Here is a 243,083-nt window from a genome sequence, read left to right as displayed (position 1 = left end):
TAAACCCTAAAATAATAAACTGACATAACAATAATATAAAGTCTTTGTAAATGTGCGTTAGTTAGGCAAACATTTCTTGAATAAGACTAAATATAAAATGAAATTTTGTTGAGTTACAGCAGTGGTTCGCAGCCTTTCTAATGCTGTGACCCTTTTATTCCTCATGTTGTAGGGACAACCAACTGAAATTATTTTCATTGCTACTTCATAACTGTAATTTTGCTACACTTATGAGTCATAATATATTTGTTATGCAGGATGGTTGATCACAACCCACAGGTTGAGAACTGCTGAATTAAGAGCATGGCTTGCTATTCTGTGAACCTGGTATTTGGATTACATTACTAGTTGTGTAGATTCTGGGAGAACTTGACATTTATAATTGGCCTATATACTGGTGTAACCACACTCAGCAAGTCATTTTAGAATGAAACTTCAAGCCCTGTCCAGACATCCATCTTAACTGAATAAATGAGAGGTATTGGGCCCATAACAAGGCACTCATAATGGCCTAATTCATATTCATGGGGTTCCCAGAATGTCATATTTTCAGTGAACTTGCTTCATTTAGCATTTCAGGCCCCTTTAACCTGTTCTATATACTTTCTAATTCTATACACTCAACATCCTTCACTATAATAAATGATTGGCTTATGACATCAGCTCTTTCATCTTAGAGGTCATCACTTTATTCACTGACAAATCCATGGCATAAGAGAAGTTCTTGAACATAGTAGTGGTTTGGTAAGTAGTTACTAGAATTTACAGTTGTGTAAGAATCATCACCTCTCTGGTGTAACTGGATGCCTGCATATAGAAGAATGAAAATAGATCCATACCTATCACCCTGCACAAAGCTCATGTCCAGATGGATCAAAGACCTCAACATAAAACTAGAACATGAAATTTTATAGAAGAGAAAGTGAGGAATAACCTTGAATGCATTGGCACAGGAGACAATTTGTGTTTTCCAAACAAAAAACAACCATTCAGACACTTAAGATAAACCATAAATGAGGCCCTATTTATGAAACTGAACGGCTTCTACAAGGCAAAGGACACTGTCAATAGGACAAAATGACAGCCTACAGAATGGGAAAAGATCTTCGCCAACCTTATATCTCACAGAGGGTTGAGATCCAAAATATATAAAGAACTTAAGAAATTAGAAATCAATGAACTAAATAACCCAATTAAAAATGGGGTGCAGAGCTAAACAGAATTCCCAACAGAGGACTCTAATGGCTGGGAAGCACTTAAATGTTCAACATCCTTAGTCAGAGAAATCCAAATCAAAATTTTGACTCTGAGATTTCATCTTAAATCCATCAGAATGGCTAAGATCAAAAACTCAGATGATAGCTCATGCTGGCAAGAATGTGGAGCAATTGTACAACCCCTTTGGAACTCAAATTGGTGTTTTCTCAAAAAATTAGGAATAGTCCTACATCAAGACCCAGCTATATCACTCCTTAGAATATATACAAAAGATGCTCCATCATACCACAAAGACATTTGCTCAACTATGTTAATAGAAGCTTCATTTGTAGTAGGCAGAAACTGAATACAACCCAGATGTCCCTCAGCTGAAGAATGGATAAAGAAAATGTGGTTACATTTACATGATGAAATATTACTCAGCTATTAAAAACAGTGATATCATGAAATTTGCAGGCAAATGGATGGAACTAGAGAAGATCATCCTGAGTGACGTAACCCAGACCCAGAAAGACAAACATGGCGTGTACTCATTTATAAATGGATATTAGCCATAAAGTACATGGTAATCATGCTACAATCCTCAAACCCAAAGAAACTAAGTAACAAGGAGGGCTCAAGGGAGGATGCGTGAATGTCTCTGAGAAAGGGAAATAAAATAGACATCAGGAGTGGATGGAGGGAGAGAACTGAGTAGGAGAGGGTGTAGAGATGGGGAACAGAAAGGATCAAATGTGGCGAGGACAGAGAGAGAACTGCAATTGCTATGTGTTGGGGGTAATCTCTGTGATGAGCTAGAAACCTAGGACAGTAGAAACTTCCGTGAATCTATGAGGGTAATCCTAGCTAAGACTGCTAGCAACAGGGGATATGGAACCTGAAATGACCACCTCCTATAACCAGGCAAGACTTCCAATGGTGGAATGGGGACATCATCCAAGTCACAAGACCTTCAGCCCACAATTTTTCCTGCCTACAAGATGTGTAGGGATACAGATGGAGCAGAAATTGAAGGAATGGCCAACCAATGACTGTCCCACGCCATGAGAGAGAGCCCACCCCTGACACTATTAATAATATTTCACTATGCTTGCAGACCAGAGCCCAGTATAACTGTCATTTGAGAGGCTTTTCACCAGCAGCTGATGGAAACAGATGCAGAGACCCAGAGCCAGTAGGTGGAGCTCTATGGAAGAGGGTTATCTAATACCAAATGAAAGCCTTTTAAGAATATTTGATTTGCTTTGTCTTTGTATTTGTGTGTGTGTGCACTTCTACAATCATAAGAATATATAGCACACATGGGCTATAGCAAAATTGTAGAGGTCAGAAAAAGACCTTCAGGAGTCAGTTCTATCCTCCTACTATGGGTTCTAGTAATTACCCTCAGATCCACAGGCTTGTTGTGACAAGCACTTTCACATGCTGAACCCCCCTCATGGTTCTTGAATGCTTGTAGTGTGACTGAATGATCCTCTCCATGTGACAAGCAAATAAGAATAGTGGGAAGTTAGGATTACCAATGATAAGGAATTAAATTTATCTCCCATCACAGATAAAACTGCTGGGTCATTTATTCTGGCTCATAAGCAGAACACCCAGCACAGGCTTCCCAGGACTGTTTAAGTTCTGCCTGGAGAAGTGAGGCTTCTAGTACTTTACTCAAGGGAATGGTGGTGTGACACAGTTTTCCATGATCTTGTGCTTTGGACCAGAAATTCCAACACAGACCTTCTGAGGCCTCAGCTGGAAAAAATAGGGGAACAGAATTATGAGAGATGGATGATTCTCCGCTCATTTGACTTCTTCATCTGTAGCATGGGGTAGGATGCTTGGAAGGCCCTCAGTTCTACTGAAGAGTCAAAAGGATTCCTCCATTTGGCCTTTTCCTGCAGTGTAGATTCCTTCTTTGACAACTTGGTTAAGAAAGAGTCTCAAAAGCATTCCCTTGGAAAGCCAGAGAGCATTTCTGGGGTTTTTCTAGCAAGTTACCAAATGGCTGCTGGTGCTTCTGCCATGTTTGGTTTCTCCAAGCAGTCACAAACTTATCCCAATAAGTCCTACTTTTTGACAGTGGTGATGTCAAAGAATCTTAGACTGCATTTTAAAGTCTAAACTTGCCACTGCATTGACCTGTACACAATAGAGTGAGAGAGATGAGATCTGGACGTATGAGTAGGAACAAGGTGACACTATAGCTTATGCATGGGCAAGGAAGGGTGGTGGCAAGGTGTGCACAGGGGAGACTTTCTGCAACTACAGGAACTGGGACGAGATGTTTGGATTTATGGGCAGGAAACTCTGGACATGTATGATACATCTCTAGCTCTCATCCTACCTTCTGTTTTGAGTCAGGGCCTTTTTATGTTGCCCAGACTTACCTTTCCAGCCTCCAGAGAAGCTCAGCTTAAAGGCGTATGGTTGCTATGTAAGACTGTGTTAGGTGTAAAGTGCAGGAGTTAGCCAAATTAAGAGATACGAAGGGTTTCTGATCAAAGAATTTCTAGGTCCGCTACAGTGAAAAATTACAGGCTTATTTTCTAAGGCTCTCCTGCCCCAGTGTCTTATGATCAGGTTATTAATATTTTTACAAAAACTATTCTGAATTTTTTCAGGAAAGAGAAACAGTTGTTACAATGTTAATTTGTGGATGATGAATTTGTGCTTCAAATATTCCTGCCATGTTTACTGACTACACCCCAAACTATGTGTTTCCTTTCCTCTCAAGCTTCTCATTTACCCTGCATTCCAGCCAAGTGTGGCTGCACTTCCCTCCCCGTCACTTAGGCAGGAGTGTCGATGCATCTTTATTCCTTGGAAAGCCATGAAATATTTCTGGGGTCTCATGGACCACCAATATCCTGTCATTTGAACTTCTGAGACACCTTGTCTCCTGTCTACTCTTGTTACACGCCAGATGAATATTCCTCCAAGAAAGGTGTTGGGTATGGACAAATCAGGGCACATAACAGGTTCATAGCAGTATTCCTTGAATTACCTTGCCAGTGGAATACATTTTTTTCTAACTAAGCTCCCTGTATGCTTGCCTTAAATGGACTTTAAAAGCAAAAGTGAAATAGAACAAGTTATCTATGGCTTTAATTGTTTCATTTCAGCCCTAAAATGTCGAAACTTGAAACTTTGTTTATAACACAAGCTATCCTTCATGCTCCATTGTTCCTGTAAATCAGCCATCTCCTGCTCACACGTACCAGACATGCAAATGTCCATCCTCAGGTTCCTGGACCCACTGTGGTTTCCTTATTCTGTCCATGCCTGTAGTGTTCTTGTTCTGCTCATTTTCTTAGGTCCCTCTTACCTTTACATAAGAAGAAGTTCCTGAGGTTCACAGGTTGTCACCTCTTGGGCTGACCTCTTGGCTTATGAACCTTTTTTGCCACCTGTGTCTTATATTTTGGCCAATAATAATATCTTAGCAAAAGTCTCTTAAAGGAAGGAACTGTTACTTAGTGATTTTAATCTCTATGGCTCATTCAGTGCACTACACAAAGCGAATATCCACACATGGTGGAAGGCTGGATTGTTTCTGATTGTAAGAATGAATGTATTGCAATTAATATGGCTGTGATGACAAAAGCCAGCATCAATGAAGTCAAGAGAAAGGAGAGTACAGGGCTTCTGGGAAGAAATGTGGTGTGGACATTGTGTGAGCATCATCAGAGTCACAGTGAAGTCACTATGATCCCCACTACACAAGTGCTTCCTAAATTCTTTGTCTGTGATGTTGGTTACTCCACATCTGACCACCAGGTGACACCCGTGCTCTACAAGTGCTGGCCAGATTGACTTGTCAAGCTGCTGCTTAGCAGGCTGCAAGGTAACCTGCCCTGCCTGATAAAGAGTCAATGAAACATCACTGTAGTGTCCTGAGTTGGGTTCCAGGGGCCCCAACCCCTAAATCACAGGTCTCTATCAACCTTCAAAGGGCCTCCATGCAGGACAATCTGCCAGCCTTCACACATTATCATCACAATTTCTCTTCGCTGCTTCCTGAGGCCAGTATGGTGAGAAGGAAGGCTGAGGAGTTCTGAATGTCAGCCCCCACAAGGCAAAACTGAGCCATCCACTCTCTCAGGCCAGGAGTTAGCCCTTCCACACTTTATAAGAGTTAAAGATTTGGAAAATGTGTTCCCAGGTACTCAACCCCATGCTCAGAAATAACAGACATTTACCTGTTACTGGTGAACCAGCTACTGTCCACATAGCAGGTAACTTGTCAGAAATGGGTCTGGAGCAATGAGGAGAATTCAGGATAATGTGCCCCGAGGAAGGTTGCAGTGTTTTCTGGCAGGTGCGCTCTGGGAACCTTTGGGCCTAGGCGGGCCATTGGAGCCATCAAACCTCTGGCATTTTCTTGAGTTGATTGCCCAAGCAGAGGCTTTTCTCCTCTGGGATACTGATCACCAGACCCTGCTCTCAAGTGTTGGCATTCTGTTTGTATGGCCTGCTCCGGAGGTGAAGGCTCGTAAGGGATTCACTTCACAAGTAGATTTATTCCTCTGGTTGGTTATGAGTTTGTAGAAATGGAAGGTTTAGTTTATCTGTTTCAATTACAAGATCAAAGGGACAATGGTTAGAGCCCTCACATCACTCTGTATTTATGTATTGTAGAATTCGCTACTGTGTATGTTTCTGGAAGACACAATGCCGTTGGGGTATTGATATAATCCTTCTTTGTGTAACACCTGAGAACTTGTTATAGGGGAGGAGCCAATCTAGGCAGCTTCTGCCTATTGTCATAGAGACAAAAGATAGGGGAAATGGGGTGAGGAAGAGGTCAAAAGCCATTACAGTCCAGGTCATAGCCCAGAGTTGACTCTTCTCCTCTGGCCCCACCTTCTCTATTAAAGGACACAGACAAGACATAAATCAAGAGAGGAACACAGAAAAAAAAAGCAAAGACAGAACTGTGTGCTCCAATGATTCTGGCTCACGAACACTGTAGGGCACAGGCTATCTCGGAGTTCTAAAGATGAGTGTTGGGTTTTGAGATGAATGCCAAGACAATGCATCACTAGAGGCAAGGCCAAGTGCAAAGTGGAGGAAAGCGGGACAGTCAGCATGGAAAGGCAGATGGGCAGAACTCAGGGTCTGCAGAAGAGGCACGGCTTCAGGATTTTCTTATAGGTAGAACTATTTGTGGATCTTGAAGTCCTTGCTGGAGAGCTGAAAGCTCATCTAAGAACCTACTGTTTACTTGTGAGCTGAATGGACTCTACTCTAGAATGTTTTCTGAAACAGAAGAGTCAACTGATAGTGTTTCCTTCCAAACCACAGTCAGAACAAAAAGCCATAAAATCTTAAGACAAATCATTTGTCTCATATGCCTGTCCCCCAAATAATGCTGACTTTGGGGGTTATAGTTTCCATAGCCCAACAAGCTGTCTAGTGGTCTTTTGAGGTAGCATGCCACCTCTTTGGAATACTGGGGCCCAAGTTGCCTAGAAAGGGGAATGCTATTTTGCACTTGTGACCCGGGCAGCTCCTAAGGTGATGTATGGTTACATGAAATGATATGTGAGAAATCACATTGCAAAGGCTCAGTCACCAGTGCTGCCAAAATTAAACTGACATCGTCAATCATGTCACCACGGACATCCCCATAATCTAGTCTTCTTCTGTACAAGTCCAAGGCTGTCCTGAGAGGAGTTCATGCTGTCAGGAAGACTTCTGCTTCAGGACAAAGATTTCTGCCTCCAGATCTTGATTCAGACAATGAAACTCAGCCTCCTTTTCAAAGACTTAAAGCAGTATCACACTCCCACAAAATATGCACAGGCATGAAGCAGTTTGCCAGAGCTCTGGGGATATGAGTTTAGAGCACAGAGATGAAGGCAACTTTATGCACTTTTGAGTATAATATCAGGTACAGTGTTCTCACAATTTGTTGCTTAAGAGTTATCTCTGGGGTCAGAGGCTGGACTTGCTTTAACTCTGGGGACAGCTGGTTACCTGGACATTTTTATTGCCCAGACCACCCTTGATGTTAAGTCTCTCCTCCTCCTCCTATTTTCAGTTTCCATCTATATGGTTTAGGCCTCTTTTCCTCCAGAGCAAAACGATTTGTTCTTTTTAAAGGTCCAGATCAGCCAGTGGCTTTGTGTTCTTGTCAAACACTCTCACCTCTGCCCTAAGGTGCTTGTCAAAGTAGTTCCCAGAACAAAAGAACAAAGGTAGGCTTTTGGTTGTTTTTTTTTTTTTTTTTTTTTTTTTTTTTTTGCCAGGAGAAAACATTTTCACCTCCTAACATTTATCATCATAACAGATTCCAGAAATGCTTTCAATACCTTTGATGTAGGGGACAATTTTGAATTGGAGGGAAAAAAACCCAATGTAGTCACAAATAGTTACAAAGATTCAGAATGACCTATAAAGAAAAGATAAAATTCTCTAAGAATCTAAGCAGCTCTTTGGAATAGTTAGGTCTAAATGAGCAACAAGTCTGCACTCTGTTTAATGCCCACGCTTCCTAAACATCCAAGGCCTTTTGCAGCTGAACATCAACAAGCAGAAGTTCCTGTATAGAGTGAAGTTAGGGCTTACCCTGATGTGCAGGGACCCTGAGGACTCTGTCCTCTGAACCCTGCCATCTCACGATTATAGTAGATTGGACTACCTGCAGTCACAGGGCCCTCACTGGAGTGGGCCTGATGCTATTCTCTCACAGATGAGGAATAAGCACACGTCATTTGGCCCTCACTTGAGACTGTTATTAGCCACCTATTCCCATCTGTCTCCTCCACCAGCTGCATACAATCTTTCCAGCTGTGTATAGTCTTGGAGAGTACTAGATTATAAAGAAAGTGGAAGGTGACCAAAGGGGGCTCCATCATAGAGCTTTCATGAGGTTTCATGCTAGGACGGGTGATGCACCTTCTTTTCTGTCAGCTTCCATGGTAATTATTTACCAATGCTTCTGTAAGTAGTTCCCATGGGCCCATTGGTTCACCAAACTAGTCTTAGATAAAAGCATTTCTTTGGTAACTTAGTTGGGGTGAGTAGATGTTTGTTCACCTCTTTCCAGGTGAAGCTACAGCAAGTATGATGGAGCAGCTAGAGTCTGAAGACACATAATAGATGCAATCATTGCAGACATGAGGAAGAAAGGAAGCCATGATTGAGTCTCCACTGACTGGACCTCAAGCTCTGGAAAGCCTGAACCCTCTCTAAAACTTCATTTTCTTCATGGAATGGGAATAAATATCTATCTTAAAGGGAAGTCTAAAGACTTAGAGAAAAGACTGGAAGGCCAATGGAAAGTCAACAGGATAAGAATCCAGAATCAGGCCAGAGGTTTATAGGTCTGTACCAACCTGTGTACAGTACTGGACATCCTACCCAATGTGGTCTTTATGATTTCTCCCAAATGCCAGAAAGGACAGCTTCATGTTCCTGCTAAGTTTACTTAGCATAAATGGGGAAGCACAGAGTGAGTCTCTTCTGCCCAGTCTTCTCCCCACAGAGTTGAGGTTATTATAGAAAGAGGCATGGTAACTCCATTCTAGTACCCCATCCTGCTCCCTCCCAGCTGACAGAGGGGGTGGGGGGCAGGGAGTTGGGAGGAGAGAGTCTGGCAGTGGAGGCAGAGCCTAAGAAGAGCAGGTGCAGTTGATGAGAGACAACAGAGCTATGCTTGCTAGTTTTAGAATCTTGACTTTACAGACTACAGTTTTGAATTCAACCACAAAGAACCTGAACATAAAGAAAAGGAAGCTTAGAGCAGTCACAACTGAATTCTTTACTACCCTCTCGTACTTATTCTCCCTTTCCTCTCTCGATTCTGACTGGTTCCATGTTGACCTCATGTAGGCAGAAAGTTGGTTTAGCTTTGCAGGCTGTTCACTTAGAAAACAGGAGCAAGGTCTATTTCCATGCTAGAGTCCTTACCTCACACATACAAACCCTGGCTTTCTTACAAATTATGAGGCCCCAAAGAATACATAGACACATATGTACCTTGTGAAAGCAAAGGACTTGCTACTAGGAACTTCACTGTGGGAAGAGAGAAAAGCATCCTCCTCCTTTACATCTGAACTCCTCCCCAGTCTCTGACACTCCCCACTCTGAGACACTCAGCATAGCCTCCTCTCTATCTTCTCCCCACTGTCTGACACATTCTTTAACAGAGCCCCTTTTCTGTCTTCCAAATCCAATGCTCTTCTCCCCTCACACTTGCCTTCTTTCACATTCTTCTTCACCCTGACACCTTCCTCCTCTCATATCCAGTCTCTCTCCCTCCCCTATTCTCTTCTCCAAAAACCCTTCATCATACTCCATGTCCCAAAGTTATACTTCTCCACACTCTCCTGTCCTTACCACATTCATCCTCCTGCACGCACCCTCCTCTAACAATTGCCCTACTATATTCTACACCTTCCCTTTCCCCGTCACCACACTCCACCCATGCTCACCCTTATTTCATACTACTATCTCCCTGCACACATGCACACACCCCCTCCATGCATATCCTCCATAAATACCTCCACTTCACACAAACCACCATACTCAGTACTTCAGTTTCCAACACACCTACTTCCTAGATGAAGAACAGACTCTGGGGAATGAAGTAAACAAAGTGATGATAAAACTGATTTTGAACATGTTGAGTTTATGACAGATAGTATAACCAGCTAGGGGGTACCTGTAGAGGTAATGGGGAGACATCTCAACTATCAATACAACTTTGAAAAGTTTCTGCATGACTGTAGTTTATTGTTAGGACTTATATTTAATTACCAGGATTAAAAACTAGAAGAAACACTGGCTTAAACAGGATGAAAATGTATTGTGCTTAACATTAAAGGATATTGCATTGAATCCATGTACTGTTTTAGAAACCAAGAAACAAGTCTCTCTGGACCAGCATTTTGTTATGTAATTTCCTACCTAATGGTCTTATATTCAAACACAGCTTCCAAAGCCTCAATAATCTAAACATTCAACCACTGGTCCCCAACATCTGTGGAGACTTCTTTCAGTCAATGAGTTCTCCATCAGATGCTTAAGTAAAATTCCTGTCCTCTCCTACTAGAGTCAGAGTGAGGTATACCTGTGATGTTTGGTCTTAGTAGTCTACTTGCTTGGGTTAAGACATCTCTAGGACTGGTGAAGTGTTGGCATCTCTACTGGTCTGAAATTATCACCAGTCTTAATGGACAAAATATGTGAAGACTTCCTACCTTGGTAGAGGAGTAAATTTCTTATTTCTTCCAGTCTCCCTGTTCTACTCACTGGTTGGACATTCCCCATTCATTGTTTCTCAGGTTAACAGGGCTACTGCTATTGTTCTATGGTTCACTTTCATGTAAATTAGTTGAATGTGGTCCTCTAGTGTTTGTAGCCTGTCTGGTATGTGGCTTTGGCAAGGAGCCAGTGCTATCCCATTAATTAGGTAATGACCGATTCATGCAGCTCAATAGAGGCTTAATTTCAGTGCCCATTTATTCCTCAGTTGGGTTTCTGAACTCATACAGTGACATCTATAGGTGGCCTTGTAACTAATTATTCCCTTTCTGGGGAGTTCATAACCATTGGACTGAACAGCTTCAGCAGCTCTCATCCAGTAGATGCAATTTCATGGGACTCAAGGATATAGGAGGGATCATGCCACCAGAAAGCCAGTATACGACTAGGTCGACCCAAGAATACTATATAGGAAGAGGTGAGCCTAGGAATCCAAAGAAACCTAAATTTACGGAGTTAACGAGTGTGTTAAGCTTGTCATTGTTGTAACAAAACACCTGACAAACAGGAAGAAAAATGTAATTTTCACTTTTGGTTTCTACTTTATGACTACTTGGTTCTGTGTTTCTGAGGCAGTACATGGTACCCAGCAATAGGAGAATGTGGTAGAGGCCAATCAACTCATGGGAGGCCTCACTGGAGGGAAGGCGGAAAGAAGGGAAGAAAGGAGAGAGGGAAGGAGGGAGGCTGGGAGAAAGGTGTGGGGAGAAGAAGGAGAAGGAAGAGGAAGAAGAGAAGGAGACGACAAAACATACTCCAGGGATCTCAGGGACCTCTTTCCTCCATTCCAGATCCATCTTCCAGAGTTCTATAACCTCACAGAAGGATACTCAAAGTGTAAATCCAGCACTGGATGGATCCATTCATAATGATGGAGACCTCAGGAGCTCATCATTATCCATGAAGTCTGTCAGCTGGTGACTGAATCCCAGTATGTGAGCCTGTGGTGGTATATTCCATATTCAAACTGTGGTAACTGAAATCTCTAAATTACTAGAAGTCACTAAAGGAAACTGCTTTAAATTTTAAAGTAGTTTTTTTTTTTTTTTTTTTAAAAAAAACTACTAACATAGAGAAGGTAGAAGTGAGATCTCAGAGGACAAAGAGGTCACAATAAAAACCAAGATAGGAGATTGTCAAAAGAGACTCATCAGTATGAGGAGAGAAGGTTAAGGTCGGGAAGTGTGGAAAGACACATGGCTATTCACTCTGATTGAGCCTTAATCCCTGGATGGCAATTACCTCACATTACTTCAGAGCCCTGGGATGAGGAAATGAGTAAGGGTGGTACTGTTGTTGCCTTTTGTCCTGATGAGAGTTGCTAACCCTGCCCTCAAGCTGAACAGATTCCTGCCTTTTGCTTGAAGGACCTTTATATTGCTTTATGTGCTAATTGAATATGATCTTTCTTAGGGCATATATACCTGATTATTTTCCTAGCCCCTTCTTAGAATTTTTTACTTCCTGTTCTGTTGAATGAGGCCCTCTTTGTGGTGATTGAATGTGATCGTGGAATTTTCTCTGTCCTGAAATTTACTGTGCTTTTGTAATCACTGATTTTACTTTTTAAGCACCTTTCTTCTGTTTCATACGATCTTTCACAGCCAGTCTCCTCTCTTCAATTGTGTGTTCACCGCACCTAGTTTAGACAAAATGGATGCTGACTTGTCTTGACTCTGTGGTTGGATTTCAACCAAATATTGAAACACATAGTAAATAGGCACACTGCACTTGTAAATAAATAGTTGTATGTTTAGTCTCACCTGACACAAAAATTCCTTCTTCAGAGCCCATGCCACATGTCTCTTGAGAATACATACTAGAGTTGCAGTGTTCTGAGTTCAGATATTGGACTTACTTATCAACATCTTTTTCAACCCTAGACAACTTTCTTAATTATAGGAGCCTTGGGTCCTTATTTGTAAAATGGGAGTAACATTTACTTCATAAATTTGTTGTGAGAATTAACATGAGAGAAAGCCCATGAAAACAGCTGGCAGAATATTACACAGAAGCTCAACAAATGTCATGCCCCCTTTATTTGCACTTTAGGTAAGCTATGGTTCTCCTCGGGGCAGTACTGGTTATGGTTGTTGTGGTTTCCGATTGCAATTATTCTCACAGCACTCTTTTATCCAAATTGGCATCCTGATTGGAATGATAAATTACACTGTTATTCTATTAATGAGCCCTGATGTGCCATCTAGATTGCTGCCAATGGTGTAGACCTGACTTCTGGTAAAATGACAGCTGGGGACTCTATTTTTAAATTGGACAACTCAAGCAGATGAACAAAGCCTTCTTGGGACCCTGAAAACCGTCATCCAACAACAACCACTATAACTAGTTTTTGCACTTATGTGCAAGTCCACACTATCACTGGCCATCACTGGCAGGCAAAGGTTTTCCTTGGCAAATGGGAGAGAGATGGTATTCTGTGTTTGTTTTCTTGCTTGCTTGTTTACAGATTGATTTATACAGGATTTCATGTAGTCCAGATTGGATGAACTTGAATCCCTGACCCTTCTGCCTCCATTCTCCAAATGCTTTGCACCACAGTGCTCAGTAGAACTCCTTGGATTTAGAAGACTGACTCCATTTCCTCTCATCTAAGCTTGCCCTCCTTCTGGAATCTCAGCAGTCTGTTTACATATTCCTGCCTGGGAATTAAATTACTTCCACTCAGTAGTTGCTCAACCTTATATCTCTTGGGTTTTATTTTTATTTGTGTAACAGCACTTGAGTTAAAACATTGCCTGTTTGGCTATAATAAAAGAAGCATCCTTCTAGGTTTACAGTTTTAATATTTGCTGCTACCCATTACTATCTTCAGTGTCTTATGAAGGGACCACATCTTGCTGTGAATGAGTTGATCCAAACTGCTATTGCACTGAGTGGCTCAAAGGCCACTCAGCCCTCTATAGCTTCTATGAACATGGGGCTATATCCATCTGGAAGTCATTTTTTTTTGAGAAGTGGGTGGCCTTGGCAGGAGATTTCTCAAAAATTTTTTGAAGATTTCTTTAAGCTCATGTCAGCAGAATTGGCCATTACTGTCAGAAAACTGAACCATTAATTTTCTAAATGAGATTTTTCTGACGGAGGCCAATATTGATTTACAATGTTTAAGAGGAAAACAAAATCACATCTGTTCTGATGATAAAGAAGAAAGAAAAACTTGGATGAATGAGGGGAGAACTGAAGAGCTATTTGAGTGAAATAAGAGGTATCTGTTTATGTACAAGTAGATTGTATGCCTGGCTGGCACATTTGACTTGGGTATGGTACCATGAGTCTAACTTGGACAAATCCTAGGGACACCTCTGTCTTGCATTTTATTGTATGCAGCCCATGTTAGTTAGGGTTTTCTTAAGATAGAAGCCACTCTATGTGTTTCTAATATAAGAGACTAGCGAGTTAACAGCCTGGGAAGATGAGTCCTTCTTTTAGAGGATAATAACAAAGTGCTTAGGATTTGGAGTGTTTCTCTTGTCTCAGCAGCTCCAGCTCCAAGGTAAGAGGTTCCCATGATGAATCCTAAACTGTGATTACAATTAAAAGTTTTATAACGCCCTAACGGGTTATTCTTAGGATGATATTCCTAATGTTTGCCTTCTGCCTCACATGCCTATACACGATGTTAAAACAAAAATTTCTTTCAAAACTCACTCAAGAGTCTTTCTTCAACAGAACTAATGCAGACCCATACTAGAAAAGAGTCCAGGGAAAGAGGTTCTGGAATATTCCTCTTTCTGGACAAGATGAAGATCCTGAGGAATTCATCATAGAAAATTTTGTACATAGGTCTAGTTCATCCATCCATCCATCCATCCATCCATCCATCCATCCATCCATCCATCCACCCATCCACTCATCCATTCATCAACAATTACTGACATGCAGCTGTGTACCTGAGTCTTCAGTTGTCCCAGTCTTTTTCTTCTTCTACAACGTTTGACATAGGTCTTTTAACTATTTTCTGTCTTTTACCACTTGTGGTACAATTCTCAACACACAGGTAGCTGTACCTTGAGTACCTGTTACCATAGTTCACCAGCTTTCCTGCTGTTTTCAGTAAAAAAAAAATGAAGAAAAATATAACATATATCTACTGTCTGTGCTGATAGATATTTATGTTTATGCTATATATTCTTTAGTATTAGAATTATTTATTTTACCATTATTTTGATAAACCAACTTAAAAATATTTTTGGTTTAATTTTACTGTTACTTTTTATTTTATATTTTATACACAATTATCTTTATATTACTTTTTTTGATATTATTTTATGGATATTTGAACGCAATTAAATTTATAAATTTGCAATAGTTGAGGAATACATGAATGGGTTCGTTATTATTTAATCACTGTTTTAGCAGTGGATGTTTATATGTTTCTGGTATTTGTTACTGTTTAATTGTTCTTTTTCCTTTGGAAGTTGGCTGTTAGCCTGGCTTTTGAGGATGTTTGGGGTTTTTCCCTCTTCCTAACCTTGATATGGGCACTAGGTCTGGTGGGTATTGTTAGTATACAAAACCACTCTCAGTTTTTGTGTCAGGCTGCAAATGTTTTCTCCAGCCCAGCATGGTTTTGCTTTAGCGCAGAGAAGAGAATCCAAGCCTGGGTGACAAGAGGAAGCTGGGTTTTCAGGCTGTGCTCTGCCATTTACCTCTGTGAGACAAGGAGAATGTGACCTCAGCTCCTTGAGCTCTGTATTCTCTCATTCTTTGGCTGTCTCCAGCTCTGCTTCTTTACACATCTCTCCCTCCTAACAGGCTCTCTTCTGAGGGCCTATCATGTCATTCTGCCTTGCCAGGCTGAATCTTCCTGAAAGTGGTTAGTGTCTCAGCCCAGTGTGGTCCTCTCTCTGCATCTCCCTGCTTAGACCTATGTCATGGCTACTTTCTCTTCTTACAATGCTGTTCTTTACAACGCTGAGATGACATTTGTGTTGTCAAATGTTTGTGTTGATGATATCCCCTCGTGCTGCTATTTTGCTTCCTACCTATCGTAACATGAAACTATGGCTCACACCTCCTAGTCTAAAGTGCTTCTCATATGAAAGGGCTGCGGTAGATAGGTAGGCCAAGTCCAAGAAAACGTCTTTACCGTGCTGTTTTATGCTGTTTGCTTTTCTGAATTTATTTTTTTGGCACATATGTGTGCTACCCATCTATAGCACATAGTAGATGCTTCATGTTGCTAGAATAAGCACATAAGAGTGCCCTGCCAAGGGCATGCTTGCTTTTCACTGATAAGTCTGGAGTTGGCAGAGTAAGCACAAATTCACCTCCTTCCTTGATTGAAAAACAGGAAAGTGACTTGCAGACATTTCCTTTCTCTTCCTGGCAGCACAGGATGCACATGTTGAGTGCAGGGTTCCAGGGTTTTGCTTTATCAGTGATACCTATTGCTAGCATCTCTTGAACTGTTAATAAGAGCTTTTCCTTTGGGATATCTGACAGAAGAATCCAGCTCCACTCTGAATGATCTCTCTGTTGGCCATGTAATGAGTATAACCTGAATTTCTCTGAAATCCTCCGAGGATGTTCCTCATTCACAGTCCTTACACACCAACTCTCTCTGCCCTTGTATTTTACTTTAAACAAAGACATTTCCTGGCACACTTCCCTGTGTGGAAGAGGATGTAGAGACAAGAAGATCCTCTGTAGTTGTCTTTGCAGGTAAATTTTATCCACATTTGAACAGAAAGAATGAAAACAGCCCTGAGAAACTTTCCAAGCTGCCGAAGAACAAATGAATAAATGTTATAAAGAATAAAAAAAAGTGAAGTTCAAACATGAGTCTGTCCAGATTCCTTGTTAGTTCACAACGCTGGTTTCTCAGGCTAGCTTATTTGACAAATACTGTCTTATGTATTATTCTTGTTTCTGTTGTTATGACAAACACCCTGACATAAGGCAATTTAGATGAGAAAGGGGATTTATTTTGGCTTATACTTCAGGTTCTGAGTTCCAGGTTCCAGTCTGTCATTGAAGGGACGTCAGATTGAGAATATAAGCAACTTGTTACTTTGCATCCGTTATCAAGAGCAGAGTAGAACAAATAGACCCCTCCCCGCCCACTTGCTTCCTACATATACTCAGCTAACTTTCTTTAGATCAGGGTACCTGCCAGGAAATACTACTTTCTACATCAATTAACTGTCAAGACAATCTCTCAGACATGCCCACAGACCATCCTGCCTTAGACAGTTCTCCAATTTGGGTTTTCTTCTCAGGTGATTCTGGCTTGGGTCAAGTTGATGGTTAAAACTTACCAGCATAAATATATTAGCACATATTTAAATTGACCCTTACAAAACCCTATGATGTAGAATTTTAATCCTAAAAGTATTAGTTCTAAGATGAAGAAACAGGGACACAAGACGGTGTAGCTCTCATGAGGTCAAAGGACTACCATAGGACCTAATTATGTTCATGCTTCTTACTCCACAGGTTGGTGTTTCTTCACTCACCCAAAGTTCCAGTTGTGTACAAGTTATTATGATGTACTGATACCCCAATATAAATAATTTGAGACAGCTTTCACTTGTTACCCAAGCCCTAGAAAGAAGATTCTGTGAACACTGCCTCACACTTCTGAAATCTTTGTCAGGTAGCATTTGGCTCTGGTATGATGGATATTTTCAGGTTCTTTCCAGCAGCTTTTGAAGCTATTGTTGAGAAGAATTCACACCTAATATACAAGTAGAATATTTTATTTCTAGGTTTTCAAAGGATGCTGATATTTAGGTAGGCTTCAGGGGAAAGGAAGCCCTGCAAACTGTTCAAGAAAAATGTTAGTTAGTGCAGTCAATATGAAAAACAGATTGAAGGTTCCTAAAAATAAACTGAAAAATATAACTATTGGTGATATAGTTGTCTCACTCTTACATACAAACTCAAGGGAATCAAAGTCAGCACACAAGACAGATATCTATATTCCACATATATTCTGGTGCTTTCACAATAGCCAAGTTATGAAATTAATTCATGTGCACATTAATTAATGAATAAGGAAAACATGTCAGATTTGTACAATGGAGTATTATTTATCTGCAAAAAGAACAGAAAAACATTGTTTGCAGGAAATAGATATAACTGAAGACTATCACGTTAAGTGAAGTAAGCTATAATCAGAAACATACTGTATGTTTTTCTCTTCTATGTGAGACCTAGATAAAAGTAAAATGTGATAGAAAAAAGGGATCTATTAGAGCAGAGAAGGGGTATTAGAAGGAGGGTAGTGGGGCATACATTTCATGTGCATATGAAATGTCACAATGACACTATTTTATCCAGCTAATAAATGTAAATAAAAAATGAAAAACAACCAAGTATGGTAGCATATATTCATAAATAAAAGGTAAAAGGAAGAGGATCATGAAGTTAAGCCTTGGGTACACACCAAGTTTGGGATTAGCCTGGTCTACCTAAGACCCTGCCTCAAAACAACAGCAATTAAAAATATTTGAATTGAGATTTCCTTTCTCTGTGTGATGCTGCCTGTGTGCAAATTATCTGGGGTCTTTGTGGAAAGTGAGATGTCAGCTCCAGGAATATGTGGAAACTCACAAAGGCATTTAACCAGCTTTTAAGCTGATGGTTCAGGATTTCCGAGTTACTCTCTAAAGTGAACTATTCACAATGTAGATGTACACAAACACACACAAACACTGTGTGTATGTGATGAAAGAAAAAAAAAAGTCTATGGTAGACAAGAGGCACAGAGCTAACATTTTTCAGTGGTCTCTTTTTGTATGTTCCAGAGTTTAAGACTTGCATTTTTAAAAGTTAGCTGGAAAAAATAGACAAATTAGAAAAAAAAAAAGACTATATATAGCTAGCAATATTTATCATTTTTTTTTCCTTTCCCTGGGTAACTTTGGCATGCTCTGCTCTAGGGTCAAGTGAATCTCAGAAAGTGTTGAACAAGGCCAAGTACATGGGAAATGCTAGTCCATGGTCCAGATGCTGGGTGGATGCAGTTGTGACAGGCAATTAAGCAGAGCTGTTATGTGCATCATAGCTAATCAGAAACCTACAAACTACTCTGAACATTTTTCATCTGCATGAAGACTTGGCACATTTAACATGCCAGCATGCTCTGATAATCTCTAAGAGGGCATAGTGTATTTCTCAATCTTGTTAGAACAGAATTCTCATCTTCTTTATTTTTATACAGCATTCTTGGGAATTGGTGTGCGATGGAATATGCTCTGAGGCATTTCTCTATAGACATTATTTTCAGCCCAGATATGACAATCTGGTTCACTTGAAATTTTTGCTTTATTTTAATAGATTTTTTTATTCTAGCCGGCAAAGCGATTCCTCTTCCTACACACTATGTATTTGGTATACTTCTTCAGCCTTTCCATTCCCGTCTCCTACAGGCAACCCGCCATCTTTTCCATCAATCACTGTCTTTCCCTCCACAGCTCTTAGAGCCCTTCGTGTCTTTTCAGGAAAATTTTCACTTTCTGAAACTCCTAAGAAAGGAAGTGTTCCAGAAAACATTATTTCTTGTGGGGTGAAAAGTTTTAAGATGGAAATGTTATTTAGCTTAATTTTCTAAGACAAAACCCCTTAGAAATATACTGAATAATTCAATGAATAATTAAAAAGAGAGTATTAAGTGCAATTTAACCTGATTTTTGTAACACGCCACTGGGGGAAAATCATTCCATAGAAAGATGAGAAAAAATTTTTTTTCAACTTCAGCTCTACCGGTAATGAAGTAGGAACCCTGAGAAGTTTGAACTTCTATTCTGCTTTCTAAGAAGACAGGATATTTTGTCAGATGTTCTCCAAGGTCCCTCGAAGCTCTAAGACTGTGTCTGGGATGTTCTGAATGCAGAAGCCTAGGAAAAGATCCAGTAAAGGGAGACAAGGTGCTCAATTCTATATTAGATTTATATCTGATTAGTTCTTGTTTGAGTACATATACCAGTTACTGCTTCATAGTGATTACAATAAAGATTTTTCAAAAACATGATAGTTGATGCTAAATTCTATTTGGTTGACAAAATTCCTGTTTTCTCACAGCAGCAGATTAAGAATCAAAGGTTTCTCTAATCCTGTTAAGTGCATTTTCTTCTTCATGAGTGAGTCTGGCAAGCCTTTGATCATGGACTTGGGCAGAGTATTAGTATTTTCATGCCCTCAAGAAAGCCTCAGCTGTCTTAGGCATTCTCCCCCCCGCCCCCCAGAGGTCTCTCAAATCTGATTTGATCACTTTTAATTTACTTCCCGGACAAAGCTATTGACTCGGAGAGTGGGAAGGGTTCCTTTTAACTTCACAGGGAGGGTCATGAGCTTCAATTTTGTGGACTTTTATTTACTAATTGATGCCGCTGGCATGCAAACTGCATGCCACTCTTCACTACAGTGAGAAGATAATTTCTTACTTGGCCTCTAAATCCTCCCATCAACTTTAACTTATTTCTCAGCATGAGTTGTTCTAGAAAGTTCCATGTTCTCCTCAGACTTCAGCCCTTTCATCCTTCTCAATACACAAAGGACTCGTTTTTTCTTTCCCACATCTAAGTTCCTAAACCACCAAAATATTCTTGCTGTTGTGTTAATACTATGAATATTACTAGGATGCTCATCTGTAAGATATTGTGACCCAGGGATAGTCCACACACTTTGAGGCACTCCTTCTTTAGTGGAGAGTTAGAAGGATGGGCAGACCCATGAGTATCTACTTGACAAGTCTGCAAGCATAAGAGAAGCATTTACAACACTTGAAGATGATAAGTAAACTTCCTCGTAAAGAAGAAAATGCTAACTAGAGTCCATTAGAACAAGTGGAGAATCCATATTGCATTTAGAAAGAACAATATGTAGAAACCTGTGAAGTCATAACAAGGGGTGGCATCATCAGAGATAGTAAGAGACTGAAAGGTAGATGTGAAGTAATGGTGGAGAAAGAGAATCTGCACATCTGGGAACTCCACTGCCTTCTTTCCTGCAGAGCCTACAGTCTCTGCACTCTAATGCTCCTTTGAAGCCATTCTTCTCTCCATAGACAATTCTCTTTTATTCTAAGAAATATTCATATCGCATTTACAACATCTCTCTCTTTTTCTCTCTTACACACACACACACACACACACACACACACACACACACACACACCTGTCAGTCACTCTGCTTTATCTCTGCTTTATCGTGTACTTTCTTATTCTCTGTCCCTCATTTTCAAAGCTCTTAGAAAAGCAGTTTTCCTCACTTTCTATTTTCTCCATCCCAATGTAATATGGCTTAAACAAAAGAAAAGCGTCTGTGTATCTGGGTGTATTTGGGTGCATCCTCTACTGGGTACCCCCAATGCATAGGCAGAAACTTATTTGCTATTGTAAGAGTATTTGGAGGCAGGGTCTCGGGGAGGCAGTTGGGTTGGCCTTAAGGGCAGAGCCATTGTGAATGTCATTTATGTATTTAAAAAATAGCTTCTGGGAACCCCCCTTACCTCTTCTATTTTGTGAGACTACAGTGAAAAGGTAACCGTTTCGAGCCAGGAAATAACCTCATCAGACACCTCATCAGTACTGTGGTCTTGGGTTTTAAATCTAAGAAATAAATCACTCTGCAGTGTTGTGCTGCGGCAGCAGCTGTATGGCCTGAGATAGCATCTGACTTTAAACATCCTGATACAAATCCTATGAGTCCGTTTTCTTTGATTTTTTTCACAACTGTGAATTTTTAATAGTGCCATTTTTCTTTCTCTGTTATTTATATTTTTTGCAGCTCATGAAGGTTTATTTTTTTTCTCTGAATATGGCTATGTTGGTCTGTAGTTTGGTTTACCTAGGATGTATTCAGCTCTCTAAAGATCAGGTCTTCCTGCGCCCTGTCTGCATCATCTGCCTTGATTATCTTATTTATATGTGTTAAAACCAATCAAAACAGGAAAACAAATGTGTTGCTTATAGTTACCCAAATAAATACTGTTCTCCACACTCAAATATTTTTAAATGGGAGAGTGATGAAATCTAGTTTATGTTCAAATCCCCTGAGCCTGAAATGTGTGGTTTGCTGTCTGGTAGCTTGTACAGCACAGTGCAGATCAACTAGTGGTCGACTTGAAGCAGTCTCTAGCATACTCGTCCATGGCTCCCCATCACCTCTCCAGCATAATGGCTCAGAACTGGGGATGGCTTCCACTATGCCCAATATCTTCTTGTCTCTCATAAATCATTACCATTACAGAGCTGATTATACTGTCAAAGATTTCGCCTACTTCTGTAGAAGTCACCACTTCACCGACTGTCAGACTCTCTTGTATATTAAAATCATTTATACTTTTATAGTATAAAAGTAAATAAACAACTCCATAAATCTCATAATGGTGAGAGGACTGAGGCCTAGAATGGGGAGTGTGCTGTATGTAATAAAAGATTTAATGTTAATCTCTCTTTTATTTTCATATCAAATAACTTTCTTTTTTGGCACTAGGTCATTTCAAATCCTTTGACACAATTGGAATAGATATTGGTGGAAACTTTTAAGAGAATATGGAATCCTGACTTCTTGGAAATTACGTAAGTGTTAAGATTGCCAACTCTTAGGCCTACTTTGGGGAATAACCATTTGAATTGTACAAATTTATTCTATTTAGAGAAAAAATACTTTAAGCAAAATACTTCCCAAATTGTCTAATAAGTTGATTTCTGGTAACAGTTAAATAACTGGATCAGCAATAGCATCATGTCAATCTTTAAGGGACTGCATGAGACTGTTATACTTGTCCTGAACCCCTTACTAATTAGAATAGGGGCAACATATATAGTAAGATTAAAACAAAGTGTCAGCAAAGAGGGCTTGAGAGATGCTGAAAGTCAAGTTAGACTGAATAGTAAGATGCCAGTAGTGGGGAGGCCAGACATCTGGGAGGCGTGTTGGAGGTGGATCAAACTGTGTGGTGGGAAGTGAGGATGGACATAGAGTTGGAGCTGCCTGTGTCTTTAGAGTTGAAAACTCTGTTCTGAGGAGACATACCTAGTTAGGGAAATTTTCCCTGAGAGGAGACAAAGTTATCACTGGGAAGTGTAACGGAGGGAATTAGTATTGAGAAAATCATCGTGTAGGTGTTTGATGTCTAGAAAAAGAAGCAATAAAGTCTGTAATTTCAAAGGCTTCTTGGACTTTTTCAGTGCTGGAATATGGGGTATACACTGGCTAAAATAGAGTTTAAGAACCAATTTTGGGATAGATACCAGGCAGAAAAACAAATATTTCAAGGGACCAAAGATGTAGTACAATACTGACAAGAAGTGTAAGAATTCCTTTATGTGTATTATTTACAAAGAATAAACCTAGAACTTCATTAAATTGTAACAAAATGACTTGGGACTGGCTAAACCCTGAAACATAGCCTAAACACAATTTTTTGGGCCCTTTTTGTTTGTTTTTTAATAACTGGACACTCTATTCTTCAAAGCTTGCTTAGTATAATTTTGAAAATAATTCTATTTTGACTTAATTCTTTTAAAATACGAGAATGAAGAATATATTCAGTTTCCTTTTAAATTGGAATTTAAATTGGAATTTTAGTCTGAAGTATGTCAAGCTTATCTTAAATTTAAAAATATTAGAACAATAAAGCCCTGGTACCTATGACAACTTGATAATCCTAAAGTAATTCACAGCTGCCCTTGTCACTCTTCTTACTGTACAGTTGTGGTGAATCTCAGGAAACTTAAACTATCCGATTGGCTTTCAAGCTTCTCCATTATTTTCTTTCTCTTAAAAGGCATGCACACATGTGCATGTGAACACACTTATGGTTTGATTAAGTAAGCATATACTGAAGGTTCATGAATTGCAGAGAGTTGATGTATCTTTTGAGTGTCATTCAATCTATGAGTTCCCTTTCTTTCTTTAAAATTTATTTATTGGGACTATCAACATGGCACAGCTTGTAAAAGCACTTGGTGCTCAAACCTGACACCCTGGTTTGGTTGTCCTGATCCCAGGGTAGAAAGAAAGGAGAGAATAGAGTTCCACACATGTGTACCTGTACTCTTCCACAGAAATACACATGCAATAATAATGAATAAAAATAATAAAAAGAAAAATTGTTTATTGAAAAGATCAAGTCATTTGTCTTGTGGAAACAAATGAATTTTGAGGGTTGCAGTGCCAGAGTGTCATGAGACCTGGTACCTGTCTCCTCCCCTGCATTTGTTCAGTAGGTAGAACTAAATCTTGATAAGCTGTTCAGATTCAAAGTTATTAAAATAAAGTTACTTTATAGGCAGTATGTATTTTCATTGGGAAGTAGTAGCACCTGGTCTCCTTCTTAGTGATAATAGGGTTTGGGTTTGTAAAAGCTGTCTGGATATCTGGATAGAACCACATCAAGTTCTTTTCTTTCTTTCTTTCTTTCTTTCTTTCTTTCTTTCTTTCTTTCTTTCTTTCTTTCTTTCTTTCTTTTTTAAATTACTTTTTTTTTGCAGTCCAGTTATTGTCCCCCTCCTGGTCTAGCTCCCACAGTTCCTTATCCCATTCCTCCTCCCCTCTGTTCCAAGTGGATGTTCCCCTCCCTGCCAGGCCTCTCCACTCTCCCTGGGGCCTCAAGTCTTTGGACGGTTAGGTGCGTCTTTTCCCACTGAGGCCAGACAAGGCAGTCTTCTGCTGTATATGTGTCAGAAGCCTCAGAACAGCTCCTGTATCTTGTTGCCTGGTTGGTGGCTCAATGAGAGATCTCAGGGGTCCAGGTAAGTTGAAACTGCTGGTCTTAGTTCTTAAATAAGAGAAAACCAGTTGGCTATTAGATAACAGTGTGATATTCGCTAACAAGGTGCTCACAGTTATTTTATAATACTAAGATATTACAAGTAACAAGAAGCACAAGTTCCTGACAGGTATATGTGTGCCTGGGTGTGTGATCAGTGCTCCCTCCTCATTTAAGCAGTAGTGCGCTGTGCACAGTCTTCTTCGTTTTAGCTTTTTGATTTCAATGAATATTACAACTTAGAAATCATTTTACAGGCAGCTTATAGAGTATCCTTTGTCCTTTAACCACCTGTACACAGTTATGTGGGTGTAACAGTTATTCAGTTGATCCCCCTATTAGTACACATTTAAGTTTCAGTTATAGTCTATTTAACTTCAAATCACACACACACACACACACACACACACACACACACACACACACATTTATATCCTGTGCATACAGGTATATTTTTAAATATCTTGTCAGTGTGTACTTGAGTTTTTCTGTAAGTAGTATTACTAGTTCAAAATATAAATATTACTTTGTTGTATGTTGCCAAGATCTTATACCCAAGGCTTGTTCTATTTTCTTCTCCCATTTCCCACAAATGAAAAAAACTGCATATCAAACATTTGAGTGTCTGACAGTATGATAGGTGAATGATAAAATCTCAGTTTAGTATTGAACTTTTCTTTTATGAAAGAAGATAAGTGTATTTTATGTGTTTCAAGACCACTTTGCAGAAGTCTATTTGTAGTTCTAGCTCCGGAAATAATTTGAAATCTTCTGAGCTCATGACTGTGACATATAAAATCTTTTATACACCAACAAGATTTTTTTTTCCCAAGAAATACTCATACGGCTGCTCATCCCTTATTTCTAGATGTTCTATGAAAGTACTAAGTGATGTAGGCACTAGAATCCTCAGACTGGGTAAGGAAGTTCCACCTTTGCCCACGTGTGTGGGCAGTGTGTACAGGTGTGCCCACATAGGACTGATTTTGAGCTGGCCATACTTTACAGGACAGGTATAAAATCACACACTGTAGTGAGGAAATGTCCATCAAAAAAAGCACTTTTTCCTTTGTAGGGTTCTATATGAATCCACCATAATTTATTGACCAATGTTTAATTTAGTACTAAATTCTTATCAAGTTTCCTTGACCAATTCTTCTTTCATCCTCCTTTTTGTTGTAGTTATTGATGTCAAATTTTAAAATACTGTATTTTAGGGGTACATTTTAAAATATTTCATCTGTTTGTTGGTTTTCCTAAGTGTTTCTTAACCATTGACAGTTTTGTTCTGACTGGTTATTTCTTTTTAAATCTCTTAATTTTTCTGGTGCTAGGGACCAAGCCTGACCTAGTCATGTAGTGGATAGCTACCCCCGAGTGCTTCTAAGCAGACTTTTTCTCACATCTGATTTTCTTGGCAGTTTTATGGTTTGCTAACACTGTAATTCTTTAGTTAGTTCTTACCTACACCACACTTTGACCTTTAGAGTTTTCTCTATTGTCAACTTCAGTGTTGTATTTCTTGCTCACTATTTTCTGTCACTGTTTTCATTATAAACTGGAGAAACAGCAATCATTTGTACTGTTATAGTTTTTCTGGATAGCAGAGAAGATACATAAAGTATAAAGTCACAAGATTTTAGTGTGTGTGTGGGAAAACATTCCACATGTCTGGGGAGCGTTCTATGGTGGTATCTTGTGTCCCTAACATGGATGGAACCCATGATGGTTTTTTTTTCTTTCTCCTTCAAATAATTTGTGTCCAGCAGACCTTTGCTTTACAAGTAAATAGAATCTCATCCTGAATGCATGGCTAAGAATCAGAAAAAAATTTACTCAAATGAAGGCAGCCTCTCCTGCTTGACTTTGTCAGGGGGACAAGCCCTTGATTTGCTGACCTTGGCTTCCACAGGCTATCTTGTTTTGGGACTTGAGCAGAGGCTGCAAGGGAACAACCTTTCATCATTTTCTGGATCTATCCTAGTTCCCTTGGCTTGGAGCAGCTCCCAGGCATTGCTCCATTTTCCCTACAGAGCAAAACCTCCCAGTAGACTTTTCTTGTCTAGAATCCAAGGGCTGTGTGTCAAATAAGGCTCTTGGAAGTCACCATCCCTTGTTCCCCAAATGTCTCTAGCTTCAACTTTGCAAATAGTTGCATTAGGTTCAAGTTAGTTCAGGAGTGTTACTAAGGCCATGGTGTCCACTGGGATTTGCATCATCAACAACACCATAGGAACATGTCTAAGCATTGGAAAAACAAGTAAAAATGACCATACAGTTGCTGTCAAATTTTATAGAGGATTGAGCATCAAAGGTTGATTTTATCTGTGGGACTCTCTGCAGAGGTGGTTCACAATATTGTCCTGACATGACCTTCCCTGTGTCTACCTTTAATGAGTTATAGTGAGTACAGGACTGAGTTACAGCCTTCTTGATGATGCTTCCCATGATTGAGCCTGAAAGAAAGCATCTTCCCTTTTCTCATTTTCCATGGAAACATGAGTTTCAAATTTCTGATTTCCCCCTAAACTCGTAAGCATTGGCTGGCTGCTGACTCTTTGAAAGCAAAGTTGTTGACTTCAGTCTTCACTTCCTAATTTGTTCCTAATCCCATCTCAGGGTGTCCCCATTTGCATTTGAACTTGAACCTTCATATGGCTTTGGAGACACTGATTATTGAATTACTTTTGGCTACAGCTCACGTGACCCTGCTGGCATAGGATGGCTCCTGGTAAAGATTCCCATACTGTCTCCTGCAACACGCTGAAGGCCCTATCCACTACTGAGTTTACCTCAACCTTCATTTGGGAATTTGGTCGATAACAAATGGTTTGCCAACCCCTTTGTATCTAGCATGTATGTTATTGATACTGCATTTTTTTTTCATGCCCACTGGAGTAGGTAAACAATAGATTGGAAACTGTGTAAGCCAGAAAGACATACACATGAACCAGTTTACCACATACTAGCTTGGTGCATATATCTTTGTGTGCTTAACTAAAATAAAGGTTAAAAATAAACTATGGTGCAGGACTTATGAAGACTGAGTACCATGATGTTGGGTATTTTTCTTCTCTGGTTGTAGCCAGTTCATGTCTATTACTTCATAGCTCTTGATACTTTTATTCTTTTTCCTGTTTTAGTTCAAGGAAGTAAAAACATTTAGCATAAATGACTAAAGAACTTGCTATATTGACTGAGTTTCTGAGAAGATGACCTAGAACTTATTTTTAATGTTGTAGACATTTGCATGTGACTCATGTCTCATTTAATGACTTTTGAAAGACAGGCCTGCTTTTAGGCAGGAGGCCACCATTGAATATCAGCTGTATATTATCCAAGTAAAAGTATGCAGGATCTAAAGAGGCTGGGTTTAACTTCTTGGAGGGAGCAGGACTTCAATCTATGACCATTGTGGCCTCCCATCAGAGTCACTGATATTTGACAAAGACTTGTGCCTTCAGGCCTGGCTTCCATTAAAACTCTTGAGAGGTTCAGCAAACTCACTGGATACCAGCCTAGGCATTAACGTTGGTCTTAGTTTGGATTCTAGATTTATTGTTTTTTCTGACTAATAACTTCCACAATGAAGAATTTTTCAAATCTCTCTAATGCTCCTATTTTGAAATGTAGCTGGCATAACACCACGAACCACAGAGGTTAAAGGGTAGGAGCAAAAAGCCTGTGAAATTTGGTTCTAATCTCTGGGACACTCTCTATAGACTTGTAATTCCTTGTCACAATTTTTGTATTATTTGAAATTGAATTAATCAAATCTACTCTTGGGTTTATAAGGACAGCCAATGTGAATGTACTGAAAACCAAATAATTTGAATGTAACAGTAAGCTGTTGAGATGACAAGCATGTTCCACTGTGCCTTTCTGAGTAAGCATGCTTACCATAGGCCTTTGAAGTTATATAATTTTCTTGCAAACTAGGAGAGGGTCCCCCACAAAATTTGTTTGTAAAATCAAAGCTATTGACGTTCTATACACTAACAATGCTATTCTTTTTGAAGCAAAATCTTGCTGTGTAGTGCAGACTGGTCTCAAACTCAGGATTCTCCTGCCTCAGTCTCTTAGAAAATTCCTTTGAGACAGAGCCTGGCTATGTAGCTCAGGTCAGCATCAAATTCATGGAGATCTTCTTGCCTGTCAGCCTTCTGAGTTTTAGGATTATAACCAAGTGCCACTATCCTGGCTCACACACTAAAAGCATTTAATAGAAAATTCATTACAAACAGATGTAAGCAGATATACCTTAGCCAGGGCAGAGCAGAGGGTGTGGCTTGAAGCTACTCAGATCTCCAGTGCCCAAAGACCAGGGTTTACAATGTTTGAGGGTAAGAAATAGGGGAATAATAAAGTTTCCCACTTGGCACCAAAGGAGAAGGTGAAGTCAGGGCCTTCTTTTCAGCCTGTCCAATGTGGCTAAAGGGAACTAGAGGAAGATGCTTGAAAAAAATCTACAATCAAACATAAAATGGGGTTGTGTTGGGTATGGTGACCCATTCCTATAATTATAGCACTGAGAAATCCAAGGCAGAGGATAAAAATGAATTTAGGCCAATGTAAGCTGCATAGTGCATTCTAGGATAGCTTAGGAGACCTAGTGAGACCTTGTTTCAAAGAGCAAACAATGACAACAGCAACAATAGCACAAAATGAGACCAGAGTTTGTGGTAATTGGTTATGAAAGACATAAAAAATAAGTACCAATCAGGACTGTGCTACAGAACTGGATCACTGCTCTCTTGCTGTCACAAATGTGTCAGTGTATTGACAAAGACACAAATGTCCCATTCCCTAGCAATTGGGATGGAGGGTGGACAATAGACAACACACTCATCCCTTTGCTTTATTAACTCATAAACAATTATTGAAATGTAAATGACTTTCCATTTTTATTTGAGATACCCAAGATGAAAACTGTGGCAATCTAAGAACCCTGGGGCACACACCGAATAAGGGCTTGTTCCTGTAGAATCATGAAGCAAATGCTTATGACAGTATTGTGTATTGGAAAATATGCTTAATGTTTTGCTTGGCGGAGTAGAGTTTTGTGAAATCCCATAGCCAGGGTGACAGCAGAGGAAGTAAAGATAAAGCATGAGTGGAGATAACAGAAAGCATTCAGGATATTCGAGCAAAGATAAACTTGGGGATGGAGATCAAGGGTGGGTTTGAATTAGAAAGATGAGTATGAGTTACAAGTGGTGGAATTTGGTAGTAGAGTAGACATGAGAGAGAAGAATGACAAGAGTAAAGAGATGACACTTATTTCTGGCAGGAACAATCTGGGTGGAAAGAGAAGGCATTTTTTTTTTTTTTTTTTTTTTTTTTTTTGTAGTAGAAAATACTTAAATAGAGGTAGGCTGGTATGGAATGTGTGGCTTTTTTGGATATGTTGAGGTTGAGATGCCTGTAGGACATTCCATTTTGAGATAATACAATGTGCTTCTGAGAGTCATATGAGCTGGGAATGGAGCTTCTGTGGGGATTTGCTCATCTGGAGATGGTATACTGAGAGTACGAATGTCCTGGATAGCATCATTAGGAGTCTTTCTAGCGTGCCCCTTCCTAGCTCTGCACTTCTCTTGTGTTAGAAAGGATTATGGAGGAGGATTTTGTATGTGTTTTCCACAGCCACTCTCCACTCTATTTTGTTGAGACAGGGTTCTCAGTGAACTTGGAGCCCACTGATTAGGCTATCGTAGTCAGGAAGCAATCTCCTGGGATCTACCTCTCTCTATTTTACCAGTACTGGGATTACAGACATATACCCTTGTCCTTCCCTTTTTACATGGGTGCTGGCAAAAAGATCTCAGGTCTTTATGTGGCAAACTTCTTCAAGATTGAACAAATCTTGTCAGCCTAATTGGCTCTGTCCTCTTCCATGCTGGTAAGAGCAATTTAGCAGAAATCTTATGTCAGTGGATAGAATTAGGCTGATAGCCATCAATGATTCTTTTTAATAGAGACTCCTTGTCATAATAGTTTTTAACAGTCTTAGTAATGGGAGACAGCAAACTTGAACTGCCATCTTCTGTAACAAGACTAGGCTTCAAGTGGAGGGATTGGGATACCAACCCAGCCACAAAACCTTTAACTTACAGTTTGTCCTGCCTGCATAGTGTTCTGAGACCAGAGCCTTAGCATAATCATTATCAGAGAGACCATAGAGCCTTCATCCAGCAACTGATAGGAGCAGATGCAGATTCCCACAGCCAAACATTAGGCAGAGCTTGGGGATTCCTGAAGAGGAGAGAGAAAAAGGATTGGAGGAATATGGGAAGTCAGGAACACCACGAGAGCATAGCCCAGAGAATCACCTTGGGTAGGACTCATGGATCAGTTGAGATCAGAGAGCCTGTATGGATCTGACCTAAGTCCTCTGCATGTATGTTATGGCTGAGTAGCATATTCTCTTGTAGGATTTCTAACAGTGGGAGCAGGTGCTGTGTTGTCTGACTCTTTGTGCCTGTTTTAGAGATACTGTTCCTACTACGAGGTTTCTTCATCCCGTCTGGATGTGATATGTGTCTGGTTTTATTGTAGCTTGTTAGGCCATGTTTGCTTGTTGTCCCGAGGAAGCCTGCTCTTTTCTGAGGTTAGGTAGAACATGTGTGTGTGTTTGTGTGTGTGTTTGTGTGTGTGTGTGTGTGTGTGTGTGTGTGTGTGTGTCTTTCTCTTCTTTGGGTTTTGCCTGTGTTATTGAGGGTGTAGTTAACCTCCTTGGACTGAAGTTTTTCTTCTAGTACTTTCAGCTGGGATGGTTTTGTGGATAAGTATTGTTTAAATTTGACTTTGTCACAATATATCTTGTTTTCTCTATTTCTCTGAATGGGTCTAGATAACAGGAAATTTAGGCTTCTGAAAAGTCATTTTATTCTGTACATCTTCAGTCATAAATAAGTAAGTAAATATCAGTCAATATTTGTACCAGTTGATGAAACAGTAGAAGACCCCAACTACAATTAGTGATGGATATCCATCTATAATGTGTATGTTTTCTCCACAACAGGAGTGCTGAGCAGGAAAGGTGAGTATTGATTTTTTGATAAACTGCAATTCTGAGAAGTTATGTAGAGTGATATTTGTTCTCCCAAAGTGTCTCAGAGCTGCCAATCATTGACTATATATTGGAGCTTCAGACAGTGGAATGTCTCTTAGCTTTTGGCTCTATCTCCACTCTTACCTTGCAGAACATTCCCCACCATCATTGGGCTCTTGGATGCTGTCATGTGACTTCCCTAAGTATCTTTCACTGCAGTGACTCTTCAACTTGCCATAGAGTTAAGCAGTGAGTTATTTTTAAAACATCAACCTCATCACATTGTGTGTAACCACATGTCCTCCTAGTTCTGCAACTGGATGCCAATCTCTCTTTTCTTTTTTTTTCCACACAAGAATGGTTGCACACAATATTTCTCCATTTTTTGTTTCTCTGTACTAATATCTAGGTTTTGACAGACTTCAGTTTGAACATATTTTCTTCAGATGGTTATTTTTTACTTTTTGCTCCTGAATGTCCTTCTTTCTACTCATTTCTCTCAGGATATCCTTTATTTTTTCTTCAGGGCATGTGTTAACATCTGTAATTATAGTTGTTTGTTGATTGAATATTTATTCTTCTCCCACATTCTAAGATCTGTAAAAACAGGGACACTGTCAATCAACTGTATATTTTGGTGGCACCTTGACAACTGTATACTAAATACTGACCAAATATTTGTTCAGTGAAAGAACTTACAACCATTTATCTTCAATATAATAAAGTAAATAAGCAGAAGTGAGGGCTTAGGGAGTTAGGAGAAAGCCAGTGTCAGCTTCTTTTTTAATCTGCTGAGTTACATAAGGGCCAAGGATTGGTCTTTAGATTTGAGTTCTATGTGCGTTGGCATTTAGACATAATGAAGCATGCTTGTTTGTTTCACAAGAATAGATTCAACAGACGCCAAGTCAGAAAAGAGAAAAACAAAAATGAAAACAAAAAAAACAAAACTAAGATACCTAATAAGGAAGTCATCTTGGAGTTTCAGAATACCAGTGCTAGTGACATTTTCATTTAGACAATGCAGGAGCTTTCTTATACATTGAACTCTAGCTGCTAGCAATTATACTCCAGCACCACACTTCTTCCAGTTGAGACAATTAAAACATCTCCAGATATGGCTTAATGTGCAGGGTTGTGCTCCAGATGACCACAGTAGAGAATGACTGCCCCAAGAGAAGTGGCAGGGAACTTCTAAAGCAGGCTTAGATGCTAGAATTAGTGCTGGATGCAAAGAGACAACAGTCGGGGGCTTTCCTTGGAAGGCAGGCCTTAGGTCACTACTGACATATGCTTTGGACTTATGCATTTGTTCTGTAAGAACCCTCCCTCATCACTAAGCCTAACAGGGAAAGGACCACTTCTGCCTGGACTCTAGAAGCAATGGTTTTATTCCATACAGGCTGAGGCATCGTGAAGACTGGCTCAATGTTATAGATTCTCTGTGGAGTACTCACGGCCTGGGATCACACTGGCTGCCTCAGAGAATCTGATGAATACAAAGCAAGCATTCCTATGGATTATATTCTCCTCCCCTCCCAAATATTTAGAAAGAAGACTGTAGAGAATGCTCGGGAGAATGTAAAAAATTTGTAACGGAGTTAATGAGACTGACTGAACTCACAGGTTTGTGAAACGGAGATAATGCCATTAGCCCCGTGCTTTGCAATGTGCAGTTTTCATGTTCACCTGGATTCACCAACTCTTCACATAAAGTCCTACAGAGAAAATAATAGCCTCCCCATCTCTGATAGGATCTTACTATGTAGCTCTCCCTGTCTTGGAACTCACCATATAGATCAGGCTGGTCTTGAACTCACACAGGCCTGCCTTCCTCGGTCTCCAAAGTACAGAGGTTAAATGTGTGTGGGAGAGATTCTTATCAGTATATATTTGACATATGAACCAGTTGCTGAAGCCACCACTTAGTTTAGAGTCAGGTCCCTGGCTCCAATGCAAACCATGAGGTTTCCTTTCAATAAAATCTCCTACCATCTTTTCAGTTAGGACAGTTTTATTCAGTTATCTAAAGTTGTAGGATGGCAGGAGAAAGGGAGTTCACTCAGCTTAGTGCCTCTGGGTTATTTTTCCCTCTACTCTCCTTCTTTCTCCTCTGCTTCTCGTTTCTTCCTGTTCTTGAATTTGAGATCCTCCTGCCTCAGCCTTGTAAGTGCTGAAATACAGGTGAACCCCTGGAGGATAGGTATGTACCACCATACTCATATTTAACTTCTTTAAAATATTTTAATAAAATATTAATTAATGTAATATTTCTTTGAAAATTAAACATATTCATATGTAAATTCCCCCCACTCCTTCCATGTTTAACCCATCACCACTTTCTTACCCCTCCCAAAGGATTTTTTTAATACCCCACTGAATTCTATTTGTTCTGGCCACATAATCCCAGGGAAGAGGCTACCCACTGGAGCAGAATGTGAGCATCCTATCAGGGTTCCCACCCTTAAAGAAAACTGACACTCCTTGCTTCAGAAGCCATCAACTGACAGTAGCTCATTAGCTGGGAGTAGGGGTGCATACGCTCCTCTTGTGTTCATGCTAGAATGTTTCCTGTCTTGATCTTGTGCAGCTCTGACACGAACAACCACAGCTGATGCTGAGAGATCATGGGTGCCACAGTTCTAACTTCTTAACACTTCTGATTTTCCTCTTCTCTAAGCCTTCCTAATGCCTACTCACTTCATCCTAGATTATAGTTTTATCTCCCTACATCCCTCAAGATTAGATAGGACTCTGATGTTCTACTTTTCCCTTGACACATACTCCATCCCTCTACATTTTGCTGGTCTTCAGGATAGGTGGTAAATACTTGAAAAACTTAGCCATTATGCCTTTTTTAACAATGCATTTAGCTGTCTGTTGGAAAGATGGGGGAGATTATATATATATATATATATATTTGTTAACCTTCTTTCCAAAAGGCAAAGACAGGAATTGTTTAGTTTACTGTTATATTGCTGGTGGTAATGTAATGACTCACACACAGTTGACACTAAAGGGTTTTTTGAATTATTTTCTCTTGATAACTCCTCTTTTGCAAAAAATAATATTGTGTTGGTAAACTTGATAAGGGGTTGTTATTACGTGCAATGAGTGTTTCAGTGTTTGTCAGTAGTTAGGTGTTACTCATCATTGCTCATCCTGCTTGTGTCTCACTCTAGAAGAATGGGCCACACTCTCACTAGAAGAGCCCACTGATATTCATCTCCTAGGGGCTGTCACCATAAGTATGCCTTGCCACCCACTCAAAAATAAAGAATAAATGTAGGTGAGTAGTCCTTTTAACTAACTAATCAAAATGAGCAAAATATATAGTTATAGTAAGACTTGTACATTAATCCAACCAAGAAGTTTTATGCTATTATCTTTCTATGGATTTATTCAACAGGTATATGTTGAAGTGGTTTTCCATGTCATGACAGTCAATGGATTAGTCACATAAAGATGGCTAATATTTGGCTTCTGGGCTTGAGAATGTTGTTTAAGTATCTAGTTAAGTATCTAGTATGTATTCAGCTTTCTTCTGGAGGCAGTGCTCCAACAGATGAGCTTTTCAGAGACAATCGCAGAGTACAGAGGTACATAAGGCATTACTCACTAAAGCAAATAATAAGGGCTTTGATGACTGTGCTATAAATGGTGTTGAATAATGGTTTTCTGGCCAAGATATGGGAATGGTCATGGAAGACTTCAAGGGTTTTCTAAAGATTAAACAGGCCCAAACATTAAACACATAGCATAGTCTCTGAGATCATATTATGATGTTCCATCTACCATTAGAGATGTGAGTGTATGGCAAGGCATGCTTATGGTGACAGCCCCTAGGAATTAAATATAAGTGGGCTCTTCTGGAAAGAGTGTGGCCCATTCTTCTAGGGTGAGACATAAGCAGAGTGAGCAATAAGAAACAAACCTGGAAAGGTAGGCCAGAGTTCCACTGTACTGGTTATTAATGCAGGGCTTAATTGCTGGCCCATTGTTCTGGGATACCACGTGCCAACAGTTTGCCCATAGACACTTGATACAAGGTTCAAATTCTGTCTCTTTTTGTAAAGCTTTCTTGTCTAGTCAAGGCAGGCCACAGGACTGCTTCTGTCCATTCATCAGATAGGTTCTCTCAATTAAACATCTTCTCACTTGATTATAGTGATGTGACTTTTGTGGGGGCTTGAGAACTTGGAAAGCACTTTCTCCCATGAGTTTCTCCCATGAGTTTCTTGGTCCAAGGAAGCTGTATATTATTATTGTAATTGTTGTTGTTGTTGTTATTGGAAGTAGCTACAGACATTACTGGGGACAAGGGGACACTTCATTTTTGACATCACTAGTAATTTCCAGGGACCTGAAAAGAAAGAAGCAATATGAGGGAGAATACATCTTTAAATGTAGTATTGTATCTTTGGACAGTGGATAGACACATGCAAACTAGATGAAGGACAAAGAATCCATCTCTTTTAATCTAATGATGTACTTGATGGTATTTAGAGTAGGACAGTGACACCTAGTGGTAGAAAATCCAGTTCCACCCTACCTACCCCAAGATGGATGTCTAGATCATCTTGATCCTTTTATGACTGTGTTTCATGACTGTGATGACATCTGCAGACATCTGTAGCAGGATGTGTGCTGCTGTTGGCTGCCATAGAACCTCTGTGGTCTGCTGGTCTTCAGGATGGATGCTGCGTTCTTGGAAAACATAACTACTATGCTTTTTGCTAACAATACACTTAGCTATTTGTTGAAAGGGTGGAGATATTTCTTGTTATGCTCTTCATACAATTATATTACTTATTGAACAAGAAGTAGGAGAAGGATGAGGATGAGAAGGTAGATGAGGAGACAAAGAAAGAGGAGGAGGAAGAAATCCCTGCAGAAGTAACTGAAGGGAGGAAATTATTATTATTATTATAATTATTATTATTTTTTGCTCCATTAGTTTTGGGTCTTGTGTTGAGAAAGAGCATCACATTGGCATGACAAATAGCAGAAGCTACTCACTTTCAAGTCAATATTAAATACACACACACACACAAACACACACACACACACACACACACACACACACACACACACACACACACACTGTATTCCTGAACTCCAGTTAAGGATATTCTATCCAAACCATCCCCAGCCTAAGGGATGGTGACTTCAGCATTCTCCCACTTTATCAATTCTCTTCAAGACAACTCTCCACAGAAACATACAGCCATGTGCTTTACTAATCTCCTAACTCGTTCTTACCCACTCAGCTTGACAATAAATATTAACTACAATAGGAAGGAATTGGGACCTGGTGAGACACCTGGAAGAGATGCTGGTGGGAGATTCTCCAAAGCATCTATCAAGAGATTAGATGTCTGTGTTAGTCCCATTCTGTGGTGGTATGCCATCTAGAAATGTTCAAGAAGAACAGTCTCATGCACCTCTGACCTACATGGTATAGAGATTGGGGACCTCCTGAAAAGTCTAAGTAGCTTTTCTCTTTGATTCTAGCTTTCCAAATGTATTCTTCTTCTCAGTGTAGATAATTTGCTTACTGGCTTTTCTGTTGATTTATTCTGAAGCAAATTCCCCAGCTTCTGCTTCCCAGCAGACAGTCTCAAGCTCTCCTGTGGCTGGAACAGGTAGGAAGCAGCTGTCTTCTGCCTCCAGAGAATGGAGACAGATTATTGTCATCCAAAGTGGTTCTGGGAAAAAGATGCTCCAGAGATATGATCTTGTTCTCTGTCTAGAGTCCCCTTCTGCAATTTGTTTTTGAGTATTTATTTTATGATTGTAAAATTGTTAATTTTATTTAGTGCTTTTTAGAAATGTTCTGCAAAAGGTAATCATTTCAAATACAAACTAAGGCATGAAGAATGTGATAAAATGCAAAATCATTTGTTATTCACTGCAATTAATGAACACATGCATATTTATGTTATTTATTTATATTTATATTCATATTTATATATTTTAACAAAAATTGCAAATACTTAGGGAGGGAATATTTTCTGAGCCTTTTGAGTCTTGAACTTTTCTAAGGATTTTATTATTTAATACAACAATAAACAATACTCCAAGGTAGATGTGTGTGAGTGTGTGTGTGTGTGTGTGTGTGTGTGTGTGCCTGCCTCTGTTTGAGACCTCGGTTATCTACTAAAGTGCCACACTAAACTGACATACATGGACAGGAGATGAGTCACAGTCTTTTTTATTAGCCTATAAAAATATAAATTCAAAATTGATATTAAATCTCTAAAAGCATCAAAATATTTTAGTTATTTTATGTGTTTTAAATCTAAAAAGTTTTTAAATTTAATTTCGCTTAAATGTGAATTTGTAAATAGAAATTTTAAAAAATATTGATCAACTGTTATTTATAGTCTTGATTATCCCTAAAAGTGGATGATTTCTAGAGTTTTATGCTAAAGGTTCTTCCAAAGCCAAGGAAAATGTGCCCATCTGCTTCTTAGGAACCACATCATGAGATATTGTGAAGGCTGCCTCAGTCACCTGACTTCAGCAGGCTACAGGATGACTCAGACACTCTTGCCACAGGGCTCACTCTCTAATTGCAAACTCAGGTCACACAGAGATTATTTTCCCAAACAATAATGCAATTTTCTCCTTGGTAATTTCTGGCCTTTGCATGTGAATATGGAAATAAGGAGCAACATTTAAAATATAGCTCAACAGGTAGATCTTTATCACAAACATGTGGAACTGGGTCAGAAAGAGTTTAAGACACAAAGTACAGGTTTGAATACATTCTAAACCAGGTCTGCTTTCTCCAAGAACTCATGGTCTTTATCTGACCACAGTGAGTCACTCCCAAGGCTCTGCAAGAGCCACTATAAGTTTGTCATAGAGAATTGATGGAGCTGGGTGAGGGGAGAAGTAGAGACAGTTACACACCCTTGGTGTGTGCAGAAGTGAGTATGAACTAACAGAGGTAAGTATTGTTGTTAGACACCATTTCAAGTTGAAGTGTATGCTCCTATGGTGACTTATATATTAAAGTCTTAACTCATAACATCTCAGAAGATATTTCTGTAGCCAAAGAGAGACACTAGTACCTTTCAATCCATCACTACCTTCAGAAGAACCAATCTGCTTACACTTGAGTCTTGGAGTTTCAGCCTACACAATTATGACACAATATTAAGTCTGTTGTTCAAGCCACCCAACTGCAGATATAGCAAACAAATACAGATGTTCTGGAATACAAGCACTCTGACAGAGCCATGGATATGAAAGTAGTAGTAAAGATGCCCTTTGGGGAGTGAAAGAATCTTCTGCTGCCTAGATTGAGACTCCACCATTGATATATACTTACCAACTAGTCAGGGCTGAAAGAGTAAAGCTTTCATTATAAGTTGCTTACATTTCTAGACCATGTATGTCCTTACTGTTTTGCTTTCTGATTGCCTGGTTGTAGTTCATTATTTCTGGTCTAATCTTCCTAGCCCTGTTATAAAGAGATTTTTGTCAGATACATCTACACTAAAGTTATATACATACTTTGCTTTGTATTGGAGCATACTTTTGAATACATAAATAAGATTACCTTAGCTCAGGACGCTATCTAATTTCTTTAGGGGCAAATGGGCAGTATAATATTCTACTATAGAATTCCCTGAGTTTTAGTGGAAGTGAAGGCTATTGTCAATCAGCGGGATTGTGAAAGCAACCGTCTGTGGTGAGTGGAGGAAAAGGCCATGCATGGGTAGCTATTAGAGGCCACAGAATAGGAAAACGGGGAAGATTCAAATGCCCTGGATAGGAAAGAAATATTTCATAGATGCTGACTAACTTAGACTGGCTGGGGTTATGCATGTAGGGATTTATAAGCTTTTCTGGATGTGTCTTGGGAACTGCCCTAAGTCACCTTATAATAAAACACTTTACATTTGGGGTAGAAGCATAGCTCTGAAGGAATGAGTATCTTTTTACAACCATGAAGATAGATATTGCCAGATAGTCTCCAAAGGTATTATCAGTTGTCCACTGCTGGTCTTACTATGTTCCCTTTGGTCAGTGAACTCATAATCACTTTGTGGTTTAATCAGGAAACATGCCTGGGATCTAACCACTGATATAATTATTCAGTATGTGTTTGGGTATGTACCTAGGAACTTATATTTAAAAATATCCTTATGTAATTATAACACAGACCCAGATGTCTACATTGCTAAACATAACAAATATATAATATATAAAATGTTACATTTACATTATATTGCATAACACATACACACCATTGACTAATATTTATTAAATATTTTCCCTGTTCTTGAAAACAGGCAAACATAAAGCACACAAATATCAAAGGCGTGCCTTTTGTTCTCAGAAGTCTGTTTTTATGGAAAAACTGAACTGATAGCAGATGCTTACTGTGAAGTGTCATAATTGTTCCTACAGAATTAGACCTAGGAGGTCTGACAACACTGAATTTGCTTTAAACCGGGTTGGGATTGGGTTTCAACGGGAATGATTCTGACGCCAATATATTTAGTAACACCTATAGATATTTTTATTTGCCCTATCTTTGGAGGAGTCTTTGTACAGTGTAGTGGGCAGAAGCCAGAGAGGTGTCCTGCTAAACATCCTTTAGTATAGAGCAATCACCCTACCATTTGACCCAAATAAACATAAAGACCACAGTCTGAAATCCTGTGTTAGAAAAAACTTCCTAGGGGTTGATACCGACCAGGCAAAGTAGGGAGTTGGTGATGGGAAGTTTAACCCAGAGCAGAGAAATCAGCAAATCTAAAAGACTAGAGACAATGGCAGCTGTATCTGGTGAGCTGTGCATGAAACCTCACACACGTGGAACGGAAAGAGGCCAGGGAAGTTGAATAAGCTGTGGATGGCTGGTACCAGATCCTGGACTTCTTCCACAAGTCTAGGATGAGGCACTGGAAGCTTAGTGGTTTTTTGCTTAGCCAATCTGTGCTTTAGAAATATGACTCTAAGAATGAGGGATCATCGGGATTCAGAGGCAGGACCTGGGATGATTTAAGCTTCTTAGAACAAAATATTTGAAGTCCCGGTATGTTCAAGAGCTGAGTGAAAATGTCAGGTGGAAATGTAGCTGCAGAGAACCATAGGGAAGCCAGAAAGGCTAAGCAAGCTGCTCAAGGATGTATGGTACCTCTAGGAATATCTGGGATCCAAGGCAGATGATTGTGAAGACAATGGTGTCTAGTAGCAACTGCTTTATGTCTTAGGGTTGCAGAACCAGCTGCTGAGATTTCCAAACACTACCTATGATAGAGTTTTTCTTACGGATGGCAGGAACTCTACAGTTCCTATTACTGAGATAAATATGATTTTGCATCTTGTAATGAGCCCAACCGCTGAGGTAATCCTGTTTTAGTTAGGGTTTCTAATGCAATGATGATGACCAATAAAACTTGGGAAGAGAAGTGCTGATACTTCCACAGCACTGTTCACCACTGAAGGAAGTTAGGAACTCTAACAGGGCAGAAGGCTGGAGTCAGGAGCAGGCCATGGAGGGGTGCTATTTTCTGTCTTGTTCCAAATAGCTTGCTTAGCCTGCTTTCTTATAGAATCCAGGATAATCATCAAAGGGAAAGTACCATCTACAATAGACTGGGCCCTTCCCCCCCACCAATCACTAATTAAGAAAAAGCCTTTACAGTCAGATCTTATGGAGGAATTTTCTTAATTGAGGCTCACTCTTCACAGATGACTTTAGCTTGTGTCAAGTTGACATAAGACTATTTATCACCAATTCTTAATATTTATCTTTGAAAACTGGGGTGTAATAAGATCAAACATCTAGGTAGTACAATAGAATTGCTGCAACAACCCATCCCTCCACTAAGTGACTTATTACTGCTCATATGTTGTCAGGCAGCTGAATAGCTTTACTAGTCTTATCTGCGTTCTTACGCTTGTTTGGAGAATTGGCAGAGATAATCCAGCTTTGTCCTATGTCTTAGTGTAACTAGAACATAGTCTTATAGCAACATTAGAGGGATCAAAAATATCAGGTTGTCTGATTGGCCATACTAAGCCACATTGTTAATACCAGAGACAAAGTGGAAGATGACCAGAGGCTCTAAGGGATAGTATTTAAAGCCACTATAACATTTTGCCTCTTCTACCAGTAGTGATTAAAAAGTTTTGAGCTGAAATTTTTAGATACAAAGTGTGCTTCTCTTCTATCAGATTATTTTTTGATTTTTTTATTTTGTTTTGTTTGTTTTGGTTTTTTGGTTTTTTTCAAGACAGGGTTTCTCTGTGTAGCCCTGACTGTCCTGGAACTCACTCTGTAGACCAGGCTGGCCTCAAACTCAGAAATCCGCCTGCCTCTGCCTCCCAAGTGCTGGGATTAAAGGCGTGCGCCACCACTGCCTGGCTCTCTTCTACCAGATTATTTTATCTTTGTAATATTAAAACAACATAGAGATGTATAAATTAGGATTTTGTTTCAATAAAAATATTTTCATATATACCAATTGATCAAGAATTAAAGGAATCCTGTGTATATGACATGAATACCATTTCTAAACAAGGACACATTCATAAATGTAAGACGCTAATTTCCTTAGTACATAGTGTTTAGGTGTTACTAAGGAAATTACAACTCCGTGGAAAAGTGGGCAAAGGCCATAATTAGAAAATGTACTGGAAGAGAAAAGTGAATTGTATACATTAAATGCAAATCTGCATTTGAAGGGAAAGAAATGCAAAGAGCAAAAGTGAGATATTTCATCAGATTCATCACGACTTTTAGGTGTCTTGATGCCCAGTGTTTCTTGGGGACATGAAGAAGGGCTCGAAATAGAAAGCCCTCTATGTTGCTAGTGGGATAATTAAGTAGTAAAATGTATTTAGGGAGTTATTTTGGCAATGATGATAAAAATATACATGTGCAATCTGACTTGGCAATTTTATTTTTGGAAGTTTTTCCTAAATACAGAACACAAGTTTACAAAGATGTACACAGGGATGTTCACTGCAGTATTGCTTCTGTAAGTGAAGAAATGAAAGTGACATAAGGCATTTTAAAGCATGGATCAAGGACATTGTCTTTCATAATGCTACCCATTGTTACGTATGGCTAGTATACATCAATCAACAAGAAATGATGTCAGATTATGTCCAATGTAGAGTGCAGGTGTCAAGGACAGTTGTAGAAATTATTAATGATCCTGGCTCAGGGCTTCTACCTCACCTTTGGTTATTGAGCTCCTGGAAGGAAAATACACGTATAGCCTTTATATTTACAATATGTCTTAAGCAGCATAAATAGCTGGGCAGTTGTCTACCTCTCTATTGTTAGAATCTACTTTTATACCAACAACACTGACTTACTACTTACTATTTTCTACAGTGAGCTGGTTAAAGGAGAGACCAGGAGAAGGAGGAGAAACCTGCCATGAGGGGAGAGGAACCATGAGCACATAGTCAGGAGAAACAGCAAGTATCTCATGTACACAGTTGGGGAGGTATCCAGGTAGAAGAGTAGATTAGGGGTGATCTCCAGTAATTGTCAAAGCCAATTAATGTCAGTCTAAGTCTCATTTATTTGTAAATTAGTCAGGGATAAGCTTAAATTGTTTGTACTACAAACAGTGAACTCCATTTCATTGCCTTGACATTGAATAATATGTAAGAGATCATGAAGAACATGTAGTAACTCTGGGAATGGAGTATGTAATTTGTATTTATGTAAAATAAAGTTACAGTCACTCTCGTGTCAATCTAAAAGGCTTTTCATAGTTACTCACGGGTCATTGTGGGGGGAAAAATGCCAAAAGCCCAGGAGAGGAAAGGGGCAGATCTACTTCTCATTTGATTTTTCTTCTTGACTATTTGAATTCTATTCTATTGGTATTGATGAGGCCAAAGTTAAAAAGCAATTTCCCTCATCCACAAATGAACACATTGTCCAGTGCATAGACCATTTACCGTTTCCTCCCATACTCTATGTACCCAGTGTGGGACCGCTGCTCTTACCTACTTTAGGTAAAGTGTCTGAAGGGTGGTGATGGATTCCTGCTCTGTCTACCTGCCTTGTGGGGTTTCTTTTAAAGCCTGGATAAACTCAAATAAAGACAGAACATTCATCATCTAGGTTTCATTTTTCAGTGATCTGTGCTCAAAGCAGATGTTTCTAGCCTCTTTCTCACTAAATATTGACAAGCTACTGACCTTGTTTATCATTGCACCTCGGGCAACCTCGTGCTTTGGCAGAGTCTCTTAGCATAAAACCTGACACCCTGTCTGGAATGGAAAGATATGAATACATATATCTTGAGAGGCATGTGCACATACATCTGCCAGCGCTCTGTAACTCAGAATGATCTGGGAAGAAAAATACCATTTCTGTGGTATTTATGAAACAACAGCAATAGAAAAGGAAGTACATGCCAAAAATATTCACAAAGAAATATTAGGCAAATGTGAATTGAGGGAGCCAGTGAAATAATTTAAACAATGTAGAGGTCCTGAATGAAACCAAAGGCTGAAGCACCGAATGGAATAAAGAGATTGATGGTCGCAACATGTCAGAGCTCTGTAATGTCTTCTTTCATGGTAAGGACTCCAGAGGACCACAGTCTCCTTGCTATCAGCATTAGAATATTTGGAAGATTCATTCTTAGTATGTTCTATGAGATTGATTACTGGCCCTAGGATCACCACTGGGCTGGAAAGAGAAAGGGGAAACCTCAGGAAAGACTGACTGTGTGTGTGTACATTTTGGTGTCTCTAAGCAGACATGTAGTCCTGTGAAAAAGTTGGCTTGGGGAGAATTTTTCAGGAGCCCTAAGGTTGAGCAAGAAGAAGATGGATATAGTTTTGTTTACAGAGTCTCGTGTGCCTGCTCCTTGAGACATGCTAAGCAGCTTTTCACCCAATGTGTCAGCTAGTGACTATGGAGTGCCTTTTAAAGTCAGATGTTTCCTTGGGGATAAAGCTACAGACTGTGTGACAGAACTAGCAAGGAAACTGAAGTGTAAAAGGGATGATAGCACATGGTCAGAAAGGCAGAGAGAGGTGTGTCAATGAAGGCATAGAGGCAATGAGCAGGCACATGAAGAGATCCCATCCTGATTGGGTGAGTCTTATAGAAGACTTTCTGAATGGAGAAACAATGCCTATACTTAAAACAAGATGTTATATTTTCATCAAGTAGGAAGTAGTGGGAACCTTCTAGCAGGTAATCAATGTGGTCAGAGTTGATAGTTGGCATCCCTCAGGCTTACCATCTGAGATATTTTTTTTAAGATTACTGTTTTTTTTTTTGGGGGGGGGGGGAGACCTGTGATGGTTTTAATGAAAGTGGCCCACATAGGCAGTCACATTATATGAAAAGATTGAAACATCTGGTGTTGTCAGGGTAGGTTTAGCCTTGTTGGAGGAAGTGTGTCATGGATGGCATTTGAGAGTTCAAATGCTCAAATTAGGCCCAATCTATATCTCCCTCTCCCTCCTCCCTCCTCCCTCCTCCCTCCTCCCTCCTCCCTCCTCCCTCCTCCCTCCTCCCTCCTCCCTCCTCCCTCCTCCCTCCTCCCTCCTCCCTCCTCCCTCCTCCCTCCTCCCTCCTCCCTCCTCCCTCCTCCCTCCTCCCCCTCCCCCCTCCCCCTCCCCCCTCCCCCCTCCCCCCTCCTCCCTCTCCCTCTCCCTCTCCCTCTCCCTTTTTATCTTTATCTTCCTTCTCTCTCTCTCTCTCTCTCTCTCTCTCTCTCTCTCTCTCTCTCTCTCTCTCCCTGCTGCTTGTAGATCTGGATGTAGAACTTTTGATACCTTTCTCAACACCATGTTTGCCTGAGCACTGACAATAATGGACTAAATCTCTAAAACTGTAAGCCAGCCCCAGTTAAATGGTTTCCTATATAAGAGTTGCTGTGGCCATGGTGTCTCTTCACAGAAATAGAATATTAATTATGACACTGACCTTAAATCCCATCCTGACAAGTTGGCTCCTGGAGAGGACACAGACTATAGTTTCAGGGCCCTGGGTGATGCTAGCATGATCTTCTGGCTGTCAGATTTCCAGATTTCTGTGATGAAAATATTGTGGATGGACCATGAAATATCTATGTCCTCAAGATAGGAGGGTTCCTCTTACTGAATGTGGCATCTTGGAGATCCTATTTTATTAACTGGCTCAGAGTGAAGGAAGCCCCCAGATGCTGGCATGTCAACACTAAGAAGCCAGAGTTGTCAGGATAGACAATATTAACCTAATCTTATTTGGGTAGGGTTTTCTTGAGGCAGACTACCACAGAATTGCTCCATGTTTGAAAGAGCTGTTAGGCTCCCTTGCCAGATGGCAAGTAGTGAGTCTCAGATGCAGGAGGAGAGATGGAGAGTGAAAAAGGCACTTTGGACCCATTTGGTAAGCTGCAGGGCTTAGTTAGTTAGCATAGAGTGCATTTTGGCAGATCAAGAAACAAAGAACAGAAATTTATCATATGACTGAACAAAGCCATCCTCCACAGGCCAACATTGTGACAACAGGACAAAAGAACAGTAGGACTTGAATCTGGTAAGCCTGGTTTTAGAGACCAGCCAATTTTGTTCATTAGTCTCTCTAATCCTACTGATCTATTAAATTGGGCATAAAATCTAATGTTCCCTAGAGGAATATCATAAAGTTGTGATGGTTAAAATGGATTAGCAATAGGACAGGATCTAGAATCACCTAAGTTAGAAGCCTGTGGTCATTCTTTGTGGGATTATTTAGGTTAATTGAGGTGTGAAGACACACCCTGAATGTGGGTGGCACCATTGCATGGGCTGGAGTCCATGGGCTGGAGTTTCTTTTTAATAAAAAGAAAATGTCTATCTTAGCATGAATTTGCATTGCTTTGTGTTTCCTGGCTGAGGCCACAATGTGACCAGCTGCCTGAGTATAGAGATGGCTTAGTGATTCCCAGTGTGCACTGCTCTTTGAAAGGAGAGTTCAGCTCCCAGCACCTATGTCCAGTACATACAATCACCTGTAACCCTGGCTCCTTACAGCAGATACAGATGACCTAATTGTATTTATATAGACTAACCAGTTTTTAGTTTTTCTTGTCTTTGAATCTCTTGAGGCCACACTCAGCCCTTCATTATCCCCATATTCTTTAAAAAAAATTGTCATTTCTACATAAATGGAAATTAAGTCATGTTGTACTCTTGTGCATACAACATTAGTTATTGCTAGCTAAAATCTATTATCTATCATGTTAGCGTCTAGCTTTGTTTGTTTGTCACTGGAGAATAGCCTACTGGTGTGGTATCCTGAAGCATGTTAGCACGGCACTTATAAAATTATTTGTCAGTCTGTTTTTACAGAGCATAGCATCACTAATTGAAGGTGAAGGCGGATACCTGTGGTGGTTTGAATAGGCTTGGCTCAAGGGAAGTGGTACTATTAGGAGGTGCGGCCTCTTTGGAATAGATGTGACCTTGTTGGAAAAAGTGTGTCACTGTGTAGGTGGGCTTTGAGGTCTCCTAGTGCTCAGGCTTTGTCCAGTGTGGAAGAGCCCTTCCTCTTGGCTGCCTGTGACTTGATCAAGAGCATCACTATGCAATGGGTTAAGGCTTGAATGCAGCAGAAGTTGAAGAGAGAGCCAGCCAGAATGTACAAGCTCCTTTCTTTCTGAGAAAATAAATATTCCTTTGCTGCTGTTCACTGTGGACATAGGACTCCTGATTCTTAGGCTTTTCAGTGTAGACTTATACCTGTGATTCTCCAAGGAGATTCTAGGACTTCACCCTCAGACTTGATCTGAATTATTGCTTACCCTTGCTTTGTGTCTTTCAGCTCTTTGATTGAGCAACTATTATGTTCTCTGACTTTATGATATGCAACCTGCTGTTATTGAACCATCAAGCCTCCAATAGTTTAAGCCAATCTAATACATTCTCCTGTGTGTGTGTGTGTGTGTTTGTGTGTGTGTGTGTGTTTGTGTGTGTGTCCTAGTTAGTTTTTTGTCAATTTGTCACAATCACAAGTTAGAGTTACCTGGCAAAAGAAACCTACAAGCACATTTGTAGGTTTTTTTTTTTTTTTTTTTTTTTTTTTTTTTTTTTTTTTATTAATGATTGATGTGGGAAGTGCCATTCCTGAATGGGTGGTCCTGGACTGTATAATAAATCAGGGTGAGTAAGCCACAAGGAGCAAGCCAGTAAGAAGTGTTCCTCCATGGCCCCTTCTTCAGTTTCTACACCCCCCCCCCCCCCCCAGTTTTGGCCTCAGTTCCTACTTCAGGGTTCTATGTAGATTTCCTCCTGCCTTGGCTTCCTTCAAAGGACTGGGACTTGGAATATGTTAGACAAATAAATCCTTTTCTTCTCAAATAATTCTGGCCAGTATTTTTTTTTAAATCATATGAATGGAAAGTAAACTAGAGCTGCATATTCCATCTACTGGTCTTGTTTATCTAGAGAACTCCATTTAACATACCTACTTTTTTGAAAGTACACAATCTCTGTTACATTGAGAGGTTTACATCTTTTTTTCTTCCAATGATATTTGAGTATCCTGATGGCAAGGCCAGGGCCATCATCAAGTTGTCTTTCTAATACCAAAGTCAGTGTCTGACACAGAGCAGATTTTGATAGAGGTTTGTAAAGATGATACATAATCCCCAAATGGCTTTATATGTGATCTAGTCTCATAATGATGAAGCAGACATAATCATTGTTCCATAAGGAAGCTGGCCTGAACTATTCATTTGAAAACGTCAAGTGAGCAGAATTACATTGCTTAAAATATCTTTCTTTCTATAAACTTATATACTTAACTTTACCAAATCTTGAGTTTCACAGTCACAGGGATAAGAAGAAATTTTATTTTTTTGCCCTCTCCCCATTAAGAAAAACCTGGGGGATATGGTCCTGCTGTAGTTCATGCAGAGGAAACCATCGAAGCACTGCAAACAATGACCTGAAGAACGCAGTAGAGGGATGCAGATAGGAGGGGTAGAGAAGAGGGCAAAGAGCCAACAGGACTCAGGAAACATTGAGTGGAGGTTGCAAGACGTGCCGTAAGATGTGACAGGCAGGTTGGGGGCTGTTTAAAAGACGTGAGAGGCATGGAAGCAACTTGACATACCCTTTTACATTTTCAAAATAACAGGAAACTTTTGAAAGGACTTCATCTGGGAACCAGTTTGATCACATCTTCTTCGAAGGAGGCACAGGGAGAAATAGGGATAAAAAGGAAAGGAAGAAACCATTACATGAGTTTCTATTCTCAACTCATCCCCCCTCCAGCTAAAAAGAAATTAGAAATGAAAACTGAGGCCATAGCCCAGGAAATAAGTAATGTGATTGGCTGACAAAGTTCACAGTTAACTGATGATCAGTAGGAGAAGAGGGCGTGGGAGGTGGAATTGAGGAGGCCCAGTGCTGACAATTAGATGTTACGTAATTTACCTTGTCTGAAGAGTTGAGTCGCCTAGACTCTGATAGACTCAACAGTTATTAAATGGTATCATAGGAAAGTGGTAGGAGAACCTCAGAATGCTATGGAAAGAACCTCTTTCCAGTATGTATTCCCCCATGACATCATGTTTAAACTCTGTCTAATCCCTGATTACATTATCTTTCAGGGAGGAATATTACTGACTGTTTGACTCATCTTTTCTGAAAGTCTCATCAGAAATTAGTGTTTGGGGGTAAGCTGAGGGGTGGCCGTCCACATTTTTCTGCCACCTTATTGTGCTAATCCTTTCCATTCACACACACTCTGGATCAGAGTCACTGACAGATCTTGTCTTTGATGAGAAATTTCATCTATTGCTTGTATGTTTAAATTTTACTTCCCAAACTCAGAGATTAAATATCCCCATGTAAAGAGTTTCAATTAATCACCACAGAGATGGAGTCACCAAAGGCAATGACAACATCTTCTGGACACTCCTGGGTCTTCAGCTGCTATCAACATCCTTTGCTTCCCTCGCCAAATGCAAACATTTATCTTGTGTGACCAGACTGGAATGATTCTCTAGTCTTTAAAGATTTATCACTGGCCAGCTCAGTGACAGTGTATTATTCACGAGAAATTTATTTCCACCCCTAGTATTTTTGCCCTCAGTCTAAATTAAGAGAACAACATTTTTCTCTACTCAAAAGAATACTTTTGAAAAGTGGTGAGAAAGTAATGAGAGTTTGTTTTTTTTTCTTTCTTATTTTTTTTTCTAGTTTTTTAAGACTTGACTTTGAGCTTATGCACTTGGACAAGACAAAGAGTCTGGGTTTGGTAATTATTCTAATTAATTAGGCTTGCCAATTTAAATCAGTATGATGATGATAATAAACAATATTTCTGTTGTGTGTTTGTAGGGACTTCAGTAACAACTGAGAAATCAGTTTGTAAATTGTAAGACACTAGTAAATGTCACATACCCATGAATTTGAAGGAGAGTGAAAGGAGTAGATGGGAGAGTTTGAAGGGACCCAAGAAAAGGAAGTAAACTTGTAATTATAATCTAAAAAAAAAAAAACCTAAAATAAATGTCACATATCAGAATTATTCAATGACATGGCATGCATTTTAGTCTCTGGGGAATATGTCTTTTTTCTATTCTTTCCGATCTGTATGCATATTTATTTTTTCTTTGACTTAAAATATGTATTGAATGCCTGTTTTAGAACAGCATTGTACCAGAGTCATGGTTGACAGTGAATGTGACAGGAAATTGCTGACAGTTTCACAATAAAAATGATTCTGAAGTAAGTAAAAAAAATAGTATTAATATCTCTTCAGAAAATGAGCAGAACTTTGTTTCAGTTGTTCTGAGGAATGACGCAGGGTAATGATTCCTTATCTTAGTTGGACAGTAGAGTCTCCTAGGGAGCCTGCATAAATGCAGTTCCCATTCAATCTATCATGTGTGGAAATAGGCTGGAAGATCTCTGTCTGGCTTTGCTTTCTGTTCTTTAGAAAAAACTCCCTTGGAGAATTTTCTGCTAGCTGGCTGTCAGTTTCTTGCTAGAGACATGGCTACAGAAACTGTAGACGCAGAGGCACAGTGAAGGTGGTGCTGAGTGAAATGTGGCTATGGCCATGAATGTGGATTCCTAGAGGAGGAGGGCCTCGAGGTAGGGAGAGGAAGAGGGTTTATATCCAAGGTTATTTCCATTGCCTTGACCCAGCTGGCCTCCATTTGCCTCTTCTGGTGAGAGCTTTCTAATATCACAAGGTGGGAGTGCTTCTGAAATTCCCTTCCTGATCTGAGCACAGAGTAGCCCCATCCCTCAGGCCTGAAAAACCCCACATATAACCATTTGTTATTCCTCTCATTTGAAAATTTCCTTTTGTCTTTAAAGATGGCATTTATTATTTCTCTCCTATTATAAAATATGTGCTTAATATAACACATTTGAACAACTTTTTTAAAAAAATCACAAGAATGCCATGACAAGTACTTAGTTAGATGTTACATAACTACGAGATGGCTCCTTTTTTTTTCCTGTATACATACGAGCATGCTAATGCCTATATATTTTCTAAACCAGCAGTTTATTGGTTTATTATTTCTGACATACCATTTTTGTTCTATTTGATATTGTGTTAAACATTTTCTCTCAAAACTTAAGTTTATTTTTTTATTTATACTTATGTTTGCTTCTCTGTGTATGTGACTTCCACCTGTTTGCAAATATCTATAGAGACCAGAAGAGGGCATTGGATCTGGTGGCACTGGAGTCACGAGTGGCTGCAAATCCACCAATATAGATGCTGGGATCTGAACTCAGGTTGTCTGGAAGAGCAGGAAACACTTTTAGTCACAGAGCCATTTCTCCAAGTCACTGTGTTAAACATTTTCTTGTCATGAAACACATTTGTAAGCTTCACTAAAAAATATATACATGGATTAGTCCTATTCAGGGTTGAACACTCAATCCTGAGATTGACAAACATGTAGTTTTAAATATCTGGCCCTGGTTAAAGTCATTGACTTACAAAACAAAGCAAAAAAAAAAATATGGATATGAGAAAGGACTTGTAAAGGGGGAAGGGGAGAAAGAGGAATGAAAGGAAGATGAGAGGGCGGGGTGCCAGTAATCAGGAATGACATACATGCACACATATAAAGTGTAACGAATTGCCGAAGTGCTTTTAACTAAAGATAAAAATGCACATTTGTCAAATTCTTTTGCTGTTTTGTTTTATTTTGCCTTTTAAGACGGATTTTCCCCTGGTAACTTTGGTTCTTCTGGAACTTGATCTGTAGACCAGGCAGGTCTTGAACTCACAGAAATTTGCCTGTTTTTGCTGAGAGTAAAGGAATACACCACCACTGCCTGGATCTTGTCAATTTTTTTTTTAAAACTATAATGTTTGGGTTTGGCAAGGACGTATAAAGAGCTTGAAGGTCCTTTTCTTTTTGCCCCTCACAGAAAAGAGAAACTCCAAACAAACACAAAACACCAGTGTTTCTTAGGCCCATCTGAGAATTGAAGTTTCAAACATGGAGAGATTGGGAATATAGAGTCTTCTTTGCTCTCAGTTTACCAGAGCCAGAGTTGCTAGGGAAAATATCTGGTAAGAAAATTTAAAGAATAGTGTTAACAAATTCCTGGAGGTTTAGTGTGGACTGACTGGAAAGTTCAAAAGTTCTAAACACTCAGTAGCTTTGGGATCCTAAACTTTAATAAGTTTTTAACTTTAGGAACACCACTGGTTTCTTTCTGTGAAGATCAGTGGGGCAATGGGGAGAGGAATGGAGATGGGGGCATGGAATGGGGGATGGCTATCTCAAATTACAAGGAAAAAGAGAGAGTTAGGAAATACTCAGAGACACGCCTGCATTCCCAGGGAAATCTATTTTTACCAGCATTTGCTTTGGGGGGACAAATATATCCTTTCTGCCTAGAAACAAATACGTCTACAAGTCCAATAAACACTTCAAGTGGTGAACCAGTGACAAGGCCCACTAAAACCCTGACACTTAGTTGCACTGTTATAGGAGACTTCCAGAATCTAATATTTTAGCACCATATTAACAGAGTCCAAGAAAATAAATGAAGGAGAGCTGACTTTCAAGAATCAGATTCTAGCTTAAGAAGGAAGTTGCAGGGAAACCCAAAGACAACATGCCTCAGACTGCAGGGAACTGACATAGAAATCAGTAGCAAAAAGGCACGTGCAGAATCCCCAAACAGTTTAATGGGATATTAAAAAACCACAAAACATGCAAATCAAAGATGTCTCCAGAAAAATATTTTAAAATACCTTGAAAATGCAATTTATCAAAATGTCAAGGTGCTGTAAAAACCAGTGTGCAGAGAGAAATGTGTGGCAGTGGGTCTGAACATGGAGAAGAGACCCAAAGCAGTACTGTTAGGCACATACAGTTCAAAACAGGGACAAGAGCAATCAATGCTGGTCTGGATGAGAGGAATAGGGTTTCTTAGTCTTGCTGATGGGAACGTAACATAGGACAGCAGTTTTGGAAAACAATTTGATAGTGTAGTTAAGTGAAGATACTCTTGCCATCTGATCCTTGCTAGTTATGAAAATGATTTGAATTACCAAACCTTACGTGCATAGAAACCCACAGGTTTTACAGCAGCTCTCAAGACATCCTCTAGTAGGTAAGTGGACAGAATAGACGGCACCCAAGTGATACCAACCTGCTTGGTGCTGCAAACATGAATTAGCTCTGTGTATCTCTAAGATTCACAGAAACACCTTAGTAATATAGTTATGTGAAGGAAGCAATTTGGGAAACATTATATATTGCATAGATTTCTACTGCATGGTATCCTGGTAAAGGTAAACTATAGAGATGGTAAAAAGGTCTATGGTTTTTCTGGGGCTTTGAGGGAAAGAAAAATGAATTGATAAAGCACGGAGACATGGAGAGGCAACAAAACTATCCAGCCTGATACTGTAATGCTGGATACATGTCTTTACTCAATAGCACAAAACACAAACTGTAGTCTAGGTAGTTTGAGTGATACTAACATGGTAATGTAGATTCATCCATTGTGCCAAATGTTACATCTGAAATAAATGTGAGTATGGACAAAATAAATACATGAGATAATTTCTGTGAACCTAAATAAGTTCTAAAATGAAAGCTTACTGCTAAGGCATTTTGTTCTTTTATTAATGCCTTTTTATACACCAAAGAATCAATAATATAAAAATTAAACATTCTTTTTTTAAAATGTAATATTCTTTTTGTACTTCAAGATGAAACATTTTAATCTGACAATATCACTTAACATTGTTCAGGGAGCACCCATAACTCCCAGAATTTCCAGCCAGGTGAAAGGAAGTTCTAGAAATGACTGGATTTACTGCAGTCTGGTCGGTTGCCTATGAGAACTCAGAGTAGTAGCTAGAAAAAGCATAGTGGTCTGCTCTGTTGCTCTGATCCAGCACTCTGCGCAGCTCTTGTAATTCACCGATTCCTCAGGTTTAAACCACAAGAGCAGCTCCTTTGCAGTCTCCACAGAATCGCCGTTGAGAAAGATGTTCCTGCCAACATGGATGATAAGGCCTCTGAGGATGGTCCCAAGCTTAGAGTCGGAGGGGTTGGTCTTCCCTCATCACCCAGCCTATCTTCACAGTATTATCCCCTCTCAAACCATAGCAACCCACGGCCCTAACTGCCTGCATGCAGGCAGGTAAAAAAAACAAAAACAAAAACAAAACAAACAACAAACAAACAAGCAAACAAACACCCCAAAAACAGATGGCCCCCAGGCCGAAAAATTTCAACCCAAAAGGTGGAATCCCTTCTGTTCTAAATGCTTGATAAATTCTCCTACAAGATCCCTGCTGGATCTCATCGGGCTTGTTATCAGTGAAGGTGAGCTCATTGCTGGCGGTAGTAAGCTTCAGAAGCTTGGGGTTAAGTCTAGCTGCAACTGCCTATATTGGAGACACACCCTGGCCCCACGTGGTTCCCAGCATCTGCTCACACAGAATGATTTTGTAACAGGTGCAACTCAGGAGAGCCCTTTTGGGAAAACCCCACAAGTCTATTCTTCCCCATGTTAGTAGGATGTCATTCTAGCTGTGATAAGCGTTGTTAAAAGTTAAGACAGTATCCAACGACTGTTTGCCCTCAGCTTAAGGCTCCTATCCTGTGCTTCTTATTGCAATTAGTATCACTGAAATAGATGATTACTTATATCTCTCTAAACTATCATTCCCTGTCAAGAAGAACCGATCTGTCTAATCTTTGTAATCCTACAGCTTGTTAGAGTGTGAGGAACCTAGTAGATACTTAACACTTATTTTCTGATTAAAGGAATGCATTTTCTATAGAGTTAGCTCATTAGGTTTTCTAGTTGTCATTATACCAGATAGATTGAAAAGTAACAAAATAGAGTAAGACTTATTTTACACACACACACACACACACACACACACACACACACACACACACACCTTTGAGAAGATGGGCAGAATTTAATTTATGTACAAAGTATATTATATCAAATAGTCAAAAAACCAAGGCATACAATGTGGTCTGCCATCTTGAGATATGTCTCTCTCTTTTACTATCTTTTCAAAAGAGTAGTTGTATTCTCAGTGTGTCAAGAATATGTGAGTCAGAGGGAGGTTATAAATGTCAGAGTCCAGGCTGGCCTTTTCTAAGTTGCAGAAGACTAGAAGAAGAGTGGGAAAAACTGCTAGGGGTTCATTTCTCGGGGCAGCTTCCTTCCCGTATGTGTTCTCTGTGTGGCACTGTGTGCTTCTCCCACTTGTGCAGTTCTGCTTGTTTTCAAATTCCTTCTGATCAAGCTCTACTCTATGGATGCCGAATGCATCCTGAATGTTGTAATATAGATAAATAATATATTCCCCTTTCCTTGAAGAGCTTTACAGCTTTCTGATATCTTCATACAGACAAATTCAGTTTGATCTCTAGTTTAAGAAAGGGCAAGCTTATTTTCTGGGTCCAAGTGAGATGTCTGGAGGTTCAGGGAATCTTCCCAGTGCCTGCTTTCTTCCTTACAGCTTTTCTTACTTTGAGCCTTGATGGGAAACAGAACAGAGCTCTCCCAGCCATTGCAGTTCTCCAGATAGTCAAAGAAACAGGCCATATCCCTATTCCCTAAGCTGCCTCTCTTCTATCCCTTTACTTCTCTGCATCCTGCAAAGTTTCTGTACCTACGCCTCAACATCTAATCTGCACTGGTATTGATCTCATGAGTTGAAGCATGGAAGTTTGAGTACTTTTTATTTCTTCTCATAATACAGCCTATTAATATTCTAGATCTAGAAAAGCAGCTTTTTATGAGTATAAACTGTCAGTATCTTTGGTATTCTTGGCAACCAATGTATAATTTTGATGCTTTTTGCATATATAAACCACAGCTCTTTGCTTTTGTGGATTGTTATTGATTTCTGAACTCCAAGCATAGGAAATTCACATTTATTCTTGTAGGATCTACTCTGTTAGACACATTCAACTCCTAATCCCAATCTATTTTAACATTTTCTTCCACAAATCAACCATCCTCTACATTGATTATGCCTCTTATTGTCCTATATTAGTAGATTTTGTTAGTCTATGATTCAGGAAAGGATCAGATATATTGGAGAAGAAACAATGTCTTTATTAAAGAGGCTTATAAAATCAAAAGGATTTTTTTTGTGTGTGTGCTTGTGCTCCATGTTCATTATCTATCAGCTGGGTCTCTGTTTCTTGCTTCCTTGGGAGTCAGGATGGGTAAAACCTTCACTTCCACTGATGTCAATTAACATGGAAGAAGGAAACATTATTTGGGGAGGCTATAAAATCAATAATTAAAAGTAAAACATGTTAGCTTAAGGGTGTCGGGTGGAATGTTGTATTTTAAATGATAAATGTCCTCCATAAACTCCTGTACTTAACACCTGGTCCCCAGTTGGTGGTGCTGTTAAGAAGCTTTTAGGACATGGAGCCACTGCTGAAGCAAGTGCACCCTGGGGTAGGCATTGAGAGGTGATAGCCTTATCCCACTTCTAGTTTACTCTCTGCTTCTTATGTAAAATGTGATTGATCAGGCAAGATTCCTGTTCATTTTACCATATTGACCCCTCTACTATGGACTCCAGCTTTCTGGGACCAAAGTGCACATTCTTCTTTAACTTCCTTTTGGTCATGATAGTTTATTCAGGAACTGAAAAGTAGTTAATATACTTTCTTCCTTAGCTAGAATAATTTTATATCCTTGCCAACCACATTAAAGTTAGAAAATGTAGTTCTATCATGTAGTCATGAACTGTGCCAAAGAAATTCACAGTGTAATCTCTATGCATAACAGTTAATAAAAAACATTTGCTACATAAAACAAAGACCTAGGGAGTATTCCTATAACGCATTCCAGGAGAATTTTAAGATGTGTATAGATGCATTAATCAACACTCAGCGGGATAGGTTCTTTTAGTGAGGTATGATGTGCTTGAGTCTCCTGCCACATTTTATCATCTTATTTACAACACATTCTGAGAGATGAAGGTAAAGCTTGCTCTCTGTCATGCAAATATCTTAACTTTTTTTTAAATATGAAATTTTGTGTTTGCTTTACCATTCTGTAACATTATGAGGACTGAATACATATACCCTTCTGGATTCAAGGTTATTCTTTTTCAGTTTAGAAATAACATCTAGGTAATTTAAAAAAACTTCTATAATTGAAAAATTCTAAAAATAATCTTGTCCTGTTTATCTAATCCAATAATATGCCATTCTGTCATTTATTAGTGTTTCTACAATCCTTGTAGCTTACAATGATGATCAATTCTGTCTGTAGATCACTCTTGGATTCCATGAGACAAAGACAGAGAGAAAGATATAGTTTACAGTGCTGAACACATACACACAAGAAACTGAAAATCAAAACAAATGTTTTAGTTGTTTTTCCCTTGCTGTGATGAATATGCTGTGATGAATATCATGATCAAAGGGGACTTATGAAAGAGTAGATTTATTTTGGCTCATAGTTTCAGGCTAATAGCCAGCAAGATATGGTAGGTGACTGGAGCAGGAAGCTGAAGAATCATATATCTAACCACAAGCAGAAGTAGAGAGCAAAGCCTGTCCTCAGAGATGTGCTTCTTCCAGCAAGGCTATACCTTTTAAAGATCCCATGTCTTCTCCAAACAGCACCATCAATTGGGGAATGTATGTCCAAACAACTAGAGCCTATGGAACACATTTCTCACACAAATCAGCACACCAAACAAAACAAATTATCTTTGAACAGCATGGTGAACTTCTTGCAGTGAATGCTAGGACAATGATGTATGTTTAGGAGATTGTGTCACTGTTTCCAGTTACTCTTAGCTTTTTTTAAATTTAATTTTATTTTTTTACTTATCCATTTTACATCCTGCTCACTGCCACCCCCACCTCTTCCCTTTTCCTCTAAGTGGGTTCCCCTCCCCACCCCCCACCCCCACTTTGGCATTTAAAGTACCTGGGAGGCTAGGTGCTTCCTCTCTGTCTGTCCCACAGACAAGGCACCTCAGGTAGAAAAAAAAATGCCACGTTCGGGCAACAGTTTTAGAGGTAGCCTTAGCTTCAGTTGTTTGGTACCCACATGAAGACCAAGCTGCACATCTGCTCCATATTGGGTTAAGTCCAGCCCCTTTTTCTTCTTCTTTTTTCCTCAGTTAGTGGTACAGACTCTGAGAACTCCAAAGGTCCAGGTTAGTTGAGTCTGTTGGTTTTCCTGTGGAGCTCCGATCCCCTTCAAGGCCCACAATCATTCCTCCTATTCTTCCATAAGAATCCCCAAGCTCCACCCACTGTCAGGCTGTGGTTGTCTGTATCTGTCTGAGTCAGCTGCTGGGTAGAGACTCCTAGAGGACGGCCATTCTAGACTCTAATCTGCAAGCATAACATAGTATCATTAATAGTTTCAGAAATTGGTGTTTTCCCATGAGATGGGTCTCAAGTTAGGCCAGTTAGTGGTTGGCCATTCCCTCAGTCTCTGCTCCATCTCCCACATCTATATTTCTTGTAGACAGAATAAATTGGGGGTTGAAAGTTTTGTGGGTGGGTTGGTGTCTCTGTTGCATCACTGGGGTTCCTGCCAGGCTACAGGAGGTGGCCTCTTCAGGTTACATATCCCCAATGTTGTGAGTCACAGCTAAGGTCACCCCCCACTGATTCTTGGGACCCTCCCTTATCCCAGGTCTCTGTCTCATCCTGGAGATGCCTACCTCTTCACTCTCATCAGTTTCAGATTTCCATTCATTTTTATGGCCATCTAGCCATCTCTCTGTTCTTCCACAACCTGATTCTGAACCCCCATTTCTCTCCCCATCCTTCCTCCTTCCCAGATCCCTCCCTCCATCTGTGTCTTATAACTATTTTATTCCCCTTCTAAGTGAGGTTCAAGCATCCTCACTTGTGCCGTCCTTCTTGTTTAGCTTCTTTGGGTCTGTGGAGTCTAGCATGGTACCTGTATTTTATGGCTAATCTCTACTTATGAGTACATACTGTGCATGTTCTTTTGTGACAGGTTTACCTCACTCAGGATGATATTCTCAAGTTTCATCCATTTGCCTACAAAATTCAGGATGTCTTTGCTTTTAATAGCTGAATAGTATTCTATTTCCCTTAGCCTTTAAAAAAAATGAGCAGGCTTTTATACTATGCCCCACTGGGCATAAGTAATTATGTATTACTCTGGCCAATAAAAAGTGATAGAAGGCATGCATGTCAAGAGAAAGTGTTAAGAGATGTTACTATTAGATGTTGTTGCTATTTTCCAAACTGTACTGGAATAGTATATACCAGATGTCTCCTTTTCAGTATGGATTAAAAAAAAAATCATAAAGAGTGATTGCAACGAACCTATGCCAATATTCACTGCATTTTGGGAAAAAGAAACAAAAACCTTTTGTTATAAGCTGCCAAGATGATAAGTTACTTGTAATCACATTAATTAGTAAAAAAAAAATGACTGGCACAGGAAGATGGCTACTAAGTATATAGAACTAGCCTTGAGACACAAGGTAATAAACTATCAAATGCTCTAAACATGGGGTTCCAAGTTTACTAGGATTATTGAATCCAGTCAAAAAAGACATGAACCATCAGGCCATCTGTTTGGAGACCAAGTAATGCATGTAGAAAGCTTCTGTAAAAAGGAAAGAATCTGCTAATGGCAAGGCATTATCCTAAAACATTATTGATTTCGAGCAGTGAATTCAATGTTGGCAAAAGAAACGATAATGTTTGTGAACTAGAAAAACTGGCTTCAAATTAAGGGGACAAAGAAGAAAGCAGGGATGAAAAAATGAAGTTAACCCAAAGGAGGGACTTTGATGAAGATCTGGTTTCTTAGATAAATAGCTTTGTTGATGTAGGTCTCTGTGTTGAGCTTTGAGAAGGTAGGATATCATAATCCCAAAATGGGCCCAGGGTAGACTCTGGATGCTTTGTTATAGAAAAGGTACTAAAGTCACACTCTTAATAAATAGCCCTGTCATGCACAGACTCTTTTTTATTTGAACAGAGAGGAAACCAGACAGAGAGTTCCCATCCAGGGCCAAACACCAACCCCTTGATTGATTGTAACTGGCTCAATAGAACTGGACGAAAGGGCCTAGAGAGTGGAGACCAGGCTTCCTCTCTTTGTAAATAATACAAGATGATAAAGGATGTTCTGCCAAGTTCCTTGGAAGTTGTCTTTTCAGAAAAATTCCCTCACAGCTCTCCTCATCACGCTTTCCCATGTAATTGGAGCTGTGGGCTTGAGCTGCATTAATCTCCACTCTTCAGTAAGTTACAAGAGGCAGAAGTAACAAAACTGATGCTGGAAGAAATGTTGCCTTTAATAAATGTCTGGGAAGAAACAAAATGATCCAGGACAGCAGGAGGAATTCAATACTCATCTGAAAACAAATCACATTCATTATTCTTTCCCAATGACTCTGAAATCTTTGTGGGAGTCTCTCTGATTGACCCGAACTTTCCCAGACACAGCATTCTTGCCCATGCCTTATGCATACTTTGTTCTTCAGGATAAAATCTTGTCTGTCTTTCAAGGTGTACACTAGGAGCTCTGTCTCATTTCTTTTTTCTGACAGTGTGATTTCTACTCTATCACCCTATCTCTGTCTATCTCTCTGTATTTCTCCTCCACTAGCTTTCAACTTCACTGGGAAGATAACCTTGTAGCATTATGATTTAGTATCCTTGGTGCCTGATACTCTGTCTCGCTCAAGGAGGATACTGAATCAATAATTAATGAGTGACTACATTTTCTCTACAATCTCCTTTTCCTGTATTTTTGTTTTAAGGGAGACTCTACACAGATACAGTTTTCCTTTCATTTACTTAGTTCTGCAACCAGTTCTGGAATTCTAGAATGACTTCAAGACAGGAATTTTCGAATATCAGAAATCAGGTGGTCTGTTTTCTGAGTTGCTGTTTGCCTCAAAGGAAAAAAAAAATCAAGATAGGTCCTCATTATGAAGCCTGGGCTGATCTTAAACTTATGATCCTTTTGCCTTGGCATATCAGTTTGCTTTCATGAGAGATAAGCCAATGTGGAACATGTTCTCTGTATAATTCAGAGTCGCCTGTAACCCCATGGAAGTGTATAAAATTCCATGGTGAGTGCAGAGGGACACCAGGAGAGCATTAATAGCGCAGCATACCACTGCTTAGGCATTTGACCAAACACAGTCTGGGTATCACAGTGGTTTGTGGCTTTGATCATATCCTAGCTAAGGTGATTCTTTCAAGCAGAGGCGAGTTTTTGTATTTGATTCCAATGAACCTGACTGAACTAACGTCTTTGCTAGCTGATGGTCATTTGGGGTATGCCCTGTCTCTCACTATATGCTTCCTAATTGTATCTCCACAGAGAAGAAGATTCTATAGGAAAGGTGGTCAGCTGACTCTGGAAGCAAATGGTTTTTGTTGAGAGATGTCACTTTTTCTGCATATTTACAACATTGCATAGATTAGGCATCTTTGATAATTTTTAGACCGAGAAAGCATCCTATTTTTTTCAAGAGTCATTACAAAGAGAAAAAAAAAAAAAGAGCAGAAGAGGGAAAAATCAAAGTGTATTGTCAAAAAGATAGCCAGTTCCAGGTGCTGTTCTCTCTAAAGCAGGCCATCATGTTAAGATGTTGTGTTTGGCTTTCAAATGTCTGAGAATGCCTACTCATAATACTACAATTTTAGAGATATCATTGACAATATTCAACAACAATACCAACTCTCATATATTCATGGCTATGTTCTTTTCAATCTCCCATATCTTTCTTTACAATAGAGACTTTTCTATTATTCTAAATGAGGAAATGGAAGTATGAAATATCATGCATTCCACTGGCTTTGAGGACAGAGCTTAGAGTCAGGCAGCCCTCTGCTCACATCTAAGTTTAATGCATACTAGCAAATTTTCTAAAACTTGTAAGCATCAGTTTTTTCTCTGCAAATTGGATATAATAATCATTACCTCACAGTACTGCAGATGAAGAAAAGCAAGACCACAAGACTATCATAGTCTGATCTTCTCTTCCATGGGCTTTTTTTTTTTTTTTTTTTTTTTTTTTTTTTTTTTTTTTGTCCTTTTGCTACTGGTTGCTACGGCTTCTTGTAGACTGGTTGTAGTTGCCTGAGAATTATACCGAAGAATTCGTATGTTTTAATACTTGGTCCCCAGTAGATAGAACCCGTTGGGAACTATTGGAAAGTGTGGCCTTGCTGGAGGAGGTGTGTCACAGAGGCAGGTTTTGAGGTTTTTAAAAAAATACCCACCATTTCCAGTGTGCTCTCTGCCTCCTACTTGTAGTTTAAGATGTAAACTCCCAGTTGTTACTTCCACCGTGCCTTAGAGTCAGCATTACAGACTCTAGCCTGCTGAAACCACAAACCCAATTAAACATTTTATTTTATAAGTTTCCTTTTTATGGTATTTTATCCCAGAAATAAAAATGTTACTAATATACTAATACACTGGTAACCTTATTCATCACTTTTGAGCTAGGGCAATTGCTTTCAACTCTGAACACTATACAGGACATGTTCTCTCTACAAGACAAAAAGACAATCTTTCTTGGTTAATTCTGACAGACCTACTTTGCCAGCTGCTTGAAATTTGGCGTGTGCACCCTTTTTTTTCACTAGCTGTTCCCCTAATTGTGTCCTAATTCATGTCTCCTTGGAGTTTGTATTCATAAAATTCTTCATTTCTGGCCATCTGATTAGCTAGTGTGTGTGTGTGTGTGTGTGTGTGTGTGTGTGTGTGTGTGTGTGTGCTTCTGCATTCAATATTTGTAGGTTCTCAATACTGTTCCTTACTGACATCAATTGATAAACTGCTAACGTGTGCCGAATCTGACTTGGGAGGATCTAATTTGTCAGCATTCAGAATCTGCGTTTGAAAATCCTTTTCACTCTGGTTTGTATAAATAGCCTTGCTGTGGACCACTGAGTCACACTTGGCCCAAAGATCAAGTGTGTCTATAAGCTATCCTTTTTAGTGTGACTGTGTGGTGGCTTACTAGTTCTAAGCATCACCAAACAGTGATTTGGGCAGAGACTAGGCTTTCTCTATTCTACAAATACAGAAGCTAAAACCCAGAACAATGATGGCATTTTCATGCTATTCAGTAAGTCTAATGGTCTCTCACTGGTTTCCCTGTGTCTAAGACCAAGGCCTCTCACTTTCAGTAAAATAAATTAGGATGTCCATTCATTTTGCTAAGGTCAGGAGGTAGACAGAGTTAACATGACTATCATGTCTTGGGGTATGACTATGAACATAATTTGGTAAATTCAGATGAGTATTTCCTGATTGTGGGTAGGCTTGATGGAAGCCAGGACTTCTGATATGAACTCTGAACCCTCTACATGAAAGATGAGGAGATGAGGGGATGAAACAAATATGATATAAGTTTCTACCTCTTGGCCACTGCCCTGGAGAAGAGTGATGTGCATTGTGGGGACTTTTATGAAGCTATCAGGAAACTGTCTTCACTTGGGGCAGGAAGCTCTGAAAAGTTTTTCATGTAAACTGCTTTATGTTGATTTGCAAGCTCATGGAAGTGTCATCTCCTTCAGCAACTTGACTATTAGAGCACAAAATGCTTAATTAAATAGAAATATTGAATTAAATTCACCTTTGTTGATATGCAAAGAGGGTTTATTCCCTTGAATTTATTAAAGCGCTAGTTGAATGGGAATGCAATTATAATCTAATATTGAACTCTTGGAGAGGATCAGCTCAATCATAAAAAAATTTAACCTGCAAGTTGAGTGTCTTTATATTATAGTCTTCCATGCTAAGGGAAAACTGTACACATTGTCCTGTTCTGTAGGCATTAGGAATATTTTCAAACAAGGTCATAGAATCTAATTTCCAAGATTTACAAACTGCCAGGTCTTGACATAATACCTCTCTTGTTCATTTAGGGAATGTTTGTGGCTTCCTGCTGAGTGTTCCCAGTCACCATGCTTATTATGGCCACAAGACAGGAGTGGCTCTTCCTTGCCCTCACTGAGTAGTGGGAGGCACAAAGTCAAAGTGTATTAAGAAGCAGCATGTTTATTCGGTCCTCTTGAGTAGTATTTTTAGGCTAAATATGCACAGGGAAGAGGGTTAGAGGCCTGTGCAGGGCAGAGCAAGCTTAGTGCACTCAGAAGAGCATGGTAAAGACATTGTAGCAGTAAGAACACCCAGAGAGACATTACCAATGACAGCCACATATACTTCAATGTGTATGCTGCATTGAGTTTTGTTATATAGTAAGGAAGCATGGTGAAATAAGACAGGTGGCAGGAGGAAGGAACAATGTCAAGGTCTAACACTTTCAGGCTCACAAAATTACATCTCCTTCCCATGATAATGAGGAGTCAGTCAAGAAATAGGAATGTATATAAGCATTGCTTGTCTATCAATCTTTCTATATCTATTTGTATTTTTTTCTTTCTTTAAATCTAATTTACTGGCTTCTATGGTTGATAAAAACGAAAGGGTAACATTAAGGAATCACATCAGGGATGAGAACCAAAGATTGCCAGGACTTTCCATCACTCATCTCTATTTTCCTTTTCGTGGAATGCTGGCACTAGCGCCTCTCACTTCAAACATTGTTATCCATGCAGTCAAAGATCTGATAAGTTAATGTGCCATTCTGTGTTTACCAGGTAGAGGAGAGGAGTCCAGATGGCCTTGCTTGGACCAATACATCTTGGCAGTGATCTGAGATAATCTGAGATAGATAAATATTGAAATGTTCCCCTAAGGGTCAGAGAGATGGCTCAATGGCTAAAAGTGCATATTACTTTTTCAGAGGACCAGAGGTAAGTTCCCAGCACCCACATGGTGGCTCTCAACTGCCTTAAAGTTCAATCAGGAGGATACATTACCCTCCTGGGTTCTGTAAGCTTGCACACACATCATGCAAACACACACACACACAGAGAGAGAGAGAGAGAGAGAGAGAGAGAGAGAGAGAGAGAGAGAGAGAGAGAGAGAGAGAAATCTAAAAAAAAAATGACAAATTCCCTCAGAGGCTGAATAAAATAGTGATGAGTCCTGAACTGGGACAGTGACTAAGGGGAAGGTGAGGATGGCTGAACTTACAGAAAGGAACATGTGCATTTTGGTTGCATTTGAAGAGTGGAACAAGGGAAAGGTACAGAGGTGCGAGGCATGGGAGAGATAGCCTTAATTTCCTACTGGCTCAACTGGGTAATGGTGAGCTCATTCCTTTACATAGGAAAAAAAGCAGTTCACCATGAAAAACAGAAGGCTGAAATTTTCTTTCTAGTTTACTGGTTTATTACTTAAATAATTCTTTTCTGAAAAATTTCAAAGTCATTAATTGTTCCATTTGACAAAAAACCCTCATGTTTAACATAAAATCTCATTTTTATGATCTGAAGTAGGTGCTATTTTACTAATATATGTGTAAGAATAGCTGGTTAGCTGACGTAGCAACTTTCTAATAATAGTCTAGGAAAGACAGTTAGTAGAAACTGAAGAAAGAAAAGCTAGGTAGCAGTGCCTTGAAAGATTGCCCATCTCATAATGTCTATCTGGTCAAAATTAGCTTCCTTCAAAATTAAATAGGTAGGTGACTCAACAAGTCTTTTTCTTACTTTTAAGAAACACTATAAATGTTTACTTACTTTTTATAAACACTATAAATGCAACACAACAGCATCATCTTTGTTTATAAACAAACACAGCTCAGATATCTCACTAGTTCAAGTTCTATTCTTTAGTAGGATGAGATTCACTGGACATTAACTTGAGACATAGAATAATAGACTTTTACAACCTTGTATGTAATTTTTATTCTCCTTCAAATGGCCTATGCCGTATTCCCTGGTGGGTAATTCTAACTTACTTTTACAACTGAATGAAATGCCCTCTCTCCATTGTGAAAATTACCCCAAGACAAAATTAATTATTTTTTCTTCTTGTGGTTTATTTAGTGGCATCCCACAGAATTTTTTTCACTGGTATTCAAGTCTATTTTGTGAGCTTTTATTCAGTTTCTTTAGTCCCTCTGTGATTTGTTTACGATGCAATGTGCTTAGTAGCAGGTGGACTAAATAATACAGTGCACTCAAAGCACATGAAGTGTTTAACACAGTGTCTGCAAGATAGACAGAGCTCAAAATATTAGAAATAAGTGAACTCATGAACAATAAGTATAAATGTAAAAGGATAGTCCAAGATAGCCAGACAGAAGATATCTACTTGGGTCTTTTGGTGAGTGACAGTGAAAATATTGACATTCAACTAATATCTTCATTGTTTGAATAGTTAGAACATTGTATGTAACAATGTTTTAATAAAACATAGAAAACAGAGTGAGGAGGGACTTACACTCCTTATCACTATCTGGATAGCCTTTAGCAGCTGATGGTTGCTTATGGAGACAGAATCATTTCTCATCTGGGCTTGACTACTGGCAGGCTGTGTGTTCCCCAGGGATTATCCCACAATCATTCCTTATGGGTAGTACTGGTAGATTATTTTAAGAAAATAAAGAAGACATAAAGTTCGAAAGAGATATGTTGGTATTATTCCAGGGATAATTGGAGTAAAGGAATAGAGATAGATATAATAAAGATGCATTATATACATGTATAAAGTTTTCAAAGACTACATTTTTAACAAGAGAAATACTGTGTTATTAGACTGCTTAGTTAGTGACAACTCTACTTTTCAAATGAAAAACTGACCACTTAAATGACCAATAACCAATGAATGGATAATGAAAATATGGCACATATACATAATGGAATGTTTTTCATATCTAAAAATTGAAGTCATGAAAATTGCACGTAAATGCATGGACATATAAAATAGTATACTGAGTGATATAGCCCAGACCCTGAAAGACAATTACCACATGTGTCTCTTTGTTGATCCAGACTCTGAATCTTTAGATATTACTCTATGATCTAAAGTGACCACAGAAAATAGTAAAAAGGGATCATGGGATGTTAGAAGAATAACTCAGTGGAGGAGAATAGCAGGATGCAAGTGTTATAAAGAAGGAAATGAGAAAAATCGGGGGGGGGCAATATAAAGGGAAAAAGAAAAAGGAGGGAAACACTCACTTGCATGTACACACACACACACACACACACACACAGAGCTTGAATGAAGTTATACCACTTAGGATAATAATGAGATAATACTCTCTCTAAGAGCCATAGACGAACAAATCCTCCAGTCCCAGGCATGTGAAACTTCACTTCAAGGGTGGGTCAGAGGAGTTCCAGAGACTTCTAAAATAGGCTATTGTTGTCCTTGGTTGCCTCTAAGAACTTGAAAGGAAAACCCTATCTCTGAAGACAGCACTTTGGACATAGCTTGGAAGAACTGAGCTGGGACTGGCTTGGAAGTCTCCTCCTTGAGGACTATCTTTCATGGTAATTGAAAGTGCTCCACAAGTTACTCAGAAGAGAAAGCAATCAATAGTCCTGTCTAGATGTAAAGCCTATGGACCACAACAATGGCCAGCATGCTAAGATATTCTCAACCGTACAGTGGTGACACTTATATATTGGAGCCCACCAATAGCTATTTAATTGGACTTAAGGCTTACTCAATAAGAAGAAATCACACCTGATACTATATGCCAGAGCAACTGTCTATGGTTGGTGAGGCCATGGACCCTAGAACAGAATCAACTAATACCACTTTCCTAAATCAGTACAATTTCTAACTGCACTCTAAATGCTTATCCTTATTCCCTGTACTCACAGATAAAAGTGTAGCTCACGTCCTTAATACAGAAGCACCTTTTTGAAGCAAAAAGGAAGAATCACAGAAAGTCACAGCTGGCTATACATGCTGAGAACTGGCTCTGGGATGTCCTACCACATTGATATATCTGTGATACCACATCTGTGCCTAAGGCTCAGGGAACATTGTGGAGAGAGGGTCGATAGATTTTAAGAGCCAGAACATCAGAATGTCTGTTGTGAGACTGTGTCTTCTGTATATAACAGGGAAGTTACACCCAGGAATTTCAACAAAACTGTCACCGAAACAATCTAGTTGATATGGATGAGAAACTCACATTTGATCCAACTCTTAGATGAAGAACTACTGGTAATAATGGCTGTTGAGAGAGAGGGAATTGGTCTTCTCCAGAGATGATTCCCCAGATACATTATCCAATATTAAGTGTTCATCCCTAAGCACATAAACATACAAGCAACACTAAGAAGACAGTTTTGTTTTGTTTATATATACAAATATGCTTATATATGTAATAATAACTAAAGAAGACATCACAAATTTGAGGGAGTAGGGGAACCATGAAAGAAGTTGCAATTGGAAGAGGGAAGGGTGTAAATAAAGTATTTATATATGAAATAAAAAACCTAAAAATGTTAGAGGACTCATGTATTTTGCTGGATGGAGTGCAAGAAACATATTCCTCATCTCATGAGTGTGTCTGAAGCTTTGATGAGATCATTCAAGTATCCGTAACTCTTGACCACAGTGGCTGTTGTTAGAGTGAACCTAATACCTCAATGGACTAAGCAGAGTTCTATTTTGGAGCCATACGTGTATAGGCTTGGTTACAGAGGCTCTTCATCTGGGTTGAGAGATGAATTTTTGGCTCCAGCCATTCTCCCTTTCTTTTTGTGCCCCTGCAGTGGGCCAACACAGCACCAAATAGTCTTGCCACATCTGAGTTTCTGATGCTTCTCTTGAACTACTTCTTTAGGGTATTTATACATTTTAAAAATTAAATATTGCTGGGCGGTGGTGGCGCACACCTTTAATCCCAGCACTTGGGAGGCAGAGGCAGGTGGATTTCTGAGTTCGAGGCCAGCCTGGTCTACAGAGTGAGCTCCAGGACAGCCAGGGCTACACAGAGAAACCCTGTCTCGAAAAAAATTAATGGAATTGAATGCATGTCTTACCATATTTAGTCACTTTATTTTTGTAAGTTTTTTATACAATATATTTTGATCATTGTTTTTCTCCTCCAGTTCCTCCCAGATCTTTCCTATTTCCCACAACTTCATGTTCTTTTTCTTCTCTGCCTTTCCAAACAGACAATCAAACAAATAAAACCAAGAGGCAAAAAAAAAAACCCATAAAAACAAAACCAAGAAGCAAAAAGCATCATAAAATACAAAAAACAAAAATCAAAACAAACATGCAGAAGATCAATAAGATAAAAAACAGAAAGATAAAAAGAAAAGGAGAGAAATGATTAAACAAAGCAGAGAGAGAGAGAGAGAGAGAGAGAGAGAGAGAGAGAGAAAGTCCAAAAAAAGTTTCCATTTCATCATTTCATATTGTCAACTACTCCTCGGCATGGGGTCTGCCCTGACATAGAGTTGATATATTCAGTGAAATTTCATTATAGAAAACCATTTTTTCTCTCATTGACAGGTAACAATTACAAATAACTCTTTGGATATAGGACCCTGTGTCTACTTTCTCCTCTGAGTGCTGGGACCTCATCTGGCTTGAATCTCACAATCACACACAGTCCCGTGTGTGCTGCCTCAGTTTCTGTGAGTGATATATGCATCAGTCCTTTTGTGTGTGGAAGACACACTTTCCTTAAAGTCATCCATTACTTCAGGCTCTCACACTGTTCCCACTTTCTCTCCCACACAGATCTCTCAGATTTGAAGGGAAAGGTTTGATGAATCTAAAAGGACTAAGTGCTCCAGAGTCTCTCCCTGTCTTCACATTGTCAAGTTGTGTGTCTCTGTGCTAGTTCTGCAGGAGATTTTCTGATGTTCAATGAGTCGCTGATCTGCTGGTAAAGTGGTATATCCTTAGAAGTCATTTCATTGCCTGTTCTTCGAGTGGACTAATAGTAGTAGGTTTTCCTGCAGATACTTGACTCTTCTCATGTTCTTGGCCACTTTAGCAGTGTCAGGAATAGGTTTCACCTTATGGAGTGGGCTTTAATCTGATCAAAATGTCGATTGTTTGCCTCTGTAACATTTGTTCCTTGATTGCTCCAATATATCTTTCAGGTATGTGTCTGTTGTAGGTCACAACAGCTGATGATATTCCAGATTACTTTTTCTGCCAGTATAGTAGAAAGTACCTTCCAGGATCACGAACCCTAGTCAGTAGAAGTGAAACTTCTAATTAGGCACCACCTCAAATTCTCTGTGTTCAATGCCATAAGGAGGTACTATCTTCATCAAAAGAGCCCTACCATCAGAGTGTGGAGTAACCAATATTCTCTGTTGTGAGTTTTTCTGTGGTTTTTTTTTGAGGTAGGGTGTTTAAGGAATCTCTTTGGCCAGTGACTCAACAAGACGCAGCTCATTCCTGGCCCTGGATGTCTTACTTTGTGGGATAAGATGTCTGGTTGGGGCATTACCTGTCCCATTATATGGTGACTCCATCTTGAGTCTTCTCCCATCTATCTATCTATCTATCTATCTATCTATCTATCTATCTATCTATCATATAATCTTTCTACAGTAGTAGATTTCCATATGATTTTAAGTAGCTTTTATTGTTATTTGTCCCTCTCCATATTTCTTTGTTTACCTTTCTCTCCCACTCTTTGCCTTATTTAATCCTCCTATTATAATTTCCCTCTTTTGTCTACATAACAATGTATTTTATCTTTCCTTCCTTCAGACATCCTCTTCTCTTACCTCCTTCCTTACTAGGTACCTAACCTCTGTGGTTATCCAGATTGTAGCACACATATTAAAGGCTTAAAAGCTAACATCCACAAGTAAAAGTAAACATACAATATTTGTTATTAGGATGCCTTTTTTCCTAGCTCCATCAGTTTACCTGCAACTTTTGCAACAGATGAATAGTATTTTATTATATAAATATGCTACATTTTTCATAGCTATTCATCAGTTGATGAACATCTACAATATTTCTAATTTCTAGCTTTTATAAATAGAGCAGCAATGGTTGAGCAAGTATCTCTGTAGTAAGGTGTAGACCTCTTTGGCTATATGCCCAAGAGTGGTATAGCCAGAATTTGAAGTAAATCAATTCCCAGCTTCCTGAGAAATTGCCACACTGATTACCACAGTGGCTGTAGAAGCTTGCACTCCCACTAGGTTTTCCTTTCCTCACATCCTCACCAGCATGAACTGTCATTTGTTTTATTGATCTTGCCTATTCTGACTGGTGCAAGATGAAATCTCAAAGTAGTTCTAATTTGCATTTCCCTGGTAGCTAAGCATGTTGAACATTTCTTTAAGTACTTTTCAGCCATTTGTGTTTCATCTTTTGAGTCCTCTCTGCCTTTTGTGTACTCCATTTTAAAATTAGGAACAGGAAGAATAGTGAAAATTGTTTACCTGTATCCCCATCCCAGTGTAGCCACGGGGAGTCCCTGGTAGAAAGTGTTTCTTTGGATTTGCAGCTCACAAAAAGGAGTGGAGATTGGTAAAAGAAATCACTGAAAGGGTTAGTGGAAGAGAACTAAGCTGAATCTGCATAAAGAGGTGTAGGGCTTTATGATCTGTAACACTGCCCTATGAAGTATTGTTCCCCCCCCCTTTTTTTTTCAGATGAAATATCCAGGCTCAGAGATGCTAAGTGGCATGTGTCGGGATGCATGGCCAAATGGAAAATCTGGGCTTCAAATTAGTTTTAGTAATGTCTGATTCTAAACTTCTGCTGCCTGATTATTTCTACTGATGTGTGGCTTGGGATCTGCTTGTGGCCTTGACATTCCTAAATGACAGTCTTTTTCTTGTCATCCTACCCTTATAGAATTAAGTATGGGAGCACCTATGGGTATCCAGCTTCCATTTTCTCTAATTAGAATTTACTCATTATTTTAATATTAAGTTCTTTACACCCTTTCTAAGTAACTCAGGAACCATGAAGATCCTTGCTAGCCTGCTTCACTAGACTGCTTCTGACTCATCTTGTGATGGGTCCATTAATTTCCCAGGTTCTGAGGGAGGATATGACTGCCACAGACTACAATTCTTAAGAGACAGTAAAAGAAAATGAGAAGGACATGACTGGAATTCAATTTCAGTGTGTTGTTCAGGACAGGAGGAAAAGCAATCTGGCATCTTTATAGTTTCTTCATTCAATGTATATAGTAAATATTCAGTGATATAATTTGATAATTCATAATAGGGGTGCTCATTGTCAAAGACAGGAGAACCTCTAGGGAAAGGAGGAAAGGAGACAAAGTATAGTGAGTCTATTGTTTGCATGTATACTTTTTATTCTTATGAATGGTTAAAGTTACACCCAACTGTGTTTACAATTGTACCATGCTTAGTAAACTGATATTTTAATTATAAACACTAAAGATTAAAAACAAAAAGTCTTATCACCATATTTTATCTGTTACTTTTACTTGTAAAGTTTTTTTTTTATAAGAACAAGCTGTAATTTGATCTCCAGCCTGCAGTTTATAGAGTTCTAAATCAAATTATACATCATGATTTTAAAGGTAATAAAGATATTTTATGCAGGCCTTTCTGTTTTGATGATTATGGTTTGAGGCTCCTCATTTTCTTTTCTGAGCTAGCTCCAACTTCATCTATGTCCTTCAGGGAGTTTATGTTTGTGCATCAACATTTTCACTGTCTGAAAGTCAGTACACTTATAGTTCTTTTGTTAGATGTTTGTCTGTCTAGACTGTAAAAACACTATTTTCAAAAGAGAGTCTTGTACATTTGAGCTTAGCAAATATTCAACCAAAGCAATAAACTATGGTCTTGTTTTATTCAACAGTCACAGATGTCCTTTATTGCTAAGTGGAAAATGGGTCATGGTGGCCTTGCCTTTCCTCTATCTTTTAGGCAACATCTAAATCATGCCTCTCTTATAGTGAGATTGTCCCCTGATGACAATTCATATTATTCTTTAATACATAAAGAAGGCTGCACACCACAGTGTGGCCTGCATTTATCTTGTGATTTTACGGTTAGAATTTTCTTATCTATATCCTCCATTGTGCTAACCACTAAGGGTTAAGGCCAATTCACTTATTAAGGTTAATTAGTAAGGTTAATGTCTTATTTACTGCCTAGCACATTTTCTAACACCCACTTAAAATTACTAATATTTATTTGAGTGCTGACAATGTGGTACATATACTAAATATTTTTCATACAACTTGGTATTCTGACAGCAATAAATAGGATGGGGTACCATTAGTATATCCATGTAAAAGACTGAGGGTAACAAGAATTTTATGTACTCACTAAAGTCCACACACACAAGACTGTTGTGTAGCTATTTCCTCTAAGTTAAAACATCCCCCCACTTAAGGGAGGAAGGATGCTCGTAAGAGCCAGGAAGCTTTGACAATTACAAAACTAACAAGGCTCCATCTTGGGGCTATATAAAACAGACATTTGCTACAGAGGGGACAGGTACTCTGTTGGAGTTGCCTGGGAATCTGCCATCGAGCTCCAGGGATGCAGCCTTTGTAAGCTGTCACCCACACTGGGGTAGACTTTAGTGGTAGCTTTAACTCACCTCTACTTCTGTAAGTGACCCCTCTCTTACATTTTGTAAGTAATTCTAGTAAACTTACTTGCTCACTTATCTGGAGTTGGGTGGAAGTATTTCTTTGCTGTCATTGATGGCCTGCCTGGGGTGAATACCCGTTTGTTCATGTCTCACCAGGAAAAGTCACACAACAGAACCCATAGGTGATAAGGCAGAAGATAGAGCCAAAGAACTGTGCTTTTATCCAAGGCTAGTCTAACTGAATGTTTTAGTGTTAATTCAGTTTGAGGTTAACAAGACTTACAGGATGCTTCAGTAGAAAGAGACACAAGTCATTTTAGATAAGGAGTGAGACAGGTACAGATTCGATAGGATAAGTACTTAGGAATCCTGTCTCGTAACATGGGTGTCTGGAAGGAGAATAGGAGACACCAAGTTCTTTGTTGACCTAGGAGTTCAGACTTAAAGGGGGCTTCCTTTTTGAGGAAGCAGTGAACACCTAGTAAGTGTTCGTGGCGGTGACAGTCCTAGATTACATGAAGTCAGTTTATGAGTGCACTTGAGAAACACTGTAAAGAAAATGCCTTGCATATCTATCCCGAGCAAACTGTGTATTTACATAGATCAGGATCCCGAAGCCTACATATTCTCTTGGACTGAAGACTTATAGTGTCAGGAACCCTGGAAAAGAATCTAGTTCTGCCTTTCCAGGCTGGGAGGAAGGGAAGTTAGTTCTCCTCAGGCACATTGGAAGAATATCCTATCCCCAGAGAAGGAGATGTGCTGCCTGGCTTGGCACTGAGGCCTTCCCCCTCCGCCCAGGGCTACTTCTGTGCAGAAGTCATGTCTGTTTCCATTTCTTTCATCCATTAACCCACACAAGGTGCTCCATGGCTAATTGAATTCACTAGGAGGCTGCCTTCTCTGATTAGGTGTCCTGCAGCCTGAGTGGGGAGGAGGAGGAGAGCAGGCAGCGTGGCAAACATCTTGGTGAATGCGATCCAATCTGCTGCTAAATTTAATCTGTACATTTCTGGTTTCTATTCTCATTCACCACCTGCAGGGCTATGTTTAAAATGCTCCTGACATATCAACGAGGCAGGCAGCCTGGCAATACCAAGGCTGCCCATTTCCTCTTCATTTTAAATAGATTCATGTGTCAGGCCACACCTTTACCCGTTTCTCCTATATTGGCCTTTCTCTATTATGTAAAAAGACAAGGCTGTGGCATCTGGCCTCAGTTGCAGCCTCTGAAAAGGATTTAGCAATATCAGGTCTCCCCCAAATTTTCTTGGTCTGGAAGAAAATCTGTGGCCCCTGGAAGTGTCAGTATTGGAATTGTAATTTTATACAAAACACACGAATGTGCCTAAATTTTGAATGAAAAAATTTATCTCAAAATTTGCATTGTAAATTATAGGTAAGTCACAGATTTGTAGATATATAATTAAGTATCTACAGTTTTGGTTGTAAGAAGTCATTTGGTATTGAGTGACCAATGTGTTTTGTCAGTTCTTGTATCTCTTTTTAAAAAGATTTATTTTAATAATCTTTATGTGTAAATGTTTGCATCTATACATATGTGGACATGTATACAGATGCCCACGTAGACTAGGAAATGGCTGAGGATCTCCTGTAGCTGGAGTTGTATGTGGTTATGAGCTGGTTGTTAGAGAAATCAAACTCCAGTTCTCTGCGAGAGCAGCAAGTGCTCTTTCTTAACTGCTGAACCAATTAGTGGTTCTCAACCTTCCTAATGCCTTGGTCCTTTAACACAGTTCTTCCTGTTGTGGTGATCCCCAACCACAAAATTATTTCTTTGCTACTCACAATTGTAATTTTGCTATTGCTCTGAATCGTGATGTAAATGTCTGATATGCCAGATACTGATATGCGACCTTAGTGAGGTTGAGAACCACAGGTTGAAAACTACTCCTCTTGTTTCTTCATACCCCTTCTTGTAGGTCTCAGTAAAGCTGAAGATCTTAAGTGCCATGTCCATAATAGCTGACAGGTGACAGTGGTCGTAGGTGGCCTCAACTGGGGATGAAAAGAGCAGTGGTTTACTGTTTACCAGCCATTTTGGAATTTCCTGAAGTGGAATCAAACTTGTTCCTACATGACAACCTGACAACCCAGAGCACAGGCTATGGCATGAATGGTGCCTGTCTAAGTACAGCCTTAATTTGATGATAATAGTACATACTTATAACTACTATTTGAATACCTGAAGGGGTTCTGTGTTTCAGCTGGACTAGGCTAAACTACATACATTTTCCAGGATTCTTCATACAGTGTTTGTACCACAGCTGCAAGGCCAGGTGAGATTTAGAAGCTGTAAGTAAATCCAGTACTTTGTAGTTCGCATATGGTTACTATCAGTTAGTTCACCTCGTTGGTGGTGCCATCCCTGCAACTGATCTACCCTCCCTTGGAACTTTCCTTAGCTTTCTTGACCGCCATGATTTCTGGGCCGCCAGATGTATTTCTTTAACTCAAAGAGAAAGAATCTTTATTTTAAGGAACCTCATACCATCAAGATCAGGATTAAAAAAAAGTGACATGAGTTCTGGTCCATTTTTGTGGGTTGTAACTTTCTCTTGCTCTCCCCACTTCACATCCATCTTCCCTTCCTGACAACCCCATCAAGGACTGGATCCAACATCAGATATAATAACAACCAATTCTCACCCTCGTATCAGATCCAGTTTCTTCAACAAGCTCCTATATGCCTCTGTGGTGTTCTGTTATTCTTACTGAGTCTTAACTGAAACATTATCTACTTGTTACTGCTGTTGAAATGAAATGAGGCATGTAAAGTGCACAGGACAAAGACCAGCAATATTAACTGCTTGATTGACATCTTCATTAGACACCCAAAACATGGACATAATTTGACTAAAAGAAATTTAAGTGCAACACTTGACACAAAGCCTGGCACAAAGCATATACACACTTGACAACCTTGACTGTTTTTCATTACAGGAAAGAAAAACAAGACTATATGTGGTGACACATGGGAGTTGAGGGGGAGGTGGTGGAATTTGTTGAGTAACAGGACATCTATATTTAATAATACCACTTACAGAAATGCAATTTATGCCTCCAAGTATCTAATGTAGTCACCTAGGGCAACACTGTACACTCCAAATTGAAGTAATGGATGAGTATGTTCCTTTGCACAGTCAGATACCCAATAAGTGTGTTCAAACAAAAATAGATGTTTCTATGGTACCGAGACTAAATCTATTCTCTTACTGTATTTGAACATTCTAATAGGTTTCTCTCCAAAGCATCTTTTCCCACACAGTTCTCTCAGCACCAGTGAACTGCACCTTCATCTTCAACTACCACATGATTTGCAGTTGACAAGTGTGTTGTACATTCTTAGCTACCCTGATATATGTAGCCCAAAGGTCACAAGTTAGATATGTCTACTTATAGCATCAGAAACTTGAACTGAGATTGTTCCAGTAAAAAGCCAAGAATGGTAGAAGGCTATTTAGGTCTTTCTACTGGTCTCCTCAGCATGGATGGCTCCAGAATAGCTATTCTTCTCATATGGCAGATAAAGGTTTGAACAGGAAAGGGTTTCTAATGATCCCATGGAAGCTACAGAAGTTGTTTCTCATTGACCAGCTTCTGTGGCCTCATATTAGCACTGACACCATATGCTATTGGTTAAGCTAATCAATACACCTAGTTCAGATTAAAATAGAAGGAAAACGGACAAAATGGTAAAGAATTTTTGACCACTTCACTATGCTGTTTTAGAGTCACTAGAGGAAACAAGTAGTAGGCACCAGTAATTAAGACCTCAGCCCTGGTTCTTTACACCTTTGTGGCACCTACCTTCTTTACTACTTCTTATTTAATTCTTACCTCCTTTCAGTTTCTCACAGACCTCTTATCATATCTCTGGCTACCACTTACTTGAAATTGGCAAGTTTCCTTGCTGGCTGAAGATGGAAGTGGAACTCACTGATGTCCAGATGACTGTGTGAGAAAAAATGTTTTGGAGAGAAATCTTTTCCTCTGCCTTTTTCTTCCCTCAAAAATTCCTGTCTCTCAGGCTTCCACCTGTGTCCCAATCATCTAACCCCAATGGAATGTCCTTGGGTGGCCCTCATGCATACTCTATGCAGATCATTCTCCAGTGTCTTCTTCTGGCTCAGCTCTCTTCTCTGACCTTCAGCTCCATTCAGGAAACTACTGGCTAGAGACATAACTTGCCTAATAAGCTGATCGAAAGTCTGAAGAAAAGCTAGAAAAGGAAGGTCACTTGGTCACGAGACATCTTTAGGAAGGGAGAGAGAACCAGTGGTAATACTGGGGTCATGTGTGATTTAGGAAAATGAAAAGACAATGATTTGGGGTGACTCTAAGCCTAAACAGAGCTCATGCATGATGAATGGCATGTTATGTCATGTCAAGGAACAGGATTAACAGGAGTTCCACAGAATTTCCAAGTGAAACTTGCACAAATCCATTCTCACCTGTTTTCTTTTGCAAGCTTACTGTTCTTATCTTTGTGTTAGAGGGGTGGAACCATGAACAATTTGAAACTTAAATGAAATTATGGCCTCTTCTGCTTGTTTTTGCTCCAACATCCAATAATCTTTAAATCCTGTGGATTACCTTTTGATTTCATTCAGGCCTTTCCCATCATTTCTACTGCGCTAAGACAGGCTGTGACCATAGATTGTCTGGGATCTTTTGAAAGCCTCTTAATTAATTTTCCAGCTACTGCCCAGCTGTCCCAGAATGGTCCATGTTAAATGCAAATGTGATCATATTACTCCTTTCCACCTTTGAAAGTCTTTCAACTACTTCTAAGGCCCACTGGATGAAATCCAAATGTTTAATAAGGCTTGCAAGGCTCTTCATTATCTATCGCCTGACTCCTTTCCAGCTTTGCGTTTTCCATTCCTGCCCATGCACATAAAACCTGAACTGTACATAACACCATGAAGTCTGTTAGCATTCCTGTTTCACCTGCTCCTGCTTTTCAAAGGCTCCTTTGGCTTCACAGCCCAACTAACTACTCCCATCCTTGCTCCACATCACCTCTTCCCAGCTAACTCCTCCCATCCCTGCTCCACATCACCTCCTCCCAGGCTCTTTCTGATTTGACAGTCTGGATTAGATGTTCCTTTCCTGGATACACAAACGTCCTTGATGTTTGGGTTATATTTATTTTTGTAGACACATGATTGAGCACCTAGCTTTCTACTTTACAAGGAAATGACCAAAGGTGTATTTATGAGTGGATTCACGGTGGTGTACCTTTTTTTCTTCTTTAAAGTTCTGTTCAGGAATCATTCTCTAGACAAGGTATTCTTTATTCTCACATTAATATCATTATTACTGAATACTTTGTTTAGCCCCATAGTAATAATAATAGAACATAGCATTGTCCATTAGTAATTATGCAATATATTAATATGATGTTCATAATAGCAATAGAAATATCAGCTGAATATTTGCCTATGTGCTTGTTCATATGGTAATTGACTTAATGGTTACTGGAGACATATCATCTCTAGTTTTACACCATACCTGTCACTATGGAAAGGTATAATTTGTCCTTGCCTAAACACATGTTGAGGTTTATTATCTCTATGCAAGGATATTGAGAGATAATAGATCTCTAACATATGGAGCCTGATGGCACATGATCACATCATGGGATACCATTCTTGAAAGGAATTAATTAATTCTCACAGAATTAACATTGTTTCCATGTGATTGAATTGTTATGAAGTGTGATTACTCCATATACTTGGTCTCTTTCTTCACATGGTTCCCAGTTCTTCAGTTCTCTGTGACATAGCCATGAGGACCTCACTAAGACATAGGACCAATGCCATTTGAATTTTCTAGCCAACATGATCATGAACCAATTGTATCCAAACAAAGTAGACTAAGGCACCTATAAAGTAACTGCTGTTGTTATGTTAATATTTTAGAAACAAAAATTTAACTTCAAGGTATGATGCTGTGTTTAGATGGAATATGGCATGAATAAGAGTGGCAATGTTTTCTTCAAGTTAATAGTAGAGGGATAGACATTATATTAGCACTTCCAGAAATAATAACAAAACAAATACCTCCCAAGCTTGTTTTTTATTAGGCATTATTTTAAGCTCCACCAATTTATCATTTTTTTATTTAATCCCTGTAAAAACCTTAGAGTATGTGCTCTGCACTTTATAGGAAGACATATCATAGGTTTGTGATATTTTGAAATTTTCCTAAGATTTCAGTCAGTGAGAGAATGCTGGGATCTGAACTCTTCAATCACCTGACTCCTGTCTAGTGCTATATGTGCTTATGAAGAATTATAGAACATGTTTTCAGAGTATCACAGGGGAAAGATTCCTGGGGTGAGGGTGGAGAGTTGGCTTCCTAGAAAAAGTGGCATGAGAGCTGGAACTTGGAGGAAGTGCTGAAGCAGGAGCATTTCAGACAGAAAGTATAAGACACTCAGGTGTTCCTGTGTGCACTCTTGGCACATTTGTCTTTTTACTACCCTTAGTGTGCCTGTCAAATACTTTAACTATGGTTTTGTTTTCTCTCTTTGTCTCTCTGTTTCTGTTTCTCTCTCTGTTGGTAGCTATCTCTATTTCTCTCTGTCTCTCTGTATCCCACTGTTTAATTAAAATAATTTGCATATGGTAATTTATGATGATTTAGATGGTAATTGGGTAAATGGCATGGGTAGCTTATCCTTGGCTATAACACTGAAGAAAATGATGTCCCTTTTCTCAGCCACCATTAACTATGGGGGAGATAGAGCTGCATGAGTCCTTTCCTCTTTTATGGTCGAATGGTCGAATGTTGACTCACCCACTATTGTGCAGGCTATGTGTAGGTAACCATAGTTGCAGTGAATTCATGAGTGCAGTGCAATGGCCATGCCATGGTCAGTAGATGTTGTTGCACAACACACCTACGGATCCTTTGACTCTTTCATTCTTTCCACCATCTCTTCCATTGTATTCCCTGAGCCTTGGAAAAGATAAAGTAGATGACCCGCTTGGGACCAACCACTCCATTATTTCTTATTCTTAGCACTTCAACTAGTTATAAGTCTCCTCATTAAGCTCCACCTGCTACAGTAAAAAGCTTCTCCTACTAAGGCTGAGAGTAGCTCCAATGTATGGATATAAACATGACTATTTGAAAGACAATTTTATCTGCTCTTAGTATGCTCTTAGTTAATGATATTGATGGCCTATAACTTATGGTCTTTCCAGGCATTTGTTCTTGATCATATTTATAACATCAGACATGAGTACCTTCCTATAAAATGAGCCCTGAATCCAAACAGAAAGTGGTTGGTTATTCTTATAATATTCATACATTGTTGTACATCTTGCCAGGATGATCATTACTGTAACTCACAGATTTTACAGCTAGGTAAGACTGTTGATGAAGTCTCCTTCCAGCAATGGGTCTTGCTATCAAGTTCTGGTGGGCAAGTTAAAATAATGGCACTAACCTATATTGTTTTGGGAACCTTAGGTGTCTCTCTGACCAACTATACACAGATAAATATCCCTTATCACTGGGATTTTAATAATAGTAATCTCCCCAATAAGCCATTATTATCATAGTCATCACCGTCGTTGTCACTGTCCTCGTCGTCATCATCATCATCATCATCATCATCATCATCATCAGCAGCAGCAGCAGCATCTATGGCTTCTGGGAAGAGCATTTTCCTTTATATAGCTTATCTTCAAACACACTTTTAATTATAATTTTAATAAGCTTATAAAATAGCAAGTTTGCATATCACTTTTTCTTGTATGTTCTTGGTGTCGGTTATTTTTCTTCTTATTCATTCCTGAGCCCTACTCATCTCTTTTCTCACTCAAACCTCCCCACTTTAGGTATTTACATTTCTGCTTTCATGTCACTTGTGTTCTATTATCTTTCCTCCCCTAAAGTTTTCTTAGCTCCTCCTCCTACTCATAACGGTCCATTTCTATCTTCCTGGCTTCTATATGCACTCCAAGTAAACTATACTACTCTAGCACATCAAACTGAAAGGTAGGGTAAAGACAATATAACCAACAATAATGATGGCACTGAAACAGAAGATGCAATCTGTTGGATGCTCTTTGGCCACAAAGAGGCAGATGGTGATCTAAAGGCAGACATTTTTGTGCCCAGTCTTCTTTCTGTGGTACCTTCCTACCATGGTGACTTATTCTCTGTATACTCCCATCGTTTTTCATGATCTAGAAACAAGTTTAGCCATGGAACCTGAATCTGGATAAGGTCACCAAACTTTGAAGTTGCCCAGTGTCTCACTAAGAAATAACAATATCTATCTAGAAGCTGTTTATACTGCAATTTCCCCAGGTCAGTTTCTCCTAAGTGAAGTTTAGGTTTTCCCCATTACAAGCCAGCAGGTGTCACACTTCACCCAGAAGAACACAATGCATCTGTAGGATAGCTGCTGACCAAGAAATTCTCAAGGGCAAGTGTATACGTTTTTTATGCTAATTACTTACCTGGTTAAGCTCCAGATAATATCCCTGCCCACCCTATACTTTAGTATATAGCAGATAATGATAAAGACTTCCACATCTTTGTTCTGAGACAGGTTAATCTCTCATTGACTAGGCTCTTCTCATTGGGCTCACCAGATGGTGAGCACTGTAGTGTCTTTGTTACCCGGAGCCACCTTTCATTCTTCCTAGGACATCTTTGGCTGACCTTTGCTCTAGCTTTTTTCTGTTCTTATGACTACCAGAGCCAGGTCAGGTTCCTCTATCTGCTCTGTGCCCTCCTTATAGAGCTTTCATTTTTATTTTCAACTGTAAAGGGAAAAAAAAAAACAAAACAAAACACCTTTATCTCTCCTTTCTAAGAGTTCATGCTTTTTTGTCTGCCCATCACCATTGCCAAAGAGGGACAGCTGTCTTTCCTTTTTCTGCTATTGTTGAGCCCATCACAAAGTATCTCAGGTTGATAGCACAGCTGTGATTGTTACTGGAGAGGATAGAATCTCTTTTGTGGGTCTTAGTCTTATATGTAAAAGATTTTAAATCTTGCTCAGAAAAAAAGGGACACTTTTCTTAGATCTTGAGGGAACAACAAGGCAGTCAAGCTGGAGTTCTTGGCAACTGGTGGAAGGAGGGGAATAAAGAAAGAGAGAAAATTGTGCTTCTGAGCTAGAGGTCAGACAAGTAGGCAAGCTCTGGGAGGGGAGTCTGGGAAGATCCAGGTGTGTGATGGTTTTGGGAAAGATGTTGGGGGAGAGAAAATTCCCAGTGTCAGTGCAAATGAGCATATGGTTTGTGTTTGAAAAGGAAAACAGAAAGAGAGAAAAGAATAGGTGACACTTTCTGAGTTTGAATCAAAAAGTAGGCAGGTTTCACAGCAAGGCTCTATAAATAACTGCATGAGGAAGGTTCTGTGGGATGCAAGTGTGTCTTTCATTAAGGGGATGATCTACCATCTTTTAAACAGGCCTTCCTTCGGGTGCCCCATGCTTCTTCAGTTCTTGAGTTACAGCTTTTTGAGTGGGATGCTTTCTCTGTTCTGGTGACTGATGGGCTTATTGGAATAGGTTTTTTTTTTTTTTTTTTTTCAAATGGGTGGAAACAAAATGCTTCTTTATATTTTTTCATTGTTCTTTAACAAAAATGTAGAATACAAGCTTTAAAAATCTCCAAACAATGAAATCTATAGACGTTGTGTTGAATTTTTAAAAAAGAAATTATATAGTGGAAAAGGTACTAGATTTTGGAACAACTTTTTTAAAGTAACAAAAAATACTGAAAATGTTTTAATTTTGTTACCTCTTTCCCCAATGAACCAATGTAGAAAAAGAAGAATGCTAGCTAAAATATGACATTAGTGGCATTGTATTTTATTAAATTCTTTTAATTTCAATTTATATTATATTAGTATATATCTTATATAATTAGTGGATTTTGTGTGTGTGGTACTTGTGTGTAGGTATATGTAGCACAGTATATATGTTGAGGTCTAAGAACAACCCTCTGGGGTGAGTTCAATTCTTCTACCTTTACATGGGTTCTGGGGAATGAACTGCTGGTCTTTTCTATACTTTTATACTCTATTTCTTTTCTTTGTTTTATAATGTTGTAGAATGTCATGTCTTCTCCTAAGGTTAGAGCTAGACCTCAGATCCCATTCTGTAATTTAGCCTAAAATTACATAACAGAATATATCAAAGAGAATTTTTTTAAAGCTTAAAATATAAATCTATAAGATAGTCATGCTTTACCTGGAAGAGATTGATTTGCTAATGGGTCTCAGCAAATTCTTGCCACCTTGAATTTTCCCACTTTTAGATGGAATTTTAAGGAAGTACACTAGTGAATTTTTTCTCCTTTAAAATGAACACATTACCAGGGACCCCCCAAGGTGTTGTCCGAAGCTGATTATAAGTAGGGAACGGTGTCTATCCTCATAGATCTCCAAATCTGCTAACGTCTAGCTACCCAGGATGGCCAGCAGTTCAAAGACAGAGGCTACTCAGGAAAGCTGAAAAAATGTGAGGGAATCCAGGGAGTAGAGAGTACAGTAGTTGGGGCTAAAATATTCATGATTCATAAAATGTTTACTCTCATTTACTGGAAATCTGATGTGAGAGTGTGCAAGTGGGTAAAAGCCACTTATCTGTACAAAGCCTAAGAATCCACACCTAGGTTTCAAACACTCAGATAATTTGGTAGTATGCCACTCACATTAGTTTAAGATTTAAGGTTGGGAAGATATTTCAGTCAGAAAAGGTAAAATGCTCACCATGCAAGTAGGAAGATCTTAGTCGTATCCTAAGACCCCATGTGAAGAGCCAGGTGTGGTAGTGTATGTTTGTAAGCCCAGCACTGTGGGGGTAGGATGAGGAGGGAGAACAGGCAGATCCAATACCAACCAACCAACCAACCAACCAACCAACCAACCAACCAACCAACCAAATAAACAGCTAACCAAACAAACAATAAGCAAACAAAACCATGGTGGCTGGCACTAGAGGAACAACACTGCAGATTACTCTCCAACAAGATTGACCTAATATATTTTTAAGAGTTACATAGGAATGAGAAGAAGAGAGTGGAATTGATTATCAAATGCTAGTGGCTCGTGTAGACGTCTGGCAAGCATCATGGCCACACACTCAGAGAGGAATTCATTTTGCTGTCAGGAAAAAGAAAACTCATTTAGCAGTGATGTTAATGGTGAGATGTTATTATCTCCACATTGCAAGGAATTAAGTGGCTTCCACAGTCTTTCAGGGTCTTGATATTAAATCCTACTTATTTAGATTTCAACGTTCTGTCCTTCACAGGAGGGCTGGAGTCCAGCCCATCCTAGGACATGCTCATCTCTATGCTATTGTGATTTGCTAGTCTCAGTAGTCCTAAATTCCAGCTCTGGAAAAACCTTCTAAGTATGAGAGAAAAATCCAGAAATGCAGGAAACTGTGTGCTTCTTTTTAGGAAGCTGATGTTTCCTGTGGTGCTGCTGGGGTGGAGGAGGTGGATAAGGAAGGTACAGGGAGGAAAAAGCAGGAAATTAAAGCTTTACTTTCTTCTAAATAGTTCCTAAACAGGGCTGGCATGCTGCTCTCGGAGGGGGCATCTTCTAATAGAGAGAACAAAACGACCTGGAAATTTGATCTGTGGCGCAGGAGCAATTGCACTATGCAGAGTGCAGGGTGAGGGGCTCTCTGCTGGTTCTTAGGCTGCAAGCTGACAGGCTGCAATTGATGAAGAGCAAATGTAGGAAATAAAAGGCTTAGTTAAGTTTGACTGGATGATGTTTCCCACAGAGCCGGAAACGACAAGCAGTGATTTCCTCTCAATCACACCTCAGGTGACTGTTTTAAAAGCAAATTGTGCCTGTTGCTATTAAAAGGGAAAAAGGAAGAAAAAGGAAGGAAGAAAGGAAGTACAGAAACAGCTAGGCAGACTTTTCTGGGTATTTAAAAATATCCTTCTCCTGTGATGTATTCACTTGTGGGACAATGGAAATGTAAGTGCCACCGCATGTATATAGAAGTCAGTGGTTGGCACCTTGGCTTGTAGTTCCTCACCTTCCACCTTGTCTAGGACAGTCTCTTGTTCACCTGTGGGCATGTCAGACTAGCTGGTTCCTGAATTTGTAGACTCTCCTGTCTCTGCGTCCCATCTCATTGTCAGAGGGCTGGGATTACAGATGCTGATAATGGTTCATCTTTATGAGGATTCTGGGGACCCAAACTCTAGTCTTCATGCACTATACTCTCTGTGCTATCCTCAGGCATCTAACCTGACTCTCTACATGCTTTTTGGGAAATCTTAGTTTTGAAATCTAAGTCCTGGAACAGAAGCTGACAGGGAAAGGCAGGCATGATGTGCATTCAGCTGAGATTCCTGGCTCTAGGAGGAAAGACTTCCATATGTGTGCTGTGATATATACATTGTCTTGCACAGGAATACATCACAGAGAGAGAGAAAGAGAGAGAGAGAAAGAGAGAGAGAGAGAGAGAGAGAGAGAGAGAGAGAGAGAGAGAGAGAGAGAGAGAGAGAGAGACATGTTTCAGAGAATTTGGTATAGGGGGTATATTCTCTCCTTTTCTTTTATTTTTCCTTCTTCTTTTCCTTTTCCTCTCTCCATCCCTTCTTCTCTTTATCCCCTCCTTCTCTTTCTTTTTCCTTTCTTCTTTTTGGGGCAGGATTTCACATTGTAGCTCTGGCTAGTCTCAGAGTAGTGGCGACCCTTTCTTCAGCCCTTACTAGGGTTCCGGATGTGAGCCACCATGCCTGGCTAGAGAAGTTGTTTTAATGGACTCTTTGAACATTTTGTGGTTTCGGGTTTGCATACAGGGCCCTTCCCAGTGTGGCTCTAGGCTCAAAGCTTTTCACATTTTGTAAGAGGATTCTAAGATTTAACCAGTTGTCTGTCTTCTGCGCCTCAGAGCTTGTCAAGATTTCATGCTTCTGGGCTTTGCTTTACTCTCTGCCTCGAATCCTAGAGTAGCATTCTTTTCTTGGTATATACATTTGACACTCAACTCAACTGTCACACTGTCACTCCTTAGGGAAACCTCTGTCACTCTTCAAGTCATTCTCTTTGGCTCCTGCAGGGCTTTGCTTTTGATCCTTCTCAAACATTTTACTCAAAGAAAATTAAAAAAGAAAGAAAGAAAGAAAAAAGATTACCTTGGGTGTTGTTTTAAAATAGCTTTCTGTGGCTCTCACCTCTCAGCTCCCGTTGTGGTTTGAATTTCAAATGGGTTTCCAAAACTCACAGGTTGAAACATGGTCCCCGGCTGATGGTATTGTTTAGGAGGGGTTGGGGAGAAGTTGAAGGAAGTGGATCATTGGGAGTGTTTTCTTGAAAGGTACATTGAGATCCTGGTCACTGATTCTCTTCTCTCTCCCCTCTTTTTCTGTTCTCAAGTGACTATCAAGTAAGCAGCTATGTTTTTCCACCTGTGCCTTACCTTACCACAGATCCCTAAGACAAAGCATCAAGCTGCCTCTGGGCATAACCTCTGAAACCACAAATCATAACAAATCCTTTTCTTCTTTCAAGTGTTTATGCCTGTATATAAAGATGTAAAGCTGACAAACAGCTTCCTGGTAAGCTTGTTTAAGGTGAGACTAGAAACAGCCATTTTAAGCAGAACTCCAAAAGATTTCATCTACCTTCTTACTAAAATCCCATGGCCCATCTTAGGTTATGGAGAGAAGGGAGCAGATGCTCATCCTTTGAGAACTTTTTTGTGGTAAGATGATTGTCTGTTGAAACTACTCTCTTTTCCATATGATTGTACTAGCTTCTGTAGCCCAGCACACAGCAGTCATTGATGATTGTAGAGAATAGGGGGAAAGATTATCATGTACTGATTTTATTGTTGTTCCTTTCATGGAGAAAGGACTGGAGGCCTTTGGAACATTCAGCCGACACTCAAACAGGATTGAGTCTGGCAGATATGGAACAAAGGGTTTCTTTAAAAGGTGAAAAAGAACAAAGACACTTTCTGGGTTTCTATTTATTTGTTTGTTTATTTATTGACTTTTATCTTTTCTGTTCTATATATGCTTCCAAAGATCTTGGCTGTTTCTGTCCTCATCCTTAGAGGTGGCAGACATTTCAGGAGTTTGCTATAGGCCTGTTCCTTTTGTTGTAAGCATCTTCTTAAGTCCCATTGCTGTCCTCTATTCCAAATAATTGAATAAGTGTATGCATGCTTGTTAATTCTCAGTCCTAATTGATACTGAATCAATTGTACTCAACTCTCCTCAACACCTGACCCTAGAGAACCAGATGCTCTTAGATGGTGATGGGCAGAGGAGGTGTGAACACAGTGATCACCATGGCAACACAGAGCTGTGTACACATAGATGATAGGAGATTTGTGGAAGAAAGAGAAACTATGAGTGAGGGTGGTATAGGGAGAGAAGTGGAGACAGGAGGAGGGGGGAAAAGGAATGAGAATACTGCTTTAAAATTTCTATCAACACAAACCACTCTTGTTCTTCTGTAGCGTCAGCTATATTTTCTGTTGATGTGTTATCGTCAGCACATCCATTTCCTGTAATTAATCCAGTTTATTCCAAATACTTGGAATCTGAGCCTTGAGACCTTAGACAATGAATGACCCATGCCTGTGTCTTGATATAAGTAAGGACACCTGGTGTCCTCTTTTTCTTGCCACGTCAAGGTTTTACAACAAACTTCCATTTAGCACCTTACCTCCATACATCCAGATTAATTTTTTTCTTCATTCTTGAGCTCTGGTTGTTCCTTCTGCCATTGATGGTTCATATATTACTATCCAATCTTGGTCTGCAGTCAGAGCATCCTGATGAGAAAGACTCAAACACATTTGTATCTCAAAGATGACAATAGGCTTCCTCTTTTCCCTTATAATTCCTGTCTTAAGCCAAGCTTAACAAATGAGACCTTCTTAATAATGCTTTGAGTGGCAGGTACCAGTGAAATATGAGCTCAAGTCAAGTTATTCTGCTTTACACACTGGCTGGAGAGCAAAAGTCACATCTATTATAGGGCAAATTGAAGCAATAAAAGTCAGCCATGGGTTGACTTGGCCAAAAGACACATTGATCCCTGCCAACATTATCAAACAATCTGTCAATAAGTCAGCCAATCTATCAAACCTGTTCAAGTTCACTGACTGACACAGCATATCTATAAAACACTATGTCTTAAAACGAGATGCTAAGGGGAAACTACAGATTTACAGTCAGATGCATTCACCTTGAAGCTTGCTCCATCACTTCTGCCTGTGAGAGTTTAAGGCAGTTTACTTAACTCTCTTGAAGGTGGCAGATTCCTCACCTTTAAGATTAGCTAAATAGTCATTTTCATGTCTGAAGCATATTTCTTTGACTAAGATTCCTGCCTGAAATTACTTCTTTGTTCTAGCCTAAGATTTAGATTCCTGCCTTAAGCCTATTTCCTTGTCCTTGGCCAATGTCAGAACTTTGGGCTAGGACACGGAAAAGTAGGCTCACATTTTGGTCATCCTGATAAGCCCTTAGAAACAATGATCATGGGAGTGATCATGGGACTTTGTTTATTGCCTTGCTTGTTCTTTGACTATTTGTGTTTATTGCCTTGCTTGTTCCTTGACTATTTGCATCTATTGTATTGCTAGTTCTTCAACCTAGAACTGATTTTAGTACTTACATGTAATTAAAATGGTATAAAAGCAGATTGGGAAAAATAATAATAAAAAATATTAGCTAACTAGCAGTGACCATAGAATCTTAAGAGTGTTGTAACATATAATGAAGAACACTCTCCACAGTAAATGCTTCCCCTCCCCCTCACTCCACCATAATTAGTAACTAAAGCTGCATTAAAATAAAAGAGGAGGAAGTTGCTCATAATATCTCGTTCAAATCTATTTTTCTATAGTACTGTCAGTCAACAGCCCAGTTAGGCAGCTATGGCATGGTCATTCCAAAAGTTGTTCACTCACATTCAATAAGTTAATGCCTATAGCTTGAAGTTAGAAGATCTGTGTTAGGCTGTTCTTGGACTTCACTTTCCCAGCTGTGACAGAATAGACTAATCTCTGATCACTGCTTGCTGTGAACTCTATTGCTTGCTGTGAAAAAAACTATTGATAAATAAAAACTAGGTAATTGCAGGACCCTTACAGAGGATGGCTACAGAAGAAAATGACTGTATTCAGCCTGAAGCCATGTGAGCCATCCTCCCAGGAAGGCAGAGATCTGGAAAGCATTGGTCATGTTCTGCTAATCGGAGAAACCAAAGATGAATTATTCATTGAGTAATTAGCACAAGCCTTTTTACAGAGTCCTTTAGGGCTGGCTGCTTAACATACGGTTGGTGGATCAGCCATATAGACATCATCTGGGTACTTAAATGAAGGATCTCAAGCTTTTTCCAGGACTCACCGAATTTTAAGAAAAAAAAAAATGTACATCTTAACAGATTCACACATATGCTGAAGTTTGGCTTGTAATACAATCTAGTAAGAACATTCAGAAAAGCAACTTTTAGTCTGGCTTTTAATTAGAATCATACTTTCTATTCCAGTCTACACCAAAGTCCTATTTGTCAGTTGACCAAGATGAGGAGATCCTCAAGGCTTTGGCTTCTGTGTTAGTCTGCTTTTGGGCAAGGCATTCCCTTCAGCCTCTATTTATATGAATGAATTCAGTTTCAGATGAATGATAATAGATTTGTTTCATTAGCACCATTTGACAGTAATTTGTTCAGTGGAACTGAGGATAAGGAAGAATGGCAGGGGAGAAAGAGAACACTTAGGGGAAGGGTATCTTTCCATATGGCTCCTCATAAATGTGCCATTACAAATCTCATTGCTATTCAGGATGCTAAGCATGTGGAGAGAGGTTAAATGGTTAGCTATCTCTGTGCAAGGGGTAGAGCTGAAATTTAAGTGTATGCCTGTTCGACTTTAAGAAGCACTTTTCACTATTTTCTCTAGTCATGACTGCTGCTTGAAAATGTGTGCAAAGGCTAGGAACTCAAAACAAGTATGATGCCTTTGGGTCGAAATTCCAGACACAGTGAGTATCTTTTGGATATGTGACCAGGAGTGGTATAGCTTGGTCTTCAGGTAGAAATTTTTCCAATTTTCTGAGAAACTATTAGATTGATTTCCAGAGTGCTTGTACCAGCTTGCAATCCCACCAGTGATGGAGGAGTGTTGCCCTTTCTCCACATCCTCACCAGCATGTGCTGTCACTTGTTTTTGATCTTAGCCATTTTGATTGTTGTAAGGTAGACACAGTGAGAAAGTCCTGCCTTAGCTCCCACTTGTGAGGGGTGACTCTATGGCTGAGGAAGGTACCTTCACCTGTATGTCTGTTGTCACCTTGGACTTTACCTAGTTCTTTTCATTAGAATACATACATGTGGACTCTCCATGAGACATGGACTTTTTGACATCATGCTGACCTTAGGGGGAAGTAGGCTTCTTACCTGGTATCTTAGTTAGGGTTTCTATTGCTATGATCAAACACCATGGCGAAAAGTAAATTAGGGAGGAAATCAAACTTCATCATCAAAGGAAGTTAGGACAAGAACTCAAAAAGGGTCACCTGGTGTCAGAAGCTCTTGCAGAGGCCATGGAGAGGTGCTGCTTACTAGCTTGTCCCTCTTGGGTTGCTCAGACCGCTTTCTTATAACACACAGAACCACCAGCTCAGACTGCTTTTTTAATAAAACACAAAACCACCAGCCCAGTGATGATACCACTCACAATGGGCTAGGTCTTTCTCCATCAATCATCAGTTAAGCCCTACAGGCTTGCCTACAGCCTGATCTAATGGAGGCGTTTTCTCAGTTGAGGTTCTTAAATGACTTGAGTTTGTGTCAAGTTAACATGAAACTATCCAGTATACCTGGTATCTCGGAGATTCCAAAGTAAATGTTGCCGTGGAAAGGACAAGAGCTGTGTTTCCTTGTAAAGTGAGCCTTGGGAACCGAATAGCTTCTGTACTGCCACACATTCTATTTGGATTAGAGGTAGATCCCAAACATGCCTAGATTAAAAATGAGAGGACAGAGTGTGATAGGACATGCAAAGGTTCCTCCATCTCACACTTTTGCTGAGGCTATTTCATGTTTAACCAGAATTTAATCTCTATGATGAACTATCCCACGGAATATTACCAAACCCTATTATAGGGCCCCAAGGTCAGCATGTCCTGCTGATGTATCTTAGCCTGTTTGTGCTAACCCCCCTACAGCCAGCCACTTTTTCTTGTTTTTGTTTTGTTTTTGTTACTGTTAAACTGTTTGCTCCTGCAAAGCTCCTGCCACCTAACCTGAAGCTGTGGCGCAAGAGGCCAAGATGTGGTTTCTACCTTCAAAAAATGCTGTATTCTGAACACTCTGCTTAAGGCTACACTTAGGTCCTGAGTGGAATAAAGACTTTCAATTGGCTATAAACCGTGTCTAAGTATTCATCTCTGGTGGACTATTCATGACAAAAGATTCTGTCTCTAATGGGAAGATTATTAAAGACCATCTTCTCTATTTCTTTATAGTTTGGCTGGATACTTGTGGAATGTAGGTTGATGGGTGATGGTGCTTCATGTGGATTTATAACTATTGTTGCTATTTGTGACTTTTGGCTAGGTGTAATTGTATACAGTAATAAAGTAACCAGTAAGACCACGAATCAGCTTCAGCTCCATCTCCATCTCCAGACCACTACTAGCTTGTTGGTGTGGTGTTCCAGTTATCTTTGTAGGCTTTACCAGAATGAATAGAATTCCAAATCTATGGTCTCTAGTCCCAGGAGATAGAGATTGCAGTTAGAGATGCCAATGGAGAGTGAAAGAAGTGAGGCAGAGTCCCCATGACATCTGGATAAGCTAGTGTGTCTGGAAGAGACACTGGGTTGATGATATCTGGCAGAGATGTTGAAAAGCTCATACTTTCTCATTGCCTTCAGTAGTATTTGGGCTTTTGTACTTTCTTAAGATGATTTTTGTTGAGAATAATTCAATTTTTTTCTAGATAGAGCTACTTCTTCACTATTACATTCAAATGTCTGAGAAGAAATACAACATTCTTGGTATATGTTTGAAGATATATATATATGAGAAAAACCCCTGGAAAGGAAATTTTCAGAGTTCTATAAACATGGAACTAAGAAGTTTAAATGACATTTATTCAGCTTAATTCTAATGGGTCCAAGTAGTTTTCTACATAGCTTATCTGTGGCTATCTGGACCTGCAAACCAGCCTTTAAATCAGTGTCTCTCAACCTTCCCAACAGTGTGATCCTTTAATGCAGTTCCCCATGTTGTGGTGACCCCCAACCATAAAATTACTTATGTTGCTACTTCATAACTATAAGATTGCTACTATTATGAATTGTAATGTAAATGTCTGATATGCAGGATATGTGACCCCTGTGAAAGTTATTCAACCCCCAAAAGGATTGAGATCTACAGGTTGAGAACTGCTGCTTTAAATACTTCCTAAGTTTGTAAGGAAATATCTCAACGCACACACATTCAGTTCCATAAAGGTCACTGTTATCAGCTTCATATGAGAACAAGTCATCCAAGAAGACCATAGGAGACAAGATTACAAGCCATGGTTGTATAATAGAAGTGAATGTAACCATCCTGAAAGGTCCATGCAGCTGTTACTAGATACTCTATGTTATATCTGTTGCCCACCATATCCCAGAAAATCACCAATCTAAAGCAAAATATGAGTAGTTCCAGCAACATCTGAAGACCTTATCCTGCCATCTGAAGAAGAGGAGTGGGAAGAGTATAACATGAATTTCCCTTCCATGTGTTAAGGTAGAGCTTTAACAAGGAGGCACATTAGAAGAAACTGGGCCAGAACTGGCTTTTTGGTAAGAGCTTGCTGGCTCCAAAGCAAGGTAAGAGATCAAACTGGGAAGCTAACTGAGCCACGGTGTACTTGTAAATAGGTATGTGGGTGTATTGAAAAGAGAGTGACTGTCAAAGCTTGCATTTGCCAATGTTTCCTTAAGGGAGGAAGTATGTTCTGAATCACAAAGTATCTAAAACATTTTGACAAAGAGGCCAGGAGGAAGATCTGTAGCAGAGGCAAAATAGTTTCCAGTTGACTCAAATATTGTGCTCTGGCAGGCTGCCACCATCCTCTGTATTGATGTAGACGTGTTTCTTGCCTAAAGTCACTACTCTTATTCAGAAGAAGAAGAAGAAGGAGGAGGAGGAGGAGGAGGAGGAGGAGGAGGAGGAGGAGGAGGAGGAGGAGGAGGAGGAGGAGGAGGAGGAGGAGGAGGAGAAGCTGCAAAGTCTGGAGAGGATGTGGTAGAAATGCTCACACAGGTCATACTGAGTCATAGGAGATGGTCAAGAGGAACCATGACTAAGTTCTGTTTTTATCTTGGACCCTTTTATTTCACACATCCTCTTTAGGACTGCATAGAATTCTCATCGGTCTGCTTTCTTCAATTAAGAAATACCACACTCACATATAGAACAGTTGTTGTCAGAAGGTAGTCAGGAGCTTGTGTGTGTATTGGTTGTGCACTGCAGAGGCAGCAATGGTGGAGTGGTCTGAGGTAATAGATTGAAGGCCTGAACCCTTTCTGAGTTGTGTGTGTGTGTGTGTGTGTGAGAGAGAGAGAGAGAGAGACAATATTAGGCCTAAAATTCTTGCTTTCTGGTCATATCTTGAGCATTCCAGAGGCCCTGGAAGTTAAGTATGACTAATAAATGCTGAAGGTTATTATATAAGTTAGAGTCCCAATGGTGTGTGACATTGTCACAGGTGGCTGTCAACTGCCTGAAACTTTTTGCCATAAGAGAAAGAATGGTAAATAGGTAACTATTCATTTCTGTTCTCTCACAGTGGATGGGATTGGCCTTCATTCTTTGATTCTACCCAATTCAAGGTCATCAATTCTTTTCCCATGATATTCTGTTCTCATCCAGTTCAGCAATCCATTTTCACTCCTTCTGTGTCATTCTCCTCTACAAATTGTATTTATTTGTAGAGATATAAACTTTTTCTACTAAAGACGAGTTCTCCCTCTGGACTAACCGATTTGGCAGCCTTTCTATCTCATAGTGGGTGCAGACAGCTCCTCACAAATGCTTTTTTATTTGGAGATTTATCAGCTGCCATGCTTTTATCTTTGGAAACTCCCTCTTGTTGTGATTCCTGCTCTTCCCTTGGAACCCTCACTGGACTTCACCTTTTCGAACATGCATGGACAAGAGAGTCCCTGGAAGAAGGCTAAAATCCTGGGCTCTGTTCTTATTTTTATTTGAACCAAAAAAGGGAACATGTTTATCACTATATTATCTGTGTTAACTAATGTCTATGTTAGCTCAGTAAATAAGAAGCTCTGTTACCTTGAACTAGACATTCCTCTCCTTGGGTCTCATTTTTTTTTTTAATCTCCAAAACAGTAGCTAATTTGACTAAGTCAGTGATTCCTGGGTACTAGGTTGTAATCCAGGAGTCCATCCAGTAGAAGGAGACTCTGAGAAGTAGAATAGAGCACTCCTTGATATTCCAGATGAAGATCTTTTATTCTCGGCTGTGTGATCCTGAGAAAGTTACTTTACCTTCTGAGTCTGTTTCACGAATGAATGGCCTATAATACTTATCATACATGGCTTTTGTGGGAGTTAAATGACTTACTATAGTGTCCTCTTCAGTTCAAAGAATAGATAGTGAGCACCACTGAGAGTGTCATTACATGAGTGTTCTAGCTCTTCATCTGCAATGAAGAATAACAAAAATGGTATATTTTCCCTGTCATGGAGACATGTATAACCAGTGAAAACTAGGTCACGAACTATGTGGAATATGAATATATACGTAAGAAAAAGATCAAGCATAGCACTATATCACAGGACGCATCTTTGTTTAGAAGAACTATGGATTGTATAGATTTCAAAATATTTAGGAAATATTAGAAAGAGGGCATTTATGTTCTAGAATGAACTCCTAGCAGATATTTGTTTTAAGATGTTAATAAATATTATTGAAATGCCACCAACAGCAATAGAATTTGAAACTGAATGTGATGATTGCCTCAGAAACACTGTGGTGTACTTGTGAACTAATGTTTCACAGTCAGGATAAATCAAGAAAATGACGTTTAACATTCTAGAGCCTGTGTGTAGTCTCCAGTGCTGCTTTACATGTTCCCCCATGTGTACTCTGGCACAGTTTCTGTTCTACCCACTTTCCAAAGCATGCTCCACCTCAAAGTTCTGCCTAACTGGTCAATAAACAAAGTGGATATTGAATGCTTTTTTAAATAATTGTTTATAGTGGAAGCTAGGGAGAAGAACAAAATGGGGTAAATTTCTGACCATAAGTTTGAGATTTTGTCAAAGGGTATAGTTTGTGAGGTTTTTTTTTTTTTTTTTTTTTTTTTTTTTTTTTTTTTTTTTTTTTTTTTTTTTGACAAATATAAAGTAGAGGCCATAGGAAAGACTTGATTTTTAGAATGTTCTCAAATAAAGTGTGATGGTAAATAGACCAAGAGACCCTGCAATTATATGTAGTTCTTATAACATGATAGGCACTAGGTACCTTGCATGTATTAACTCATGGAATACAACTTGGAAATGAAGTATTCTCATCCCTTCTATTTTAGAGATATGGAAATAGAGCCATTGGGAGGTCCAACACTTATTCAACTTCAAGAGCAAATACAGGAGTGGAAGCCTTTCTGAGACTTGAACCCAACCTTTCTGGCTGCAGAAGTCTTAAATAAGGGATGTCCAACATTTTTGATATTGCAATATGGGGATCAAACCAGGTCCTTGTACATACAAAGTGAGTAACTCATCACTGAGCTACACCTCCATAAAATTCTCCTCTTGAATGAATTTGACACAACAATAGATAGAAACTACCCAAAATGCATCTGGGAAAGAAGTGGAAGAATGTCATGATTTATGAGACATGCACCTTGTCCAGTGTTTGCTGTGTTAATTTGAGCATGAAATGCTCTTCCTAGGTTCACAGATTTGAACACTTAGTCCCCCACCAGTGATGCTGTTTCAGAAGGCTGTGGAATATTTAGGAAGGGGAGCTGCATTGGAAGAAGTGGGTCACTGGGGGTCTGGGGTATATCTTGAGGCTTTATAGAGCAGTCCCACTTACAGTTTACTCTCTGCTTCCTGAGTGTAGATGACCATGCAATCTCGTGCTCTTGCAGTCATTGTTCCCTGACTGTTGTTCTTCATCGTGACAATCATATCCCTCTGGAATGGTTAGTCAAAGTAAACTCTCTCTCTCTCTCTCTTAATTTTTCCTTGTTAGAGTATTTTATCACAGAAATGAGAAAGTAAGACATTTGTACTATTGTAATAACCAAACAGAACAAGCATGGGGTGTAGGTAGAAACAATTTAAAGAGATAATAGCCAAACCATCTTCACATTTTATGAAAGCTGTAAGCTTAAAGAACTCCAAGCTTAGGAACAAAGAGACCTCTGCAAAGATACTCTGATCAAACTGCTCGAAACAAGTGATGAGGAGAAAACCAGCCAGCAGTTACCAGATGGATTACACGCAGAGGGACGGAGACAAGAAATACTACATACAAGAAATGCTACAGAACTGTCATCAGAAAGAATGCAGGTGAGAAGGTGCAGAAGCCACGGTGTCAAAGCAATGTCAAAATAACAACAACAACAATAACAACAACAACAACAACAAATCAACAACAATGAAATTCAACATGGAATTCCAGACTCAAAGAAAATACATTTAAAACTGAAAATGTTATCATGATTTCTTCAAACTCTGAACTGAATTCATCACCAGCAGACTTGCACTACAGTAAACATAGGACATCCTGCAAGGGGCAGCAGGCAGTGGCAGCAGGTACAAGTGTGGATATATACAAAGAAATGAACCAACTGCATAAATGTTTATAAGACTGTAAGACAGTTTTCTTTTTATTGGCTAATCTAAAGGTGATACGGTGTTTATATTACACGACTGAGCAACACATGTGATAACAGCAGGAACAAGGCTTGGAATAGAAAAACAATTAATGATATATGACTTTCCTTAGAAAAGAATTGTATGTGCACCTACTTAAAAGATGTTGTTTGGGTGCTGGGGAGATGGCTCTGCAGTTAAAAGTACTTGCTGTTCTTTGAGAGGACTGGAGTTCAGTTCTTAGCACTCTGATCCTGAGGGTCCCAAACTCCAGCTCTAGAGAATCTAATACTCAGTTTTGGACTCCATAGCTACACACACACACACACACACACACACACACACACACACACACACACACAAACGCATGCTCAGATGCATGCACATACATGCACACCCACATGCCCGCACGCCCACATGCTCACACATCCCCTTGAAAAAAGTTATGCCTTGCAAAACACAAATTTAACTGTACCTGAAAATATTTCCCTTATTTACTTATCAACACAAACCATATTAAGTTGTACAGACTTATCCCAGGACTGAAAAATGGAAACTAGAAAACTCTAGCTCTGAGAGGAACAAGCCTTGGATCTACCTGGTGTTGTCAGTGTATACAGTTGGAAGCATGCAGTTGAGGTTGAAAAAAAAATTGAGTTGAGTCATGAAACTAAAATACCTGTCACTGCAAGCTGTGTGGAGCCCAATTTTCAAAGAATTGAATTGTAAATTGCTGAGTATGCTAATTATTGTAGCAGATGTACTGTAATTAGTTTGGGACACTAAGATTTTTGTTTTGGGAATTTTTTAAATCCATTCCAAAAGAGGAGCTGTGTGTGCACAGAATTTTGCTTGAACTCCAGTGTTTTCAGTGTTAAATTTCCTTTAATGAGCCAAGGTTTTGCTCTTCAGTGGGCAATGCTGGGTAAAAAGATTTGGTTCTAGAATCCTAAAGAGGTACATGGAACATATGAATCATACTGTGTTTGTGTTTCTGTTGTAATAGCTAACTCATATATTGTCATAGCAGCTAAGCAAAACTTCAAAACACTCTAAACCCCTGGCTATTAGCTTTATGTTTGTATTAATTGAGAAAACACAATTGGTGTGTTTGCTGTCATCTAACATGATATAGAATTAGTCTAAGGACACATTATGTCTTTATTTTTCTTCTATATGCTACTTTTCCCTAAAGAACATTCATATAATATACAATAATATGTTATAAATTATATATGCATACATAACATGTATTTTATTTTATATTTTACATAAACATATGCATAAACACATATACATGTATTCTTTTTGTGAGATAGAGTCTTACATACTATGTAGTCTTAGCTGGGCCGAACCCTAATTCTATGGCCCAGGTTGGCCTTGAACTTGTGGCCATTCTTCTGCTTCATCCTTCTGAATAAATGTTCGGGTTATAAGTGTGAATTATGATCTTAGCCTATTTACCACATTTTGGTCCATATCAAGGACATTATAATATATGTTACATTAGAAATATAAGGACTAATTATTTTTTGTTTAACTAGTCCTTCTGTTATGGACATATGGACTAGTTTTATTTTCTTTTAAAGAGATTGCAGCAAATATTTATGTGTGCATTTCTTTGCTTCTGTGTATGAATACATTTATTTATAAATACACTATCAGAAATTTATTTGTTAGACCACATGATATGTACAGTATAGTATCATCTCATGAGAGGTTTACCTTATATTTTCTGGATTTTTTTTTTTTTTTTGGTCATAACAAATATTCTTTTTCCATAATAAATTTTTTTATGTAAAGATAGTTTGTGCTTAAGTAATCATAAGAATCCGTAAGAGGAACAACTTTAGCGTTTGCTCTGTAACTTACAAGTTCTCAAGGTGTCTTGGTGTGTGTTCATATAGGGAGAACATACATCTGTTCTAGGTTTTCCAATGAACTGTTATGGTGTTCATTGGATATGACTCCAGAAAGAGGTTCAACTCTGCACAAGATGAAGGAGCCATTAAAAGGAGACCACATGATGATAACATGAGTTTGCTCTTCTTGTCACCGGAATACAGTGTCTCTTATCTGGCATTATTCTTCCCTCAACTGAAGCAGATGCAGGAAGAATGTATGGTTCAACAATTGGAAAATAGTTGAGATTTGTTATGGCATAGTTATAATAAATTTATTCTGTTCTCTAAAAGAAACCATATTTGAAAAAGTTTCAGTTTAACTTGAGTCTTAAAAGCAAATAAGAGCCTCAACACTTTAATTGTTAAGAGAGAGACTAAAATAGTTTATATAGGGTTTATTTTCACTAATATAAATTTATATATTAAAACATTAGTGCTTTCAATTTTAAAAGTTCAAGGAGAAAATTTTGATCTGTCAAATAAAACTATAAGTAGCTTACTACTATTCTCTGGACCATGTAATTAGGATATTTTTGGTAACTGCAGCATGTATACCTTTTGTGTACATACATAGTGGTAATGGTAATAAAAATTGTGATGTGTATAAATTGAATGAATCTAAACATATAGACTCTTTTAGTGTATTTTGGGGATATAGTTATAAATGAAATGTGATATTATTTAGATTATTTTCCCAGTGACTATTCCTTTAGTGGTCTTAGGTACCTCAGTCTCCTCCTCCATCCTGTCATGCTTTTTTGCTTTCTTTCCTCTTTCTCCTTCCTCTCCTTTTCTCTTTATTAATATAAACTATGATATTGGAATAGTGATTGAAAAATCATTAACAGCAAAGTTTGGGGAAGAGGAATCAAGGTTTTTTTTTAAATTATTTTCATTTTTATTCTGTAATTTTTTTACAGTCCAGACTTCATACTCTTCCTGGTCTTCCCACCCCCTGCTCCTCTTCCCATACCCTGCCCCCATAAGTAAGAGGATGTCTCCACTCCCAACCCCCACCCCAACAGGCCTCCCAAGTTCCTGGGGCCTCAAGTCTCTTGAGGGTTAGGTGAATCTTCTCTCACTGAAGCCAGACCAGGCAGTCCTCCGCTATATTTGTGTTGGGTGCCTCATATCAGCTGGTGTAGCTGCCTGGTTGGTGGCTCGGTGTCTGAGAGACCTCAGGGATCCAGCTTAGTTGAGACTGCTGGTCTTCCCATGGGGCCCACTCCTCCTCAGCTTCTTCCAGCTCCCCCCTCCATGATTCGACCACAGTGGTCCCCAGCTTCTGTCCATTGGCTGTGTGCTAGTATCTGCATCTGACTCTTTCAGTTGCTTATTGGGTCTCTCAGAGTGCAGCCATGCTAGGCTCCTGTCTACAAGCACACCAGAGCATCAGTAACAGTATCAGGGCCCCAGTCCTCCCCTTCAGCTGGATGTCTATTTGGGCATGTCACTGGACTTCCTTTTTCTCGTGCTCTTCTTCATTTTTGTCCCTACAGCTCCTTCATACAGGAATAATTCTGGGTTAAAGTTTTTGACTGTGACATGGCAACTTTATTCCTACACTTGATGTCTTGTCCATCTACTGGAGGTAGATTCTACAAATTTTTCCTCCTCAAGGTTCCTCCTTTTGAGTCCGGAGAGTCTCTTACCTCCTAGGTCTCTGGTACATTCTAGAAGGTCCCCCTCCTACCTCCCAAGGTTGCCTGTTTTCTGTTCTTTTTACTGACTTCCAGGGCTTCAGTCCTGTTCCTCCACTCCCTGCAATGCATGATCATGTTCCCCCTTCCCCTTCCTGTCCCCTCTCCCACCCAGGTCCCTCTCTCTGCTCCCCCACCCTGGTGACTGCTTTCTTCTATCTCCCAAGTGGGATTGAGGCATCCTCACTTGTGTTCTTCAGCTTGTTAACTTTGGATCTTGTGGGTTATGTCCTAGGTATTCTGTAATTTTTTGGCTAATACCCACTTATTAGTGAATACATACCATGCATGTCCTTTTTTGTCTGTGTTACTTCACTCAGGATGATATTTTCTATTTCTATCTATTTGCCTGCAAAACTCATGATATCCTCATTCTTAATAGCTGAATAGTAATCCATTGTGTAAATGAACCACATTTTCTGTATCCTTTCTTCCATTGTGAGACATCTGGGTTGTTTCCAGCTCCAGACTATCACAAATAATGTTGCTATGAGCATAGTGGAACACATGCCCCTGTGGCATGATGAGATATCTTCTGGGTATATGCACAAGAGTAATATAGCTGGGTTGTCAGGTAGATCTATTTCCAATTGTCTGAGGAAACTCCAGGTTGATTTCTGGAGTTGTAGTACCAGTTTGCAATCCCACCTGCAATGGAGGAGTGTTCCTCTTTCTCTACATTTTTGCCAGCATGTGCTGTCACTTGATCTTAGATGTTCTGATTGGTGTAAGGTGGAATCTTAGGGTCGTTTTGATTTGCATTCCCCTGATCACTAAGGACTTTGAACATTTTTTGGAATCAAAGCTTTTTACTGACATTTTAAATTAGAAGTGAGTAGAAAGTGTTCATGTTCTGGTCATTTTCTGAACAAATTAAACCTAGGGATGCTTATGGCCACATAAGAGTCATGCAGAAAAAGTCTCATGTGTAATAGAGAAGAATAAATGAAAATCATAGGAAAGAAACAGATGTGCTCAATACACAGGCTCACACATGTATGTGTGTGCATGTTTGAATGTGTGTGTGCCCACACACATGCATGGGAACATGCACACCCACATGTGCATGAGTGGGAGACATTTAACCGTGACTTTCTATTTCTTTATTGCTTCTTCCTCTTTTCATAAGCTGATTTGGATTGGATTTTTACTGCTTGAAATCAGAGTGCTATTTCAATAACTGTATTGAGCTAGAAGCCATTCAGATACAGAGGTGGGTATATGCAGTTAACCTTGAAATAACTGACTTCTTTTAAATTTACTTTCAAAGTAGTATGGATATTTAAGGATCGAATCACTAGGCACTTTGAATAAAAACCAGCTAGGCTTTAGTTTCTTTGAAACTTTTTAGCTTTGGGGAAGAAGTGGAGATGCTTCAGACAGGGAGTTTGACTTATAAATAAGAAATGAGCAGGGAGCAGTGATACCCTTCTACAGTGCAGAAGCTGCCTCATGTAAAGGAATAAAAGGAATTAATTTAGAATCCCAGGCATTCCACTTTTCATCTGCTCCCAGAAATGGAAATATGATTGAATACATTAGACAGCGATAATACAGATTATAAGTAAGATGAGTCTGAGGATAGAGTTTTTGCCTATCAACTGAAAAATCGCTTCCTTATTCCAGGGCGGTGATAGGTACCAAGAGACACCATGTTTACCTGCAGTACAAACATCAGCCACAGTTTTCTTTTTTCTTTCTTTCTTTCTTTTTTTTAATCTTTCAAACCACATGCAAATGAGGGTATCCATATAGAATCTCACCCCCTTAGAATCACTTAAGCAGACCTCTACATTACATAAAACATGTTAACCACATGGAGATTACTATGTGTTAACACACATCAAAAATCTAGAGTCAATATGCTTTAAAGACCAACAATTTCTGTGTAACTAAGGTACAGAGGTAGACCCATAGTAGTTCTAAATTTTTGGAATGATCAACTTTTTTGGTTTCAGAGTTTGATCTAGTCTTTGAATAATGAGGAGTATGTTACTTACTAATTTAAAATTGTTGTGTACCTGTGTGTGAATGTGTGCATATGTGCATGCATTTCCTTACAGGACCAAAAATGATTCATTGACAGGTTCACTAAAAAGAGACTCAGTACAGGCAATAGCTCATAAAACTGAAAACCTGGAGGACATTGTACAGCCTGTAGATAGCTCAACAGGTTGGAGAATGTCCTGTTCATGTGCCTGATTTGGTTTTACCCTCTTCTAGACAGCTCATCTGGTTTCTGTTTCAGACAACTGATCTGGTCTCTTTAGAGTGTTATTTTCAGCTTTGCTTGTTGGAAAGAGACACTTACCCTTTATTAATTATTCTGGAAAGGATGGACCCAGTGAACTGGTCAGTTTCAGGGACATCCAAAATGAATTTTGAGTTACTTAGGTTCCCATTTAAGGAGCTTCCCTGAAGGATGGAATCTTTCAACCTTGAGAAAACCATTATTCACCAGATGAGTGCTTGGTAAGTTTCAAGCCTAACTGGGGGAAAAAAAGCAATTCTAATACTAATTCAGAGTTTTTCTACACTTAGGTATCCTTTCAATTAAATGTGGAAAAATATAGTTTCTATGTCTTATACTCTTTTAGAATGCCTTATACTTAATATGTCTTCTGGAAACTTAATATATTTATATTCAAAATATTTTTTTCTTCTGGAAAAAAAAGAAAAGAAAACTTCAGGTATCGTTCTCATACATAGAACCCAGCTCTTTAGAGCTGGGGTCTCTCATCAGCCTGAAGCCCACTAATTAGACTATAACAGTGGGCTAGCTAGCCCCAGGGATCGTCCTGCTTCAGGGATCCTCTCATATCTGGCATTTTAGTTTTGTTTTGGAGATCAAACTCATAACTGTCAGGAAGCACTTTATTGACTGAACTATAGTCCCAGGCTCAGTAAGGTATGTTTTAACAAATGACTCCCCTCCTTCAAGTGTATTAATGACATACTTTTATGTTTAACTGGTATAGAATATAGATTAGGCAGGTATTTGTTAACAATGACTCCTCCCCCAGCCATTACATGAAGAGAACCAGAAATATATGATTCAGAGCGAAGGCATATATGATTTTACCATAATTTTATAACCTTATATGAACTTCCACTTCATGTTGGGAAGTGACCCGATAACATTTTAACATGGTGATTATATGGACTTCTCCTCTTCCCATGTTACCTAAATGGTACATGAAGCAAAATCTTTTCATGGCAGAACTGTAACAATCAGGGCTTAGAAATGTCTACTAATATTTGTCAATATTTCCTAGCACCAGAGAGAGTTACCCTGAAAATATTATAAAGCGTGGGGCTTATTTTCTCCTGCTACAGGCTGAGCTGAGAGTCAGCAGGTGAATATGACTTTAAAGAAAAGCAAAATTGCATTTAGAATGAATATACTGCAAGTGAGGGGTCCTGAGAGGGCCAAGAGCAGGGCTGAGTCTCTATGTCTGTGCAGAGATACATTGTGGGCCCTTTGATCTTGCTTTTGTTGAACCATTGTAGACCACCAATCTTGTCTTTTGGCTTTTAGTTTTAATAGCTTTATTATGCTATAGTTGATGTATAATAACTAACACAAGAAATGGAGAATTGATTAACTTCTGATTTAAGCAAATCAATATAGATCCATGACCACAATTCTAATAATGAGCAAAAACATAACCCTTGGACGTTTCCTCAGACACCTGTGTAATCTTTATCACTGGCTCCTGTATTCTCCCCTTACTAATTATGGAACTTTTTCTCCTTGCATTTCTATCAATGTTTGCTTTATATTTTTAGAATTTTTAGAGTTTTTACACATCTACATGTCCAGGGTTGTTATACCCTTTACACGGATCAACCATCTTCATATAAGCTGAATATATTTTTCTGCATGCTTTTATGATTTATATTTTATCCTCGGGTTGAGTGATTTAGTTATAATATGCACTAGTATATTTTTCTTCATGCAGAAAATTCATCGCGTTTTTTTTTGACTCTAGGAATTTATACTTTTTGTTGTTAGGAATTTATAGTTTTCATCACTTTTAGATGATTATTCATAAATCAAAAATTGTTCATAAATCTTCAAATAGCATTTTCCTTTCACAGATTTTCCTACATGTGTTGATCCATGATCCTGTGTGCTCCTTCCCCCTTCTCCTTCCCCTCCCCATTCCTTTTTCCAGTTTATCTTCCTGCTTTTTTTCCTCCTTCTCTTCCTTGTCCTCTCAGTTTTCCCCCATGCATTTTATTTCTGTAATCTATTTTGATTGTTTCCATTGCTACATTGTCCAGTTTGCTGCTCTTCTCTTCTTTGGTTTTTAAATGCTTTATTTTATCCAACTAGAGTGTTTTTTATATGGTCTAGTTGAAGTTTTAATTCTAGGAGAACAATTTGGGTCTTTAAAAATACCTTCTGCTTTTATGCTTGGTGTTTAGCATATGGGGAATAGTTATAGCAGCTGCTCTCATTGCCTTTCCTGCAGACTTTAACATTTATTTTAGTTCTCTGTGGTTGTGATTAATTGATTTTTCTTCTCATTATGGGTTTATTTTCCTTCTTTGCACGTGTGTTTAGATGCCAGATGTGAATTTTTTTTTTCTTTTTTACCATGTTGGGGACTGGATGCTTCTGTCTTTCTGTAAATGCCCTTGAAGTTAGTTCTAAAATGCAGGTTGTTTTGCTTGAACGTGGTTGAATCCTGATGAGTCCTGCTTTTAAGACCTATTTGGTGCTCAGGCTAAAGATGACAATGTCTCCTAGTGATGATAGACTTTTTTATTGTTATAGCTAATTCCCTGTGACTTTGCAGCTGTGCAGTGTGCTCCTGGAAGTGATGTGTTGCTCCTACTCCCTTTGGGAGCTGCTTCCTTCAGTCTTGGGCATTTGCTCACAGGCACTAAATGTCTTCAGGAAAACTTTTCAGTAATCTGCAGATGTTTTTTTTTTTTTTTCCTTTTCTTTTGTTCCTCTGCTCTCCAGCTGCCTTGGTCCCCAAGACTTTCAGCTTAATTTCCTAAATTAAATTCATTTGCCAGGCATCTTTTCTTCTTGTTTGGCCATCCCAGAGTGGCAACAATAATAGTTCTGGCCTTGATTATCTTCTAACTCTGTCCTGTTTTACCTGTTTTCCCATGTCTTAAGAACTATGTTCCTATATTTTGCCTATTTAAAAAAAAGTATTTATTTATTTTATTTTCATGTGTGTTTTGACTGTGTGTATATATGTGAACACATAAATTTGGGAGCCTGTTGAGGTCCAAAAGGTGTCATATGCCCTGGAACTGGCATTACTGATGATTGTAAGCTTCCATATAGGTTCTGAGAATTAAACCCTGATCCTCTGTAAAAGCAAACACTAGTCTTAATCTCTAAGATATCTTTCCAGGCCACATTGTTTATTTTTGATTGTTTTAAATCAAATTGAATTTTGATTGTTTTGTTTGTTTGAATTTTCTTGTTAGTTGGAAAGAATCTTTATCTTGGGGAGAAGGCATTCTTTAGGGCAGTGTTAGAACTGAGTGTTTTAAGAGCATCTGGTGAGTGGCATCTTTTCTCATTTTAGGATGAATTAGGAAGCAGTTGTAGATTCAGTGTGATGGAGTTACAAGGCCAGCATCTTTCTAATAAAACAGAGAAAGCAGCTGTCAATCAGCATTCTGTCCAAATCCAGTCTGAGATGCTGAATCTACAAAGAGAAAATGTTTATATGCATAGTTGTAAGGGTTACAGTTTATAATTGGGCAAATACATCACTTTCAGGCCAGTAATAAGACAACATTTAATTCATGGGATGCATGCTGGAGCAAAGACACTGCATGGCCACTGGCCACTGTTGAAGGGGTCAACATAAGAAAGAAGGCAGGATTGGGGCTTCTTTGTTCTCCTTAGCCCATGTTTGTAATGACTACAGACCTCCCAGAAGACACTGTCCTTAAGATTTTCACAAACATTTCATACATGAGCTTGTGAGGGCATTAAAGAGTCACATTCTAGCATCAACTCAACTTTGTAGCGGGTTTGCTGTATTTCATCTTTACTTAGCGTATTTATCCACTTACTCAGAGGCCAAACTTATGGACCAACCTGTATAAATCTTCAGCTTTACAGGGCAATTAAAAGTTACTCAAGGTGTGTAAAAAATGACAAAAGATATTGAAGAAGGGTTTGGTGAAACTCCTTCTCACAAACTTTCCAAAGAATAGGAATCTTCTTCCTACTCTAATTTCAGTGTAATTTGGTTTCTTTTCTATTTTCATCTTTCCTCCTCTGTCTGTCTGTCTGTCTGTATAGTGTAAATATGAGTATATGCATGTTTTTGCATATGAGTGAACTGGTGTGTAGGTGAGTGTGCATGTATATGGAAGACTAAAGTTGATGTCATTTATCAATCAACCTCAATAGCTCTTCCAATTTATTCACTGAAGCAGGCTCTCTCAAACCGTAGGGAGAGGCTCTGATGCTAAGTTTCTGTTCCCCAGCTGGTTCTTGATCTGTCAGTAAAGAAAGCCTTGGGCCAATTGCTGGGCAGAAAGAACAGGTAGGACTTTTGTGTCCAGAAGGCAGGGTGAGAGACTCAAGGGAGAAGAATGAATTTCACCATGTTTTGGAGAGAGGAGAACCAAGCAACCACGTGAGATCTCAAAATAAAGTGGCTGCCCCTACAGGTGGTTGATTAGGGGAGTTAAGCAACTGAAGTTTAAGGCAAGTGGAAGAGGCTGAGATAAGAAATTGGTAAGGGCACACTTTTCAGGTCAAGTAATAGTAGTGCCCAGCAATTGTGCCAAGAAGTCATTTTCAATTTTGAAATTGAACGACTCTGTGTCTATGTTTTCATCTGAGGATTCAAGGGAAGCCTGGAGGGGTTTGGCAGTACAGTCACCTCCAGGGTGAAGGCAAGTAGAATATAAAACTACACAGTCAAACCACAAAGTAGCTCTGGCTACTTTTTCTAGCCAGCATCTTCTGAGGGTCATCTCTCTTTGCCTTTCAAGGAGAAATTCTGAGTGCGTCTCCACCCAGCCAGCATTTTTGTCATTTCTGGGCATCTGAATTCTAGTCCTCTTGCTTGTATCACAAACCCTTTAGCCACAGACTCATCTCTGAAGCCTAATTATAGTTTCTGAAAAAGGTATTTCTTCTAGGAAATGTCCAATATATAAACTAGAGAAGCAAAATAAATATATAGATAAAAAATAAAGATATATGAAAAATATATAAAAATATATGAATATATGAAAAAATAAAGATAAAGGGACCAGGAGTAGGTTCTTTGCATTTTCAAGAAACTTTGGACAAACTCTCAGTCTTATTTACAATTAAAAAAAATGCAGGGCCTTGCACATGCCAGGCAAGCGCTCTTCTATTTAACACTGTTTTTATGCCCATACTTTCTTTCTTGAAGCTTCTCTACAATCTTCAGTGGATTTAGTTTTTATTTACAACATCTTCTATTTATCTTTTAATTTGTTTTGGGACAAGATCTAGTTATTTAAGTCAAGATGACTGCAAATTTATTACTGTCCCACCTTAACCTCTGAAACGCTGGCATTACAGGTGTATGCCACTGTGCGTAGTGTTTGCCTTTCCCTCTCTCTCTTCTTCTGTTATGGACGTGCTTGCTTATGAGACACATGAGACTCTTAGAGCCTCATTTTTTTCACCTCCACAGAATCATAACCAGATTCCTGGCTGTGTGAGTGAGGATTTTGATGCTCATAATTTCCCCTTGGTTACCTCGTCTATGGAGCAGTCTCATTGTATCTGCATGTTGAAGTTCTCAGACACAGTTGCTCATTATCTATGCAAGAAAATTACTAATACAGTGTATGGACCCAGAACCTTCTAGTAATGCCATTTTCTAGAAGGTTCTTCTTGTATTGCTGCTGTATTTAATAAGGGATCTGGAAAACACCCTATAGTCTGGCTCCTGCCTTAATCTCAGTGATGACTTTCTTGTTCTCTGTCATCTGTCCTATTGTCATTCTAAGATCTCAGAAGGATGAAACACATTCTTCTTGCCAAATACTTGGTACTATAATGTAAGCAGAGAGCTTTGAAAAGCTCAGTAACAATAACCCTTGATTATTTTCATCTCAGTTAATTAGGAATCAGCCAGAGGCTGACAATGCTTAGGCTTAAATTCACCTTTGCTTTGGAAAGGCTTCCTTCTTACATGGTGAAAATTAATTGGGTAAACAGAGTATCAGGCAAATAATCGGAGAAAAAGCTGGAGGGAAAAAGAAGCATTTAATTGCTCTCATGATAAAAGCAATCATTAACAAACAAACATGAAAAAGTTAAGAGTAGTGAAGAATGGAAAAAACTGTGTTCAAGTGCTTGTCCTGACACTTTCCTAACAACTATGCAATAGAAACACAACAGTTTCCCTCCCTGGGCCTTGGTTCAAAATCAGAAGTCTTTCTCCATGGCACTTTGTAATTTAATACAGTTATAACAATTTGAATGTTCAAGTTAAAATAAACCCTAGGTTTTTATTAAGCCAGGCAGTCTACCCAAATGCTTTGATATAAAGCCTTATTTTTTAATAGAGTGCCTGGGTATAGCTGCTGTAACTTGTCTAGTTCCCTTCTGTTTCCTTGCTTTGCCATAATCTTACCCAGAACTGATTTTGTTTTCCATCCAGGCAGGTCTCAGACTCACAGATAAAGTCCTAACTTCTAGGCAAGCCATGAGCAATCTTTCAGTGTCCCCTGCCTCTGTCTTGCTTAGCTCTGCACAGGTGCTGGTGGCTGGCTGTTCTGTGCTGTGTGCACTTCCAGATTGTTCCCCATTCCCTCAAATGAAGTGTATAAGCGTGCTGTCACCTTGCATTGCCTTGAGACTGAACCAGTGTTCCCATTCTCAGTAAAAGTGGTGGTTTTTCTGCAAAACTTAAGCTCATCAGACAGAGCTTGTGACCCTCAGCCCTCTGAAGCTGCCTTTATCTGGTGCTTTCTTAGTTGTGGTCACAAGGTATTCATTTGTGTCCTGCAATAGTCTATGGGCAGACGGGTTGTCTTATTTACCTTTCTATTTTTTAAGTTCAGCATGGGTAATGAAGAGGTTCATGGCATGGATCAATGAAAACAACACTGAAGGAAATAAAGAGGCAATTTTGAAATTTTCTGATGGGAAGAAGAATATTCTCAAATTGGGAATCTTGCCAAGTTTATATACTGAGAAGATGGTATAGCAGGAATTTGATATTGGGGAGTGGTCCAGGACTGTCTGGGTGCCATAGTCTTCTTCATCACACATCTACTGCTTTTCACTGAAAATAATTTAAATTTCCTTTTTACTAGAGCTCATTCTCTAGGTCTCCTTTGCAGCCTGTGGATCCATGGGTTCCAGAAGCATCTACAGAAAGACCTGGAGCCAAGGTTACAGAGCTCATAGTTTTTGTCTCCACATGTCCCATTTCAGGCCCTCCCATGAATTCCAGTCTGTACCTAACAAAACCATAGAAGGAGAAATGTAACCATCATGTTATTTATATATAAGATGATTAATTATTGACTAGAAGATGAGACTACAATGACTACAATGGCAAGAAAAATCAGCAGCTTCTCTGATCCTGTGGAATCCAAATCTGCACTGGTCCTTGGGATTATTGGTACACACAGAACAAGTTGTCCAGATTTAAAGATGCCTCAAGACATTCGCTGTCATCAAGTCTCCTGTGGCTCAGCTGCTAAGCTGGTCCTCAGTATACTTGTGACAAATGCACAGGCAAGCTGAAGACTGAGATTAGCCATGAAAAGTAGGGAATTCTAAATAGTGATTCTGGCTTCTCAAGTCAGAGCACATTTACTAATGCATCCCCTTACTCAGCATGAAGATTCTTTAGATACTTGTCAACAGAGAGGTCAGCATGTTCTGTGAGATGGTCCCTGAAGAACATGCTTTTCTATAGAAAATACAAGTGGGCAGTGAGAGGTTTTTTGGTCGTAGAGTACTAGGAAGAGATTCATCTTTCAACTTATTGACAGAATTATCAGCATTTGTTTTCTCCTTCCTCCTTACCCTCTCTTCTCACTTTTCTATTTTACAATATTCTATATTTTTGTTAATATTTTATTCTTAGTTAATTTATGTGCAAAGCAACATGCTGGCCTATGTGTAATTCGTATTACTCTGAGCTCTGACTTATACACGTATTTTAAAACATTCACCTGAGCGAAGTGAGGTGGATGGTGAGAGTGAGGGAGAGAGGCAGGGTTGTTGATTTGGATAATGCACTGGCTAAAAGTAATGGAATGCTTATGTGCTGTTCTGTAAGCACATGGTAAATGAGACTGGAAGTCATAATGAAAGCTAAGGAAGGGTGGAAGCTTTCAGGGTGACTAGATAAAACATGGTGCGCTCAAGATGAGTGGAAAGACTAAGAATACTAATGTTTAGAAAATGGCTGACATCACCAGCGAGGCCAGGAGTTAGCATCCAGTAGCTAAGAGGTCTTTTAAGGCGCTTTTCCTCCCATTATTGCTTACGTTTGATAACAAAGGAGGAAAGATTAAAGTCCTTAAAAAGCGCTTCCTTTTTTATTATTTGGAATTTTAATGCGTGTATATATTATGTATTGATTAAATATAACCCTCCTCTTGAATTTCTTTCCTATATTCACCACTTTACCCTTCCAACTTCATGTCATCTTTTTAAAAACACAAAAAGTTCCCGATCCTCCCTTTCCTCTTAGCCCTCCCTCCTCCCACCCAGATCCCATACAGGAGAGACACTCAGAAGGCCAGGAGAATGAATGGAAATATGCAGCTGCAGAGGGGATATGAGGGTGAAGTGGGGGAAGGGAGAAAGTCCCAGAGACCTGGAATGTGAAAGGCTCCCAGGACTCAATGGGGAAGACCTTATCTGAAATACCTAACTGGGTAGATGGAACCCTAAGAGACTGCTTCCAGTAGATAGACAGGGCCTCCAGGGGAGGGATGGGGTCATCAACCTAGCTTTAAAAGTTTTGATCCAGAATTGTTTCTGTCTAAAAGAAATGCAGGGACAAAAAAATGGAGCAGGAAAGGCCATCCAATGTCAGGCCCAACTTGGGATCCATCCCATGGGAGGGCACCAAACCCTGACACTAGTATTGATGCCATGTTCTGCTTGCAGACAGGAGCTGTCCTCTGAAAGGCTTTGATTGGCTAGGCCATAGGCCCCAAGAGAGAACCTAACATTATTCTCTCTGATATATAATAGTCAGAAGGGCGCTGGTTATTTGGCCAGGGGTCCCTGTTAATATTGGTGTCCTTCCAATGTGATGACCTTTTGCTGGACAGCTGTGTCAAATGCAGTCTTTAGGTCATTCTTGATATTCATGGTAGAATCTTCTGGTATCAAATGCCTCATCTGCCATGCCCTGTTGTTGCATCCCACATCCTCCAGGCTTATATTCAAGTATCTGATTTTTGCTTCTTCCCTTCTTGTTTGTTGATAGACAGCACTGTCCATCAGAGAGCCTGCTATTTTACTCCTTCATGTGTCTGTTCTTAGACCATTAGTCCTCCCTGACTTAGATGTGGCTTTGACTGATCTCTAGGAGGGTTTTACAACCCTTAATTCCAAATACATATTCCTGAAGTTGAATTTTAGTGGTTATTAGGTTCTTACCCAGAAAAACAGGACATCGAAATATGCAACATCTCAGTTTAATGTAATAGGAACATTTTTCCACACAGAGTAAGTAGATTAGGACTTAATATAAGCCCTGAGGGAACAGATGGAATCCTAGGGAGAAGTCCAGATTTGCCCTTGGTGCTAAAGTGTAGCTGGCACACCAGGAGGGAAGTATTAAAATTTTAAACCGTTTGCTTCAACACAATTATGGCTACAGATTTTTAAATGAGATTTTTGGGGGTCTTCAACATGATTCTGAAGGGTAACTGAAAACACTTCTCTACTTTTCCAAACAGCTGGTTGAATTTAGACTCAGAGTTAAAGCTTTTAAAACGTGATTCCTGAAAGTTGTTGCATAAAGTCTTTAGTTTCCAGCTCTTTGTCTTTTTTTTTTTTTAATTCTAGGCTGATTTGCCTGCAACTGGACATGATAGTGGTTGTGTGTGTGTGTGTGTGTGTGTGTGTGTGTGTATGTGTGTGTGTGTTATGAAAGGTCAGGAGAAGGGATGGTTTGGAAAGAAGGCAATAACAGGCAAATTCATTGATAAGAGACTGCTCTAGTTTTATTTCTAGTGTTGATAAAATTCTGTGACCAAAAGCTACTTATGGAAGGAAAGGATTTATTTGGATTATACTTCCAGGCTACAATCCATCAATGGGGAAAATCTGAACAGGAACTCAAGCACAGGCTTAAAGCAGAAACCGTTTGTTATGCTTGTTGTTTCACTCAGAGACTCAGGCTTAGCCAGTGTTCTTATACAGCCCAGGACCACCTGCCCAGGGACGAGCATTGCCTACAGTGCAATGCGGCCTTTTTATTAACTATCAACTAAGATAATCCACCAGAGGCATGCCCACATGCCAATCTGATTTTGGTAATTTCTCAGACTTCTAAGGTGACTTCAGGCTGTGTCCAGTTGACTGTTAAAGCTAACAGTAACACAGTCACAAAGGGTGATACTTGTGTCAGCCACTTACTAGATGTTTGGCTTCCACAGATGTACTATCTTGTTCAGTCATCACAGCAGGCATTGGGGACAGCATTACCTGTTCTGTAGATGAGCTTCAGCTAAGATATGTAGTCATTTTTCCACAAGAGATAAGATACAAGGTAGCATTCATTGATTTAGTATATAATGGGCAATTTTAAAACATGGGCCAAATCCAGTGTGGAAAAGTTTTATAGGGTAAAGAGTCATTTTCTCTATTTTCTTTGTAAAGTTCTATAAGTAGATTCATATTGTATTTTGTGAGGAGGTAGATCTAAATCTGTTATTCAAAGAAATAATTCCTGGTTAACAAAGGTGAACTTGGAGACCCTGAATCATCTCTGCTGCTGGTGGTTCATATTTATACTAAGCTGAACACATCTGCTCATAATTCCTGGAATGTTTGTCTCCCTGACATCATATTGCATCTTATTACCATCTTCAAGACCTGCCTTACTCTAGCATCTGAGCTCCTGATTAAATTAAACTAAAACTAGTGAAATTGTTTTTGATTGCTGCCTATTTCAAAAAGTAGCTTTTCTGACCAAAGTTAAGAGCACCCCAAGCCTATGGGTATATGGTGAAGGCAATTTGACAGCATGACCATTTAGTAAAACAACAGTAGGTTCTATTCCAGGGCCTATGACCTCTGAGTCATAGACTTTTAAGCAGGGTACGAGTACCAGTTATGCTTGACTCTCCTGTTGAGCCTGAAATCCAATCAGAAAGCAGTTAGTTAGCTCACAACAGTTGTGCTACTGTGGTACCAGTGGTCACAATTCTTCTGATATGTTGTTATTGTAATATGCCGGGAATGATGCTGGGTAAAACCATTTATGTCTTTTCTTTCCCAGCTACCTGCATAGCTCTTCTGAGCACTGTAAAAATCGAACTAGCAGAGAGGAAGTTTCCAGGTCAGTTTGAGATTGAGCTTTTTATGTCCTGTAGCCAAAGGGTGTGGTGTCTTTAGCAAAGTGGTCTTACTTTATTGAATGAAAACATATCTGTTAGGCAAACTCAACGAAAGAAATGAAAAGTGATTAAAACTAAGGATAAAATAGGTTTGTTGATTCAAGTGTAGAAAAATTAGAAACCTTTAAAAACACCTTACTTATACTATTAAGTTTTATACTTATGAGTTTTATTTGTACAGAAATTGTTTTCAAGACTAAATGAAGCAACAATAATTAGAGATAATGTAGAGTGTCTTGGTGTCTATGCTACCGTTTGCACCTTATCATTCACTGTTTAATCTTACCCATTTTCTTTTCTATGCTGTATAGCTATTTCTCCCCAAACAGTGATTATAACAGAGTTTCTTTTCTTTTTTTTTACATTGTTTTATTTATTTATTTCATGTATGTGAGTACACTGTCACTGTCTTCAGATGCACCCAAAGAGAGCATCGCATGCCCATTACAGATGGTTGTGAGCCACCATGTGGTTGCTGGGAATTGAACTCAGGACCTCTGGAAGAGTAGTCAGTGTTCTTAACCGCTGAGCCATCTCTCCAGCCACAGAGTTTCTAAGCTTTACTCATTCTGTAATAGCAACTGTACACATACTCAGTGTCTCATGTGTGTTAGATACGGAGCTAATGCTGTGCAGACTCCAGTGACTCACACAAAATTGATCTTGTCCACAGACTCAGTATCAAGTAAGTCTCGTGATGGAAGAGACCGTGCTTCTATTAAGCCTTGCATATTTAGACAAGGTAGAGAAAAGTTAATCAAGAAGAAATAAATGTAAGTATTTTTAGTTTTTAATGACTCAGTGAGATATTAATAACAAGCAGGCAAACTATGAAATATTTCCCTGTTCTTTGATAGATCAATGTTGTACATAGAATTGTTGGTATAGAACGGATAGTGGATGGGGCTTTGAAATTTGCTTCAAGGTCAAAAAGGATCAATCATAGATTAATTTCTTCTAAAGTAGAAGGTTTTGTGGTGTTCTCTCCATGTAGGCAGATTACACTGTTGCTTTTGCCATGGCGTCATCACTGGAACATGACAAATAAGAAGTGATTAAAAAATTGGTAAAACAAAAAGGACTAAAATAAAGAGTTGATGAGAAGAGGTAGAGGAGGAGGAGCTGAGGATCTGGGACTGTCCAGGATACTTGGTTTTAATGTAGTAGATCGTCACTTTGAGGGACAGCAACAAGAGAGTGGTCAGAAGACAGACTGAACAGACTGAGGACTAAAGGCCTGACTCCCTTGTTAATCAGCCATGTAACTTTGGAGAAGATGTTTATCTTTGTTTCCTTGTTACCTGATACAAGGGTCACATAAAGTGATTTCTGTGGGTGTATCTTACAGACTTCCCAGGTTTTCTATAATGTCAACAATCTCTATTTTTGAGTATGTAAACACTAATCTAGGGCAGGATGAGATGAGGTTGTTTTCATTGATAATCATATGTCTTCTTTTTAAAATATGACATTGTGTTTACTGGAAGGTACATACTGTATCCTCTTTCATTTATTTATTTATTTATTTATTTATTTATTTATTTATTTATTCATTTATAGTCTAGATTTTATCACCCACCTGTCTACCCTGTGACTGTTCAACACCTCATACCTCTAACCCACCCCCTGTCTCCACAAGGTTGTCCTCCCCCCACCCCCTGTCTCCACAAGGTTGTCCTCCCCCACCCCACTCCCGACCTCTAAACTCCCTGGGGCTGCCAGTCTCTTGAGGTTTAGGTGCATCATCTCTGATTGAACACAGATCTGGCAGTCCTTTGCTGTATATGTGTTGGGGGCTTCATATCAGCTGGTGTATGTTGCCTTTTTGGTGGTTCATTGTTTGAGAAATCTGAGGGAATCCAGATTAATTGAGAATGGGCCCCTCCTACAGGGTTGCCCTCCTCCTCAGCTTCTTTCAGCCTTTCCCTAATTCAACCACAGGGGTCAGCAGCTTCTGTCCATTGGTTGGGTACAAATATCTACATCTTACACTTTCAGCGCTTGTTGGGTCTTCCAGAGGACAGTCATGATAGGTCCATTTTTGTGAGCGCTCCATAGCCTCGGTAATAGTGTCAGACCTTGGGACCTCCCCTTGAGCTGGATTCTACTTTGGGCGTGTTGCTGAACCTTCTTTTCCTCAGGCTCCTCTCCATTTCCATCCTTGTAGTTCTTTCAAACAGGAACAATTATGGGTCAGAGTTTTGACAACCCCTTCCTTTCCTGAAGACTTGTCCTGTCTTACCAGAATTCTTAATAAAAAGTCTAGATCTTCCTATTTTTGTGTAGTATAAATTTGTTTTCTATAATCTGACATCTTTGTTGGTTTTACTCAAGTTGCTCAGATATTAAAAATAGATCTAGTCAGATATGTACAAAGTTCTGGGTTTGATCTCTCCCCCAGTAACACACACACACACACACACACACACACACACACACACACACACGACATGCCTGTTATTGTTCTCCAATTTATAGCAAAGGAATATCATAGAACAAATATTAGACACTGAATTATCAAGACAATGAGTCTTCTCTATGATTTTGAATGTTTTAATGGATTAATTAAAAGTCTACCATGGTGTCAACAAGAAAAGAAAATGTGGAAAAGCCAAATATTCTAATTAGGTATCTATTGGATATGAGATGAAGCAGGATAGTCCACTTTCTTTTAGACGTTTGTTTAACAAGGCAGTTTATCTGGAAGGCTTGAAAATGTTTCTCTGAAGAGAATGTTGTAGTAGGATACAGGATAGAAATGCCTGGCTCAGTAAATGAGGAATTTCTGTTGCCATGCTGCTTTGGGTCACTGTGTATAAAAACTTCAAGAAACCATAAAGAGGACTGAATGTGCTTCTTACATTGTGAGAAATAACTTATTGATGAAACATGACTTGTAACTTCAGTGGATTCTATAAGCCAGATCTAAAATTTTAAAAACCAGACAAGACTGAATACACTAATTACTAAGCCACATTGGTCCCTAAAGTGTTGTTGTGTTTGACACTGTGTACAATTGTTGATTTTGGTGATCATTAAAGTAGTGGAAAGTTCTAGCAAACCCAGCTTTGTAGTTGTATCAATGAAACCAAACTGTCTAGAAAGATTTGTTCTTCTAATTTGTCTCTTCTGCTTGTTTCCCGTTAGGCAGAGGGAAAGATGTGTGGATATGAATGCAAACCCCCTTTGGCAGCTCCCATAAAAAGGGAATAGTTTGCAGCAAATTGTGGTGTGCTTAACAGGAATCTACTGTGCTTTCATTGAACATATTAATACTATATAGGACACCATTTTGTAATGTTATTTGTTGTGGCAGTCAAAGCCCCATGTTCATGCAGCATGGGGTTACACTTAATGGATTTTAAGCATCTAGACAATCTACAGATGAAAAGGCAAAATAGAATATCTCTTAATTCTCTGGTTCCTTGTCTTTATAGATCCAGGTATGGTAGATCCTGAAGTAGAGCAGAATGATGTTTTCACGTTTGACTGAAGTATGAGTTCTCAGTGCTCACACATTAATTTTTTTCTTGTGACAATAGCCTTGTCAGCACAGCAATCAAGGTACCATGACTCTGTCAGTCAGCAACAGTGGTGCTAATATTCGTCCTAACAAAATTCTAGCTCTCACCTATGCATGACTGGCAGTTTCCTGTTGTATTCCTTTTTTAATGAGGCTGAAAAAAAATAGACCTTTTCCCTCCCAGAACCTTTGCTTCTGTCATTTCTACTGCTGAACCCAGGAGTGCCTTTTTGTACCTCTGAAGTGGATTTTTTTTTTTTTTTGATATATAGAAATCTCAAATCCTTTTACTATTCTTGAGCTATTCTCCATGTGAATTCTAAATTGAACCCCAAATCCTCAAACAGTTCCTCAGTCATTCGGTAGGACCCTGCCCATCATGGTCAAATGTGCTGCATTTATATTACTATTTTAATATCTAACCAAATGTTAGCATTTCAAAATACCAACCCCCATCAACCAAAAGGAAAGCAGGTTATTACTTGGATGACATGGTACAATTTCACCTCAGTGTCCTCTCTTAATTAATTTCAAGGTACAACCCAAAGGGACCATGAAAAGGTGAAATGGAAATAAAACACTTCAAGTCTGTTGTATTTTTTCCCCCTGAACTCAATAACTCCTAAAATTGGAAGTCAGAATCCAGGTGTTGGTATAGTACTCGCCTCAGGAGATGTGAGAGTAGAGGTCATACTGTAGAATGCCACCAAAGCATGAATATTGCATGAGGGATTAATTGCTCAGAGCGTGTGAGAATTATGACAGTAATATGCAGAGTCTGAGCAATCATCATTGTGGGAAAATGGTTGCATGTCTCCAAACACAGGAGTGCTCTAAAATAGTGATGAAAAAGATAATAGCTTCTTTCCTCATGAATAGTAGAAGACATTACAGGGGGAAATCATCAGCAGTGGGCTGCATTATGACACTTCACGAAAGTTCTTTACAGTTTAAATTCTGAAAAGTATAGCAATTGAGCCCCTGTTTAAAGAGTAGCCAAGGGATACCACAAGGCATGTCTAGATTTAGTGGCTTACTGTCCAGTCAAGTTTACTTATTTTGTGGATTTATAATGATAATGTTGTACATTGAAGATCTACTTTATCATTCAAAGCTTGCGGCACAATTAAACCCAAAAGTACTAAATGGTAATTCAATTATGTTCTTTCCATCCTATTTGCTAAGACAGCAAATTGAAATCATTTGTCTTGGAACAGTGTTTTCCACTTGTGGGTGGGGAGGGGGGCATAGAAAAATGCTACCCCCTCCCAAAACTCCATATCACATCCTTCCAGGTGTATGTGAAAATATTTAATGTAAACTTTAAAATTAACCACTAGGAAGGGTGTTATTTTTGTGATGTAAATCATGCCAAAAAGCTGAAAGGAACTTCTAGGCTAATGAAACTATAAGGAAGGTCAACTCTGTCCTGTCTCCTAGGGTTTCCATTATGGAGAAGTGAGTAGTTTTAGGATATAAAATGTTGAAGCAGAAGCTCTGGACATGGAAGGAAAACATCACATTTAAGAGCTGAGTTAGGTTAAAACAAGAAGGTAGAATCAGAGTCCTATGACAGGGGTCCTGAGTGGCAGGACTCATGCATATCATGATTGTCCTTCAGTTAACTGGGAAATTCAAGTTAACAAAGCTTACTTAACAGAAAAGCTACTTCCTCAGTTTGATTTCTCCCTTTCTTTTGCACAGACTATTTTTGGTAGTATATAGAACTGACCTTTATATAACGGTCTGTTTGAGGCTAGAGGAATTCTTCATTGTACTGCAGAATTCTACTCAGTTTTCTGGGGCATGAGAGAGGAGTTACCAGAAATGTATAGCTCTTTTGATTTTGAGCAATCTGGGATAAGACAGTGTTCACCAATGCTTGGAATCTATTGCATCTATTTTCTTTCATACTAAATGTTTTCTCTTTCATCTTTGAATTTCTCACTAAGCTTGTTAGAAGATATAGCATTCAGAAGTTCCATGCAAGTGTTAAACATATCCTTGGTTTCGAATCTGGCATGTTTTAGGTTGACAAAATGATCTAGAAATTCTGAGAAAAGGATGCAGGGTGTGCAAGTCATGTAATCATCTCATAGTTTGAGGAGTATTGGTTTTATTTTTCCATTTCAATCCCAATATTTCATGCCAACAGTGATATATAATCTTCAATATAAGTTCAATAATTCAGGAACTTGTATCAGCTGAGTTTACAGGCCAAATATTGCATTAACCTTGAGAATATATACTTTTAGGAAATAGAGAGACAGTTTAGAGGCTGAGTATTTGCTGCTTTTGAAGGGGAACCAAAGTTTAGTTCCCAGCACCTACTTCTATGATCACAGTTGTTTGTAACTCTAGTTCCAAGTGAGCTGATACCCACTTCTGCCTTCTGTGGGTAGTAAGTACTAGGTAGTCATGTGGTAGACATATATACACATTTAAAATAATATATTTTTCTTTCTCTTTTACATTTTAAGTTAATGAGAGTTCTAACAGTAAATAGTTTCTAAAAATGTCAATTTTGTTTTTCTAATTGTTAGAAATGCCTCCTTGGATATGGCTATAAATCACCATAAAAAGTGAATCCTCTTGTATGATTCAGTAATGCCAGGTGTGGAAAGACTCTCTACTCATAAATGGATTCCTCAACCTAGGAAGAATTTGGAGAAAATAGATAAGAAGCCTGAAAGATCAGTAGACAAAAGATCAAAATTCCAACATGAATGCCCCAAAACAGATATTGTTTATGTACTGAGGAGAAACCAAGAAATTTGACATGCCAGGTTGGGGATCTAGGCCAGTATTTACCACCAGTGTTCTAAAGGATGATACTAGGTCTTTCAGGAGAAGAGGATGTTTGTGTGACAAGGTATGTAACTCTCTACCATCTTGATTGAGTCATGACTTCTAAGTACTTATGGAGACAGACACCACAATACAGAAATGTAGAGTTAAATTCCACTTTCCAGTGCAAATATGCCTGCATATGTCAAATCTTAACAGAATAAACTGGAAGCTAGCCTGTGGTTTGGGGAAAGTTCTAATGATCCAGACACACAACAGTGTAATAAGAAATGTAGTTCTCATTATGCTCATTTGTAAAATACTATTTGACTACTCAGTAGATAGGCTATCTTTTATTTCCCACATAAGATACTACAGAATTTTATGGAAAGGAAGCAAAGAATAAGGAGCAAAAGTACAGGAAGGAAATATAGAACTAGAATGAGATATTACTTAAGATACACACACTTATTTAAATATCACTTATGCAATATTTGCAATACTTGTAAATAATTGAATTTTCTAATCTCAATTTTATTAGTATTTTATTTTGGTGAGTAAATCCACTATGAACCTTTAACTGATGTGGGTGCTAGAAATTGAACTCAGGTCCTATGCAAGAGCAGCAAGAATTTTTAATCACTGTGCCATTTCTTCAGCTTTCAGTTCTTGGAATTTTGAAAATTATTTTTACTGTGACAACCTTGAAGACGGGTGGTTTGTTTGGGAAATGATTCTAGTGATAGAAGTGAATTAGGAAGGGGAACAAATGAATAGAAAAGGGAAGACCATGAAGTCAAGCAAATGGCCACTGTTGAGGGACACCATGTGCTTTTATTGTCAAAACAAACATACTTAATTGCCATCTACCCAGGGAAGATAGACTTACCCATCAGCTGACAGCAAGAGGATCAGGATTGATTCCACTAGATATCGGTTGTCCAGTAGTTCCAGGTTCTCTCTCTCTCTCTCTCTCTCTCTCTCTCTCTCTCTCTCTCTCTCTCTCTGTGTGTGTGTGTATGTGTTTAAGGGAAGGGGATCTGAGTATGACTAGCCTAGAGAAGCGGTCTTGCTGTGACAGTGTCTGGGAGGAGAGATAAACCTGAAACCTGAGAAGTCTTCCAGTGACATCAATGGAGTGCTAGATACATGGGAATAGTTAAAAATCAACAATTCATGGACACAGTAGAAAATATTAAAAACATTATGCAAAAGGAAGTAATGTACATTATCTGGAAGAAAGAAAGATTGCTTTAATGGTTAATACTGATTTTCTACTTGACAAGATCTAGAATCACCTAGGAGACAAGGTTCCTGGTGTGTCCAGAAAGGGTTATCTTAATTAGTTTGAATTAGAATACTGACTTCATCTGATGGTGAGGTGATTCAATGGGAGTAGCTGGTAGAGTACTCAAGTTCCTAGTCCTCTGCTTCCTGACTATGAATAAAGTGTGACCAAGTGTCTCAGCTCCAGCTGCCAGAACTTCCTCACCATGATGTACTGTGCCAACAAACTGTGAGCAAAAGTATTCTCCTTTTCCTTATGTTATTTTTGTTGGGTGTATTTTATCACAGCAATGGAAAAATAACTAAGACAAGAAGCACTTCATATACAGCTCTTTTGAATATCCACTTTTAAAAACCTCAAATATAATTCCATCCCTAGCCCATTCCCTGTCCTCTCTCTAAAATCTCCCATGTTTTCATTTTTCCCTCTCACATTGATGGACTCTTTTTATTATAATTGTTGTATATGTGTATGTACATATGCATATTTACTAAATACAACTTGCTGAATCTGTTTGATGTAGTTAGTGTGTTTTTGATTTCAGGGCTGACCACTTTGTATTGGATAATCAATTAGGGGACTCATTTCTGGGAGAGGCTATTTTTCCCTCCCTTAGCAGTTATTAGTTGCTTGTCTATGAGTGTGAACCATGTGATTTTCCCCCTTCCATGTTAGCATGTTTGTTGATCTTTATCATTGCTCATGTCTTGTTTAGGCAAAGCCATATTATTGAGATGTAGATGAATTTTTCCTGTCATTTTTAGGATACACAATTTCACAACAGACTTCCTACTATTCTGCATTCTTCATCCTTCTTCTGAATTGTTCCCTGAGCCTTAGGTACAGTAATTATATTGTGGATAAGACCATTTTGATTGGGATCCACACAATCTGATGGTCTATGCATTACAATTTATTGTAGTTTCCTGTAATGGTCTCAGTTTGATTTAAAGAACAGTTTGTTTTAAAGAACAGCTTCTTTGATGAGGAGTGAGAGCTACATTTATTTATAAGTATAGTAAGTTTTAGAATGCAGCTAGGAAATATACTAGTCTAATAAACTGACAGCAGCAGGTTCTCTTATAAGATTCACTTTCTCACCAGCCCCAGGTAATTGATAGGTTTCCAGTATCAGACCTGATTTCTCTCATATCGAGTAGGCCTTTAGTCCAAGTAGTCAAATGTTCGTTACTGACAACATATGAGTGCCAGAATTGCATCTTTAAAAATATCTTTCATGCTAGTCACAGTTATAGTTCATTGACATCAAAGCTGGACAAAATTATTGATTGATTCCCTCCTTTGGTTGCTTATATAGTAATTTTTGATGATATGAAATATAGGCAACAGTGAAGCAAGCATCCTTATATAGTCTACTTTCTTCTTAGAGATAAAAATGTATTCAGTTCCTAGGACTTCCTGTTAAGAATAAACAAAAATACTGATATATCTATAACCATCTTTTCATATAATATCTAAATCAATTTCCTTTGGTTTTGAGCCTATTTAGTATATAGGATTTGAAATTGACTTGGAATGAAATCTTGCTATTATCCTTAGTATACATATAGAATTTGGAAGCATTTCCTATCTAATAGTTGCTCCTCTGTCTGAATCATCAGGGAAGAGTCTGATCATGTTGATGAACAATAGGGTCTGTCTGTGATTTCATTCTCACTACTTAAATATTTTCTTTCCCAATTTCAATGTGAATCATATCACAATGCCAACATCTATTTCTCTAGAATTCTGAATTTTGTGATTTTCATACACTGCTTTCCAACTGCTACATAAACTGGGATAGTGTTTTATCTTCACTTGTTTTTCTTCAATTTCTCAAGTTCCTGTGGTTTAGAAAGAGAGGAAACGTTTCTCTGCACGAATGGAATAATAAGAAAAAAATTACTTTTATCTTCCACTCTTCTACTCTCTGGAAGAAAGCTTGGCAAGTCTCCCAAAGTCTCTAGGACCTGCTGAGCCCGATCAAGTGTGTAACTGTGGTGGGTAATGACTATTTTCTCGGTGTGGTTATGAGTGTGATTAGTTCATATCTCTGCAGAGGAGTTAGAAAGGAAGGATTGAAGCTTCCTGACCTTTTCTTTCTTTTAAAAAACCTTTAAAAAATTTTAAGCCACAATAAGTAGATGCTACCTTCCTACCAAAAGAAATAAGCAGCCAATAAGTGAAGTTTATTACTATGGAAACAACAATACAGGGTGACTATGATCTTAAAAAAAAGCCGTTAGCTTTCTAATGTCTTTTGTGTCATATGTTGTGGATTTGTTCTTTTTAACTTTTCTTGAAGTTAGTCATATTTGTAAAATTACTTACCAGTGAAAACTATTTTTTGTGATTATGTTTCTCACTCCTATTTTGACTCAAGGTTCACGTGAGAGAAAGACATTTTCCTTTACCTACAATGAAAGTATATTATTAGCATCCAGTTTCTCAGCTGTGAGTATGTGTAATCAAGTGGTGATATAACATATTTCATTAAAATTTTCATAATTTTAGGTCTTTTTTCTTACTTGGTATTAGGAGCTCTCTGTCAAAGAAACTATGTAGTTTATGATGAATGCCTAAATGCCAACATTGGAAAAATTCCCCAATTCTTAGAAACTACCTCTGGATCACTTTTATAAACCTAAACTGTGCTAGAAAGTCCTGTCATTCATTTCTTCATGTTATAAACTGAGCTCACCAGAGTCAGCACAGGGAAATACACATCTTGCAATTCTAGGAGCAGGGGCAGAGGAAGATAGATTGCCCTGGTAGGTTCCCAACTAAAAGAAAAGTGGTGGAAAATAACACAGTAAGGTTTACATTGAAGAGACTGTGTGCAGTTAGAAGTGAACATCTAAAGCATACATTAAGAGAAGAGAGAAAAGAACTATTAAGTCTAAAAATCTATGCCTTTATGATTAAGTTTTGTCTCCCATGATGGCCTATAGTCTTCCATAAGGTCAATACATTTATAGTATGATGGCAATGTCCTCAGTGTGGACCAAGGTTAGCAGAAAAGAAAACTAAAGCATAGGCAGGGATTATACCAGAACAGACAGAACATTTGCAGAAGGAGGCAAAAAAAACCCGTTCCCTCGGGTTTCCATAATCTTAGAGTAATCTGTTAGACTCAACAGAAACGTTTTCAGTATAGTAAGAACTAATTCGTATCTTCAGATAGATTATTTCTCTAGGACTGAGCCAGGTGCTGAGGAGTGAAGGCTGACAGAGGATGGTTCAGAGAGTAGAACTCTAAAGTCAGAAGAAAGGTGTAGAAACTATTCCCCAGTGTGAAGAGTCACTATTTATCATTGTTTCAGAAAAGAAAGAATTGAATTTGTAGTTTATGTGAGCTTTTTTCCTTATGCCTGGAATCACCTTGTAAACATAAGGTTGAAGTTGACATGCTCCCAGCTCTGCAATATGTGATTTTTGAGGCAAAATTGTCTGAGAAGAGAGTTTTGAGTCTTGACTAAAGTTGTCAAGATGAAGAGCAAGATGATCTGTGGCAGCAGCTTGGAAGATAAGTGGTAAACTTTTAGTGTGTTCCCGATGGATTATGTGCTGGAAGTTGTTGAGATGGTAGAGAATCTTCTCTTTAAATATTATTTATTTTATTTTAGAAATTATAATATCATTCTTCCTTCTCTTTTTCCCTTCCAAATCCTCCCATGTAGCTTCCTTGCTCACTTTCAAATTCATGACGTCTGGTTTAACTAATAGTTTGGGTACTATGTATGTACCCATATATTTATATATAGTCCTACTTATAACCTGCTCAGTCTGTACAATGTTACATGCTACATTATATGACACATATGGCAATGCTCAATGTTTTCAAGGCTGACCATTTGGTATACATGTACAACTGATGGAGGAAAGATTACAGGGCTTGAACCCTACATATAGAACTGTAGGCAACTAAAGAATGTTGAATGCAAGAGAAATAGTCTTACCTGGGGAAGGGATAACAGAACTTTTAAGCAGTACAGCGTAACTTCTTATTTCCTGCAACTCTGTTGCACACTTTTTTTCCTTCGAAGGAGAATCACACTCTAAACAACAGTAAGAAGGGTGTAGGTTATCCTCCTCTGCCTGCCCCAGAGGCTCCTTTCCTAATGAGATGGCTGAGAAGGAAGGAAGAAGTTTAGGCTCCCACTGCAGAACATCTCCATTTTGAGTTTAGGATTCCTTGCCTTACAGAAGCTTTCCAGTTTCCAGTCCCACTTATCAACTTGTGCTCTTAGAGCCTGAGCCATTGGAGTTCTGTTTAGGAAATTTCCCCCTGTGCCAATGAGTTCAAAGCTCTTTCCCACGTTCTCTTCTATTAGATTCAGTGTGTCTGATTTTATGTTGAGGTCCTTGATCTACTCGACTTCAGCTTTGTGCAAGCTGACAAATATGGGTCTATTTTCATTTCTCTACATACAGACAGCCAGTTAGACCAGTATTGTTTATTGAAGATTCGTTCGTTTTTACATTGTATATGTTTGGCTTCTTTGTCAAACATCAAATGTCTTTAAGTGTGTGGTTTTATTTTGGGGTCTTCAATTCTATTTCATTGATCAATAATTGGTTTAAATTAGAACTTTCCATTGTTTTAAATTTGGAAATAATTGTACTTTTAAAATATAAAAATATTAAAATGAACCTCTATTACTTATAGCTGATGTTCCAACTTGTCTTTCATTTGTTTGTTTGTTTGTTTTTTGCAGGAAGCCATGGCAAGGCCTTACTCTTGGCAAACACTCACCCTTGGTTTTCCTATCTACTATTCTTCTTTCTGCTTACCTTCCATGATTCACTTGTCAGTTCTTAGAACTTCAAACAAGGCCTCATAGCAACCCACCTTAGTAACCCTTCCTCCTGATCTTTAGATTTAGCCAACATCCTGCTAGATAGATGTTTTTAAAACTCCTGGCAAGGGAAAGGCTTTGTGAGAATAACTTAGTTAGACCCCACAGCTGCAGCTAGCTTTTTCCACCTGCAAAGCCCTCTTTCCTTTCCTACCCCTCCCTATATCCTGTTTTTAGAGTATATAACCTGTGTGAACAATAAAATCTTTGCCAGCTTGATCAGACTTCTTGGCTTGCTGTGCCTCCTTATTTTCTCTCGCATCGCAGTCCTCTCCACAGGGTCTAAGGGTCCCACTTGATTGTCTAGCTGGCCTGGACAGTTTTTGAGACAGGGTCCCTCTGTGTAGCTTAGGCTGTTCTGGAGCTCTTTATGTAGATCAGGCTGTCCTCAGACTCACAGAGATCCACCAGCCTTGGCTTGGTTGCTGGGATTAAATGCATGAGCTGGGTCATATTTTCATATATTTTAAATTAATTTTTATTTTTACAGTGAACATTCAAGAAAATGTGTTTTACTTCAGCATTTAAAACACATGTGTCATTATACTTTTTATTTGTCCTCTCCTCCACTGGCTTCTCTGCCTGTCTCCTTCCCCTTAACAGATTCTCCCAATTCTAATTTTCTTCGTATGTATACTCTGCTGTCTTCTCTTTACTCCTCCTTTAAGGTCTCTTCCACTCCTCTTGTAATTCTTTCATCACACACACATAAATACACACACACACACACAGAGAGAGAGAGAGAGAGAGAGAGAGAGAGAGAGAGAGAGAGAGAGAGAGTGTGTTTTAAATATACAAGCTCATAATCCCCAATATAATTCTCAGTATATGGATTTTATCAGCAAGAAGTCCATAAAAGAAGAGGCATAGGTGCTCTGCATATGTAGGGAATAGTCTGATGCTATTTGTACCCTAAACCTTTCCATCCATATTTTTCACATTGTTTTTTCTTTTAAGAGAAGTGTTAGCCATGTAAACATTACTTCTTTGCCACCTACATGTGCTTCCATCTGTCAGCATGTGCTGTTGCCTGGTTTGGAATGATCAGCCTGTTCTCCACACTGCCATAATGCACTCATTCTTCATGACCCAGCTCAAATTCTACTCCCACTGTCAGCCTGCAAAGGCCACAGCTGAATGTCATCCTTCGGTTCAGATCATATTCATTTTTCCCTTCTTGTTTTTTCCTAGTACTTTCTTTATGGTATTTTCACCTTAGCAGTTCATGTTCAAGGCAATCCTGTGACCTCTGAAGCCACTATCTAATTTTGAGTTTTTAAATACCTATCCAGTTGTCAAAGCCACTGTCATATTGTTTAATTTAAATAAACAAATATAATTATAGATTAGAGCTGAAAATGTTGGATTGCCGACATCAATTGTAAACCTTCATACAGACACACTTTGACCTTCTGGGAACTTTTACAGCAATTAATTTAATTCCCTATGGTTGTGGAGCAACCGTCCATGCTGAGCCAGACCATTATTTAGAGGCAATAAAGTCCCTCTCCTATCAACCGCCTTTATAGCATAGTCAGTAAAAAACATCCTTCTTCACTAGTGTTGCAATGGTTTCAGGGAAGATGTGGGCATTATTAATAAGCCTTTCAAAGGGTCACAACAGCTTTCTTATGTAAGCAATGATTTGCACTGCCTTACAAAATCAGTTTCAATTTTTTTTTCAGCAAGATTTATATCAGATTCTCTGTACTAAATTATCTGTGCCAGGCATTGACTTTTTTCTCACTCTGTAAGGGTCTAGAAAATTTGTAACATAACTCTTATTTTCCACTTCAAGAAAGAAATCGATGGTCATGTTGGTGTTTTTGTCTGTTTCTATAAGATGGAGACTGTCATCTTAAAGACTGACTGACAAATGAAAAGAAACACAAGGTTTATGAATGACAGTAATAGAATCAAGGTCTTATCAGCGGAGCACTGATGCAACCATCAACCAAAAATAACAATAAAAATCTAAGTCATTAGGGATGGGGAAAATGAACTCAGATTACTAGGCAAATGGCTCTGTTGCTTGTGCATCAAATAACTGAGGAAAGACAATTAAGAGTAACAATTCTAATGACTGCGTTAGTAATACAGAGGAGTGGTTTAAGTGAGAAGAATTATTATTTATGTTGGGTTCTGCATCTGTTTTGCCTTAAAATCAGTCATCAGATGTTGGCTTATATATACTCCATTTGAGGCATTAGAGCCTAGCTGGTAGACTTTCACATGAGCAGCATACCAGAGGACTGTATATCTTAAAGTCAGATTGTATGTAAATTAATTCAACAAACACTTCCTGCGACTCTCATGTATTAAACATACATAAAAAGAGTAAATGAGTTTACTCATCAGACACAAAAATGAATATCTATTACAGATTTTTGTTTAAGTAGTAAGAGACTAGGAAGAGATATATTGAACAGAATCAGAAGCATGTTGTAAAAATGTGTCAGTGTGTGCACGTGTACATGTGTGTGTATCATATATATATATATAACTTAAACAGATTATAAATTGTAAAAAAAACCCCTTATTTCATAAAAGTGAAAGACAACTGAACCTCTACTGTAAAGGACAGTGTCTTATATGGAGATACAAGAACAATCTGTGTCCTTACAGACCACATGAAGCTCATGAGGAAGGAAGACCAAGTGTGGATGCCTCGGTCCTACTTAGAAGGAGTAACAAAATACTCAAGGGAGCAAATATGGAGACAAAGTGTGGGACAGAAACTGAATGAGGGGCCATCTGGAGACTGCTCCACCTGGGTATCCATCCCATGTGCAGTCACCAAAGGTAGACGCTGATGTGGATGTCAGGAAGTGCATGCTGACAAGAGCCTGATGTAGCTGTCCCCTTAGAGAACTGCCAGATTCTGACAAATTCAGATGTAGATGCTCACAACTAACAATTGATCTGATCAAGGGGTTCCCAATGGAGGAATTAGAGAGAAGACTGAAGGAGCTGAAAGGGTTTGTGGCCCCATGAGAAGAACAACAATACCAACCAACAGAGCTCCCCAGGGTCTAAACCACCAGCCTGGGAGCACATAGGAAGGGACCCATGAGTCCATCTGTATATCTAGGGGAGGATGTCCTTGTTGGGCATAGGTGGGAGAAGAGATCCTTGGTCCCATGAAGGCTGAACACCGAGTGGGGGCGGGGAAATTTGAAGGTGAGAAGGTGGGAGTTCCTGGGTGGTGGGGGGAATGGGGTAAGGGGATAAAATCTGAAATGTAAATATAATATCCAATAAAAAAAGAACAATCTGTGTCTGTGTCTGTGTGTCGGTGTGTATATATGTAACATGTTGTGTGTGTAATGTAGAGTCCAGAACTTAATGTTAGGTGTCTTCTTGTCCCTTACTACATGTGGATATCATCAATTCAGTAAGACTATCTGGTCAGGAATTTCTAAGAATCTCCCCATTTCTGCATCCTAGCACTGGGATTACAGGTGTGTAGTGTCATTTTCATTTTTTTCCCTGTGTATCCCAGGAGATTGAACTCCAGTGTACTTGTGGGGCAAACTATTACCAGCTCTTCTATCTAGGCAGCTCAAGAATTATCTTGCATTGCTGTCATTCTCTGTTTTGGTAGTTTCAAGGTATCTCAAAGACAAGGAAAGGGTAGATCAGATAATTTGAATTGCCACTCTCTGACAAAGACAACATATAGTTTTCTATAAAATATGATTTTCCTTTCTTTTTCTATGAAATAAAGCAAATGGGATGTAGCTAGCTTAGTTTTACAATGAACATTGTTCACAGAACTCCTGGTAAGCTAAAGAGAAAGCAAAACCTCTGAAACTCAGATTTTTGATTTCTGATTACAAACTTATTGCAAATAGCCAATGTTGTATCCATAATAAATTATGAATGAGTTCATTATATTTATTAATATTTGAGACTTTGGCTGGGATTTTAGTGGAGAAATGTCATATATCTTAATTTTTATGAACATATATACAAAGTGTAACTTCCCAGAGTTTTTTTAAGGCAAGATCTTACTATATAGCTCTGGCTGCATTGGAAACTTACTATGTAGATCAGGCTGACCTTGACTTCACAAAGATCTAACTGCCTTTGCCTCCCAAGTGCTGGAATTAAAGGCATGTACCCCTGTACCTGTCTGGCTATTTTTGTTTAATATATTTCAAAACTCATTAGAAAATATTTGAATGTTAGTGCTACCACATTGCAAAACACAAACGGCAACAAGTACCTCCCAACACTGAGAAATAAACACATTTTTTTCTAGTTCTAAGAACTAGAAAATGTTTAAGATACTCTATGCAGTCTTTTTCATCCTTAATATTGGGACTATTCATTTCATTTTCATAACCATCATTATTACCAATAACATTTATTCTCAGTATTGTGTTAACTTTTTAAATAAATGTCTTTTCTTATTTATTCATAATAGATTTTAGGGAGACACCTTTTATACCCATCTTAGAGATGGCAAAACATGCATGGAGCTAATTAACTCTCAGAAAGAAAAAGGAAAAGTTAGTACAGAACCTAGAATTGCTGGCCCCTTCACTGCCATCTGCAATGCAAAATGTATTTATTAAGCTGTATCTAGTGATTCATTTTTATGGTTCAGTTGATTAACATGGAGAGGAGTCACAAACATCTCTGAAATGCTGCCACAGTGGGAGACATCTATTAAACTCAAATATCTGTAACAGAATGCTAGGAGACTGGTGAACTGATGTTTAAATTACATGGGCACCTGAAAGTAACCAAAAGCAGAGTTTGAACCACATTTTATACTCACAGTAGCTTTGATGGTGCAACATGATTAATTTCCTTAGACATCATAAACCTGTGGTTAAGCAAAGATGTTTATCCCAAGATTCCATAATGAAGTTCAGAATTTTCAAATGTGTTCTTCCTTCATCACCCCGAGTATGTTCACTATAGCACTATTTCTGTTGTTTGGATACTCAATATTTCCTTTAGTTTCTCTTGGAAGGACATTTCCTACTTGGCTTTTGTGCCTTGCCTTGCTGGCCAGGTTGCATGCTCCAGGCTTAGAATTCCTTTCATACTCTGGCTTCATTTCTATCCACTACAATTATTCCTCACAACACCAATAGCATTTCCTGCTTAAAGTTTTTATAAAATGATGAGGACGAAGTAACTAATCTTCACCTATTTGTTGTTTGGCTGAGCAAGCCTTATTTCTTTTAACCCAATATTATTACATATCTTTCTCAGTTTCCTTTTATAGACATAAGAAAGTCAAGAAAACAAACCTCTGGTGATTGTTTCAAGCAGTTAGCCACAATTAAGAAGAAAATCAACAAAATGTCTAAATAAATATATATTTAGATTCTGGCTAGTGAAATAAACTTTTTTCTGCTTTGCTTTATATATCAGAACACAGAAGGACTTATTGAAAATTTTATATTTGTCAAGAGTGGAGTGATGGGTTAGCAGATAAAAGTGTTGTCTGTTCATACAGAGGACCTGGGTTGTTTCCTAGCAAGTGGTTCCCATGTAGTGACTCACAGCTGTCCATAACTCCAGTTCCAGGGCCTGTAACATGCTTCTTTGTATTCTAGTTGCTGAAGGCAGCATATGGTGTACATCCACACATTCAGGAAGATTCTCATATACATAATTTTTAAAGTTTAATTTGTGTTTCTGAGTCTTATTGATTTTTCTCAGCACAATAAACTCCAGTTCTGTGCATTTTTCTAGAAATGAGTTAGTTTCATTCTTCTTTGCAGCTGCATTAGGCTGCCCTGCTTGTTTATGCCCTGTTTCTCTTACTCATCATCTGCCACTGATGATTGCTGATGCTGATTCTCCAAAGTGGCTGTGGTTAATGGTGCCACAGTGAACATGCATATGCTGCTAATGTCTTCTCTGACTTGATTTCTTTAGGTATGTATCCAGAAGTGAGGTAGCAGAATCATATTAGTTCTATTTTAAATGTTTAATATTTAATGAGCACCTCCATACTAATTTTCATAGTGCCTGGATTAATTTACAAATATTAAATGCTTCCTTTTATGTACATAACCTAGTGTTTTAAACAGTGTATGATGCTATATGCACATATGAAAACTAATAATTAAATATATTATTTTGTACAGCTAATGCATGCTAATAAAATAAAAATTCAATACATTTTGATATTTCATGTATTTCTACTTTTAGACTTCTCATATCAATCAATACTCAGTAGAATTCAATCCTTATGCCTGTTAAGTTCTTGACTTTTTACCAGAGGGTTGTTTTTTTTTTTTTTTTTTTTTTTTTTTTTACTTATCTACTATGGCTGGCTCAGTTTTCCAATCTAATAGTTAACAATAGATTTTTTGGATTATTGTGGGAAAATCTTTATTGTGGGAAAAATCTGTTTTCTTTGGCTTAGCCACAGTGGTTCCTGAGAAGATTTGTCTTCACTCAAGACATTGATAATGACTTATCTACCTTTAGATAAGACTTTCTGTTCTTTAATTGTGATGCACATGAAACTCTGCTACTTTATTGATCTGAAAACAGATTCTAGACATAGGCATGGTACATGCTGCTCTTTATAGGAATCTCCTAGTTTAGAGCATAGATATGGCATCAATCACAACTGAGTTGTATAATGTACCTGAGATCACTATCAACAGCACATGTTTACTTTGGGGTGTGTATGGTGCAGAATAAAAACTTTATTAATGCAATTAAGAATAATCATATAATTGCTCTTCAGGACACTAGGAATTTGAACTGAGAGATACATATTTAAGCATCAGCATCAGTATTTATGTCTTGTGTTATGAAAATAACATTTTAGTTGCTGGAAACATTTGGGTTTTGTTTTTTTTTGTTTGTGCTAGCAAAATAATTATAATACCTACGTCTTATATTTAATGGGAGCATCACTCAGACAAAAATACTTTCTATTGTATTGTCACACAATTGCTATGAAGTTTATTTCTAACAGAGAAATCAATTAACCTAGTCAATAACAATGGCACATGAATAATTCCTTAGCATCTGGAACTGCTGTGGGTCCTAGGGATTTATGAAAACAAAACAAAACAAAACAAAACAAAACAAAACAAAACAAAACAACATTTCTAAAGCAAAAGTCTGGCAATGCTGTACTCATGTGCCCTGTGAGGAAAAACGGGCTCAGTTATGAACTTGGCTCTTGTTAACTCAGGACTCTAGCTGTTTCTCCCTCAGACACTTCCCATTGCTGTGTTTTAAACAGAGTTTTGTCTTCAACACAAGGATTCTCCTATTGCTGTCTCTCTTGTGAAGTTGTACAATAAAACAACTGGATTTAAAATTTTACATCATTAATAAGTATGTAAACTATAGTAGAGTTGTTTACTTTTTTACATTGCTAATGAAGAGCTTACCAGTTGAAATTTGTTTGAGGGAAAATTGGTTTTTTTTCTCCATAAACATTATCTACAATGTGCAAACATTTGAAATATAACACCATGGAATTATTTATTATTTAGCTGTTGTAATTCATTCAATGTTTATTTCCATGGAGGTCTTGTTGTCCTTATATGTGATAGATATTTCCTTCAATACAATCAATCTTTTAAAAGCATATTCCTCCTTTAATTTATTTTCTTAGAGTTATGACTCTATCCCAGCTGTATTTCTGTGTCTGATTTTAATTGTTTGTGTTCTATCTATTTTGCTTCAGTCACAGATGGAAGAACTTCTGGAAAGCCAATCAGTTTCTCTGCCTTTGGGCAAGAAAGTACTAAACAGAACTGTTTTATGAGATCTCAACAGAGAAATCTGAAAAAAAAAAAATGAGAGAGAGAGAGAGAGAGAATTCTATGCTCTCTGGCATTGATTGCTTTAAGATAAAAACTTTCAAGTATACTTTGATTTTTCCATCGGTTGAGGGGGAAAGTACATGTATGTTTCTGGCAAAATTAAAAATCCTCATTTGATTGCATCAATTGCCATAGCTAAGGACTGGCTATCACCAACTGTTATGCATACAGTAGAATTTTTTGTGTCCTTTGAGTTCTATATTTTTGCCTATATTGTTCAGTGGCCTGAAAACCATCAGTTCATTTCTTAAAAGTAACAGATAAAGATAATGAAAAACAGGTATGTTTAGTTTTGCCTGTTTGAAATTGAGAACTACATAATGGTTTGTGACTTTGCTGGTGAACAATGTGCATGTTTCCCCATATTAATTTTCCTTATAACTCCCAAATATTTTCCAGTTGGCATTGTTAACTTTATCTGTAGTTATGAACCAAAGTAATTATCAGATTCTCAGGTTGTCTGCTGACAGTCCCGTGGATCCATCATACCCCCCACCCTAACCTCCGGCGGCCAGTCTTCCTCTATCTTCCTAATAATTTACTCTTACAATCAGTAGTTGTCTTCATACCAAGAATAATGGAATTTTCTTAGGCTGTAGCTTGAATTTAATATTATTCCTTCCTGAAGACAGTAAAATCTAGATGACTCTGCAGATTTTCTCTCCTCTTAATTTAGAAGTTTGCCCTTTCCTGAGGTGATACTTTTCTCAGTGCTCTCCTTGTGTTTGTGACCTTCCTGAACTGTTCTGTCTACAGACTGCCAGAGTTCTTCCTGAAACTCTCTCTGTTCTGTGATGCCAGTTCTCTGTACCTTGGTCTTCTGACTGCTGAACCCCTTGATAGCTTCTCAACTCAGGAAGGCGGTAGAGCTGCTTAGTTTATAGGCTTCTGTGATACATGCTGCAGGCTCTCTCTCAATAGTAAATGATATTGCCACAAGGTTTATCTACCTGGTTTCTAGATCTCAGGCAAAAAGGTCCTGATAAGCTTTTTATTCAATGTCTGATGCTTTATACAATATACTTATTCATTTATCTTTCTAATGATGGGGGAGTAAATTTATTTCTTATTATTTCATTACATTCAGAAGCAAGCATATCTAGGTTATGACTGTTAACAACAGTAACTGTACTATATAGCAAGTTCTGGGACTAAGTGTTTCAAAAACAGTAAGGATGTTTATTGTTTTCTTCTCTCCTGGGAGGATGCATCTCCAGGTTTCTTCCCCTGTGCAATACTGTGATTTTCATTACTGGCGGTGTCCTTCTTATTCTACTGGATCTTAGTTCTTAGTAGCAAAATATTCACATTCATTTGATGTCTTAAAAGAAAATCCAAGTAAACAAGCAAGCGAATAAACAAACAAACAAACAACCCCCACTACATTACACTTGAAATTGATTTTGCTTATTTAATAACCTCAAGGATAATGTAGTGATAGGTTTTTTTGTCAGTGTGGTGCAAACTGAGTTTTCAGAGGAGAATGTCAATTGATGAAATGCTTCCAACTGATTTTTCTGTAAGTCATTCTCTGGGAGCAATTACTTGATCAATGATTAATGTAAGAGGGCCTTGTCCACTCTGGGCAGTATCACCATGGGCATACTATCTGGGCTGTATGGGAGAGGAGAGCAGGATGAACAAGAGAGAGAGAGAGAGAGAGAGAGAGAGAGAGAGAGAGAGAGAGAGAGAGAGAGAAGAGAGGAGTAGTGTTTCTTCATGCCCTATACTTCGGTCTAGGTCCAGGTTCCTACCTTGCTTGATGTCCTTCTTTGGCTTCCCTCAGTGTTAGACTATGATAGGGATGTATAAGCCAAATAAACTCCTTTCTCCCCAAGATGCTTTTGAGCATGCTATTTATCACAGCAATAGAGAAAAAAACTAAGAAATACACAAAAACTCATCTTTATCTGCAAACGTTCCCTCTTGGCAATGAATTAATAACCAGTTCAGTTATTCAATCAACAGATAGTCATTGAACTTCTACTATATTTATGAATTGAATACTCCTTAGTCTGTCTCTGAAAGCAGAAAAGAATATGCAATAAACAATAAACAAAGCAGACAAAATACCCTGACTTAGTTTATCTTTTTATGGGAAAAAGATAGATCATGATAAACAAGTAATATAAAATGTTGTGGCAACATATAATGTGGAGAAAATGGAGCAAGCAAAGGCAAAGGGTCTGATGTATGTGGGTGGTAGGAGGATAGTCCTGGTCGGTATAATGAGGGTGGTCTCAGTGAAAAGTGGGCATCAGGGAAAAGATTGGAAGGGGTAAGGGGGAAAGTACAGGATACACAGAAGGAATGACTTAGGTGCACAGGAGATTCAGAAGAAAAAGCTCTCAGGTGAGCTGTGCAATGTGTATCTCCATAAAGGAAGACCAAGAGACAGTTTGAGGGGAGATTACAGACAGGGATGTGTTAAAGATTGCATTGATTAGGGGCTTGTGAGTATTGCACTCTCTTTGATTTGGCATTTGGTTGTGGATCTTCTGAACCAAGGAAGAAATGATCTGATTTATGTGTTATTTTATTTTATTTCTACAGGATATTGGCTTGGATCTCTAGATCTACTTGCTTCATCAGCACAAAGAAGTGTGCCACTTCACTCAATCCCTGGCTTACATTTTGAGAAGGTCACTGACTGCTGTGTGGCAATTATCCATAAGTGGAAAGAAGCAGCTAGCATAGGAAGTACTGACAAAGTTCAGGTGAGAGATAACAGTAAATTAGATTATAATGTGTGGAATATGTAAAAAGTTTTATTCTGGACTAGTTCGAAATTAAAACTGGTGGCATTTTCTAATGAGATGGATATGGATGATGAATATAAAAACTGGAAAGTCAAGGATTTCTCATATTTATGTTATAGCAAGTCAAAAAAAATTGCATTGTAATGAACTGATACAGGGAAAACCATGGCTGGAGTAGGTACAGAGTCAGAGATCAGAGGCCACTAGACTAGAGATATGACTAGCTATACAAGTAAATATTTGTGTAAAAGTATGTGGGTTAGTTCTGTAGAGGAAAAATACAATGCCGCAATACTGCAAGTAAAACGAGCTACAGAGGAGATTAAATACTTGGACTAAGTTTGGCAAACTGAGTGATAGATAGACAGAAAGAAGAGAACACACATTCAAGACTACTAAAAACCAGGTAAGGAGTAAAAGAAAGTAAGAGAGTGGTGTATGAATTCTTGGAATTGAATAAAAGAGAAGCTTCATATAGGGAAGTGGTTATGATAGGTGGATTGGGGACTGACTATAATCTTCTATTGGAAACTACCAAGTTGCTTTTGTATTTGTCTTCTTTTAACCCTTAATTACAGTGTCATACCTTTAAAATTTTATAACTCATTAAGAAGTATATGCAAAAATTTCAACCAGGTTTTGTGTTGACTCACTTACATGAGTGGTTTCTTTCTTTTAAAAAAGTTATTGCTTACTTATATGTGTATATAATTATATGGGTTTTTAATATTACAAATATTCTGTTATATTAAACCATTTATATTATCATATGTTAAAGCCTCTATAATGTCAATATTTATGTTCTGATTTTCATTTTTTTTATATTTTCCACATCCTAAATATACTGAGCATGAAAATGTAAACGTTAAAATTTGAAGAAATATAAATTTCTAATAATTACTGTGTGATAAACTCTATTTCAAGAAAAGCCGAGTCTCAAAGACACACAGCTTCATCCACCTAGTTTCTTAGAATATGACAAAATTGGTGAAATAGCTCAGCATGAGCAAACTGAGTCTCCAGAAAAATCCTTGATGTAGTAAAGATATAGGCTGCATGTGAAAAAAAATGGAAGTCAGTCAGACACATATCATTGCAGTGGCATATTTTTTCTCACAAGTTGGGAGGAGCTAAGGTGGGAGGAGTAAGGAGAGGAAGAGGAGGAGTAAGAAGAGAAAGAGGAGAAGGAAGAGGAGGAGCTAGGGGAGAGAAGGGAGAAAGAGAGGGGAACTTGGAAGTGGATGTATGCCTGTCTCTAGCAGTCAAAGGTAGTCGGTATATCTAGGTTGGGTATTGGGTTACAATACCCAAGATGCCCTCTGATTGTGTGGGCATCTTGTTATTGAACATTACCAAATATATAAAGCTTTTGATTAATCTTTAAGCATTAGAGTCTCATTCATACTAGCCCATGTGGATGGTGGAATGGTCTGGGCTCAGCCCAGCCTTGTGGAAATAGCATAGAATATTGGCAGATCCATCTCCCATGCTGGCGTCTTGTGGGTGGCAAGGCCGGTGTTTCTGGCTGGTGTTCCTAGCTGTGGTACGCATGTAGCCTCTGGCCGCTTCCAGCTGTGGAGTGCTTGGCTTCGGGCCAAGGCGAATGGTGGCCTGAGCTAAGCAGAGCTGCTGCCACATAATAGGTCCATCCAAAGGCATTCATTAAATATCTAAATCAACATCTTATTATATTTATTCTTATGTAACACACTCTCTTGTGTCATTCCTCTCACCCTTACTTGTCTTTTTCTGTGCTTCAAAAGCCCTTCCTTATATTTCATAACTAGGACATGACATTGTTCTCTGTTTTTGCCCCTCCTTTGACCTTGTCCTTCCTCCTCATAGTCACATTTCTACTTCTATGCCATATAATATCTATCTATCTATCCAATCTTCACACACACACACACACGAATTTAAATATATTCTGCCTTCAAGAGAATGTTATACATAATGTTCAGGTTCTTTTTTTTTTTTTTTTTTTTTTTTAGTCTGGCTTTTTTCAATTTCCATTCACATTCTTGCAAGTGTTACTGTTTTTCTTTTAAAGCTGAATAAAATTTCATTGTGCCTATTTGTCACATTTAATCCATTCTTCTGTTGATGGATGATCTCTAGGTTGTTTAGATATCTTGACTAATATAAATAATGAAGCAATAACATAGATGTGCTACAATCTCTGTAATATGCTAAATTAGATTCCTTTGGGTAAATACTCAGGTAGGCATATTTGGATCTTATGGTGATTCTACTTTTAGAATTTTGAGGATGCTACACTGAGTTACAGAGGGGTTGCTCCAGTTTACATTCCAAACAACAGTGTCCAAGGATGCGTCTGTCTCTACATCCTCCCAGCATTTCTTGTTCTTTGTTTTTGTGATGCTAGCCACTCTGAATAAAGTGACAGGGACGCTCAGAACAATTTAAATTTGTGTATCCTTGATGGCTAAAGATGTTGGACACTTTTTCAAATGCCTATTAAATTTATTAGTTTATTTATTGGTTAGCTGATTCAGCTTTTATTTTGGTGTTTAGTTTTTAGACTTCTTCATGGATTTTATAAGCTAATACCTTGTTGGATGCATAGCCAGGATATTTCCCCCCAGTCTGTAGGATGGTTCTTCACTCTATTAACTGTCTCTTCTGTTATATAGAAACCTTTAATTTCATGCAATCCCATTTGTCAGTTTCCTGGAATATTAGAATCATTTATGAAAAGTTCTTTCCTTTAACTTGATATGTCTTTTTGCTCTGTGTTCTTCTGGAAGTTTTAGAGTTCTGGGTCTTACAGAAATATCTTTGTTAAAATAATGTACACACAGGAAAGAATGTAGATATAAAAATAGTACTTATATTGATGGGAATGATCAGATGGTGCATGGCTGGAGTAAAGACAGGAAGATGCTTGCTGTCAAAATTTAAATTACTTCAGCTAAGATTTTATTAGGATCTGATATTTAAGGCAAAAATTCAATGAGAAGTATGACCTTGAAGGTGGCTCTTTTAGCTTAAAGCCTTCCTGACAATAAAGGAGAATTGGTTGAAGGCTCCCTGATGAGGTCATAGCAAAAACTTCTGGAATTACTGCTTATTATTTGTCTTAATCCTTTCTGCCTTGGGGCTGCCAGCTTTTGTCATTTGTGTCTTTATGGTACCTATAAAACAGGAAAAAATGAAAAGCAGGAGATACTAGGCTTGTTTCAAACACATCAAACTGATGTGATTTAGGTGAGATTCCTTTAAAACATTTACTGATGTACAACATGAATTTAGTAAAATCCCCAAAATACTCAAGGGGCAGTGGGCCCTTGCTAGACCCAGAGTAGGGCACAGTTGCATAGACTAAGAAAATGCCATCCTCACCACATATGGCAATCTCATGGGGAGGTGAAGACCATAAACAGTACAGTGCAGAGGGCACTGGTTGAACTATGAGCAGGCACATGTGTGGCACAGTGTCTGTCTTGCTTTTCCTACATCCATTATAATCTTTGCTATTTGAAGCTGGCTCTCCTACACTGCCCTTTCATTATTGGCTTTAGTTTCATGGGAAAATTTTAAAACAAAATTGAAATAGCAAAAGTCATCCTACATTTTCACGCTTTTCAGTGTTCTGATGCTTTAAGCAACTTTTATATTCTCAGTTTAGCCTTGAGACATGTGCTTTGGCCTTACGTTTTAAATCCACATATTTGAAAAATGTACAGTAACAAAACATCGTTACAAAGAATTCATCTTTTAGAATTGTACTGTCATTGTGACTGAAGAGAGTATTCAACTTTCCTACATTTGTACTTTATGAACAAAGTAACATTTTGTTTGTTTGCTAGTTTGTTTATGGTGAAGTACAAAAAAAGGCAACTCAAGGCTTAGACTGGCTTTGGGATCTTATTTGAGAGGCCATTAATTTATTCCACAAATGCCTTTTGACCTTTTTGTCTGGTGGTAAAGACACAATATTAAGTGTGGGCATAGTGCCAAGTTGTCTTAAGCTATTTAAAGTAATTTGATACTGCTTCTCTTGCAATGTGCTTCAAATATATTAAGCATTCTTTGCTTTAGGTATTATAAAAGAACATGTGCCTACAACCACAAATGCCATAAGATATGTAAACTTCCCCCACCCAGACCATCCCCCTTGTTCCAGGGACGGAAATGTCATAATCTGCATCTTTGCTGTGGTTCACTGTGGCTTTTGGCAGACATGAATGCTCCATTTGTTTCCTGTCTAGGATGAAAATTTCTTTGATGAAGTGGAGCCTAAGGCATCTATGAAAAATGGAGTTGGATGTCCCTTATTTGTCAACCAATAACCTTGTTTTCTACTGAACTCGGTTTCCTGGCAACCCCAGGTTGTGAATTAATGAATAAAATGAAATACCATCTTTTAAATTAGAACTGCTTGAACAGGTTGACATTTTTATTTTTTTTTTGTTGCTGTCTAAAGTTACTGTTGGAAAGAAAATTTTTCATATAGAATCACTTTTGCCCAAAATTCTATGGGTTTGAGATATAGTCCAAATATAGTTACTTTCTAGTGTATAGCTCTAACCCACACTCATTTCAAAGTCCAGATGAACTGAGTGCTTTGGGTTTTGATACAATGTTATTCTAGGGACACCGTGTTTATAAGCTATTCTCGTTTAGAGTTAATGATGCTCAAAAAGCAGGAAGAACGCATTGTGTGAGCACGGCCAGTGAGAATGAAGTAGTTCAAGTAATCATCTCACCCCACAGCTGCTCTAAATACCCAGATTATCCCCAACCATACAACAGTTCTGACCACATAGATGGCAGATGGCTGTACATGCATTCCCTGTGTTCTCATGAAATCACTTACAAATGACCATCCCACATCTCTGTTTTGTTCAGTAATTTTTCTTATTCTGCCCTCTGTTCACCATTATCAGCTCTCTTCCCAATAATGAGTTCCACAGGGCTGTAGAACTGATCAACGAAATAGACCCAGTCCACTTGTGCTACCTTTTGCTCATATAGTTTATTTTGCAGCTACTGTGTTGTTAGTGGCTACCCATGGCATCAGAAACAAAGGTCATTTTTCATGTAAAATGCTATCTTGCCATGTTGTAATCAGTATAGAAAATAAGAGCACTTAAACCATCACTTGTATGTCAGGAATGTGTGCAAAACATATAAGCAGCTGTGGCTGTGGTTGTTGTGACATAACTGGATTATGTGCCTTACTACTCGGCAGCTGTTTGTGTCTTCAGTCCACAAGTTGAGAGCTGTGGCATCGCCCCTACATTGCTTGCTATTTTTTTTTCTTTTTCTTTCACTTTAGAGCTTTTAAATAGCTAACATGGACCATAATGTTTTAGTTGCAGATCTATGCTAAGTAAAGCATGCCTAACTGTTAGAGGCAATAAAAAAGCCAGTGAAGGAAAAGATGTAACCAGGCTGCTTTGATTCAAGCTACACAATCACTATTTAAGGACCACTGAGTTTAACTGTAGAGATGACTTCTGTTTTGGAAGCAATAAATGTGATTACACTGTGGGTTGGTGTTTCTGTGACCAGCTGTAGAAAGCTATTTGCCACCTGCTTGGCTGACTGGACACTTGCTCCGCTCTTGTTGTCTGCAGCACTGCTAACCAGCTGAGAAGTGAACACTTTCAATTGACTTCCCAAAGATCCTCCAGGTTACTTCTCCATAGTAGCTTCTTCTGGGAAGAGAGGCATATGATGTTTACTTAAAGTGAGAAGGCTAGGCCAATTCCATGACAAGCTTCAAATTGGCTGTTAAGGAGACTAGGCCTAAATCTCTGTTTCTAAGAACTGGGCAATTCCAGTCAAGTCCAGGCCTCAGAAGCTGCCCCACCACCTAGCCAGAGGCAAGGACAATGGGTCAGCAGCAGTTTCCAGACCTCCCCAGCAATTTTCTAGTCCCCCCCACCCCTCACACACACAGTCCAGTAACGAAATATCCTTAGAAAATGGACCAGAAAGATTACCATAGAGGTCACTTAACCTGGAATTCCCTAATGTGCTTTAAATTAGGTCTGCAAGCTCACTTGGGTATCTATTTTGCTAAGGGGAGACCCTAGCATGATGGACCTACTACAGAAAGAAACACTGTTTGTGTTTACATACTATTTGAGTCCAGGGTATTATTTTTCAGTGAATCATGGACCCTTACAAAGCATTGTGTACTTAATTTCACTGCTTTGGGACTTGATGTCTGGCTTAATTTAGTTTTGAGTAATAAGACTCTAAAGCTTGGCTTAGATATGGGTTGGCTCAAGAAGCTGAGATAGTTAAATGTCAGTCCCTACCCCCATGCTGAAAATCCCAGAGCAAGGATTTTCTTCTAGTGTAAGAAGTAAGTTTTTTGTCAGACCATGAATACTCTCATGCTGGGTAGTGTATTCAGAGTAGCCAGTCACCTCTACTTTCATCAGGAGGAATTCTGGGTTCTTTTCTGACAGCTGAGCAGAGCATCATTTAGGAAGGAGCCTGAGTAAAAGTGATAGTGACTCATGGAGAGAGATGATAACACAGGGGTGCAGGATCCACGGGGGTCAGAAAAGCAGTGACAGCAGGTCTATAGTTACCACCTCACTGCTGCCACGATCACTTGGGCTTGTAGCTCTGGGTAGCAGGAATCATTCTCCATTTTTAGAGGAACAACAACAACAACAAAATGACTATGTCACATTTAAACACTGCCCCCGTCCCATTATATCCAGTTGAGGCCCACCTACATTAAATGATGATACAATTTCATGAAGGCATGATGTGTAGAAACTGCTGTGATTGTCTGAGAATGATGGTTAATACTTTCTAAATATACAAAGATAGGATTTGATGCTCTTATCTTACGTGACCCTGGTCAACAGAAGCCTTTTTTAGCAGGATAACAGAAGAAGCATATGTTAATGAAGGCAATTGATTTTAAAATAGTAAATGTGGGTTGCTTTGTAGACACCCTACTCTGAATATTTTTTTTTTAATAAGTTTTGAGCTTTTCTGGGCAGGAAGATGGGAATTAAGGAGCTAGAGGTTTGTTTGTTCCTTTGTTTTTAGTGGGTTGCATGGGCACAGGCCTGTGCTTATCTCCATTTTATAGAAACTGAGGTCCAGAGAGAGAAGTAACTGACCCATAGTCTCATGTCTAGTAACTCACAGTGAATGTATGTCACAGACATGTACTGTGATGCACTGTGATGTCCTTTCCTTCCACTCTCAAACCAAGATGATGCTTGTTAGAACATAACAACAGGGCTCCTCTTTTTTTTAATTTGATATTTTATTTATTTACATTTCAGATGTCATCCCATTTCCTCTTTTCCCCTCCCTAGAAACCCCCTATCCCATACCCCCTCCTCCTTTTTGCTTTTATATCATTTTAATTACATGCAAGTATTAAGGTCAGTTCTCGGTTAAGGAACTAGCAATAAAATAGATGCAAATAGTCAAGGAACAAGCAAGGCAATAAACAAAGTTCCATGAACACTCCTGTGATCACTGTTTCTAAGGGTTTATCAGGATGACCAAACTATCTGAACCTACTTCCCTGTCCTAGCCCAAAGTCATTTTTATGTTTGAAGCCTACTTTCTTGTTCTAGCCTAAGATTCGTGGGTGGGGAGGTGGGAGTGGGTGAATAAATAGGTCAGGGCACACCCTTATAGAAGTAGGAGGAAGGGGGATAGAATAAGGGGTTTCTGGCGGCAAGGAATGGGGAAAGGAGATAACATCTGAAATGTAGCTAAATAAATTATCCAATAAAAAAACCCAGATAATAGAACTGGCTATTGCAGTTGAGAACTTGAGACTTTTTTCAGCAATTTAATATTACCCATATTATTGGGATTCTTTATAATTTTCAAGGACAAGGGACTGTGGAAAGGGCTTTAAAGAGCCCTTTAAAGCAGGGCTCCTCTCTTGTGTACCCCAAAGGGCATGCAGATCAAGCCTGGTCCTTATAATTTTCCTGTGGTTCAGGGTTTCTAGAGCCCCATAGCTCTGTTGATACCAATGCTAGTGATTTTCTACTGTGTAATAAGACATTTCATCTCTAACCTAGCAGTCTTGCATCTTCGATTAGCATCTGAGCTACTGTCAGAGACTAGCTTGCTGGCTTCTGAAGTTCTCTTGCATCTAGGTGTGTTGAGCAGTACCACAGCACTTAAATAGGGTGAAACTGTATTAGGTGACTCTCAGAGGGGAGCACTCGTTACTGCCTAAATTTGGTAGAATAGTGAGAAACTTTGAAGTACAGAATATAATTGTTCTCTTACATTGCTTTTTTTCAGTCCCTTTCACAGAAAAGCAACGATTTTATGGCATCTTAAGTCCCAGTCAGTGATATGTCACTGAAACAGTACTGTTTTCCACCAGGTATTCACAAAAAGCAATGTCTTTGATAAAAAAGAGCTAAGCAATTGGGAAACAAAAAGTGTGTTCCCAAGTAGACTCACATCACAACAAAAGGCAAGTCAGTTCTGCAAATTTTTGTCAAGTTTAGATACTTCATAGGTGGGGAAAGACATTGACATTGTATGTAACTTCAACTAGAAGCTGTGTGTGCAAGCTCCTTGATTGTGGCCTTTTCTAGGTTCTGGGCTGTGCATCATCCATTCTCTGTGCTTGCATAGAGGAAAGAAAGCAGAACAGTAGTACATGGACCATGGACCGCCACTTTGGGTTATGCGTAGGATTAACTGAAGAGACAGATAAAGTTCGTGCCCTGGATTCCACCAGAGTTAACCAAATTTTCACTTTAGCAATGCACAGGTGATTTGCATTGGAACATATGTTAATGAGTATTCCAGAAAGGCAGAACCAGAAGTTGCTGTTAGTATTAAATCACACTTAGAAAGTGAATCCAATAAGTGGTATACATTCTCTTCATATTATTAAAAAAAATTAAAGTGAAATACATTTTTTCTAAATACAGTCCATGAGACCAACATTACTCCATTATCAAAATGAACATGGAAACATCAATATAATCTACACTAATATCCTCGAGGAACCTAACTAAAAATCCCCAACACAGTATTAGATAACCAAATCCAATGGTACATTGATGGCATGACACAATTTCATTAAATAGAGTTCATCCTGGCATGCAAGGATGATTCAGTAGATGACAGTCAATAGCTGCACACTGCATCAACAGAAGACAAAACAAAACATTTAATATCATAATAGGTGCAAAATGAATATTTAACCAATTCCAAATTTCTCACAATTAAAGCAATAAACTTACCTACATACAGAAGGAGTATATCTGTACATAATGAAGTCTCCTTATGACAGGACAATAGCTCACGTTATACTGACTTGTATATTGCCTTTGTAATAAGCATGAAACATTTTGGTTTTGAGTTGAAGAAATCATATCACAGGATAGGTGCATTAAGTCTACTGATCATTTTTCAGAATTGCCAATTCCACATAAACCTGAGAAGTGTTTCAATGGTCTTTTTCATAGAATAAGCTCCATAGCAAGGCACGTAAGGAGTCCAAGATGCTTACAGCAGATTGACTCCATCACTAAGAGGCTACAAGACACTTTTCTGTGATCAGACTGAAATGAAATGAAAGTGAAATGAAGTGATGAATCTAAGCTTATACTTATGGTCTGTTGTGCTTCCACAACAGATATGAATTTTCCCAGGTGATAAGTAATACTCTTTAGTCATAAACTTAGACTGAGTTCCTATATTATTCATTTTCATATATTTCATATATATTGATCCCACAACTTAAAATCACTCAATTGTATTTCCTGTAGTTGATTTTGTTCTATATTCCCACAAAGCAGTGTCATGATGTCATGATGTGGGACATAGGAAACATTTATTGAATGCTGGCATAACAAAAAGACTCTACAGAAGTATGTTAATCCTCAAGCATATCCAGGAACTAGTGAATACTCTGTCCCATTGCCAGGGAGCCACCATTTTTGGAGAAGATGAGACAGTGTGTAAGAGCACAGGCTCTGGACTTCAGGAAGTTTGGGTTCATTGCTCATTGGACTCATGGTCCCTGTTAAATTATCTAAATTATGTGATCCTCAAAATTAAAATTAACTTATATGCTTCATCTTTAAAACCATTTAATTAGGTATCATAACTATTATCATACAAATTAGATGAAAATGAGTTAACACACCTGAAGTACTTTGCACATTGACATATGTTGTGGTTTGACAAAGAACTAACCCCAGAGGCTCATGAATTTATACACCTGAGCCTCAGTGGGTAGTGCCCTGTAAGAAGGTTCTGACTCTTAAAGAGGTAGAGCACTGATTGGAGAAATTTGTTGGCTGGGATGGGGGCATCTGTGAAGTTTTATAGCTCAGTCCCTGTTCCTGTTCTCTGTCTCCTTCCTGAGTACAGATGAAATTTAACAGTCTGCTCTCTGACTGATATACTAACCCCGTGTTCTTGTTTCCATACCTTCATGACCATACCTCCTATGGAAGTGTAAGCTCAATTTCTTTCCTATCTTTTTTCAGGGTATTTTATCACAACAGCAGAAAGAAAGTCAGCAGTATAACACTAAACTTAGAATAAAGGCTCTGAAAAGTCCTGCACATCTAAATACCCATTTAAATTTAGTGCTTCACAAGTTGATGTTGACTATGCACAGGAAGTTTATTTTTATTTTGAATTATTCCTCCATGAACCCATACATGCATTGCTCTGAAAGATACATTTAATAAAAATGTACTGGACAAGCAAAAGGTCTCAGTGTCATTTACAGGTTATAAGAGAATTAAACTCTACAGGAAGGAGCCAAATTTCCTTCTTTAATATCTTTGAATAAATATGCAAAACAAGAAGAGCTTGGCTTTTGTGTTCTTCTTAAACTCGGGTCATGTTTCTACAGCTTCTGAGATACCTTAAAGCTCCACTACTTACTGATTTAACTATGATCCACCTAAGAGGTTGATTTTATTTTGTGACTGCAGGGAAAATGTTTCTGTCAGCAGGCCCTCTGAGTCTTTATTCAGAAGGTGTGTGGGTGAAGAGCTGCACAGACATTCTACTTCCTAATGTGGAGTGCTTTTCAGAGACACAGATAAATGTAGGTGGGATGCAGTGGTGAAGTGCACTGGATGTCATTGACAAGGTAGAACACCTTATCTGCAATTTGATGCATCCTGCTGGCTTTCGATTTGGGGGAGAATCTTTCTATTTAGCAAATTTATAGTTGAGGACAGACCACACATGGAAGCTTTTGTCAATACCTATAAAAAGAGACCCATTGAGGCTAATTAGTACTGACTTGCAGTAGCTAATTACACACTCAACTCCCTAAACTCACATTCAATTGGACCTTGTTTAGAAGTTGAAGTCAGTCTTGGTGGAAGTTTTCAGGCCACAGAAATCTTCAGTGCTCATAATTAGAGTAAATTCTACACTTCTGCCAGTTGTTTATCACACATCTCACACAAGACCCTCAACTATGTATAGTTCCTTTGTTGTTTGATCCAACTGGAATCAACAACATTGTCTGTGTTGTCTACCAGATATAGAGCAAAATCATAGTTCAATTTTATCTAGCTTGTTGGTGGCATTGATTGCAGGAGTTTGTTTCATAGATGAATTAATGATATTGTGAATCACTTATGTATGATGCTTTTCTTCTATGAGAAATGGAAGAAATCATGCAGGCACATGCTTTATGTTATCATTGTGGTTAGCTCAGTTGAAATATATATATATATGGATTGCTTTACAGTATCTAGAGCAACTCCAAACATAATTAGTATGCTATGTATTTTATCCCTCGGGCAGACTTTAACTGATTTCTCTACCATTTCTCTAGTAGCTGCTGGGTGGAGGAAATCAGAGCTAAATCTAATTACTTTCCAAGATTACTAATTCTTCCCCTTCCCTCAGGGTGTGGAGTGAAATGCTTCCCTTCATTAAGATACTTAAGTTTCACCTTTTAACAGATCCCCGATTACTCATTTAGATAGAATATTTCTTGTCATGAAGTACTTTGGAATCAGGACAAAAGAGGAAGATGTTAATATTCACCATGACTGGGAACTGGCATGTTGATGTTTATTATTGAGTATGCACATGTGAATAACATGTATGTGTAAGAATGCATGCCATAGCATACATGTGACATCCAGAAGAAAACCTTGTAGAGGCTGTATTCTCCATTTCACTCTGTGGGTTCAGGGAATTGAACTCTGATATTAGAATTTTACAACATCACATACATATTCATCTTTACTTCTAAAGAATGCCACAGTCATCTAAGAACAGGTCTTCCCTCCAATTCTCTGGTTTTCACTCATTTAAAATTATATTTTTCTCTCCAAAATCAGCCGATATTTTTGGTAATCCCCTTTCTACATAAGCTCCATTTTTCTCTCCTGGTAGCCACTTGCTTGTTCTTCAGTGTGTCTCTCCTTCTTTCCCCCGAATAACTTTTGATAGAATTTTTCTCATAACAAAATTCATGTTCTTACAGAAATTATAATAAGATGACATTACAAAGTATAGTCAAGGGCAAATTAGTAAGAACTTCAGATTGTAATTTCAAGTCTTGTAAATTGTTAGTAATGTTTTATTTCCTTTTTAATAAATTGATAGTAAATATCTACATAATAAGGATACATTTGTGAATGAAAACTAACGGGTAAATAGTGATTTATGAATTAGGCATCTTTTTAACTCACAAATTTATCTGCTGATAATATATGAGAAGAAAATGTTTTAAAGCATTTTACATAATGGCAGGACAGTATAAAATGCTGAGGGACCAGGCATGAGTTTCTTTTTTCTTTTTTCTTTTTCTTTGATAGATGCCAAAGAGATAGAAGTTACTCTTTGGTCTTGATTCTTTCCCAGAGGGAAAGTATCTCCATAGTTTGTTCAATAATTTGGTGTTTTCTTTTAACCACTATTTCATTCACTTTACTGTGTTGTCTTAACCTTTTGAATGAGTCTTGGATCTGTTATTAGTAGTCTTTTCTATGAAATAAATTCTGGAAAACCTCTCAGGTGCCTTCAGTTTAGACATGTCCAGGCTCAATAATCTCAGTATAAATATAATAGAACTTTATACTTCAACCTTCTGACAAGTTATTCAGCTCATGCACCCAACATTTAATTGACAAGCAACTACCATGGTCCACATATTAGGGATATGTCACAAAGCAAAAGCAACATTGTCTCACATCAATGTGGTTTACAGGGTTCAGAATACACTTTTCTTGAGTACCACACTTTGGCATGTTGCATATTTTAAGCTAAAGGAGTTGAAGCAAATTGAAGCAGAAAAGTCATCTTGACCTTACCTAAACTTCTCTTGAGCAGGCTGTAAAACCCTCAGGTGAAGATTCTCTCCCTAAACCAGTAGAAAATCAGCAGACTTATTTGTGAGGAGATAGCATGTATAGACGACCTTACTAAACAGGCCTTGCTAGGTTTTCCAAGTTTGATAATGTTAGGTCCAATGTTCTGTTCTATCATTGTCCTTCACTATTATCTACTCTTCAGGAAGCTTGCTATAAAAATACTGAGTCAACCAAGTCATTTGCTTTCATTTCTCAATGAAGGATTCCATGATATTTAAAACATATTAAGTAAACTTGCATGATTTTCAACTGTCACTCTCGGTTGTCACAGAAGTGTGAGCTGTGAATGCAAATTAGGTAGAAGGAAAGATCTTGTCCTCATCTGAATAGATCATAGGATGGAGGAAGTAAAACACTGATTAAATATCTTCAAGATAATACACAATCACAACTTGGAATAAGAGCTTACCAGAAGTACGTGTTAATGGATGAATATCATCTGAAGCCAAAAGAGTAGCAGAGGGTTCTAACCTTAAACTTGAACTCTGAATGGAGCCTTGTCCTGGAGTCTAAGGTAGATGTGGCAGGTACTTCATCTGCTGCTTTGTGCCTTACTGCTCATAGAGCTGTGCATATGAGGAGGAACAGTACCTGAATGGGAAATTTACGTTTCATTGCATATTATTGTCTTGCAAAGTTCCTAACAACTTAAGGAGGGGTTTATTTTGGTTGACTGTTCAAAGGCGTAGTCTATCACAGCAGGGGTAACATGAGGCAACAAGATCATGAGGAAGATGGTTACAGTGATGCAACAGGGTATGAGAGGTTATATTCCACTTACTTTCTTCTTCATTTTCTTCCTGAGACATGAGACCATAGGATGATGTCTTCCGTATTCAGAGCATGTCTTCCTGTCTCAATTGTACCACCTGAGACTTCAGAGATGCATCCAGAGATATGTCTCCTTGAAGATTCCAAATACAGTCAAGTTGATAAAAAAGATTAATCATTACAAGTGCCAGTTCTGTTAGTTTCTAGACACACATCCAGTACATTCCAGTACGAGCTTTCTCTGACATAATGCATCAGAGCAAATGCTTATGAACAGTATTTCCTTCTCCTCCTGATACATGTGTACCAGACTTTCTTTGCTTTTCAAATTGGGTACATGTGTGAGCAGAGAGCTCTTAATTGCATGATTAAGGCAGAAGTGTCTGGAAAACAGCTATGCTCATAAGTGGTGATGTCATGTGACTTGATGACACACACAGAAGTAGGAGAGGATCTTCTATACTTGGTACAATAGGCAAATGAAAAATTTGCTTTAGTCAAATGTAGGAAGTGAACTAGATTACAGTGTGCTTATGTCATTGGTGTCCTACTCTCCCAAAGATACATAATGTTGTGCAATTCGGTTCTGATCAATGTGATGAGCCAGTTTCTGGGAGCAGACTACAAAAGAAATGAGTGAAAGTAGATATGTGGACATCCTAAGGATATATACCTTCCTCATTATTTAGTTCTTCAGAAATCAAAACTAATAAACTGTGAAATGGGGAAGCAAAGAAAACAGGGGTGCTGAGCAGAAGAAAGGACACGTGTAAAAAGTTCAACATGCTTGATGTATCGACATCCAGGGACTGGCCAGGGAAAAAAAGTGAATGTAGAAGAAAGAGGGTGACCATGACTGTGACTGGGGGCCAGAAGGCTGAAGAATAGATAGGGTTAATTTGCAGGACCTTGCAGGCTGTTCTAAGGAGTCTGGGAGTACATCATCAATAGATACTTGTGGGTTAAAAATACCTCAATTTACTTATTCAGGCAGAGAATAATTTTTGTGAGTAACTTTTTAATTTAAACATCACACAGAGATATATGACAAAGGCTGATGGTCACCTTTGAGGCGAAGCAGTGCTCAGCTCCTCTTAGGAGCCCACTAAAGCCACATATACAGTTGTCAAACTTTCCCTCATTGGGATATATTTATATTTTCACTATGTGGCATTACCTAAGAAGAAGAAATGCAATCATTAAATCTGCCATACTAGTTTACATAGAAAAGGGTCTGATTTAACTGGCCACCAACTCATTCCTCTTATTTACTTAAAGTTTTTTTTTTTTCTTGTCTTTTTCTGACAGAACTATGGAAGCTGTGGGGATTCTGCTCAAGCACAATAGTCAGAGCATCACAGATTTTGAGCATGATTTTAGCTGACCTTTCCTTCCCTTACTGAAGAACTGTAACCTTTCCTTATGTCCTCATATATCAGTCTCGGGTTTGTAACCCAATTCCTGACCAGGTAGAATGTATAGAGACAGTTGTTTATAAAGTAAGTATAAGACTGAATAGTTGCTTTTTGCATTCTGTACTTGAAAGGTTATGTGCATGAGAGTGGTAAAAGGTTATATCTTATAGATTCAACTTGAGGAGTACATGTGTCTTTCTCAGGGACTCCTTAATTTGTTTTTCACCAAATAAACATATTATTGCTCTCAGAGCTAAACCAACCTTGGGTGAAGTCTTCCTTCTACTATTTCCTTAATGCACATACTTTGAAAAAAAAAAAACCTTTACTTCTCAAGCCTATTTTCTTCATTTGGACACCCACAAATGGAGCAGGGATGCCTTGTACCGGAGAAATGTCATTTAAAGCCACTTTACAGTCATCTTTTCATTAGAAAATTTCCATATCCCACTTGTGTTGGGTAGTTTGTTAGCAGAGACGAGGAGTAAAGTTCTCAGCCTCCATTTCTATGCCTAGAAGGCTGATGGCAACAGGTTTACACTTTTAGCTGAAATTTGTACCTCTTATCTAACATCTTAAGCTTTATATAGCTGCTCTGAGTCTCAGTTACATGAAACAGCCATACAAATACATTACTCTTTAGAGTAATGGCTCTCTAAAGATACCTAGACGCTTATTACCAGAACCTGTCAAGATACCACTCTACATGACAAAAGGGTCTTCGCAGATGTGATTAAGTCTAGGATCTCAAGATGGGAATCGTAACCAATGTGATTCTGTTTAGCCTGACATAATCGCAAGAGTCTTTATGAAAAGAGGATAACCAGGTCAGTGGCAGAAAAGATGGCGTACTGGGATTGGAGACTGCAATAATGCAAGATAGAGATCATGAGGTGAGGCATATAGGAGGAACCTCTAGAATCTGGAAAAAAAAATAAACATGTTTTCTTCTGCTGTCCCCAGGAGAGACACAGTTTTGTTGATAGTTTGACTTTAGGTCTTCTGGCCTCCAGACATGATAACAAACCTGGAAATAAATGATTTTTCTCAGTTTCTAATTACTTTACAGTTTTGTACATGAATATAATGATTTTACTGACTTTTTTTCCCCATTTCTTTCTATGTCACTCTCTCTTCTTATTCCCAAATGGTTCCATGTGTTTGTGTTGATACATATGTGTGCAATGTATGGGACACATTTTACATAAATCACCATGCCTTATGCATTTACTCTTTATATTTGTATACATCTTATGTTTTATATTTATGAACTACAGCATCCTAAAAACTGAAACATTTTGCAGATAGAGAAACTGAGTTAGACTCAGTTAGGCAGAGTTAGATTCAGTAACAATCTTAAAGCCAGATGGCTGTCTAGCTAGGGATGGCAAACCTGGCTTTGTCTATCTGTTTGCTTTCTCAGCTGAAGAACGGAGAGGAAGGCCAAGTACAGGATCTGTCTTCTATTTCTACCAGACTTCTCTGGTCTTGGGATCTTTTCTGTGCATGGTACCACCTGGCAGGTCTACTTCTCACACTGCAAAGTATCCCATTGGGGATCCACCAGGAGAGGAGCCTCCTGTAAGGGTGCATCACAAACCTCCCTGCCTAGCTTCTGAGTTCCCTGCTTTCCTGGCATTATGGACAATGACCTTGAATGCTTAGTCATGGTGGGACAGCTGGGCAGTAAGGTAACATGACAGGAGCTGTTGTGCCACCTGTGCTCTGTCTGTCAGCTGCTACCTGCTGGGCCAGCCTCAGGCAAATCTGAAATGAATTCAAATAATCTGAGGATGGCAGAACATGACAGGCAGGTGAGCAGGGCAGTATATGAGGGGCATCTTAGAGCCCATTTTTTTTATAGTTGCTAATGAAAAAACATTATTTGAACCAAGGGGAATTTATAAAGCATCTCTAGAGTCTGGTCCATACAGCCTTCTGCAGTGCATGCCATAGTTCCTATTTCGATTGCTCTGTATGACATTGTCACTTACCCTGTCCCTCTGTGACATGCAGTGACTGCTCTGCTAAAACTTACCTCTCACAATGACAGAGACTTCAGAACGATGTGCCTTCCTGCCCCTAGGATTAGAGGAAGCTCCTTTAGCCTCTTGTCTGTGAGTTTCCACCCGAAGAACTGATGTGCTAGCTCTCGTGTTTGTCCAAACACTTTTTCCCCTTTGTAAGACACAAATTACCCACAGCAGAGCCTCCATGACAGAATGACGGAGTTGGGCTGGTGTCTGTCCTCAGCTGGGCTGACTCAATAAAAGTGATAATGAACACTAAGGAGAATTTGAAGAATGAGTAGAAAAATTGCTGCTGTTGATATTTCCTGCAGCCATTTGCTATAAAAGCATCTGAAAGGGCTTCTCACTCAGGGCAGATCCCTTAGAGACAAACTGCAACAGCAAAGAGCTCATACTTGTGTCATGTCAAACAGTGCCTCAATATACTACCCAATTTTGTTTCCAAAACAACCAAAAGAAAACAAACAAACAGAAAAAAAACCAATAAAACAAAACAAACTTATACTGTGTCTCATTTCATAAATGAAATAAAGAAAATTCAGATGGGTTAATTTCATTGACCTTGATCTCCTGATCTTATAGTAGCTTTAGAAAGTGAATAAGTTTTGAATTATTTATGTGTGTATGTGTGTATGCAAGTATGTTTGTATGTGTATACATGTGTATATGTGTGTATGTGCTTATGCATGTATGTGTGTGTATATGTATGCGTTTGTGTATGTATGTATGTATGTATGTGTGTATATGTATGTGTTTGTGTGTGTATGTATGTATGTATGTGTGCACATGTGTGTGTATGTGTGTGTTTGTTTGAACCTAGGACTTCTGTATGCTACGCAAGTGCTCTATCACTGAGCCACATTTGCAGCCTACAACAAGTGTTTGATGGGATTTGTCAGTGTGTTTGACTTAGGAATATGTGTCTGTCACCAGTATGTGGCTTTGGGTCCATTTCTGACAATTTCAGGTGAAAGCACAGTGGAACTGAGTTCATTGGAAATTGATCCCAACAACAGAAGTAGACATCAGAATCCAACTTACCTGTAACTTGTTCTTCACAATTAACTTACTTTGCCAGAGCTATTTCAGTCCTCTGCTCTATACTGCAGTTATTCTCAGGTCTTCGTAGTTCTGCCATACATGTTTCTCATTGTTTCCTAGTCCACCAACTTCATCCAGACCATACATATGACAGACTAGTTTTGTTACTTTATTTGTTTTGTGTGTATGTATATGTCTGTTTGTGGGTGTGCTTATGCCATGGCTAGTATGGAGTCAGAGAACAACTTGCAGGAGATGATTCTTTTCTTTTATTCTCTAGGTCCTAGGGATTGAACTCAGATCCTCAGACATGCAGTAGAGCCCTTACCAGCTGATCCATCCCCATGGCTCTAAGAAATTTTTGACTGACCAAATAGTTTAAAGGAAAAAGATCCAGGAGAAATGATTTTTTTTCCCGTTTATCATCCTGTTTAACATTTTTATGGTGAGATGTTTTCAATTCATATTTTCAGTCTTGATTCGTAAGTTTTATTTCACAGTTATGTAAGAAACCTGCATTATTTATCAGCCTTGTAACAGAGCCATAGTGTTCATTATTTTAAAATCATAGCCAGGAAGTTCTGGCTTTCAGGTAATAACACAGGGATTTGGAAAGAGGGAATTTAGGGTCATGCAATGAATTATTTGTGGAACCAGGACTTGAAGAGGTAACATCCACTTCCTATCCAAAAAGCAGCATTACAGTTGATAGGCACACACACCATTTTCTTTAGTTCTCAACAGACCTAAATGGGTTAGGATGACTGAGTAACTTGCCTATAATAAATCCTTTTTAAAGAGAAAAAGAAAAAAACAAAACAAAACACCAAAAAAAAAAAAAAAAAAAAACCATTTTGGTTAGGCCTTCTAGGCCCATAGCACTGATTTTCGAGAATAACCTCTTTTGAGTTTTCTTCATAAGTTATTTTATTATTGCATGTATCATTTGTGGAAAGTAATTGGCTTTCTATGGCATTCACATATGGCATTTCTATGCATTTACTCAGAAGATTAGTATCTTCTGAGTGTCTCTTTATACATCCTGTCTTTACATTACCATTTTCACAGTTTTTAACAAATAACTATAACTTTTAATAAAAGGACAAAATTTATAATAAAAAGACAAAACTTATAATCAAAGTGTGGGAAGCCGACAGAAGGCAGCTATCATCCTTGCGGCCATCTTGAGCCATATACCCTGATAAGAGATTTGATTACAATAGCCTACAACAGCTGAGCACACTCTGATAACATCTTGCTCTAGATACCCAGGATTTTCCCTTGGGTGTGTGAAACTTAAAGCTGTGATTTAGAGCCCAGACTTAAGGGCATGACTTAGAGATCAGATTTAGAGATAAGACCTAAGGGTGTGACTTAAGGGCGTGACTTAAGGGCGTGGCTTAGAAGTGAGACATATAAAAGGTGAGAGGCAGACAGAAGAGTGGAGTACAACTTGGAAGTTGGAATTAGGCAGAGGTATTAGGCACTCAGCACTTGGAAGAAGAAACTTGGAACTTGGAGGCACTAGGGACTAGGGGACTAGGGACTAGGAACTGGGGACTAGGAACTCAAGACTAGGGACTTGGAGAGAAGAAGAGAGACTGAAGAATAAATGGGATTGAATCACACTCTGTCTGGTCTCCATTCTTCGAATCCGTCCTCACTCTCTCTCTTGCTGAACCCTGACCTGCAGACCTGAGCAGCTTGGGGCAGTGTGGGCTCTAACAACTCAGCCCCCAAGGCTCGTGTCAGTGCGGGTTCCAACATTGATAGAGCGGTCTGCAATATTCTGGCCCCCAAGCGTGGGGCAGCTCGGGCACAACAAAAAGGACAGGCATTTTTGTACTTTAGATATTTAGCAACTTCGGATGAATTGCTGACATTTTGTGTAGAATACCAAATGGAGTGCATTTTATAATCTCTGTTATCAGAGTCTCTCTGCATTCGTTATCAGTTGCTCTTTCACTGTTTTGGCACTGTGTGTTATATGAAACATGTTCACATATATTATTCTGTTGGATGCTTTGGACAACCCTCAGTTGTTTTTGTTGTCCATATAATAGCACTGAAGTTTAAGGAGCTTCCCTGTCTAAGGTCATAGCCCAAGGTCAGGACACTAGGAAACTTAGGGACCCAGATCAGCAAGACCGTATCTATCAGCTCCATCCTTGCCTATTCAGCCAGGGTTCCTACACTGGCTCCTGAAGCAGCGTGTGCAGGAAGAGATGGAACATCCACAGGATGAACTGGAGGAGGCACGTGTGCATGCCAACAGCAAGCGTCTTGGTACATGGATTCAGCTGGTTCTAGTGCAAGATGTGCAGTTCCTCTGCTCAATACTTTTAGAAAACACTAGCCTTGGACCCTTGACAAAGCACCGGCCAGGTGGATGTATTGATCAGCTTAGGTACAATGCCAAAGACTGGGTACTTCAAACATCGTAACTTAATTTTCTCACAGTTCCAGGCTAAAAGTCCAAGATTAAAGTGTTTAAACCTTAGTTTTGTGCAAAGGTCTCTCCCCTTGCTTTACAGATAGCTACCCTCTCTAAACCGGTTCTGGCCTTTTCTCTGTGGCTGTGCACCCTTCATTCCTTGTTTGTTTCTCTACCTAGGACTACAACTATGTTGGATTAGGGGCCTGCTCTTAATGATGCTCAGCTCCAAATAAATTCATAGTGGAGGTTAAAGGTCAACATAAAATGCATGTGGAGGAGGCAGACATAGCTTCTTGGCATGTGAAACTTAAGTGAAAAGTTTGAGTGAGGGACAAACTCAGTCCTTAGCAGTGGGCAACACACAGTTGAGACACATATCCTGCTCACAGCCAACATGTCCTTTCTTGATGCTTGTTTAAACATCTTCTACAGCTGCCAAATTTCTGAGCGTGGATGAGTTGTTTTGAAGCTTGTAAGTTGCATTTCCTTTCTTCCCTAAATATTGTGCTTACAAGTACCCAATTTACAAATCGAAATGAGAAAGCAAGAAGGAAGAAAGGCTGCCATAAACCTTCGAGCAAAAGGAAAAATGTCTTCGGTGAAATGAAAATGAGGAAGCTGGGAGTTCTCTCTCAGCTGGAAAAATCAATTGTTACCTCGGCAGCCCTGACAGTGAGCTAGTTGTAATCAATTCTGTTAAAGTTAATTATACCTGCATGAATTCCACTCCAGTTCACTGTCAATTCTATTATCGCTATGCTGAGTTATGGTGCCAGCTTCTGAAATGAATAGCAATGATTGCTGGAATTAAGACCATTACAAGGGGATTTTTAAAAATAGTTCTGGAGCTCTATAAACTGCCCAGGAAGCTAGTTAGCTTGTTGTGTCAAATCACTCCCAAGAGACAGCTTATTAGAGTCCACATGGATGTGCTGCCTGCCCTGGAGGTTGAACAAAGCACAGAAGAAGCAAGCAGGCTTGGTGCTGTCTGACTTTGATTAATGACGCTAGCATTGTTTCCCTGTCATCTTACTGTTTTATTCTTGTATTCTATCACAAACTTACTTCAAGTGGGAGAACTCCTATTGAACATATTTTGGTGGATGTTTGAGTTTTGCTCTTTGACTCCAAAGTTTCAGGCTCTAGATTAGTCCAGTATGCAAGGCTGGAAAAAAAAAGCTCTTTTTCTATGGTGATTAAAACCAGACCAAACCAACCAACGAAACAGCAGTTAGCCCAAAACCAGAATGCTTAGGACTTACCTGGAGTGCTAGGTTGAATACTGCTTGGTTAGTCCTCTGATGGTCTGATGATCAAGTTCCTTTAGGTATATTTGTCCTACTACCAGGTAGTATTCTATGTAGCCAAGTCTGGCCTCCAAATCACAATAAACTTCTACCCTGACCTGTTGAGCACTGCAATTACAGGCCTCTATGCAACTGCGTCCAACTGAGTATTGACTTTTTAACTAATATTTGAGAGTATTCCAATGTATTCCAAACTCAAGTAGTACCTTTTTCTATAATTTCTTTCTAAACCATTTTCTTGTCTTAGAAAATAGTTGAACTATATTTCATAACTTATTTTTAATTGTCATATGAGTCTGAGTTTGAGTTTTAATCATCAGAAGGTAGATCAAACGTTCCTATAGAAATATAAGCTATCTGGTCAAATTTAATAAACACACACATTTAGCAAAATATACATGTTCCACATACTGCATGTGACATACTAAAAATAGTTATTCATATATACTTCAAATTAAAATGAATTAAAATTTAACCAAATTTAAATTTAAATAAATAGAAGATTCTTACTCTGTATTTTTATTTGTTAACTAGGAGGGAGGATGGCATCCTCCTTACACAGGCAGAGCTCAGAAGAGCTATCCATATGGTATCCTCGTGACCCTTCCCATTTGAGCTGGTTGAATGGAAAGAATATATAAAATGACTTTGGAGTCATCATTTGACAATGTCAGAGCCATGATTCGTTTGGGTCATTTCAGGAATTAATTCCTTAGTTCTCGTTCACTGAGGTCTGCATGGTCATCTACATACTTGTTCAGCTTCCCTGGATGCCTAAGTGAGCAAGAAAAACTATCTGCTGCACCTGAAAAACTATAGGTCTTGGGTCTATTTTCTTCAACCTTTCACCTGCCCAGGAAGCACACTTACCAGATGCTAGGACTACACTTATGAAGTAACAGTTAACCCTAGACACAGCATTTATAAGCCTGTATCTCTCCCCCACCCCCATCTTCCTCATGGGGCCGATAGGCTCAGAACTTCCAAGCACCTCCCCAAACTCTTTTCCATTGATGTATTAAAATTTTCTAAACGTAATATTTGTAAGACTCATTACTTTTTGGAGAATTTTCATGTTTATTTGTGAGTCTCAATTTTTGGATGAGATATAGATAAATACCTAGGAAACATAATTTATCAAGACTGACATATGAAAATGAAACCATGAACACACCAATACCATGAAAGTACGTCAGATCAACATTTATAAAAAATATCCCCTAATAGTCTGAGTATATAGCACTCAGAAGTAGGAACACTGTGTATGCTGTGTTCACCTCCTAGAATGGTAGGGAGAAAGTTCAGTTTGGAAGTACATCAAACCAAAAGTATCCAATATGAAACAATTATTTGGGTTGATGAGATGGCTTGGATGGTTGTGGGGACTGGCTGCCACCAAGCCTGATGATCTGAGTTTGATTTCTTGGTAGCTGCACATGTGCATCATGGCACCCTGCCTCCAAAAATCCATAAACTAAGAGAATGTGTTAAAGAACTCCTAACAAAGAAAGCTCAACATTTGATAGCTTCAGGAAAATCATATGAATCATTGAAAAGAATTATTAATGTCAATCCTTTTTTAAACTCTTCAAACAAATTGAAAAAAAAAAGCACTTTTAAAAAAAATTGTTACAGTATATACAGCAGCAAAATAGAAAACAGGACTTCTCTGACAGAACATACAGTGCCCATGAATAGTGCTTTCCAAATGATGAATAACAGGAAGTTGTTTTAAGTGTATGAAGCAGAAAGGATCACAAAGACACAAATGAACCCTGTGTAACAAGAACAAGTAACAAAATATTAAAGGTCAGAGAGGCTTTTCTGGATTTTGGTTTGGCTTAGCAGAGGAGGGTAGATGAAGGCAAGACTACTCACAAAGACTCAGAAGCAGGGAGGAGCATTTTTATCCTACAGGGACTGAGAGAGGACAGCTATGTCTACAGCTGAATGTAGCCACAGAAGGCTTGAGATGCATGAAAGGAAGCCTCAGCTCAGGTGAGATCCATATGGAAAAAAAAAAAACAGGAGGTGACCAGGGGAAAATGATTTCTAAGAAGTATCCACCATTGTCTTGATGATATGATTGTGTAGAGTCCTAAAATCTACCACTTTCTTTATGAGTTGGTATAGCAATAGCTATCATCTATCATGTGGCTATGTTGTTTCAGACATCTTTAAATATGCTTGTTATGTTCAAATTAATTTAATTATTATTGTTGAGTAACCAGAGGGACAGAGAATTTGTGAAGATTTTAAGAGGACGTTCAAGCAGTTAGTGGCAGAGTTGTCTTTTGTGGGGCTGTAGCTCATGCGTGGGCATGGGTCCTGTTGGGTTGAGTTGTGGATCTAGTGTGTCTGTGGTCCCAGGCCACTGGAATCACGGCTTGGGGAGCAGAAGCCCAGGAATTTGATTGAATTCACTCTACTCGATGCTGGGCAGATACTGGGCTATAAGAAGCTGGGGGGCTTTGCCTGGTCATGGGGAGATCTTGGTCTGAAGTTCTGCGGGGTCAGAGCTCCTGGGTTGAGGGTCTCCGGCCGAAGGGGCTAAATGGGGATATCAGTGGTCTCAGCCCTTGGGCACCCAGATGCTGCTGGGGACTACAGAAGGACCAAGACAGAGTGGGCATATGGGCTGGACTGGTCCACAGCCAAGAGGGAGAAGAGGTAGAGAAGCTCCAGCATCGTCCATAGGGGTAGAGACTCTTGGTATAAGCAACTCACATGGTTGTGTCAAGGCTGGCTTGGCCAGCTTGCTTGAGTTGGCAGGGCTCCATGACTGGAACGTAGAGAAGTCCTCCACGGGAGATTAGACTGCAGTGGCTTGGTAGTCAAAGGCTTCCTCCATGGTTCTTCATGGTGGGCCCCAAAGATGAGAGGAAGTTCATGATTTTAAAAGGTTTATTGTCATGGCAGAAAGTAGATGTAGCTGTACCCTGTACCCAGTGTCCTCAGGGTGGGCCTGAGGTTAAATACCATTTGTAAGGAGGAGGCTCTGGGAAAGAATGCTTAATTGGTTTCGCCCTATGGCCTTTAGGTATCTCATTAATATAAAGATTTCTTGAGGTAATCTGGCCTGTAGTCATGCCCTTTACCTGTGCTACCTGTGCTGCATGACCTAAAGCTACAAACCTTTCCTTAGGAGGGGCTGAGGATAAGTGAAAGGAACCAGGGCCCAGGAACAAGGCTGAACACCTACCATCCCATTAGGGTATTATCCAGGGTTCGAGTCCTGTGCTGATCAGGCACCCAGCTGCCTCTCACAGCCCACTGCCCCACAGCCTTTCCCAGAATTTAACACTAATCCTGTGCTCCAGTGCTCATGGTTTTTTATGGTGGCAGGCTAACGGTGCAGAAGATAAATGACAATCAGATGGTTCATTATCTACATGTAGTTATTCTACAAGTATCTGTTGAATTCTAGATTCTATGTTAGGTATGGTTATTGCAAAGTCAGCTCTTAACTGAGCTGGAATGAGAGATAGTTTATTCTTGGAAGGAGAGAGATGGTGAAGTCAGTAAAGTTCTTGCTATACAACCATGAGAATCTGACTTTAAATCCCTATCAACCATCTTTTAGCTGGTCATGGTGGCATAAGCCTATAATCTTTGAGCAGGGAAGGCAGAGACCGCTCCAGATACTTAGAGTTCACATGCCACCCAGGCCACACAAATTGGAGAGCTTCAGTGAGAAATCCTTCTCAAATAATGAGACAAAAAGAGATTGAAAAAGACCTGTATTAACTACTGACCTCCATAGGAGGAACACCTAGGAGAACAGCGCCAAGCAATCATAGAAAGAGCAAATTGCTTGGATTACCTCCCCAGAATACAAAAGAGATCCACATGTAGCATTCATGGAGGTTCTATTTCATGTGAACCTTCTCTCCTTTGATGAGAAAGGGCTGAGCCCTGCTTTCAAACATTGGGCATTTTTACCCGAGGGACATGCCCTTCCCATTGGTTAGATGGAGGGACCCAATTACCTCTTATTAGCAACTGCCCGATCTGCTGCTGACAAGGGGGTGAGGTTATGTTTGTGTTTTCTCCCAAGATGTAACTGTGCCAATATGGGTGCCCTCAAGAGATGTTTGCCCAGCCACAGACCAGGAGGTGATTCATCAAGCCAGGACAGGACCAGGACAGGACCAGGACCAGGACCAGGACCAGGACCAGGACCAGGACCAGGACCAGGACCAGGACCAGGACCAGGACCAGGACCAGGACCAGGACCAGGACCAGGACCAGGACCAGGACCAGGACCAGGACCAGGACCAGGACCAGGACCAGGACCAGGACCAGGACCAGGACCAGGACCAGGACCAGGACCAGGACCAGGACCAGGACCAGGACCAGGACCAGGACCAGGACCAGGACCAGGACCAGGACCAGGACCAGGACCAGGACCAGGACCAGGACCAGGACCAGGACCAGGACCAGGACCAGGACCAGGACCAGGACCAGGACCAGGACCAGGACCAGGACCAGGACCAGGACCAGGACCAGGACCAGGACCAGGACCAGGACCAGGACCAGGACCAGACGACGAGATGTAATGTGGGTGTTTATTAATTTCTTTTCAACCTGGGAGGGCCAATGAGATCTGGACTTTGTTGTCCCTAGCCTCATTCTTTTGCCTATGGCAGTTAACTCCCCAGCCTACCCTGTTCTTTTCTCTTCCAATGTGAGTTTGGGCTTGCCCTTCATGGACTCAGTCACTACTGCATGACAATTAGAAGGCACTTGGCTCACAGAGGAAATTATTTGCTTTACCACCAATGTCTCTTCCAACAGCCATTGTATCTGACTACACAATCTGATCATGGAGGACTTTCATGCTAATCTAACCTATGGTACCATGTTAGGCATGGAGCTTCATGTTCCCCTTACTGATTACAAATCCTCAAAGAATCCCCCAAGCATATCACATCTACTCCTGCCTCAATGCCTAAGGGTTCCTCAAATGCCCACTTTTGTGGGACTTCCCATCTCTTGGGAGCACTGCCAGCCTGCACTAGGTGTAAGATTTGCTGGGACCTACCCGATATTGTCATCCAACCCCTCACTTGACATGTGGAGGTTATCTCACTTGATGCTTCCAATATTACTCCCTATGTTAATAGAGATCTATTTAATTCCAATATGAGCTCATTATGAGTAATTGGGATTTATGTGGCCCATTAATAAATAATAAATTGTCTTTATTTATGCTCCTTTACTCTATTAAAAGTTAGTCTTCTCTTTAATGGGATGCATTTCCATATAAACTGGTTGGTGAAAATGTAGACTGGGGTGACCCCTATGAATGTGACCATTGGCAGCCAAGTTGGCTGGAAAACCACCATAGTCTGTGTTTGACCTCCATTTTCCTTAATGGAAAATCTCCATTATCAGAGATAGCCTTAATTGCTTTAATGGAAAATGTCTCCTGACCACCTGCTGGATGGGATATTCAACAACAACTATCCTGATAAGGGAAACAGCTGCCATTTGGATGCTTATGGTAAATACCATTCACTTTCATGGTGTCACTCTGATGACCCAGACTCACCTACAACCTTTTTACTGGAGAAACAGAGATTTTTACAGGGATTATTGCTGCCATTATTTCAGGCATTGCCGGGGAGACAACAGTTGCTGTTGCCTTGACCCAGATAGCTACTATGGCAGAGACTGTCATTATGGCAGTCAGCTGAGATGCTACAGGTACAGGAGGTACTAAATCAACATCTTTCTCAAGCCATCCACATTTTACAACAGACTGACTTACTGGCAGAAGAGTTGTCCCTTGTTAGTGACATGTCTCTATTGGCCTGAGACCCCAGGTTTCACTCAATCTGCCTTATGAGTCAGATGCTAGTGCCTGCAAAGCCATACTTTAGAATCACCAGACTGTTGCCAAACATAAGACTAAAAGAGATGGTGTTGTGAGCTGGATTTATGGACTGAGTCACACTGGTCCTGGAGAAAGGGTAGATTTTAGCCATGTGATAAGGAATAGAAGAGTTATCCTATGGTATCTGAACATAACTTTATTAGTGTGTTGTCCTGTTCTTCCATGGCCTTTTGATAGAATGTGGTCTGAGATCAATAGAACATACATGGATGTCCTAGAAAGGCATCTTGGTGTTCTTCCTTAATTTTAAACATCTCCAGGTAACTTTCCTGGATTTATAGTAATGTTTAAGAACAGTTGACCCCTCCCACATGGCCAATGAACTCTAACATTATTGAGGGCATTGGGTAGGATTTATTAGGTTTATTGAAATAATTTAAATAGCTACTTTTATTGTTGTTCTTGTAAGGCAGAATTTCATTCTTAGTCCAAGCTGGTCTTAAATTCTTTTAATTAGTTATATTTGTGTGTATGAGTGTTTTGCTTATATGTATGTTTATGTACTATAAGCATATATTGCTCACAGAGGGCAGAAGAGGACATTGGATCCTCTTGGAAATCACTTCAGCAACTTTATATTATGCCCATTTTATGAATGGAACCCAGGGCTTAGTGAGCTTAAATGCTTTTTTGTACTTCAGATTTAGTGATCTGTTTTTAAGACTGCAGTTTACTTTACTGTCCACTATCTTTTCGAATACCCAACAGCATGATAAACGTAAGAATGGGTTCAGAAAATTTTTACAAGGCAAAGATTCTTGTAATAAACTAGAAATATCTTGATGTCAGAGTATGTTTCAAGATAAATACACTCTGAACTAGAGAGGGCACAGTGCTAGCTTGTGAGTGATAGGGTAATAGTGGTGTCCCCCACTCTTGGCTCTTCACCCCAGGGCCACAGTTTCACCCTTTATTATTGCTAATGCCTTATGTTGCCTGTTACAAAGATAGTTTCTTAGAGCTGTCTGATTTCCAATCCCATTCTTAAATAGAGCCAAATAAGCACTTAGGATAGAAAACAGCTTTAAAACGTACCTGGGTAGAAAATTACCTTCAATAGATTATATTTAGAGTCACCATATGGTTTCTAGTTACTTCACAAGTGCAAGAGAGCAGGGGATTTTTATTTTGAGTCCCTGATCATCCTACCTGTTTTTTTTTTTTTTTTTTTTTTTTCAGGTCAGCCAAGTAGGTAACTGCTAGTCTTTTCAGGACTTCATAAAATATCTTCCAACTTTCAACTTATGGTGAGTTTGTGGCCATTTATAGTGTGTAGAAAATTATAGACTTAAAAAAAATTGTACAAGCAATGATGTGGGGAGCCGAAAGAAAGTGGCTATCATCCTTGCAGCCATCTTGAGCCATGTACTCTGACAAGATACTTGTTTACATCAGCCTACAACAGCTGAGCACACTCTGATAACATCTTGTTTTAGATACCCAGGATCTTCCCTTGGGTGTGTGAGACTTAAAGGTGTGATTTAAAGGTGTAATTTAGAGATAAGACTTAAAGGTGTGTCTTAAAGGCGTGGCTCAAAGGCATGGCTTAGAAGTGAGACATATAAAAGTCGAGAGGCAGACAGAAGAAATTATTAGACACTTGTACTTGGAAGAGTACTTGGGACTTGAGACTTGAGGCAGGTAACTTGGAACTGGGAAAGAGAATAGCAATTTAGAACTAGGATTAGGACTTGAGACTTGGTGCTGAAGCCCAGGACCTGAGACTTGGTACTAGGAACTAGGGACTTGGAGAGAAGAAGAGAGACTGAAGAATAAACGGAATTGAATCACACTCTGTCTGGTCTCCATTCTTCGTCCTCACTCACTCTTGCTGAACCCTGACCCGCAGACCTGAGCAGCTTGGGGCAGTGTGGGCTCTAACAATTTAGCCCCCAAGGTTTTTGCCAGTGTGGGTTCCAATACTGATAGAGCGGTCCCAACATATTGGCCCCCAAGCATGGGATAGAGCAGTCCACAACACAATGACATTATTTTTGTCTGACCAGTCATTAATATTACATTTTTATCAAATGGGGTAAATTTCTTGATATAGCTACAGAAAGTTAATAAGTGGTAGATTTTATATATATAATGTATGATTTTGTTCTCAAATTCTGAACATGATTTTCAGTTTGTAAAGAATTGTTCTTTTCAAACTTTGTTCTTCCCTTTTGTTTTCTTGTATTTTTTTTTATGAAAACAATCAAGTTGAAAGGCCTAAAACAAGGTCTTGACATGAGACCAAGAGCCTCATGTTCTCGCCTTTTCCCTGTTTTTTTTTTTTTTTTTTTGAAATTCCCCAAATAAACATGGCATATGCTTTGATTTTGCTCCAACACCAGCAAAATTCTGGTTCCTTTAACCTAAGTTGAAAATAGTATTAGTCTAAGTGAATTTAAGCAATGGAAGATTTTGCTAGTAAGCAGGAAACCAGATCATTGTCATGGTGTTTGGGCTTGTAGTTTGTTGACTGTGCCACAAACTTTAAAACAATTTAACATTTTTTTGTGTGTATTTTCTTTAGAGACAGGTCCTAATGCACACCAGACTTACTTCAAACTCTAATTAACTAGGCTGACTTTAAATTTCTGATCCATCTGCTTCTAACACCCAAGTGCTGAGATTTTAACTGTGTACTATTTTTATGTGTACAGTTATGCGATATTGGGCATCAAACCCAGGGCCTCAAGACTGTTAGGAAAATAGCAATCGATATGCATCCCTAGTCCCTAAAACAACCCCTTGATGTCTGTCTTCAGTCTTTGTAGAGTAAAATCCTATTTATGCAAAGAAATTGACCCTAATTTTCCTTGGATCTAGGTAGATGTTTATGTCACCGAAAGTCTAAGAAATTGAAAACAAACAAAGCTGTCAGGTCTTAAAGATATATATTTGTGAGTTTGTTACTCAAAGGAGAAAGAGAAAAGTTGATATGTTGGCCAGTCCATAAAGAGCAGAAAGGTTTTACCAAGTGAAAAACATGACTGAAAAAAAAAAAAAAAAAGGAATGGAAAGAATCAATACAGTAAGCAGAGGTGGAGTCGAATCAGATGTGAGGTTGGGGGAGGCTTAGTGTTCAGGAAGCATAGGAAGTGACTTTTCTCTTGCTTAGAGGAATCTTCTGGGGCTCACTTGGAACATGCCAATCAGACTTCACACTAAGTACAATAAGCTTTGTTATCTAGGCTATTTAGTTTCCTAGTCTGCAGGAAGCTCAAAGTAACAATACAGAAAACACCAAAGAGGCTATTAGAGAGGGGGACATTGACAGCAGCCAGGAAGGATACCAACACCTCAAAGGCAAACAGTAGAAATCTGTGACATGCAGGCTGAGGAGTTTGAAAAGCAGGGAAAGTGAGAGACAGCAGCAGGAGGAAGGTCAATAGCCAAAATAGTAACTAGGATTCTTAATATTAACCTGGAGTCTTCAGTGTTTCTATCTTATTTCAAGAAGACAGAACATTATGATATGTTAAAAAAATGTCTCAAAATGAAGTGTTTTGATGCTCAGTGGGAACTTTTTATTCATCTGGAGAAGTCACTGTCATTTTTTCTCCTGGAAGATTGCTTCCATATTTGATAAATGGTTGGGCTCATTGTTCATGTTAGGTATTGAGATATAAACTGAAATTATACCAATTAGCTGAACATGATGTACTGCCTATTTTCATGTTTCTAAAAGTTTAATGTTTTAAAAATTTTATGTGCTGTGATTAGTTTAATGACATTTTGATATCTTAGTTTATTCCATTAGAGTTTAACCAGAGCTAAAATTGTACCATGAAAGGGACTTCATGTTTTATGAGCACAGGAAGCATCAAACATGGTTCAAGATGTCCTCACACATTGAGGCTCAGCACTTGTAGAACAAGTAAAAGAAAGAGGGACAGAGGAGAGGGGCAAGAGTTTTATAAATAAAGGAAACTGAATTTGTACTATGGTCCCATATTGGGAGAGGCCATGAATATTTAGTTGAGTCTAAAGGTAGCTGAGTTATCAGAGAAAGAGAGAAAGTACCATCTGGGAACATGGGCTAGGTTGTCTTGGGTCAGGATCAGAAATATGGCAAACAACTATTCCATAAAGCCTTGATGACTCATGCCTTAATTTGAAGCTCATGAAGAAGGAAGACCAAGTGTGGGTGCTTTGTTCCTTCTTAGAAGGAGTAACAAAATACTCAAGGGAGCAAATATGGAGACAATGTGTGGGACAGAAACTGAAGGCCATCTGGAGACCATTCTACCTGGATATCCATCCCATGTGCAGTCAGTCACCAAAGGTAGCCGCTGCTGTGGATATCAGGAAGTGCATTCTGACAAGAGCCTGATATAGGAGTCTCCTTAGAGGACTGCCAGAGTCTGATGTATTTAGAGGCGATGCTTGCAGCTAACTATTGATCTGATCAAAGGGTTCCCAATGGAGGAATTAGAAGACTGAAGGAGCTGAAAGGGTTTGTGGTCCCATGAGGAGAGCAACAATACCAACCAACCAGAGCTCCCGAGGGGCTAAAGTAGCAGCCTGGGAGCACATAGGGAGGGACTCCTGACTCCAGCTGTATATGTAGGGGAGGATGTCCTTGTTGGGCATAGGTGGAAGAGGAGATCCTTGGTCCCATGAAGGCTGGACACCGAGTATGGGGGAATTTGAGGGTGAGGAGGTGGAAGTTGAGAGATAGGTGGGGGCACATCCTCATAGAAGCAGGAGGAAGAGGGATGGGATAGGGGGTTCCTGGGCTGGGGGAATGGGGTAAGGGGATAACATCTGAAATGTAAATATAATATCCAATTTTTTTAAAAAAGTAATTTTTATCAAAGAACTGACATTTTCTCAGGAGATGATCCCAGGTGATTTTCTCCTCTACAGCTTTTTGTAGGATGTTTGACACATGTAATTGTTGTCTTAGAGGCTTACTGCTGAATAAACTCACCCTTTCTAGTTGTTTCTGAACTCTGGCTGGCTAGTTCAACTCAGCTGTTCTGCCTCAAAACTCCTATTAACACTGACTAATTCAAACTGGCTTCTCTTGGTTCCTCACTGAATTGTTCTGCTTGGAAAAACTGCTTCTGAAATCTATGAACTGAAATGTGTTAACTGCACAGACTACATAAACTGAATGGAACTAGTGGAACTGTAAGAACTCAACTGAACTCAACTGCATTCTACTGAACTATACCAAACTACACTGAATTGAACTCATCTGAACTCTACTGCATTATCTAAACTCAACTAAATTACACTCATTGAAATGCCCTCCATCCCTAATTTACTCTGTGCTGGTCTTAAGTAGACTCTCTTTCCTGTCCTTGTGAGAGTTGGGAGTATCCTCCGATCTCTGACCCATTCTGTAAAATCTTTGTCTGATCTATCACTTTTAAACATGGCTGTTTTCTCCCACCAACTAATTTTACTTTCATCTTTTGGCATTAAAAGTGTGTGCTAAGGGCATGCCTGTATTCTAGTGAGAAAGATCAAAAGTATGTCATTCCAGCTGGTTCTCTGGGTCTATGTCTGAAATGCTTGAAGTTCACAGAAGGTAACATTTGATTTTGACATTGGGGCTAGAATTTAAGATTTCCAATGTACAAATGGGAAACAGGGTTTACTCACCTTATATAAATGCTGAGAGCGAAGGTGAAGAAGGTCTCATGGAGCTCAGCAAAACTCCTTCAATATTCCATAACAGTTAATTTTTCAATATTTATTATTGCACACTAGACTCATTTTTTTATTTACTTGCTAGCTACGGACCTCAGACTTTTATTTTGGCATATGGGGACTTTATTTAGCTACTTTATAGAGCTGATGGAAGGGCTCAGTCACAGAAAATATATATGAAATTTTCTTCTATGTTTTAAAGCACAGTGTGTAATAAAGTAGAGGGAGAACAGAAGATAGTAGTTACTAAATGACTGTGGAAATTAATTATTTTGGCCTCAGTTTAATTAACATCAAAATTAGATGATAAAACATATATTATGAAGTTTTCTTTGAGATGAAATGAACTAATATAGAAGACTCTAATACCTAAGAAACACCTAAGAAACAATGATAATTTTATCCATTTCTTTTTCTTTCAGTTACTTAGTTTCTACAGGGTATTATGATTTACACATCTTTGTATTTTCTATAGTATGTGTAGTCAAATTATTTATTTCATTACCACCTTATGTGCAATACTTAAAATTTGGCAAGGTGGGTATTTGGATTGTACTTTTAACTCCCCTAATTATTGTAGAAATCTAGTGTATTGTGAAATATAGTATATTACAATACATTGTAGAAAAGTTTTAGAGCTTTATTCTGTTCGAGTAACTAATGAAAGATGATTAATGTTTGTGACAGTTCTATTAATATGGCTATGTCTGTAATCTAGAACCATGTAGTGAAAAGCCTTTTATGGATCAAATAGAAAAAGGTTGCGGATGGAGGCTTGTGTTTCTTACTAAAAATAAAAATACCAAGTAATAAAAAAAAGAAGAAGAAAAAACAAAGTCTGGTTTAGGGTGAGATGAATATAAAATTTAACATGCCCAACCTCTTTAGTATTTAATATTAATAATACTGTAATACAATATTTAAAATGGAAATAAACAGTTAATGAAAAAAGAGGACATAAATTTGAAAGGCAGGAAGGACTACCTTATAGGGAAGTCTAAGGGAAGAAAGGAAAGAGAAATTATGTAATTATATTATAATCTCAAAACATAAAATACATAATTAAAACTAAAAAATACAACATAAATGAATAAACTAAAAAGCCATGTGAACAAGAACAACAATAACATACTGGAAATTACTACACTGTAATTTCCAGGGGTTTTTCCTTGGTTTGTGATAAAAGTCTACTAAACCAGGGTCCTAGTTAGAAGAGGAAACAAGACAAGGTTGTAAACAAGGGATACCTTCTCTTTTTCTTGACACTGTTTAGCAATGCCTGAGAGTACCACTCCATGTGATGCTTGGAACTGTCAGCACCACACTGTTTATAGATGGGTCCATCACTTATAAAGCAAAGACATAATTGGCAGCAAAACAATTTGCATCTACTTATGGGCAATTTGCCCAGGATCTTCCAGAATCCAGGATGAAGGGTGTTAGAAAGGTCTCAGTGATAGAGAGATTACACGTGGGCTTAATGCAATGAGCACTAGCCATCTGGTCAGGGGCAGGTGATTGTTGTCATCAGCAGTCTACTGTATCATTAATTTCAGAAAACAGAATTTACTTTGTCATATTAAATCTGAGCCTTGTGGCTAAGGACAGCAAAAATATTTGCTGTTCTTCAGTATTGCTGTCCTGTTCCTGCCTGAATCTGACAGTGGCAGTCAAGGATTGCTTACTATGAATTTTTTTGTCACACAACCAACTGTACAAGCACTACGAAGTGTATCAGCCCACAGTGCATCTGCTGCTATTCAGGCCACTTTATAAATTGCATATGGTGTCTGTGTACAGTGGTGTATGCATTTCATGTTCCCGTATTGGACACCCGGGTTTATAGCAGTGACACTTTTGCTAATGAAATATGAGCATTTTGTTGCATGTGTATGTGATTTGTGTGAGCTGTGAATGGGTGCGCAGTTTTACTTCTATCTTTTAAAACTTCACACATAAAAATCTTTGTGATCTCAACTCAATTGTTGACTTTCATGTCCCTGAATCATAGCTTGAACATTTGTATTACTTCTTAATGTTACTGTTGTGTTTTGTAGTGTATAGAAATAACCACTCCATAAAAAAAACAAAAACAAATAATGATTAGATTTAAAAAAAAAAAAAAAGAAAATGGAATGAAGAGATGGGAGTAAGATGGATGTTTCAGGTGGATGTGGAAGACAAAAGGAAGTGATGGCAGGGACTCCAAGTTAATGGGCAAGAGTGTGGGGAAGGTTCTCTTAGTGTCCTAAGAACGCTTAAAATTCTGAGGTTATGAAGTTCAGGGAGTCTTATGGAAGAGTTGGGAGAAAGATTGAGAGATGGGAAGAGGATAGGGACTCCATAAGATGTTCAACAGCGTTAACTAACCTGGTCCCTTGGCTCCTAAGTAGTCTCTTCCAGAGACTGAATCATCAGCCAAAGAGGGAGCATGGGCTGGACATAAGTCCTCTTCACATATGTAGCAGATGAGCTTGGTCTTCATGTGGGTCCTGAAACAACTGGAGCAGGAGCTTTCCCTGAACCTGTTGCCTACCTGCTTGCCTGTGGATCCCGCACTCCTAAATGGACAGTCTTGTTTGGCCTCAGTGGGAGAGGATGTGCCTAGTCAGGCAGCAACTAGATGTGCAGAGTGGGAGGTTGGAGGACTGGGGTATGGGAATTTAGGAGATTGGGGAGGTGGGGGTGGAATGAGGAGGTGTGTGGAGTTGACACTCTGAGGCAGACTTCCCTTTTTAAGGGGAATTGGGGAGGACTTACGTGCTGCAGTATTGGGAGAAGAGGAAAGGCTGATATTGGGTTATAAAGTGAATAAATAAGTATTTACTACAAAATTATGAGGTTATAAAAACCCAGTTTCATGTAACACTGTGTATATGCTGAGGGAGATAGCTTATACATCTTATACTTCTGTTACTACTGCTCAGTTATAGGGTTCTAGAGATTGTATATCTTAGGAAGCTGCTATATAATTTTAAGGCCTTTTTTTCTTTTTCAGGAAAACATAACATGGATTTATTGATATACTAGTCTTAATTTTGGGCATCTGGATATATTTAGAGTACCAGGGGCATGAGTTGTTTTCTAGCCATTTCTTTTTGATAGGCGATCATGGGTTTAAAATAAGTGTTAGAGAATATGAAAAATTTCTAAAACCAATTTTCAGCTTTCCTTGATCCAGTTGATTGGGGCAGTTGACATTTACTGAGTGCCCACCACTCTGTCAAATGCTTTTTGTCACACAACTGTTCCATTTAAATGACACAACAGCCTGATAAGGTAGACAGGATGAAGTAAGTGATGTTCAATAAAGTTGAGTGGCAATTTGCAGAGTTGAAAAGTTTCTTTCTTCAATACATGTTGTCTCTTGTGTTACTTAGATTCAGAATCACATTGAGATGTCCCATGTCTCCTAGTTGACCTAAATGTTTATGGGCTTGGGTAAATTTGAATGAATTTACATGAACATGCTTTTGTTATCCTTGCATTAAGCTACTAAAATCTTTAGTGATGTAATAGGCTGTGTATGCTAAGCATGAAAAACATTTTATTCTATTTTATCCTTGGGAGATAAAGGTTGCTGTTACCTACATAACTCAGGGAAAGAAGATCACAACTTAGTGCTCAGAGTTGACTTTTAAAAAATTAGTTATTTACTTTACATCCTGGTCTCATTTCCCCCTCCCTCTTCTTCTAATCCTTCCATCCAACTTCCCCTCCCCATCTACTTTTCCTCCCTTTCTCTTCAGAAACTGGGGTCACTCTGGTAGATAGCAACCAGCCTTGGCATATCCACTTGCAGTGAGACTAGGCAACATGTTCTATTGAGGATAGAAGAGGCAGCCCAGTAGGGAGAAAGGGTCCCAAAGGCAGTCATCAGAGTCAGAGATGGCCCTGTTTCTGCTGTTAGGAGTCTCACGTGAAGAACAGCTATACAACTGTTCCACATATGAAGAGGGCCTAGGTCAGTTTCATATATGATCCCTGGTTGGTGGTTCAGTCTTTGTGGGCCCCTATGGGTCCAGGTAGTTGATTCTGTAGGTTTTCTTGTGGTGTTCTTGACCCCTCTGGCTCCTACAATCCTTCCTCCCTCTTGCATAATGTTTGGCTATGGGTTCTCTACATTTGTTTCAATCAGTTGCTGGGTGAAACTTCTCAGATGACAGATATGTTAAGTTCCTGTTTGCAATTACAGAAGAATATCATTAACAGTGTCGGGGGTGGGTTTCCTTTCATGGGTTTTTTTTTCCTGTTAGAAGTAAGCAGCAAGTTCCAAACAAATCACACCAAGCAGCAGCCCTCATGTGGGAAGTTTATTGGGAGGGAGAAACAGAGGAAAGAAGAGGTGAGGGGCAGGGAGATCAAGACTTTTATCAAGCTGTGACACATGCGAGAAGGGACATGCATCAGTGGCCATGGCTCATGCATAAAGGAACAGACACAGAGGCTATGCTCTCACCTCTTGGACCATTAGAGATGATGTGTCTTGTCGCCCATTCCTGAGATATGGCTGCAAAGATGCCTGATTGTCACTTCTAGCTGTCCATGGATGTGACTGATTGCCAACAAAACCAGCACTGGTTGGTTACTCCCTCAGTTTCTGCTCCGTTTTTATCCCTGCATATCTTGTAGAGAGGGCAAATTGTAAGTCAAAGGTTTTGTGCCTGGGTTGGTGTCCCAATCCTTTCATTGGAAGTCTTATCTTGTTAGAGATGGTTGGTTCAGGCTCCATCCATATCCTCCATTGCTAGGAGTTATAACTAGGGTCACCATCATAGATTCCTGGGAGTTTCTATGGCATAGGATTCTTGATTTTTAATTATATCTAGTAAATAACAGAATCTCCGGGAAGAAAAATTTCTCATGTGTTTTGGGATCTTTTTGATATTGTGAGAAGAATCACTGGTTGTGTTTATAGCTGGCTGTCATTTCCAAGAAGGCTGTTCTGGAAACAGTTTAGAAGACAGGAGCGTAATTTGGGCATGCTTAATCTTTACAAAATAAGTACAGGGAGATAGATGCTCCTTGGACCATGGGATAGGTATGCTTACTATCTATGATAAACATTCTTTGCCCTTAAGCTCAGAGATTTCTTTTATACCACACCCTATCATGAGTGCCAGTGTCCCTGTTATCAGCTCATGAAATTAGATTTCATAGAGCTGATAAAACTGCTGATACCCTGCCTACTACTGCTGCTGTGATTACCAAACAGTAATCCAGTATTTGTGTGAACTATGGCAGAGGAATGTCTTCCAAGAATGTCTCACTTAGCTTTCAGAGGGATGCAGAGCTTGACTTTTCATGGCCCTTGACCTAGATTCAAATTTAAATCAATATGAATTCACAGGCATATACTTTACTTTTGTAGTTTGGGGTTAGAACTTGTTTTTCATCTTGTAACCAAAATATAATCATGTTGCCTCCTCTTTCCTTCCTTCTAGGGGTATATTTTAACTAAAAAATCTATGGTGAGAAAATGGCAGTTTGTATTTTTATTTTGAACCTCTATTTCTGGTTTCTTTTTTTTTCCTGCCATTTCAGAAGATAGTGGGGACCTTAACTGTGATACCCCCCTGCTCCCTTATTAATTCAATAGAGCTGTAGGAGGAGTCTATGATCTGTTGATCCTGTGCGTTGGGGACAGATCAGGTAAAAAAGTGGCTGTCTGGTTCTTGCCTTTATTTCTTGTCATAACAAAGAATATATATATATATATATATATATATATATATATATATATATATATATATATGACAAATCACCTGATCACCTGGGAATATGTTTCTAGGAGAGTTATCTTGATTAGCTTGGTGTGTGCGCATGTCTGTGAGAGTTTATTGAGTTAATTCAAGTGGGAAGATCCATTCTTCATGGGGGGCAGCAACATTATGTGAACAGGATATTCTGGACTGTAAGAGTAGAGAGAACAGAGTACTACCATGCCTTCATTAATCCATTGCTCTCTGGGCTTCACTATGGATGCTATAGGACTAGCCTTTTCAAGTTCCTGCCACTTTGACTCCCCTCCAGGAGAGGCTGTAAGCTGGGGTTCTGAGCTGAATAAAACTTTTTTCCTTCTGTTGCTTTTAACAGGACTTTTTTTTAAAAATCACAGCAATAGGAAATGAAAGCTGGCATGTCTCAACTTCTTACGACTAATTATCTAGTTTTATACAGCTGTTATGTAAAAATTTGTCCTGTTATGTCAAGATGTCAGTTATATCTTTCGTATGTGCATTTCTTTACAACCTTTAAACAAAAAAGTGGTTATCTATTTATTATAGCAATAATTCTGAGAGAGAAGCAAGGCTTTAAGATCAGCAGAGTCCTTATGTTCTACAGTTCCAGAATTAAAATGCTTATCAAGATCTACTGTCTTTCTTCTTTCTGTCCACTGATTGTGGGTCTGTATGTCTATAATAACAATCTTTCTTGTTGGATTCCTGGAATATTGCTTATACTCTTTATCAGGAAATTCATGTGTAAAGTAGCAATCAGTATGCAGGCAACTAAAACAAGTAACAGTTTCGATGGTCCATAGGAAAGCAACACAATTCATGCTTCTCCAATGATTCAAGCTTGGTTCACTCTGTTTGTACTGATAGGCTCTCTTTACTTCTAAAATCTCTGTGACCTTCTCTTCTCTCACTGATCTCTACCCAATGAACAGGAGAGTTAAGTATTTTATAGAGAAAACCAGTAAAAAAAAAGAAAAAAAACAGGGGAAGTTTTTTTTAAATTATTTAAACTAAGTTAAAGTTTAATGACATAGTGAATCACCATTTCTTTTTTTTTTATTGGATATTTTATTTAAATTTCAGATGCCATCCCCTTTCCCCCATTTCCTCTCCCTAGAAAACCCCTATCTCATGCCTCCTTTCCCCTTTTGCTTTTATACAATTTTTTTAAATGTTAATCTAAGGCTTTATAAGTTTGTAATGCTCACCATTTCTAAGCTAAGCTCAGTTAGTGATTTGTAACTTCAGAAATGAAGATGAAAATGGTTCATTCAGGAAGATCTAAGCACTGCCCAAAGTAGTCCCCAGCCCTGCACGTTTCTCCTCCTGTCATCTCCTTGGGCTTTCATGAGAAGAACAATTAGAGCACAGTACTAGACATCTCCCAGATCCCAGACTTTGTCTGTTTTATTATGAGTTTCCAAATATTGTGCATCTACTTTTCCCGTTTTTATTTTTGAAGAAAAATTACCTTGTTTTCCTAAGTTTATTTGGTTGCCTTTTTGTTAGTTGTCATAGGAACTAGATTAGCTTGGAGGGCAAGTCCAGTATGGTAGTTGATATACTTAGTCTTCTTAGTCCTCTAGAATACAAGCTGTAACTGGAAAGATCATGTGATCACTTCAACAATATTTTATGAAACAAGTATAAAAACACCCTGAGAGTCAGAGAGTAGCAGTCACTTTTTATTGAGAACATGAACTCTTGACCATTTGAGGCATGGGTTTTCCTCTGCCTATGTTCTTTATAAAGCAGTGGTATGTAGAAGAGAATGAACTATAATCCATGAAATCCTCACTGTGCTCAAATACTAGGTAGTTTACATTTGTTTCTCACTGAGCACCACAAAAGGTAAGAATCCATAAATAAGAAGTAGTTTCTCTATTTGACATGTGAAGACAAAGTTTCAAGAGAGGATAATTAAACTCTACAAGCTTCTCTGCTAATAAGTAATATAGCCAAATTTCAAGTGTAAGGCTATCTATTGAAAATTTTTGCTCTTTTCATTTAGTAAAAAGTAACTTTTATTTTACTAAGTTATTTTTTCTCACATTAAAAGACACAACTCTTACTCAGAAAGTTTAATACCATATATCTCTCTTAGCTGTAGTTCATAACTTCAAATCTTATGGTGTATGAATATAATCTGGAGTAATTGCAGAAACCAAAAAAAGTGTAAATGTATTATGATGATCACAAGAGAGGAGCTTTAGAGAGGGTAATAGTAAGTTATAAATGCTATGATATAAGGAATAGGAAACATGGGAAGGGGGCTTTAATTACAGAGGAAGAAGGGAAGGAGAGGGATAGAGACTAAATCAAGAAACTGCCCAGTATCAGGCATGAAAAAATCTACCTTTGAGTTGTTGGTCATGGGAGTCCAAGAGACCCATAATATGATGTAGGTTTTTGCTGTTGCCCTTGAATGCTTCCTCATATTTCAAGGTGAGTCATTAATGCTGAAGATATTATGTACTTCAAACTGAGCTGTATCTGACCTAAAAAACTTTTCCTTGAGGACTAGCTGTTATTGTACAAAAACACATCATGAAATTTGCTAAGAGAGAAAAGAAATAAGTAGTCCTACTTAGGTATGATACCTATGAACAATAACAATGACGAAGAAGTCAAGATGTTCCCAAAGGTGTAGTAGTGGCATTATATCCTAGTAGTCACCAAAAGCTATCTAATACAGAAAGCCACAAGTAGTCAAAAGTCAGAGAACTACTGACTATGCATTATCCAGTCTTAATAGATATATCTGTAACACAACTCTTATACATAGGGCTTCAGGAACATTGAGGAAGAAGGGGGAAGGATTTTAAGTACCAGACAGAGGAGATAGAAGTAGGTGAGTGGGTGAGGGGGCATCCTCATAGAAGCAGGGGGAGGTAGGATGGAAGAGGGCATTTCCAGAAGGGAAAACAGGAAAAGGAATAACATTTTAAATATAAATAAATAAAATATTCAATAATTTTTAAAAAGTACCAGATGATTAGGACACTTGTTATAAGATTGTGCCTTTTATATATGAAAGGCAGGCTGCATGTATCAACTCTCAACAATATGGTTGCCTAAAAAAGACCCAAATAACAGCAACAGCAGTTGACATGCCAGTGTGAATAAGAGTTATCTCACAAAGCTACACTCCTATATGAAGGCAATTAATGACTGCTGAGAGAGGAAGACTCAGTCTTCCCCAAGGATACACCTTCTAATTGATTATCTATTACCAAATAGTCAGAATTGACCATATTTTAGAAAAAGATGCTAAAGACTGAGAGGTAGTTGGGAGTCAGGGAAGTGTTTTGAGGGAGGAATAAATGATGTAAACATAGTGTGCACATAGTAAATCTGTATCCTTTTTATAAGTTGGTACAATGAGTTTAATGTGTTTTATTCTTGGTACTTCTCAGTGTGTTTTACTGTTATCACACCAGAGGCAACATGAAGAGATGGTTCCAATGCTAAAGTCTTGTTCTCCAGTTGGTTCTTGATCTGTCAGTAAAGAAGCATGGGCCAATTGCTGGGCAGAAGTAATAGGCAGGACTACCAGGTCCCTGGAGGCAAACAGACAGACACAAGAAGAGGAGAGGAAGAGTTCGCCATGCTTTTGAGGGAGAATAGGTGACCAGCCATTTGAGATCACAGACAGAGTGGCGGAACAGGCCGCTCATCCAGGAGGGCAGCTGGGAGTGTTTAGCTGGGACTAGATGTAACTGAGCAACTGAAGTTGAGGGCACATGGAGAGGTGCAGAGCTAAGAGTATTGATAAGGTCACACTTCTCTAGGTGGGAGATCGATAGCACCCAGCAATTGTGCCAAAAAAGCAAGTTGAAATTAAACAACTGTGTGTGTCTGCCTTTTTTATCTGTGGATTTAAGGGAAGCTGTGTGGGGACTGGTAGTGCACCTCATTCCCAGAGGTTAGGTGGGGGTAGCCAAAGCTACATGCAACAGCAACACATTTGGGTAAGGCAATTACGGAGTTAAATAAGGACTTGATGCTTGATGGGAGGGCTTTTGGGCTAAACTATCAAATTGAGTCAAAACATCAAATATGAAAGAACAATATTCATGTGGATTGTTACACAGCTTTTCTAGAACGCCATGAAGAAATTCTCTGTGCCAAATAGGCAAAGATCTCTGTGTGTTTGGCTTATAATTATCTTTTCATATAGGGGGAAAGCTGGTCTTTGTCCTGTCAGCAGAACACGGTGAGGCCTGGTGGAGAAACAGTCCTGAAGATGGAGGCAGGCAGGTGTTAGGAGCTAAACAATGAATTCTTTGTGTTTCATGGTGCTGGTGAAATTGTTACCAGATCTTCCAGCTGAATTTCTACAGAAGCCATGCTTTAAGAGCAGAACTGTTCTTCACCGTTTCTAAGAAAGTCTAAAACAAGCTTTACCAGAATGGAACTCAACCATCATAGAAATATGTACTTTCTAATATAAGACTCATCATGCTAAAGGAAGACAACCAAATGTGGACTCGGCAGGCCACAGAAAAAGTGTACTTTGTATTAGGAGAATAAGGAAATGGGCCTGAAAATTAAGAGGAAAATTCAGAAGACTGATTTAATCCTGATGTTAAAAAGAGGAAACAAAGACTTCAAGGCAGCTATGCATAGACTCAAGGACTTAAAAACAGAAGATTTGAGTGAAGTATGGAATACTTTTCAGAAGAGAATAAGCCAGACTTATAAAACAAAATTCTTCCATTGTACAATATGCATTATTTCAATTTTAAAAGAAAGATCATTGAATGCATGAATAGCAGACTAAACATTGCCAAAAGGAAAAACCATAGTTGAATGCAAATGGAAAAGTAAGCAGAACATGTGTGCAGAAAAGAAATGCTAAAGATATAAGTGGAGACTAATGGAGATGAAAAGGAACAAAACAAGCAGAAAATAGTAACATGTACACTCATCAGCTGATTAAATGGATCAATTGTCTGGCCATCATAATACATGATTTTAATCTTAGCAATCAGGCAGAGGCAAAGGCATTGGCAGAGTCAGAGGGGCAAAGGGGCAGAGGCAGAGAGGCAGAGAGGCAGAGAGGCAGATGAACCTTAATGAGTTCAAAGCCAACTAAGTCTATGCAAAAAGTTTCACGAGAGGCAATCAGGGTTACATCATAAGATCTCTCTCTCTCTCTCTCTCTCTCTCTCTCTCTCTCTCTCTCTCTCTCTCTGTGTGTATGCATATGTGTTCATGTGTCTTTCCCTCTCTCTCTCTCTCTCTCTCTCTCTCTCTCACACACACACACACACACACACACACCACCCCAATAAAACTGATTAATCAAGAAAAACCTAGAGCATATCACCACATAGAAAATGGAAACATAGGAATCACATATAACAGTTCTGTATAATGAGCAGACAATCAGGAGCCAGTAGGTTGGAATTATTTGATGAAACTGGCAAAGTATATATGACAAATTGTAAAATAACTGGCAGAATAAGAGTTCCAAAAATTGTTCTATATTCAAGTAAGATAGTTTATAGTTTCTACACTTGATAATGTAGAAAACCTGAGTGTAGAATGTGTTCTTTGGTGAATTATATTTAAGGTATCAAATAGAAACACATTAGGAAGAAACTATAATTATCTTGTTAATTCAGTTTTTGTTTAACTTTTAAAATAAGTTGTTCTAATTCAGTATTTAGACAGAATTTAAGACCAAAAATTATGAGCGTTTTTATGTAGGTGAAAAATGTACTAAACTAATTAGTACTTCATTATGTTCACAACTCAACAAAAAGGGAAAGGAAGGGAGGGAGCCTCCTTGTCCAGAAGAAGGCCATGCACGTGAAACCTACAGCTAATGCAACAATTAATGATAAAATATCTAAAATTAGAAGTTGTAAATATAATCCAATGCTATCATGGTAAGTCAATATGTTGCTGATAGCTCCAGAGAAACAATTCAGCTAAGAAAATAAACTTGTAAGAAAAAAGTAAGCACATTTTTAGGCAACGTGCTTGCATATATTAAAATATTTGATAAAATATTTGGTAAAATAATCCCCCAAAATAATAAACACATTTAGCAAAGATGTAATCTCTAAGATCAGTAAAGTCATTTTTATAAAATAGTAAAAGTAAGAAGATGGAATTTAGATAAAGCAATCCAACTTGTATGGCATCAAATACATGAAGTGTCTTGTTGAAGCTATACAAACACTCCACAATAAAATGCACAAACACTTAAACTATTCAGAAAGTCTCTAGGAAATGGCGCAATGTGCTTTATACAAGAATCAGAGGTCTTAGAACTGTGAAGATGACAAGTCCTCCTTATCAGACCCTCAGACAGGCAACAGCTTCACCAGAAACTCCATATATGTTTCTGAATGATAATTGCTAACCAGATATTATAAATTTTGTAAAGAAACAAATGATCTAGGATAAGCAGACCAACTTTTGGAAAAGATGAGTAATGTTGGAGAACTGAAATTGACTCAAGACTCATTATATAATTATTGTAATCATATCACATGTATGTGACCGATATGTATGCGGATAAGCTCTAATAAAGTTGCCATGGTAATCTAATGTGGACAGACGTTTTCATGAAATAATTCTGGAACAATTGGATGCTGGTGAGCAAAATATAATACAAGCTGAAATCTATAAAGAGCCTGACTGTCTATCAATAATGCATGTATAAGTAAATATGGCATAGTCTTACGATGAGTCACAACTCAGAAACCATGTGAGGTAGCAAATGATTAATGGGATTATCAAGAGAGGCAGACAGAGAGAGTGCTTCTATTTCCAATTAGGAAAATTCATAAGTAAGCAAAACCAATTATATTGCCAAATATAAAAGCCATGGATTTTTCTGTGCAGGCATAGCCATTTGCTTAAAAGGCATAAAAATGATTGTTCTAGAATAGTGGAAATATTCTGTGTCTTAATGATACAAGAGTCTATTGCTACCCAAATTTTCCTATTCACATATTCTTAGAAACCCTGAATTTCTCTTGTGTGTAATTTAAAGATCATGTTACTGTCAGTTAAAATATATTATTAGCTAGACAGCAGGTACCAAAAGAGTTTAAAAGTCTTTCTATTTGCTAAAGAGATAAAATATAAAATACACTTTATAATTTACCAGATCTTGAGACTACTAATTTCAGAGTCATGAGACATGTAGATGAAGGAAGATTTGAGCGACTGAAGAAGTCAATATGAAGAGAGTAAGATAAGAAGAGAGCTATGTCTGATGGAATAAAGAGGAACAAAACTTGGGAGGAATTTGGGATTTTTATATATGTGCTTAATTTTTTTTCTGGCTAGGCCCTCTATGCCTTTTTAATAAAAACTAGGACAGGCATATGAGAATATAGCTTGGTGTGTATAACACATGTATAGTGTGCATGAAGTTTAATCCTTGGCAAGTTTTAAAATGAGTGGTGGGAACGTGAAATGGGAAGTAATCCCAGCTACCAGGGTTTAGAGGCTAACAGAAGCAGAAGCAGGAGGAGGAGGAGGAGCAGCAGCAGCCCCAGGAGCAGAAGCCCCAGAAGCAGCAGCAGCAGCAGCAGCAGCCCCAGGAGCAGCAGCCGCTGTAACAACAGCAAAGCACAGTGCAAGCATAGACAAATGTTTCTTTCCCATCTCTCACATGATGAAAACAGAATTATTTGTAGGATATTTTCTAATCTATAGACTTCAGAAATTCTTTCCTCAGATTTTTTTTTCACCAATCAAACCTACAGAGGAGGAAATTAAATTTCACATCCAGTATAAAGGTACTAGGGATATAACACAAATGAATTGATCTATATTAAAATCACTGTTCTGCATGTTTTGGAGGTAGGATCTACTCTAATACCTAAGTAATTTGGCTCCAAAGAGTTCAATTTCCAAATCAATTCTTTCTCTTGGTTTAAAGTCTGTCAAGAAAAATATCTTTGTATGGGGCTTGAGAACCTTGGTTAGCCCACAATGCTGAGAAGGGGCAAACCAGCCACAGGACACTATGCCATTCTTCCTCCAAATAACCTGCACTTCTAATTTGTAACTTCGTAAACCTCACACCACTCAATCTTTTAAAGAGTTTTCTTTGAAATAAATTATATGAGCTTTCATAATGATAGTTCATCCTACCTGAAAGAACATGTCTAATGTACAGGTTGTTTTTCACATATGTGTGCCTGTGTCGGGGGTGGAGGGGAGGGTGTCTTAACGTAATCTATGGGAGATTCACTCTTCCTCTGGAATGTTTTCTATGAGCAACACTTGAGAGAGCCTTTGGCATTAAAATGTAAAATTAAAATTTAAGCAGTGTGAATATAGACACTAAGAGATTGACTTTATTTATTGTTGCTTTGTTAAGTCTTCTTAGGTCTTTCTTGATACAATTTTGAGAACTGATGGCATTTGTGGTCATACTTAGTGAATCTACCTTTCTGGTCAGACCACACTTTCAGTTACAAAGAAACCTGTTGGATTTGAAGGTTTTTTTTTTTTTTTTTTTTTTTTTTTTTTTTTTTTTTTTTTTTTTTTTTTTTTTTTTTTTTTTTATCAGATCTCATGCCCAATGCACACAGCTCTTCTATTTTAGTCCTTTTTGCTCTACTTGCCTCCTGTCTACATCAAGACTGATCCATAGCTCAGCTGTAGCACTGTTGTGGAGAAAGGGAGTCTCAGCACAAGTCAGTTAACTATTTATAACTCAAAGCATAGGGTTGTCTCCTTGGTATCTGAAAATCGACCGTGGTGGGAAGATTTGTACTGTAGGAAATTGTGTAGCCATTGTGAATTAGGATTTTTTTTTTCTCAAGGGCAGGCTATAGTCTATGACTACAAACTGGAGGCAAGTAAGGAGAAAAGGTGTGTTTTTGGTGTTGTATCTCTTCCTTTTCCTTTTTTTTCTGTTTATTTTTCTTGGCAGAAAAGGGATAGAGACTTAAAAGATAAAGAGAGAATGTGTCACTTAACTGGTCCCATTACATTCTGGTTGTTGATGCTGTCAAAGTGACTGCCATTTGTTGTTGGCTTTCCTTTAGAGAACTATGAGAGAGTCTTAAAAGTCCTTTCTTGATCTTCACTGTACTCAGCTCTCTGGTATTGATGCTAGGTTTCTTGACTGACCTTTTGAGTCTCTTTCTATCATTTCACCCTTGCAGTCATGACAATAGCTTCTTCTTAACAAGGCCTCATTGTCTTGTAGAGCTTCTTTGGTGGATGGTCTTTGCTATTTTTCTTTTCATGGAGGACAGCTCAATCCCCACTTCCCTTAATCACACTGACATATGAGTACTCATGCATGTTGCCTGCAGAAGAAAAGAGAGTTGAGGCATCTGTATTCTTGTCCTTTTTGTTTTATCCTTTCCATGTGGAACTACTCCAGACACTCTTGAATTGCTGTAGATAGATTTCTATGTTTAAAATGATGTAGATCAGTGGTTTTAACCTTCCTCATGCTGTGACCTTTTAATACATGTTGTGGTGACCCCAACCATAAAATTATTCAGTTGCTATTCCATAACTATAATTTCATTATGGTTAGGAATCATAATGTAAATATCTGATATGCAGGATATCTGATATGGATTTCCCTAAAGGAGTTGAGACCCACAGTTTAAGAACTGCTGCTCTCAGCCGCAAACAGGCAATATGTCTGTCATCACTTCCTGTATGTGAGAGGGCTCTGCAATGCTCCTGAAAGCTTCCTCACTGTGAAACTTCTGCTCTGCCTGTCGCCCTATGATGAGCCCACTGACCTGCCATAATTTTAGAAGAGACACCAGCAATGTCACTTTAAGTAACTAAATATTATTATTATTTCTTAATTAATTGAGTAATAGGATAGGATTGTTCCAAAGTAAGAGAGACAAAAATAAATACTAATTTATTAATATATTCTCACACACTTACTTTATAAAGATAGTTTTAGGATATGTTGTGTGGTTGTTGATCAAGGTCATGAGGTGAGTATGGAGGGAGAAGATGGACCCGGATCTTTGTAATGTCTTGGGAGCAACTGTAACATGTAAGGAGACATCTTCAGTGCAGGACAAAGACTAATGACACATGGAAGGCATGGAGATCCCAGTGAAGCTAAAGAAACAAGTTTTCTTCTGAAAGGTGCATACCACAGCATGACAGCCCTAGATTTAGACATCACAGTGAGAATTTCTCTCTCACTGTTATATTACTACCAAGTATCAGTGTCTTTGTATGTTCTTCATGCACCTCTCTCACCAAGAGATAATCTCAGGATGTTTGTGGATACACCTAATTAATTACATTCTGCTTTCTCCTGGGTAGCATTCTTTACCATCACTGGGGAATAGCAGTGCCCAGTAGACAAGTTTCTCCTAACAAAACTTTTCTTCAAACTCTTGGTTGAAAAGCTCTTCCCAAAGAGGAGGGATATATTTCTTGGCTACAGTAAAGGATCTGATGTAGTGGTGTGCAGATTTGATAGCCAAATAGTTAACATTTAGTTCAGGAACATCTTCACTAGCCAATATGTTATCAGTTTGGGAAGGAGTGGGAGAAGAACAGTGGGAGACAGTTTGAGTTTTTTTCTCATATTTCAAGGTCTCCTTTGATAAGATAATTTAAAAGTATCATTTGGAATTGCCTGATGGGGAGGATGGTTTCTTTAGGAGGTTGTGAGATTTGGAGTGATCGGAGAGGAAGAGAGAGTGTTCCACAGTTTACTCATGAGGTTTGTCACCTATAAACCATCACTAGTTATTTGTATATTGTAATACCTGCTTGCCAGGTTCCTTCTAAGCACCAGGTAAGTCAGTGTACCTTAGCTTTAAATGCTTATAGGAATCTGAATTCTGGCAAGGAGACAGATGCTCCCATGGGATGCTCAGAACTTTAAAAGAACAGATGAACATTTGCATAACTTTCCATGAACAAAACAGAAGGCAGTGGCAGTTTCTAACTTATTTCCCTCCCGGAGGGAGTTCTTGGTCTGACGGACAATGAGGGTCTGGTAAAACCATTTAGGAGTCTAGACAAAGCTGTTAAAGATTCTGAGAATGAAGAGAAAATAAACTTCAAACAGCACATTTCTACACTTGGATGTTGAATGAATGCTATAGAAACAGAATATTTGTTTCGTGGGCCTTACTTACTGATGTAGTCGAGCGTGCTGCTCTGTCTCTCTTACTCTGTAACAACACCATCCTACTGCCCAATTAATTTTAAAAAGCCTAATAATATTTAATTACTCATCACGATGTTGCTGGTGTCTCTTCTAAAATACTGAAAATCATTTCAAATCTTGTTAGTAGAATATTCATCAGACTATTTCACACGTCTATCTCTTATGTGTCTGCACAAGAGTTTTAGGGGAAAGAGAGGAATACTCTACTCTAGCCAGTTTCTCCCTTTAAATGAATTTTATTTGTATCTATTTTAGGTTCTATATGATGAGCTAGGATAAGCATAGAGAGTAAAAGGATAACTAGAGAGTAGGGAATGAACACATTTATTTTTTAGTGTTACATTTTGAGGCAAGAAGAATTAGAATATATCTATTTTTTAAAATATCTACTACTATATGTTTTCGTTAGTTATAACCTCCATGTTATATAATAGCTTTCCAGGCTCTAAAAAACTATACAAAGATAGATAAAAGAACATTGGTCATTAAGAGTAGTATATGGGTAAAGAAGAAATAGAAAGGATATTATACATGTTGCTTTAGGAAATACCAATTTTCTATTTTTCACTAACCAAAGTTGGAGCTAGCCCTGACAATTAATAATGCATAGTAGTAATAAAACTAAGAAGACCATGACACACCCAAAGTCACAAACATGAGGGCAGAATTATGGTTTAATTCTCATTTAAATGTTTTCCCCATTGTATGTGATTCTTTAGATATGAGAATAAATAAACAGAATTTACTTATGTGGGAATTCTTTCAGGATTGCGATTTACAGGGCTGCAAAGAACACTTATGTGCAGCCAATTGGAAGCTCTCAGAAAAGAAGAGCATGGCATGACATACTACTTGTGCACAGACACTGTGGATGGATATCGTACCAAAGCTCAGCTTCCTGACCTGGATTCCTGCTCTTCCAGTGTTACCGCTGCTGCTCCCAATTAATGGGCTCTAATACATGTGTTAAGTATGTTTGTGTTCATTTTTTTTTTTATTATTATGAGTTTTGCTTCTCAGCTGTTTATCTTTTAGTAGGCCAAAAAACATTGTCCAACCAAAGGGAAAGCACCATACACAATTAAAAGACTGATTGTTTACATTTTATGTTGGAATAGACATTAGTATAATATGGTACTAGAATTCTCAACTCATCATATCCCTTTCAACGTTTTTATTCTGCTAAGGTTTCTAATGTTTTCACATAAACTGTACTGGTTTCTGATTAGTCAGTTATTGTTGTTGGAAACAGAACACGCAGACACACACACACACACACACACACACACACACACACACACACAAACACACCCTTTGACTAATTTGTAGGAGAAACATAAAGTAAAATGTTCTCCAAGTTTTGTGGTATGAGTTAGCCTGAATCTACTCAACTGTTGTCCTTGACATTCTTTTCCATGTGAGTCAATAAGGTAGTCACAGTGGCAACACTGATTTATTTGAAAGGACACATTTCAACATTGGTTTGTATTTAGACAATGCTATTGCCCTGTTGAGTCTCACAACACAAGAGGCTTTGCAGATTGTATAAGGAAGCATTAGGAAGTGGCTTCCATCATAGACTATGGATCTGTGGAGAGCTGAGAGTTACTGTGGATCTTTAATAATCCTAAGACTTAAAGCAACAGTTTTCACATAGCTGTGTACTGTACTCTCAGTATACTGCCCACAGATGTCCCCTACCACAGTTTTGTCACATGAGGATTCTTGTATTTCTGGCATCTGTTGTCTGTGGGACTTTGTGGTACTGTATATGAGTGTGGAAGCTATGGTCTTGAGAGCAGCCAATTACAAATTGGTCTGGGGAAAGGAAGAAAAGAGATTTGGGCTCCAGGGGACAAAGATAAAGACAGAGATAGCACCTAAGACTGACATGGGAACAAGCTGAGGGGAGTTTAGACCTTAGCTGTATGTGAGGAAAAGACCCAAGGGCAGGGAATCTCCAGAGGCCTTGCTATGTTTCCAGGGGCTCTTCAGGACCTACTCTCATGGGGCCTGCAGATGGGTTTAAGTTATTTTAAGTTACTATTTGGTAGATACAATACATACGTTTTGAATCTGTCATTGTTCTTGTATGGGCTACTAACTCCACGGGTCATTAATATAGAATCCCTTTAAAATATTAAAATTACAATAGTTTTGCATCATTGTACACTTGATAAATCACCTATTATAAAATAAACTTCATGAACTTTCAACTAAGAATGTTGATGTTCAAAAAGAGTTAAAAGTAACTGTGATAACAATTTCCTTACACAGTGCAAAAGCTCCTTATCAGTCCTGAGAGCAGAAGGTTTGTCTATAGTCGATTCAAGCAGTCCGGTCCTTGCTTGAGTCATCCTGGTCATCCTAAGCATCACATTCTAACTTAAGTGTGCATAGAATCTGGGAGCAAAAAGACCTTATCTAAATGTCAGACAGAGGTGCTTGCAGGAAAGAGATGACAGTGGAACTTGTGCTTAAGCATATGGTGAACTGGTTGGGGGCAGTCTAGAAAAAAAGGCTTGGGTGCAGGTGGAGAAACGTGTATTTGAGTGTGTCTCTCTGTGTATAATCATATATGATGTGCCCGTGAAAGCCAGAAAAGGGGTTGTAGATCCCTTGGAGCTGGAATTACAGAAGGTAGTGAGCCATTCAACATTTGTCCTAGGATGTGAACTCTGAGCCATCTCCCCGGCCCCAGTGATTCCACTCTTAACCATCCAGAATGCTGGGAACTGGATAAAGATCAAACACCATCACAGATGCAATTATCATGCAAGCAATGAAACTTTCACAACTATAAATGACAGCTCTCAAAAGGACAGCATGGGGCTGAAGATGCACTGTGGGGGATGTGGAAGTCAACCCTGTGAAGGAAAAAAGTAAGATGGAGAGCAAGGTGCCACAGGCTCCTGTGACTCCTCAGAAGAGTCTTGATCTGTCATACACAGATTTAGATGGTAATTGGCTCCTGGCACACCAGTGAGACAGCAAAAAGGAACTGAGACAAGGGCAGTGGCCCATTCTCTTATTTTCAGGGAAGTCCTCATAGGTGGTAATATTTCCCAATTCCTTCTGAGTTACCTCATTAGGCAGGACTTTTATTGGAGCACAGTGCGGTGAGGTATGATTGGCTAAGGATTTAGGGGCTTTTGCTTGGCTCAAACATGGTATATAACCTTATGGGCTTGGCAATAAACTCAGATCTGCCCTGGTGTTGATCTCTGGAATCAATCAGATTTACCAGGGTTTGTCAGGTGACTCGGTCCCCTCTTACCCTTCCCCCATCTTCAGTCCAGTTCCCACAAGCACAAACACTTCACAAGCAGTTGCCTAGCATGCTTAAGCCTCTGGGTTCCATGTCCAGCAAGGAAGCCTGTCTCTCCCTCCCTCCCTTCCTCCCTCCCTCCCTCCCTTCCTCCCTTGCTCACCTTCCTGCCCTTCCTTCCTCTTTATTCCCTTGCATTCTCTAAAATTATAAAGGAATTAAATAGATGATGATAATATAAATCATTTTTTATTTTACTTTTCTTCACATTTCTGATTTTGTTAACCAGTGAAGACTACAACAATTTTTTTTAAATGAAAATTGTGTTAAATGATGTAATTTTAGGGATATTTTACATTTTCAGATATTATTGTCTTTCTCAGTGTGGCTGAAATTTAGCTTTTCTCACATCATATATACATGCCCATTCCATGTATTTTAAATAGTCTGGTGGTTTGTCTTATGTGAATATTTAATATTTACTTTATGGTAACTATGTAAATATTTTTATGTGAAGTACACATAGATTCTTTTGTGGAATACAATTATTTCTTCTGTCTGTAGTTACAGAAGTACCTGTGCAGTTGCTATTTTCTATGTAATTATTGGTAATTTTCTCTAGTTTTCTCATCTGATTTGTAGAGTGCTAGCCCATACTTTTCTCAGTGTTCTGACAACATAAGTAGTTTCTCGTTTCCCTGGTGTCATGTGTATTGCTGACCTGTATCTTCCTACTCTGAAGCAGCCTCATCAGCCTGATCAGCCTTCCCTTACAGGACGTCCTCTTGGACATTGTGTGTGTGTGTGTCTGTCTGTGTGTGTGTGTGTAAAATTTGATATTATGGGAATTTTTACTTACTTTCTTCTAGGTAAACCCTTTATTTCTACACTCCTGATTTGGTGACATAAATCTTGAGAAAGAAGCTTTACTGTGGGAGTAAAGATATTGAGAACTAGGTCATTTGATGGGTTGGCTGGCAGCTGAATTCTGGTGGGAAATAGTTTCCCTGCGTGCCTTGAGTATAGCCCTCAAGGATCTTGATTTTCCATGATCATTCTGAATTATAATGCCTGATTTTATCTGAATTCATTCTTAATCATAGTTGAATAAAATCTTAGGATCCTCTCTTTACTTCTGGTATTTAAACATTCCTCACAGTGTGGCTGCATGTGGATCCTATTTGTCTATGTCCTGGATATCAGGAGTCGGCTGCTCTCCTCACTTTGGTTAAGGGAAATACATAAACACTAATTGTCTTTTAGTAACGTATTCTCTTATGTTCTTTACTTTCTTACTTCCATTCACTCCTACTATTAAGTCGACCTCTTGTATCAGTGCTGTGATTGTTAGGTTATGACTTTCTTTTTTCCTATGCTACATTTTAATTTCTCTTTCTAGACATTTTCAATGTTTGTCTTGTAATGCTTGTTTGTCTTTTAATTCTGATATTAACATTTTCCTCTTTATTTGTTCTTCTTTCATATATTACATTCTAACTGCAGTTCCCCCTTCTTCCCCTCTTCTCAGCCCCCCAACTACTCTTTCCTCCAGATCAATCCCCCTTAAACCCTATTCAGAAAAGAACAGGCTTTCCAGGCATCAACCAAATGCTGCATACATAAAAAGCTATAATAAGACCACACAAAGTCACAGTAAGGCTGCAAGAAGCAACCCAGTAGGAGGAAAAGGATCCCAAAGGTAAGCAAATGACTCAGAGACAGGACCTGCTCCCACCATTAGGAATCCCATAAGAACACTGAGCTACATAGCTATACCCTACATGTAGAGGATCTAGGTCAGACCCATACAGGCTCCCTTATCTCTGTAAGCCCACTTGCATCCTGGTCAGTTGATTCTGTTACTCATGTTCTTGTGGTGTCTTTGATCCCGCTGTCTTTTACAATCCTTCCTCCCTCCCAACCCCCAACAGGACTCCCAAGTGCCTCCTAATACATGACCGTGTGGCTCTGCTTCTGGTTTTATTAGTTGCTGGATGTAGACTGACAGGTCCCTCTGATGACAATTGTGCCAGGCTCTCATCACAGCACATCCTGCAGGCATGACAAACTGTAGGTCAGAGGTTTTGTGGATGGATTGCTGTCCCAATCTCTAGTCTTGAAGCCTTGCCTGGGTACAGAGGATGGCTGGTTCAGGTTCTGTGTCCCGCATTACTTGGAGTCTTTGCAAGTGTTACCTTTGAAAGTTCCATGGAGTTTCTGCCTCACCCCTGAAATGCCATCCAATTCCAGTTGTCTCTCTCAGTTCCTATCCCTCCATACTCCCACTCCTGATCCCTCCTGTTCCCATGCCCTCCTGCCTTCAGCCCACCCATGAAATCTCTTCTATTTCCCTTTCTCAGGAAGATCCTTGCACCCCCACTTCCCCTTAAGTCCCCCTTGTTACTTAACCTCTCTGGGTCTGTGGATTGTATAGCATGATTATCCTTTACTTTACAGTTAAATACATTAACATTTTATTTTGCAAGAGCTATCTTTCTCTGTGTTAATCTTTGTGGTGTATTTTTCTTGCTTCATGGGCCTTATTCTATTTCTTTTCCCATGTTATCTTCATTTCCCATAATTTCAGTGCATTTGAAGTTGAAAGACCAAGGGGACAGAGTATATGGGCAGAGTTTGAAGGAAGGAAAGAGAAGGGGGAAATGACATAATTATAATATCAAAGGTTAAAATATTTTTTATAATGTGTAAAATATAATTGAGTTAGGCAGTTAGTTGATGCTAATGTTCACACAGACACATGATTGGCTATAAGTGTTGTGATGCCTTTTGTACTTACCTGCTTTTTAAACTTACAAATGTTAGTAATTCATGTTGCCATCATGAATAAGTAATCAATTTTATTCTTCAAAAAAGACTAATTCAGCTGGGGTTTTAGAAATGACTCATGAGTGAAATGTTTGCTGCAGAAGTGTGCTGATTAGAGTTTAAATCTCCAGTTTTCATGTAAATGTTAAGTAAATTTGTGTGGATGCCCACCTACAATCCCAGCTCTCTGGAGGAGGAGTCAAGGGGCCACCAGAGCAGGCTGTCCAGTCACAGTACCTAACTTAGCCAGCTCTGGGTTTACGTGAGAAATCTTGTATAAATAGCCAATATAAAAGTCAATATAAAAGTTGAGAACAATGGAGAAAGGCACCTGGTATTAAATTTGGCCTGTGCATACAAATCTGCATAGAAGCACACATACATACACACGCACAAGAGCGTCTACACACATGCAAGAATACATGTATGCATGGATAGCATATATGCTCATCAATCAATCTCATACCCCCCAGAATATCAAAAAGGAATGAGGGTCTTTGAGGTTCTATGTGGGGAAACTTCGCTAACTGGCAAGCTTCGCACCTATAGCAGGTAGACAGCAAACCAAACTTTTCCTTAGAGGCTCCATGCTTTTATAACTAGAGATATTTTCTTTGGGCTGCTGTGTCTAGTGCCAGGCCTAGAGGATGCTGTAGTCTTTGGCAGAATGCAGAGTTTTTGTAATCCTGCTTAGTATACCCACCTTGGCTCTGCTTCATACTTATGTGTGTATACTGAGTGACTCATTGTTGCTCTTTCAGATGAGCACAAAGCACGTGCTTTTGATCTATATCGCTTTTTAACATCTGAGAAGAGAAATAGGAGGTCCTGGGATCCAGATGTCAGCGTTTTAAGATTTTTCCCAGTACTTGGTGACTTCATTTCCTCTGCCTGTGCTTCCTTTGTGGGTTAACAGGACCTCCCTTCAGCAATCTTCTCCTCTCTCTTTTTTTCTTTAAGAACCTGTAGCATTTTGCTCTATGATATTCATTTCAGTGAGGTTTCTAGAAGGAGAGGAGATAAATTGCTGTGTTTAATGATAGATATAAGTAAGGTTAATGGGCTCTACTTCCAGCTTCCTCATCTACAGAGTGAGGTTAAGAATGGAACAAATCTTATAAAAGTGTGGAAATGAAACAGAAGTGCTTAAAATGAAAGAGAACAGTATTAGCACCTAAATAATCAATAAATGTTTGGCAGTGATGTTTACTATTGTTATTGTCCAATAGAATAAAATCTTCTTACTTAGTTATGTGCATCTCTGGAATTAAACACATGCGTATATACTCTCTCTGTCTGTCTCTTTCTCATACACAGAGATGGACACATACACACCAATATTCTTTCAACTGCAACATTAAACAAGAAATTACACTAATTATACTAATAATAAGACCTTATTTTAGGGTTTCTGTAGCTGCAGTGAAAGACCAAGATTGAAAAGAAAGTTGGGGAGGAAAGGGCTTATTTGGCTTATGCTTCCACATCATATTCCATCACTGAAGGAAGCCAAGACAGAAATTCTAACAGCACAGTAATCTGGAGGCAGAAGCTGATGCAGAGACCATGGAGGAGTGTTGTTTACTGGCTTTCTCAATCTGCTTTTTGTGGATCTCAGAACTACCAGTCTAAAGATAGCACCACCCACAATGGGTTGGGAGCTCCCACACCAATTACTAATTAATAAAATGCTATACAGGCATACCTACAGCCCGATCTTATAGAAATATTATCTCAGTTGGAGTTCCCTTTTTCAGATGACACTAGCCTGTCAAGTTGACATAAAATTGACCACTCATCAACTTGATACACATTACCTTTAAGACATAACTTTTCTTTTTTGTTTTCCCCCAAGAAATCAGATTAATAAATACTACAATAATAAAACATATTACAAACTCAAAAGTTCCACAGCCCTTACAAATTCACTTTAAACGTTTGTTGTCTATAAAAATGTAGTATTTTAAAATCCCAAACCTTCTAAAATTTCAGTCTCTCAAATCTGGGCTCCTACAAACAAACAAACAAACAAACAAACAAACAAACAAACAAACACAAGTAAAATATTTTCTTAATTTAAGGAGGAAGGGCACAGCCACAAACTGAACAAAGAAAGACAACGTTTCAACAGTATGAGTCATTCAATGTTTAATATCTGGGGTTCATTCACGATCTTCTGGATTCCTCCATTGCACTTGGGTCCCCTTTCTAGCTCTACCCTTTGCAGAACACGCAGATTGTATTCTAGGCTCCAGATGGCTCTATTCTAAAGCTACTGTGCTCTTGGTTGTACTGACATCTCCAAAAAGCTGGGGTCTTCTTTGAAAACTGGGCTGTGTTTTCCCTAATAGCCTCTCCTTTGGTCTTTTCATAGTTCAAAACCTCAGCTACTCTCCATGATCCTTTCAACCCTAGGACTTCAACTGCTACTCTTTAATTTGATGACTTCTTTTGTCTTCCACAATGGCAAGCCTCATGGTACTTTCTATGACTCCTCCATGGATTTAAAACCAGTACCAACTGATAGACTCTCACAAGTTGTAACCTTGGGAGCCTCTAAACACAGCTTGCACGTGCTGACTCTGTGGAAACAGTTCCCAGATTTCACTCAACGACGATGCTCTTCTTAATTATAGCTGATTCTTCAGTCCCAGCTAGCTAGCATTAATTGTTGCAGCGAAACAAATGTTTAATTTAATTTTTCTGGCCTCTTGTTAATCAATCTGTTCTTAAGTGACCAATTCTTCAGCTCCAGCTAACCAGGCATCACAGATTCTTCACATAAATGGCCCAAGAAAGCCATTGCTTCTCTCTGAAACTTCATAAGCCAGCTCTCCACCATATGCCTTGCTCTCAATGTTCTTATTGTTCAAGTTCCCACATACAGCTCACTTATCTTTCAGCACTCAATAGCCTTTCTAGTCCAATGTTCCAAAATCCTATCACAACCATCCCAAAAGGAATATGATTAAATCTGTAACAGCAATTCACTACCATTCTGGTATCAATTTGTCTTAGGTATCCTACTACTGCCACAAAACACCATGACCAAAATGCAAGTTGGGGAAGAAAAATTTTATTGGGATTCACACTTTCTTATCACTGTCCATCCTTGAAAGAAGTCAGGACAGGAATTCAAACAGCACAGGAATGTGGAGGCAGGAGCTGATGCAGAGGTCATGGAGGAGTGCTGCTTATTGGCTTCCTCTCAATGACTTACTCAGCCTGCTTTTACGTAGAACCCAGGACCACCAGTCCAGAAATGGCGCTACCTACATCAATCACTAATTAAGAAAATGCCTTACAGCTAAATCTTATTCTTAATTGAGAATCCTCCTTTCAGATCACTTCAAATTGTATCAAGTTGACATAAAAGTAGCCAGCATAGTACTCAATAATTACTTGGTAATATTTGATAACTTTGAATCTATGACATTATTTTTTTTCTCTAGTTAAACTTTAAACCTGGGATTAGAGAAATGGCTCAGTGTTTGGGAGTGTTTACTGCTTTTGTAGATGACGAGAGTTCAAGTCCCAGCACACAAGTCAATCAGGTCACAATCAGGTCATAAAATACATCATCTCCACCTTTAAGGGATCTGATGCACCTTCTGGACACTGTGAGTACCCACACGCATGTGTACGTGCACATACACACACACATGCACACACACATTTAAGTACAGAGATAGTGACATATGTTTTAAGTGAAGAAAATTTCAGCAAACATAGAATAATTGTAACATGCAATTGAGGCTTGAAACGCTCTAACTCAAAGTGCCACTTTGACACTTTGTCTACATTGATGAAAGTAACAGAAAACCAGAAAATATAATTAGAGTTCTCCTTCCAAGTCTCTTCCTATGTAAAGACACACCCTCTAAAAGTAAAGTAAGGTCTTCAGTCCTGCTGGAGGCTCATCACAAGCCAAGATCAATACTCATTACAACATTAAAAAGAGGAGAATGGGAGGCTGGACTCAGCAGTTAAAATCACTTGTTGCTTTTTAAGAGGACCTGGGTTTGGTTCCCAGTACCACAAGGTGGCTCAGAGCCAGCCCTGACTTCATTTCTGAGGAATCTGACACACTCTTCTGACCTCCATGGGAACTGGGCATGCTTGTAGTGCACTTATTTTGGGAAATAAACTCATACACATAAAATAAACAAATATAAAATTCTCTTTAAAAGGGGAGGTTATTGGAAGTCAATACTGTATATAAATAAAGCCTTCAAAACTATCAATTTTTTTTTTATTATGCAGGGGGCCATTTGTCTCCTGTAAAAATTTATTAGTTTCATTCTGTTCTGTGAAGATATTGTATAAGCTTCTAATCTTTCTTTATGTTTGAGTTCACCCTTTTCTACATACCCTTGTATATACAATGAATGCATTTACTTTTCTTTGATTAATATACCAGTTGCAAGCTGATTAATAATATTTATTATTATTAAGTAATTAATACCAGTTTCATAGCCTCAAACAGTTGAGGGAAAGCATTTCCCTCTTATGGTTCATATATGACTGTTCCATAATTTAATTATAATGTCATTGCATCCTAAGAATGCTTGAGGTTTTATGATTACCAAAATATTTTCTTTATATAATTATTTCCACTAGTTAATCATTTTATTGGTAGACTTTAGAAATATAATATTTTGCCTTAGAGCATAAAAGGATCATAATTATGTTGACATCTATTTCTAGATTATGGTAAAATTTTTGCTTACATGTGTTTTCAAAATGCAGTAAAACCATATTAAAAGTGTATAAAACTATTTTGCTATGTATTTGAGCAAAATACATGTCATGCCTTAATTTAGATATCAATATATTGAGCAGGTATTTCAAATTTTTTCAAATTTTAGCAATGCTCTTTCAAAATAAAAATTTTAAAGAAAAATTTCAATTAATTTACCTCCATTCTATGAATATTATAAAATAATCTAGTCATAAAACATTGCATTGAGGGAATGGATTTTTTCCTGTGCTATTTGCTCATCATAATGCTGAATTTTTCATTTTTATTTAATTTCTCTAGAACTTTCATGTTGAAATGATGTCTTTAAATCTTTTCTGGTGTATTGTTATGACTCCTACCTTAACTTAAACCCTCCCTAAGTAGACAGGAAGGATATTATTTTGAGATGAGTGTTCTTCAGCGAATACCTTGTATCTCTGGATTTGTAATTTAGGATGAGCAATTTGATGCTTCTGCAAAGCAAGATGGATTTTGCTTTCAAGTTTCCAAGGACTCAGTGCTGTGGGATCAGGCAATCTGAATTTACGTTCTCCTGTCTCATTAAACCACAAAGAGCAAACATAAGGCTGTGTGCTAGTATACACTGGTATTACTAGAATGGAATCAAGTAAAGTTCATGGACAAGTCTCTGTTTCATTAATACCTTCCGCTTCCTATCTCTATCATGCATAAAACAAATTTTAACTAAAATTATAATCCATTTAAATATTCTGAAATGCTTTAAAAATGTTTTTTTCTGTTGATTTGCATTTGAAAGCTTCTTTAAATTGCTTTAGAATATAATCCTCTTGTCTTGAGTGAGTTTCATGACAAGGGAGGCTCACTGTAGCTCAGCTGAAGCTGTCCAGACATCTTTTGAGACAGAATTAAGAAAGATACAGGGATCTAAATGCAGCAACTCATTAAAGCCATTCATTCCAGCCTTTCTTCAATATATAAATATCTGATCAAATCATGGGTCCTCTTTGCACCGTGTATTGTTTTGTTTCTGATCTTGAATTTGCATGAATAAAAAGCCTCTCTGAAACGGAAAGCCAAGCTATCTAGGTAACATCCAGAAATAGGCATACCTTGATGCCAACCTTCTTTTTGAACTGAAGGAAATAAATGACCAAATTATGTATTTGGAACACTGGAGATCTTTGATCTAGCCAAATCCATTTGTAGTCTAACAAAAAACGATTCTATCTGATATTTATTATTATTTATTTTTATAGGAGAGTGCTATTTCCTATGAACTCCCAGTTGCTACCTTCTCTAAATAGTTGGAAAGCAGAAACACTTATAAGTTCTTGAGTTTCCTGAGGCAATCCTGACTTTAGGACATTGTGTTGCCATTATGGAGTCTTTGAAAGGAGTGAGCATGCTGGCGATTTCTTGAATCTTCTTCTGTAACTTGGTTGGCAACTTGAAGAGACTTTAAAAAAACAGTAAGAATACACTCACAAAATTATAAATATCCAGTGAGGGGCATGGAAAGTTGTGAAAATATTTGGGACTTATTCTTCCCCTAGAATGGATATCAGAGGGAAATCATAATCCTTCTCAAACACGATTTCTACTACTTCCCACAAAATCAAGATGGCACACAAGGAGGAGTCAGCTAACCACAAAAAGCAGAACTCATGTGCTTAAGAAAAAGGCTGGCTTGCTTTATTTGCTGAATCTACAAAAACTGCTTCTTTTGGAAATACTTACTTTAAAGGCACATGCAAGAAGTGAAGCAGAGAAATTAGCATTCCTTCACTCCTAAGAAGAAAAAGCCATCTGTACTTTTACTTATTGCTCCAACATTGTCTTCTCCAGATGTTGTCGTCATTAAATTAAAACTTTTATTAATATTCGTTTTTGTTGGCATGTCATCACTTATTTTTGTCTTAATTTATTTATTTACTCACTTTAAATCCCAATTGCAGCCACCTCCCTCCTCTCCTCATAGTCCCACCCTTCCATAGCTCATTGTTCTGTCCCCTTTTCTGAGAAGGAAAGGACCCCATGGCTGTCAATATGTGGGTCAAGTGGAAATAGCACAGAACTGGCCAGCATGTTCAATCTCCTGAAATCTCAAAACTTGAGATTTAAATCTGATAGGGGTGTGACTACCCCCCCTCTGTTTTTGTAACTGCTTCAGAGTATGTAATCTGATGACTCTCACCCAGGTGGTCACATGTAATTAGTTACTGCATCACCTGGAATTTGCTCCCATGGAAATTAAGCATCACCAACATTTTTTATTGTATATTTTATTTATTTACATTTCAGATGTCATCATCGTCCCCTTTCCCCATTTCCCCTCTCTAGAGACCCCCTATCCCATACCCCCTCCTTTTTTCTTTCATACCATTTTAATTACATGCAAGTTTTAAGGTCAGGTCTAAGTTAAGGAACTAGCAATACAGTAGATGCAAATAGCCAAGAAACAAGCAAGACAATAAACACAAATAGTCAAAGAACAAGCAAGGCAATAAACAAAGTTCCATGAACACTCCTATGATCACTGTTTCTAAGGGCTTTATCAGGATGACCAAAATATCTGAACCTACTTCCTTGTCCTAGCCCAAAAAGTCATTTTCATGTCTGAAGTCTACCTCCTTGTTCTAGCCTAAAATTAGATTCCTGCCTGAAATTACTTCTTTGTGCATCACCAATATCTTAGGCTCATCCAATAGGATGCATTCACCTTCACCCCCAAATCCCATCCCATTCACCAAGGTTCACATAGTTCCTATCCACACGGAATAAAGAACACAAACCATTTCACCAAGGATTGTCTGAAAGTGGCTGTTTTTACTGAGCTGTAACATTTGGGAGTAGACTCTATCCCCCTAAACTATCATTGTTGGATTGTTGGACCCATCTGACTGGCTATGATCCCAGCACTTGCAGAGACACACATCAGAATGTGGGACCCCAACGTTGCCAATGCCGCCACTGCAGTCATATCAGGACCCAGGATGGCCACCTGACCCTTTCCCAGATGCCTGAACCTCTTTACTCCTTTTCTAAGAGTGTAACACTAGTCCAGAAGTCCCATGTGGATCAGAGTTCTGAGCAGCCTGTTCATCCTAGACTCTGCCTCACCTCTCCAGGCTTGGTGTGCAGCATCATCAGATGCTGTAGAGGGAGAAGTAGAGAGTGGATTCTACTCTTTCTGGACTTCACCCAGTCCTGTCCAAGCTGGTATTATGGTAGTGGCCAAATACTAAAGAGAAGAGGAGGAATTCAGAGACACATCAACCCATCCTGGCACATCAAGTCACAGAAAGACTAGGCACATCTTCTCCCACTGAGGCAAGACAGGCAGCAGTTAGGGAAAAGTGATCCAAATGGAGGAAAGAGACAGTTAGCCTCCTCTCTTGTTAGGGAACACATATAAGGACCAGCTGAACACCTGCTATATACATGTGTAGGAGGCATAGGTCCAGCCCCTTCATGCCCATTGGTTGGTGGCTCAGTCTTCGTAAGCCCCCATGGGCCCAGGTTAGTTAGTTGACTCTTAAATTTTCTTGTGGTATCCTTGACCCTTCCAGCTCCTTCAATCCTTCCTCCCACTCTTCCAGAAGACTCCCCTAGGTCTGCCTAATGTTTGGTTATGTGTTTCTTCATGTTTCCATCAGCTGCTGGTTGAAGCCTATCAGAGGACAGTTATACTAAGCTACTATCTGCAAGCAGAGCAGAGTATCATTAATAATGTTGTTGGTTGGCTTTCTCTCTCCCATGAGATGGGTCTTAACTTGGGCCCATCATTGGTTGGACATTCTTCTCAACTTTGGCTTCATCATTATCCTTGTATTTCTTGTAGGCAGGACGAATTTGGGTAAAAGATTTTGTGTGTAGGTTGGTGCCCTCTTCCCTCTACTGGTTGTACAAGTTTGCACTCTCACCAGCAATGGAGAAGTGTTCCACTTGTTAAGATTCTTGTCAGCATGTGCTGTCCCTTGAATTTTTGATCTTAGCCATTCGGACTGGTGTAAGATGGGATCTCAGAGTCATTTTGACTTACATTTCCCTGATAACTAAGGATGTTGAACATTTCTTTACGTGCTTCTAAGCCACTAAAGATTTCTCTTTTGAATTCTTCGGTTAGCTCTCTACCCCATTATTAAAATCGGGTTATTAGGTTTGTTGGTGTCTAATTTTTTGAGTTCTTTATATATTTTAGATATTAGCCCTCTGTTAGGTGTAGGGTTGGTGAAGATCTTTTCCCATTCTGTTGACTGCTGTTTTGTCCTATTGATGGTGTCTTTTGCCTTACAGAAGCTTTTTAGTTGCATGAGATTGTTGATCCTATTAGTGCCTGGACCTTTGGTATTCTATTCAGGAAGTTGGCTCTTGTACCAATGAGTTCAAGGCTATTCTCCACTTTACGTCTTATTAGATTTCGCGTATTTGATTTTATGTTGAGGTCTTTGATACACTTGGATTTGAGTTTGGTGTAGGGTAATAAATTTGAATCTATTTGCATTCTTCTACATGCAGACATCCAGTTAGGCCAGCACTATTTGTTGAAGATGTTTTATTTTTTTCCACTGTATGATTTTGGCGTTTCTGTCAAGAGTCAAGTATTCCTTTGGTATGTGGGTTTCTTTCTGCGTATTCTATTCTATTCCATAATTATCCTGTCTGGTTTTATTTTAATACCATGTAATTTTTATTACTGTTGCCCTGTAGTAAAGCTTGAAATCAGGGATGGTGATAACCTCTAGAAGTTATTTTAGTGAATCATTCCTTCAAGTTCTAGAAAGAATTGTGTTGGAATTTTGATGGGAGTTGCACTGAATCTGTAGAATGCTTTTGGTAAGATGACCATTTTTTACTTTGTTAATTCTATGGATACACAAACATTGGAGATCTTTCCATCTTCTTACATTTTCCTCAGTTTCTTCAGAAAATGTAAGTTCTTGTTTCACAGTTCTTTCACTTGCTTTAGCATTATACCAAGATATTTTATATTATTTGTGGCTATTGTGAAGAGCTTTCTTTTCCCAATTTCTTTCTCAGCCTATTTATTATTTGTATAAAAAAGTGCTAATGGTTTTCTGGAGTTAATTTTGTTTCTAGCCACTTTGCTCAAGGTGTCTATCAACTGTAGGAGTTCTGTGACAGTGTGTTTGGGGTAACTTATGTACACTATCATATCATTTGGGAATAGCAATACTTTCAATTCTTCCTTTCCAATTTGTATACCCCTGATCTTCTTTACTTGTCTTATTGCTCTAGCTAGAAATTGAAGTACTACATGAAATAGATACTGAGAGAGTGAGCAGTCTTGCTTTGAATCCCTGATTTTAGTGGAATTGCTTTAAATTTCTCTTCATTTAATTTGATGTTGGTTATTGGCCTCTGTATATTGCCTTTATGGTATTTAGGTATGCCCCTTGTCTCTCTGATACTGCCAAGACTTTTATCATGAAGGAGTTTTCAATGCTCTTTTCAGCATCTAATGACATAATCATATTTATCTTTTTAATTTCATTCAATTGTTTATATGGTGGATTACATTGATGGACTTTCATATATTGAACCATCCCTGCATCCTTGAAGCCTATTTGATTTGATCATAATGGATGCTGTTTTTGATATGTTCTTGGATTTATTTTGTGAGTAATTTATTGAGTATTTTTTGCATCAATGTTCCTAAGGGAACTTGGTCTAAAATTCTCTTCCTTTGTTGAGTCTTTGTGAGGGATTTAATTTTTAGGGAGTCTGTTTCTATTTTGTGGAATCATTTGCAGATTATTGATATTATCTCTTCTTTAAAAGTCTGGTAGAATTATACACTAAAACTTGGGCATTTTTTTGGTTGGGAGATGTTTAATGACTTTTATTTCCTTAGGGGTTATAAGACTATTTAAATTGTTTGGCTGAGTTTATTTAACTTTAGTATCAAGAAAATTACCCATTTCATTAAAGATTTTCCAGTTTTGTGGCATACAGGGTTTTGAAATAGGACCAAATGATTTTTTGGATTTCCTCAGTGTCTGTTGTTATGTTCCCATTTTAATTTCTGATTTTGGTAATTTGAATATTGTTTCTCTGACTTTTAGTTTGGCTAAGGGGTTTTCCATTTTGTTGATTTCCTCAAAGAATCAATTCTTGATTTAATTGATTCTTTATATTGTTCCCCTTGTTTTTAATTTGCTGATTTCAGGCCAGAGTTTAATTATTTCCTGCAGTCTTTTGGCTGTGTTTGCTTCTTTTAGTTCTAGAGCTTTCAGGTGTGTTGTTAGTTGCTGGTATGAGATCTCTCCATGGTATTATGACATCACTTAATAATATGAACTTTCCTTTTAGCACTGCATTCATTGTGTCCCATAAGTTTGGGTATGTTGTTCATTCACTTTCATTGAATTCTAGAAAGTCTTTAATTTTTTTCTGTATTTTTTTCTTGACCCAGTTGTCATTGTGTAGAGAGTTGTTTGGTTTCCTTGAGTTTGTAAGCTTGCTGTGGTTTCTGTGGTTGTTAAAGTAAAGTTTAATCAGTGGTGGTCTGGTAATATATAAGGGGTTATTCCAATTTTGTTTTATCTCTTGGTATTTGCTTTGTGGACGAGTGTATGGTCAATTTTGGGGAAAGTTCCATGTCATCTTCATAAGAAAGAGGTGAGGGAGGAAAGGAGGGACCTGAGTGGAAAAGGGGACAGGGAGGGGATGAGGGGAACAGGATCATGTATTGAGAGGGAACAGAGCTGAGGACCTGCAGAAAGAACGGAAACTGGCCATCTCAGGAGGTAGCAGGTGGTGGTGGGGGAACCTCTAGAATATACCAGAGACCTGGGAGGGGAGAGACTAACAGAACTCAAAGGGAGGGACTTTAGATTAAATTCCCTACAGTGCGGAGAGGGAACTTGTAGTGTCCACCTCTAGCAGGAAAACAGAGCATCAAAAGGAGGAACGGGGTTGCCATCCCACACTCCAAAACTCTGACCCAGAATTGTTCCTATCTGAAAGAACTGAAGGGTCAAAAATGGAGACGAGCCAGAAGGAAAGGAAGTCCAGTGAAAGGCCCAAATTGGGATCCAGACCAAGGGGAGATCCCAAGGCCTGACACTATTACTGATACTATGGTGTGCTTACAAACAGGAGCCTAGCATGACTGCCCTCCGAAAGGCCTAGCAAGGATCTAAAAGAATCAGATGCAGATATTTATACTCAACCAGTGGAGAGAGAAGCTGGTGACCCCTGTGGTTAAATTAGGGAAAGGCTGGAAGAAGCTGAGGAGGAGGACGATCCTGTAGAAGGACCAGCAGTCTCAACTAACCTGGACCCCTGAGATTGCTCAGACATGGAACTACCAACTAGGCAGCATACTCCAGTTGATATGAGGCCCCCAACACATATACAGCAGAGGACTGCTGGGTTTGAGTTTAGTAAGAGAAGATGCACCTAACCCTAAAGAGACTTGAGGCCCCAGGGAGTGGGGAGGTCTGGTGGAGTTTGGGGAATGTTTGGGGGATGGGGACATCCTCTTGGAGATGGGGATCTCGGGGGGAGGTATAGGATATAGAACAGTCAGAAAATAGACAGAGAGGGGGATAAAGACTGGTCTGTAAAAAAAGATTGAAAATAAAAACTGTTAGGAGCCATGTTGCGTTTGCTGAAGTAGCTATACGCTCGCCATTAGAAGATGGCTCTGGCTTCCTGTTCCTGGTTCTTCTTGGCCTTGGTGTCTGCAGCTGTGCGCACTCGTAGGTGCGAATTTTCCCTCTGATAGTACTATCAGTGGGTATGTAAATGAGACCCCGGTCTGTAAGCCAATGAGGACAGATCATGTCTCTTTGATAGTATATAAGTCAGTACATTCTGGGGCTTGGGGTCCTTCCTTTGTTCTCCATCTTGCATCCTTCTAACTAAAAGAGCTGTAACAATAAAAGACGCTGTCAGAAGAATCTTGAATGTGACGTGCTCCTTATCGGCGAGGTAGCGTGTCGCAAAAAACAAAAAAGAAAAAAGAAAAAAATGATTGGATTCAAGGTGTTTTCCTTGTGCTTCAGTTGTGATTGGAAACACAGGGCTTGCAGAAGTAAGATATCTGGGTTCTGGTGGTACTATATTGCCCTGGCTCTTGTTTATGGAATTCTTATACTGACCAGGTTATCTCTGGTGTTCAGTAATGCAGGGAGAGTTGTGGGCAAGAAAATTGAGCACAGGGGAGCAGGTACAGTTTACTGCTGTTGGGAATGACTTAATGGGACCCTTGGGCAGGGTCTTGGGCTTGAGAGGTCTCACCTGATAGTACCTGATGTCAACAGACCTCTAAAAATTCAGACAGTGCAGAATATTGGGAAATGGAGCACAGAGGTGACAGGATAGAGCTCACCACTGCTAGGCTTGCCAGAAAGGGATATGGCAGGCATGGAATTTCAGGGGAGGACTCTGACCTGGTAATCTCTGATATCAGCAGGACTCTGGGACTTAATATACTTAAACAAGTGGATTTTCACATGTTCTATAACTTAAAGGAATAAAATTTTTACATAAATGTTAACTACTATAAAACAAGCAGCAACAACAACAAAAACAAGAAAAACCCAAACAAACCCCCCCCCCCCCCAAAAAAATGAGTTTTGAACACTTCAGGTTAGATTAGAAAGGCCTCTTGGGGCTCGCAGAATCTGAACCACCAACCAAAAAATATACAGGGGCTAGACCTAGGCCTCCCCACACATATGCGGCAGATGTGCAGCTTGGTCTTCATGTGAGTCTCAAACAACTCAAATGGGAGCTATCCTAAAAGTTGTTACTTTTGGATATATTCTCAAAAAGAATACATACAGGTAACAGACAGAGCTGCCTTGTCTGTCCTCAGTGGAAGAGGAACCTATCCTTGCAGGGACATGAAGTGCCAGGGTTGGGGGATACTCGAGGAGCCCCTACATGTTCAGAGGGGAATGGAATAGAGGGACAAGGGAAGGATTGTGGATGATCTGGAGGGGGAGTGGGATGTAAAGTGAATAAGGAAACAAACAAACAACAACAAACGAGATACTTTTTTTGAGACTGCATTTGATGTGTAGTCCATCTTGGCTTAGGAGTTTCAAATGCTCAAGTCAAATGTCTCTTTCTCGCTATTCCTCCTGCTTGTGTATGTGGATGTAGAACTCTCAGGTACCTCTCTAACAGCATGCTGCTTGCCTGAACTCCTACAACAGTAATTCAGCCCCAACTAAATGTTTTCCTTTATAAGAGTTGCCATGATCATGGAGTGTCATCACAGAAATAAAACATTGACTAAGAGAGAAGTTGGTACCAGGGAGAGGGCTATTGTTGTGACAGACCTGACCATATTGTTTGTTGGCCTAATGTCGACTTTGGGATTTTGGATTTAGGAAAGCAGTTGAATGCTTTAAGTAGAAACATGGAAGACAGTACTAATGACAATTTTAACTGTGAGTCCTGGGTCAAGATATTACAAAGGGGAAGATTATTAGTAAATGGCATAGAGACCAATTCTGGTGATATTTAGGAAGGAATGTATCTGTTTTTTTGCCATTGTACAAAAAAAATCTACCTGAGGCTAAATTGAAGAGTTTTGGATTAACAATATTTGCAGAAGATTTTAAGGCAGCCTATGCCATGTGGTTATTAGTGGCCAATCTTTTAATTAATTAATTAATTTGCACTCCAGATTTTATTCCCCTCCCAGCCCACCCTCCAAATGTTCCACATCTTATACCTCCTCCTCGGCCCCCTAGCTCCATGAAGATGTCTCCACCACCTACCACCCACCCCATGAAACCTCTAAACTCCCTGGGGTCTACAGTCTTTTGAGGGTTAGGTGCATCTTCTCTGACTGAACCCAGACCCAGCAGTCCTCTGCTCTATATGTGTTGGGGGTCTCATATCAGCTGGTGTATGCTGCCTGGTTGGTGGTCTAGAGTTTGAGAGATCTCAGGGGTCCTGGTTAATTGAGACAGCTGGTCCTCCTACAGTGTTGCCCTATTCCTCAGCTTCTTCCAGCTTTTTACTAATTCAACCACAGGGTGTAGCAGCTTCTATCCATTGGTTGGGTGCAAATATCTGCATCTGACCCTTTCAGCTGCTTGTTGGGTCTTTTGGAGGGCATGATCATTAGATCATGATGGATTCCTTTTTGAGAGTACTGTATAGCCTCAGTAATAGAGTCAGGCCTTGGGGCCTCTCCTTGAGCTGGATCCCATTTTGGGCCTGTTGCTAGACCTTCTTTTCCTCAGGGTCCTCTCCATATTCATCCCTGCAGTTCTTTCAGACAACAACAATTATGAGTCAGAGTTTTGACTGTGGGATGGCAACTCCATCCCTCCCTTGATGCCTTGTCTTCTTGCGAAAGACGGGCTCTACATGGTCCCTCTCCCCACTGTAGGGCATTTCATTTAAGATTTCTTTCTTCCTTTGGGTTTTCAGATCTCTCACCTCCCAGGTCTCTGGTATATTCTGGAGGGTCCCCCAGCCTCCTACCTCCAAAGGTTGTCTGTTTCATTCTTTCTGCTGGCCCTCAGGCCTTCATTCATTTTCCCCTACTCAATACCAGATCATGTTCCTCTTGTCCCTTCTCCCCTGTCCACTTGCTATCTCAAGTCCCTCCCTCCCTCCCCTCTTGTAATTGTTTTCTTCTCCCCCCCAAGTGGGACTGAGGAGTCCTTACTTGGGACCTCCAGCTTGTTGACATTTTGAGTTCTGTGGACTGTATCTTGGGTATTCTGTACCTTTTTTTGGCTAATATCCACTTGTTAGTGAGTACATAATATGCAGTTCCTTTTGGGTCTGGGATACCTCACTCAGGATGATATTTTCTAGTTCCATCTATTTGCCTGCAAAACTCACAACAAAGGAATCTGGAATGGCTGAGAAGCACTTAAAAAATGTTCAGAGTCCTTAGTGATCAGAGAAATGCAAATCAAAATGACCCTGAGATTCCACCTTACACCAACAGAATGGCTAAGACCAAAACCTCAGGTGACAACACATGTTGGCGAGGATGTGAAGAAAGAGGAACACTCTTCTATTGCTGGTGGGATTGTAAACTGGTACAACCTGTCTGGAAATCAAACTGGAAGTTCCTCAGAAAATTAGAAATAGATCTACCGGAAGACCCAGCAATATCACTCTTGGGCATATACCCAAAAAATGCTCTACCATGCCACAGGGGCAAGTGCTCCACTATGTTCATAGTGGTCTTGTTTGTGATCACCAGAAGCTGGAAACAACCCACATGTTTCATGACAGAATGGATACAGAAAATGTGGTTCATTTACACAGTGAAATCCTTCAAAGCTATTAGTCCCAATCTTATGAAGATTTGTAATTATTAGAAGTAAGTTGACTAAGGAAAAATAGAAAATGTACAGTTTCAAGTGAAAAGGAGAAAATGGAGCTAAATCAGGTACCCAAGAAGGTAAAAAAAAAAAAAATATGATGCTAAATGGAATAAAGGGAGTAGGGCAGGACCTCACCCAACTAAGCTTCCAAATTGTGACAAGGAATTAAAGAAAAAAACATAGGCTAGCAGTGGTAGCATATACCTTTAATTCCAGCACCCCAGAGGCTGAGGCAGGCAGCCATATTTCTGAATTCAAGGCCAGCCTGGTCTACAGAGGAAGTTCCAGGACAACCAACCTTAGCAAATGAAGAAAATGATAAAAAAAGGGAAGTTGGTGAAAACATATTTGAATAAGGGGCTGTGTTCCAAGCAGAAGAACCTGGCAGTTTCATCCATGTGGTTGTAGATTCAGGGTCATGGATATAAGAAAGGGGTTGTGGAATCTCACTTTGTGGGCAAGGAAAGCTGTTGAGGTCTGGTGTGTGCTAGAGGCCCTGCACAGAGGCCCAGAAAGGCCATTATGTTGTGTAAAGCTGTGAAAGTTAGGCCTGGACTTCACTGGAGAACCTAAGATGTTGAAGATACCAGAGCCACGGGATACATGCTGAAGAGAGCTGCTAACAGGGTGTGGAACCAGCCCAACAGAGAGAAGTGTGTTACAGCTAACAAAGCGGAGAGGAGACGGAGATCTGAAGAGCATTTCCACATTAGACATGAAGATGCAGAGTTTGGAGTTTGTTCAGTTGGTTTTTGGTCTTGCTTTGATCCAGCATTTCCTCATTATGCTCTATTTTGGAGTAGTAATATGTATTATGTGCCACTGTATGTTGAAAGTATTCAATCTGTTTTTTTTTTTTTTTATTGTTTTTTAAATAGGCGTTTACAGTTAATGTCTGTGAGTTTCAGAAAAGACTTTGAATTTTGGAATTTTAAAGTGTAGAGACTGTCATTGACTAGATGGACTTTTGAACTTGAGCTCAATGCATTTCTGCATTATGATATGGCTACAAGTCCATGGGGGTTAGGGAGTGGAATGTCGCTGTTTGGATAAGAATGGCCCCCCAGAGGTTCTACATTTGAATGCACAGTCATTAGGGACTAGCACTATTTGATAAGGGTAAGGAGATGTGGCTTTGTTGAGATAAGTGTGGCCTTGTTGAAATAGGTGGTACCTTGTTGGAGAAAGTGTGCCATTATGAGTGGGCTTTGGTGCTTCAAATGCTGGAGACAGGTCCATTCAATCACTCACTCTCTCTCACTCTCAGTCTTTCTCTCTTTGCTTCTCCCTGCTAATCTAGATGCAAAACTCTTCTACCTCTCTAGCACCATGTCTGCCTACATGCTGCCACAGTTCCCACTGTGATGTTAACGGACTAAACCTCTGAAAATGTCAGCCAGCCCCAATTAAATATTTTCCTTTATAATATTTGTCATAGTCATGGTGTCTGTTCACAACAATAAAGCACTGGTTAAGATACTGTTTATGACACTGATCTGTGAGTATAGCAGAATGCTGTTAGGAGTCATTTTGTTGCTATGTTACTTTAGCAGAACAATAATAATTGATTTTTCTCTAGATCTCTGGCCTATGTAATCTCATGTTCTTGGTCATCTGAGCAGTATCAGGTATAGGTTCCATCTCATGAACTGGGCCTTATATCCAATCAGATATTGTTTGGTTTGTTACAATTACTATTGCACTAACACATTGTGCATGCATGTCACTATTGTATATTGAAGAATTTGTAACTGAGTTAATGTTTGCCTTTTTTTTTTTTTTTAAATAGCATGCAGAGTACCTTTGAGTATCCTAAACACTAGTCTGCAGGGCTTAATGGTCTAGGTAGAAACCAGCTCAATTCCTTCATGTTCAGTAAGTTGTGTAGGAGTAATATTCAGAAATAGGGTTTTTATCATTTTATGGAGAGCAACTAATACCTTTGGTGATAGCTTGGATTGTTTGGGGGTTCACATGGATCCCCTTTATCCAACAACTCAATTAGATGTAACCAATCACCAGAACTTGAGTCTTCATTTAGGCAATAAGAGATGTCCTGCTGGGACTCTGTTTCCATTTAGTGATCCTGTTTAGATCACTTCCATGTATGTATAGGTTTTGGGAAGCTTCTGTTGAATTAGGCTTCCATATGACCCCTCAAATGTTCTTAATTTTAGCTATTCCACCCTGTATTCCTTCCCTTATTTCCCTCTTTTCTCCCTCTCGCTGTTTGATTCCACCATTCCAGTTTCTCATCTATTCATAATCTATTTTGTCTCCTCCTGCCTCTCCCAGTCCCTTATTTTATACCTTTCTAGTTATATGTAGTATATGCCTGCTTATTGAAAACTTAACAGCTAAGTGCTACATATAATTGAAGATATACTATATTTGTCTTTTTGTATCTGTGTTACATCACTCAGGATGAGTTTTTTCTATCTCCATCTATTTAATTCTTTTCCTATTGCCTTCTGAATGTTTGAATCACATACGTGTACTACCACACTAGGCACACCCATAATATTAGAGAATTTAAGCAACATTTCACTCTCTATAATGATTGGGATTTGTTTTTCAATTTATTATTTTCAATATGTACTCCATTCTTCAATTTCCAGACAAATAGTTGTGGGTTATAAAAATAAATTTTGTTTCTTAGTGATGAGTTTGGTTTGTATCTTAGGAAAGGTGAGCAGTTACATCTTTCTGCCTTGGAAGATTATTTCTAATATTAATATCCACAGTCTACTTAGTGATTCTCTGAGCTCTCTAAGCCCTAGGAGCGTATGTACATATGCTCAATATCTCTAATTAATGTGACACTTGAATTAAGGTAATTTATTCAGTGCAAACATGACCTTGAATTATACAGTAATATTTTAATGTTGTACTAAGAAACTTTACCTACTAGGAAGAATTCTAATTAGAGGATGATGAGGAAAGACATTTAATTTGGCTCATTGGCTTGCTGTTGTTCAGAAAATAATTGGCACTGTTTGACGCCAGCTAGAGAGTTCACATTAAAGAATCATTTGGCCAAACTAATAAGAAAGGTGCATACTAGTGTGTAAATGAACGGTGAAGTTCTCTCTTCTCTTGCTCAATTTTGAGGGAAATTAACAATGCTAAAGATTTAAAAACATTCTTAACAGGAGCACATGTCTTCAGCAGAGATGCAAGCACTTTCTATACCCTCCAGCCTTTCACTCATGAACTATTTGATGTCATCAAGAAATAATGTTACTTATGAGGAGTTCAACTGTCAGAGTGTGAATTTTAGCTTGTCTACCCATTAAAAATGTATTGTGATCTGCCACAGGTTTAGTAAAATTTTGGTGCTTATAGTAGTTAAGAATGCTTGCAGATTTTAGGGAGAGACAGAAACAGACAAGCTGAAAGAGAGCAGGGGAAGGGTGTATATGGTAAGGTTTGTGGGAAGGGAAGGGGAGGGGAAATGATGTCATATTAATTATAGAAAAATAAAAGAAATAATTAAAAAGCCCTCTTGTGTTTACTTTACCAGAATATAATGTAGTTCTGAAAACATTGGAAGTGCCCTAAAAGCTAAGCACTCATACAAGTTCAATCATTAACTTTAAATGACACTTGTAATTTTCACAGATAGTCTATTTGAAAGGAGGGCTTCTTCAAAAAAGTCTGTCATATTATAGAATATCTCTCTCAGTGTTCTTGTTACTGAGACAATTTTCAGTACTCTGTGCTATGATCTGATTAATGATTTTTTTCCCATCCTGTGCTATAAAGTAGATTAGGAAAGAGACCTAATCTCTTTTGTTGTCACAGTTTCTTGCATGGTGCTTATCTTACAGAAGTGGCATGATGTATATTTGTTGGATGGATGATTGATGAATGAACTTGTAGCATTTGGTTAGTCTCTGCTTCAGCAATGATGAGAGTCTGGATTAGGGAGGTGAGATTGAGGCTGCACAGAAGCAGACAGATTTAAGAGATATGATAGTAATTGAGGACTTTACTTTTGATTAAATGTGTGGGATGAAGGAGAAAATGGCAAGAAGATTGACACTCAGATATATGGCTTAAGTAGCTGTGAAGATGTTAGTGCCCTTCCTTATGGCAGACTGAAGATTTATATACTAGTACATGGTAAGGACCTTCAGATGTAAACATGGAGTAGCCATGGGTAAGGGATGACAGAGTAGCTTAACAGTTCACAACACTCTGAAACTCCTTCTGAAGAATTTCTAGGAAGCTTTGCCTTTTCATTCAGTGGGACACTGTATAAATCGGCCCATGTATGTTACATAGTTACAGGTCACAGAAAACAGTGGCTTTAAAATAATAAATGTTTCTGCCAGAGTTCCAGAGGCTTGGAGCATGAACAGCAAGAGGTAGCAGGGTAACACTTCCTGTGACAACTCTGGAGAACTTCTTTCTTGTTTCCAGATCTTGACATTCTTTGGCACTGGCAAGCCAGATGCTAGCCTGTCTTCATCTTCATACACTGTTTCCTTTGTGTGTTTTGTTTTCAGAAGAACACCAATCAACAGCACTTTTAAGGACTAATAACACCATTAGTACCCAGTCAAGATTGTTCAAGAAAACTGAAAGACTTTTAGAGATTTTCAAAATATTAGAAATAGTATAAATGTTTATGACAGTAGGTTCAAAGTTTAAATGTAATGAATAGTTTTAGGGAAGAAATAAGCCAAACCACTCATAATTACAGAAAATGCATGAGCCAGGCTGTTGCTAATATAAATGTTTCCTCTTTGCAAACTAGCAGTGTGGCCCCATTGCTGAAGATAACCCCCACACAACTCATTGAACATGGAGAGGCTAAGTTGGTACGTACATGGAGCTTTCACCCTATATTCCTTTTTGTTATAGGAAGGCACTCTGATAGCTACTCAAAACCAAGCCAGACAGGAAAATGTTGACTATAGTGTGTCCTGCCTGCAAAATATGCTAGATCAATGTGTCACAGACCTTATGAGAGCAGCCAACCAATGTCTGACTTGACTTGAGGCTCACTACATGGGAAGGAGCATATATACTCAATATTACTTGGGTAATCAAGAAGCTAGATAATCCAGAGACCCAGGTTAAAAAAAAACAGGGTCTTAAAAAACAAAAAAAAGTATCAATAACATGACTCCAAATGATATTCTGCTATACATATAGACTACTCATCTTCAGAGAGATTTCTTCCGGTAGCAGATGGGAAAAGAGGCAAACACCCACAGCCAGCCATTATGCTAAGAAAGAGGCTAAACGTGAGGTCTCCTTCAAATCCCTCCTACCTAGACCTCAGGAAATCTCACAGAAAATGAAGCAGAAAGATTGTAAGAGCCAAAATGGCTGGAGGATACCAGGAAAACAAGGCCCTTTGAATCAACTAAGCAAAGCATATGAGCTCACAGACACTGAAGTAGCAAGCACACAGATGCCTGTGAGAATGAATGGTTCTCTGACCTTTGACCTGCTCTTAGGGACTCTTTTCTTCTGTTGGGTTGCTGTGTTCAACTTCAATATGAAGTTTTTGCCTCATCTTATTACATTTTATTTTGTCAAGTTTGGTTGTTGTCTTCAGAAGCCTGTTCTTTTCTATAAAAGACAGAAAAGAGTGGATCTGGAGGGAAAAAGGAAATAAGAGAGTAGAGGGAGGGGAAAGTATAATCAGGATATATTGTATGAGAAAATCTGTTTTCTATAAAAGGGGTAAAAAGAAAATAGATCAATTACTAAAAGTCTCCAATCATCTTCCTTTCATTATATATGAAATCTGAAAGCTGAATGTGGTGGCAAGTGCTTATAAACCCAGGCTCAGTGCCAGAGACAGGAAGACTCCTGAACCTCACTAGCCAGCAAGTTTAGTTTGAGTGATTTGCTTCATCTCAAAGAAAGAACGTCTTTCATAGAAGGTGAGTGGCATTTTTTAGGATGACACCCAAGGGTGTCTTTCAGCCTCATACCCAGGGATCCAGAAGCATGTACATGTACCTCGGCACATACACACATGCACCCATTTTGCTTGTATATAACATGTATACATACTGATATACATGTGTACACTAATACCTAACTAAATAAAATATACCAGATCTCATGATTTTGAGGCAATTTATGATTGCTCCCTCATATTTCTTCAATGTATTTCTTCAACTGAGGATGGAAGAAAATGTTTCTAGTTTATTTATAAAGCAATACAATAGTTTTGTTTTCTTCCTCCTGTGTCTGACACTTTTCTGCTTTCTTGAAAGCAGCCATGCCACAATATGTATTTTTGTCAATGAAAGAGGGAATAAATAATAAGAGCATCATTGATGCTGTGGCTTTAGAAACAATATTTATGGGCAGAGATACTATACAGAAGCCAAATAACTATAACTAAAAGTCAAATACAATTCAAATAAAAAACCAAAATAAAATCAAGTAAAATTAATCAGTAAGTTTAAATGTAACAAATATAAACCCATTAGGAGACATGGGCTCGGGGCTTGAGGTAAGAAAACATATAGGTAATATAACCGGGACAAACATTGCAGAAACATGAAGACTGCAGGCTATTTTGCTTTTAAGTCAGTTTTCATTGAAAAGGAGAGAGACAAGATTGCTTAACAAATGGCCTTAGGAAAATAGAAAAGGCATTAAAGGGAAGAGAAGGAAACCAAGACCTCAACTTCTTGCTTGATGTGAAAATGAATTCCAAACTGACAAAAGATATTACTAAACACCAAATGAGTATTGTCATATCTATAGGACATGATTATCTAAATGTGTTGAATCATTTTATAACAAAACTATAAATAAAAGCATTTTCTTTGAAAATCAAATTGAACAGAAGATTGAAAATACTGACCAATCTGATTGCATTAGACCTTGAAATCATGTGTGTGTCTGGGATCAATAAACAGAGGAGATAGATTACATACTGGGAAGGATATGCTTGATGCATGTAACCGAACACCAGGACTTAGACTATGAGAAAATTACTAAAAGTGAAAAGACATGAAAAGTCAAAACTCAAAAAGAATTACACAAAGTGAAACAAAACCATGGAGTAAAAAAGCTGATATTTTATAAATACCTAAAGACAGTGCAAATATATTAACATTCAGGGGAAGACAAATCAAGGAATGTATACCACATTACTTCTGTGGATAAAGAAAAACCCAAAAGCTGAAGATTCCAAGTTTTGCGAGAGTGTGGAGAAATGAGATCCATCCATGTTCCTAGTGAAGGTGAAAATATGAGAGTCACTTCTAAAAGTAACATGGCAATAACTGGAAATTAGCAGAAATGTACACTGTCATAGCTTAGTTCTCCCAAGACTGTGTTTCGGAACTATCACATATGTGCATATAAGTAATTATATATTTTATAGTCATTTGTTAATAAGTGGAAGCCATATGTGTAATAGCCTTCATAGGCTCATAGATTTGAATGTGTGGTCATAATGAAGTGGCTTTACTTGACAGAGATTAGGAGGTGTGGACTTGTTGAAGGAGGTGTGTCACAGGGGGTGGGTTTTGGGGTTTTAAATGTTCAAACCAGGCCCGTCATCTCTCTTCCTTCCTGTTGCCTACGGATTCAGTTATAGAGCTTTCAGCTGTCTCCACAGCACCATATCTGCTCACACGCCACCATGTTTCCTGCCACAATGTTAACGGACTAAACCTCCAGAAATTTCAGCCATCTCCAATTAAACGATTTTCTTTAAAAAAAAATTCCTGTGTTCATGGTGTCTATGCAAAGCAATAGAACACTGACTAAGACAGCATTTAAATGTCTAATAACAGAAGAAATGCAGAAAAAAATCAAAGGAAAATAACTGGAGGGTGACCTGAATTGGTAAAGTTTTTGCTACACAAGCTTGAAGACCTGAGGTCAGATTCCCAGCAACCATATAAGAGAGTTTCGATGAATCACATCCTTCCCTTGCTACTCCCTGACCTGCTATAAAGCCATAGTAACCTTCCTTCTGTTCAGGAGGAATGCAGATTTCTATCCATCTGACTGACTTGGGTTTTAGTAGTGACCTCACTAAACCATCTCAAGCTGCAGTTAGTTCCTGTATCAGATGAGAATGATATTTGTTCCATGGGACTCTTCTGAAGATGTAATATGCTTTGTACCATCTCCATGATTTTTGCTTATAAATGTGAAGGCTTTAATCAGAGAGGAGGATGAACTGTTGCCAAAAACTCTAAAGTGAACAGGCTCCCAGTTGATTGCAGGTTTATAGAAAAATAATGAAAAATTTTGGCTTACACTGTAATGAAGAGGTTCAGAACTGCAATTCTTCTTTCTTACAGAGTGGTAATTTAGTTTGAGCAGGTTAAGTCAACGGTGAATAATTTATTACAAAATATGGATTACGATGTGCATAATTTACTCAAAACCTCATAAAAGTCAAATTTAGGTAGATACATATTAACTCAGGCTATAGGCACAATGTATCTGGGTCTTGAATCATCCTTTTAAATTTACAATGTAAGTGAATTTAGAAAACTTCCTCATCATATATTTGAGGAAAAGTGTAAAGTTTTATGTGCATGTGAAAGTCTGTATTCTAAAATATTGAATATTATAATAGAAAAATATGATATTTATATGTAATTAACATATATAAATAAGTCATCTTTTTGGTTGCACACATATACACACCTTCCCAAAGTGGCAGCATATATCTTACATAACTATATGGAGTTTGTATCTCAGTGTGTGTGTGTATTTATACATGTAGGTATATATATATATATATATATGGATAGAATGTTGTATATGCAATGGTATTTTCTATTCAAGACACTATATTTCTCTTACCATGCATATTATACACACATATAATCCATACTTGCAAAAAATTTTTTAAATAAAGAAGGTTTATATAGCAGAAATTAAAAATACATTGTTATACAAAATAAGTGATCTAGTTTCCTTCTCATAATTATTAATTCATCAGGGTTCAAAATCTCCACAAAGCTCAATTATGGAACAAGTTATTAAATATTCTACATAAAGTCAAATAAAGCAATTTTTATTGTGAGTCAGTTCACAGTAGACCAAATCTTTGAATTTTCTAAAATTAAAAAAAAATGTTTTAAAGCCTCTTAGATGACTCAGATATGTGAGATATGTGAATTTTGAAAAAAATTCCTGGTCATAATAAGATGGATGTTGTTGTTGTTGTTAAAGGTCATTTCCTGGGCTGTGGATTGACAGAGAGATCCAATTGTATTTCAGGGTTTTAGTGGTGATAGGTTTTAATGCTAGAGACTCTGAATAAGAGGCCAGTCTTACAGAAGAGAAGGTAGGCAGAAAAAGCCAGCTGTGCAGTTCAAATTAGACACACATAGAGTCTTTTCTAGACTCAGAGCTACTATGGAAAGTCAAGCTACTTTTATTCTTTTGAATTGGTAGAGGTCTGAGATTGTCAGTATTGTTTTCAGATTTTGTTATGATTGGCTTGATATCACAATAACCACACAATCTATTCAAATTGTTTTATTCTATGGGTACCCGAATAGTTGAGTTTTCAACAGTCCAATACATGATTAATTTCATTTGTGTGTCTGGCTAATAATTATTGAGCAATTTGTTTTGTAGGATACGTGGTGTTAGATACTGAACATACAGAAAGTACTGTCTTCACAAACAGAAAGACAAATGTAAAACCAACAAACTGACACAAAGGTAGGGAGAGTTAATACCATGCTTACCTCAACATTAATATAGTATATACAATACCAGTGTAAGTAAAACCTGTGGGAACACTAGGGGTACTAAACAAGGCCATCTGGAAGATCTGTTCAATAGCTCCAAAGACTGAGTTGAATTTTGATAAACATAGGAGGAAATTACTTAAGGAAATATGGATACAGCATTCAGGAGGCTTTTGGGGATGCACTGACCTAGAAAAGGAGAAAAGGCTAAGGATAGGGAAGGCAGAGAGATAGAAAGTGTCTAGTGAATTTTATCAGTGCACATTAGAGGAAAAATGGGTGGCTTTGCAAGAAAAGGAATCACATTTTCCCTAGAGCTGCTTCTAAACAGTAAGTTCACACTACATGGTTAACCGTATTCCTGGAACAGCCAAATATATACTTATGTACATATATGCAGACATACAAATACACACACATACATGTGTCTATATCTGTCTGTATAAGGGTTCCACAAAGCGTTGGTTTATTCTAAAGTTCCTTTTCCCCATTGAACACCATGAAAATTTTATTACATTTCAAATGTGATAAAGTTAAATACTAACTGCTTTGTTCATAAGTAAGAATAGATAATTTTGTTTTTCTTTTCTTCTGAAGCTTTAAAATCACTATTCTGGAAGGTAAACAAAAACCTGCCTCCAGGAAGGCTGAGAGTTGGCCAGAGTATGGCTATATCTACAACTTAATGAGAAGCAGCACACAAATATTAGTATTGTTTTATTTCAATATTTACATTGGCTGAAAGCAAAGAAAATGTGTCCCCTCATTAGACACAAATGATTTCATTTGGGGTGAGGTAGCTATCCAAAAAGTGATACTTATGAATCAGATGACAAGTATGAAACAGGTAGGAGGGGCTCAGCCAAGTGACTCACTTGTCTAATACTTGCTTCTCATAAAATCAAATTCTTTCTTTGGGAGATTTGAGAAGGTGCAAGCAGAGAACCTTGGCCTAGACAAATCATGTTTGTTTATTTTTGTCAGTTGACTGTTTAGCCAATTCTAGTCACAAGAAGTCAACGAGAATTGTGTTCCAAGCACCTTTGCATCAAAGTGTTAACTTGAGCTGATAGAACAACCAAATTTAAGGTTGACCTGCAAAACTGCAGCATTAAATAGAGAAACTTTCTGTCTGTATCCCTGACATCTTCTGTAAAGCTGTCGATTTCTTTGGAGACTTGTTATAATGTTGGTATTTATTGATGCCAGTTGGAGAACATTTATAGTGATTTGAAAAATCAAAATAAAACACCCTAACATTAATGTTTAAGAAAGGCACTCATTGGCCTTTATAAAATGTGTGCAGGTGTGCCAGTAGACTCAGCACCTATCACTCTCAATTGTTACTGTTGAGATTCACTGGTCATTGCAGGTCTCCAATGCGAGATACTCAATTAGCAGGCAAATATAACTCAGAACCCCAATGCCCAAAGCTTATTCAGTGCTTTAATTTATTCAGTGAGTCCGAGCATTTGAGAAGTCTAGTGCTAAAGAGCTTTCAGAACACCCACCAACACATATAGATACAGATGCAGATGTGTGTGCACATGCGCATGCACGCGCACACACACAGACACAGACACACAGACACACACACACACACACACACACACACACACACACACAGAGAGAGAGAGAGAGAAAGAGAGAGAGAGAGAGAGAGAGACACCTCTGTCCCTGCTTCTGGTGAACAGTGTCACCAATGAAAATTGTAAGGCACAGCAACTTTAGTCATAGACTCTAGAAACCTGCAGTGACAGCTGATGGCTCTAAGGGACAGAGAATTGCTGTCAAAGGCTCTGTGGTCTGTCACTCTGGTTTCCAAATAGCAAAAACTATAGCATACTCTCTGACAAAGATGTGTTCCAATAGATGACTCCAGTAGATGAAAAGACAAAGCAGAAAATATTTGCAGTGTGAATGTCAACTGCTCTTTAAAATTCATATGGTAAATGCATATGCAGTCTTATTAACAAGCTGCTGCAGATAGACCAGGAAGAGGTTATAGTTGTTTGATAGAAAGTTGCCTCAAGTTCCAGAACCTCAGGCTTTTTTTCTAATGAACATGAAAGAAAAAAAAAGGAGTGAGTTAAGAAGAAGCAGGGGTGGGGGGAGTTGTTACATAAAGAATGCCTAGCAAACAGTATGTAGTCAATAAGTAATACATATTCAAATCAATGAACAACTAATAGCAACAAACATCACAAGAAAAAAAACTACCATAGTATGAGGAAACCCAGTCTTTGGAAAGAACTGGAGCCATGTTGCCTTGGTTCCTTGCTCAATACCCAGTCACTGAACAGCAACAAGGGTGTGCCCTGAAAACTTAGAAATAGACAAGTGTGTACATCCTCTGTCTGCTGAGTTAACTATCCATTTGGTGGAATCCTCAAGTGATTTATATGCACATAAATGTCTGAGAAGTGATGTTTTGAGAGAATGCCCAGGAACAGGCAGTAAAAAAAAAACAGATGGGTGTTGGGAATAGGCAGACATTGGTGTGTCTGACAGCAAAACAATCATTGTCTACAGGCTGTGAGGACAGGTGGTTTAAAACCACAGGTTTCCTGAGGGACAGTCACTCAGCATAGATCAAACACAGGTTGAAAGCAAAGATCATAAGTCATATGAAAGAGAGAACAGGTACAGGAATAGAATGCAAGAAATCTGGCTGAAGGGCATAGTGAATCTTTCTACATAAAACTATTTTGCTTATATGCAAAAAGTGTTATGTAATAAATTTATACACATGCCCGTGTGTGTGTGTGTGTGTGTGTGTGTGTGTGTGTGTGTGTGTAATAAGTGCCTGTTGGGAGCTGACTTTTAGCAGAAAGCGGCTATCAGCTTTGCAGCCATCTTGAGCCATATACCCTGACATGAGACTTGGATTACAATAGCCTACAACAGCTGAGCACACTCTGATAACATCTTGCTTTAGATACCCAGGACTTTCCTTGGGTGTGTGAGATTAAAGGTGTGTGAGAGTAAAGGTGTGTGACTTAAGAGTGTGACTTAGAGATCAGATCTAGAGACAAGACCTAAGGGAATGATTAAAGGTGTGACTTAGAGGCATGGCTTAGAAGTGAGACGTATAAAGGCGAGAGGCAGACAGAAGAGAGATCAGAGAATCAGACACTTTAGAGAGTACAAGAGAGAACAATTTGGAGTAACAGAGATTCAGACACTAGGAGTAGGAGTAGACATTAGACACTTGGAAGGGAACAGAAGGAATACAACTAGGAACTAGGAACTAGGAACTCAAGACTTGGGACTTGGACTAGGAAGAGAGACTGAAGAATAAACGGGATTGAATCACACTCTGTCTGGTCTCCATTCTTCCAGTCTGTTCTCACTCTCTCTCTTCCTGAACCCTGACCCGCAGACCAGAGCGGCAGCTTGGGCTGGGAAACAGTGGCTGCTAAGCATGGAGTGGAGAGGGCCGCAACATTTTTGGCGCCCGAACAGGGACTAGTGTGGTTCTCAACATTTTTGGCCACCCAAAGTGGGCCAGCCTAGGCCTCAATATTTTTGGCTGCCCAAAGTGGGGCAGCTCGGGCCTCAACATTTTTGGCGCCTGAACGTGGGCTAGTGTGGTTCTCAACAAGTGACAATAGGAATAAGAAGTCTCTTCTCTCAGTTTTAGTTTTAATATTCCTTGGAAAAATTGAAATTCTAAATACTTTCTCTATTTTTGGAGATGTAAATATTTATGAAAGGCCTTAACAATTCTGACTGTCAGGAATGCCTGCTGCAGGCTTTCTTGGTACTTATATTTTTAGTGCTCATATGGGGAGGGGTACATGTCTTCCTGACTCTATAAAAGTTTACCTGGCTCCAATTGGTAGTTTTCTTCTTTTCATAAAATCAAAGACTGGTTTTAATTCAGATTGGTTTTAACTCATATGGACAGTTAACATGTTTGCAGTAGGTTATATCAGCTTGGACAGTGAAACAATATAATTTCTTCCTAATTTACTCTCTTCTTATTGTATTGCCTGTGACCCATGTTGCAATAAAGTTTGTTTCCTAACCACTAATAAAATGCTTTTATTATTTTCTGTTTGTATTTGTGAAGACAATACTTATGATTGACAGAAGAATTCATTTACAATTATTTCTCTTACACAAGCCACCTGGGCATGAGACCTGATTGGATAGTCACTGACAGTAGCTACCTAGTTCATACAGGTCCTGTAATGGCCATGAGGAAAAGGCAGAAGAATTCAAGTTAGGTTGCTTTGATTCACCTCTAATCCTTCATGATGAGAATATTATTCTTATTACATATCTTAAAATAGAATGAAATCTGTGAGAGTAGAGAAACAGGAACTTATTCTTTAAGTGGGAGATAACATTTAAAACTTAAATCACTTATGACATTGTTTCAAATTGGTATGAACAATGATTTATCCACTTCTAAATGCTACATATGACATCCTGTTCTTCTCACCACGGGAACCTTGCCACTGCAGGTTTGAACACGGATGGGCTGGGTCATTGCTTTAGTGTAGAGAACAGCATGCTGCCCATTCAGTTGGAATATATCTTGTTGAAAATCCCCCAAGCATTCATTCGTTTGTTCCTTAATTTATTCCCTCAGTAAGACATTAAGCATTCTAACATGCCAGGGTCATTTCTATGTATTAGAATTTTAAGGCAAATAAAACCCAGGTTTTACTTTCAAAGGTCTTATAGCTCCTTGAGGAAGCATAACTCACATTTGCTTAGAGTAGAGAATGGTAAATGACACAATGGTATCTGCACAAGAACCAATGACAGTTCAGAGGTCCTGGGGTGTTTCAGCAGGGATTATTATACAAGGTATTATATCCGTGGCCTAACTTGAAGCTGGAGTCTAACTTCACTAGCAGTGGCTCTCACATTTCTCCCCTTTGGCTGGTAATTTCTAAAACCTAGACTTTCCAGAATTTTGTTTATGCAGCCAGTCTAGGAAGGTTTTACTGGACTTCACAGGATGAATGGTATTCTTTTGTACTACATCGGACCAAGCCTACCAGCCCTACAATACATTGTGAGCTCTTTTAAAATGGGAACAGTGAACAGCACAGTGCTTTGCTCATAAGTAGTATTAATTAATATTTGTAAATGGCCAAATGTTAGGTACAAAGAAGTTATCAATGTGTGTAAGACATGGATTGAGAAGGAAGAAGAGCTACTGTACCGTCAGTAAAATGAATAACATGGGCACATGAAGGTGAAAGACCCCTGAAAGGGGACCCTCACCCAAGTCCGGACCTGCACACCCCAAGGACACACGAGAGACCTTCTTGATGCAATTGCAGAGGAAGTTTAATGATGAGGGCCCTCGGGCTGGAACATATCTCACGCAGGAGATAGAGGTTCCGACCCAGAACCCAGGAAACTTGGGATATTTATGGGTAGGGGTTGGGGAGAGCGGGAAAATTTGGTGCGGTTACATATGATTGGACATTTCAAACATCAGCAATTTACAGAAGCGGCTACGTGTGAGCTGGCAGGATGACTAGTTATTTTTGACCATGAAACCTTGGACTTCTCGAAAAGGGGGAGAGAAAAGTAAACACCAGATAGCCCACTACTCACTTGGGCTTGTTTGGACTTGTCTGGGCACGTCCTTGCATGCCTTTTCATTTTTGGTCACCCTGCCTCTGGAGGGACTTAATATTTTATTATGACTATATTTAACAAATTTTTGGTGGTCTTTGCTGACCATGAATTTTTGTTATTGTTACAATGCTGCTTTGAAATTTTGTTCTCACAAAGGCAAAAAGCAAGGATGAGTGTGTAGATTAGAAAAATATTTAGGGCTACTAGAACACACACTGTAAGAAAGAGAGGGTATTGGGTAAAACTTGAAAAGTACACAGAGATACTGCTCCAGCTGTTTCCTGAAATAAGAAGTACTAGCAATTTCCCCAAAACATAATGAAATGTGTTAAATTTTATACCTCATTGCATTATCAGAACTTCCAATAGAGAGTTGAATTAAAGTGTAAGAATAGACAATCCTGAATTTGACTCCTTTGCTCTCCCAATTTGATTCTGCTTTGCTTTGTTTTGGCAAAGATTTTTGGAGGTTGTCTTCTAAAATCAAGATTTGTTTGATGTGAACATGTTATAACCATGCCTCCCTACCATATGACCCACAGAGATGCAGAATTCCCAGAAGCAGAATCCCCAAATAAGTAGGATGGTCTTCATGGAAGCTCGGTGTACACCTCCAAGCAGCCTGCCTCAGAGAGATGGGAACCCACTGCAGAAAATTTCTCATGTGCATGAAACTTTTGGACAGGGTATAACAACCATGAATGCAGAATTATCATCTAATATGTGGCAGTGAATCTAATAACACAATACTTGGCCAGTAAAAGTTTTCAACACAAATTTGTTGATTGATAGGTACATAGTAGTAGAGAATACTGAGATATTAAGCTATAAAAAGGTTTCCATCTGACCAAGTTTAAGACTAAGAATGGTATGATCCTTATTGAGATAAGTAATTACCTCTGAGATAGTCTTGGGAGTAGCTGTGGCAAGCAGGTAGGTTGGTACATTGGGACCAGTCTGGATTCTGTTTCCTTTTCCTTTTGAAATGCAGTTTGTGTTCACTGGCAAGTCATATAATATGCTTTCCTGACCTCCTGTGGTCTAACCACAAATAACACATTGGTAAGCAATTAGAGCATTTTTTGTTAATAATACAAATTTGTATTAATAATTCAAATTGACCATTGTAGTGTTGGTCAAACCAGGGCAGTAGGGGATAAATATACATAGCAGTTTTTGTTTAAAATACCTAGTTATTTATCATAAAATAGTGAACTAGCAATGGATGAGAACTACTTTAATATTTCATCATTTATTAAAATCCAGCTAATATCATATTTAATGGTTAAATTCAAGATTGTCTATTCTCATATTTTAATTCAATTCTCTATCGGAAGTTCTGATAATTCAGTGAGGCATGAAATTTAACCAACATCATTATGTTTTGGGTAAATTACAAGTGCTTCTTATTTCAGGAATTGTAACTATTTCTCTAGAAACTGCTAAGAAGATTACACAGCACCAAACATTAGTAACAAGATTTATCAAAATGTCAGAAGGCAAAGTAAGTATCAAAAATGAAATAGTTTTGTAAATTGACAGTGAACCTTTGGAAAATAAAATAAAAACAGTATAAAAATAGGAATGTAGAGCATTTCAAAACATTTACAAAATATTTAAGAAAATGTGTGCTGTCACTTTAAACTATGATATATAGGTATAAAAAAGATGTATAGTATTCTCAGAATAGAATACTTGATAAACAATTAGTTTTAATTATATAAAGTTTTGGAAAACATCAGAATCCTCTGGAGGGGAGGAAGTCGTGACTGAGTAGAGAAGGGAATGTGGAAACTTTCTGAGGCTATGGAAACATTATAAGAATGTGAGGAATACCTGCTTATGAGTTTACTAAAATTACTTCTTATACCTAAGAGTTCTACATTTTACTGAACGTAACTTAGCCAAGCAAGATGTGCAAATTATGCTGAATTCTGGTGAGTAGGTTCATGTAGCATGGCATAGCAATTCTAAAACTAGTGCATCATCATCTTGGTTGAGGATTTTAAGAGTACTTGTGTATTTTTTATAGATAATCACTGAGACGGCATCAATATCAGTGAAAACACCTTGAGCTTAGATTATCAGCACTTCATTTAAAAGTACCAAGGCTTCTTGGAGAAATGTAAATGAGGCAGAAAAATTATGACTTGATGTTAGAACACTGTACTGTAGTAGAAAAGAATTATTTAAAGAGTTATCAGAACACTGTAGAAGTTGAAGTAGCTTTTCTTAGCCAGATATGGTATAATTGAGAACTATCTAATAAAGAACTTAACCCATTAAATAATATATATTAATATATATTTAATAATATATATATATATATATGTGTATGTATATATATATACATACACACATATATATATATATATATATTGAGTAGGTTTGTGTAGGTTCATGTAGCATGGCATAGTAATTCTAAAACTAGTGCATCATCATCTTGGTTGAGGATTTTAAGAGTACTTGTGTATTCTTTATAGATATATATATACATACACACATATATATATATTTATCACATGAACAATTAAATAAATAGGAGGCAGACTTCCAGCATAATTGCAGACAATGTTTATTGAAGAGAAGAGGAAGGTGGAGGTGGAAAAATACCTGTATAAATCAAAAACAAGAACAAAAAAATAGGTCAATTTTTGATGGACAACGAGAAGTTTAGCTACAAAGGCAAAATCACAATCCTGATCAGCAACAGTTGATAAGGTTACTTGTGTTGGGACCTGCTGACATTATGGGCCTCATAATTTCACTCTTCAGGTATTCTTACGAAAACATAATAAATCTATGTCATAAGAAAATTTAGACAAAATGAAACTGGGAAATATTTTGCCAAATTAGTATTCTCATCTCTTTACAACTCTCAGAATTAAGAAAGATAATAATAAACTGACAAATCATTCAATATTAAAGGAGAATAGTAATAAGAATGTGAATGATAATTGAAATGTGTGACCCTAATTGGATCCTGGAAATGATAACAAATCTTTGGAGTATTAATGGGGCTCTCTGTCAAAATAGATTACAGATTATATAACATGTGATGACACTATTGTGTTTAACTTATGGATGACTATAAACGATTATGTATATCTTTTTACTTAGGATATGCAGTGTGTTATATATAAGATTAAGCACATTTAGGATTAAATAAAAGTGTCTGTAACTTATTCTCAAGGGTTTATAAAAGAAGATGCATGAAGGTTAGTAGATGGCACATGACACTTATGCATTAACTACCAGATGCTCTGGGAATATACTAAGGTTGATTAGAAAGTTGCTATCCTATTGGAATGTGTGATGGTAGAAAGTCACCAGAGTTTTAGTAGCAAAGACAGTCAAGGGACATTGAAATAAGAACAGAATGAGCTGAATTCCTTTCTGCAGAGCCCAAGCCCCAGGTGTAGCTTGCTTAGCTCCAACTTAAAATTGAAGGCAACTATAGATGCTAAGAATGATGGCTTAAGGAAAGAACTTCAGAAATTGTGCACTGCACTTTCAGGACCAGATAGAACATGGAGAGGGGAGGGTAAGGGAAAGATAAGGGAACATGAAAAGGAATGAGGCAAGGGGGAAAAGGTGGAAAGAAACAGGAGACAAATCCTACATTATACATGGAGGTTTGGAGTTCAAAAGGGGGAAAATAAAAAAGAAACTAAAAGACAGAAGTAGGATTGAAAAGATTTGCAGTCCAGTTTACAGGAATCTTGAAGTCCATAAACCATATAAATGCTTTGACTATCTTCTCTTGTTATCTTCCCATGGAAGCACGGCCAAGAAGCCATTTACCAAGATGCCTGCTATGTGGGCTGCTAGGTACCCTTAGAGACATAGTTCTTCTGCCTGACCTATTCTTGAAATTAGGGCAAGTATCAGGGGATGGTATTCTGAAAGTTGGCCTGCAGCATCTTTCTTGTGAGTGGGAGAAACTTAGATACAGAGAACAGGTCATTCCACTTTGTGTAGTTCTGATCTGAACAAGAGACAGGAGTGAGACTTATGAGGTCTGTGACTATGGGTGAGCAGTGACAAATATTTAAAGTTGTCCATGTCTAAGGAGTTCCAGAGACATGGAGTTACTACGGAAAAGGGAAAGGCCCTATTCAAGATGCTTGGAACTTTTTTGTGATGTAATATTAAGTATATGGTTATCACATTATTATTTTAGTTCTGTAAATATGATTCATTTCATATTAAAAAAGAGATTCTAAGAGGATAACTTAACACTCAAGATAAGAACACCTTTTTCATGGTCAAGTCATCTCTGGTTCTCAAAAAGTTCATTTCTTTTCCAGCTGTCAATTTTCAAGGAGGCAATGATGTAGAGGGATTTTTTTTTTATTTTTTGTCTTTTGTTTTTGCTTTTATTTCTAGAGAACCCCAAAGTCTTCAGCATTTAACTCTTTCTACACAGATCCAAGGACAAATATTTACATAGAAAACTAACCTGTTGATTAGCAAAGGAATACTTCAGTCCTAAAACTTGATTCCTAATCCAGTATAATTTCTGGAAAGCAAGCTGGAACAGATAGAGCTTGGCATTTCGAAGCATCCAATGGTGGTGTTTGAGTTCCAGCAAGCTTCATGGTCTTTTTGTCCCTTTTTAAGTATAGGATTGCATACACATCTAATGGTGACAAATTTGTCACTTGGGATCATCAGAAGGCAGGAGGAACACAAAGCCTCTTTCTGAATAAGATTATTCATGGTCTGTTTTCTTCATTTCCTAAGTAAAATCAGAGCACTTGCTTTCATTTAACTAAAAATGATACACTGGACAGTGGAGAGTTGAAAGGGTGTTGAGAGCTCTTTGAAGGCAAGGAGGCACAATTGTCTTAAATAAATGCAAAAGTACATTAATGAAGTCCAAAAATGTCTTCTGAATATAAAAATCAGAATAATTAAATTGATAATATCTTGTGATCAATTCCAATCATGGCGTTTCTTTCCCTGTTTCTCATTATGTGACTATAAAAAACTGTCAACAGTGCATTTAAATTCCTGTGGAGAGGAAACACACAGATTATAATGAATGTAAGAATATGCTTATAACCATATGTTTGTTCCCATAAAAATGTGCCAATGTAAGAATTGCTCCATTTTGAATATTTTGGCACCATGTAGAGGTAGTGGGTTGAAACACACATTGTGGGTTCTTTGCCTTTTCCCTGTGTATTGTAATTTTTCCATTTGTCAACATAGAGGTTTCTAGACTACCACATTTTCCCTTCCCTCCTTCCTGCTCCCCTACTTTGCTTCTTTGTATTAAGATGAGGTCTGAAAATACATTCCAAACAATGTCATATTACATAAACGTAGAGACAAAGGATATGGTTACTTAGCAACAAAGGCACAGTAAAACAATTTTTTTTTTTTTTTTTTTTTTTTTTAACTTTTACTTTCCAGTTTGGGGCTGTGCTCAGGAAGGGATTTACAAAGATATTCAGGGTATGAGAAATTGATTTTAGAAAGTCAGCCTAAAACAGGTAGCAGAAAAGGAAGAAGGTCAGATCTTGCCCCTGTGTAAATGACACACATGCTCAGTGACAAGGCAGATGGGAGGAGAGGATTGGAGAAACTCAGCCCAAGGTGAGAACAGAAGCCTTGGTTTTTCTTGGTTTTTCTTTGGTTTTCTCTGACTTACTTGAAAAATGTAACGTGTGGCCTTGTGTCTGGAGCAGATACCCAGCTGGTCTGCTCCAGTGTGAACACCGTATCCCCAGACATCCTAGAGAGGCCACTGACCTCAGATCGCCAGGTAAGAACAGTCGCCCACTGCCCTACACCCCAGAGCTACAACTGGGAGTACGGAGCGCTCAGGACCCACCAGGTACCCAAACCCCATTCCTGTAGAATGCCACTCCTCTTCTGCCCTCGCCTGGTCCTTGTGGTTGGGGCAGACACCCAGCTGGTCTGCTCCCATGAAGACACCTTATCCCGAGACATCCTAGAGGAACAACTGAATTCAGAGCAGCAGACACCATATCGTGAAACATGCTAGAGGAGCCACTGAACTCAGAGCAGTAGACACCATATCCTGAGACATGCTACTGGAGCCACTGAACTCAGAGCAGCGAACACCTAACTGGTCTGCTCCCATGAAGACACCTCGTCCTAAGACATCGTAAAGGAGACACTGCACCCAGGGCAGTGGACACCTAGCTGGTCTGCTACTGTGGAGACACCATATCCTGAGACATCTTAGGGGAGCCACTGTACTCAAAGCAGCTAGAGCTCAGGATCACAGTATCACAGAGAGTATCTGGACCCTGAGGAGTTCTGACACAAGCAAGATAACTGGAAAGGCAGGTTCCAGTCAGAACCAGTGAGTGCAGGTAGCACTAGAGTTAACCAGATGGCAAAAGGCAAGCACAAGAACATAAGCAACAGAAACCAATGTTACTTGGCATCATCAGAACCTAGTTCTCCCACCATAGCAAGCCCTGAACACCACATCACACCGGAAAAGCAGGATTCAGAATTAAAATCACTTCTCATGATGATTATAGAGGACTTTAAGAAGGACATAAATAACACTCGCAAAGAATTTGAGGAGAACACAGGTAAACAGGTAGAAGCCCTTAAAGAGGAAACACAAAAATCTCTTAAAAGAATTGCAAGAAAACACAACCAAATAGGTGAAGGAATTAAACCAAACTATCCAGGATCTAAAAATGGAAGTAGAAACAATAAAGAAATCTCAAAGGGAGGCTACCCTGGAGATAGAAAACCTAAGAAAAAGATCAGGAGTCATAGACCAACAGAATACAAGAGGTAGAAGAGAGAATCTCATGTGCAGAAGACACCATGGAAAACATTGACACAACAGTCAAAGAAAATGCAAAATGCAAAAAGCTCCTAACCCAAAACATCCAGGAAATCCAGGACACAGTAGGAAGACCAAAGCTAAGGATAATAGGTATAGATGAGGGTGAAGACTCCCAAGTTAAAGGGCCAGTAAATATGTTCAACAAACTTATAGAGGAAAACTTCCCTAACCTAAAGAAAGAATGTTCATGAATATACAAGAAACCTACAGAACTCCAAACAGACTAGACCAGAAAAGAAATACCTCCTGTCACATAATAATCAAAACATCAAATGTACAAAACAAAGAAGAAATACTAAAAGCAGTAAGGGAAAAGGGTCAAGTAACATATAAAGGCAGACCTATAAGAATTACACCAGACTTCTCACCAGAGATTATAAAAGCCAGAAGATCCTGAACTGGTATCATACAGACCCTAAGAGAACACAAATGCCAGCCCAGACTACTAAACCCAACAAAACTTTCAATCACTATTGATAGAGAAACCAAGATATTCCATGACAAAACCAAATTTACACAATATCTTCCCACAAATCCAGCACTTCAAAGGATAATTGATGGAAAACTCCAACACAAGGAGGGAAACTACAACCTACAAAAAGCAAGAAAGTAGTCTTCCAACAACCCCAAAAGAAGATAGTTTCACAAGCATAATTCCAACTCTAATAACAAAAATAACAGGAAGCAACAATCACTTTTCCTTAATATCTCTTAGTATCAATGGACTCAGTTGTGCAATAAAAAGACATAGATTATCAGACTGGATACATAAACAAGACCCAGAATTTTGCTGCATACACAAAACACACCTCTGTGAAAAAGACAGACACTACCTCAGAGCAAAAGGATGGAAAACAATCTTCCAAGCAAATGGTCCAAAGAAAGAAGCTGGATTAGCAATTCTAATATCCAATAAAATTGATTTATAACCAAAAGTAATCAAAAAAGATAAGGAAGGACACTTCATGCTCATCAAAGGAAAAATGTACCAAGATGAACTCTCAATTCTGAACATCTATGCCCCAAATGCAAAGGCACCCACATACATAAAAGAAGCTAACTAAAGCTCAAAGCATACATTGCACCTCATGCAATAATAGTGGGGGATTTCAACACCCCACTCTCAGCAATGGACGGATCATGGAAACAGAAACTAAACAGAGCCACAATGAAACTACCAGAAGTTATGAGTCAAATGGATTTAACTAATATCTATAGAACATTTCATTCTAAAACAAAAGAACATACCTTTTTCTAAGCACCTCATGGTACCTTCTCCAATATAGACTATATAATTGGTCACAAAACAGGCCTCAACAGATATAAAAAGATTGAAATAATCCCTTGCACCCTATCAGACCACCATGGACTAAGGCTGGTCTTTAATAATGACAAAAACAATGGAAAGCCCACATACACGTGGAAACTGAACAACGCCCTACTCAATGATGACTTGGTCGAGGAAAAAATATAAAAAGAAATTAAAGACTTTTTAGAATTTATTGAAATGAGGACACATCATAACAAAACTTGTGGGACTCCATGAAAGCAGTACTAAGAGGAAAACTCATAGCTCTAAGTGCCTACAAAAAGAAACTGGAGAGAGAATACACTAACAACTTGACAGCACACCTGAAAGCTCTAGAACAAAAGGAAGCAAATATACCCAAGAGGAGTAGACAGCAGGAAATAATCAAACTCAGGGCTGAAATCAACCAAGTAGAAACAGAAAGAACTATACAAAATATTAACAAATCCAGGAGCTGGTCCTTTGAGAAGATCAACAAGATAGATAAACCCTTAGCCAGACTAACCAATGGGCACAGAGACAGTATCCAAATTAATAAAATCAGAACTGAAAAGGTAGACATAACAACATAAACTGAGGAAATTTAAAAAATCATCAGATCCTACTACAAAGGCCTATACTCAACAAAATTGGAAAATCTGGATGATATGGACAATTTTCTAGACAGGTACTAGGTACCAAAATTAATTCAGGAGCAGATAAACCATCTAAACAGTCCCATAACCCTTAAAGAAATAGAAGTAGTCATTAAAAGTCTCCCCACCAAAAAAAGTCCAGGACCAGATGGTTTTAGTGCAGAATTCTATCAGACCTTCCAGGAAGACCTAATATCAATTCTCTTCAAACTATTCCATCAAATAGACACAGAAGGAACACTACCCAATTTGTTCTATGAAGCTACAATTATGCTCATACCTAAACCTCACAAAGACCCAAAAAGAAAAAGAACTACAGACCAATCTCTCTTATGAATATTGATGCAAAAATACTCAATAAAATTCTCGCAAACCAAATCCAAGAACAAATCAAAACAATCATCTATCATGATCAAGTAGGCTTTATCCCAGGAATGCAGGGATGGTTCAATATTCGGAAATCCATCAATGTAATCCACTACATAAACAATCTCAAAGAAAAAAAACACATGATCATTTCACTAGATGCTGAGAAAGCATTTGACAAAATTCAGCATCCCTTCCTGTTAAAAGTCTTGGAAAGATCTGGAATTCAAGGCCCATACCTAAACATAGAAAAAGCAATATACAGCAAGCCAACATCAAACTAAATGGAGAGAAACTTGAAGCAATCCCACTAAGATCAGGGACTAGACAAGGCTGTCCACTCCCACCATACCTATTCAATACAGTACTGGAAGTCCTAGCCAGAGCAATTAGACAACAAAAGGAAGTCAAAGGCAAAGAAATAGGAAAAGAAGAAGTCAAAATTTCACTATTTGCAGAAGATATGATAGTATACTTAAGTGACCCTAAAACTTCCACCAGAGAACTCCTAAACCTGATAAACAACCTCAGTAAAGTGGCTGGATATAAAATCAGCTCAAACAAATCAGTACCCTTCCTCTACTCAAAGGACAAACAGGCTGAGAAAAAAATTAGGGAAATGACACCTTTCACAATAGCCACAAATAATATAAAATATCTTGGAGTGAATCTAACCAAGCAAGTGAAAGATCTGTATGACAAGAACTTCAAGTTTATGAAGAAAGAAGTCCAAGAAGATCTCAAAAGATGGAAAGATCTCCCATGATCCTGGATTGGCAGGATTAACTTAGTAAAAATGGCCATTCTGCCAAAAGCAATCTACAGATTCAAAGCAATCCCCATCAAAATTCCAAATCAATTCTTCATAGAGATAGAAAGAGCAATCTGCAAATTCATTTGGAATAACAAAAAAACCCAGGATAGCAAGAACCATTCTCAACAATAAAAGAACTTCTGGGGGAATAACCATCCCTGACCTCAAACTGTACTACAGAGCATTAATGATAAAAACTTCATGGTATTGGTACAGAGACAGGCAGGAAGATCAATGGAATAGAACTGAAGATCCAGAAATGAACCCACACACCTATGGTCACTTGATCTTTGACAAAGGAGCAAAAACCATCCAGTGGAAAAGGACAACATTTTCAACAAATGGTGCTGGCTCAACTGAAGGTCAGAAGAATGCAAATCAATCCATTCTTATGCCCTTGTACAAAGCTCAAGTCCAAGTGGATAAAGGACCTTCACATAAAACCAGATACACTGAGACTAATAGAAGAGAAGGTGGGGAAGACCATTGAATACCTAGGCACAGGGGGAAAGTTCCTGAACAGAACACCAATGGCTTATGCTCTAAGATCAAGAATCAACAAATAGGACCTCATCAAATTGCAAAGCTTCTGTAAGGCAAAGGACACTGTCAATAAGACAAAAAGGCAACCAACAGATTGGGAAAAGATCATTACCAATCCTACATCCGATTGAGGGTTAATATAGAATATATACCAAGAACTAAAGAAATTAGACGCCAGACAACAAAATAACCCCATTAAAAATGGAGTACAGAGCTAAACAAAGAATTTTCAACTGAGGAAACTCGAATGGCAGAGAAGTACCTTAAGAAATGCTCAACATCCTTAGTCATCAGCAAAATGCAAATCAAAACAACCCTGAGATACTACCTCACACCAGTCAGAATGGCTAAGATCAAAAACTCAGGTGATAGTAGATGCTGATGAGGATGTGGAGAAAGAAGAACACTCCTCCATTGTTGGTGGGTTTGCAAGCTGGTATAACCTCTTTGGAAATCAGTCTGGCAGTTCCTCAGAAAATTGGACATAGTACTACCTGAGGACCCAGCTGTACCTCTCCTGGGCATATACCCATAAAATGCTCTAACATATACCAAGTCTGTATACATGGTATATGTAGTAGTAGACATGGTATATATACCAACTTGGTATACCATGGTATACCAACATATACCATGTCTACTATGTTCATAGCAGCCTTATTTACAATAGCCAGAAGCTGGAAAGAACCCAGATGTCCTTCAACAGAGGAATGGATACAAAAAATGTGGTAGATTTACACAATGGAATATTACTCAGCTAGTAAAAATAATGAATCAAGAAATTCTTTGGTAAATGGATGGAACAAGAAAATATGATCCTGAGTGAGGTAACCCAATCACAAAAAAAACCCACACACATGGTATTTTCTCACTGATAAGCGGATATTATACCGAAAGTTTGAAACAACAAAAATCCAACTAACAGACCACATGAAGCTCATGAAGATGGAAGAACAAGTGTGGATGCCTAGGTCTTACTTAGAAGGAGTAACAAAATGATTGGCTGCCTCCTTAGATGTCCCCCAGAGTCTGACATACCCAGAGGCAGATGCTCACAGCTAACTCCTGATCTGATCAAGGGTTCCCAATGGGGAAGTTAGAGAGAATACTGAAGGAGATGAAAGGGTTGGTGGCTCCATGAGGAGAGAAACAATACCAACCAACCAGAGCTCCCCAGGGTCTAAACCACCAGCCTGGGAGCACATAAGGAGGAACCTATGACTTCATCTGTATATGTAGGGGAGGATGGCCTTGTCGGGCATAGGTGGGAGAGGAGATCCTTGGTATCATGAAGGCTGAAAACTGAGTGGGGGTGGGAATTTGAGGGTGGGGAGGTGGGAGTATTGGGGTAGGTGGGGGCACATTCTCATAGAAGCAGGAGGAGGTGGGATGGGATAGGAGGTTCCTCGGTGTTGGGAGGAATGGAGTAAAAGGATAAAATCTGAAATGTAAATATAATGTCCAATAAAAAAAGAGAAAATGTGATTTAAAAATAAAAAGAATGAAAATGTAATGTGGGACAACAAACAATGATCTGAGAATGAAGATGTCTAGAAACTGACCTACCATACTTATCAGCTCAAACCGTGTTGACTTAAGCACTGTTAATTCAGACTTGGGATGGCTCCTTAAAGTGTCTATGTAATTAACATGGCTCAGTTGCTTTTTTGATCTCAGAGATTTTTCCACACTATTAAATATTGGATGAAAATATAGGAAATTTAAGTTATCAGTATCCATTGCCAGATTTGTCCCTTTTATCATGGATTTAATTTATTCTTAGTAGTTTGCTTTCATTAAGATTGCCTGTGTGAATCTTGCACTTTCTAACTGTTTAATCTCAGAAACTTTCAAAGGAAAAGTGACTAATGGAATTGGTAAGTTCTTTACAAATGTTAGTTTTTCTGATTAGAAATAGATGTTATACATGAATATCTGCCTCCCTGTCTCCCCCCTCTTTGTCTCTTTCATCACCTAGCTTCTCCTCTCCTTCTTCTTCTCCTCTTCTTACTCCTTTTCTTCCTCTCAGTACTCCTCCTACCTTAGCTCCTCCTACACATCACCCTTCCTGTTAAAATGAAACTTTTCTCTCAAAATACAATTAGAGCATAATTATGCCAATTTGTACCAGTGAGGTACAGTATAGTCCTAATACCCAGTCCATCCTTTTGTTGACTAACCAGCTCCTCTGTCATCTATTCTAACTAGAACATTTAGTTCTGAACCTGGCTTTAGGATGAATGTCAGCTGACGACCATCCACTCAAATCTTTTCTCTTAAGGTCAATAGCTATATGTTTTCAACCCCATCAGAAATCCAGAATGATTGAGTTAACTATAATTGTGCGAAGATAGTTGTTATATCTAGGTCAGTCAGTGGGTTACACCTCTGATTGAACAATTCCAAACTTATAAAGCCTATGATTAACATTTTTTTTAAAAAAATGTATAAATGCAAAAAGGAAAAGGGGGCATGGGATAGGGATTTCCCAAGGGGGGGGGTAATGGGGATAGGGGATGCCATCTGAAGTGTAAATAAAATATCTAATAAAAAAAACAAACAAAATAAAAAAAGAAATAGATGTTATATTATTTTTAAGTTAATTTTCAGTCATGATACAAACAGATGGGTTTCATTGTGACATCTTCATATTTTATTTTTTTCTCACTCAGACCCCCTCTACTGTCTCTTGGTGCCTTCTTCTCCTATTGATTGTCTCCTTTGTCTAGCCAAATATCCCTTGCTTCTACTTTCACATATTTATTCTGCCACTTTTATACACTTTCTTCCTCTCTGTGTATTTCTCTCTTTCTCTTTCACACATACAGTGATGATATATATGTATATGTATATATATACATATATATCAATACTAAAGAATATAATCTTGAAAATTAATCACATATTAGAGCATAAAGAAAGCTCCAACAAAATTTTAAAAAATTAAATAACATTTTGCATTCTATCTGACAACAATAAAATAAACTAGAAATCAACAGTAATAAAAACTACAGAAAATATATGCACTTGTAAAGATTTAAAAATAATAGTATTAAATGATGAATGGTCACTATAGAAATCAAGAAAGAAATGAATTAAAAGAATTCGTGGAATTCAATGACAGTGAATTACAACATACTAAAATCTATGGGATATACTGAAGGCAATTCAAAGGAAAAAAAGATTATATTGCTAAATGCTTACACTGGAAAACTAGACAGAATCCAAATACATATCTTAATTCCTTGGGTGAACTACGAAGCACTCTGAAAACAGTGTGGGAAGATAAAATCAGGTCAGAAATTAATGAAATAAAAATGAAAAAAAGTACTGGGATATGACAAAATGAAAAGAATATTTTCTGAAAATTTAACATGATTAGCAAACTCTTAGTCAAATTAACCAAGAGAGAGACAAATACAGAAAGAGACAGATAAATAGCAAACCAAAATTAATAAAATTAAAGGTGAAAGGAGAACATTATTATAACAGATATAATGAAATTAAAAAATAAACCTTAGGACATATATTATAAACCTACACTTCACTATGCTGGAAATTCTAAAAAAAAAAAAAGACAAAATGATGAATTTCTAGGTCTGTATGGCATATCAAAATTAAACCAAGAAGGTAGTTTCAGTTGGTGGCTTCATACCTGCATATCTTTCTAGGACCTAAGGTTTTATGCAGCTGTACAGCAGGATATACCACCATTTTGGGAAAAGATTAGATGTAAAAGTTTGCCTTATACTCAATTCCTATTGCTTTTGTGACACTGTAAAATTGAAAATTGTATGTCTGACCAATGGACGCTTTCCTAGTGTTGTTATATTGTCAGAGTGAACATGGAAAACCAAAACTTCTTTGCAAAAGGAATTATTAGAGTCGGTCACACAGTTTCTTCTGAAAAACTCAAGGTTGACAGTTGTCAGACATCCTTATGAAATGTCAAATTATTAGCAGATTCTGAAAGAAAGAAATGCTCTAATTATGGCAGAAGCATTAGTTATGTTAAGATTTTTGTTATACTAGTCCTGTTGATTTTGGGTGCCAGAAATGCTGTAGTGGAGTTATGACGATCAAACATCCTATAAGGATCAAAGTTACTTTTGGCCGAGAAATGCCATGTCAAAGGGCTTTCAAACATTCTTCTTCCTGTTAAATGATTGTACTAAATTATATTTTGCTGCAAATTTACTCACAATAATTAGCAAATGAAATTAAAAAGTAATGATTTAAAAATTACTTATACTAGGCAAAGTGCTATATAGATTGTGTCTCTGTTTTTCTCTGTGTCTCTGTCTCTCTCTTTCTCTGTGTGTGTATGAATTTACTTCAGTGAACATTTTATAGTTGGCCATGTAGCTACTATATTTACTATTCAATCTAAAATTGAATGAGGCAATACTGCAAATGGCCTAGACTACCGGGGAAGATAATCACTGAGAGTATCATAGCAGTCTAATAAAACTCTCCTTCACGATGAGACAAAAATTATTAGACTTTGGTTTGAGAGATGGTGCTTTTTTAATGTGGCAAGGAGACAGAGATATTTGTGTAAAAATCTGAAGCAAAGTCAAGCATTCTGGAACTAGATCTGAAAAGTGGTTGAGAAGGTTTTGTATCTCCATCAATCTCCACCAACTGTCTGTGTTTTAAGCATGAGAAAAATGAAGCTAAACATTGAACTTGAACTAATTTAACTAGATAGTAACAAAAGAAACTGTCATCAACTTATTCCTTGATCACCAAATTCTGTGAAATTACAGATACTTCCAGCAAGTTCAAAAAGATAATCACTTGTAAAGATGAAGATAGTGTATTTTTATTTTCTTATGTTTATTTCAGAGAGCACCCACAGACATTATTTCATGTACACTTCTGCCAACCTTTGTATCAGTTACACATGGTATGTACTATCATCTCTGTTTCTTGGTACAGCAGTATAGCTTAACAGAATGTATTAAAGCAGTGTGTTCTCAAAGTGTCCTTTCCCTTTTCAGCATGAATATACAGCTCCCATAGGGCAATGTAATGATGCATTGTGGTGTAGCTTGCCGTTGTATTTTAGCAGTGGGATACTGCCATCATTTTACTATTTTTGAAAGCAGTTCAATTTCAACTTAGAGATGAGATTATAGTATCTCAAAGCTAAATTTAAAGAAGTAATTTACTCCTGTCTCCATGAAGAAACAGAACCAATCAATGTAATAAAAAATTTTAAGATCATTCTGTATTTTGTACAGTGGCTGTAGTACTTGTGTGACTCAGAGGGCTGAGCAAACTGCCTATCCTTAGAGAATATTTAGAAAGCAGAACGCTGCTTTGCTTGAGGTGGATAGACAAAAAATGGATGACTAGGAAAGTGAATGAAGCAGATGGTGACTTATTTTTTAACACCATGGCCATATTCTTCTATTTTCTGTTAAGAACAAGTGTCTTGTGATTGGTTTCAACAGGTCTTTGAATACTAGTTTTTGTCTGAAATCACTAGCTTGTGAATAGTTTTGAAATCAAGAGCAGGTTTAGCTGTTCGGAGATTTCCTTTGTAAGGGAGAGTTCTCATGCCCTATGTTGCTTACCATAGCTACTCTCACGATCAACTGTCAGACTCTCAGGAAATACTTCTTCAGTTACCATTGGTCACCAAATCCCACCACTCTTTATTATTGGGGGAAGCATCTCAAAACTGCCCTTCAATTCCCACTTCTATTCTTGCAACCCCTGCTCAAACCCCATCTCTTTATTTTGGATCTCTATACTAGTTTTTCACTTAGCCCAATTTTATGCTTTCCTGTTATATTTCAACCACTGTATTCAAGCTTAAACTTAAAAACTTACTTTTGTCCTTTATTGTCTTTCAACAAGTGTACATGACAACCCAATTTTTTTTTGTCTAGCCCTTTAGATCCCCACGATGAGACCTTTCATGTTTTTTCTCTGCATGAATGCCTTTATACCCGAATAATAATCTTTCAATTTTCCAGAACATGCTTTCTCTAACACCTCCACTACTTTTCTGATACAGTTTTATATTTACTCAGCACTATAGGTTATATGGCAGACTATGGGAACAACTGAGTACTTCTATTTTTATATTGTCTCTGTATTTCTATATCAACATCCCCTGCATTACCATTTTACAACTCTGATCTGAATTCAGAGATAGAGTCTATGTTCATATATGGATAAAAAAAATCAGTTCTGTGACAGATCAATGATCACCAAGCCAACTATGAGCAAACATTGGTTACTTATACTGTGAGAATTTGCATACAAAACACGTATACCAATTTTACCAACTAATGTCTACAATCTACAGGACATCAATAATAATGTTATTATAAGTAATTAAATGCATGAATCTAGTTACATTCTGGACCAGTCAGATGGTTATGCTCTTAATCATTTCTAAATACTAGCAAATTAATAATTTAGTAATAAGTGATCTAAAGTTCCTATTAATTTATTAATACGTGACCTAAGTTTCCTTTGTCCACATGAGTCTTTTCTCTATCATTACATCTGCAAAAAGCCTTGGTAGAATTCCAGCACATTAAAAATTACTCTTCTTCCTTCTAATATGAAAGTTATTCAAATTGAATTGATAAAGATTAAATCAGTCATTCCAAAGAAGCCACTGGGCATATGTAAGGTGTTAGAAGAGATAAGAGTGATGAGTACTGTTTGCTGCTATCAAAAAGGCTAGGAATGGAGCCCACATGGCTATCTAGAAGGAATCACAGTGTGTGCCATTCATGTGAATGATAAAATACTGGAACCAAAGGTTACAATTACAGTGGAAGGTTGCTTTCTGTAGAGTTCTACTGAATTCCCTCCCATCCTCTTTCTGCTTTGTTCTTTCCTGAAAAGTGGCTTCTCATTTTTCCCCAGCTGCACATAACTAAAGAGATAGAATTACATGGAGAAGCTTGCCTAGGTGCCAGGAAAGGAAGCTGCAGTGGTGTTGGCAGGATTCGTTAACTGCCTTGTGTTCCAAAAGCTG

At 38.6% G+C, this 243,083-nt stretch overlaps 2 long non-coding RNA genes across 12 annotated transcripts; both read left to right on the top strand.

The window, feature by feature from the left end:
- Window positions 1-24,071: 24,071 nt before the first annotated feature.
- LOC143442906 (uncharacterized) lies at window positions 24,072-163,881 on the top strand. Of its 11 annotated transcripts, XR_013111519.1 has the most exons (6): window positions 24,072-24,209; window positions 90,136-90,217; window positions 137,097-137,260; window positions 152,734-152,924; window positions 156,192-156,356; window positions 163,713-163,881. It is a non-coding gene; the product is annotated as an uncharacterized LOC143442906 (long non-coding RNA). The 11 variants fall into 11 exon arrangements; XR_013111521.1 differs by lacking the exon at window positions 90,136-90,217; XR_013111526.1 differs by lacking the exons at window positions 90,136-90,217; window positions 152,734-152,924; window positions 156,192-156,356 and adding exons at window positions 69,126-69,250; window positions 69,357-69,504.
- A 188-nt stretch (window positions 163,882-164,069) lies between these two features.
- On the top strand, window positions 164,070-200,761 carry LOC143442905 (uncharacterized). Its single transcript, XR_013111518.1, has 4 exons — window positions 164,070-164,215; window positions 166,734-166,801; window positions 188,866-189,069; window positions 200,173-200,761. It is a non-coding gene; the product is annotated as an uncharacterized LOC143442905 (long non-coding RNA).
- The last annotated feature ends 42,322 nt before the right edge of the window (window positions 200,762-243,083 follow it).

Source organism: Arvicanthis niloticus, chromosome 1 (genome assembly GCF_011762505.2).
Source record: "Arvicanthis niloticus isolate mArvNil1 chromosome 1, mArvNil1.pat.X, whole genome shotgun sequence".
NCBI classification, from domain to species: Eukaryota; Metazoa; Chordata; class Mammalia; order Rodentia; family Muridae; genus Arvicanthis; species Arvicanthis niloticus.
This window is presented reverse-complemented; position numbering and strand designations above follow the sequence as displayed.